The sequence below is a fragment of the Falco peregrinus genome, chromosome 7 (genome assembly GCF_023634155.1).
Source record: "Falco peregrinus isolate bFalPer1 chromosome 7, bFalPer1.pri, whole genome shotgun sequence".
Classification (NCBI taxonomy): domain Eukaryota; kingdom Metazoa; phylum Chordata; class Aves; order Falconiformes; family Falconidae; genus Falco; species Falco peregrinus.
In genome coordinates this window covers 64,158,191-64,446,548 of record NC_073727.1, presented here as the reverse complement: position 1 = coordinate 64,446,548, position 288,358 = coordinate 64,158,191, and the positions used below count along the sequence as shown (strand labels likewise).

Below are 288,358 nucleotides of genomic sequence, written 5' to 3'. Positions count from 1 at the left end.
AGACAGGACATTGAGCCCAATCCAGATGCAGAACTGACCCAATTTAAAGTAGCCAAACTTATGCCATGCTCTTTGGTCTAGATAAGGATATGTTATCATACAGTACTTAATCAACACTTAATTTATTTTAGCCTGAGGGAAAATCTACATGATGGCCATTCATATTTAAATAAAGATAGCACTTTTTCTCCAGCTTTCAATGCAGCAAATGTTAGAATTTTATTAATATGCTGAGAAATGTATTTGCATTATATTCCATAAAGTGATCTCAATCTCTGCTAGTGTGAAAGCAATTTAAAAGCTACTGCTTTATAAAATAGTTTTACAGACTTATTAAAGTAATTAAGTATCTCCATAAGAGAGACAGAATTACTCTTACACTAAACTCTGAAGCACTTTATAGCTGTATTTCTTAACCAGAATAGTGCTTTAAATCAATTATATCCTGTTATAATGATCTTTTTGCTAAAATACACGATTTGTGGCATTTCTGTAAAAGCAATTAATAGTAGCTTTTTAAAACAGACTCCATACATTCTACATACTATATATGTGAATGTGTGAAACATGCCACACCTTTATGAAGCATTTTAAAAGGGTTTAATTGCTGCCATAAATCATTTAAATGAATTTTGCTCTGTGTAATTACTTTTGATTGGTTCAGTGTGCTGTTTTACTTAATACATCGTGTTTTTCTAATTGGGCAAGGTTTTAATAACAAATTACAGGAGGATGGGTAGTGCAACTAGCAGTTTTAATATATGTGGTGTCCTGAACTCAGTTAATTAATCCAAATAGCAGCGTTTGAAATGGCATCTGGTGGATGCAACTGGAAGTGCTTTTATAATCCTAAAATGCTCTTTAACAAATCTGCTAAGCCTTCTTAAATATGTATTTTTAATTACTGTTATTATTTGAAATAAAACATATTTGGTTAAAGAATTCTATGGTGACTGATATCTTCAGGGTATATTCTCCTTACACTTTTTTTTTTTTTTTTTAATTTAATTTGGAATTCCTCCTCCTTAAAGAATTTTGGGAAATACTGTGACTTAACTTTCTGTCTTGAGGAAAAAAGCAAGCTTGTGGCTACAGTGTCCTTAGAGCAGATCAGGGAACTTGCTGTGACACTGACGGCTGGGCTGGTCAGGGATGCTGTTCTACTAGAATTATGCCAGTTCTATTCCTTTTTCATATAGTCTGTTCTCAAATATTTTCTTCCACAATAATTACTCTCTGCTGAAAGTAGAGAATCAACCGGTGTATACAGAAGAGAAACCAACGGGGACTGTGATCCTGGAAATCAGTATATTTTAACCATTCTGGTTTAGCTGTTCCAGGTGGACACTTTTCTATGGAATGTCTTCTACTTTGTGGAAAGTGAATTTATCTCAGCATGAAAGATGGGACTTCCAGAATTGTGAAAGCTGACTATGTTAATACCATTTCCACTCAGGATCCTGAACTAAGACCACTCTGCAAGAAATAGACACCAATCCCATTAATTTTGGCTCCTTGATAAAATGGACCCCTGCACACTGGAGAATTAAGAACAGGTCTTTGACCTCCATAAAAGCACAGCTGATGGATAAAACAAGGGATTTATGTCCCCTGCAAGTTCCATTTGCATCTCTTTTAGATATGGTCAGATCTGCTTACTGTGGCAAGAGGATGACAACAACACCTTTTTGAAGATTACTCCCAGAGATCAAATGTCACTGCCCCATGGAGCAGGCTTTCTTGCTAGTCCTGGAGATTGTATTTTTCTCAGGAATTAGGATGGTGGGAAGACCTTGGCTTTTGTTGCTTCCTGAGTATTGAACAGGATCATCTGAAATAGGTAACATTTGTGGCTCTAAGACCTATATTCTCATTCTATGTTATTTCTGTTAAATACAGGTAAAACATTGCCTGTAGTTGAAACAAACTCAGTAAAGCTCTAAGCTGCATGTCTCGGGTCCTGCTGGCTGTCCAGCTGGAGCAGGACAGAGCTCAGCTCATATTGGCAAAGCTGTCCAAGAAACAGACACCATACTCAGGATGCAAGAATTAGCCCCAGCATAGCTATGCCCTTATGTAGTACAACATGGCTGGCAAAGTTCTTCAAATAATTTGTTTTTTAAATCCTGCTTTTTTTTTTTCAAAAAAGGAAATAAAATTAATAAGAACAGTGTTCAAACTGCAGAAAATTAATTAAAAATAAAATTTAAGAGGTAAAATTGAAATTTGAAGCTCACAGTCCTCTTCCCTGGTCCCAGCTTTAAAATAAGTATGTAGTGCTATTTCAGTTTCAAATGAATTTATTTGAAAACTTGGTAAAACTCCACAGAATATTTCAGACAAAAATCTCTAATTTCAGCAAAAAGATTGCCCCTTTTCAACAGGGAGAAGTGTTGGCCAGAAATCAAGGCAAAAGTCTTTGTCTTATAGCTTTAGCCTTGTTTTCTGATTACTATTTTCTACCCAAGAGTAGACTTTAGATAAATCACTTAGGATTTTAGTAGTATATAAGATGCTGAGTGGAACTTCAAAAAGCATCTGGGGAAGCATGAATAGGTAGGTACTAAAATAGTTTTAAAATTAGTCCCTATTTTCCCATTGTCTTCAATTATACTTCAGCAGAGTGCTCTAAGGGTAGATGAAATCAAGATCATCACATGTTCACTCACTATCCCAGTGGGTATCACCATCACCATACAGGTGACGTGGTAGTAGGTACCATAAGCACCACATGTGGTGAGGGATCTTGTTCTTAGGCAGACCTCTTCACACCTTGTGGGATTACAGGGTGCTCCTTTAATGCAGGAAGACAGACCCAGTTCCTGAAATTCCAGCTGTTTCTTCACATGCAGCAGCTGCTATCCCTACTTCTGCATAGCCTTAGGGCACAGAGTGAGAAGCCCTGGGTGGAGCTATATCCTTCCAGTCCGTGTCATGATGTTTATTTTTAGATACTAACGATTACCAGAGAGTTTCAGAGTAAGGACGTCTCACTCCACCCGCAACTCTCCCAGGGCCTGGCTATTTGTAACGTTCTCAGAAAAGGCTGTGATCTCATATAACAGGGCTATCCAGAACAGGGACTTCAGTCCAAGTGGAAGTCTTGGCTCAGGATTTTCTGTTTTTCTTAGTTTACAATCAGCTGCTTAGTGTTACTCAACAAAGTTTGTGTGTGTGAGTTGTTAAGACACTTGCTCCTATTTTGTTGCTCTGTATTGTACTTTGTTGTAATAATTACAGGCTAATGTTGTAATTATAGACTTCTTAATTTCTATTTTCATTGCAACAGCTCTGGTGAGTTTTTTTATTTAAAAAGTAGATACAAATTATAATGAAAATAATGTGTAATTCAGGGAAATCTGCAAACAGATCAGTAAAACATCAAGTTAATGGCACAGATGAAAAAGCAACTAGATACTCAATAACTTCTCCAGGAAAGCAGGTAAAAAAATTCATCTCTTCCCACCAAAGATTTCAATATTTGGACAGCAGCAGATCTCTGCATGTGTACAAACAGGCAACTCAGCACCCTCAGCTTTCACAAAATCGAAACACTGGGCAGCACCAGGTGGGATCGGGCCCGCAATCCCTTTTTCTCATCCTTCCAGGATCCCCTTCTTTGAGGAAATGCAATTCAGTGATGAACGCAGGAGTAGTGAGAAACAAATGAAAGAGCTTCCCTGAATATAAAAGAGATAACATGGGAAACCCAAAGAAAAGATTAACAGCCCCTGCATGTATGTTGCAACCTCCTTTCAGAAAGTATGTGTGTAAGTACTTGGGTTTCTATACTTTGCCGCAAGTGCTTGCTCAGTCCACAAGACCTGACTTTATATCTGCCGTAGGCTGCCTGCAGCCATCTGTTTCTATTGATTGTATAGGGAGACAAAATGCATCAGTCCTGAATATTGGGCCAAACCACTCACACGCCTGAACACAGATGGACTGTATGGGACAAAGTCACTGTGCCAGCCAACCACAGATACACCACCCCCATGCGCCAACCACCAGCCTTTGAGGAATGTGTCCGCACAAGGTGGATCACTAAGTCAACTTTAACTGTGAGTAACTACCTTCTGTGCAAGGCCATACCAAACAAACTGCTTTTTCAAATCCTATGAGACACGCATTTGAGAATGTATTTGAGAGTATACACTCGATTCAATAGGCTAACTTGAGTGCATTTCTAGTATGTTAAAAGTCTGGAACCTCCAAGCAGGATTTCACCTTCCATATTTGATTAATGTTCATTATTTTATTCTCTGTGCGTTCTTGTCCGATTGTCTTTACCACTACTGAGAATCTTCCATTAAGATTGTAAGTGATGAGACTAACATCTTCTGTATTTGATGGGCTCCTGTTCTATCTGTAGAATGGTTTTCTGTACAGATCACTTAAAGCACGCTATGTCAGTAATCTTCTGCCCTCTCCCATCTTCCATGTTCTGCCTCTTCACGCTCATAAAAAAATGAATACACAAATAGTTTCTCAGCTGAACAGGTCTTCCAATATTCTGTGGGTGTTGACATTCAATACACACTACATCATTTGATTAAAAAAGTATCAACTAAAATAAACAATGTAAATGGTACATTCAAACTATCCATCTGAAAAAGTATTTTCTTAGTAGAAATACTTTGTATGAAACTGATCCTTGCAAGACATGAAAGACTTAAATTACATTCTAAGATGATCTTGCATTAAATCATAAGACTGCAAGTACTTTGCAGACTTAACATATTATTAATGTTATATACAAATATCAGTTCTTCTACCTCAAATATGCAAACAAATCTAGGGTGCCAGAGGCAGCTGTCTCCCAACACGTGATAATACTACATATAGGTTTAGGGAAGAAATTAAAAATAACTGAATTGAAACAGCCCAGGGAATTTAGGTAGGCAGAACGTAATTACCCAAGCTGGAATTTGGCCAAGACGCTGGGGCTAACACTCTTTCTCTTTTGAAAAGTGCCAGGAGATCTTTAATGAGAACAAGTACCCAGGGATCTTTAATGAGAACAAGGTCAGGACCTTCATTTGATATCTCAGCTGAAACACAGCAATCTCAGCAGCATCACGCTCCCTAACACAAGGCTGGGGTGTAAGTTCAGATCTGACTTAGAAAGAAGAGTGACACCAACAGCATCACTACCACCTTCTTCTTTTGTACCTTGCTCTCCATGGCTTTCTACCACTCCACAGTTTAGCAAAGCACTCTTTGTCAGGTAGAGCAAAATGTAGGAAGACTGGTATTTCTTTTAAAATGTATTTGGCTCAGCCATCATTGTTCTCATTTGGTATTTTCTGCTTGGTAAATCTGTCAATGGGTACTGGCTGACTATGAATGGTAAGCTAACCAAGGACAGTAAAGTGGAGTCTACTCTTGACATGAGAGAACATAATTATGACCAGAAACACAACAGCAGAAAGTGTACCATTCCAGTAATTTTAATCACTTGCCTTTATCAGTAAAAAAACTTACAACAGTTTTGCAATGACAGTTTTATATTGTCAGAAGAGTCTTTTCTATTTAGTGAAACATTTAAACATGCATTTTGTCAGTCCAAACACCGTCTTTCTGACCTCTCCAGTTCCTTGGGGAGAATTTGGCTATTACTGTTGCCATTTCCATGGTTCAGGTATGATATATTATAGTCTGTTTGCATATTGTGATGTAATCATTTTTAAAAGAGCCACAAAAAAAAATCAAAGGAAAGGAAAAAAGCAAGCATAATTTTCAAATGCTGCTGAATTTAAACCCCACATGTTAATAAATAGTCCTGTTTTCAGAGGCACTAAGCATACTCAGACTCTGTTTATTTCAATTTATTCCTACTGATGGCACATGATCACATGCAAAAAATGTGTTTGGCAGGATTAGGCCCCAAGCCGAAACAAACTAATTTAAAGACACTTCAATAATATTCGCAAGGGCAGCAGATATAATCACAGGCAGTTGCTCTCTTCTTTTTCTTCCATTTATTCCTACTAGGTCAACAACGAGCACAGCTGGTCCCAGATGGTCCATGGCTTGCATAGCCAGAGAACACTGTCCTGGTTTGATTGATCGAGATACAAAAAATTCTAGTGTTACAGGTGGCAAAGCGTGTCCCTACCCTCCAAACACTACAGGTACCACCATTAAGAAAGGCTTAACAAATCTTATTAAACTATCCTTTTTCCTACTCTTTTCTGCTCACGATCTACAAGCCTGTGAGCTGGTCCTCAAAATAATACCAAAGAAATGTACCCCTAATGCTTCTGCACCAACAGAAAGTCAGTTTTTCCCAGCTGGACAAGCCACAGTGTCCATACATTCTGTGGAGCTCACAACTGCATTATTCTGTTGATGGACTTCATACATTGTAGTATAGTAGCATAACAGGTTGCTTCGGCTTGAACTTCTCTCCGTGCCTAGGTAGATCCTAAAGATCCTATTTCTGCCTTATTTAAATTACATGTCATCTTCCTTCAGACTGCTGTTTGTCTGTAGGATCTTGCCTTGTCAAAAAACTACAAAGAAATGAAGAGTTAGGAAATGCAGGTCAGCCACAGCTTGCTTGGCATAACAGGATGACTCTGAGCAACACGCAGCAGGAACACAATTCATGCAGTGTGTATGGTACTCATGCTATACACTTGGTTTGACAGAGGAATCTGGGAGACAATAATTTGTCTCATAGGTCTCATCTGCTATGATATTTGCAATTATTGCCTTTCATCTAACATCTTGATAACAATGACATACCTTCTCCTACCTGGTAAAGAGGAATTAAAAATTGTTTTGAAAATTCAGCACTTCAAAGGCTTCAGCATGGAGGGACTCAAGTGGGATCCACCAGACACAGAAAGTGCTTAGTATGGCAAGGAACCAGAACCTGACATGGGAACAGTTGGTCATGGGAGACACCACACCACCACATTGCCACCTCCTCTTCACCTGACTACAAAAGATGCCACCATATCATGCAAATAGTTGGAGTGGGAACGAGTTCAGCCTCCCTTACCCATCTTTCGCCTTGTAAATCTGCCCCAGCATGAGCAAGGTCCTTTGTCCAAAGTCCAGGAGGTGGTTCACTGAACTAAGGTACCTGTCTTGAAATCTATGTGGCTTTATTTGTCTTACCTGGATTTTGAGTCATTAAACTGTGTTCTCTTTTCATCCACACTATATATACACGTGCATATTCCACTTTAACAGGGAGGATGTAAATGAACGTCTAAATACCTAGATGTTTCAATGTCTGTATATTCACATTATTCAACCTCTTTTTCATGCTGAGTGTGTACCTGAACAGACACTATGTATATTATATGCAGCTCGTAACAGCATGAAGCTCTTGGCCAGGACAGCACCCAACTTTAACTGAGAACCTGTCAGTGACTGGACAAGTGCTTGCATACCTGAACTATTACAGCTGACTTCATTAATGTGTCAGACATTCTTATTTGCAAGACAACATCTCTCAGACAGGCATTTATATTCTCAGCTTGCCCCTGAGTAGGTTAGATAGGCAGATAACAGATTACATATATATCTGTACTTTACAAACACATGTGAAAGTTAAACCTGAAAATTTATTAAGAGTTCTAGTTTGAATAAGCAATGAAAAGCCCAAGGGAGTCAAGAGTAATAGCCAAAATGCCCACTGGAGTAAGGAGATGAAGAAATCTAAAGAGATTATCCTATACCTGTGCAAAAGAGGAAGAAAAAGCATAGTGTTACCTACATGAATCCATCCCTCTCCCCTGAGCTGAGTTACAGCAATTACAGGTAATTGCCTGACCAAGAATATTCAGAACACAGTAAGGCCCTGGGCTACACCAGACCCATGTCCTGCTCAGCAGGACAACGCCTCATCACTGACCAATCCCCCACCTGCTCTTTCAGCAGGGTGATCAGGACAGATCCTGCCTTTCATCTCACTGAGCTGCAATGGTCAAGTGTTTGCCACGATTCCTTTGCTTGTGCCTAGCATCTGTCTCACCTAGGTTTTGGATAGGATCAAGACAACTTAGTTTCCAAGACTAGAGATGGTAACCCAGCATGGTCAAGATCTCAGAAGGTACCAAAGATGTTTAGCCAAAACTAATAAAACTCTAACTTCAGCCTCACTTGCCTATCTTGGCCACTAACCAGAAAAGCAACAAGAAACTTTCAATCTTCAGCAAACTGGGATGCTGTACAGACAGCAGCACATAGTGCATCCAGCCCTGGCCTTAGTTCAGAGAAGGGATTTACCTGAGTTCACATTCACCTCAATATTGACTTCACCTCATAGGAAGGTCTTATACAACTTTTGTACAAGCTGACTGACCACAGATAAGAATGAAATGTGTATGGTTTTACCTGCCCTTATATACACAAGATTAGTGATCAACAAACCCCAGAAGTGCTGAGTCTGTTTCAGATAACCCCTAACACATTGGCATAAGTATCTGAAGTTTGCTAATACCTTCTTGCTATAATTTATTGTATCTGCAAAATTAGGCTTGAAGTCCTGTAAGAACAAGGTGCAATAGCCTATTGCTGCGAAAAGATGAGGACAAAGCTAACATTTCAGAACCTTCTAAAAGGTTTAGTTGTGGCAATTGACAAAGGGTTAAAGGAAAAGAGAATTTGTATTTTATGAGCATTGCCTCACCCATCCTTTGTTAAAGATACTGACTAAGCCTCAGTATGATAGAAAAGAAACTGAAGAGGTCTTTGCTTGGCAGTGGGTCGAGAACAGCTGTGAAAATAAATGATGACTAGAGAGAGAGAGAAAATATATGAGGTACCAGTATGCCTTACTGTACTTTTAAATTTATGCTGCAGATGGTGGAGTGTTTTTGAATCTCAGCACTCTGAAATAACTAACCTGGCAGGTGCACACCTGGTGGACTTCTAAGGGGAGAGATCCAACCATTATTATCATAGACGATCCAGTTGTTAAAGCTGAAGAACTGCATGGCTATGCAGGTTTTGGGGTTTGTTTTGTTGGGTTTTTTTCAGCTGCATGCCAAATCTACATATCAAACCACAGGCAGAGATTAAGGTCTGTATAAGAATTCATACACACATATAGACATACTTCTGTCCATGTTCACATACACACTTCATGCAAATATATGTTTGTAAGTATCTGGAGTTAATGGGACATTAGAGCATTCCAAGCATTTTTAATTTTTTTTTTTTAATTTTTATTTCAATTTTTTTGGTGTCATTATCAGAAGTACTGATAAGAGGAAGGAGGCTCTACCTCCAGTTACAAAAAAAAAAAAAATAAATAAAAATATCCCTCAACCCATGTGATTCTTTTCAACATCTGCCTCTTCTTTTCTTTCATAGAAAGCATGCATGAATAATCAGACCATAGTGCTGCTGTTAATTGTAAAAATCATTAGTAAACTTCCAGGTGCTGTTTACTATATAACCATTGTAATTTTCTATCCTAAAATCAGCATCTCACCAACATCATTGTCTGCCCTGGGGCATGGGGATTGTGCAGCTTTTACATTGTCAAAGGCAGTTGCAACCCCATTTGCTAGCAATGAAAGAAATGGATCCACACCTGCAGCGTTTGAGGCAATAATTCCTAATATTAGGCAGACCTCATGAGGAGAGGGCTTTTTTGCCAATCCTTTATGATTCAACACTTTACAATCCATTTGAAATCATTTAAATATTCTTTTATTTTGTTACTTCTACCCCATGTTTATTCTTCCCCTCATTTCTCCTTCCTCCTGAAACAGACCTATGAATAAGAGAGAGGCACTATATCATACCATACCTATGCAGCTAAAGAAATCAAAGAATTTAAAACCACTTCGAGTTTCAGAGTGTGAATTATTAGACCTATCCAAGAAAAGAGCAGACAGATATTCTACAATACAGTATGACTAAGTACAGATGAAATCCAAATCCCTCTTGGAAATAACACCTGGTTTCTACCCAAAAAAAAAGTTATTTCAAAATCAGAATTTAATCTCAGGGCCAGAACAAACTGTATCTCATAAGCCAAACTACAGATAGCAAGACCTCAGCTGGTTCAAATCAGAATATTTTCCTGGAGTTCTAGAGGGCTGCACCTGTTTACACCTACTTGGGTTCTGCCCTTCCATAGCATGCCAGCCTTCCACAAGTCTCTGACCCTCTCAGAACTTCAGAATTGATAGATTTATCTGTGTCTCTAAAATGCCTCCTGAATTATCATCTTCAGTTTCCCCAAGAGACCCTGCTCAGAACAATTCATTCAAAGAGAATTCAAACAATCTCAACCATAATGTGGTTTCTGAGAAACAAATGATGCTGGCTGCCAATTCAGAATTTTCTGGAGATTTAAGAGTGAATTTCATCTTCAGCACTATGTACATAGCATTACTAGGCTAAAATTAATACTAAAACAACAATCACGGTTATTTTTGACATAGCATACTCCTAGCAGGATCAGCTTTGAGTAGCTGTTCCTAAATACAAATTTATGACTTGTAGCATAGACAAAAGGAGAAGAGCAACCTGAACACTTTTAATTAGGTGCAGCATAAAAATAATGTGATTTAGAAAAGCCCTACTTGTGTGAACTGGCTTGGAAGCCAATGAAACTGCTGGGAAGGAATCAAGGTCACAGCACTGTAGCCCAAGGAAAACAGTTGCGACCATGACTTTTATAATGCTGAGTTCCCCCAAAACCTTTTGGGGCACCTGGGAACTGGTGAATGCAGCCAATCCGAAAGGAAGAGAGACAGAGAAAAGAAAACCAGAGGAGTTTTTCAGCAACAACAAGAGGGAGGAAGGCCAGTAAGAAAAAGATGTACTGTTGGGGCTTCATTCAGCATATTGTGCTTTAAAAACAGCACTGTTCAGCAAAGGATTTAAGTATTTATTTAACGACTAATGTTTCATTAAGATCAAGTCACTGGCACATAAATCATGGAATCATTGAATCATTTAGGTTGGAAACGACCTTTGAGATCATGAAGTCCAACCATTAACCCAGGACTGGCAAGGCCATCACTAAACCATGTCCCTAAGCACCACATGTACCTGTTTTTAAACACCTCCAGGGATGGTGACTCAACCACCTCCCTGGGCAGCCTGTTCCAATGTCTGACCACCCTTTCAGTGAAGAATTTTTTTCCCAATAGCCAATCTAAACCTCTCCTGGCATAACTTGAGGCTGTTTCCTCTTGTCTTTCCACTTGTTACCTCGGAGAAGAGACGGACACCCACCAGGTAGAAAGCAATAAGGTCCCCCCTGACACACTCTGAAGTTCTTCACTGAACTGGAGCCTAAGCAATACTGACTCAACTAGGAAGTAATTTTAAAAACTCTAAAATATGTAAGTGTCTTTGTAACAGATTGTATTGTCTTCCATAATGAAGAAGGTTCTGCATTTTCATGAAACAAACTATGAATTGTCTGGCAACATTTTCATCACGTGTAGACATTTTCTAAGACATTTGGTCTTGACTTTCAAGATTTCATCTACATAAACTTTCTTCTGATAACAAGAATTGATCATATAAGTATGTTCTTTGAAAGTACCTTTTGATTTCTTAGAAAGATTTTTTTATAATATAATATCTAAAGGATACTACTAAAATGCACAAGAGCTAGTGCTGGGGAACAGTCATCCACATCACTAAGAAAAGTATTTCCACACTTGTCAGTGTTAACCTATTTCTACTTTACAAATTTTACTTGTGACCTGAAACCTTCACAGGACACATCAGAAATTCTAACATAAAGTCAGAGGCAATTCAGTGTTTTTAAACAGATTTACATTCTGAATCATGTTAAGGCAAAGGCCAAGTATTTGTAAGTATTTTTTCCCTACTTTTATCTTTCACTTAATGGTAAAATGCCTTGAAACATAGGCTGAACACATTAGGGAAGCCCTAAGACCCCTGTGCCTCTGTGAAGGCTTTAACCTGACTTCTTAAACTGTTAGGCTGATTACAAGCACTTTGAAGTAAATGTAAAAAACTTTAATAAACATCAGTAGGTTTGATTCGTAAATGTAAAAAACTTTAATAAACATCAGTAGGTTTGATTCAGACCCATTGGGTCTTCAGAGAACTTTTTTTTTTGGAACAGACTGGCTATTGTGCTCTTCACCTTTTAATATTGACTGTCGTTTGCATCACTAGAAATGTATTTAAAATGTGCTTCGTAAATAATCTGTTATTTACAATAAGTAACATACAGTATCATTTCCCTCCTTGGCTTCCACATAGCATTGTTCCAGATACTCAACTGGAAGTTTTTAGCAGGTTTAATTTTCATAACTCTATGAAGTTTGTTCCAAGATTTCCAGGTGTGTCTGATCACTGAGTTATTTGTCTTTAAATCTTTCAGGGTGAATTCTTGGTAGGTGCCAACCTTGCATGTGTCTGTTAATTGATGCTCTGTTTTCACCCATGGCAATTGCACTTCATCAGCTTGCCAGACTCTGAAAGCTTGAGCCAAATTAAAAGCCCACTGCTAGAGCTTTACATTTGGTAATTTTAAACCTCTGAATTTAAGGTTGGCAAAATGTTTTCTACTTACCATCTTCAGCCTATATTTTGGAGCAAGAAAATAGATAGGCCTTAGTCACTTGCATATGAGCCATGCAAAAGCAATCTTGGAAATGTACAACTAATTTGTGGAGCTGAGGTGATCTGAAATGTGAACTTGAACAGATCCTGGTGTCAGACATCTTCTTTTATATTCTGATGTATGTTTACAAGTCTTATGGCTTTAAAAGTTTCTTTCCAAAAGTATGTTCCTATCTTTCATTAAAAGGAGCTGAAGGAGTGATATACTACACTTGAAAGAGTTTTGATTTCAGACTACTTCATGAGGTAGCTTGCTATCTGGGTGAAATCAAATCCCACTTTCAGATAGCCCAAATATAAGCAAGTTTATGGCCACATCTGCACCACCCAGCAAAGCTAGCTGCCTTCCTGAGATCCTCTTTTGCTTTAGACCACTTTTGCATTGCTATATTGTATTCTGTAGATTTCTGTATAATTATGAAGTTGCCGTATCTGAAAGACAGCAATTAGTTTACCTTAATATGCATACGAAACCATCTCGATCCGAGCCAACACTAGTTGATTTTATTCCTGTGTGGATAAAAGCTCAGGGGAAATGCATACATTTGGTTGTGTCTTCTAGGCTTCATCATTCAGATATTACTTCCCCCGCTAATCTTGGGAAAGGTCATTGTCTGATAGTCTGTGAGGGTGGTACAGGGATATAAATATTACTACTAATAATAAGTTTATGACACGTCTTCATCACACATAATTTAAGCAATCATCCAATAAAATCTGTCAGGGCCCTGAGGACACCACCAGCACTGTCCCTGCCCAGCCACTCTGGGACCTTACCCCATCCCGCCCATGGTTCAGGACCCCATTGCAGCCCCCCTTGAGGCCATCAGTCCCTACCTCGGTGATGGCACAGCAGTGCTGGTCTCTAGCCCCATCCCTGTCCCCATCTCCTTTTGCTCCTGGCTGGAGCCCCTGGCTGTGCCCTGGCCCCAGTTCACCACTTGCTATGTTAGGGGTCTCTCACTGGACCCCATTACCAGCCCCATGGGACTGTGCCCTGTGGGTGAGGGCATGGCCAGTGCAGGGTCACCCTCACGTCTGACTCCACAGCCCCAAGGGAGCCTCCAGCCCATGCTGCTCCCTGAAATAGCTGTACAATATACAATGGAGATTTAATTTGTGCATTTCATTAGCTGATCCTACAAATACAAAAACACACCTAACTTGCCAAGCAGCTCCACCAAGGATTACACCATTCTGTGGAGAAGAGTTTCTTTGGAAATTAGGCTCTGGTCTCTACATCATTATTTTTTTTCAAGTTATATTTTCAATTCACTGAGAAACTGGTAATGACACACCCTGCAGGCTGAACATGTTTGAAAATGGTTTTGTATCAGTTCTAAGACTAAACTGTGTAAGGGACAGAAGAATATTCATTTGTGCACCTTAGAAAAACAGCAATGACCTGATTCATCCCACTTAATGAGACCTGAAGAACATCATTAGGTGTGTGGCAGCATTAGACTCCCCCACAGTTGTTTAAGATAGCTCAAAAAAATTTAATCTCTTTTCAAAGGGACTGGCTTTTGCAGGAGGAAGGCTATATCCCTCCATACCATAACCACTACTGTAACTTCAGCTCACTGCAAAAAGTAGGTGGTGACTCCCAAAGGGCTCTGTTTTGTGGTGATTCCTCCACACTCTGATATTTTTCTCTGAGCACTGCTGTTGTGGTTTAACCCCAGCCAGCAACCAAGCACCACGCAGCCGCTTGCTCACTCCCCCCCCACCCAGAAGGATGGGAAGGAGGATCAGAAAGGAATGTAAAACTCAAGGGTTGAGATAAGAACAATTTAATAGGTAAAGCAAGAGCCGAGCATGCAAGCAAAGCAAAACAAGGAATTCATTCACCACTCCCCACGGGCAGGCAGGTGTTCAGTCATCCCCAGGAAAGCCGGGCTCCATCACACGTAACGGTTACTCAGGAAGACAAGTGCCATAATGCCAGATGTCCCCCCCCTTCCTTATTCTTCCCCCAGTTTATATACTCAGCATGACATCATATGGTACGGAACATCCCTTTGGCTAGCTTGGGTCACCTGTCCTGGCTGTGTCCCCTCCCGATTCCCATTGCCCCTCCAGCCCTCTGGCTGGCAGAGACCAAGAAACTGAGAAGTCCTTGATTTAGTATAAACATCACCCAGCAACAACTAAAAAAATCAGTGTGCTATCGACATTGTTCTCACATCAGAGCCAAAGTACAGCACTGTACTAACTACTAAGAAGAAAATTAACTCTATCCCAGCTGAAACCAGGACAACTGCTTAGATGAACTTTCAGCAGAGGCACAGAGAGAGCAGAGAGTTGCCAACTTTCACTCCCTCTTTGGAGATGTGAACCAGAGACTGTCAAATAAGGTAGGAGGAGAGCACTTCAGAAAAAATAGCGGCCAGCAGTATGTGGCTGACCTGTGCAATACCTCTCAGCATGCATGTGTTCTGTTGTAGGCTATAGATTGCAGCTGTAGACTGTCAGGGGTAACCAAATGCAGTGGCTTTGGCACCCATGGGGATCTCTCCTGTCTCGCATAGGTGCGAGGCTGCTGCAGTGCCATGTCCCCAGGTCCAGCCAGTGGCGAGGCAGCTGGGCACGTATTCCCAGCAGACGCACAGTCGTATGGCCAGCCGCATGGATCAGCACAGAGAACAGTGCCTTTAACAACACCCACGCAAGCATACCCTCTACTCAACATGGACAGCACAGAGGCTCAGTCCTATTCCTCCTCTCCAGCTATAAGGATTGAAATCCATTGGTGGAGCATCTACACACACAGTCTGGATCTCCCAGTAGCTGTTCTTAGACACTCACTGGCACTGGGACCTGTAAGCCCTTTAGGTCAACAGACTCTCGCTCCAGTGGCTGGCACTGAGACCTCTCCTACCCACCAACTACTCCAACTCAAAGATTGCTAGCTGTCGCATTCACAACCTCAGAATACAGTGTGCACCCACACAGAGCGTAGATATAAACAGGATTTAGTAAGGTTATAAGATAGATTGTAGAGAGCAGGGAACTCAGACAAGTATATTGACCAGACATCCTTTTACCCTTAACCAGCCTCTTTTATCCCTTTTATCTTCTATTTTCCCATGCTTGTTGGTCTCAAACCAACCTTGATCTTTCTCTTTCCCCGTTTTTGGTTGTTCCTCTAACAATCCATAATAAGCCTTGTATTCCACTTGAAACATCCTGTTATGTTTTGAACATATGTTTTGAACATATCAAATTCTTTTCCCTCTACAACCCATAATAAGTCTGTGCTCCTTTAAGTAATGACCCTCTTTAGTTTGCACTGGCTCAGCTCAGCATTTTCTGGTGGGTTTCACATCAGGGACACTGGTCTCACCATTCTCCTTGAATGGTCTCAGGAACAGCTGTCTACATACAGTCAGAGGAGGAATGGCCAAACTAATGGAGGATAAATGTTGGAGATAAGCAAGCCGCTGAGCTGCAAGTGATCGAAGGCCAGGAGAATATTAAAAGGAAGTATCATATATACTTGTTTTGTTCTTAAACTCTTCCTTCAACAGCTGCTTTTGGTTACTGTCCTAAACAAGGCACTGAGGAGATGAATCTTCAATCTTCTCTAGGATGGCTGTTCTTACAAGGCACTAGTCCAGCCTTAAGAGCAATGCAGATCTGTCCCCTTCCGACACAAAGGAAAGACTTGGCTGCCATTGTAATGAGCATTCATCTCTGTCATGTCTTTCTCTACTTTAGTCCTGTTTCATGAGAAAATATCTCAAACGTCTAGCCCAAATAAAATTACGGAATGGCAGGAAGGAGAAAGGTCTCATTTATCACATGAAGATACTGGCAGAAGCAAGGAGGAACAGTGAGTCAGGGGCCAGGTAAGAGGCATAAACTGATGTGGGGAACACTTCCCACGTTGCAGATTTAAGATCAACCAGTACAAGCTATTCTTTTTTTGTGAGCTAAAATGTAAGATTGGACCTCTAGCACATTATTTGTCATATTTTTTGCAAAGCTTATTTTAGCCTTCTTTTATCTGAGGACAGATCAAGACAATATACAAAACAAGGTAGAGCAGAACAGGGAAGGTGAGTTACTCTGCAGCCCCCAGATCTGTTATCACAAGCTGTTTCTTTATTTAACATCTCCACTGTGCCTTTCTCTGTAAAGCACTATGGTTTTGCTCTGAATTAAAGCTGAACTATTTGCTGTTTAATGTGAGGGGGGTTTTAACAGATTATTTAAGGCACAATTTCTGTTTATGGTCCCAGGGTATATTCTAATCACCTTTGTTTACCTCATATTCCTTTCCTAATTAACTGACAACCTATTAGCATACATTTTTTTTATCCCAGGAGTATTAATTATACATAATTTATATCATAAGCATTTATTCCTTATCAGTCAGCTGAATAAAACATTTACCTGTTTATAGCTACTTGAGGTTAACACTTCTATATGAAAAACTCACCTGAGACTTCCAATCAAATTATCAAATTTTTAATTTTCTGTTACATAATGATACTGTATTAGTCATTGTAGTATTTTATTCCACTCTAGGCTAAACAATCATTTAGTGGAGCACAGTGTTGGCAGCATTAATTAACCAATGATACATGCTCAGTTGAACAATAAGCTGCAAATAATAAAAACACAAGATGAGATAATGTATAGACCTTCTGTGTTAATTGTATGCTGGAAAGCAGCACTAAACCCCGCCCTCAACTGTACACATGCAGCTCAGGGTGAGCTATGCATCTGAGGGCTCTGGCTGACAAGGAAGGACTGAACATTGTCACTCTCAGGCTGCAAAATTCATGGTGCGGATTTTATCTCTGCCCACTATCACTCAGCCATTTCTGAATGCAAACTGTAGAGGAACCAGGTGGAAAAGCGGGCTATTCTATCACCTCAGGAAAATAAGTTGATAAAGACACCATAGTAAGAAGGTTTGCATAAATGCCAAAAAAAAAAAAAAAAAAAAAAAAAAAAAGAAGAGAGAGAGAGAGAGAGAGAGAGAGAAAGACAGAAGAAAAAAGAAAATGCAGACAGTCCACAGGTGAAGTAAGCTCGATAGCCTTAACTTCAAAATTGTGTTCTTACAGGACTGGAGTCAATCAGTTTATCCATGCCTTGGTTGTCCTGTTTGCCTTTTTTTTTTTTTTTTTTTTTTTTCCCTCTCACCCTTCATCCTGTTATTTTCTTTGAACTGTTTGGGTTGAGGTTTTTTTAAACCTTCTGTGGCTTACTGAACTACTTCCATGTTATTCACCTTCCAGTGTTATTTTCATAAAGTATCTTTTTTTCCATTTGATGTTTTTTTCCATTTCCAGTCCCTCTCCTACTACTGTGGTACTGTGACTTTTCACTTTCAGTCTCCAATATCTTTCTCACTGCATCTCCTAATTCTTTCTCCCCTTCTCTTTGTTTCTGGTCTTCTCTCGTATTGCTGTCCATATACTCCCTTTTCCCTCACCGTAGTTCTCTATTTACTTAGCTCTTACTTCATTTACTATTCATTATTCCCCTGTTCTTTGTACAATCGTTGTGATTTAGAGCTCTAGCCATGGAGCAAGCTCTATTGTACCAGGCACTATAGAAACACAAAGCAAATCATGTGTCTCTGACCCAAGCAGCCAGATACAGGAGAAGAAACTAGAGGAGATGATTGCTAGATCAAAAGAAAACCTTCTCCTTTCACCCCTGCATATAGATGGTTTCATTTACTTTAGAAGGGGGAGAGAGAATAAGGACAGTGTTGTTAGACAAAAGTAGTCAGGGTTGGAAGCACATGAGCATTTGGGGTGAAAAAAAGTAAGAGAACAACACAGAAGAAAAGCTAAAAAAGAAAAGCTGAAAACTGTGGGCCAGAAATTTTCATGGTGGGAGATCTCTAAGGACAAGAAACACACAGGAGGACATTGAAAAGACCATACAACATGCGTGACACAGTTAAAATGGCAATTACAGCGACTCATAACAACCAGTTCTGTCTTGGGGTCAGGATTCATCTGACCAACTTCAACATCTAAAATCTGAGTCAACCAACAAAGGGAGTTTCTGGACAGCAAATTCTTCACTAAAGTAAATGTCTGAAATAGCCAAGGTTGACTGCATCTTAAAAATGTGTTCACCTTTCCCTTCTGACTGAAAATGAGCCTGACTACCTAAATATTGACACTGCATAAGCTTAAAGCTAGGCAAAAGGGACTCTGCAGGCATGTCTCCATCCTTGATAATAGACTGGCCTGAGTCCTAATTTTGTCCTTTGTGCTCCTGTGATCCCAGCAGCAGAAAACCTAGGCATTGCTGGGCCACAGTGCTGGAGGCCTGTGGGAGCCCTCTGACCATGTACATAATCAGGTTTCACAGAAACTCAAGTCTCTGTCATGATTTCCTCCCCTTCTGTCAGACAGGATGATGACTTTGGGCATCCAGAAGCCAGGACAGGTCAAGAGGACCATTCATCTTTCTCATCTTGTCTCTAATCTTTTTGTTGTCTTTTGCAACATGCATTTGTTAATTTGGAGTCTTCTATTCTGCTGTGGCTGGCCTCTAGATCAAGAATAGTTATTTCTAATTTGAATGAGAATTCACACAGTGCTCCAAATGTAACCCCTATAAACCCCTTGATTTGCCAGAAGCAGAGCTATCCTGATATTACGAGACATTGTCTGGCTTTTGTTAACAAGATCTCATATCATCAGTGCATGACACTTCTATGTGATGCCCTTAGCTGTTACAAGAAGGTGAAGACCTTGGAATGTCCTTTTCCTTACCACTTCTAATAAACTTATTTTGCTTCTTAACATCCGTTTGTTTCTTCCTCTTTTAGCACCAGTATTCTAAAGATAAAATTAAGCACTTGGGCTATCTCCCGGCCATTAGTGACTGGTAGTGGGAAACTCAAAGTGTTTGAAGCAAGAGAGTTTCTTTACTTCCACAGACTGGTTGAAGACTGATCTCCACAATGCCAAAGGTATCTGAGAGTAACCGAAGTGCTCTTTGTGGAAGGTATTTGGTTTATTGTTACAAGCAGTCTGGACTGAACTATAGGTTTTCCACTCCCACTTCCTTGGAGAAAAGAAAGTAATTACTCTGATTGGAGATGCTGTCCATGCATAGGATTTGTTCAGACAATCTCCATTGTTGCCACCCCTCCCTTCAGGATGGTCTTCCTATTCCCTTTGATCATTTACTTTTTTTTTTTTTTTTTTTTTTTTTTTTTACATTTGAAAAGGAGCCTTAAATTTTGCAGAGGTTAAAAAATTTGTCTGAATCAAATTCTCCTGTCTGTATTCAGTACCAAGACAGCATGTGAATGAGATATGAAAAGGGAGAGGGAAATGTGCCTTAATAAATGGATGCAAACAGCACTGTAATGACCTGCTTTGCTACTTGCTATATGTTACTGTGTGCTGCTGAAACGGACTGCTGAGGCCACCAGAAGATGAGAAGAATGTCTCTTGCCTCTCACAGCCTGTTAGAACAACAGCCTGGACGCAGATGCCTGCTCTACAAATTCCTCTCCCTCTTCCCCCATCAGACAATGGGTTCATTTCTGACCCTGTAGCTTCCAAGCTGCACTCAGTGTACCACCAGCAGGCCATGCAGTTGTGGTAATGATCAGCAGAAGTCTGGTGAAGTGTAACAGCCAGCCATACCACATTGCCTTTGAGTTCAGTAAAACCATAGACCAATAGGATACACGGTGACCCACAGGAATGCCCAATGGTTGGCAAAAATGTATCATGATTCACCAGAAATGTTGAGGGTTGAACGGCAGCTTTGTGGTCCAAAAAGTAAGAAATACTGTTTCAAGCTGTACAACTGTTTTAAATTGCAGCAGATATCACATAAAATCCTAATTTATCACTTAGCAGTTTTGCTGCCTGCATCTTTTTAGAATTTTTCATTTGTTGGTGACAATAAGGCTTCCAGGGCTTTTTCACTCCTCTTAGCTCTTCTGATGATGCAGCTGGGGTTTTATTTCTCCTGCTGTAGCAACGTAGCAACTATGCCTTTGAAGGTGCCACTTGACCTGCCCAGGCAAACCTACTGAAAACACTGAAGCTGTACCATTGCTACTGAGGACACAATGTGGTATTTGAATACCTTTGATCCAGCTGAAGAAGCCACAGGTGTCCTCGATCCCAGAGAGAGTTCACAATACGATAGTTACAAAAGTATGTTCTACTTGTGAATCCAGTACATTTAATGCGTAAAATTATTTCAAGACTACCAATGTGCAATGTTAGCAACTTATGCCCATATGCTTAATATTGCACTGTCACTCTTAAGAAAGCTTTTGAACCATGTTTTTACAAGTCTGATTCAACTGTCTTGCAGTAGTGAATGAAGAGAGTACTTCAACACACAGAGCACAACGTCTTCCTTTCAAAGGGAAGTCACAAGATCAACTTTTCCAATTTCTGCTGATCAAAATTAAGCATCTTGCTCTACAGAGAGGCATTTAGGTGACTTCACTTTTACTGAGGCGTATCACTTAAAGCAGCCAAGATTTTTTAAAAAAAATAAATCTTGGCTCAAGTCCTGAGGAGTGATAAAGCCTTGAGCAGTTTTATGTGGGATATGTAGTTATCAAGGCCATCAGCTACCCGAGTGCCAATCAAAAGATGAAGTTTTGTGCCCTCTGTGAGGACTGAGCCCACTATTTGGGATCCCCTCTGCCCTTTTGCGGGTGCAAAGCCTCCCTCTGAGAAGCGGAGTGATGCTGTCCCGGGTGTCCCCTGAGCACCATCGTTGCCCTGGGGCCAGGCGGGCTGGCAGGTGGCCTGGGGCTGAAAGGAGGGCCCGGGGATGGCAGGCAGGCATTGGACTGTCAGGAGAGCCCAGGGGCTGGCAGGGGGCCCCGGCCTGGCAGGAGGGCCCCCAGGCTATCAGGAGGGCCCCGGGCCCAGGGCTGGCAGGCGGGCCCCGGGATGTCAGGAGGGCCCCGGGGTGTCAGGAGGGCCCCGGGGTGTCAGGTGGGCCCCGGGGTGTCAGGAGGGCCCCGGGGTGTCAGGAGGGCCCCGGGCCCCGGGATGTCAGGAGGACCCCAGGGTGTCAGGCGGGCCCCGGGGTGTCAGGAGGGCCCCGGGATGTCAGGAGGGCCCCGGGGTGTCAGGAGGACCCCAGGGCATCAGGCAGGCCCCGGGGTGTCAGGCGGGCCCCAGGGTGTCAGGAGGGCCCCGGGGTGTCAGGAGGACCCCAGGGCGTCAGGCAGGCCCCGGGGTGTCAGGAGGACCCCAGGGTGTCAGGCGGGCCCCGGGGGTGTCAGGCGGGCCCCAGGGTGTCAGGAGGGCCCCGGGCGCCTGGCCGCTCCCCCGCGCTGCCCGCCGCCTGCCCGGCCCGGCTGGCGAGGGAGGCCGCCCGCTGTGCAGCCGCGCTGGGCCCCGGCTCCGCGCCCCCCCCCGCCCCTCAGCTTCCCGCTCTGCCGCCCCTCGCTGTCGCCCTGAGACCGAGCCTGGGTGTCTCCTTTGGCAGGCTGCCTGTCTCCTTTCCTGCTGCACACCTCCTGCAGGAAAATCCACCCTTCACGTTCATCGCCACGATTATGAGCTCTGTTAGTGTTTTCTCCAGCTCAGTTAATGAATTAGCCAGAGGAAAACTGTCCTTTTGGGAAAATACACTATTTTCAGGACCTTTCGGACACAGAATATCTCAGAAGAAGTAACAGGCCGAGGCTGGGGCACGTACCTCCCTGGTACCCAGCTCTGTTCAAACACTCTTAGTGATTGTACTTCCTAGCAGACACCTCTTAAAAAAAAAAAAAAAGGCAAAATAACATAAACCCTAAACTTTCACCCTTCAGAGCCCAGAAACGGAGGAATGCTAAAAGGTCATTTTTATCATTACCACCAGTTCTGCGGCAGCTTACAGCACTGGTGTCAGTTTGTGCTCAGCTGAGCTTAGACACGTTGCGGTGTCTTTTGCTGGAAGAGCCAGAAGTTCAACTTGTTTCAGGAAAATCTGAGCAAATAAGGATCTCCTGAAGGAAGAAAATTGACACCTTAAATAACAGGGCTTACTCCTTGAGAAGGCAATGCCTCTGGCCCGATTCATAGTCCATCAGAAACCTGCATTGGTGCAAATTAACTTGACCCCATTCAGAGAATACAGACTGAGATATAGGGATGATTTGCTTCCCGTTTTGACTGCTCCCTAATGTTCTGTGTAGTAAAGCAAATATTTATGCTCCAGAATCAAAGCCAAATTTCAAAAAACATCCTGCAAATTAAACAGTCTTTCAGAATTACAGCAAGATATTAATTAACTAAGACTGTATTTAATGCTGGGATATGCCATTATATGGAGTATTGAAATTGTATTATTATATTGGAGTTCTGATTGTATTTTATGACTGAAGTAAGTCTATAATTTTTAATATTAAAATTAGCTTCACTTAAAATGCCTGAAGGAAGCATGTAACTCCTTTTGACTTAAGAAACCAAACTGCCAAATCAGTATTTAGGGAACGAAGTATAGAGGGGAAACCTGTCTTACGTGACCAAGAAATAAAACCAGCAGTTGTCACAGGAAATGATCAGTTAATAAGGGGCTGTCCACAAAAAAGAGGCAGCAATATGAGACGTCTTCAAAAGTCAAGAGAGTTGTGCAATTCATGAATTTACTATGAATACTGAAATATTTGTCATTTCTCTTGAAAACTAATTCCCAAATTAGCACTGCTTAAGTGGAAATCTCAACTTCCAACATAAAACCAACAGATTTCTAGCCCTCAAAGCTGCGGCAAACAGGTTGAATCATACCACACAAACAGAAATCAGAAAATAATTTTTTCAAAAAAAGCATCTCACAGTTTTAAAGTTTCATGATTTATAAGGAGTTAAGGTTGATAATAGTACATAATCTCAGTCTCTCGTAACATTATTTCCCTGGAAAGTACTGTGGATGGTACACAAAAGCATTTTAAAAAATGTATCAGAGAGCCCAGTCTCTTTTTAAATAGCCTGTTGGGCACATTTATGAAAGAAGGATCACAGACGCAATGGACACAACACAGAGGAAGGTGATGCCGATCCATAGCACACTGATTTTTCAGTAGAAAACTTCCACTATGCTATATAGGCTACAGAGAAAATGAAGCCATTTGAGTACTTTGCCTCAGTTTATTCTTCATCTGTTCAATGCACTATGAAATCTGTATACTTCAGTAATACCTGGAGATTTAAGGTACTGCATTCTCAGAACATCCAGTTCTGGCAAACTGTTTTCAACGAAATGTGGTAGCAGGAAATGTGGAGCCTTCCTCTACGTACACCTTAGGACCTAGAGGTCCTGTTCACCCACCTTTTATTATTTATCCTTAAATTTTTTGTCCATTCCTCCTTCCTCCCCCAGATTTTGTCCTCTTCTTCCTCTCTTGGTCTTTGCTTTCCATTCTTATGTTCACATAACTAGCAATTCTCAAGTCATTCGGTGAATTGCTTTAAAATTCCCCACCCCAACAGCAGTTCTCTTTCTGCTAGCTGCCTTTCGGAGCTGGCAAGCAAAGCAACCTACATGAAACAATTGCTTTCAGATAGGCCCTTTTGGATTCTGTTCATGCAGGAAGGGAATCCCAATGGCCACTCTGGAAACTCTGTGGACCTTTTCAATTCCCAGTGAAGAGACTCCAAAGCCTAATCCATTAGAAATTCATGTTAGCAGCTGCTGGACCACAAATGTTTGGCTGATCTACGGACCACATATGGTAGCTGATGCTTCAATAATGAGTGAGAGATCTCTTGTCCACATCAGCTGTACAAAGCTGAATTACATTTCACCTTACCCATTTCCCAGAAATAGGTCAGCTACATGGAAAATAAACTAATATTTCTAGGCAAAGGATGATGAAAGAGCATTTAGTGATTGCATATATTACTAGAAACGAGAAAAAATCAGTTTCTAACCAACAGCTTTTTCTAATATTATCTCCTCTGTTCAGTAATGAGAGACAAAAGTGTATCTTTCCACCACTTTTTTCCCCCCAGCATTCTCTTGGTAATACATATTTTTGTGTTGTTCAAACAGAAAACATATTTTCCTGTTTCTTGAAAAGTCACACAATTTACACAAGGAATTTCTGCCTATCCTGATCTCTGTTCCAGAACCACTCAAATTAAGAGTGCTGAGTACATTCCTTTGTATGAATCTATGTGAAGCTAAACTGGGATATTATGAAAAACAGTTCACAAAGCCAGTGGAAAGCTATATATAAAATGATATTCTCATTTCAGATGAAGCCTGAGACAAAAGGGATATAGGTAAACACAGCTGCAACATTTTTAGGCATATAATCAAAGGCACAAAAAAATATTGGAAAACTATGTTAATTATTGTAATTAAATTGTGAACAGTATTGATAGAAAAATATCTTTAAAGCATATAAAATCAAAACAAATCTTTTAACATATGGGAATTTATTCTAGAGGAAAGGTCTGCCAGAACAAAAGTACCAGTTACCTACTTGCTGCTTACTGCTAGTAGAAGTTGAAACTTAAGAGAGAAGCAAAAAATGGAAGAAGTTCTTCAGTTCTGGTTCACTGAGTCCCCTAGTTTATGAAGAAATAGGAAACTAGCATCAAAGCGATAACGGTGGGGTTTTTAAAATGTTCTGTGTTAAGACACTTCACTCTCCATCTGCAGCTCCATTGGCATTCCCTTCTCATACCGTGTTTCCATACCTTTTTCTTCCTTATCGGTCTTTTGATTCTGATCTTTTCCTTATTCTTTGTAGATATTTTCTCTTTTTCTCACTGTGATTATCACAGAAAGTGAGTGAGAAATGCTCAGCTTTCAGCTGGACTGGCTTCCACTGGGCTTAAGCATGAATGTAAAATTGTACTTGTCAGTGGAAGACCATGAAGCTCCCTATGCAGTCTGTGGAGACAGGCAAGCTTTCCCCAGATGGATTCACATTCAGAATAAAAGCCAAACTAGACAGTTTGGTCTTCCAAAAGATGCCATGACTGTGCAGGCAGCCTGAGGCAACCACGCACCTGAAGGAGGTCTCCATCAGTTCTTGGTCATTCCATGGAAGGCAGCCGACGCCCCACAGCAGAACTTCCCACTGCTTTGTCTTTCTCAGGTTCATGCAAGTTTTTTTTAGTAGGTGTTACCAACAGTTTGCTCTCCAGATGCCTTCTATTCAACATGGTCCTTTAAGTTATAACGAAGGAGGAATAATTTTGAATCCTAGTGTGTTAGGCAGCAAATACCCATCTAAAGACAATAGGGTAGTCTAAGCCTATGTTCTACTCTAATGTCTGCCGCTTGTCATGGCTCCAGCCATCCAGGAATAAAACAGCAACAGGCCTGATAAATCCCCTTTCAAAGTGGGGAGTGGATGCAGTGGCCTTGACTCCACTATTAGTGGCTGGATGCCATGGTGCAGAGCGTGCGCTGCTCTTCAGCACAGCACTGCTCCTGCTCCTCGCTGCTCGGAGGGAGCCGCTGTGCCTCTTACAGAGTGCCTTTCACTCCGTACAGGCTGTGAAGCCTCAGTAGTCCTGAGTGCAGCATGAGGAGTGGAGCAAGGTACGTGCTTTAGAAAGTCAATCAAGCCTTAAACAGGATGTAAGAAGGCACTGACAGCTCCACAGATCTGAACAGCTACCCTGGTACTTGTTTGGAGAGATGGACTTTTTCTGTTTTTCCATTCAGAAACTATTTTTCTCAATTTGTCTTTTGGAGGGAGAGCTGACATCTTCCATCCACAGAGAAACATTTAATTTTAAGATAATTTGCACATAATACTTTGCTTTTGCATTGCTTCAGACAGAACAATTTCCCATTAAGGTAAAGCAAGGATGAGCAGACTGTGACCACTGAACAGAGTCTGCTGTGCGCTGGCAGAGCAGAGCAGCAGTCTAATGACGTTAAGTCTTAGATTTTAAAAACATTCAAAAAATAAATCAAATTACAGAAGAAAAAAACAGTCCAAAATTATTTGAGCAGCACAGAGTCACTTGGAGGTCCTTCACAAATGTGGAACTATTGGCTTCACCTAGAGCCCTTAACTGCTACAGCTGGTCATTACCTGACCACTAAAGCCCTTTGGATGAGTCAGTAATGTTTAAATAATCCACATCCAGACACTGTCTTACACCTTCCTTAGTGGACTGCAGTGCAAATGCATGGTACAATTAATTAACACTGGGACCAAAACCAGAGTCTCCAGCTTCCAAAACAAATGCTCAGCCATGTAGCCAAAAGCACAGCTCCAATGGCATAAGCCAATTTACTGCCTGTTTTATTAAACTTCCACAGTGTTTAGAATTGCTAAATCACAGTGGGTTTGGCACTTCATGTGATGAACCTTGGTGAGCATTTCCTTACCCACCCAAACAAAATTGAAAGCCTGTATTGCTAATTCCTCTATCTGAGATGTTTCTGTTTTACTGCAAATTGTATGTAACGACGTGAAATTTGGCAACATGCATAGCTGCATGAATGCAATTAAGACACATGTCTGCCTCTGTATATGCATGTGTCTGCTTTTCTTCTACAAGTCTGAAATTTTTCTTTTTGGTCTATGTGTTTCTCATGGCACTGCCTGAGAGCACTCTTAATGTACAGGCCTCCAGCTGCAGACAGCTATAGTCAGCTTAGCTTTGCAGCCATGATTCACCCTCATTTACTGGCAGTCATCTGAAAGTTAAGTTTCAAACGTGAGCTGATGGTCTGGTTTTCCTGTATACTGAACAGGCTGATGCAGGCACCTCTAGTCCTGCCCTAAGCTTAACCATCAAAGAGGCTCATTTGGTCTGAGGTGGCCCGTCATCTCTCTCTGCTGGGCATTGCTGTAGTATTGACACCACCTTACAAATAAAAAGTTTTTTCAGATAGCATGAACCACCTGAGAGGCATCCCATTCTATGGGAAGCCATGCTATTTGCCTTCCAAATAATATCTCAGTTTTGTAATTTCATACTATTTCCCTTCTATACTACATTTCCCTTCTATAAATAGGGGGAGATCGAAGAAACTAAGGAAAGTACATTTCAGGGTATAATTTCAATTACGTTCAAACACTGTATACAATTTAAGGAGAACAACCACGGGTAAATTCTAGAGCTAGGCAAAAATTTACTTTTTTTAGTTTTCTGTTGATGTTCTTTACAGAAATAAATGTTATTGAAATACTGCTTGGATTCCATATATTACCAGAGGTAAGACCTGCTTGTTGACTTTTCTTAGCTCTTCTTGTTCTCTCAGGGGGAGGGGAAAATAACCATTCTGTTGAGATTTTTGTTCTGTGTTCTTCTACCTTCTTGTAAGAAACAATAGTAAAGAACATTTTTTTTTTAAGGAACTAAGGGCCATACAGGTATACATTGATAAAGAGAGTGTTTGTAGAAAGGTGAGAACTGAACATTATGACCAGAATTAATGAGATTTCAAGACCAGTATAGTCACCCTGAGCTCCCTTTGTATCCCTTTGAAGAGACAGAAATGGGCACTTTTATAGTGTTGATTGATCTGATGTCCTTTAGACTAGATGAAACCTTGGCCTTTGGAGAGGCCAGTTTCTCTTTCTTGATGACAAAAGAAGCTTATGATGGCTAAATCAGTTATAGAGTAACTTAACCATAAACAATGTTTCATTCAATAAGTCTGGGATTCATGGAGAAGGATCAATGTATTTTATATTTAACCACTTCCTAAATGGATTAAAGAAAATTAAAATAATAGTAGTGACACAAAGGGTTTTCTCAAACAGCACTGTGATTTAAAGTTGCTGCTGTTCCTAAATAGCAATTCAGCTCACCAGACATGACTATCTGCTTCAGGGTGAGCTGAATTTTTTTTGCACTTCATTGACTAAATTGCTATTTAGGCTGCATTGCCCTTATAGTTCAGATCGCACGCACCCCATCCCCCATGGGAGCTCAGACACCTGCCTCACATGTGGCCAGTGCATTGAGGGGAACGGATCTGAAGCCAACCATGTATTATTGTTAAATGTTCAAATTCTGCAGCACGTAATCATGATCTCAACATGCCTAAAAGACCAAATCCTACCTGTTATCTGGGATTACCTAATAGCATTTCATATCAGTTCATCTATATCAAGAACATTGCAAGATGCAGTTTTCCGTTTATAATACACAGCTTAATACGAGAGTAGTTTTTTCACCCAGCACGAGCCGGGTTTCTGATCATTTTAAAATCATCCTACCCTCCTAAAGCACTACCCCTTTAAAGAACCCTTTCTAGAGTTGTAAAGTAAAAATGTGACCCTTAGTTCCCACATATTTAGAATTTTACAGGTTATTGAAATAGCATAAGCTGGAAATAATTGCGGTCAGCTGGCAGAGTGCAATAATTCTGGTTTAGTTCATATCTAGTCTATACTTGTTTTTAAAGCATCTTGTTGTTTTAACATCTGTCACTTTCTAGATATAATTATCTCTTCAGATCCTCTATTTTGTTTCAAAATAATCTTGAGCAAACAGAGGTTATTTGCTTGTCCTCCTTTTCCATTCATAGCTGCAAGCAATTGATAGTAAACCAAATGCTCTCTTATCTGTCCTCACCTAAGCCATATCCTGTGGTTGACCCATTCTGACAGAACAGCAAGGTCTGAGCCTTTGCTTCTGCTGTAAAACTTGCCAGGTGCACTGTCCTGACTTATTTAGAAGACTTGGCTTTCTCTTTTAAGTAGTTCTACCATACCATCATTGACGGTATTTACATGCGGTGTTTAATGTTTCTTCATAATGTTAACAGTCACAAGAAAGGATATTAAAATGTTCCTAGTAGAAGACATCATTGCTAATAGAGGTTGCCTGTTGCTCTACACTGGCAAACTTGTTTTATGGAAATAAAATCACTTTTCGTAGGAAATGTTTCAAAGTTTCACTGGCATCTATAATGCATATTTGATGCAAATGCTCCCTTCATTAAAACTGCTTTGATGGTATTAATGAAAGTTGTGTTAGGGTACCTGCAGAAAGCAAGGGAGAGAGGAGGAGGACAGAGGGAGAGAGCTGTCTGGATTTCTAGCCAGCACCTACCCTAGAGCCCTAAAACCATGTACTAGTGTCCAGATTTCTTGAGAACATGAGACATTCTTGGAGCGAGTAGAGGCCATTTGGCTCATCATGTCTCATTCCCTTTTCCATCTACACCATGATGTCTTCTAATTGTTTCTTTAATGACCTCCGTGTTTTTGCCTTAACTATCTTGCCTAGTAAGCCATTCCACACATTTATGATTCGCTGCTTGAAAAAAACGCTTCCTGACATCTGTTCTGAATTTGTTTTTCTTTAATTTTCATTTATGCCCTCTCGTTCTATCATCTGTGTTGGGCTGAAAATAGGAACCCATGTTGACATTTTCTGAACCGTTTAAATTTTATGTTCTTTAATTAAAAACTCCCTCTCAACTAGACAGAAGTCTAACCTGGTGGTAGGGAATATAGTACTGTATTTTAAACCAAATACTACTTTTTTAAACATAAAAATTCATTGATACGTATATTTAATATTCCATAGTTCAGCTTATTAATGTCTCCTAAAGAAATAATTCCAACATTTCCTAAAGTTCACTCATGAAAAGGGCAGGAAATGCACTAAGAAACACTAAAAAGTGCCAGGACCTAAGGTTTTTTCTGCTTTTGTATATGACATCCTTTTATTTTATGGTTTTATTCTTCTTTCAATGTCTTAATGTTATGAACACCATTGGAACTACATTTTCCCCTTATCAGAATTTCACATTAAAAATCCAGTTTTCAAAAAATACTACATCTTTTACCATTTCAGAATTAGATTTTTAAAAAGGTATCCCAGTTTGGACTCCCAGTCCCTTTTAAAAGAAGGAAATAATTAAATTTTACATATTTTGAGAGCTAACAGTAACTTTAATCACCAGTGCTTTGTTGACTTTAGTGGGCCATTCCAAGCTCAAGACCTTTACACTGTATGCTTCTCTAATTGGTGAATGTTGTGAATTTATTTGGGATATATTGTTCAGTGTGTGTTTACTTCCTTCTGTTAATCTCTCCTCTACTTTTTCACTCATTACTTTTTCTCCTTCTCTTTTGCAAAAAAATGCCCAAAGTGTCAAGATGGCCCTAATGCTCTAAAGTTTCACTCACCACAGCCAAAAAGTGATTTTAGTTTCAACCACTTGATGTAAATAAAACAAATTTCTTGTTAGTTCTTCTACTTGGTATTCTCAGGCAAATGTTTTATGCCAAAGGCCTTGAGGAGCATTGCCTATTCTAGCCTGGTGTGCAAGTAGCCTCCTTGGGAAAGACCAAAACAACAACGCAAGCTATAGTTGCAAAAAAGTGTAGATGATCATGGTGAAAGTCCTCTCCTGGGACTCAGTGACATGCTGATACCTCTGAATGCTATTAAGAGGCAACACACTACTAGATAGATTCTATAGAAAAAAATCTCACCTGTTAAAGGCACAGCTATTCTTATGTGTACATTGAATACAGAAAGAAGAAAAAAAAGTGAAGATTGTAAAGCTTCCAAAAACTTGAATGAGAAATTTGACCATTCTGAGTAATTCTTTCCTGTTGCAGATCACCCAAATGCCAATTTTAGATCCCATGCATGTAAATAATATTTCTAGACATTTCTGAGAAGGTCATTGATTTGTGAGAGAGGAACTAGGTCCTGACATTTCCCTGAGCCTGTATGCAGTGTGGAAAAGGATCCCTTGTTCTTTCTATGCAGATTAGAAGTAGCCCAAAAGGCAAAGGACTAAGCATGTGCCATTTGCTTTGACCTGAGGGCCGTAGGTGAGAAAAAGAGCAAACACTTACCCCTCCCAACCCATTTAAGTAGTAAACCTTTTTCTTATTCACTTTAGCACCTTTCTGCTCAGATCTTAGCATCCTTCTGCCAAATTCTTATTGCCTTCCTTTTTTATCTTCTTACCAATACTCTCTGATCTTTTCTGCCTATGTTCTAAATGTGTGTTCTGATGAGGTCATGTATTATTACCCAAGCAGATAATAGGACTCAGGAGTTTCAGTGTGCCATGTTTAAGTGCCATATATCCTCCGGAATTTTGCAGTTTCTGCTGCTTTTGGGGCCAAGTGCCTCGACTGAGCCTGTATCAGTGGAATTTAGAGCAGTTTCAGAAACTTACACAGAAACAAAGGAATGCAGAATCAGTTTAACAGAATGAGAAGCGATAGCCATCTCAACAATTTTCCAGGGTAATTTGGCTTGGTGCTTATGCCTAAAATTCATTTTGTTAGAGTGACTGATCTTCAGTAGAACTGGGTAATGAATGGACAGCTAGGTTAATGTCAATGTGCTGTTAGAGGCAGAAGCCAAAAATTCTCTTTAATGTCATCTCATTAGGAAGCCCCCGTGTAAGCATCTTTCCCGGAATACTGTGAGAATCTGTGCGCCAGAGCTGGTGGGAGGGATCCTCCACCAGCTGCCAAACATGACATTTCTGGACAGGCTGCTGAACCCTCAGCAGGTGACATCTGTGAAGCAGCCTTTCATCTTCCTGTCTCTCAATGGCTGGATACCTGCATGGGGCAGGGATCCCAGAGAGGCTCTATGAATGCAGCCTGTCTCTTTCTCCCAGCTGGGCTTCCACAGCCACAGGCTGAGGATCCCAGAATTTGAGCTTCCAGTGTCAACATCTGCTCTCAGAGCCTCTTTTGTCCATTTCTGTCTTTATGTGCTGACAGCTAAAGCCCAGTCCAGCCAATATAAACCGTCTGTAATCAACAGAACACAATCTACTGACTGTTTACAGCTTACAAGCAATAGGTATATTTTTTCACTTCTGCGGTGTATTTAACTGAATAGGAAAGTGATGAAGCAGCAGAAAGGATTGAGCAGTTTAGAAATTTTTCAATTGCTGTAAAAGAAGGGAAAGCTTCAAAGCATGACCTGAGTGAAAATTTACTTATATATGATAATAACATCAGAAGCATTTAAAATTTTATAGCATTGACGCACAACTTGTGGTTTTCTTGCATAGACTGGTGTTAAATGAACTATTTTCTGAGATGGGAAGAATAAAACAAAATGGAAAAAAATAGAAAAGTGGTTTATTTTTTTCCTTTTCACAAAGCCACCAAAAAGGCAAACATTCTTTTCAGAAAATTCCAAGTGATGCTAAATGTAATTTATTCATCACAATTAATGTTATCGCAATGAATACCAAATGAATTGCTAATCATTGGCCACCCTGTTTTAAAGTGTTACCTATCCATCTGTCTGTTTTGCTAAAGGTACTTTTCATAACATATGTTTCTTTTGGCTCTTTGAGTGCCACTAGCAAAGGCATAGTCACCCATCAGAAGGACATTCAAATAAATAATAAGCAGAAAATTGCTTAAGAGCTTTTCTATGTCTTTGCTAGATACTTATGGTTTATTTTTCTTTATGAAGGAAGCAAGGTTTTACCTCAGTGCTGGATAGGTGGGAAGATTATTTTTTGTGGCCAAGGGATAAGGATAGGAAACATGAGGTCTGGATACTTCTGCCACAGGCAACCTGGCCCACGTGATCTTGAGCCTTTCAGAACAGAAAGAGAACATAAGTAGAGTATTTAGGAGTTGACATGTTACTCAATTTCAAATTGAATTGGGGTCCTAAATCATCTTTTAATACACCTACTACAGCCTTTGGGCTTTTCTTGTTTGGTATTTGTACAATGAACGTCCTAGCAACCCTTTAACTGTGATAACTAATTTATGGCTATTCATAATATACATTGGGAGCCTCAGCCTAAAGGAGCTCAGTAACGGAGGTATAAGCATCTTCATGAAGTTCATCCTCCTGACACTGGTGAAACAATTCGATGACATTTTCTGCTACCACTTCTTTTCAGCTGATCTGTGCCAGTATTTGCTAAAATACTTATAGTAGTTGATATTGGTTGTTATAGTTGATATAGTAGTTGATATAGTAGGATGTGGCAGTGCTTGATAGGGAGCATTGTCCTATGCACCAAATATCATCTGTGCATAGCTAAACACCTTGCCTGGCCTGACTCTTTAGCAGGGGCAATATACCTACACCTCATCACCTACAGCCTGTCTCAACAGCCGCTGAGAGCAGCAGTAATAGATCTGACGCGTAACATGAAGAAAGGATAGAAGCCTGAAAAGACTGTACTTTAAAAGGCCAGCTGTGAGCAGTCTAGGTACCAAGAGGTATGTTCATTACAGAAAAATAAATATAGAGTTTCTACCTCAATATAGTTGAGAAAACAAGACTAAACAACCGGGTGATGTACATAATATGAATAGAAATGAGGTGCTGTGACCAGACTTGCAATTCTGACAAATAATTTAGTTTTATGTTATAACTGGAAAAATCAGAAAGATATTTACTGTAAAAATATATACAAATATGTGAATACAGGTATTTAGAAATTAATTTAAAATGTTGAAGACCTCTGAGTACCTGCTTGTGTGTTCAGACCATGAGCATTTCAGAGTAAGCACTGAGTCTTTGTGTGTACAATGCATGGGTTAATATTGGGTAGTGTGTTGTGAATACTACAGCATATAAATACAAATAATAAAATAATAGCGATACACTTAGCTGCTTAGTTGTAACTCCAAACCACTACAATTATGAAGTAATCTCCCAGCTAGAATTTAGATGCACTGTTAATGTTACTAGATCCTGAGAACTCTACAGAGCACTAAAAATGAAGAGAAGAACTGAAATAACTCTGATTTTCACCACTCTAAAAGTCTCACTCTGCTTTACTTTTACTTTACTGCTCACAGTAAAGCAAGACCTAATAACTCAGAAGGAAATACAACCACTGTCTGGGTCATCATTCTGCAGTTTCTCAGGTGTGTTTGGAGTCAATTTGTGAAAAAAAAAAAAAAAAAACCCACAAAAAAACCACAGAGAAGAAGAGTAGCAGATGTTCCTAACTCCAATACTAGTGAAGAACACAGGCATTAAAGCATAAATGTATAACGCTTTCTTCTTTAGAAATTACATCATGTAGGTAGCTAACAAAAGTGTCATAAGCTTTGCTATTTGGGAATCAGTGAATACAAATAAATGAATTATCATCCTCTGCAATGTACACACCTCAGTCCTCTCTTGTATCTCTACTTACATTCAACCGCATATAATAAGTCTCACATCTCTGTTAAATTTCCAGTTCACAAAATCCACATCCTGATAAAGCACCTTCCAAATGAACAAATTCTCTGGAGAGCACTGACATTCTCTTGCTCAGTGTTCACCAGCATGAAGGCAGGGGAACCACCTGTTTATGCCTTTTCTCTTATGCCTCTGCTTTTTGAAAACTCTTGTCTTAAAATTACATCATCTCCAATTATTAGAGATTCTTAGAATGAAAATACTCTAATTTCTTGCAGATTTATTTGCCTAATGCCAGGTATGCAATTATTTTGTCACTTTGAAGTGCAGAATATCAGCGCAGTACTTAAAAAAAAAAAAAAAAAAGCAACTAACCTGGAAAGGAGAAAAAAAATTAAGAACAAAATTATCATGTCCAAGATATTAATAAACTCCTTGTTAAAAGTGCTGGTTAGTGAAGAATGTCCTCTGGCCAAAGACAGGAATACAAACTGGGATACATCAGCCTTGAACAAAACTTCTCTATGTCAGAATTTGTTGGCCAAATCAAGACCTTTTTTTTTAAAGATTTTTTTTTAAGTTATTGTAAAGGAATTAATTTGCATTATAATCTTTGTGGAAATAATGATACATTCCATCTGATTCTAATTTACTGTCAGAAAAAAAGCCAAGGAAGGGCAGAATCTTTTAACGTTTATTTCTGCTGTTTGAAAATGCTCTAAAAAAGGCACTGTGACTCTGGTGGGGGCTCTTTGATGGAAGTTTTTATGAAGTTAATGTTGCAGAGAGATGGTCGGAAGCCCCCAACAAGTGGACTGTGGCGTGTCGAATGGTCAAACGATTCCATCTGTAGTTAACTCTGCTACTGGAAGCATTTATCAACCTCCCAGTTGTTTAATTTGGGATCCTGCTGCTCCCACACTCTATCTGGATTTTGTCATTTACTGGAGCAGCACCCTTGCTAAGCTTGGAAAGAAAAGCAAAACGATACAAGTGTTTCATCTGCTTCAGATACTCTGTTCAGAAACCAGAAATACTGAAAGCCCCAGTTTTGTTATAACTTTCCTCACATACCCGTATAATCTATTTATTAGTTAAGTGAGGGGGGTTTGAGTGAGGGATTCTTTGGAAACTTTACTGACAGTGTTAAGTAAACTTCACTAACTTCATTCTAAGCCAATTTTTTTACTAGAGGGACTCAAAGCCGAACTGCAAGTGGGAGCCATCCTCCCTTGAACTCACAAAAATATAAATCTCGATTTTATAGCTTCATCCTTCTTCTCCAAAAAGCTCAATCCAGCAGTCCAAGTCAGCATATTTAACACTTTGTCCTCCTCTCCCTCACCTTCATCTGCACCTTTCTTCCAGTTCCACTGCAGGCCTGTGACAGCTCTCCAAACAAGGGGACCCAAGAGTTTTTTCTCTCAGACCATTTGCTCCCTGTGCCTATCAGCTTACCACAAGACTGCAGCTGAGACACAAAACCTTTAGACCCGAAAAGAGTTAACAAATGTTTCTTGCTCACAAAGGAGTCTGGACCCCCAGAGAGCAGTCGAGGCTCCCCACCCCACCAAAGTAGTCACTGTCCTTTATGATATTGTGAACCTTAAGCACCTTAGCTGGAAGTTGTCTCTTTATCTCAACATCCTACCAGTGCACCCCAGCCATGCTGCATGACCCCTTCCAAGGGGAGAAAGGGTTTCATCACCATTTCTATTTCATTCTTCTTCTAACAGGAAAGGGGGCACCACACAGAGCTTTTAACTGGGAGGACGGTCAACACAAATTAGGGGTATCTAGAGGTGGAAGGATCCAAATCCTGCTAGTAGTCAGGTCAGCTGAGAACTGGAGTTAAACATTATGAAGTTACTGGAATCAGTACTTCCTCTGGCGGTGCTGGATTGGCAATGCTGTAGAAGAGCTGCAGGGACCAGCAACAAAAGAAGGGTGATTCAATGCACATTTAATAAAAATGACCTTGTCACCCCAAAAATGGCAGACAAATATGAAAGAGGGAAACACAGTGAGAGAGGAAGTAAGGTAGCAAAAAACATACAACACAAGCCCGTTTACCTGACTTTTGGGTGGCAACCATACTGAGTATGTAGATCTACCAGCTCTTTGGAACAGAGTTACATTTTTCATGTAGAAAATGGTGGCAGACCGGTTAGAATATCCCATTGCACAGTGTGATCTGGATGACAGTATCTTTCTGTTGGAGGCATCTGTAATAGGACCAATTTCTTTTATTGTGGAATTGATAGAATCAAGCATTAACTTCCAGAACAGTAACTTGCCTTCATGTCAACTGTATTTGTTACACTTCTCCCATTGAAACTATCATAAAGGGACAGAAAACAAGATGAAAGAGGGTGGTGGGGTGGTAGGGAGGTGGGGAGTGAGGGGAAGGAAGGAAGAAGAGGAAACATTGATAATAAAATTCCTTGCTGTGGTGAATTCACCCCAGTTTAGCACCCAAGCACCCACCCAGATGCTCAGTCACTCTCTCCCACACCCCAAACCAGCTGGACAGGGGAGAAAAAAGAAGAATGAAAGTGAGACATTTCATGTGTCAAGGTAAAGGCAGGGAAAATCACTTGCCAAGTACTGTCATGGGCAAAACAAACTTGACCTGAGGTATTTAATTTATTGCCAATACATATAAGCATTTAATTACTGATTAGAGCATTGGCAAATAATAAAAGGCAAGCACTAAAACACTTAGAGAAAACCCATCTTTTTTCCACTTTCCCAGACTTGGTTGCACTTTAGGCTCCTCTCCTCCTCCCTTCCTTGTTTCCACTCTACTTGTTCACTTCAGACTCCTCTCCACCTTCGTTATTGACAGGTTACACTCAGTCCCATTGGTGAGGCAACAAGCAGCACCAGAGGTGGGGGGTCCATGTATAGTGGTCTCTCTCTGTTTATCACTCTTTTCCTGTGCTCTGCTGTGGGCTTTCCTCAGGCCACCATCCCTTCCTACACTTGAGTACCTGTTCTGCCATGGAGCAGTCCCTCCTCTGTCTTTGGTGGTCCCTCTTGTTTCTCATCCTTTTGTTCCCTCCTCCTCTGCCTTTTTCTTCCCTTTTTAACACATATGTTCACAAAGGCACTGCCAGCTTAGCTGGTGGGCTCAGCTGTGTCCTGCAGTAGATCTGTTTTGGAGATACTGGTTGTATCTGACACAAGGCAGCCCCTGGTCTCTTCCCCTGGACACCACCCCTGCAGCCCTCCCCACTGCCAAAACTCTGCCATTTATACCAAATACACTAAGGAAGAAAAAGAACTTTTGTAAGTTGACCATAAGAAAGTTAGACCTGTACTTCCACTGATACATTTGATGGGAGTGTTAATCAGTGCCACAGGTGAGAGAAGACCCAAACCACTCTATATTTTATCTGTGTGTGCAAGAATGCAATGAAGGTGCAGAACCTTCTAGCCCCCAGACATCTCTTGTCAATGGGTAGTTCCTTTCCTTCCAAATCAGTCCCCTTCCCCTAAGGTGCAAGAATTGCTGTAGACTAATACAAGACATGGTGGCACCTTGCCTTATTTGCAGTTATTCAGAGATGCCCATGTGTGGAAAAGAACTGCCTTACAGAGCCTGGTATTTCAGTCTCATAAACCCTGTGAAGTTCCACATGAAATTAAACTGACTCAAGTAATCAGTGCTAGAAGAATACTTCTGCTTACTTCAGTCCCCTGATCCTGTTATTTTCCTAAAACAACTGCCATGAAGCAACCTCTGTATTAGATGTGTTCCCTTAGGTCACATTTTCCTCCATATCTCTACTGCATCCTCTTTCAGCTCCTAGCCCACGTATCTGATGTGCATACTATAGGAACTGATTTGACTCCCTTTAAATCCAGAAGGTCTGCCAGTCTCAATGTACTTCAGACTAGGCTGTGAATTTGCTTGCTTAATTTTCAAACATGAGAGTGATTAGAAAGTCAGTTATCAATGAAAATTGAAGTTATTTGAATTTTCTAACATTTTATTCATAATACCCTTATTTAGCTAATGCAAAGCCTAATACTATGAGCCTGGTTTATGGTGCAATATCATCCTTAGCTCAAATTCTGGTTAAGTAAAGGAGTGGAATTGAAGATCCATTCCCAGCTCCTTTTCAAAATTAAAGCATTAGCACTGTTGCAAATAGAGATTATTGCAGCTTTGTAGCTGTGGGAAGAGCAATATAGTGTAAAAGCTAGATAGCCCATATATTAGGTGCCCCAAGACAGAACCAATAAGTGGTATAAATGCATTCTATATGGCCTTTTGTAATTAGTAATGAAATGCCTGAAATAAATCCAAAGCCTTGCAAGAAGTCAGCTTTCCCTAGAAAACCTGTTTTCAAATGGTATCATACTTCAGCATTCTTCAACTTTGTGAGTTCACAGCATCTGCTGCTTAAATATAACAGCACATATGGCAGCATCATTTTGGAAAGCAATGTAAAAAAAGACTGAAGAAACTATTATGAGGACTGCTGTCATGCTCTTGGGGCACAATTGCAATCTTGTGTTCCCATACGGCACCGCTGGAGAAAGGATGTGAAGTTTTAGTAGGGTAGATATGGTCAAATACTGTATAATAAACTGACTCAAATGTTCCCTTTTTGTACTTACATTTTATTAGTTCCAAATGAAATACACAATGTAATTTAGGTCGTGACTTTTTACTTGGGACTAAAGGAGGTGCTTCAAGATTAGCACGAGCATAAGCACTGTTTTCTAGCCTAAATCAGCATTCATGCAAATCCCAGCAAATGCTGACATTCTATCTCTGGCAATCCAAGTGTATAATTAATTTGCAGATCATCATATACCGCTTTTGTGAACTGGTATCAACATCTAACTATTCTGCCACTGGGTAAACATGTGGCTTTTATCAATGAATCTTTTTTTTTTTTTTTTTTTTTTTTTCCCTGTCTGACTGTATTATAGTAGAGCGGAGTTGTGTCTCTCAAGGGTTAGCACATTCAGCTGCAGTTCTACTGATGTTTCATCACTGAGGGAGTTTTATAACATGAAAACAATGACAGTGCAATTATGCCATTAGGGCACAGCCTCCACCCAAAGGGAGAAGTATGGCCAAGAGGTTTATGAACATACAATTCTTTCATGAATTCCTGGAAATACTATTTCCCTTTAGCAATATTAAAGCATGGTATTATCCCCTCTTCAGGGTATACATATCTTTGGGAGAACGTGGAGGAAGGTTGCCTATATCTCTTCTGCAAATATGAATATCTATGGCCACTACAGAGGGAAAATGCTTCCTTTCTGCCACTAATCCCCCACAGTAATTTTCAGGGGTTTCGGGGTGTAGTTTTGAAGAGGACAGCAAGTAGAGGTTCAGGATCCTAAATGAAGATGAGCACTGTGAACCTTTACTGGGACCAAGCCGCAAGAATTTGTCCCTTCTCTGGGTGCATGGAATACCATTTGATTTGTCCTGTGGTGGCTGATACCCCATGTGTCCTGCCACAGCAAATGAGTGCACAAGGAACATAATTAGTAGCAAGCAAACAGCACAAGGGAAGTTACTAAGAGATGAATGTAGTCATGTCCCTTCTCTGATGCTATTCATCCCTTAGATGCAAATTCAATAGTGGCCAGTTGAGCTCCTTGTCAACAGGCATTAGTGAGCTTAGCAAGCTTTTAAAAAAGAACTGAGAACCAATGAGGTTTAGTGGCAACTGTTTTTCCTGGTTTCTACTTCTTGTCTTGCAAGCAACTTAAAGCCACACTTTCCCACTCATGATTAGGTTAGTTTTAAGTTATTATTAAGTAATCTTATGATAGAAAAAATCCCAGAGCAGCAGAACAGCACCTCATGTAATGACTGGCATGTTCTTCTTCAAACCATGCTGTATTTCCTTGTCTTTCTGCAACAGAATTGCGTTAGAAAAAAATGATCTCCCCACTGCTGCCTAAAAGAGTCCCAATTTTTACCACTACAAATGCCATGCTTGAAGTATGTTTTCTTTAGGAACTAGTTCTCATTTACTGGTCATCCTCAGATCAGTGTGTTTTGTCTCAAACTGGCATTTTCAGCTCCATCTATAACATGTGGGCTCATTTAGAAACCACAGCTTTATCCCATAGTATGAGATCTTGAACTAACCTGGTAGTCATTGTTAGCCTGTAAACTAAGATCATTCAAACAATCCACTCTGAAGATTCAGATTGCACTGTAATTGGTCCAAAATTTGGTCTGCTGTGCAGGAGACATACAAATTACAGTTTTGTTTAAAAGAGGTATGTACCTAATGATTTCTTTCTTTAGGTACTATACTTAGATGAGATGCTCTAGACCTCAAAGGCGTAAGTTATCATGATAACATTATGATACCAAAAAAGATTTGTTTGCATACCATCATCCCTGCAGCTCTTACTAACATATGGGTACAGAAGGATGCATTCAGCGTCCTTGTCCTGCTTTGCTATACAAATTAGTACCCACTTGAGAACTTCATAAGAGCACAGGGCCTAGGACTGTTTTTTTATAGAAAAACATACAGGAAAACTGGAACTTTTTCACTCATTTTTCTTCACAACGTAAGTTTAGAGCAGTTATTAGCACAGAAGTGAACATTTTTGTTTCAATAACAAAATGTTAGAGGAAATCGTATCATGTCTTAAAAGATCTCAGTATGTTTGAGAAATATCAAGAGATGAGAATATTTTAGACTGCTTTTCTCTTTTTCTTCTTTTTTACTACTTCACACCTCCTTCCTTTGATATATGGAGTTTGTTTTTTATGAATACAAAAACAGGAATTTCATGCTGTGACCCAGATTTCTATCCCATCATATACATTCCCCTGTGCATCAAGTTTAAAAGCTAAAAAGACACAGAATTTTGCATGAAATTTGCAACTTAGATATTTTTTTTTCCAACTTTTGGATTTCTTGAAAATGAGTCATTTTGCAGCAAAGGAAAAACTTTCTGGGGGAAAACTAATCTTTTTACAAGTAAGGCCTCTATAAAGAAATGTTAAGAGAAATTCTGTGCTATAGACAAGGAAAACCAGCTATCTACATACTGAAAGCTTTATCTTTTGGTCTAGTGTCAAGCTCCTTTATTTCTCTGGGCTTTATTGTGATTAGGTTAAAAGCCCATTACACTCCATTGCACTGTTCTGGAATAGATAGAGATTTTGAGACTGAGTTCAACAAGGTAAAGAGATTTAAAGCAACTTCAAGCTGCGATAGCAAAGGAGGCAATAATTTAACACAAAAGAACAATATTTATCCAGGAAGTGGTTGTACAGAATGTCTTTTTTGACTGTCCTGCACCTATCATTTTCCCCTAGCAATTTCCTTTCTTCTAAGCTCTTGTTTTTGTTTCTTTCTACTTCATGAATGGCTGTACTTGTCATATATATTCTGAAACATGGGTTTCAGAAGATGCTAACTCATCTTGTTGGTAATCAGTTTTTCATGACATTTTCTGTGAGTTAAACAACTTCCCTTCTAAAGGATGAACTCTGCAAAGACTCTCAACCAATTTTTCAGAAATAGGTACATGAAATAACAGTCTCAACACCATACATGAAGCTCTATGTGGTCTTTTCCTAAAAGGCACCAAATGCCTAAACATTGAATCAAATGAATCAAATTTTATTTGAGGGGTCTCACAGTAACAGTTTTATGTTTATCTCGGTTCAACTTTAGCTCAGAATGTGAATGGTGATAAATGACTGAATTAAAAAAATCTCAGGCATTCCTTCAAGAGCTAGAGTCTGGCCTGTACCTTCAACCATGAAAGACATCAGATTTTGTTTTGATCAAACCATAACAATACATCTTCTCCTTATTTTTAGGAATTGGTATTATTCCATGTATCAAACAAAAATTTCCTTCTTTTTAACACTTCTCTTTGCTTTTCTTTTAGAAAACAAGCATCTTGGCAGCTTTCTTTACAAAGCAATCTTTTAGAGAATAAAAGGTTAGACTCTCATGATATACCAGTTTTCCTAATTTCCCTTGGACTATTTAATACTTTTCAAATTTGCAGAAAAGAAAGATGGTTTGAATCTGTGAGTCAAATGAGAGTCACGTTGCCTCCAAGACAACTGCTAAAGATGCTCTGCAGTTTAGGAAGAACGTTAGAACTGGAATAGAAACTGGTCCCAATCTATACCTTTACTAATTATATGATTTTAGCTCTCCACACAAGTGAGATTCTCCCACACTCACACAGTTCTGGCTTTAAGCTTAATCTTTGTTTACCACAAATGTCCAATGTCAGTAACACTGCTTCTTCTGCTACACCTATATAATAAGCTGATGAACACATTGTAAGAATTTATACAAATAAATTTGCTTCTAAACTAGTTAGATTTTTTTTCCTTAGGCAAAATAATAAGTATAAAATAAATCATTGTTTTTCAGAACTGGAAACCATACATTGCCAGAGTCCTGAATGCTGCAAGGCTATTAGCGTGATAATGCCATAGCAGCATTCTGCTAGGAAAGAAATCTACATCCTGCTTGTTTGGGTAATAGTTCTTCCATTAGAGGCAATATTAGAATTTCAGCTTTTGATCTCTCCTTGTGGACCTCTTAAAATCCAAGCTGTGAAACAGCAGCTGATGCTTTACATACTATCACAACAGCTAGCAATATACGAAACCTGGAAACGGCATGCAAGGGAAATTAATGATGGGCTGTTAAGGGATATACAGTAACTCACGTTTGCATTACACAACATACAGCAAATTAAAGCTGCCTTTCCTTTGTTGTGCTGGTGATAGAGCAAATAAACATCAAGCAGCAATGCAGAATGGCAATACCTGAGATCACTTTTAATTGCTAGACGTCCCAGAAAAAATAGGGATATTTTTCATCAATAGCGCAGAACAAGCTCAGGAAGTTACCCTGATCAGTAGACAGAAAATGAGCTCTGCGTCACCATTGCTAGCCCGAATAATAGCATATGGTACAGCAGATCCATAATAGCAAAAGCCAGAGCTAGATCCTAAAACACTCATTTGTCAAATTAACAATTGCTAAAAGAACAACAGTAACATTAATGCATTTGTTCCTTTTGTGCGTGTGATTTTATTGCATTTTTACATATGATTACAAATAAGAAGGCATCAATGACTTTTTATTTCACAGGGGTTCTCTCGCATGTATTTTGTCTTCATGCAAATGAATCCATGTAGCTAAAGGACCAGGACATCATAAGTACAATGCAGAAAAGTTAAATTTGGGGACTTAGTATTTATTATAGTTAATATACCATGGGTTACGCAAACAATGTTTGTGCTAAGTGTGGTATTTCAGCTTATCTCTGACAGTAAGCATCTAGTGATTTCTGCTTAATATTTTGTTGTTAAGTGCTTTCAGGCTGAATACAAATTAAGGAAATTTTCTGTGGATTGTCTATAAACCATGAGAGCACTTAAATTAGTTTGTCTGAGTGTACTGTCAATTTCTATCACATGATCATATCTTTCATTAAATCAAGTATCAGACACATAAGCTTATTTAACAAGAATATACAAAAAATCAGATGCTTCTTCACCTAAATCACAAAGCAATAGAATCTGTAACCATTCTTTAAAGTAAAATTAGTAAATTAGTGTTTCCTGGGTGAGGTCTTTTGAAGCCTTCCACACTGACTTACCTTAGCTTCCTTTCACCTCAGCAGATGAATAATTAGACACAGGTGAAGGCTCTTTCACAGCAATCCCATCCTCAGTGAGGGAGGCATATGAATCAAGGAGCCTCAGAACGCAAACAGAAGGGTGTTATTGGTATTCTTATTATTACTATTATTGCTACTATTTTTACAACTGCTCTGTAAAAAGTTGTGGGGTTTTGTTGAAGAAAAAAAAAAAAAAAAAAGGAGCAATGATAAGCAGGTAAGAGCTAATACTATTTATAAAGGTCATGCTGCAACAGCCATAAGACAAAATGCTGGTTTTTTCTGAACAATGGCACAGCATGACCATGAATGAAAAGTGGGTTAAGTCTGCCAAATGAGGTTTAGAAAATGTTACCATGCCACACCAGCATTTCTGTAAATCATTTTGAAGTCTAAATCAAGAGGAAGAGGAAGAGGATGGGATGCAGTCTTGTATACATGTGTGTAAGCAAAAATTCTGCCGCTGTCTATCTGAACTCCTGTGTTGCCACTCCATCTTGCCGGACAACAGTGGTAAATGGTAACACTGCACCATACAGCCATGTAAGCCAGGCATGTAGGTTTGTAGCACCAGGTAAAGACCACTACATGGCAGTCAGTGCACAGCTGGCTTTGCATGGTGATACAAACCTACATGGGTGGGCTCTGAGCATTAGGAGAGGAGCCTGGCTCAGCTTGTGCTGTCCCCTAATTCCTCCATTTTGCCTTTCATCAGACACTGGACACTAAGAGCACTCACACTCCTCATCCTGGTGGAGTTCCTGACAGAGCTACCTAAGGCAGCTGTAAACTAACCCAAAATGACACTTCTTTCAGGTCCAAGTAGGCATCTTCTCACTTGCATGTCTATCTCCTGTCCCACTGCTCCACAGACACATGCTCAGGTTAGGGTTATTTAAGGCAGCAGGCACTATCAACATTAGTCTTTCTGCAGCAGAAATTAAAGCACCCAAGAAATTTTACTGGCTGAAGCAGTTTGTCTCAAAAGATGGACAACAGCTGAAACAAAGGGAAGGAAGAAGGCAGGGCTTGACAATAAAAGGTTTTACCTCTGTGCCTGAATTGGCAAATAAATACCTATGTCTTTCTGTGGCTTTATTCCTTCATGTGTGATCTCCCTGGTCCCTGTTCTTAACCTCTGTCATAGTTGTGCTGGAAAAACTGCTGTGAGAGCCTTTGGCTGTCATTTATTTTATGTTGCGTTTATAATCTACCTATCATAGGGCATTTTCATAACTTAGATTTCATAGAAAATTGAATATATATTTAAGCTTTATCTAAAGCTCTATGTTTAATGTACAACCATCAGTTCAATAAACCTGTCAGAGTGAACGCTTGACACTACTGCTGCATCAAAAAAATAAAACTACCCTACTCTAAATGATATTCAAACAGACTAAATGATCCTTTTCCTGTTTCAGAGCAGGAATTCAAACCTTATTTGTTCAGGATGTCAAATTGCTGGCAAAGAGTACTTGGCTTGGCACGCTTTAAATCCTGTACTTAAATTGAATGTGATACTTTTTGAGTGAAAACACTCTGCCAATTTTTAAGGCACACACAACTGGGGTAAGAGACACTAATGGTGCATTACTTAAAGATGTTGCTAGTCACAGAAGAAAAGAAAATCAGTCAAATGATTTTAAAGCACTATAGACAGGTCTGAGACATTAGGACATTAGGACTGGTTTGGACTTGAGGATCCCCGAGTGTGGCCACTGTGCAATATCCAGGCACCTATCATGTAGTATAAATGATGCAGAGCCATACTTTAATCTTCCTCTTCATGCAGTTCAGCCTTGTTCAATGCCAGTCTTCTCCAGGAGCAGCAATAAACTCCCTACTCTTGCTACCTCCCAATGTAGACATTAACATAAGCAAAAATTATCCAAACACCCTGTGCATGTGCACATACACATATTGCTGCATTTACAGTCATATCCTGAATTGCTCAAAAAGATGTCAGCTAAGATTTTTCTTAAGCAAAACATGGAAAAATTACTTAACTTTAAACTTCTGCACTGCCAATAGTCTGCATAAGAACTAGTCCTCTTAAAATCCATCAACTTGAGTTTCCTACATAGCCAATAGAAATAAAAAGACATTTTTATGGTGCAGTTTATCCAGTCTGTTCTAGATGCCTGTTTTAGGATGAGATTAATTGCTTCATATTAATTTGCTTTGGTTACGAAGGAACTAGCGCACATGTAGATGGTGGTTGAGGTGATTCCCACTTAAAATTTCTTGTGTTGTAAATATGTATAACTGACAAAATGAATCCCAGCTTTTATGTCTCAGTCCTACATGCAAAGCTTTATGTCCCACATATGACAGAAGTAAGAACAGAGAACTTGGAGGAATGTTTTTTCCCACCTACATCTTTGCTTGTTTACTCTTCCAGGTGCTGCTCCTACCTCCATCTCCAGCCATGCCTCCTACTCCATGAACATGTACTTGTCCTAAAATTGGATTCCTACCTTTAATTACACCAAATGGCTCATATGTTTCCATCCCCAGCTCTCTCCCCCTTGAAGGGCCTCCTCCATCCTCTTTCACAAGGGCTTTCAGTCCTATACCACTCTTTGTTGGACTTTGCTCCTAAATCCTTGATCGTGGGCAGTTTTATAAAGATTTTTTTCTTTCCTTGTGAACATTAAACTATCTCAGCTACAATAACTTCTGCAGCTTCTCTTAATGTAGCATGAAGTAAATTCATGTAAAGAGAGCCACAGCCAGGTCTATGCATCACTTCAGATGCTGAATAGGCCTTGTGCTGGCTCTGCGAAGTGAAGTTCACCCTTTGGGAGGAATTTCTCTCAAGTCAGAAAAGAACAGAAGGGAACTCTGTTCTCTCTCTCCACCAAACTATATTCCCCTTATAAACAAACTTTGAATGTGAGACGCTCTGTATTGCCAAGGCTTCCAATTTTATCACAAGCCCAAACACAGTGGATTCCCCACCCCTCCACACACCCCCCCACACCCCCCATTAAATCCCAGCTCCTGGAGTCATGTGAATACCCAAGGAATTTCAGTTGTCTTATAAAAAGATTGCATTTCTGGCCCACACAGATGCAGAGGAAACCCTGCAAATGTGACCCCATTGCACCCTAAACACTCAAAACCAGAAGGCAAATAAAAAGAAGCCAAGTACATTCAGTTGCATGATTTTCAGGCCAATCTCATGATTATTTCAAGCCCGATTCAAGATTTTTGGATGGTTTGGGTTGGCAGCGCTGAAGACTTCATTATAGTTTCAAAGACTATAAAAAGAAAAAAAGTTTCCAAGCTGTATAATTATCAAAATGATGGAGAGTCTGAAATACAGCAGAAATGACAGGCACACTTGGGCCAGCATTTTCAAATGGGGCCTGATACAGCATGCTTCAGCTATTTCATTGCCACATCCAGACACAGTGGACCTGATTAGCCTAAATATAGCTCTCACTGGAAATCAATTGGCTTAGGCAGGAGTTCAGTGACACAGGTCTTGTTCTTGACAACTGCCAGGGGTGAATTTCACCCTGAGAAAGTCAAACAAGAGGAGGGAAGGATTGCTGACCTTACTCAAACTGTGTCTTGAGAAAGCAATTTGTAAAATACAGGACACAGATTTATTCAAAAACATGTGGAAGTGATTTATGGATTCTATTGAAGGTTTCTGGTATTAAAGCCTGGAAATATGTGCTACTCCTGTATTTTGGTTGTAAGAAGGGCTACGTTGCTGATGTTTCATCTTTAAACAGGCATACTAGCTTCCTAAATTTCATTTTCCTTTTCCTCTTCTTTTCTGTTTTCCTGCATTTCCTCAATTTTTCTTCCTATTAGTCTAAGCTTTGGTTAATAGGCAAGCTTCAGAGAGTATAGAAGTGCGTGCTCTGTATATTCTTATTTTGTGAGAATTTTCTGTCCTTCCTTATATTCAGCAGTATATTGTTCCCCAAGCAGTCCCACTGATGTTAACAGGTACCTCCTGATGCCAGCATGGGCATAATATGGAAGAATAGGAGGGTAAAACAGGCAAAGACAGCCAGGAAGTAATTTAAAGGATGTAATGAGACAAGCAAAAGCTTGTAATCTTTCCTTAAGTTTTTGCATGGTGACTTACTCCTCCTTTCATTTAAGTCAGTGGGAAAATTCCTATTGATTTCAGTGGCAATAGGCAGTGTTTCTTTCAGCCTATAACCATAATTATGATATTACATTGCTATATTGAAGTTTCCTATCTATAATAACATTATTTTGCCTTTAAATGTAACTCTTACTTCAGTAGGACAAATTCTACGCTAAAGACCAAATTCACCACAGTGTTCATGCACAGCCTAAACTCTGAGCACACAAGCAGGCCCACTGATTTACAGTGAGGAAGCTCACCAACAAATCAGCCTTGGCCATCACCAAATTGGAACCTCTTATTTATTCAAAATAAAGGTACATGCAGAAACTGCTCCCTCAGCCCCATCAGCTCTGTTGCAGTGCGACACCAGAAAGTACAACCCACAGCAAAATCATTCTTGGTGGCAGCACCAAGTGAGTGGTTTGCACATCACCGATGAGGGAAAAAAAAATGGAAAGATGCAGGAGTGCTTGACTTTCCAGGGCCAAAGATTTAACGTCAGTTGCTTAATACCACGTACAGAGGAAAGTCTCTTCACTTATTTATTTTGGGAGAAGGAGGAGGGGGCAAGGGGCTCCTTCAGAAAACCTGCTGGCAAGAGGCCTCACATGGTGTGGGGAGAGTGGGTTATTTCACTTACAGGCGTCCTGGTAGCTGTCCTACCTCCTTGAAACATTTTCCTGACAATCTTCAAAAGCAAAGTCCCAATTTGCATTTTTAATACTGAAATGTAATACGCTGTTACCGGGAGACACCCCTGAGTGTTATTACTTATCACTGGGCCATTATAAACAATCATGAAAGATTACAGTTGATCTGCCTGGCCAGATGCATTCTTGAAAACCCAGAAAGAGGGTTAAATGAGAACCAACATATGTAAAAGATTCACAATGCTATATTTCAAATAAGAAACATGTCAGGAGTGGAAAAAAAAAAAAGCCAAAGAGCATAGTGGTTAAAGAAAAACTGAAAGAAAAACACATAATTGCTTTTAGTCTGTCATTTCCCCCCACAGAGTAGTAAATAAGAGCTTTGATACATAAAAGCCGTTATCAAACAGTAACAAATTAGTTCTTCACCATCTGTGATCCACGCGAGGGGGGTGACAGTTATAGGCAAGATTTTAAAATATGAAATCAACTATTTATGAACTGGTTTCAGAGTCTTGCTGTCTACTTTGCCTCTTAAAATGTGGCCACAAGAAAGAGATGGGGTTTTCAAAGTTAACAGAAAACAGCAGTTGTGGTTCCACTCTTTAAATGACGCTAATTGCTGGCTGACATTTGTAAACAAGATGTTTCCTTTCCTACCACTGCCTACTATAGCTCAGCGTCACTTTCAAGAACAGTATCTCATTTGAAAAAAATACAATAAAATCATGACTCTGACCTTACCAAATCTTATTACTTTGAGCTCCTTTATGTTACACATGATTGGTCCATTATTTCATGCTGGACCCACTGCTTCAGAAATATTGCAACTTAGGTCAAATTTCTTTCCTTTCTTTCTTTCCTCCTTTCTTTCTCTCATGCAGGTACACTTTCTCACTTTCTTGCTTTTTCACTGCCTTCTTTTCTCTCTTTTTGTTTCTCTCCCTTTTTCTTGCCATCTTTCTTTCTCTTTTTTCTCTTTCTTTCATTCTCCTGGGTTTTTTCCCCCCCTCAAAAGCACCTCCTTTTGGAACTCTGTAGGTGAACAGATATTTCAGCTTCTGATTTTCTACTGAGTTCTTCATGATGTGCAAATTACTATATATTAACTGACAACTAACCCCAAGTTAATTTAAGAGAAGGAAAAAACAACTCAAACCCACTCATTCTTTACTGATTCATCTAGCATTTCTTCTTTTGCTTCATCCCTCTGTGCAGAAGGGGTGTTTTTCTGGAGTGAAAGCAATTAAATCTCAGAGAGATGGTGGTAATTTGTTTCTGCTTGGGAAGTGAGCACATTTGAAAAATGAGTTTGAATTGATCTAGGGGTTTTTCCATCTCCTCAGTGGAAGAAACAAAACAGAATTAAAAGCCTGAAATGTTAGGAGACTCTATTACTTAGAAACTGCTGAGAATGATTATTATGATTTTTTGAAAACAATGTTTTTTCTTGCAGTTTAGGTCATTATGAAAAGAAAAAAAAAATTTCGTTAACATGCTGTGGATTGCTGTATTTCATGGGACAATCCAATGCCTTTGCAATGTGTCATTTTTACTTTCAGCGAAATACAATGGACATTTCAGCAGGAATACAAAAGTGCAAAAGGATTGACCATTTATTCCCACAATCCCACATCCATTGACTACAGCGCGAAGAGCTCTTTCATTTAGGTTAAGAGGCTTTGACTGACAACAGTATATTTCTCTGCTGTCATCAATTTCTTCCAAGACAATAAAATACGTTCATGTGGTAAATAAAAAAGACTATACAAAGAGACAAATGTAGATGCATCTGCTTAGGTCCTTGAACAGTGGAAGAAGTACACACAGTCTTGGGTGCCCTAGGATAATCTGATAATTGAATTATGTGAATTATATGAAGTAAGCTGAATTTCTCAGCAAGTTTTCAGCATCTGTAGTGGCATTATTTAGCCAAATGTAAACATCTATAATGCATAATATGCATAAGAACTGATTATCTAAACCCAGTGGAAGCAGGTATATCACATGATGCAACAGTTCAACGCATATGTATCACCGTACCTGTGACTGAGAGAGAGAAGTAAACAAACAGCAAGTCAGTGGAAAGAGAAAGGTGCTTCTGCCATTATTCACCTCAAACAAAAATAGGTATTAAACAGAGTGGGTAAATTGTCATGTGTTCTCCTTTAGTTAGAAGGGGAGTCTGGTGCCAGTCCTCAAATGTAAAATGGGTGTCCAGCTTTCGGTGAAATGAATCCTATCCCTACAGTCTTAAAGCAGAGTTAGGCAGAATCTAACTGACCTCAGTCTATAGCAGTAATGGATAAGAACTTTCACTTCCACCACCATTTTTAAAAGTAAAAATGGAGGAATTCCTTTCATTAACTGCACAATCACTCTACTGGGTCCTGAAAAATGTTCAGCCCACATTGCTATGCTTGAGGTCTTGGTAGCACCAGTAGTATGGCAACATCAGTATTAAAATCTAATCCTTTCATTTCCATTCTGATAAATTATTTTAGATGGCATCATTTTGCTATCATGACATAATTCATCTAAGAGATCAATATATTTCTGAGTTGATAGTATTTTGCCAGCAAGGTGTAATTTAAATTCACTGCATACCTTGTTAGGATACTCATGACTCACAAATGAAAAAGCTGGGTAGGCTGCAATCTCCACTGGAAGCACATTTGTACTGGTCATTTCAGTGCTCCCAATATTTATAATGATGCTTCTGAAAAGGATATATAGTGTTCCTTATTCTTGCCTCATTTCAATAATTCAGGTTTTCAATTTTTCCTCCACTTTCAAGAGCTATCTGAGATTTCTCTAGTAATTCAAGTACATCTCTCATTCTTCCTGTACCATTTGTTCTCCATTTCTACAATACATGACTGTGGCTCTACTGAGGCAGTAACGATTTTTGCTGGCTTCCAGCTGTTCTTGTTTGGTCTCAGGTGGCCTGGCTACCAGCCTGGACAGCAGTCTTCTACGTCTGTCATAACATTTCTGTTTCTTTTGCCTTTCAGCTGGATTTGGAAATTTGGTATTTGCTCGTTTGACTCTTATGAAAAGAACAGCCAATTAACATCTGTTCAGGAGTAGGCAGTCTTAGTTCATTTCTTATATTTAGCAACATAGAGGAGAAATTTTCACCTCTGCTTTCAGTTTCCTTGAATATATAACTGAGTAATAGCGTTCAGCAAGAAAAAGCCAGCAAAAAGCTGAAACTGGTGCCTAACTTCAGCACAAGAACATCTGCAGTAACTTTCATTATTCAAAAATAACACTTTCAGTTATTTTACTGCTTTAAAATCCGTTTGCTTTTAAAAAAAGCTAATACCTGTGGCTTCCCATGCAGAGCAGTTTTCCTTGTTTCATTTTGCTAATAACTAAAGCTTGTTTAGAGAAAGGTATAGCAGTAGTTAGGCACTTTGCTCAATACTACTGGCCCTGGTGTCTCAATAGTTTTGAAAGAATTTGAGCAGTAAAACCAGACCACAGTTAGTCCATTAGGTATTGTGGCCCATTTTCAATACATTGATCTGTATTGTATGTCCTGTATATTGTAATTTCATATAAATGGTTACCATTCTAAATCTTGTACTAGTTTTGAAATTGTACACAGAAATTTTCAGAAGTTTCTGAATGAAAAACCCTTTTCAAAAATATTGATTCTGTCACTACTTTTTTGGAGTGGTTTTTTTTGGGGGGTGGTTTTGGTTTTGATTTTGGTTTGTTTGGTTTTGTTTGTTTGTTTGCTTCAAAAAAAATTTACATCTATATTTGATAACTCAGTTTTCACCGGAACAAAGTCTTCAGAAGTCCTTCGTCCTTAGCAGACTGTAAATTAAGCCGCTTCAGGTATTGAAAGTATTCACCTTTGATTCTCCTTTGTGAGCATGGGATCCTTAGAAGAAAACAGAAATATCGATCATTTTGTTCATAATCATTTCCTTGGAAAGGACTTAGGACAAGCCACAGCCTCTTTCTTTCAACAGATAACGTGTAGCTGAATATCTGGAGGGCTCTGGAAGCCCCTTCACTTACATAGGCTGTTCTATACAGAGGGACAGTACATAAAACCACTTTTCAGGAGCACAAATGGACTTCATTAAGCGCTTTAAGATTTAATCAGAGTGCCAAGCTGAAGCAGGATCATCACTGATGAGAACATATTGAAACTCCTTAATTAATCTGTTATCTGAACCACATGCAGATTGTTATCTGTGAATACGTGATCTGATACAATAACTAAATATATCTTCTAAACAGCAAAGAATGTCCTAAGAAGTTTTGAAGTAAGCAATCGCAGTAAGTAATAAGTAATCCCAATAAGTAATCACAGTATTCATACGTCAGTGCTAGTGATGGTTTACCAGGTTATTGTTGATATAGCCCAGGCTGTATTTTGCTTTCATCACTGCAAGGGCACACAACTGAACTGGTTTAATCTGGTGTCCACAAAGACTCCCAGGTACTTTTTTGTACATCTGCTGAACAGTCAGTCTCCAGTTTGTACTGTTGCACAGGATTAGGTTTTTTCCCAAACGCAGGACTTCATGCTTACTTGTGCTGAACTTCATGAGGTTCCTGTTCTTCGAGCTTGTTCAGGTCCCACTATATGTCAGTCCTGCCCTCCAGTTTACTGGTCTTGCTCCCCTAGCCTGGTGTTTCCCTCAGACATAGTATCTGTATGAAGATGTTGCCAGCCCTGGTATCAAATGCAAAGTAACATTAGCCACCCCCTCAGCACACTTAGATGCATTCTGTGAGGTCCTGTGGACTTGTATATATATGTGCATAATCAGCTCACCCGAGTAGACACTAGGGTGATCCTCTTTGAAGCTTCACTGGGTTCCTCCCCTCCACAAATGTTGTTACTTGGCGTGCAGACCCAAGAGGCCTGATTAAAGACCTTCTCTGTAAAGGCTGTGAGTGCCTTAGCCATTTCCCTGCCCTTTGCATGAGGTTGCCTGCACTTTTCAGCAGCAGCTCTACATTTGCCCTGGTGTTTGCTTCACTGTAGAAGTTATTCGTATTGACTTTTTCCTTCACCGGTTTCCACTGGTTTTCACCAGTTTCCACTTAGCCAAGGTCTGACTTTCCTATCTCTCCCAGAGTGCTTGGGTGATGCTGTATTCCTCCTTGGGTGCCTGTCCCTGCTTGCACTTTTCATCCCTTCATTTCTGCTTTTCAATTCAGTTTAAGTTCCCCATTCAGTCAAGCTGATCTATTCTATGTCAGGGTGGATTATTCTTGTGTTTTAAGGAAGTTATAACCAGCAAGCGAGTTATGGTCAGCAAGCTTGATACCATTCCTTCACCCTTCAAGGCAGCCTCACATAGGATCCCACTGATCTTCAGAGAAGTTGTTTCATTTTATAACTTAATCTCTTCGATATGTGAGGTTTAGCAGTTCAGTAGCCAAAATTTCTTGAGCCAGTTAACTCACAGCCTGTTCTCAGATATCTGGCATGTTTTCAGGGTAAATAAATGAGCTACATAAACATCCCAATAGGGAATCACTTTTTTCCTTAGTCTTCTCCATCATCTAGAGTAAGTTCTCAGTGTCTCATTATTGCTTTAAAATTCTGGCAATATTGAAGCTTTGCTATGTAAATTTCATATTTATAATGCTTACATTAACAAAGTAGAGAACTCTTTTCTATGCTGCCAGCAGAATCTGTATGTGTTTATTAATTCCTTACCATTTAGCATTTCATGTGACAATTGCAGATTTTCTGTTTCGGCATTAGAAGTTGGATTCCATGTGAAGGTAAAAGCAAAATATTTTAAACAAACTTCAGCTGCATTGTGATCTGTTTGGACACATGAGTTTTTCTCCCTCCATACATACAGACAGAAATTAACCATATACGGTCATCAGGGTCCTCTTTCCAGCCTTTAACAGTCTTTCCAGCTAGTTAAATGCCATCTTTCTCTAAATGTCTCTAAAATCCCTTCCAAAGTCCTGACCCACTGAGTTGATGAACTCTGGATTCAGGTCTTATTACACAACCACCAAATACTCCCTTTCTCCTTCAGACACGCTTTTTCTGTTAAGGGAACTATCTTGGTTCAAACAATAATATTTTTGTGTGTGTTTGCCAAAACACCTGTTTAGCCAAGTTATGTCTTATTTCAGCTACTCCCTGAAAGACAAACAATAACCTTTCAAATCAAAACCTAAAACTATAGTAAGAGTTAAAGTGATTTGTTTTGAATGGGATCTGGAGCTGCATAAAAATGCTGAGCCGTGCAGGTCATTTTCAGGTAAATATTTAAAGAAGGTACTGATATTTATTGCACTGTACTTTTTGCAATGCTTACCATTCTTTGCTTAGGAAATGGTGCAAATGCTGCAAGGAAGACAAATACCATAGTGTGACAAACAGCCAATGTTTATGATCAATCACTTTCTTTGAAAAAGTTGTTTGTTTCCTTCTTAGAAAATATATACAGTAATGATCTGAAACCATATAATCATATTATACCACAAATGTTGAATACTGAAGTGTGTTTTAAGGGCACAGTCTGTATATAGATGTTTGTGTATACATAAGACAACTCTTTTTCCAGTATTCGTATAAATATGCTCCTTACAAGGTTTCAGTATGCAGTCTATAGTTTCTGTAAGTCAATACAAGATATGCTTCATACAAGCAATGCTTAGAAATTACGTAATTGAGCTAGTCTAATTCAGCATTTATTATAATGGAGTTTTATTGATTATATGATACCAATACAGCATTGTCCCATAAATAGACCTCTTTATTGTCTGTAGGGGGGTAAATTTGAAAGTCTTCATGTTCAGATTCAGTTCAGAAGAGCACCAGTCAGACTGAATGCTTACCTGAATGCTCTTGTGTTTGAAAATTTAACTGGAAATCTTAAAAGAATCTAAATACTTCCTGCTCTAAATCAAGCCTGAAGTATCTTGAACACTGTCTTTGTTGTGGTATTTTGGTGCTTAGGTTTCTAGTCTCAGACAGAAACCAGAAGCGCAGAAGCTTGTAAAAGCTAGAATGGAAAAAAGGTTAACCAAACATTTCAGAGTACTCAAAAATGTATGACTGTTTGGAGGTCTGAGGTACATGGTTTAGGGTATTAGCCATTTATCTCTAAAAGAAATATTCAAAGCTATTCTATTTCAGTGACTTACCATCCTCTGTGCAGTGTATATTATATTGATATTTTTGTATAGCTAGGTCTGTATATAATTGTAAGTTTTATGTAAGACTGGAGTCCCTTATATATACATCATATTTATTTATACTATGTTTTCAACCAATGTTATATGTCCTACATGAACTCATGTAGGTCACCAAAAGACAGTTCACCGACAACATTCACTGTTACTGTTAGAAAGGAGGAAGACAGAAGAAACATGGTGAGAGAACAACCTACCTCCAGAAAAGTTTCTAGCAGCCCAGATTTGAACTTGTACAATGGCAAATTACTATCGATTTTGAAGTCTCTTCCTTGCCTGTATTTGGTGGACAACTAGTCTGAGTTCCTGGTTCTACCAGACTAGCCAGGCAGCACTTGTCATAGATGTGAAGAAAGTGTTAAGCAAATAGCTGAAGGAAATAGCAAGTGTAAGACTTACTGAAACACTGCTCTCTGTTCATAATGAGTTTAGAATGAGGTTTACCCAGAAGCACATTTGTTATGGAATGTCGTGGCTCTAGACAGAAAAATGTCCCTGGTTTCCCAGTCACATATACCCATACATACATAAACACATGCTTAGACATTAACATTTCTAATATTAGGAAGAAAAGCCCAAGTCAGAAATTTTAAGGTAAAAAAGTATAAGTATTATGGAGAACTTTTATTGCAGAACAAAGGGAGCAACAGATAAACTGTAATTAAAGTGTATGTTAACCAACATGGCAAGCCCAGTTTGTATCCTTTGACATTTCATAAAGATTGACTGCTCTTTCTGCAGTTATGTTGTCATTTATTATACCTTATCATTGTAAAAATAGGACTTTTGACATACTAACAGATTTAAGAGTTTCTTTTAGAACTGGTTTAGTTAAAGGAAATATTCAAAATATCTATATTGAAATTAAATAAATTGTGAGAAATTATAAGTCATTCATGCCTATATTGCCAAATAACCCTGGGTAAAAGTCCAATAGTAAAAGCCCAGCAGTGTCCACTTTTTCAGCTTCCCCAATTCTCATTTTAAAAAAAGATTTGTATATGTCTAATGTTTATCAGCTATTAGTAACTTCAATACTTAGTTCCTTGCAAAGACTTTCTGAGATTTTGTGACATTAAGGTCCCCCTGGACCAAATTCAGTTCTTTGTTTTAATTGCTTATGTCTCTTGCCCCTAACTGGCCTAGGATTATAGAGGCTCAGCAGGAGCTGAAAAGTCCCTGGAGAACATGGCCAAGGGGGGAGACATGAAGAAGAATAACGATTTACTTTAACACTTCAAAACTGAATGATGGAAGCAAAGGAACGAATGATGCCCTATAGATAACATCAGGGAACGAGGAATGGGAAGAGAAAAAAGGAAGTGTTTTTCTTCAAAAATGCTCTTTTTCTGAGAAGTTACTGGCCAGCCAAGGCCACATTGGTGCCTCGCAGCCTATCACTCAGTTGAGGGATGCAGGACCATAGGGAGAGCAGTGCATTAGCAGTGCCATGATGGCACTGCTGTCCCGTGTGCATTCACAGGGGCTCCATCTGTGCACTAACAGAAGTTCAGGCTCCACTGTGATGCATCAGGAAGAGCAAGACTCCCACCACAAATACAGACGTGGCTCCCCAGGCTGTATGGCAATGCTCACCAAGGCTTGCTTTGCAGCCCTACCTGCCTGTTCTGCATGTGGGGGCTTTGGTCAGAGCTCTCTTCCCTGTTTTTCAGGTACACGCTGGACCCAATGATAAGAGGAAACAGGCGCAAACTGAAACACAGGAGGTGCAGTGTGAACACAAGGAAACACTTGTTTTTTATTGTGAGGGTGACTGAGCACTGGAACAGGTTGTCCAGAAAGGTTGTGGAATCTCCATCCCTGGAGATATTCAAAAGCTATACAGCCATGATCCTGGGCAACATGGTGTATGACCAAATGACCTCCAGAAGTCCCTTCCAACCTCAGCCAGTCTGTGATTTTGTGTGTGACGTGATCCTTCCCTGGGGCTCCTTCCAACACAGAGTGAGGGTACGGGCTTGACATACACCAGACCCAAGAGTTAGGAAGTCCTGTGAAGTCATTTCCATCCAGACCATTATCCATCTTTTCCCTGAGACAGCTGAAGCCCGTTTCTGTCACCAAAACCCTACTGATTAGGATTTCAACCTCTACTTTCTTTGAAGCAAGGTCAAGTTTTAGGGCGGTTGGTGTCATGAGACTTAGATAATAATTAAGGTGTTCTTTAGCCTAGCAAGGATAAACTTTGATGTTAATATTGCATTCAACTTAATATCATTGCACTTAAGATTTTACATATCATTCTTACCATAAAAGTTATAAGAACAATTTTGAAAAAACAAATTCATTGTCCTCCAGACAGCTTGCAATCCAAATTCCTGTCATTAAAAGAGTTTTTATATATAAAAGAAAGAATCTACATAATATTGATTCTCACTTGCTGTTGCAAGAATACTTTCTAAACCAGGAAATTGTCCCTGCGTTCAGCATTTCCACCTTTTTCTCTTCTACATTTGTATGACCTTCTGTGATGTATGACATCTCCCTCTTTTAAAAGATAAAACAAAAGATCTCATCTCTTCTCATTTTGAGTTCTTCTCCTTCTTGCACATCTGCCGGTTTTTGAAAGTACCCCAGAAAATATTAAGCATAACTGCCATCTCTTTCTTTAAGAGTCTAAGAGACATTCATAACTAATTCGTTTCTGGACAATGTCTAGAAACCATGAGGAGCTTATTGTGTTCAATCAGTAGAAAATGAATAACTGATAGAATTTCAAATGTAAAATTCTATTAAGAGTTCAAGTGTCAACGTTGCTGTAACATATGTCCCATATTACTGGCTTGTGTTTTACGTCTGTTGCAGGCTTTAGATATTTTTTTAATTGTTGCAATTTTGTACAAACATAGCGAAATCCATGGATTATGTAAATTTGGATGTTTTCTATTTAGTCACTGAGGAAAGTCAAAACTGAACTAGATAATTATGTCCAGACCTTTTTCTTTTCTTTATTTTCATGATCATTCTTCATGCAGCATATATACTACCTTTCTCAACTCAGAACCTTGAGTGAGCATACGTTAGATGGTAATTCATTTCTAAAGTGAATATAACTTTGAAATAATTGACATACTATTTCAACAAAGAATTTCCACCACATGTTTCATTCTCCCATCAGAATATATACAGTTAAAATAGTCAAATATGAGAAAGAAATGCAAAGTAAATGTGGCTCTTCTGGTACTATTATCAGTGAAACTAAAAATGCTGTGGGTTCATTTTAGCCTTCCAGTTACAAAAGTACATTTTCAGTCCCTACAGCAGCATCCACATGCATGTAAAAGTAAATCAAGGCCTACCTCATGATCTGAATTCTCATTGAATTCCAAGACTCTTTTTTTTTTTTTTTTTTTTTTTAATAATGTAGTGGTAGAAACACTTTATCCCTTTTTAGTTCATAATAAACTAATATTTTCCTCATCTGAATTAAATTACAGTAGGTGGATTATTTAGTTATAGAGCAAGGATGCTGGACCAGGACCTTTTACCAGTGTAAATGCTACCATTGCAAAGGGAATCCTAAGGGAAAACTACACAGTAAAGTGTCAGGTTGATTGAAAAGTAATGAAGTTCAAATGTTTTTGATGGAAAGTGGGACTTTTCAGTGGAAATTATGACCCCAAAAAATCCTGTTTTTCAAGAACTATCAGCTGTTCTGCAGGATAGAGCTGATCCAGCAGTATGTGCAGCATACTATGGATACTAAATCTTGGCGGCAGAAATCTTTGTGACAGGATTTATTGTTCTTGAGCAATACATCCCATGATGCTCTTTGACACTGGAGTTTATTTAATAGGATCAGTCCCAGACTCATTCTTTCAGACTCTCCTATTTCATTGCTCACAGTGGGTTCTTAGAAGTTCATTTTCTTACATGTGACTTCTTCATAAATATGAGACAGAAAGGTCTTATTTTATTCACCATCTGTTTATACTCCTTCAGTGTTCCTTTCCTACATTAAGTTCACATCTGGTCCATACTTTCTATAGCGGGCCAAAATTATGGCCACATCCACTATCTTCACAACCTCCTCTCCATTTCATGAATTTATCCACAGTAAAAATTGCCAGAGTAACAAAGTAATCTGAAGTCTTGTGGGAAGCTCATTCCTTTTGGGTGCTTTGACTTCCAAGTTTCTTTCCACTTTTGCCAGACTGAGCAAAAACCCAGAATATATGACTACTTCTAGAAGTCACCATGCTAAGATCGTCCCTGTGTCCCGCTTAGAGCATGGGATGGGTGCCAAGTGCCATGTGCTGTCCTTTGTGGTGGTAGGCTTAAAGACACAGGGATTTACCCACAGAAATCGGACTGAGATCTCTGACTCATGTAATTTCTGAGCATAAGGAATTCGTACACAGCTATGATTCTCTGCCCTTGTTAGCTCAGCCAGATTCGCAGTGGTGGCCTAGAAATAAGCGTGCCTACCATGCCATGACCATCAAGTTAGAAAGTCATGATTTCCCTCTCCAACTATTCATTATAATTGTTTTGCACTCTTTTGCCTTTGATCAAATGAGACCATTAACTGTTATGCAATTTGACTGCTCACGGCTATTCTTTTCAAAGCTTTCCGTTTTCTCAGCTTTTTATTCTAACCCTCTTTTCCTAAAAGCGAAATGGTAGCTCCCTCCCACTAACCTGTGCCCTTGTGTGGCTCACACCGACGTTTCTCATACCACCTGTGAAAAAAATATGTGGGTATGTAGTTGAGGTTAGAACATCTAAAGTCTTTGCTGGAGTAACTTGGCTGAAGGCTGTCAGCTGCATCAGCAGAAGACCTGAAACTCAGAGCATATTCCCTGTCCATTCAATTTGTGTCTCCTGAGTGCTCTCCAAACATTTGAGACCTGCAGACATATCACCTGAGCTCACTCTCTGAAGACAGATCATGGAGGTACCCATCTCATAACTGTGCAGTTCCACCACCAAAGGATTATTCCTGATGAAATGTTACTTACTATTTTCTGGTTTAGGCTTTTGATTTTAGTAATATCAAGCCACCCCTACTTCTATGGGATAATTTTAACTGCATTTTTTTTTTAAAGCCACCCTTTTTCTAGGAAGTTGCAAGGCAAGCAAGGTAACTTTTCATTCCTGCTCAAAATATCCAGTATATACTTTCTAGCAGTTTCTCAGTGTCAGATTTCTAAACTTCTCAGTTTCCTTTTTAATGCCAAAACAATTTGCCAGACTTTTTGGCATTAGTTGCACCCTAAGTGCCAACCTTTTTGAAAAAAACTGTTCACAGATGTTGCAGTGAGTACTGCAACGTTCCATGTGTACTTCAGAAAATGTGGCCCCTTATCAAGCACGGAAAGTTGACCTTGAGACCTGTTGGAAAATTTACCTTCACACATTGCAAAGTATATTTTCCCCTCCCTGAGAAGATGTTGAAAGATGTGGTTCAAAAAGTACAGCAGGTTTCTTACTTGTCTGAGTTTCTCTATCATAGGATAAGGAGGAGGGAAGATTCAAACGTTAGTGTTTTCAAAAGAAAAGCAAATTTAATGTGATTTCTAACATTAGGGAAGCAGGAAGGAAGTATGTTCACCTTCATTCACTCAAAGACAGAAGAGCTGGTTTTGATCCTGAGAGCTTTTTATACTTGCCACTAGCAAAAACAATAGACAGAAGAAGAAGATGAGCATGAGTAGGCTGATATATTTATATCCACAGAGCACTTCTAGTCAAATACCACTGTTATCCCATTTTACCTGTGATGCTATTAACATCATCTGCAGTGCCTGGATAACACAGATGACTGAGTTAAAAGATCAGTTCCAAATACATTCCTCTTTCTTTTCCAGTGGGATCCAATATTTTTCTACCCTCGCCTGGCAGTGTTCTCAGTGATACTAAAATTGTCTTAGGGAATAAGTATTTCTCAGTATTTCACAACAATTTGAGATCTTTATCACAAGTAAGTTTTGTGGACTGAATTATATTCCTTCAGCTAGCTCTACACAATATCATGTCAATTAAATGTATGTATGTATCAATTAAAAAAAAACCAAACCCACAACATTTTTTAGCTATTCTCCTTTTACTTTCTGCAATTTTTTGAGTGCATCCTTCACACACCCAAGTGTCATTTTCATGGAAATATTGTGATGATACGATAAATGAAAAAAACACGCTCAAGTAATTTCTGGGTATTATATTTTTGCAAATTAGTCTCTTGTATCCTAATAGGAGAAATTTTCACCCTTTTTATACAGGAAAATATTACATCCAAGAGCCATAACATATGATCTGATTTAAATTTTCTCCTATATGAGGGATCAAACTAGCTTTGTTTTGTTGGTGTCTACAAACTAATGTGTTCGAAAGGAAAAGGCAAACCTGATACACAGGTCTTTTGTAGATATAATAATTTATGGCCTTCAACTTTGAAAACATCATCATTTTATTGGGGAAAAAATGTTTTGAAAAGTGGTACTTTTAAAGTGATGTTGAGACATTGTCAAAAATATTTAGCATTAGGTATGCTCTGCCCAATTAAAGTAAAAAGATGTATTAACACCATCTCCAGCATACGCTGAACTGAGCTAACAAGCCTCACTTTTCAAAATTTTATTCAGAGTATATGAGAAAAAAAATATCTTTGCAAAAATACAAATATTGCCTGCCCTGCCAACTGTTCTGCAGACTGAGAATCAAGTCAAGGATTATTTCTGATTTTTGCCACATCACCGATACCAAAATACTTTGCAAGCCCTTTTTTAACTCATTAACTCTACACAGCTCCTTTGCACTGAAGAAGATTGCACAAGTCTCAGTGATGACAGAATTTAGCCCAGCAGCTAGAGCTTAGTTTCCCATTATGTTGATGATCTGAAAAACAGTAGACTAGAACACTCCTCCCCTTTAACAAAACTGTGTTTGTTCTCATTCAAGCAGATTATCTCCAAGTATACACAGAAGACATGATGTTTTCTGATAGAATTGTGATGGTATAAATTGGTCTATTATTTTTCTCTGTGAACTGAATTCTTAGCTCGCACACTGTGGAATGAAACAGGGACACTACTGTTTTGTGCTTATAAATATTTGCTCATCGCTTTAAGAGCAACAGTACTATACCATAACTCATCATTAAGCGTGTGTTATAAGTGCCATACTGTGCCGATCCACAGTAGATACAATGTGTTACCTCCCTCTCACCAGCAGTCTGAGTGATTAGCTCAAGTTATATATCACTATATATATATATCACTAATACCTCCCTGTGACAAAGCCCCAGAGGTGAGCTGTGCAACTTCTCCACCGGACTCTATAGAGGTGGGCATCACATTAATATGCAGTTATCTTTGTACTGGGTTTGCATGGCAAGGTTTTGGTAGGCAGGCGGCTACAGGGCCATCTTCTGTAGGAAGCTGCCAGAAGTTTCCCCTGTGTCCAATACAGCCAATACCAGATGGCTTCAAGATGGACTCACCACTGGCCCAGACTGAGCCCACCAGCAACAGAGGTAGCACTTCTGGGATAGCACAGTTAAAAAGGGGGAAAAAAACACTACAGCAGAAGAGACGAGTGAGACTGTGTGAGAGCTGCGACTCTGCAGACACTCAGGTCAGTGCGGAAGGAGGGGCAGGAGATGGTCCAGGCATCAGAGCAGAGATTTGGTTGCAGCCCATGGTGAAGCCCATGGTGAGGCAGGCTGTGCCCTCAGTCCATGGAAGTCCATGCTGGAACAAATATCCACCTGCAACAGTGGAGGATCCCACGCTGGAGCCGGTGGGTGTCTGAAGGAGGCTGTGACCCATGGGAATCCCACCCTGGAGCAGCTCCTGGCAGGACCTGTGGACCCATGAAGAGAGGAGCCCAGGCTGGAGCAGATTTGCTGGCAGGGCTTGTGACCCCATAAGGGACCCACGCTGGAGCAGGCTGTGCCTAAGGGACTGCAGCCAATGGAAAGGACCCACGCTGGGGCAGTTTGTGAAGAACTGCACCCTGTCAGAAGGATTCATGTTGGAGAACTGCATGGAGAACTGCCTCCCATGGGAGAGAACCCACTCTGGCTCAGGAGAAGAGTGTAGGGAGCAATCCCCAATGAGAAGAGAGGAGCAGCAGAGACAGCGTGTGATGAGCTGCCTGCACACCTTGTGCTGTGGGGAGGGGAGGAGGTAGAGAAAATCAGGAGTGCAGTTAAGCCTGGGAAGAAGGGGGGGTGGGGTGGAGGGGGGGGGGGGGGGCGGGTGGTCATTCGTTATTATGACATTTGTCTTCTGGAGCAACCACTACATGTACTGAAGCCCTGCTTCCTGGGAAGTGGCTGGACATCGCCTGCTGATGGGAAGTAGAGAATAAATCTTTTGTTTTCCTTTGCTTCCGTACGTGGCCTTTGCTTTCACTTTGTTAAAAAAGTTTTTTCCATCCTTTTTTCTCCCCCCACCTCCCCGCTGGCGCCATCCTGCTGAGGAGGGGAGCAGCTTGGTGGGCACCTGGCACCTAGCCAGGGTCAACCCACCAAAATGTAATGTTGTTTGGATGAGAGAGTTGCTACTCTTTTGGACTGGTTTATTTTGCAAAGAGAGATTAGAAGAAAATTCCACCATGCAGTTTTAAAGAAGCGGTAATGAAGTATTCTGTATAATTCTTCTTATCCCCAAACATCCTGACTCACATACAAACACACACACAAAAACTGCTGCACACATTACAGAAATTCAAGTACTTCAGAGTTGTTACAAGACAAAATTCTTGTTGTAGCAACCTCTTTTGACTATGTATTGGATCATGATCCAGTTTCTAAGCTTGTTTTAGTCCCTGCCTTGAGGTAAACAGCCGTATTCAGAAAAACATTAGTACACTTTCTAGTTTTGAAGTCCATGGGGTTTAAGCATACAAAATTAGAAGGAAAAAAAATATCAAGAAAAGTTTTTTTAAAGAATTTAGAGCACACTTCCTTGTGTTCAAAGAGATTATTCTGTCCTTGTGATGCAGCCTCCTCCTGTATCAGAGACAGGTACCCCCCTCAACTGAATCCCATGGAGCTGAAGTACAGCTCCAATACACCGATAAGGCCAGGTTGTATAAGTTCCAGGGATTTTCTTCCCCCTCCTCTCCCATTGTGTGTGCCAGAGGTCCCCTGCTTCCTGTCTCCAGCTGATAGTGGTGGGATGGCGGAGGGTCAGGGAGAAGGGGAGGGGGACGGTCCCTTGGCGGCTCGGGGGAGCGGGGGGTGGGGGCCTGGCGGTGTCTGACAGCTGAAACAGATGATGCCGCACACCACCTATGTAAACAGAAATAGGCACTGGGGCTGATGTAGCACAGAGATATGACCCTGCCCATAGAGCCGCTGAGTCTAGACTCCAGATGTGTTCTCACTGTTACCAGGCCAATTCAGATCCAACTGGTAAATATTTCTACCAGATGACAGTGGGCTCGGTTACAGAAATGAGGACAAAGGACAAAAATAGGCAGAAAATGAGTACTGGGCATTATTGCTGCTTAGAAAAATATTCTGCATAGTTTTAGAGATGTTAAGGGGCAATTATTTAAATAGATCATATACATTCTTTTATTTTCTTACCATGTTCAGCTGAAAAAGTTCCAAAGCAAACTGAAGGCTATTTAGGCAAATTAGTCACTTAAAATGAACTGAAACAGAGGTCTGTAAAGGATAAAATAAAATTTATACTAGGACTTTACCATATGGACGTAAAGAAATCAGGAAAAACCATAGTGTTGATAACCTCAGGCTGGTAAATACCAGTTTATTAGGAAGTGAGTGTTACTTGATTTATTTCCAGAAATGAGCGCTTATAGAACAAGGACACTCTACAGAAACAAAATTCAGGACAGAAAGCCCTGTCCACTGGTGTTTCATCTCCCCAGATGTAAGATTGTGACTCCTAGTCCATGTGGCATTCAGAATGTCATAAAGTATGTCAATTAAGCAGCAGCCAAGCACCACTGATGCAATCAAGGCTCTGACAAGTTTTAAGAGGTTACTGGTTTGTATCTGCCTCAGACAACTAGAATGAAGCAACAGAGACCTGCAGTGATCTGGGCTCTTTCCTTATGTCTTTTTCTTCATATATGGTGTCACGCCACATAACCACAGCCAAAAAAATTGTCTTTGCAGAGAGCTGCAATCCTAGACAGTGTATGCTAAGGGACAGTAAGCACAGGAGAATGTTACCTATATCCTTTATGAAGACATTTGTAATTTGCACAAGTATTCTATGATCCTCTGTTTGAGTCCCATGTTTGCAAGATGACTGCCAGTAAGTGATGCCAGCAGCACATACATGAGCCAAAGATACATGGCTTTAAATGGTCATCTTTGATTATTGGGAAATGCAGTTGTCCTGCTTTTCACATTTTGTGTTGAACCTTCCTGAGATTAATTGTCTGGCTGATGAGTAGGACAAAAATCACAGTACATAAACTTAGGTAAGGTATGGAGTGCCAGCTATAAAAGGAAATTAATGAACAAAGGTGATTTTTTTAATTTCCTTTCACATAACCTGAAGTTTGTATGAATGTTGTCACATTGTTTTGAAAACGATTTATTAGAATAAAAATGTTTCCTAGCATGTCTAATACTGAATGCATTGGTGCAAAATGTATAACCTCAGCCTTGCAACAGAGTGTTTTGGGGGTATTTTATCCTCACCCCAGTAACTGGTAGCCAAAAAGTTACTTTTATGACACACAGATACGGGTAAGCAAAAGAGCATCCAGATCAGTGGAAAGTGGAGCCGTACCATCTATAAAAGCAAAGTTAGAAATGGCTTAGCTATTAAAATAATCACATTAAACAAGGAATAGCTTGGTTCCTCACTTTGGCCTCATAAACCAGCAGCAGGAGCTTTGAACTGAAGAAGAAAGGCTACCCTACTCTAAACGTTCCTTGAGGTGACCTTTTAAATAGTTAACCTTCTAGTTACGCTATAACTGCAACTTCTGTGCACACCTGCGAAGCTATTACTTTGTGTTCAAAAGACAGAGTGGATTTACTTACTAATTGGCTCTCGTTGCACTATGTTCCTTTGCTTTTTCTCCTCCCTCTCATCTTCCCTTTGTGTTTGAGAAGCTCTAGCCAAATGTTAAATATTCCTGAGGAGAAGTTTGCAAGCACTGGTACAAAATGGTTTGGCTGACTACTCGAAGAATATCAGTATATACTCTCTGGTGAGCAGTAGTATACTGTGAAATTGCTGCATTTAATTGGGTTACAGCTGCTGATCATTTTGTGCAGCTATACTGGGGGTTTACTAACAGATTCTCTGACAACACAGTTTCTTTTCTCAGACCTTTTCACCCACACACAGAGGAAAAGAAGGTACAAGTCTGAGAATACATGAGCCTAGACAGGTGAGAGAGTGAAGTTCTGTCTTTGTACAAAACCACAGGGCTTCATTCTTCCAGAGGGAGTACACTTTTAGCATTTATTCGTAATGGGTTGACACCAAGCTTCCTGGTACCAAGAGAAACTGTTTTAAAAATGTAAATAATATAGACATGTAAGGCCTGAAGACACTGAAGACACAAAAGAAGTTTTTATTTTGGTGGAGAATAAAGAAGAGCACTGAGCAGACCCTATAAGAAAAAAAAATAGAAAAAAGAAAAAAAAAGATTAAAAAAAAAACCACCAAAAACCAAAACACTTTTGGTTTCCTTCACCAGAGGATCCCTTCTCTTCCATCACTGTCTGTTCACAACAGGATCGGCATCTCAGAACTGACCCCATTCTCTACTTCCTTCTCTCCTGAGAAGAGCTTTTTAAACATCAGATATCTCTTTGATCTGCTGGCTTCCTGTAGTTATTCACACCATGGTTATTCAGCAACTTCACCTCACCTACCAGGTCAGTGAACATACTTGAGGCAGTACCACACTGTGCTTTCTACAGAATATTAAACTATAATAGATTCTCAACTCCAACAGCCCGCATCTCAGAAAATCTGTTGACTTCCCAGCCTTTATCCCCATGAATCATACAAGAATCACCTACTTTCAGCATACTGGGAGTAGGGGAAGGCCTTCATGTCCCAAGAGTATCCAACTTTAAGAATGGAATGCCACATCCCATGTTTTCTGTACTAAGGGAAATTCTAAATGTTTTCAGCCTCAAGCTTAGTTATCCCAAAGGTGTACACAAACCTTTTCTCTAGATAAAAACCCTGGAGATTAAAGGATGGGAGAAGCAGAGATAGAGACCTGTGAGCTAGCTTAAAGCTAAGAGGAACAAATGGGAACCAACTGACATTTTTAGATACCATAAATAACAAGATACCAAGAACACCCAAACTGCCACAAAGACTACAAATATGGTTACATCAAAAAGTGGTTATAACACAAGCAAATACTCACAAACAAAATTTTTTTCAAGAAAATTTTGACCTAGAATCTGGAAGGAGTAGACTTTGTACCAAGCTACTATTGATAACCACGATGAATGAGTTATTTTTAAAAACAGCCTGAAATGCACTCTGAATTTTTCAGTTCTGCATGTAAATATTTGTTTGCCCATACAAATGCAATTTGTGTAGACATGCACACATACTTAGAAAAGATGCCATCTAGACTGTATAGAAGAACTATTGCTTCTTATAATCTCTCCCATCTTTTCATTTTACCTTTCCTTTTCTCTTTTCCTTTCCCTTTCCCTTTCCCTTTGCTTTTCCCTCTTCCTAGTCTCTTTCTTGTTCCCTTTCTCTTTACCTTTACCTTTAATTTTTCCTGGTTTACTTCTTTTTAAACAGTTCTTTATTTTTAAACATGGGTCTTTATTTGGACTTTCAGACTTCAGAACATCTTTAAACATCCAGTTCTGTGCCTGTGTACAACATTTAGTTGAATACTCCAAGCACATGTGTACTTCTTCACTTTTGTTCCAACTATTCTAAAAAAATTTCTTCCAATCTTTGGTAACTGACTGTCCATCAGAAAGGACATCAGAAAGTACTTCACAAAATAATAATGCATTTGAGTTTGAGGAAGGAAAATATATATATATATATGTTTCCATCCAGACAAATAAATTGAAGGGAATAAAAGCAATGAATGTTTGTTTATTTTAGCTTAATGTTTTTATTTGCAAATAAGAGCTGTTATGGTAGTACTGCATAAGGTGAACCATGTATATTTTTGAAAGGGTTAATACATCTTTTGATTCCTTTTAAAACAGTTTTTTATGGATTAAAAAAGGTTGAGAACCACTGCTCCAGAAAATCCGCACCAGGCTGATGGGTACAATAGAAGGTAATTAATGGCTATATTCATTAGATAGTTAGTATGCAAAGGAGAAAGCCTAAATCAGGAAGCCAGTTAATTTGCACGAAAAAAACCCTCTGAGAGTGGAGAATTTTCAGAAGCAAAACAAAGAATCCATGGCACCAACAGGGACATATAAAATGGGCCCACACAGGAAGTTTCTGGGCAGAAGACAGGAAGAGATGGGAATTCAGTCATTCCTGGTGGGAGCCAGGAGGCAGTTTGAGCTCATTGAGGAACAAGCCAAATTCAAGAGAAGCTGTCCTGGTGGAGAGAGAAAAACCTCTGTGATTCTTGAGAAAACTCGTGTAGGGAAAAGATTCTGATCTACAAAAAAGCCTCCAAGAAGACTCCAGCACAAGCCTGAAGAATGATCCAGACCATGAAACTGTTGGTGTACAGCAGGGAAATGAGGATAGGGATTGCATTTTTTGCCTTAATTTTGGGGGATTTTTTACTGAATCAATACAATTTTATCTTCTATTTTTCTATTACATACAACAATGTTTAAAAAAACACAACATAGGCCTGTATGGCTAACTCTACACTTACAAATTATGCAGTGCCAGGAAATGTTCCCAAGGGTTGGCAACTGATCACTTACACTGTTAAATTGTCAAAATGGTCCCAGTACATTTCTAGCCTAGGCCAACAAGCCCCATCCCAGACAATTCCTGGACATGGTGCAGGAGCGAGCATTGGCCAAGGACCACTCCAGTAGGCAGTTGGGATGGAGCCATCCTGTTTGGAAGGTAGAAGAGTTGAACAGTGTGAACACCGATCATTCCATTCCAGTTTGCCTCAGTGCCAAAGAAACACACAATTAATTTGCTAGCATAGATACAGACTCTGTATGTGCATGTGCTGTGTTTATCATGGAGTCCTAAAAAGGCAAATTATGAACTGGCAATATCAGGCTATTCAGCAGCATTATGGAAACTATATATGGAAACTGCAAGAGGCATGGTATTTTGTTTCAAGGCTAAAACATCAATATCACAAGAAGGAAGAGATTCCATCCTTGACTGTTGGGATTCTCAATTAAAACAGACTTACAGAGTCACAGAATAGTTGAGGTTGGAAGACAACTTTGGAGATTGTCTAGTCCAAACCCCATGCTCAAAGTATAATCGAGTAGGCTGCCCAGGACTGTGTCCTGTTCGTTATAAATAACTTCAAGGATGAAGACTCTGGAACTTCTTTGGGTGACCTGTTCCACTGCTCAGCCACATTAACAGTAAAAAAGTTTTTCTTATATTTAAATTTCCTTTATTTCAGTTTGTACCCATTGCTTCTCATCCTTTAACTGGACATCACGGAGAAGTATCTGGCACCAGGCTGATAAGTTGCAGATCTCTCAGCCTCTCTTCATATATCAGATGTTCCAATCCCTTCATCCTGTTCATAGCCCTGCACTGGACTCTAGTATGCCCATGTCTCCCTTGTACTGGGGAGCTCAGCAACAGACCCAGAACTCCAGATGCGTCTCACCAGGGCTGAGCAGATGCAAAGGATCACCTCCCTCTACCTTCCAGCAAAACACCAAAAGAGGAAAAAAAGATTTCAGAAGACTTATGTAGTGATTTCTAGATCCTTCCACAGAACGATATAAAAGTGGAAAAATCATAGAATCATAGAATGGTTTGAGTTGGAAAGGACCTTAAAGATCACCTCCTTCCAACCCCCTGCCATGGGCAAGGACACTTTCCACCAGACCAGGTTGCTCAGAGCCCCATCCAGCCTGGCCTTGGACACTTCCAGGGATGGAGCATCCACAGCTTCTCTGGGCAACCTGTGCCAGCATCTCATCACCCTCACAGTAAAGAATTTCTTCCTAATCGCTGGTGTAAATCTATCCTCTTTCAGCTTAAAGCCATTCCCCCTTGTTTTATCACCACACACTCTTGTAAAAAGCCCCTCTCCAGCTCTCTTGCAGGCCCCTTTAGGCACTGACAGGCTGCTATAAGGTCTCCCCGGAGCCTTCTCTTCTCCAGGCTGAATAACCCCAGCTCTCTCAGCCTGTCCTCACAGGAGAGGTGCCCCTCTGATCATCTTCATGGCCCTCCTCTGAACTCTGCTCTGACAGGCCCATGTCCCCTCCTTGGGGGCCCCAAAGCTGAACACAGTACTCCAGGTGGGGTCTCATGAGAGTGGAGTAGAGGGGGAGAATCATCTCCCTCCATGTGGTGGCCACGCTTCTTTTGATGCAGCCCAGGGTACGGTTGGCTTTCTGGGCTGCAAGTGTACGCTGCAGAGCCATGTTGAGCTTCTCATCCACCAACACGCCCAAGTCTTTCTCCTCAGCACTGCTTATAATCTATTCTATAATCTAAAAATTCTTTCTATTTAATCTATTAAAGAATAGATTAAAGCTTATATTTGTGCTTAGGATTGCCCCAAGGCACATGCAGGACCTTGCACTTGGCCTTGTTGAACTTCCTGAGCTTTGCACAAGCCCACCTCTCAAGCCTGTCAAGGTTATCCCTTCAATCCAGCTTGTTGATCATGCTACCAGCTTGGTGTTGTCAGCAAATTCTCTGAGGGTGCACTCAATCCCAGTGTCCACATTGCTGACAAAGATATTCATGCTGGTTCAAATAGTGACCCCCAAGGAACAGCACTCATCACCGGTCTCTACTTTTACATCAAGCTATTGACTGCAACTCTTTTGAGTGCAACTATCCTGCCAATTCCTTATGCACCAAGTGCTCCATCCATCAAATCCATGTTTCTCCAGTTTAGAGACAAGGGTGTCGTGCAGGACACCATGAAATGCTTTGCACAAGTTCAGGTAGATGACATTCATTGTTTTTCTCTCACCCAGCAAATCTGTAACTCCATTGTAGAAGGCCACCATATTTGTCAGGCACAATTTGCCCTTAGTGAAGCCTTGCTGGCTGTCACCAGCTACCTCCTTATTTTTCATGTATCTTAGCATAGATTCCAGGAGGTTCTGCTTCAAGATCTTAGTTCACAGTGTGCTTCTAAATCAACTTTACGGCCTCTTGTGATTTTTTGCAGTGGGAGTATTTCTGGTTTTGCACCGAAGATGCCTCATTAGATATCCTACCTTCTCACAATAAGAAAAAAAATATATTAAGAGAATTATACATAACAAGGAATACCTTGGCAGTATTGATTAAATTATGTTAGTAAAGTAGGAGGATGGAAAGTGATTAATATTAAGAGCAGTTCCAAGGGAGAATTCAAGTAACTTGAAACCACAGTCCCATTTTTCTGTCATAATAATCTACACAAACCATTGAAATCTAATGCACTACTCGTAACTGTCTGGAGCTATGTTAAGCTTAATTAGCGTTTGCATATTTAAAAATTGGTTAAAATTGAACAGAGTGCACATTTTTGGTTCATCTTTTCAGTTACTGTTGACAAAGGCACTGCAGGATGTTCAGTATTTTAAAAGTATAAATATTTTTAAGCAAGTACATAGATTGCCTCTAGCAATGTTCAGAATCATTTAGAAATAATCTGAAGGCTGAAAATTTGGTTCACTGACAACATCCGCTTCCTCTCAACTTTTAATTTGGCACATTTTATTAATAATGTCAGACTAACACATTACCACTGGCACATGGTAACTGGAGGATAATTATCTCTGGATGCCATGCTTGTAAGGCTCTGTCTTTACTACAGGGATCCCACAGTGTGCCCTGCAGCCCTCATATCATGATAGACCAGATTGTAAAATCTGCTTAGAGATCACCATGACTCCTTTCCATCAGATTTCATCTTTCCTAGAGCCCCAAGTGTGGATAGCAGGGGAATACGGTGTGCACACGGGTCTTGCCTGGTAGGAATTACAATGCAGAAGGAACACTGGGAACTACAAATGTAATTCAACATGTGTGACACAAGCAATACCAGATTGTTAAAACCTTGTGTCCATTTGTCTACAAATTCTTCTTCAGCAGTGCTAAAATACTCAGGGTTTCACTGGCAGAGATATAACTCCTTCCTGAACCTACCATCGGTACTTTTCCATAGTAGACTTCCTGAAGTGAGGACAGGGAAGAAGGTAAGATGTCTAGGACTGAAAACACCACAAGGAGTGTCTCATGCTCCCACCCACATGGCACAGGAGCACACTCAGAGCAGGACAGTGCCTCAGACACTTTTCTACATCTCCAGCAGTAAATGAAATGGAGCCAAAGACATCATGCCTCATTTTAAAGTGCTGGCGCATCCCTGGAAAAGTTTTGATCCACGCCTAGCTGGCATCTCCTATAGACCATCCCCAGCCATGGTTTAGTGCCAGGGACCATTGTCAGGAGTCAGTCCCGCCAAGGCTGCAGCTTTCAGCAACACAAACAACATCCCTGGTCCTGCTTTATGCCCTAGTATAGACACAGAAAGTGTAGCAACATCCAGCCTTGTTCCATAATATTAGGTATTTAGATAAAAGAAAGTTTACATGAAATAGCCCTCCCAAAAGCTACTGTTGGTAAGATAGAAAATGGTGGGGAAGAATTTAATAATTTAATAATTGCTATTAACCTTTTTTTCCTAAGTAAGTGCCCTGCTTTTCTCTGGGTTTGTACAGCATTTAGCACAACTGGGACATGGTCCTAATTTGGGGATATTGTAGGCTACAGTAAAAGTAGTGCACATAGGTCAAGCCAAACTCTTTACTTGGTCCTCTGTTTTAATTGCAATGTATTTCAGATGGTTAAGAGTTTGCAGCTGAAGTTTTTTTCATTGTGACAGCCAAACTGACATACAGGTAACTATAGGCATTGTAGTACCTTACTGTTACTGATTTTTCTGAAGCAACGTTCCCTAATTTCTTGCAAATTAAGACAAGTATGAAGTTTTTTATTTATTTTGTGCTACTTTTTGATTAACTGACATCTCCTAGGGTAAAATAAGAAACCTTTACAGGTTTCACCCCTAAAGTCCTGCAGAATATAACAGCTATACTCTTTAGTAATAAGTCATACTGATAGATTTGTGTCTTTCAACTGAGCATTTGTTCACAGGACAGTTCTACAAAATAGCTGAAATCATTCCAGGTAATACTTTTCTTTCTCTCATTTCCCCATTAACTTTTCTTTTATATTGCTCAAAGTCTTCATGTCATATGCCCTCAGGAACAACCTCATTAAATTGCAACTGCAACTCCATATTAGCAGTAATCTTTGTACAAAGAAAAACAGAGTTCTTTTGCATAAGGAAGAATTCCACAAAAATAGAATTTTGCTTAAAGTTTAACAGAGAACGTGACATGGAAATCGCAAGCCTAGCCATTTGGTAACTGGGCAGCCAGAACAGGCTTGACATCCAATAGTAATCTGACTATAACCTGTGAATATTTTATGTCTCGCAGAATGCTTCTCCTGCCTTTGGTAATTGTTGCCGTATTGTGATCAAGAAACTTTAACGGAAGCTGGACGATGTTGTTCTGGGTCCCCTGCTAAACAGATAAATAGATGCAGAAAGGAGAAGAAAAAAATTAGAGCAGCAGAAGTATCCATTCCAAAGGGATGTATTCCAAAGTGTGGTAGTTTGTCAAGCTGAGCAGAGGTCTCCTGATTGCCTTTTTTTACAACAGTGCTACATCCAGTGTAGAGCCTGCTTTCTGAATGCAATTTGAAAATGGTTTGTACAGATTTCAATGACATGAGGATGGCTCTAGCTCATTGTGTTATCACTTCATTTTATTATTGTATTGCAGTAGTATCTGGAGGATTAAATTGCATACGTAGGCACTGAAAAAAATGCAGATAATTTCGTGCCCCACAAGTTTACTGTTAGCAGTGAATAACTGATATGAATTATTTTACATTCAAAATCATAGTTAAAAGAAGTGGAACTTCCTTTTTTTGAAAAAAAAAAAAAAGAAAAAAGAAATGAACCACATGTTCAGGACTGTTTCAAAAAGAATGGGCTAATTTCCAACCAAACATGATTAAAAGCCCTAAAATGTTATATCTGTTTTATAAAGACAGGTTTGTTCAGTCACATAAAAATTTGGTGATAAAAGTAACTTCTGTTTCAGACTAATAAAAAATTGAATCTGCAAAAGAATTCCTCAGCATAAGAAGGAGAATTGACCTGTCACTCTTTTCCCATTAAACCATCCATAATAGAGGTCAGATAAACAAAGTGTAGTTTAATGGGTAGTGACGCTTTATCCTCTTTTACTGAAAATAACAGATTTTTTCAACAGAAGCACTAAAACATTATCTTCCACATGATGTGCATTCATTGGAATCAGTTTATACAGACTTATCTATTAAAAACACATGTAAACCCAGGTCACACCCAGTATGCTGTTGCATACAACCCACCAACAGACTTAAGATCTGCTTTTGCAACCTGCATTTTGGTCGAGTTGTGTCTGTATGTGTCATTAGCAAATCCACAATATCAGTTTCCTGATCTGTGTACTGTTAAATGCTCCAGAAGATGTTTTGTTTTGAAACTTAGAATTGCAAAAACTATCATTTTCAGAAGCCCATAGGCAAAAACTCTGCTTCTCTATGGCTTTACAGACTGAACATTTCCTGTTACATTCAAGAAACACTGAGTCCAATAGGGTGTGGTACACAATTAGGCACACTGTTTTGTTAAAATAATTGTCTAATGTCCACCAAATAAAGAAGAAAACCTAAATCATTCCCTGAGACATGCTGGAACCAGTGGCTCTTATATTAATAAATATGTTTACCAAAAATACTCAGAAACTGACTTTCTGGGCTTTTTTTTCTTTCTTTCTTTTCTTTTTTTGTTTTTTTTTGTTTGGTTTGGGTCGGGGTTTTTGGCAATCCTTCCTTTTCCATTCTCTTGTAGAGAATGGAAGCATTGATTACTACATAATAGTATCTGTTAACAATCTGAGCTCTCAAAAAGCATAAGCAATCTCTAAATCCTTAAGGACTGTCTCAGGGCTTTCTTCAAGCCTTTCCTCCTTTTATTTCATTTAACTGAGGCTTGGAAAAGAACATCTTTGGAGTGGAGAACAAATTAATTCATGTAGGACTGTGTAGGACCTCCTACATTCCTGTGCTGACTACTAGCAGAGAGCAAAATCCATATGTATTACTTTTTTCTCCTGTAAGAAGAGTTGTCATAGCCTTGCAACCACAGTAAATCAACTCCAATACTTACATTGGCACCATGAGAAAATTCAGTTGCACCACTCAGGGCACCACTACACACACACACACTTTTCCCATAATGCAAAGTTATAACTAATCAAATGATACCATAAATTTTGAAGTCACAGGAATTAAAGAAAGGCCGGGTTAACCCCAGCTGGCAACTAAGCCCCACGCAGCCGCTAGCTCGCTCCCTCCCGGTGGAACAGGGGAGAGAATCGGAAGAGTAAAACTGGGAAAATTCCTGTGTTGAGATAAAGACAATTTAATAGGTAAAGAAAAAGTTGCACATGCAAGCAAAGCAAAACAAGGAATTCATTCACCACTTCCCATCAGCAGGCAGGTGTCCAGGCATCCCCAAGAAAACCGGGCTCCATCATGCTTAATAGTTACTTGAGAAGACACACGTCATCACTTCAAACTTCCCCTGCCACCTTCTTCCCCCAGCTTTACATGCTGACCATGATGCCATATGGTATGGAATATTCCTTTGGTCAGTTGGGATCAGCTGTCCCAGCTGTGTCCTCTTCCAACTCCTTGTGTACCCCCAGCCTGCAAAGGCTTTGGCGCTGTGCAAGTGCTGCTCAGCAGTAACAAAAACATCCCTGTGTTATCAACACTTTTTTCAGCACAAATCTAAAACATAGTCCTGTATTAGCTACAATGAAAAGAATTAACTCTGCCCCAGCCAAAACCAGCACAATATCAAAGGCATCTGAAAGACAAAAAGTCAGCATCATGGTCTTTAGCCTCGTGTCAAAAAAGGGTCAGTAAGAGACATCAGTTGACGCTTTCTCTGAGCTATCAAGTTGTGTCTGGTACATTGCTTTTCATGATGCAGGTAGTTACTACAGTATAAATAGACATTGAAATACTATAAAAAACATGGTATTGCCACTGACATGAGCAGAGCTAGGATTTGACGCTGCCTACAGTAAATAGTCTTCCAGGTTATCTGGTCGGTGAAAGAGCACTGCAAGGCACCCCACTTCTACAGCACCATTTTAGCTGTGTTGGGAAGTGGTTCTCCTACATGAGTGACTGAATTTCTTTTATAGCTCATTAAATGCTATAATTTTCCTTGAAAGCCACTAAATGGTGGGCATGTGGGTGGTTTAGATCTATTACTCCTTTTATTAACTAAGGAGGATACTTGGACACTTACTAAGGAAACTGCCAATGTTTCAGGTACACAGATAGGTGCATTGGTCAAACCTTAAGCTAGTTTCCTCCTTATCGCCATTCCATTCACCATTGCATTTTCAGCATTAACTTTAATGGCATTTCATTAGAGTTCACAGGAGCCTTAATGTATTTTCCCTAAGTTTTCACTGTAATCTTCTGCAATAATAATATTTTTGTAATAAGATTAAAAGAAGGAGAGCCAGGACGCAATGCCAGTGCAAACCAAGAAATTATATTCCACTAGACCTTCAAAGGAACTGATAGGTCCTTGTTTTTCTGAGGCATGCTTTCAGTGCAATGGGAAGATGGACAATGGAAGGTAAATGGATAAAGGTAATTATTGCAGGAAAATAAAATATGAAAAGTAACTAAAAAAAGAAAGACATACGTCACCCTCCTTACAAAGCTGATGGAGAAAAACAGAAGAATAGAGAAAGAATTGTCAAATGGATGAAAATTTTTATAGAAATATTTAATCCTCTATGTACATCTGTGTAAGCTTCTACATGATGTAATGTCAGTCTAAGGTCTAAACATTCTTGTCCCCTTCAGTGAATATACAGTACTCCAAGGAAAGCCATGAAACTTTTAGAACACCTTAAAGCAAAGCTCATCATATCCCTATTACTTTTATTAACCTTTTCTTCCTCATCATCTTCAAGTGGGGAATGCTTTAAAAACTATCCTCTGGATGGATGATGTCCCTGCAAGGCACCTTTGGACCTCTCCATGCAGTGAAGTTGTGATTCTTCAGCACTTTCTCAGCAGTCTACATCTTCCAAATGTGCCTGGAGCAGAGAAGGGAGAAAGAATATTTGATTGAACACTACTTGAAGAGAGAAAGCTAAAGGTCAAAGTAGAAAGATGAAGGTATTTTTCTGGGGAAAATACCCATTTTTTCCTTGAGGAACTAATTCCCAAATTAGTATGATTAGCAATGCCAACCATGTTGCTACAGATCCTACTAAGACAAATCATTACAAAAGGTCTCCAGCCCTAATATTTTTATTTTTTAACATTAGATGTGACAGTCACTGTATGACTAGGTTTTTATCCCAGGTGCACTTCTGTCTATAGCAAGAAAGCTGCAATTCAGCTTGTAATAAATATAACCCACTATAGTCAGTGAATTTTGAAATTTTTACTTCAGATGTGATTTATAAAGATTAGATGCTTTACATCATAGTTCATAGAAACAATATAGAAAGGGCAATTATTAGAGCTAATTAAAAATTCACACATCTGGGAGTATGGAAAAACACTTCAAGATAACTATTTATCTACCCAAATTGATATCAGACACAGTGAGATTACAAGAAAGACAGATGGATGGTATGTTTCTGGGACGTATATGCTGCTAGCTGGTAAAATGGTAGATGTGTTTTGCTCATCTCTCCGTTTCTAGTCGGGAAAAAACAGCCCTCAGGTTCCAATATAGAATGACACAAAATGCAACTTGTGTAAATGTAATATGTTGGTGCAATTGAGAAGACCTCACATATGTTGAATTGACTACAACATGTCATCAGCCACTCGGGGCATTTGGTTAATGCATTTAATTTAGCACAGTAATTGCTGTATCAGACCAAACAAATTGCCATGCTATTTCTTATTCTGTGTGTAAGAGTGGTTATTTTCCTTTCTTTTACCATGCACAATTTACTATTTTTATTTCCTTCTTTGCTCTCTTATCTCTTCTTTATTTTAAGGAAGTTGTCTGTGACTCTAGTAAAAAAGCAGACTCTGACACGTTCAGACATAGGAAAGCACTTATTTCTGAATGTAATGTTTCTTAGGCTGATGAGATTGACTATTGTGGTCTGAGTAATCTGGGGTTTTCCCGCATAATTTGCTTCTTCACTTAACTTGCTTATTTATTAGGATCAAATCAGCAGATACATTTTCCTACCATATTAGTCAAGCCAAAAGAAATGCTCCAAAGTAACAACAATTTGCTTCATTAATATTTTTCCCATGAAAACGTGTCTGACATATTCATGAACAGCTGAAAGTACTGAGCAGTTCTGTAAGTGCTTCATAGGAAGGATGAACATGTCGAGTCACCTATTTGAGCTCCCTGGCTCATTTGTATATTATCCCTGGGAAGAACTATGAAAGTAAGCCATAGTATATTATGGGCTGAGCAAAGATGGAAAACAAGGAAGTTGCTATTCCAGAGCTGACAACTCAAGGGAAAAACAATACAAGTACCTGAATGGAAATAACAGAAAACAGCAGAATAAAATAGCATCGGAAGCTAATCCTAGGTATACTTAATGCGTTTCATATACATATGATATCTGCACAGGAACTATCTGCTTGCTTCTCTTTACCAGCAATGTAGGGAGATGCATGTAAACTTAAGCATGATATAAATCCATGACTCCTGTCTGACTTGACTACTGAGGGAGTCAGGACTAGTTCAGATGTACCTTCTACATAAGAAGCACTAACATTTGAGGAGGTGTATCCCACTCTAGCTGCCAAACTATTCCTATATTTTCCATACATTTTTCAGCAGGGGAAAATTTTACAGAGAAGTTTTGGAGGAGGAGAAGGAAATAGTACTGTCGTTCATTATGGGTTTTTTCCTCCGTGTACCTTAGGAGAAAACACAAAAAAAATTGAACAAGGACATGACAGAAATTTACATCAAGTGTTAACTAATGCCGGAAATCAACATCTCACCAGCAAGTACCAATGGAGTCAGGAGAACTTGTGAAGTGCTTTGAAGATCAAGAGAGTCATTGATTCAAAAGAAAAAGGGAAACCACTGAAATGATACATAGTCTCCTTGACACAGTCAAAGCAAGAATCTGTGGAAACTATCTTTACAGCATGAGAGGATAGATACAGAAGGGCAAATATGTATCTCTGAAGTGATTTATTATTAAGTGACATTAAAGATGCTGGAATTAATTTGGAATGAGGGTGTAATGAAATGTGTCTGGACAAAAGTTTTCACAGTGTGGAAGAATGAGAAAGAACACACCTTACATACCTTAAAGGAGCATCCACAAGCCCTAGCCATACCCCAGATGGCAGAACACAGAGAGAGGCCCAAGTGAAAAACAACACTGAATTATAGACTTTTTAGTAGGGCCTGTAGCAATAGGACAAGGGGGAATGGCTTTAAGCTGAAAGAGAATAGATTTACACCAGTGATTAGGAAGAAATTCTTTACTGTGAGGGGAGCAAGACACTGGCACAGGTTGCCCAGAGAAGCTGTGGGTGCCCCATCCCTGGACGTGTCCAAGGCCAGGCTGGATGGGGCTCTGAGCAACCCGGTCTAGTGGAAGGTCCCTGCCTGTGGCAGGATGGTTGGAAGGAGGTGATCTTTAAGGTCCCTTCCAACTCAAACCGTTCTGTGATTCTATGGTTCTGTGATATCAGTGACAAGCAGGACGATGTCACAGTGATGAAGAAAGAAAAAATGTGAATTGTTAAAGAGTTAGAACTTGGTTTCTACTCAGGCTGACCTTTAAATAGACTTGCTGGCATCCACAAAGATGTAGTGTAATAGTTGAGATTTTTCTGTTGGTAGAAAAGGAGAGAAATCTGAAGGAGGGCTCTGTCTGTGAGTCATCTGCAAAGAAACAGTAGTTGGTTTTGCATGTGTTAGTCAGAGGTGCAATATATAAGGAATGGAGAATGAGAAAAAGATTTAGTTTTCTAGGGATAATCAATGAAAAGAAACTATCAAAGGAAAGACTACAGGAACTATCAGAAATGTCAGAGGAAAATCCAGCAAGTGTTGACACCTTGCAAGCCAGGGGATGATGGGAATTTAAGAAGAGCATAGTTAGTTGATCATGTCGAAGACATCTGACTAGGTTGAGAGAACAGAGTACTGAGTATGAGATTTGGCTAAGAAGGGTGCATTTGAAATTTGACAAGAGTAATTTTGACTGAATGAAATTGGTCCATGCTGGGCTTGGGGAAGAAAAATTGAATGACAGGACACAGCATACATAGGAGTGAAATGCAAAGTGGAGCAGTAACTGGGAAAGGAAATGGGGACAAGGCTGATTTGTTTTGAATAGGAGACATTAACACAAGGTTCACAGGAAGAATAACAGAGAAGCTATCATTACCTTTGTTTCTCAAAGAGAAGACAGAAGGTTCTGTCCCTCTACTCCCATCTGGTCCCTTACTATCAAATTTCTTTAGTAATAAACCTCATTTTTTTAGCCATGCTACTTTATCACACTAACAACATAACAAAGGGACATGCCACTATTCCACTGTCAGCTTTCCAGACCCCTCCTCCCGGAGATCTAGGCAGGGCAGTAGGGTACTGTTGCCCACAGATTGCCAGCTAGCACTCGCTGATAGTTAAATATGTCCCTCTTTTGGTGGTTATATGAATATAACCTGTCTGTCCCTCTCCTCCTCCAAGCCAGCAGTGCCTATCCCGGTCAGCAAGCTTCTGGCTCTCTAGCCACAGATGGTCTCTCTGGTAGCATAGTTACTGAGTCTGATTTTTATTGATCAGCAGCAGTCAAACCTCGCTGTGCACACAAGCTCAACAGCTGCTATTTCTTGAGCAGTTCATAATTCATGCTTTCTAACTTACTTTACCTATAGCACACTAACAGGTCTGCACTTAACTTCTGCTGAAGAGAGGGCAACAATATTGATGGCACTGGAAACCATGAAAGGCAGCCTTACATTGTGTGGGTGGAAAGGTGGAAGAGTCGTGCTGAGGTAAGACCAAGAGATGGTCAAAGCTGATTAATTCTGAAATAGCCTCTTGTATGTGATGAGAGGCCAGAAAGGAAACAACATGTGAAGACTGAGGTGAGAGCAGTGCTGAGGAGAAAGACTTGGGCGTGTTGGTGGATGAGAAGCTCAACATGGCTCTGCAGCGTACACTTGCAGCCCAGAAAGCCAACCGTACCCTGGGCTGCATCAAAAGAAGCGTGGCCACCACATGGAGGGAGATGATTCTCCCCCTCTACTCCACTCTCATGAGACCCCACCTGGAGTACTGTGTTCAGCTTTGGGGCCCCCAAGGAGGGGACATGGGCCTGTCAGAGCAGAGTTCAGAGGAGGGCCATGAAGATGATCAGAGGGCTGGGGCACCTCTCCTGTGAGGACAGGCTGAGAGAGCTGGGGTTATTCAGCCTGGAGAAGAGAAGGCTCCGGGGAGACCTTATAGCAGCCTGTCAGTGCCTAAAGGGGCCTGCAAGAGAGCTGGAGAGGGGCTTTTTACAAGAGTGTGTGGTGATAAAACAAGGGGGAATGGCTTTAAGCTGAAAGAGGATAGATTTACACCAGCGATTAGGAAGAAATTCTTTACTGTGAGGGTGATGAGATGCTGGCACAGGTTGCCCAGAGAAGCTGTGGATGCTCCATCCCTGGAAGTGTCCAAGGCCAGGCTGGATGGGGCTCTGAGCAACCTGGTCTAGTGGAAAGTGTCCTTGCCCATGGCAGGGGGTTGGAAGGAGGTGATCTTTATGGTCCCTTCCAACCCAAACCATTCTGTGATTCTGTGACTGAGTCACGTGAAAGGCCCTTTGGCAAGATGCAGAGTTGTACCAAAGCTGAACGTTGAATGAAGAGCTGAATCAAGCAACACACAGCTAAGGCATAAGATGGGTCATCAGTATGAAAGTTAATGTTAGTGATGGTGCAGAGTAAAAGATTATGAAGGAAGGAAGAACAAGCTGTTCATGAAAATTAAGCAGGGATGTAGATGGGTATAACAAGGTAGAGAGCAAAAGACACCAAGTTACGCAAGTGGAAACTAGGATCAGACATGGAGAAGGGTATAGGGGAGGAAACTTGGTGGCATAGATCTACTAATAATCTACATGCTTCAGCACTGCGTTTGAGATTTGGGGTTTGGATCCTATCAGTGCTAAAAGATCGTACTTTATATGATGACATTTTTTCTATTTATATGATTTCTGTTCTCCCTCCAGGATATCAAGAATTAACATAGTTTATTGTTTTCTGCCCTTCCACCATACACCAGCATGACTGTAAACCCACTCCCTCTTTTTTGTTAGGCTCTTTGTCTAGCTTTTCTTTTTTTTCCCCACCCCCACCCCCACCCCCACCCCCCACCCCTTTTTGCTTAAAGACAATATGTTTATTAAGTTTCTCTGTTGCTGTATTTGTTTCCATTTTATCTCTGAGATCATTCTCTGCCTAGGGTTAACCCTCAGTACCCTTAGTAGTGTCTGTTCTACCAAATTAAGTCTAAGTCTGTCGTAATTCAAGTGTGGCTGAAAATTGTTACCTTTCTGATGGCTGCTCAGACTCATTTTTGAAATGAACTGTAGTCCTGGTCCAACTCCTGGTGGATGGTTCACATCCCCCAAGCATGGTTACAGCTGGCACTAATTGGCACCCTCGTTCTCAATCTTAGTAGGCAGGTTAAGCACCAGATCGTGCAATGAATTATTTTCCCACTCCTGGGTGTGATCTACCTAGGTCAAAGTTGAAGCAGAATACAGAGGCAGGCAAGGAAAGCCCAAGTAATTGCTGCTTTTGCTGAACATTCTCTGTGACTCAGGTCACCAGGGCTTTTCAGATTTCATGATCTCCGAGGTTAATGTAAAACAAAGTCACTTATGAGATGTCCTTGAAAACTGTTTCTAGGCCATTTTTATACCTCTGCAGTGACTGATAGTGATCTGAATGCTAACACAATAACAGTTTGGCAGAAACATTTTATTACCTTAATTGTGGATGAGAAGTAATTCTGCAAAAAGAAAGAGGGAACTTGTCATCCCACGCTTCAGTGGGATTCTCAAACATATTCAGATAGAAGCTGAGTGCTATGAATGTCAGATGGTGGGTCCCCCAGGCTCCCTGGCAACCTGCATGTGACTAAGAAAGAGGCAACAGCTTGCTTCAAGTATCCTTCATAGAGATGACATAGTTAGATAAACCCAACAGGGAGTATAGCACGTGGAGGGAGCAGTCTGGTAAGAGGAAACCATTCCCTGTGGGACTGGCTCCATATTGCCACATGAAATGTTCAAAACACTGCTAGCCAGGAAAGTTGAATTTATTGCTTAATGAGCAGAGGACCCGGAAAAGATCATTGACAACTGCAGTGTAAACACAGCCACTTAATAGGGTGTTACTAAATGCCAAGAGGAAATTAAAAAAATCTGTCCTACAAGCAGCACTTTCTACCATATAGAATATGACTGGAATAAATACAGAACACAGAAAGCAGCTGTAGAGAACAGATGAGATATTAGATATGGTGGAAAGAAGAGAAGAACCTAAATCCAGAGGGCATTTTTTTAAACTGCCCTGAGTATGAGAGTCGTGAAACAGAAGTGATGAAGGAAGGCAAGTTAGCGTAACAGCAGCAGAGTGACAGAGGTAACACAAAATGACACTGTGACATTATTAAGAAGCTTAGCAACACACTCAACCTCCATCACAATGTCATCAGGACAGATGGGAACAATTGGCAAAGACAAGGCACAGCATGTCTGGAAAGCAGTAAGATCTTATAGAAGAAAAAAATAATATGAGCAGCTATGGAAAACACAAGAGAGTACTACAGATTTTTCTAGAGGTAGAAAAATAATTTACCCTCCCACCCTAAGTGTGTTTGTCACAACTGCCTGATGGATATGACATCATTTCCCACTTTGTCAAAGCTCTGCAAAGAATCAGGGCTTTCACAGAACTCGTTGCTAGCATTTATTATTCTTGTTAGTACCTGTGAGACCTATTGTGAAGGACTGCATCATGCTAGGCACTTACCTAAATCAGAATTAAAAAATGGTCCCTGAAAAATGAGCTTACAATGAAAATGTAGCATGAAACAAAACACTTGTTTGCAGATACAAGGCAGCACAATGAAAGAGACTTGTCTTCTAGGAATGTCAGCAAAGGTCATAAAGAAATGACAAAAAGAGGAAGCTAAAGCTATAGAGAGTAAGGAGATATGGCTATTTATTCATAAAGATCTCACTTTTAAAATTAATGGACAAAAAGACAGGACCTGGACAGCCATGGCATGGGTGAAGGACGTGACTATAAGAAATAATAAACCTCAGATAGGAAGTGGACTCTCTAGGAAAAAAATGCAAAATGTACAATTACATCTGTGGTATCTGATAGCACAATAGACAAGAGAAACATCTGAGACAGGGAAAGCACTAAGTAAAATAATTGTTGAGTAACAGAAAAAACACCAGTTCAACCAGAGCTGGTGTAAGCCAAGCAGGACACATGAATGCTGTTCTTCCTACACCAGCAGTGTCTGTCAGGAAATCACCGAGCAATATCAACAAAACCTGAACCCTTGCATGCTGAGCTCCCACTGGAGGAGAAAGTTAATGTCCTCTAACCAACTGAGTTTCTGGAAAAAACTTCATAAAAATCTTCAGTTAGTGGGGCAGTGGGTGCAATAGGGTTGAAGAAGGAAATCTTTCGCTAGCCAATAATTAGAATTACATGGACTTTGGGAAGCCACCTTGTGGTTGGGAAGGGCTATCCACATATTTTTTTTCTTAGAAATTCATATTGTTTATTTCTGCCTCCGTGTTTTCGCACAAAGACACATTTTGAACATGAGTTAAGGGATATTTACAGAAAGGTAGAGAGCGGCAATACATAAAAAAGCAATGTGAGAAGCCGTATGTGGCACCAGGCCCTGCTGTTCAATTCCACGTGTGTTGGGTATTTGCTTGACCCTTCCCAGCTGTTGTGTACTTCCTGATCCCCCAGATGATATGAGCCCCTTGCCTGATCAGCTTCCAGATGCTATACTGTTCCCAATTCCTCCTGATCATGTCTCAACGCCAACTCAGTTCCAGCTGCCATAACTCTCATCCTTCCTCACTGAAGAGCTCCCTACCCAACAGTTCCCCCAAATGTCATAACCTGCCTGACCCTCCCCAGCTGTTGCAATCCTCCTGATCCCATACTGCAAAACCTCTTTGATTTGTCCCCTTCCCAGCTGCTCTGCCCATTACCAGTGAAGGCTGTGGTCCAGATCCTATCTCCTTGAAGTGTCCTACAAGTGCAAAAATTTACAATTGTAGCTCACGGATTCCTTGGTGAAACAGTTTTCTTTACAGGACATAATGTTTCAGCCAGATTTCAGACAAACCTTCCTGCTGTAGTAGGTTTACAGTAGTAAAAATCTGACTTAATGTTGTTTTGTCGGGCGTCTGGGATATTAAATAATTATATGCTGTGATACATGCTATATTGTATAACACAATATCAATATTTTATTGTAACAATTGCATATTATATAACTAATATTGAAAGTTAGTATTAGACAATTATATAGAATAAATACATAAATAAACAAGATATAATAATAAAATGCACAATATAACACAATATCTTTAGGGTTTTCTTTTATATATGGCAAGTGGAAGGATGCTGTACAGGAAACTGAAGCTCCCTTAATTGAGAGCTGACCCCAAAATACTGGCTTAATTTAATTACCCTCAGGCTTCTTTATCCCATTCTAACAGCACATTCCAAATCCTTCTTACCTTGCGTCCACTTCACATTGTAAAACCAATGCAAAGAAGCACTGGCATAAAAAGAATCCAGCAGTCCACAGAATTTAACATTTAGGTTCCGATTATATTCTTTTTTTTTGCATACAAATTATTACAAGTCAAGAGAAAAACATCACTGATTTTTCAAACAAAATTACTAAATACATTAGTATTTAAAATCATTATTTACATGATTTAGGTATCTGCGGAACATACGTAAAAACTTCACAAATCACAGTTTGATACTTTTTCACTTGAATTGTTTTCTCCAGAATTGCTAAAAGGCTCATTGTACATCATTTGTTATAGTCTTCTCTTAAAATGTTCAGTTATCTATTTAGACGGAGATGGGGAAAAGCCAAAACAAGATTAAATGTATGGCTCACCACTCCTCTAACTCTAATAATTCTATACTGAGTATATGGAGAAAGTATCTGCTCTTCAATATTGGTCTGTCAGCCATACCCAAAGTCAAAATGCACAGTCAAGATAATAAGGTCTTCAGGTTTTCAGTACTGGGACTACTCCATCTCCACCCACAATTTCCCTGTTACTGTTATACACTGTTAAATAGACTGTTAAAGGTGCTTCAATAGTTTTATTAGCTGTCCTACCATATATCCTCTCATTCCACACCCATCTTGACCACATGCATTGGCTAAGTAAGCCCCAGCACCACCTATGGCTGATCCCCAGCTGGGTATGTGACAATTCACTGGAATGTATGAGCCACAAGTAGCAGCTATAGGTATCAGGAACACCTGTTTAGACAAAGAAATAGTGAATCAGTCCAGTCTTACAAGACTGCCTATGCCATCATCTAGACTTTATATAGATCAGAGATTTGGCTACATGGAGTCAACTAAGAAACATGTCTGAAATCATCATCACTTTAGGCAGCTCTAGATATGAGGAACTTCTAGATCTGAAAAACTGATTTTCTGTGATACAGGGAAAATACAGCAACATATATTTTAGTGTTTTGAACAGATTTTTGTTTGTTTTATTTTTGAAAGGCACAGATAGCAATCCCTATAAGTGGCAAAGGACCATTATGTCTTCTTTTAAAGAAGACAATGTAATCTGGAAACCATGTAGTTCTTCCTGCCTAAATGCCCCTCTGTGCATCCTGGCAACAAATAATAAACTTACCTTGGAAGGACCCCCTTTTATTTCAAAAATTTCTCCTAATTTCACATATTAGCAAAACTGTGTTGTTAATCTCATAGAGGACATTTCTGAAGTTGTTCCATTTCTGTTCAGTCATCAGAACAATAAAGGTAAGAAAAGAAAACAAGAAACTGGAAAATAAAAAATGACAGCAAAACATTTTAAGTGAGACAGACTTAGGGTTTCTTACAAATTGAAAAATTACGTTGTTGCCCTATACATCTGAATTTGCAGCAAACTACAAAATAACTTGATCAAGCTTTTTGTGTTTGGGGTTTTTTTACTAACATGCTCTAACATTGTTACTAACATATTACTAACATGAAATAAATTACATTCACGATCTAACAGAGTGAGAGAGATAATGAAGGCAGCAATGCCTCAGTGTCAATTCAGAGAGGCAACTGTGGGGAAATGTGGAAAACAGCTAATATTTCCCTTTCGTTCAAAACTACTCAGACACTTGTCATCTATGTCCAAATTCAAATACAATGTTTTCTACCTTGTTCCCCAATAAGAACAAGGGCTAGCCATTAAACTGTTTCATTTAGTCTGTAGGTAGGGTAGCCTTTGAGACCACTGCATAAAGATACAATTTCCAGTAGAAGTTCTTCTCAGAGGAAAAAGGCTGACAAGGACAATGAAGAGCAGGCAAAAAGGTGAGGGTGGAGATGCTATAGGTGCTCCTCACAGCTGGTAGGTTAAATGACTGATACAGACTTGGCAGATTCTATTAGCAGCCGTCCTGTGGATGGCATTTTTATAGATACGGGAATCTGAGAAGTCCAGTTCAAAAATTTAGAGTGTGTGTAGAAAAATTACACAGGAGTCAAAAATTAAGAAACCTCCCATTCTCCTTTAGCATTTCTGTCTGTATCTGTGTGTGTGCAAGAGAGAAAAAGAGAGATCTCAAGTAAATCATATCTCCATGACTCAGTTTCCCATTCATAAAAAAAGAAACAATTGGGTAGTTTGTCTTCCTTTCACAACATGTATGATTCCTGATGTACAAATATTTGTCAATGCCCTCCTTAGTGCATTTGTTCTGCATAAAACTGAAAACAATTTTTCATTTCATTAACAGTGTTTTTTCTGTGGCATTAAGCACTCCATCAATTTTAATCTCAGTTCCTATGTTTGAGTTACTGCTGAATACTTCTTTTCTGGCAAAGCACAAGACCTTTCATTTCTGTCTTTTCCCATTCCCTACGTGTAGACAAGTTACATTAAGTCCCCTGGGATCAGAAGAGACCAGAAAGCCAGGCTGATTTGTCAGGCCCCAAGGCTTGGCCTCAGGCACAAGCATGTACAGTCTGAGAGCTTCATTCTCATCTTCAGCACATGTGTAACCTCTGTTCTCGTTAATGGAAGTGATGCGCATACACCGAAAGACCAGATATTTTGTTGTTCCTTCATTAAAGAATACCATAAATATAGACCAAAATTATCCAACCAGACTAGAAAATCTCTGTCCAGTGCGTGTTTTGCAGAGGAGCAACCTGGGATCTGACTTTTGAAATGAGAACTATGATGTGTCCTTTAACTGAAATATGCTAGATATACACTAGTAATGAAAACTTCTTCCGAATCCCTGAGCAGTGGACTATTCAAAGATAACCACAAGAGACAGGCATGGTAGGTGTAGCTGATGTTGACACAGTGAAGTTGTTCAGTGCAAGAGAGAGAAGGAAGTACAATTGTTTACATCTCAAGAGGAATCACTCTGAACTGGATTCAGCTCCCTTATGCTCGAGGATACATTGTCTGCAAAGGAGATGTGGTCTGCAATTTTGTACACCCAGGAGAGGCTACCTTAAGACAGCTAGTTTGCCATCAAAGGGGAAGAGTAAAACAAATTAATATAAGCTACCCAAAGTCACGTTCAAAACCTGATCCACAATCTTTAAAATCACTGCAATTCCTTTTAAATCAAATCCCTGATGTCTCATTGAACAACTACCTATATGCCATTTCTGTAAACTTTAATGAAAGGCCTAAATTTATGTTCAAAAAATATTCACAACCAGGACATCGGGAGTGTTACAGGCTCCATTCAACTCGTCCTTAACACTTTGTTTTGTTTCACATTCTTCTTTCCCCGTTTTAAAGCAGCCTAGCTCCATACTTCCTCGTTTAGTTGTGCAGACCAAGGTGAGGAAGACGGGCAGGCCAGCAGAAACGACCCCCGTGCCCAGGCTGTCAGTGAAATGAGACTGAGCTGGGCTGGAGAGTGCTATTCCACAGCGTAACTTAGGTTGTAGTAGTTCATCATGAACAAAACTGGCCGTTTCCAATTCACGAGCCTGCCTGATGGCTGTACCTGCCTGGGCTGCCATCCTAAGATGACTGGGACGGTGACTGGCTGTGCTGGTGAGTCATTAAAGATGGGATAAATGGGAGCTGATCAGGAAGGCAGCTCCACTGAAATGAGGACTGTTGGCTTGTATCACGCATTTACTGCTAGTGATGAAAGGGAGGGAGGGGTACAGAAGCCTGTGATTTGACTGAAAGATGAGATGAGATTTTCTAAAGAGTATAATTCCATTTGAAACAGGATTCCGTGGTTTTATAAGTTCTTGGATATCAAAATAAAAAAAAAATAATCGCCTTATTATTTAACTGACACCGTTTAAATAATTTAAATCACATACAGAGACAATGAGGCAGACAGAAGTGCTATATTTATATACAGAAGACCCTAAACTCCATGAGAGTTTCATCAGTATCTAACAAAGTGTTGCAGAAGAAAAATCCAGCATTTTCTGGCAACCAGTCCATAGAGATAAGCTACAAAAGCTATTTCATTGCCCCTTCAAGGTTCAGGAAGAAAGTAGTATGCCAAAGGAAAGGGTAGTTATATATGGGTTTAGAAATATTATTGTTGTTGTTTTTGTTGTTGTCATCATTGTCACTGCTGTTGTTATTATAATTTAGATTTTTCCTGCATAGTGAACCCCCCACCACATTTGGATGATTAGACCACGTTTGGCCTGCACTCCACCGGTTAGAAAAGCCTTCCTCCTTTGTATATTCAGAACAAGTTTCATGAGAAGTATCTCAGAAACATCTGCCTTCATTATAATTATATTTCTATTTCAGCTGCACCAAGCTATTTACAGATGAGCCTGTTCATAAAGAGCTTTATAATTAAGCAAACAGAAATATCTTTTTATAGGATGCAGATCTAGGGGTGATAATCACACACAAAATACACAGACACAGTTGCAAATAGAGTGTTTAATGCTAGTTATATAGTTAGTGATGTGCTCAATAAAGCCTGACATGTCTTTGTTCCTAAATGTAAGAAAATATGGTCTTTCCTACACAATTGTGTAAACTGCCTTTTTCATATACAAAAGGCCATATATTTTGCAGGGGCTATTGCTTGAAAGCCATCATGAAAACAAGCCCTCATGTCTCCAGTGCAACATGATTTCCAAGCTCTTGGGTGAAAAATGGAGCTGACAGCACTATATATGAGTTTCGGAAGTGTAACATCTTCCTTATGTATGAGGTGTGACCTGACACTTCCACTGATGGACACCAAAAGACAGAGAATTGAAATGAGAAAGTATTGGCAGAAGGAAAAACAGACAATCTATTATTTAGTGAAATTACTGTCTAAGGTCTTTTCACAGTGTATGTGCTCCAGAAATCCAACCTTACCCCTTCTGAAGAACATCTTTGTCACTTACTTCTCTCCAGATTGCAAACTTGATCTTTTGCAGCACTTTCTTAGAATTTTTATAACCAATTGTAGCCCAAGTGGGTTTGTAAACTGAACTGCTGTGATACACTATATGAAGCCCAAGTGTGAGCAACATGCCAAAGAAAACCACACAAAGATTAAATTAAACTGTACATGACACCTCATTTTTCAAAAACAAGGTTTTGTTTGTAGGAATGTCTATGGTGGGTTGCTTTTTTTTTTCCTTCATATTTAAAGCAGCCAAAATAGATGTCTGAAAGAAGACAGCAGAGAGCAGGCCCCTACATATAATGTTAAAAAAAAAAAAAAAAACAACCAACAATTATGAACAGAAGTGACGTAGAGTAGTAACATCTTTGCTAAAATGTTTGCTAAAATCATGTGGAAACACTTTCATACATTACTTGTAAACTAAATAGGTCCAATTTGGTTTAGAAGTTTCTATTAATTTATGTTATTTTTATATCCTTGAACAGTTTATAAATATTCTGGTGAGATATTCCTGGAAGGATTTGAAAGGGAACTATGTGGAAGATTTCAGTATTTGTCAAGATCCTTTAATATGAGCTCTTACAAGGTTTATTCATGCTTTCTACTTCAGGTTGGTTTTACACATTCAGCGTGGGTGCTTTGCCTCCCTGCAGGACCTTTCCTTTGTGCATTGACTATACAGAGTGCCTCTGGAGGCAGAGCTACAAGTGGGCAATGTAAACACTCTCATTCAACTGCACCACCTCCAAAGCAGTTTCTTCATTGCTAAACCACTGATTTCAGAAAGTGTTAAGTAGTCCTTATGATCATGTTAGATAAACAGTCCTAAACTCAATTATGGGATTACAAACACGTTCTGATGCCTGATTTGTACTGCTGTTTAACTTGAAAAGGTCTTGCGGTAAACATCCAAAAATGACTTCATTCCATTCCTTGAAACCAAAGATTTGACAGCAGTTAAGCACTGGGTAAGGTGTGATCTTCCCTTCTTTTCCCCATCATGCCAGTCAGTATTTTATTCTCATTTCTCCAGGCTTCTCCATCTGTATCCACCCATTGCCTCTTGCCTTGTATTTCAATTGCAAGCTCTTGGAGACAGATATATCCCTATTCTCTCAGTGCAGTGAAGCATAATGGAGTCAAGAACTGTCAGTGTTAGGTGTCACAACAATACAAATAACAAACAGGGCAATATTTCTTCATCCACAGAACTGCACAGAGCAAGAGACTCAAATAGAGAAAAGTATTATGTAAAACAAGAATATTGTTTCTCTATTATGTTTTCATGCATTAAAAGCAAGCATGTCCTTTCAGTATCAAATCAAATAGTTTCTGGTTTAAATTAGGGGGGTGGGGGTGGGCAGGGGAGGTAAGTATGTCTCAATGAGGATACAAGACGTAGATTGTCTACAATGTGGACAGTAGAATCTCAGAGAAAATAATACTTGAATGGATCGGTGCTATTAAAAATGTGATAGAGACCATATCTCAGATAAGACCCGTCAAGAACCATACAATCTCCTGATGACCAACACGAACAATCCCCACAGCCTGGCTGAGTGTGTGACACTTAGTTAAGATGTGGGAATGCGTGAAATCTGGCAGCCCTGAAATCTCAAGTCTCACACACAGAAAACAAAAAGCATCACTGCTGTCTGTTCCAGGTTCATTCCAGTTGTAGCTTCCTAGCACCATTGTCCCTGCCAGACAGACCCCAAATGAACTGATACTTCTAAAATTAGAGCTGCATTTCATTAACTATTTAGTCTGCAGCTTGTGAGGCTAAGAACATGGTCCTATGTTTTGTGTGAAATTCCCAACTGGATAAAGTGTGAAAAAAGAAATGTTAAAGAAGAAATTAAAATTGAACTTATTGACGGTTTCCATCATCCCTCTCCCTCCCCCAGTATGAAGTTGGAAGCAATGTAAATGCAGAACATCTGATTCTTGAAGTCTTCACTCCCAGAGGTGCTGGTTCTGGGTTAAGCACTCACTTTCTGGCGCACTCCAAGCTTGCTATCAACTGACATTATTGCACTGTTCCAGACCAAAATCCAACTCCACAGAAGAATTTTAAATGCTAGAAATGGGGGAATTGTAACAGAGGAGCCTTCTATCTGTTCTTTTAGATTGTGGCTGACAGCTGAATTTACATAACTGCTGGTGAGCATCACTTAATGCTGACTACTGGATAGCCTTTCCAGCTGAACAAGTAATATACATAGCTGTGTCCACATCAGGTAGGCTAAAGATTTCAACATAACCACAAAGTTGCAAATGAAGACCTGTCGCTATTAACCCTGAAATGCTGGTAGAGTGTGTGGGAGACCCAAGTGTTGATATGCTAAGTCAGTCAGTGCTGTCCCAGGGCCAGCAACAGGGCAGAAGGTTTTACGTGTTGTCATATTCTCACGTGTCAAATCATCCGCTCTATGTTGTCCTTATGATGTGGTCAGAGCCTTATTATAGAACTCTTTGATGCAGTTCAGTGCAGTCTGGATGAAAGAATAACTCGTAGTAGACAAATATAAAGCCTCTTAACTAGGGTTGTGATGTGTTCTGTGTGGGATATGTTTCATCAGCATATTCACAGCATGCGTCTCTAACAGATCCAAGTTTGATTCTCAAGGTGTGAAAGTGTCAAGCTATCATCAAGTCCAATTTTCCCATGCATCAAGTTTCTCATGCTTATCAGCAGAGGAGAACCATAAAGCTCCTCCGAATGGGTATCTCCAACTCTGACCGCAAAAACAAAAAGGATGAGAGTTGTAACTGCCTGTATGAGCCTTCTTCTCAGCCAAACAAAAGGTTTTTACTTCCTTCTTCATGCAAGAAGAACCTGGCAATGCAGCATCGCTCCTGATTTCTTGTCAGTATCAAAAGGAAAGGGATACAGTCTTCTCATCTCTCTTGAAATGAAGGAAATCCTTATGACAGAGAAAAAAGAATGGAAGGAATTAGCTTGGAAATGCACGCTGTTAACAGTCTGTCATCCACATTATTAGTGTGTCGCGTGTGGTCTCCAATATCTGGAGCTGTGGGACTAACAGCAATATTGCAAAAATAATAATGTTTATCATATCTAACCCATGGAATGTTGTGAAGACAGTTTTTAAACTATCCTCACCAGAGAAAAATGAGCTAATTAAGGCTTCAGCAGCAGACTTGGAGAAGGTGAGAAGTAGGGAGAGTCAGAATCTGAGAATGAAAGATAGCCAAGTCAAAATAACTCTTAAAACCAAATTTGGCTTATGAGCTGTCAAAACTGTGTTGCCATTGGCTAAGATAAAATATGAGTTATCAAAATACATTGCTCTCTATCGAAGGAAACTTAATTTAAAAGGCAGGAGAGAGGAAGGAAAAAAAGGGCAGAAAGATTGCCATCTTGAAAGTGAAGGGTGAACTCTGAAGGGAAGCCCGTCAGGATTCTGTACTACTTTTAAATCTAGGCCCTGCAAAGGTCCAGCATTCAGACCATGAGGTAAACAATGGTCTCTTGAGACACAGCTTAAGGTGAGGGAGATTAAACAAATAAGAACAGGTCTTATTATGCACGTATACTACAACTGAACTGACATTTTCTTTACTTTTTGTTAATGTCTTCCTAACTTTTACTGAAGAGCTTAACCCATTGCCTGGCTAGAATAAACTTATACTGCTTTCATTCTTAAGTGTGTTTGATTTAACAGGCCAGCCCACGTAAAACTGAAAAATAGGGTACATAATAATAAATGAATCACTGCAGGCAATATTCAGTTAAGCTGAGATGGCCACAGAATAGGTGAGTACAGCAGGAGGCAAGGGAGTGATGCTTTGTTGGTTAAAATGCCGCTTCCTCTCTGACATTTGGAGCTCCAGGTTTGGGGAGCGACTATGCAGGGATCAGACTGCAGGGAGGCAATACGCCTGCTCCTATACAGCCCAGCTCCCTCGCACCACCGCCCCAGCTCCCTTTCCTGGCAGCACCACAGCATGACCCCAGTCAGTCCCCCACAACATTTGCTCTATACCATGGTCAGAAATCTGGAGAGACAGTTCACTTCCCCCCATGGCCAGACAGACTCAGCCCCTAGTGAACCCCACACGTGCTCATGAGTCAGGGGCAGCCAGAACCCCAGTGACATCAAGACAGAGCAAGCTGTAAGCTTAGAGGACAAGGAAGAAATTGCTGCAAGCTGGACAAAAAAGCTTTCCTGGACTGCATTAGCCAGTATCCTTTGTGAAACAATTGATTAATAACAGCTGCATCTGTACTGTAGAAAATAAAATCCTATTTTATCTATATGTATTTGTTTTAAAAGAGCAGAAGGCTATTCAAAGCCGAGTCAATAGTGGCATTACTGGAACTCATTTGGAATGGACAATGTTTGGCCTATTGTGTTAAATTCCTGAGGGTTTGCCTATTTTTGTATCAGATTACAGCTTTATTAGGTACAACTGTTTTTACATTGCATTTTTGTGATTAATGATGCTAAAAGGATTTTGGCATTTCAAATGTTGTACACAAACCTAATGGGCAAAATCTTCTGTAAACTTCTTCTAAGCTTTTGGCAAACTTTCCTCAGGAGCAAATATTAACTCCAGATAGTGTTTATTAGCTTTTATAAAATAATCACTGTAATAGTGGCATGTAATTGCTGGAGGTAAGAGAACATCCAGGCCAAGAATTAATCAAGTTTGAGCTCCTTAATAGAAACAGGTCAGGAGCAATTTATTTCTTGCCCAGTTTGTGTTTAAAATAATATAATTTTCCTCTGATTTTGTGTCATATTCCAAGAGTGATTTCATATACAACATTCCCTGAATAAACTGTATTCTTAACTAGAGACAGGTCTGAACAGCAAAGTTCAGGACTCACTTTATACTCTGACAAAGTATGGAAGCGTTTGGACTTTAAGCTTTAATTTGCACATTACATGGGATAGAACAAGCAAAACATTCAGATCTTAATGCAGCCCCACAGCCTTTTTAACCCACTGCCCAAAGTCTGAATGTTTCTGTAGATAGGTTTTTATTTGAGGGTGTCCTGTCAGCATCAGACAAATGGGAACCAAATACTGTTCTTCAAAGAGATCAGAGTCAGTAATGCCAGACTCATTAAGCTCTTTTAAATGGTACCTTTCATGTAATAGTCATAACAGCCTCTTGCAATTGCCCTCTAGAAAGTCAGTGGAGCCTTCCTATTGAACCTCTGTGTGCCAGGTAACTCCTTGAGCAGAAACAATGCAGAAACAGTCTTTTGACAAGAGACGTGAGGAATGGCTAAAGCACCAATATAAACTTATCTGTATGTCATGAATACAGGCATATCTAAAAAAACATCAGATTAAAAAAAATCTGGAAGTGACACCAAAAAGAGGACTTAACCCAAGTTAAGTCCAGTCTAAGGACCACTATATAGCCTCACAGCTTGGGATACTAAGTAAGGTAGATTTATCTCTTAGGGTTGATGTTACATCAGGCACCTTTGATTCCCACTCTGTGTACAGTGAAGCTGTTGGTCACACATTTTCTTTGAAGTTAAAGCCATAGTATAGGATGCACATCAGAGGAAGTGATCTTTCAGGCATATCAAGCTGCATCAAGGCATCCAAGTACAGTTTCAACACAGGAGGTGAGTTATACACATTAGCTCACCTGGTATCTCTGCAAAATCAAACATGCCCAGGACCTTTAGCACTGAGGACAGAAAACTTGGAATGGTCTGTGTCCATATTCAGCTCTTACCCTCCAAAGCAAGGTGGTTGCATCTAAAATGCTCTCTGGATAAAGTCAGCTCCCCATTCCTGTCTGGAAATTGTCTGGGAGAGTGCCAGTTAACTCCGGCAAATACCATGACTGTGACCAGCCTAAGAATTTGGCAGCATGGATAACTGAATTTTCTGGTACCTGGTTTTGTATTCTGAAACTGTTTAATTTTGTAGGAAACAGAGACTAAGAGGCTTCATGTACACTAGGTTACAGAAGCTTTCTTTGGTCAGTCTGTTTTGGGGAACAAAGACATCCTTAGTCACAGGCCAGTCCTAGAATCTGACACTTTTTGGTTTGGGAGAGAGACTTGCCATGGGACTTTTAAGGCAAGGGTCTGATCACCAACAGTTTGAAGTGGTCTGACTGGATAAGCAGGAATCAAAAGCACAATATCCACACTGCAGAAATCCATCCACTTTCTAGTGCTAGAATTCATATTTCTATGCAAAAAAGCTCGTCCACTCTCCTTTTATAATCTGTTGAACATCAGCCATCAATCATATTTAATGTATATAAACACCTCTGCACAAAATCTTAGGGGACTCTAATTCAAATAAAACCATTAACTATAAGCTTTGAAACTCCTTTATTTTTAATCATAAAATTTGTCTTTAGATTTGTCCTGATCAAATCAACGTTATTTCAATGTTATTGTTTTCCTAACCCTAACCTTCTAGCGTATACTGTGAAATCATAATACTGTACAGAGGAACACTGTAAATGGATAATGACTCACAGTTGTGATGCATTACATCATGGAAAGCAGCATTTCCCACTTCTCACTACTGGAGCTTCACTTAGAAAACCTGCCATTTCTGCGCCTCACGGGGCTCCCCAGCTCCATGGGTGTCAGAGCCTTCTATTTATCTAAATCACTTCTGCTATCAGCTGTGGAAAAGGTAGTATTAAAACTAAATATGTAAGCCTGTCCATACCTGGACCTCATCCAGCTCCATGCAGACCCATGCAGGTGTCTCTGAATGCTGATCTCCAGGGCTCCAAGGGAACACAGAGCAGAAAATCCCATGTTGACCCTGTCCAAAGCCAGCACAGGCTGCAGATTAGTTGATTTGCATGGGCTGTATATCTAATGATTGCCCTGCAAGATACACCTCACTGGATAAATTATAATGATAATTTTAATAATCTTTTAGATTGGATGGTCACTTTGGAGGACTAAACGTGGACACCTAACTGCTATTCAAAAGCATATTTGAGAACCTACTGCTTACATAGAAAAGGGAAAAGAGTGGAATAAGTCCCAGGAGATATTTTTCAGTCTGATTCATGACAATATACACCTCTGTCTTTTTAACTTGATTCAATATCCTAATATAAAACACAGTACAGTGTCCACAGATTGATTCAGAGTCTGTTGTTTCGTATTTACAGCTCAGTTTCCCCCCAGCCAGAAGAACTGTGGAGTTACCAAACCAAGCTGACTCCTGTGCTGGAAATAAAAAACCAATGGATATGAGATGAACCTAGTTTTGGTTGAGTGTTCTGGTGCAACCAATTTTTTTTACAGAGACCCTAGAACTAGAATGAGGAAAGACAGCAAAACTCCCGAAGCTGTTGAGTGGCATTTACAAAAGTCCACAATAACTCAATTGTTTTCAGCGTTCCACAGAAAAATCTTTAACAGGCCTGTGAAGAAACAAAAGGAGTTTTCTTACTCCTCTTCACAAATTGGCTAACCACAGTTACAGCTTAAGTAAAGAATTTACCTTCAGGTAAGGATCTCTGCAAGAGAAATGAAAAATGCAAGAGAGAAAAGGACCCTTCCCTCTGCAGCTGGCCATGTCGGGTACCAGGACTGCAGCAAATGGCAGAGATCCCGAGTCCTCGCTTTGCCACATATATCATCGTTCAAAGCAAAGAAATCATATTCATACCAAATTATGGTCCTAGCAAGAATGAATGCTGTAGATTTTCATTGCCATGCATTTTTATATTACGTATATAAAAATACAGTGCTCACTAAAGCTAAAATTTGTCTCTAGAAAATCCACGTAATCCTGTGTTTGACAGGATATAACAAATATCATTCACAAATAAAAAAGAGCTGAGACATGCATAGAAAGTGCAAAGGAGACAATGATAAAGTGAGGTATTAACTTGAACAGGCATTCATCGAAAATTACAGGTTTCATCCATTTCTGGTCACTTATTGTAGGCTTGTGAGAAAAAATACCTTTCAGAATGAAAATACATGTCTCAGAAGTAAACATGGCTTTCTGGCTGGGACAGGCTGCACAGAAGGCACAGAGAAGTAACTCAGAAATACACATAGGATAATACAAATTTTGTTTCACATCTACAGGCATGATCCATGGGGAATGAGAAGGCATCCGTTCAACCTGGGACCATCCCTGAGACCATTTTTGGGGGATCCTAGAAAAGAGGATATACCTGCTGGCATATGTACCTCTGCACCTTCACCACTGGCAGTAAATTATGGGAAGAAAAAAAAATAATAATCTAATTTGATTTCCAGGACCTAAGGATTCTGATCTGGACCTGCAGAGGCACAGTAAGAGTCTTGAGTGTGATCTCCGTAGTATCACGCCGAGCAGGCTTGCACACCAAGGTACACGCACATCAAAGCCACACTTCTGGGATTGTGCCAGTTCATTTTTACCAGTCGGGCAGCACTTTCACGTGCTGCCTTTGCAGCGATGGTGTCAGATACATATGTTTCAGATGTACAGTGAAGCACGGGATGAAAGTCTGGCTATAATTTCATACCCACTCATCCAGAAGCATATCGTTATGCCAGTGTGACGCTTACTCCAGCAAACAAATGCTGTTTACAAAATCTTTCTCTAAATGTGTATTATCTACATGGCACTGAAAGTTTTACTGATGTCTAAGAATCAAAGTCCTTGCCACAAAAGGTTCATAATCTGAATGAAAAACATGGGCTCAAGATAGGTTACGTGATGTAAGAAGTAAGACAGTAAGCAAAAAAATTTAGCACACAGCCTTTCAGGCTTGGCACTTTTTAGAGAATGATAAAAATCAAGATTTCCTGAAGAAAAAGAGGCACAAATCCTACCTATTAAAGCCACAATAGGAAAGCAGTTTGAAATCTTCCCTGTTTCTCAGTTATGGTTTTTTGGGTCTATTTTCATCCACTTTTTGCAGAGCTTTCAGCCTGTGACTGAACTGAAACCAGCCAATCTCTCTTTCTGGTTCGTGTATATTAGCTCAGTGCTGTTAGGCTTGTTTCTCCAAAACAGCAGGGTGCTGGGATTTTTTAAAGGTTTCCACAGAAATTAAGAGGAGAGGGATATAATACCTTCAACTCAAATTTATTTCTTTTAATTCATTTTATATGCACTGGGGGCCTAAATAACTCAAGAGTAATTACTGAAAAGTAGCCTATTGTGTGACTTGCACCCCTTTGTGAGCAACTATTGCCTTAACTCCAGATGCAGAGTATTTTGTAACATGACTACGCTCCATATTCCCTTTGTGGGGCATACAGACAAGCAGTGGATCCATTTTTCACTTGCATGCCAGAATAGCTAACCATATGTGTACAGTTACCCATGTATATAAAGGCCAGCAATCAATTACTACTACTAGTAGTTAGTGCAAATCAGAGGACAGACATAACACCTCACAACTGTCTCTCTAAATAGCAGTGCCCCCTAAGCCTGCCTCTATAACAGATTAAAGTTACTGCTGATAAGACAATGTAGTCCTTAATATTTTGACTAGTAAGTGCCAACCTCTGGAAATGTGGTTTCGAGTAACAATAGCAATGACAAACAAGAAATTTTGAGCATTCATTCAAGTTGCTGGTCTCTGTCCAAATTGTTACCACTCATAGTGTGGCTTGAAAACTTTAATACGCACATTCGTTTGAACAGAGTTTGCTTTGTACAGGGCAAACAAGGCATCTCACACAAAAAAATTCTGTCAGCTGCACAATATACAGTCATATTGTTATTACAGGTCTCCAGGGCCTGTGTGAAATACAAATGAATGTGCAAGTGTTATCAGAATGAAAGGGCAGAAATGAGGAAAATCTGGAATAAACTAGCCACATTTCACTGAGCTAGATAACTACATCTTTCCTCTCCTCATTTTTCCTCTCCATTACAAGCATCTGGCAAAAAAATGAATAAGGTGTGTGGGGAGAGGAGTCATGTCTGAAACTTTTTTCTTTGCTTCAATAAGCTGGAAATCTTAGGATCACTAACAGCTGAGGTTTTTTCCTCCTCAGCCCAAAGAAAGGGGGCTGGGCTTTTTCCTCATTAGCATGAAGATTTTTATTTTTTTCATATAGAGACTGGCACTTCTTTCTCCTAGAAATTTCTTTGAACAGAAAACATTTGCAATGAAATTAGATTTTAGACAAAAGCATTAAACTAGTACTATTCCTGGGTTGGTTTATGTTTAGATTTTCCATGCACGCATTAGGAAAATGTAATTCTGAATCTACATTGCATTGTGAAATGTAGATGGACACACAGCTGGCTGAACACACTACACTGTAACATAGTTTTCAAATTATATTTTCTTAATGAATACATTCAACTATACACAAAAGACATCAGTATTACACAACCTATCACTCAAAAAATAGCAAACCACATAAAGTATTGTCCATGAAACCTTATCATCTTCCTTTGGGAATATACATCATGAGGTGGTACAAGACGGTATAACTGCACCACCTCCTATTTTTGCACAGCACCTTGACTCATTCTTCTCATTCTCTTTGACTTCTTCACTCACTATGTGATGGCACGAAGTCACGTGCTAAGTGTAGGATTATTTAATTTCCTTCTGGGCGTTTTGTCCAGCTAGTCACCACAATAACTGAGTTATTCCCAAACATGAGTGACTATATCTAGTCTGACACCTCTAGGGCATTAGATCTTGTTGTTGTTGGGTTTATTTTGTTGTTGTTGTTAATCCACAAGTTAGGAATAAATGAGATATTAAAGATAAAATTTTCTTTTTAGAAGAGTTTGCTAACTGAAGATCCTAGATTGAGACATTTAGAACCAGTTGTCTCAGAATAATTTATGTTTTAGAGATCTTTGTGCATTCAAACACAGCAACAATTAGTATTATTTGTGTCTGTTAGCAGTCGGCATTCTTGTAAACCTGTAACAGCATCATATATTAAGCTCCCTGTAAATTAGGAAGGCACAGTTAGTGGCCAAGAGTAAAACTGTAGCTTTAAATAATGTTTTCTTAGTCACAAAAGAACTCTGTGGGGAACTGTAGTCACAGAGTAAAATTGCATGACACTGCACCTCTTGAGCCAGAAAGGTGTTCGTCTTTCCTGCAGCTCCCATGCTCTTTGTCCATGCACACCTGTAGGACAAGGTTCTTCAGAGAATGTTCTTTAACACCCTTCAAGAAAGTTCATACCCTGTCTGGTGCACTAAATAAAACACTGATTCTGAAGCAAAAATGAAAGAAAAAAATTACATACTTGCTTAAATAAAGAGCAGAGGTGACGGTGTTTTTAAAATAAAAGATACAAATATTCTGTAATTAAACATGGTCTATCATACCTTTTCAGTTTTGGGGAAAAAAATCCACTGGTATGGAGGCATGTTGCATCTGTAAACATTTCTTTTATAATATTCTGAAACTGTAATATTTTTGAAGACTAGAACCAAAATTTCTATTGGAAAATTTTAAGCTTTGTAAGAGACAGACCACTGGTTTCTAGTTAGCTGTGTTACAGGCTGTCATAATTTACAAATAGAAAGAGATTGAATTAAAGTTACGTAGAAAAAAACTTAAAAATGGTATTTTCTTCCTTTTTCAACCTTCTATTCATTATGCTAAAATTCTTCCTCTCTCTCCCATGCTCCACAGATAAAATTACAACCAATACTACTGTCATACAGAACTGAACTGGTTACCAGTGTGGTCTTTGGCGAATCCACAGTACCAACGTCATTCATTTAGGCCAAAGAGGCAACCGAGCATTACAGTTAAAAAAATATTTTCTATTTAAATGTTATACACATTGTACAAGGGCATTGCAGAGCAAAGAAATATGTATTTTCAGCAAAACTGAGCTAGGATCAAACTTTTGGAGGAAAATGTCTCATTTCTCTCATATAATCACAGAATCATTTAGGTCAGAAAAAACCTTAAAGTTCATAGAGTTCAACCATAAACCTAACACTGCCAAGTCCACCACTAAACCATGCTCCTAAGCACCATCACTCTTGTTCTGTCCAGCCACTGAACCCTGGGTCATTCTTGCAGTCTTCTTGTACCTGTGGTTCCTGCAACAGCACTGAGGTTTTTTTCTGGGGAAAAGAAAGGTAGCTGGACATGCCTGACATGTCCTATGTGCTGGATTTTATTTCCTTTTAGAGAAGGGACATATAGGTCTTGCTGATGTGTATAGTCCAGGTTGACTTGGAGCAAGTACGTCTACATTACATCATTCTGTTTAAGAACGGCTATTGGTGTCTCACTGTGATGCTGATGTTTCCCTTTTCTAAGCACTAATGTCTTAGGGCTTTATAGGTCATCTTCCTAGTGAATAAGAATTAAAAAGTCAGGGACAGTCTGGGAATATTCTAGTTTACATATTTACTTCCATACGTGCACAAACACTGAAAAAGTAAAGGCCGAATGGAATATAGGTACTGCATATCTCTTGCTTCAGAATTCTTTGTCCAATACAAAAGCCTGGCTGGCAGCAAGCAACTTTGTCCGAAACCTTTAGGGCATCAGAGCGGCATAAAGCAAATGCCTCTCTCCTGTAAGCCCCTCCAACAGAGTATCATGTGTTACGCATTTCTTCTCGAGACTGAACATTTGCTCGAACACAGAGAAAGACCTTGGCAGACCGTATATAATAGCACCACCTAGTGATTTCCTGCAAGAACCACGTACTATTCCAGCCTCGGCATTTTAAAATTAAAATTATATGAGACAGAAGCATTTTAAAATACTGAGAAAGTGATGCTAATCTACATAATCTATTCTACACCTTAAATTATTTGCAAATTGTTTCAAAGAGAGTTATTCTTAGAATAATGTGTTCTTTCAATGATTCATGAGCAAGCTCACAGGAGATGAAGACTTTTTTGAAACAGGATTGAAAGTACTAGAAAGAAGGTTTTTGCATGACTAAGAAATTCACCAATACTTAACCTTTTAAAGGGAAGATATTTTTTAATTGCTTACTTGAAAACATACCATTATTGTTTAAATTAAAATCCCTTGCAGCAAAAAGACTCTGATTTAATTGAAAAACATACATGTTTTAAGAGTAATTGGGCTTGCTTCTGATCAAAACGGTATTTTTAATGATGTGCATTCTTTGAATGTAAAAAACTGGTAGGATTGCACACAACACAAAGTCCCCACGTTGGCAAATATTGCCAGGAATAAATTCCCCCTCCAAAAAACCCCACACATTTTTTTAATATGTCACAATCCCAAGTACTGAAATATCTTAGCTATTCCTTCAGTATTTTATTGCTGTCTGTACAAGAAGCTTTTGCTCAATACATGACTAAATTTGAATGTGGCGTTATGGACATAAATACTTCAGATGGACCAAAACTTGAGCGTATATAGAACACATAGAATTTAAATTTCAAAAGAAAGGTTAGCATCAATGAACACAAAGATTAGATAGGCTCTAAGTCCTTAACCTTTCCTGCTGAAGCCAATGGAAAACTTTCATTAACCAAACCAAGTTAAAAAAATGCACATATGTATGTGTGTGTGTGTATCCCTACATGTGCATATGTATTTTTATTTCCATGTGTATGTATATGTAAGTGTAGATTGACCTTAGAGTAAAATGGGTGCCCTAAGAATGCTGTGATGATGACTGTACAATGGGGTCCTTTGCTTCTCCAAAGTTATGCAGTTGTCACAATGTGCTAAAAAAGCATAGAAAATAATTACATTATCCTTTTTAAAAAACAGAAATGCCTAAACCCTGCTTCTCCTTACCAGCAGTTCTAACCCTCATCAGAGATAAATCAATCTGCAGCAGTGGCAGGAAGCTATTTAAGGCCAGCGGATGGGGCCAGAGCCATGGCAAGTGCAGGACTGTAGCTGTCACATCCTCAGTACTGCATTCCCATGCTCAGGACTGAGTCGCGCACCCTATTTCTTGTGAGCAAGGCTGTCATCAGTTTGACTTTTTGTCTCTTTATTTCTGTTTGGCATCTTCCTGTACATAGATCTCAATTATTCCCCTGGCATTTGTCCATTTTTTTAAATGCTTGGGGTTTGTTTCTTTCAACTTAAAGTTTTGGATCCGAAGATTCACTGGAAATGTCTTGAGGTCAGTGGTAAGAGCCAGAACCTGAGCTGGATACATGGTGATCTGAAGTGCATATGATGGTGTTTCTTCCCTGGTTGGATAACCTCTCTTTAATAAGACCAAAGACATAGTTACACTATGCATCAAGGCAGGACAAAGTTGCCTGAACTAATACTGCTCTAAGATGAAATGTCCTTCAGTGCAGCACAGCACCATGAAGGGATCCATGCTTCATGTGAAGGAAGCAAAACAGAATCAGTACCACACTGACTGGCATACCTGCTAATCCCAGACCAATTTATCACTGACTTTGCTGTACCACATGCAATCGTGAAGCTACCCCAGACCTTGCCGTTTCATGTGAAATCTTCTCCACTCAGGTATCACCCAGCTGTTTTCTTCGAGAAAATTAAAACTACCATCACTATTGCAATTTCCATCTCTTTCTGTGACAACTACAGGAGCAGATTCAGCCTGGCTGCTGGCCAGTGGTGGCTGTATGATGCCAGTGTTGCTCTTAACTCTACAGCTGAGCACCACAAGGACAGGATGCGGTCCCAGGGCGGCTACTGCTCATGTGGGCAGCAAGAGCAATAAAAGATCTACAGGTAGTTCATTTTCCTCTGCAGCCATGGGACTCAGCACTTGGACACTAAGACAATGTGTGAGCTGTACGGAAAGACATGTGGGCTCCTGCCATGTGTGGAACACAGGCTTTTTGATTGTTTTCCTTCAGGGTAACTCACCTCCCCTTACTTCCTTTGGGAACATTAATATACCTTAATCTATGGTATAGACTGTACCAATTGCATTTTAGTACTCTAGACTATATGGAAATCTTAAATGTGGATCTGCATTTTCCTACTATTTATCTGTGGCATCTCTCTCACTCACATTCTGTTGTCATATACGTTTTCTACGCTCTGTTTTCACAACTCATTTTCACCTTCCCACATGAAGGATATCTCTGGCAGAGGACATTTATATTGTAAGTAACCTAAACATTTTGTTTTGTGCTTACTATACTGAAACTGCAGTAGTCTTGGAGTGATGGGGAAATGCATGCCCCTGTGTGGCCTTGAAAACACAATGTATTGTACACAGGACCTATGGTCCCTTAAACTCCCCACGTACACACTCCTGCCATTCTCTCCATTCCTGTTTGCCCATAAAACCTAAACTTCTATTTTGTTCCTCAGAACAAACTTGAAATGCAAATGAAGGGCCAGAAGAGGGCTGAGGTCTGTCTGCACGTGATTCAATGTTGGCTTCAAGGAAAAGAACTGTCTTATTTTAAGATAGGAGAGAAGCAAAGAAGTATCTGAGTCTTGCCACCTGTTTTGATCAGGGAACCCACTTTAATACCACTGTGGCACCACTTTTCATGTTTCCCTTCAAATTTAAAAAAAAAAAAAAAAAAAAGCAAGTAGGGAAAGACTTAAAAGACTTGGGTTTGGCAGTAAGAAGGGCTGCAACTTACAGTGCATGCTTAATAAAACGTTTTCTTCTTAAGAAAAAGAGAATTAGCTGTACTCTGGTTGGGTACTTCCCCTAAGGACCTTGAAAGAAACCCTGGCAGATGAAGTGTGAACTCACATGGGAGACTCAGTAGATGGCACTCCTGCCCCTGAGTCAACACAGGGGCTCAGCTTTGGTTTGGAAGCTGTTCTAAGGGGGATGGGTTGAAATCTCTTCTATAAGATATAGGATTCAAAATGTATATACATACACACAAACTTATATATTCACGTTGTAAATAAGTATAAATCTTAAACAACCTAGAACCCAACTTGCCTGGAGACTACCTTTCTCCATATACCCCAGTGCAACCCATTTCCTCCTAACTCCAGCCATGGTGTTCGAGTGACATTTGCTGTGGGTCACAGCAACAGGTTGTTGCAATACAAAATTGCCTTGGAGTATGAGAGGAGCCTGTTAAATCTTCTTTCACAGGATGAGACAAACACTGTTCTTTAGTTGCTCTGCTTGCATAACTTTTCTGTTTGAAAATATAAAATCATCCTCTTATTCTATCCAGGAGATGATTGCAATGTTTGGATAAATAATTCCTGTATTTGTACAGAATTTGTAAATTCTTTTATAATCTTTACAACCAAAAAACCACGATAAGTGGTTACTATTAAGGTATGCAGAAAAAAGAACACATTTAAATCTAGCTAAGTCAGTCCTCATGTCAATAATGTTAACTTGCACTCCAGTTCCTTCATCATGGAGTTTCCATATATTTCACTCTGCTGAACAACATTTTCTTAATACTTACTGAAGCACTTTCCGATCCAAAAACATAGTTCACATACCTCTATGCTATCTTCCAAATCAGAGTTTGGAAGAAAATTGTGAAGTGAAATGACAAATAATCTGAACAGGGAAAAATAAGAAGATCTAGAAAATAAAGAATTGTTGGAATAGATATTAGAATTTTCCATTGCAAATTATCACCACTAACCGGCTGTCTGGGAAACACTCCAACCTAATGTTGGGTTCTCTTTGATAACGTGGTGTTTCTAAGCAACATTTCTAGTCAGCCCATGTGTATGAGTGGTCAGCCACCACTCTGCAACTTCAAAACATGAATTTCTTTTGTTAGATGCAGATCCAATTTGCTGTTTGGTTTTCATATGAAAAATACAGCAGGCTTTTTAAGATACAGGTTTTTTTTAAAAAAAAAAGAAAGAAAGCAGTGCTAAATATTGTAACACATAAATTTCAACACATATAGCAGCACGTCTAATTTATTCAATACTACATTAATGAACCCCTTTTTTGTTCTTAAGCTAAGCAGATGGGTATTCAGGTAGCATGTGTTAAAGTTGTCAAGAATTTATGTTCTAATTCCTTTCACATAGGCAGCCAAAGGCACTTCTTACATAAGAATGACAGCGATAACAATTAGCTGGTCTTCTCACTCAATATGTTTACACTATAATCCCAGACAAAATATTTTTCAGGATTTGGACCTGCTGAACTAGAATTTCTGAAGTTCGTTCCTCCCAAACCTTGTATGTAAAAGAGATGTGAATTCCAGTCCCTCTGAGGCCATGGACTACCCATCAAGCTTGCACCTATGCTTTGCACACTTTCAAGTGTGAGGCATATATAACGATTAGGTAATTCATAATTTAATTTGGAAACTGTTCCTATCTCACCCAAAAATAATTTTCGTTTGATATGTATTCATATCACTGATAAATAAAGAACAGGCATGTTCCTGTGAAGCAAGCGATAATCAGTTCTACCACAGACAGGATCCCTCATACTGATGGTAGGAGTGAACTGGACCTGTTCTTGGCTGATGGACGTTGAGCTAAAGAGTCCTGCAGACTGCTGGCAGGGATGGGTATATGGTGGAGCCACAGGAGAGCACTGTGTTCAGTGAAGTTAGGCACCATTTTCTGCGGCTGTGCTTACATCTCAAAGAGACTGACTTCATATCACTGGCAAGGACAGTTGCATTCCACACTCAGGCAGAAAATATTTTAGATTTCTATAAAATCATCCTATCAAAATGAATATATTTTATCAACTCGGATCTTGAATATATGCATCCTACAGGTGCTAATTATAACAAGACATATGGTGAAACAGCACTTCAGATTGAGACAGTTTGGGGAATTTCTCTACCTATGATTTCTTCTTGACACTGGAATCTTTCTTATGGACATCTGTCAAGATGCAAATTCCAGCAGGAATGTGGCACACTCAGCTCCTTCTTCCAATCCTTTGCTTCCATATTGACATAAAACCCACCATAGGTGGTAGAAAAGTTGCTTGCACCTGGCTCATGGCTAAAAACAGTGAGCTATTAAATTTTGATGATCCCCCATTTAAATGGTGCACACTTGGATAAAAGACGGCAACTATTCAGAGAAAACGGTTATTTCAAGTCTGATTCCCAGGAAAGATAGCAATTGAACTACAGATTAGTTACTGAGAAACAGATCATCTGATACACCTTATTTAAAGACCATCTGAGGTATAGGAAAGGGACAAGGAAGTCGTTTCCTCTGAGATCACTTCAGAGGAAAGAAAAATGGAGCAGACAGGACAGAGCGAAACTCAGTGTTCAGACCAGGAACCGGAGAAACGCCACGGACAACCCAGAAAACTGACCCAAGGACAGAAACAATCCAAGGTAAAGAGAACACTGAAGCAGAAGTCTGAATGTGGAAATGTTTTGTCCACAGACGTGTACTTCTAACTCTAGCTGAAGTAGGACATGATGGTTTTTGCTACCTGTCTGTTCACCTCAGCTATCCTATATCTTTGAGAGGAGAAACTGCAAGTTTATGTTGACCATAACGTGGAGTTCTGGGGAAAGATATGTGTGGAGAAGTAGTGGAGGAGGTAATGGGCTGTAGGAGTCTTGCTTTTCTAAAACAATAGTAGATAAAAACCATACCAAAGTCGTCTGCCAGAAAGAGAAGCTAAATCTTACTGAGACATAAGAAAGCTTAAAACATTTAGATTTCTTGTAATATTACCCAAACACAGCAGCTTGGATTGTACAAAGAGAACGAGTTTTATCAAGGCTGTGGCACACACGGTCCTAGAAAAATTAATTCATCTAGCCTGCAGCTATGTGTTCCTTTTCTTAGCACACTGGCTCCTCTTGTTATAGTCACGAGAGTAATTCTGTCACACGCTCTCCCTTTCACAACAGTCAGTCTTCACACAGCCCTGAATTTTGGCTGCTTATGTCGATCATGCCAAGGTACAATATATGGAGGGGCCTTTTTAACCTTCTCTAAGCATCCCTTAGGGACTCACGCAGCCTGTGGACTCCCTGAGTGCAGCGGGAAAACCATCTAGTGCACCTTTTCACATTTCATGACCACATGGAAGCATGACCAGATGGATGAGGGGTGCAGACAATGTCCCTCTCTCAGACTGGCTGCAGGCACTGGGGACTCTTCTCACCATAGCATCAGTGGAACAGCATTTTGTGCCTTTCTTCACCAGTGCTGGCTGAGGTATTTTCCCTCAGTATCCCTGGGGGTTCCCTGTATCTTTGTGGAGAAAGACAGTTCCCTCTGGAGACTTAATGAAATCACTGAAGATCTGCACCACGCAGTCAACATGTCTATCTTTCAGCATTCAGCATGAGCAGAACTTAGGTGACATAGCTTGTAACACAGAAACCTTACTTAAATTCCTGAAATAATAAAAAAGGGATGTCAGTTTAATCATATCCAGTGGGAAAGACTACAAACACAGCCCCTGGAAAGTACAGGAGAGGCTTAAGCAATAAAAGCCATAAGAGAAATTCATTTGTAGAAAATTCATCACAAAGACACAGAATGAGTTTACAGTTAAACACAGAGCTGAAGAAAGTATTCCAAGCACACAATTAATCTACATAAACTAATCTTTAACTTTTTTTTTTTTTTAAGCTAGTGCTGAGTTTCTTGAGTGGTGAGGATCACCTACCAATATGTTGGTCACCAAATGCTGTGAAGAGATCTGTGTGACACTGAGATCCCATAACTGACCTTGAGAACAGCAGCACAAAGGTCAAACCAAAGGTCCGTCTAGCACAGTGAAAAGTAGATGGTTAAAGAAAGTGTAAGTTCTAGGAAAACAATGTGATATTTTGTCTACTGTATCATTCCAGCTTCTAGTGCAATGTAGATAAGTGACTTCATAAGCCAGATGTTGTAACTTTGTGGTTAGTACTGTTTGACTGATTTTCTGCTCATGATTTTCACTGGTCACTACATCTGTGGTTCAGACCATGGGCTCATTTCATTTCCTTCTCTCATGAGCATTTCCATGCTTTCTACCATGCAGGCCACCACACTTGAAGTAACTTTTACTTATTACTTCATTTGATTCTCCCCATCTTAAAACTCAGCATTGCTCCAGAAAACCCCTGGGAAAGTGGTAATGAAAAGATTAATTAATGTATCTTTCAAATTGTGCATGTGCTCTAAAGCTTGATCCAAACCCCCATTGCTGACTAAGCAAAAACCAACTGATACTCACTAGCTCAAATGTGATTTTGTTTTGAGAGATGCCAGAAAGTCTCAGGGCACCTGAAAACTCAAAAGTCATATAAATTGGGATTGAACATTAGATCCTATATTACTGAGGTTTGTTCCCTGATTTAATTAAAATAATTGTATTTTCATTGCAAATCCAAATAGTTGTGAATTTGATGGCATTTGGAATGGTTATTACACAATGTGCATCAAAATACTTTTGCTGTTAACATGCTCGGTGAATATTCACAGAAATCCAGTACGTAGTCAGAACAGTTTTGTATTATCATACTGATAAACATTACAATCCGTTTTGACAACCTACATCATTCTCACCAGTGCATGATTATGCCACTGAATATCGTGCAAAAAGTAGCAGAATCACTGAAGGCCCAAAAAGTCATTCAAACCTCTTTTGATGTTTGATAAACTCATCTCTTGTCATTGAGTCTGCAAATATGAAATCGAGAGATCGGCATTTCATACCATGGGTGACACCCAAACTTGAAATTCACCAGACGGATCAGTCTCTTTCTCTTCTTTGAAGATGGGGTGGAAAGGACAAACAATCCATGTCACAACTGATCAGTCTGGCAGGTCTGCCATTTGTCGTACCCCTTCTTCATTTTCTCCAAAATGTCTTTATCAGATACCATAGGATAAAGCCATCCTTACTGGGAGCCTTTTCATTTTCTCTAACAGATGGCTATTGAAGTCTCAACACAAAGCCATTTTCTATGTCTACAACCTTTGCGCATATATGCTCCAGCATATTCTTCAATACAATATCCCAAGTACCAGCTCTTTCTGTTGGTTCCCATAGTTCTTTTCAAGCTTTCATATTTTAAGATGGACTGCACCCCTTGATTACCTTTGCCTGCTCACCTCAGTCTCCACCATGACATTTTCCCTCCTTTCTCCAGGACCAGTTAAGATGCAAGTTCTTTGGTGGCTCTTCATAGCCTGCTATGGGGAGCTTCTTGGGGAGGCTAATACACCAACTAGTCTATCTTCTGCTTTTCCATTCCTCCAGTGAGAAGCCTGCAGGCAAACCCTCCTCTTACTCTTCTGCCCCAAGCCTTTTCCTGCACTCAGCTGTTCAGTTCTGCTGTTCTCTCTAGTTCAGCGTTAGAAGGTTCATATCTCCTCCCCTCTTTCCCATCCTGCTCTCCCAGAAGATAAAATATCTTCTCTTGTCCCCATAGGGTCCCCTCACCCCTCACCAGTTAACTGACTTCTCCAAAGAACCTCTGCAAGCCTGTGACCCCTCCTGCCCCTCTTTTTCCAGTTATTAGATTCAAACCTTCCTAATCAGTTCCAGTTGAGGTGCAAATGCTCAACCACAGGAAATTACACTTTGGTTTATTTGGCGTCCCTCTGACAAACACTCCTCTACTTCACAGGATTGTACAGGGTGAGTCCTCCCAGGATCAGAACACTTTCCAAAGTCTTGGTTTGATTACCCAAAATATTTCAGGGTACAGAATCAAATTTTATTCCTAAAAGGTTCCTATTCTTTTAGAAGTCAGGACATACTTTATTTGAACCTTCCACCTCAGTGATCAAGAGATGTGTCCTAAACACCTTGTGGGAGATACTTGGAGATCCTTACTTGCATGGAGTCAATTAGAGCATGAGCAAGTAGGGCTCGGCACCTTCAGGCTCTTTTTGCAGTGATGAGATGGTACGTGCCCTGACAGCACCTTTGCAAACTGCATCGGTTCTCCTGCACGGCATTTTTTAAAAAAATCATTCCATTGCAAGCTTGGCCCCTCAATGTGCTTAGCGTTAAGCACATAAATAGTTTAACTGATGTGAAAGAAATCGCCTACATGCCTGCACACGTGATTAAATGCTTTGGTGGATCAGGCCAGAATGCCGAACACATTGTTGAATCAAGCAATGAGTGTGTATATAAACAAGATCTTTACAAACTGACACAAACATAGCACTTGCGTTTCTTTACGCATCTTGTAACTGAATTCAGCCCTGGCCTAAATGCATTGGCTTTAGTAGGAAAAGGCTAGCAATTAATTTAGCCTTACTTCTTTTTTTGATGTAAAGACAAACTGCTTAGGTAAGAGTCCATGGCTCTACTTTTATTAGTTACAGGCGCAATTTCACCAGTTGCTATACAATCTTACGTGATGATTTACAGTATTGACAATACGCACAAACTTTAAAAATATTTGGATTTCTATTTTTACCAAGTCCTGATTGCTTTTATGAAGGATGGTATTTGTGTTATTGGCCACTGGAGCCCAGCTAAGAACATTGGAACATTATCCTGCCCTGCCCCTGCAAGTAATGAACTCTTTTCCAGTCTGTAAAAAGTTGGTGTTTTGTGGTTTCCTGGAAGGGAGATAGCAACTCGCTGTGCCTGCTCCCACCGAAAATGATGTCAGGGTTCTCAGTTTGTATCAGAGATTGCACTGCCAGCCCTGCTGCAGGCATTAGCGCAGAATTAGGGCAGCAACCATTCTTTTACTTCACCATCATGACCGCACCACTGTAAGTAATCTCCAACTGGTATAGCTCCACTAATAGTCAGCCTGTTAGCCACCACTCCATGTACCAGGACAAGTAGCAGTGATGCTTTTACAACGTTGAAAGTAAACATGGATTTACACATACTATTTTGATCTTGATCCTGTTCCATTTTTTTTAGCAGTTTATTTTTAAGCGCTGCCATTAATTTTCTAAAAACTTACTGCACTTCTTTCTTTGCCCCTACTTCTGTATTGAAATGTATCACACACCATCTTAAATGGGGTTAAACTAGTCCTCCCAAAAGTCTCCTGGTAGAACTGACAAAGGTTGAATTTCCTGCTTTAATCAGTCACTTATTCTGCACTTTCAGAAGACAGAGCTTCCACCGACTGCAATAAATTCACATAACTGGGATTATTTGGGTAGGTAGGCTAAGAAAACTGATAAGAAAAGTGACTCTTTCTGTAGATGGCTTCAGAAATATTCAAATTTCTCTAGTGTTCACCTCCTATCAACAAGTGGAGGATCTGTGCACCTCAGACCTGCTAGTGTTAATGAAAATGATCCCTGCAAACGTCCTGCTTGTAGCTGGGAAAGGAAGAGCTTCCGATGCTCTTGCTTGTTAACGTTCTCTTTTGTTTCTGCCCTCTCTGATTCAAACACTTTCTAGCTGTTTTGCTGGCAGCTTTAGCAGCATTAATGCATTCCAAACTAGAAAAGTTTCTACTTTAATATCTTACAACTAGCTCAATATGTACTGACCTCAAACCCAGGATAGTAGTAATTTGATATTGCAGCTCATTATTGTTACTCCCAGCAAGTTTCCCCTTGAAAGTGCCTGATGCTTCCCCCTCCCTCTCACACACACCCTCCCACCCTCCATTCAGAATTTGTTTTTAATTGTTCAGGAGAGAAAATTCAGACTGTGAGCCAACAATATATTTCCAGGGGGTACAAGATATTAATAGAGCTACATCGTGGCCCCATATATTGTAATAAACTGTGCTGTAATTTGTTTACCCACCGTAGACAGTAACTAACATTCAGATAAATGGAGTTGGCGCCTGCGAGATTTATGATATACTTCTGCGCTTAGCAATGTTTAATCAGGGAGTTAAAATATTACAGTGTAAAATCCTTTACAAGCATGCACAAACAGAGAACTACCATTAGAGGCTTGGCAGACATACTCGGTGTCAAATAGTACCTCCAGACACTCTCAAAACACAAAGAGGAATATTCAAAGCAGCTACTAACTGACTAGCATTATTTGAGAACCACGTCAGAGCTCATTTTTTTAGGGGGACTTGCTTTTGAAGTGACAGAATGATAGGCAGGGACAAGTGGGCTTGTCTGCAGAGCCCATCAAGCTGAAAGAAGTTGGGGTGGGTGGAAAGCGTGGAGGTGGGGGGGGAAGGGAGGTGAATTTTGGTCAAAAAGGTGGTAGATGCCTGTCACAGAGCTTAGTGTGTTTGGATAAGACAGGCTAGCATGTGGGGGGATCAGCATGAAGCATCACACCTGGAGGAAAAGACAACTAGCTCCAGCCTCAGTGCCATAAGCCTGGCTCCACAAAGTCTAGCCAACATCTGGAATGGATATCAAGAGACACAGTGCAGCCCTGACTGGCGCACTACTCTACCTTTGTACTTTTCACTGCAAATTGAAAAGCAAAACAGACATCAAGGATATATTTATATAACTGTCTTCAAGCTGCATTTTCTACTCCCATCTGCTGCACATGATAAGTTTCAAGTGTTTTCTAATAAAAAAAGGATTTTTTTTTATTTTATTTTTTTTTTACTCCTTGTTCGGTATACAGACTGACCTTTTTTTTATTCACAGTTTTAAAGGAACAGTAAATATTTTACAGCCAGAGGAAGTGTCAGCGCTGTAAGACTTTCTGCTATTGACATTATTTAACCACACTGGCTATCGAGCCAAATGTGACAGGGCGCGAGCCTGCGCGCGTGCAGGCGCCTGCATTTGCCCCAGTGTGTAAATGAGCTCACTCGTGTGCATTTGTACGTGCACATGTGCTTTGGAGAGGAACATTCCTGGGAGTTTCTCGCTTTATTTTCACATCGTGTTGTTGTTAGTCACTCGGAGGGGGAGGGCAGCCCTGTATGTACAAACAGGGGACCCTGTGGTAAACCTCTCTCCAGGAGATATATGCCAAAGGAATGTAGTCATGGTATCAGAAAGGCTCTGGTGTTTCTCTCTGCTTTCCAGCTATGTAGCTGATGAGACAGGATCAGCCTTCCAGTCAAGTTGATTAATTATAAATTAAATAAGCAAAATGAGAAATGGTTACATTTGACTGTGAAACTTCACCCTTGGACCATGTGGCACCAAAATGGGCCTGGCCATATGTGGGTGTCTGCAGAGATGTGGGGAGCATGGCCTGATGCACTTCTCAGCAAAAGCCAGCTAGACTCAGATGTTCCAAAACACACTCTGGACCCCACAGGAAAAGGCATGTACAAGCAGCCACTAGAAAGTACAGTTATCAGGGAGATGACTTCAACCCATAAGAGACAGTAGGAACCAGAGATACTCATCCAGCTCTAAGAAATCTCTTCAGTATAGAGTAATGAGCCTGTTCCCTACCTACCTCATTTATTGCTATAAATTAGGGATACCTGCATTTGTTAGAGTTCCACACAAAATGTTCAGAAAAATGCCCATTGAGCCCACAAGTGAAAAGTTTCAACAATACTAATAACAGGAATAACAAACCTATAGAAACTGGCTGGAACATCAAAACTGTTATTTGCCATTACCTGTTGCTCTCATAGGGAGAAAGGAGAATCTTACTGGAGAAAGCTCCGGTTTCTCCTCTTCATATCGCAAAGTACTATTTTTGGCTGGTTTAGTACTGTGAACAGGAGATGGGGATGTAAAATGTATGGTTCTGTTGTGACTGCACCAATTCACCTTACAAACCCAAAGAATTAGCAACATCTCTGTCTACTCCTTTGCCAAATATGTGCAATTCTCCCATTACAGGGAGAACATGAGGCTTAAATAGTGGTCCTTATTAAGATAATCCTGAATTTGGTGTTGGAAATTTATTGCTGTGCTATAGGCATTCAGTGAAGCAGAAATGTTTTTCATTTTCTCCATGGGCAATGGTATCTTTTTTTTCCCCATAAGACAGCCTTCAAGGAAAAAGATGTCTTTAAATAAAGTTTTATTCTTGTAATAAAAATATTTTCACCAACATTTCTTATATGAACCCCCCCATTATTCCTAATTCACTCTACTTGTAATATGCTTCAGCTGTTTCAATGAAAAAGCCCAGTATAAGAGCAAATGCTATATTTATACCGTAGGAAGAAGTTGTACACCCTATATAGTGAGACCCCCTGAATTTCAAAAAAGCTAAGAGATGTTCTTAGCTGAACTTTTCTAAAGTAATATTAAAATGAGTGCAATCTGAAAAATGGATCACTTTATAATTTCTGTTGAAAAGCATTGTGTTAGCTAATGAAACATATTTGTCCTCTTCCATAATATGCAAGCAAATTCAAATATCTGTTTTTCATTTGCTGCTGTGTTATCAGCAGCAACTATTTTGTTAGGTAGTTTTGGGTGTTTTGTGGCTTTGTTGTTTGGGGTTTTTTTTCAGTTAAAAGCCTGTAACTTCATTGAACCTCCTAAGTTTTATTTGGAAAAAAAGGGTGACATAGGATCTATGAAGTGAAACTCACAGTGTTGGTAAAGCTAGTGAGAAATCACAAAAAGGAGAAGCTTTTTCTTTGGCTGAAACCAGTCACTCTGCATGAATCAGGCAAATTTCACAGGCAAAAAAAATAAATAAAAAAAATTGCTTGCTCTACTAATTCAGAAAATATGTTTTTCCTTTAAAATCTCACTGGCAAACTTCAGGCATCTTCCCAATGTAATTTTAGAGTTTACTACTTCTGCAGCTATGGTCCCAAGTGAAGTTATCACAGCAGAAGTAGCATATGACAAAAAATTTGCACATGCTTTTAATATGGAAACTCGGTGGAAAGAAACTCTAGGCCAGTGTTTGGACATAAAGAAGGAAGTGCTTTCTCCTTTCCATATCTAGACCGGTTCACAGCAGTTCTTAAGACGTGTTTTGCCATGCATATCCATTCAAAATAAAAGCTCCACGAGTGAGTTTGCTTTCTGGAGAGTAGTCATTTCTGCTTGCCTTTTAGCAGAAGGGATCATAGATCAAAGAAAAAGCAGCCAGGTGGGTCAGAGGGAAACACCAGCATTTCCTGAGCCCCCTTACTTGTTTACAGATAAACACAAGACAGCTGTAAAAGTAACAGTGTAATATGTTTGCACGAGTGAGAAGGAAATAAAATTGAACAAATCTGAAGACATAGCATATTTCTAAAATTACAGTTCTTGAGAATATTTAATAATAAAAGTTTCTACAGTTATTTAGAACATGTTCAATAGTACGTATCCATCATATATGTGTATTTGTATTGCCTCACTTGTTAAATTTGGATGGAAGGAGTTGTTCTCTGCAGAAGGTCTGAAGGAACCAGAAAGTCATCTGTATGTAGTTTGTAGTGAGGAGGGCGGTTTGCAACAGACCATGCTGCTAGGTCACCTCATGCTACATAGAAAGAATGAAATTGGCACTCTGTGAAGTTAGCCATTGCATGCTGAAAGGAACTGTTTGCAAATTCAGTATCAAGATTACATTAAAGCACTAAAATATGCTGAGTGAGGTTCAGTTTCTGAGCTTGTTCCTCCCTCACATTTCATGTGGTATATTTCTCAAACAGGGAACCTGCTCGTTCGCACTGTTTACCAGTATCTGTCTGATAAAGTAGAACTGAAAACACTGCTGTACTGGAACGTGAAGAAGTTCGGAGTTCAAAACAATTGCTTGCTACAAAAATAAAGGAAGGCCTTTCCTATGAAATCTATGAACTCAAAACAGGGATACAGAACTAGTCATTGCCAATAACTTTAACTTCATTTATCTATATTTGGCAAAAATTGTGCTGCAGCTGGAGATGAAATGCTGAGCTAAATAACTGCAGCGACGTGAGCTCCAAAACAGCAATTACTAAGCTGTGCTGCCTTGTGTAAGATTTTACTTTTATTTATTGTATTTAAAGCAACTCTGTAGCTATGTACAGTACAACAAGAACTGCCTGATCAAATAATGCCTGATTGCAAGGCATCTCAGCTCCACTGTCAATATAGTTAAGTGTTTAGCAAGGCAAACATCTCTTTCACAAAGCCATATTAAAGTGGTGTGCGTGGTACTTTTACCGTTCTACATACCTTTTTATTGTCTCTGATTGCAAGGAATACCTCATTTTAAACTTAAACTTGGCTTATCACAAACACTGAATGCATTAAATTTATTTTTTCTTCTTATTAGGAAAGCTATTGATAGTTTTAAAAGGCTGAAGGAAAGGGGCACACAATCCTTATTCACTGCTGTAGTGAAAACCTCCATCTCTAATGACTTGGTTGTTTAACCTTTCTTCATGGTTACAAGGACAAAAACCACTTATTAATAAAGCTGTTGAAGGAACTGCTTGCCAACATGATTTCTATCATCTACCCATTTTTTTTTTTTAGAAAAGAGGACAAGAAAGTTGGAGAGGTTTTTTCTGCAGTGCCATCTCTTCCTTCCTGGTGGATGTCTCTGTTCTTAAGTGTGAAGCCCAGGCAGCTGTAATTGTGGGTGTTTTCCAGTACTATCTAACTCCACACATGTACCTACTATCACAGCAGAGCTTCACAGTGGTTTCTGTCTCAAGCACAAAGAGATAGAAGAATACTGAACAAGTTTCATCATGCATAAACAACTTTATCTAGGGAAATGTTGACATTTCTGAGAAAGAAAAGGAGAAAACGAAGTGACATATTGAGCATTCTGCTAGTTATTCGAGAAAATGGATGCAGACACCATAAATCTAGCTCATTCCCAAAATGTAATGAGACTGAAATAATATCGCAGTGCCAGAAAAGCTGACTAATTGCCTGGATTCCAAAGGTGACATCATTTTTCCAAGATGACACGGTACTATTAGTAGTAGTATTCAGTCCCTCAACCAGTGGATTTCATCCTTGTTTGCCACATTTCTAACTCTCTTTAGCTTTACTTCCACAACCAGAAATTCTGATACAGAGACTTCCCTTCTTCCAATTTCCTCATCATTCATAAGCTTTTTAACCCAAATCAGCACAAACTCTTAACTACCTCAGTCATTTTCTACATGAGGACAGCCTTTCAGCAGCTGCTTCCCAAACATTTAAAGTCAATGGATCATTGTTGTCACTCAAATTAATCAAAATTACTCTGCACTCTTCTAATCTAACTTCTACTTGAAGGTAACACTCAAAATAATTCTTAATATAGTTCCAAATTTCATCTGCAGACCACCACCCATGACTTCATTGATTGACCACTAGTCATTGGCGACTACAAAACTAGTGAATTATTTATTATTATACTGGTGATGTTTGCTCCTCATCATCTACATCCTGGAAACAGCTATGCCAGAGGAAGCAGCCATGTAGCTAATAGCACGTCATATTGCTTTATTTTTCACTAACTTAATCTAAGGAGAAGCAACATTAGATTTTTCTGTGTTTAGGGAGCACCAAGCTGGCTGCTTATATGTCCTGGGATGCTTCTCCATTTATTTCAAGACATTGAAACTTCCTAGGAGAGGTAGAAGTGAGAAGGTGGCTTCTTGTCACCTTCTCTCAACTTCTGAGCCTGCCTCATTTAATGAAATAAATTTTAATCCAGCAGTATGCATACAGGTACATCTTTCACTCATTTTTTTTTTTTTCTGTGATTTGTCTAGATCTTGTGATTCCACCCTCTGCTAAATTACTTGATTTCTTGGTGGGAAGAAAAGCAAATCAAGGTGAATTGTATGAATCTGCAGAATTCTTAATGGAACTTATCCACCTTTCATTACTGGATACAGTTTGTCAAAGCTTGGCTTTTCTCTTTATTTATCCATACCATGTGTCACTTTTGCAGTTTCACAGGCACAATGCAGAAATATTTCAACCTGTTAACCTACAGCTGTATCACCACCAAAATTTACAAGCTATAGCTGTTCTCATAGTACTTGCTACTATAGAAGACCTTTCTGAATGGAAATGATAAATTGCAAATCGTGTGCACCTAGCAGCTATTTACATCCCTAGACCAGCTCTGTTGTACTGACTGAGAAGCTAATGCCAATGTCCCCCTAACCTTCTGATATTCCAGTCTGAGTAGATCAGTGATCAGCTGCTCTTCACAGCAAGATCCTTGCACCCTGAAGGACATGAAAACCATATCATGGTTTACTCTTCCTTTGCAGAGTCACTAAGAGATGGCAGAGCTAAACATTTCAACAGTCATCGCTTTAAACTCAGTAAACCAAATGAGCTGAAGCATTCCAACATCATTGCTAGTGCTTTTAAAGTACAATCCCTGTTTTCACATCAGAAAGGTCATGCTTACATCAACTTCCTGCTAAAAGAGAGAGACTGCACACATACTTCCAGAGTAATCTGGCTTGTACCAGAAGCTCCTAGAGATTAACTGACTAGGTGTTACTGATGTTGACACTGATATATGACTCTCCTACTTCAATATCTTATGGCCATTGCACATGTTGAATGTTGTTTGGGCTGTGGTGCTTCAGCATAACATGAAGCAGGAACTAGACAGCAACATATAATTTACAGTGGAGAGTCTATGTTTTACTTTCACATATAGAACAGATACAGAGTTCTTCCTTTTAAAGCAAAGTTTCCTTTTCCATTCATCACACACCACTAATCAACACTACTTAGGCATCTTAAAAAAATTATGTAGCATGTATCGGAAAAACTGATAGGGCAAACGACTGAAACTGAACACATCTGTACAAATTGTGAAAAAAATGCAGGATTGTTATACAAACAATAATAATGGCAGCCACATTTCTAAAAATAGAATAATTCTCTTGCCATTTACAACAGCTTAGAATTTAGACACCTCCACAAGTCTTCAAACCACTCTTCCTGAGTGATTCTGAGGACTAGATCATGTTTCTGTTGTTTTGGAAAGATCAACAACTATTCAGGCACATAACAAAATAACAGCCTGAACTAACTCCTCATATTCAGCAGGATAATAGCACTGAGGAATCTTCTCATTGCTAACCAGGTTATAGTCTATTTGAGGAAGATCTGTGTGCACACAAATCTCTGCATTTACTCTTTCTATTGGGATCTGCTCTCCACTATCCAATTCATCACCTTCTTTACCATTCCATATTCCAATCTTAGCTATTAAATAGGAAAGACTATGGTGTTGAAATTTGTGTTAATGTACACGATGATTACCATGGTAATGGAAGAATTTGGTATCTTCTTCTTTTTCAAATTCCTGATACGTCTTGGCCGCTCTTTGTCTTCTGTACTGTTTTCCTCCTCTTGGCTACAATGTCACCTCTTCTGTTCCCAGTTCCTCTGCAGTAGACTGGACATAAATCTATGTCACATCCGCAACTGGTCAGATAAAGACATGAGAAAACACTAAGCACGCTAAGGCGAGGGGCAAGGCATTTCAGCTGTGAAAGCCGAGGGATAAGGTAAAGGCAACCTGTAGTTTGCCCCACTCCTGTCTCAAATAGACCCTGCTTTGCCCTCTTAAATTTGTGCAGCTTCCCATGGGGCTCTGCCATCCTATTTTCCTAGGGTACCTACAACACAGGTAAATTACTGTCACAGCAGTAAGGTAATTCCCATTTCCACATTCTTCTAATCTGCCTCAAGTTCATTTCAGCTCTTCATGCTGGTTTCAAGACAATTTCTTTCCTTTTTATGCCAGCTGAGGGCAAGAGTCCACCAGCTTCTGAGCTTATGGTTTATAATCTCTGTGAAGTTCATGTTCTTTTTCGTTTGTACCACAGAATTCACTTTCACCTGTTGAAAGAATGACTTGGCTCCATACCCAGGACCATCTTGCGTATTTCCACCAAGCACAGCACATTGCTGCCATCCTAAGATGACTCTACTGTAAATGACTACTCAGACACAACACAGTGAGAAACCTCGTATCGACATGCAAAAAAAGCTGAAGTGGGTCTGTGCCTATTACAAGGGTGCGCGTTATCGATAGCTCATAATCTGCAATCATTTAAAAGGCCCAGCAAAATCATATTGGACATCGTGAGTTGCGGTTTCAGACAAGGAAATAACTAAGTAGCTCGTATTCTTTGATGGCAAACATTTTTGGAAGGGAAACTATTATCTTAACCTTTCTAAATAAGAAAAAACCCATGCAGAATAATTTATGAGGCTTATACTAGACTCATGGCCCTCAATTTTTATTTGTTTGGTTGGCCTGTTGGGACTTTTTGTTTGTTACGGAGATATTTTCTTTCTTTATAGAGAGTTCAATATTGTTAAAAACAAAGGATATACTGTTATTAGTAGATCTGGCCCAAATATCATTCAACTAACGTTAGTTATTAGGTCAGAAATAAAACTTACCCTGTTATTAAATCCATATTCTACCACAAATACTTTGCAAGTAAAAGAGCACATTTCTTCATATGGCAGACAGGAGCTGAGGCATGGCAATGGTAAGGGATAATAACAGTGGAACCTCATTTATCCTAAAACGTTGCATAAAACTTAGGTTGTAATTTTCCTCTGCCTTATTGAACTGTTTTCCTTTAAATTACCAAGAGCAGCCAGGTGAATCAGGAAAGCATGAGAATGAAGATTAAACAGATTCCCTTTCCTACACTTCCACTCAGGTGAGGGGGAAGGATTCCAAAAAAAGTTATTTTAACTGCATTTCTTGGAGAGAAAGAAGAACAATTTGGAGATGGTGCCTTTTCATTTACAGATTATTAGCCACATTTACTGTAGAGAACAGTGCGATTATAGGCCTGCCAAAATGGCTGATACTATTTGATAAAGATTCATTAGAGAAGGAGAAAAGTAGAAAGTAAAGGAATTAACATCTTGGATAATCCAGCATGTTCCACTGAAGCCAACAGAGCCAAGGATGCAGTTTCAGGTGCATAGTTTCCAATTTTGTTTCCTGTATTTTCACACATTGCCTATGCAATCAGTCATTTATTTCAAGTCAATAGGTGCTGTGGGCTGATTACATGACAAATAAAGATCAGGTGAAATAACATGCAGCATTTGCCAGAATGTATAATTTCAGTAATCCCAGAATTATTTCTGGATTTGCACCAAACAAGCGGACTAAGGGTTTAAGAGCTGGATACTGATAATGCTGTTATCTGTCACAGCACCCTCCAAACTATCAAGCTGTAACAAGGTCTTTTACCATCTCATACCAGCATAATCTTCATACAGTCCCTCTGCTGCCTTCTCCTCATCTCACCTCATCCAGGGCCCACTCTCTCTTCTCTTCCTTTTTCCTCCCTCTCCTTCTTCCTCTGCTGCCTTCTCCTCATCTCACCTCATCCAGGGCCCACTCTCTCTTCTCTTCCTTTTTCCTCCCTCTCCTTCTTCCTCTGCTGCCCTCCCTTCATCGGCTCTCAACCCCTTACCAGAACCAGCCACAGCTGCACCTTACCTACATCAGCCAACCCACCGCCCCTGAAGCCAGCCCACGGTTGTACATTATCAATGCTAATTAACCCAGCTTCATTCCTCTACAGTTATCTATCACTCTGTTTTCATACTCTCTTCCAGGAATTAGAACTCTGCCCAGTTACATGAGCCTGGTTCAGTTTTGCCCTTCACTAAACACAATTCAAACGCAAACCACTTTTCTCTAAAGAGAATGCCCTAGACATTGAACTAGGCATTCAGAGTATTCAGCCACTCTTTACCACTATTTTAACATTCCTTGAGTTGACAAGAAAATAGCCCAGTAGCCTAGTGGCTGCTGAGCCTGTAGGTGACCTTGGCTTCAGGGACCGTTCTGAATCAGTCATAACATGACCTGAATGTGGTTCTTGCATTTTTTAAGCACATGTCTTAACAACAGACTGTCAATCAACCTAAGCACTAGCTTCCTCAACCTGTTTCTGGTGGTCTTTCACAATAATTGGTTATTCGTCAGTCCAGTGAGTAAATTACAGTTTAGCCCACTGGTTAGGGCATCGCTCTAAGAAACATGACACGTGGCTTCTCAACCTCCTCCACTGATTAAGTCACTTATGCAACTGAAACAGAAATGGCTTAAGAGCAGTCTTACCAGGGTATCTTAACCAGATGGCTCACATTTTCTACTATGAGTAAGACATCAGGATTCAGTCTTCATTAGGAGAAAAGGGGGACTGTCTCCCACACTGAATAAATGTTCCAATACTGAAGACAGACAAAGCATAGGAGGAGGAAGAGGGGTAAAAAGGAGGTAATGATGGAAAGTGACCCTGTCTCAGATCAAATAGACCATAGTGTTAAAAGTGCAACTAAAATTCAACCTCCTGGCAGCCAGGACACAGCCTCAGTTACTAGATGGCCTTGCCTGCCCTCACTTCATTTGTGGCTAGTTTTCCTAACTAGTCAGGACGTGTTCAAGTCAGTCCATGTACGCTGGCTTTAGGGTCCAAACATGTGTTGACAAAGTGTACCCAAGCTCCATTTCTGGGCAGTGGAGACCTTTCTTCCTCTCAGTCTGGGACAGGTTTTGAAATGGCTGAGGTGAAACATCCGCCCAGATTGCATGGTGTCTGACTATAAGAGGGCCCTAGGGTGAGAAGACTGGGATGACTACATTTCTGATGCCTGAACTATACAAGAGGAACCTCTATGATTCACCCGCCCTGTCTGAGCGCTACACCTGTTTGCCCTACAGAGACATCATGATAGTTACTGCACATCCCACAGTCCTCAGAAAGAGGTATTACATACAAATTATTTTCATCAGCTCTGCAGACACATTCAAATTAACTTACAGGCTGCTAGTACTCTTCAGTTATTAAGAAACCCATCCTATATTTTCACAGAAGTTTGAGTTAACGACAGAGCTAAGCTCCCACAACATAGTAACCATCCCTAACAGCTGGCTTTTTTAATGGCATCCAAGACAAAGAATAGGAAATATTTCAGTGATGCTGACCAAAAAGATGTGCCATCTCTTCATGAATAAGAGAAAGGGAAAAGCACTCCACAACTGAGCATACTCACCAGCTGGAAGAGGAGGAGAGGCAGCAGGCAGGTGCAAAATAGCCATTTTGGGGCTCTAGCTGGTTTTCTCTGTATTCCAAAGAACCGACATCAGAACAGCTTTCTGTGAAAAGAGACAAATCTAGATTTAGTCCAGAAGTGACTAGTCAATGAAAAGGGACAGTATCCAAACTCCCACATTTTTAAGGATTAGGCCCCTCACACACACACTGTTTTTTCAATATTGTTCTCTGGAATAAAAACTGAGATTGTTTTCTGAACAGGACGCCAGCTGCTTCCTGTTCATGCTGCTAATACATAACACTGCCATTGTATCAAATCAAGGGATCCTCACTCTGATCATCAGCCAGCAGAACAAATGCACTATATTAAGAAAATCCTCATAAAAGGCTACAGCTTCGACTGGTGTAATTCAGCCCACACTGACTTCAGCAACATTTTACTCCTGCTTAGGACCTAACCTGCACTGAAATGTATCTTTCGTGTCATTAACTAATACATTGTGCACTTATATGTAGGAAATACAGCTCCACAGGTTATGCACATAACATGGGCCCCGTAGTTAGTCGTGCTTACTAGTTACAACCTTTCAGGCACACTTGTAATGAAAACATTCACAAACGGTACAAAGTTCCCTGTAGCATGAGCAGAGCATTGCTCTCCTTTGCCACAAAGAAGCAGTCTCCAACCTTCTGCAGCTCTTGCTGTGAGCATCCCCTTCCCTCCCAAGAGGCGATCTTCCCCAAGAAGCCACTGCCTCATTCCACAAAACTCGAATCTGCTGTTACCATGGTTAATATTTCTGACTTGATTGGCACCACTAGTAATTGAACTGCAGTCTCTTGAGTGCAGCAAGCTCTATTCATTAGCCCCTATTGTGTTAGGACACTGCATCAACCCACACCATTTTTCTGTGTTAAGGGGGAAAAAATCAGCCATGAATACAAAGTCATGTTGCCATACAAGATCATGCAGTTTTGCTTTTGGATTAATTTTACAAAATTAAATAAAATATCGCAGATAAATTTTATTTATAACAAGAGACGCGCAATATGGGATGAGGCACCTTCATTTTGACTGCACAATGTTATGTATATCTAAACCCTGAAATAGCTCAGTGTAAGCTTTGCAAGAGGAGTTTCAGTTTCATCATCATATTAGCAAAATATTTGCAGTGTTCTTTCTCCTTTTTTCTACTTTATACAGTTATACTTCTTACAAGGTTGCTCATTTGAGTCTGTATGGGACAGAATGCTATATAGGCAATTAAAAGAATCATGTACCAGAAGGTTTCCTGTATAAGAAACAGGGCAGATAAGCTTCATACTGCAGCTTCCAACTGCCTATTTAGAACAAGATTTTATATATTATATACCTTTTAGTAGATTTTATAGATGACCCTATGGTATATGTAAGTGAATTAGACCAATTAGAAATCACTTCATAAACCCTGGTAAGTTTGAGCTGACAGGCTTAATAGAAGTAGCCAAAATATGAAAAATTTTCTCTATCCCAATTCCATACAATCTTCCACAAATGAATAACCTCTGACATCAAGGAGATGGCCATACTAGCAAGGTATGAACCACAGCGATCCTTTCGTCCATTCTATCACATTTTTACTGTAATAAAGGCCCTCCTGGTTTCATCTTTGCAAAAGTTTTCACGCTTTGTCTGGTTTATTCCTTTTTCCTTTCCCCTTTTGAAAGGCCCATTAGAGAGGCCTGATAAATATTTGCTGCAAAGAGTCCTTCCCATGGGGAAAAGGAAAAAGAAAGAGGAAAAACAAAAAAAGGAAAGAGAAAGAAAAAGAAAGGAAGATATAAGAAAAAAAGGTGCCAAAAGATAAAGTTCTGCTTTACTCCATCAGCCTGCCTTGACATTGTGAGGTGGATCTTGGAAGATGAGGAGTTTGCAGGGCTTCAGGAATGTGAGTTTCGGAAAGGTGAATGGAGGGAGAGCAAGAGACACTTCAAGATACTGACAGCAGACAAACTGCTTTTCATAATAGCTTGCTATTGAGTAAGCTGTTCTTCACGCTCTCAGTGCCAAGACTCTCACCTTTCCACAATTTTCACTCTGTGTTGAAAATGCAATAATATATTCCCTATTTCTTCAGTTTCTAGCCACAGCTGAGGCTGCATTATGTAGAGTCAGGTAGATTTACAAGGAGTGAGGCAAGTCACACCAAAGAGCATGTGGTTCTAGCAGAGATACAACACAGCAGTGCAAAAGCGCAGCACTGCAAGATGTGTATCCCTGAATCCACAGGATGGATGGTCCTGTCAGTGGTTCTGACTTGTCTCAGCTCTGTCTGAGAACAACCCCTGCTTGGCACATCAGAAAAATCTAGCTGTGTCCCATTTTACACAAATGTCCATTGAAGCACCCAAAACTGGTGGCACTGTTTTTTAGATACTCTTTTTTTAGATACTCTTCCATAGCATGCAGATAATAACATTTATCCTCCCCTTTACAGCTGTAAAGCTTACTTTGTATTTGCAAGGTACTCAGCTGATAGAGTAGCAGTTGCCAGAAGAAAGTCCATGGCACTGTGAAAATTCCTTATCTGGGTATGCCTGCTGCTGGGACTGCATATGAGGAGTGCTATGAGTGACAAACCCAAACAGACTGTGAAATGCAGTATTAACTGAACCTGATTCACTCTGAGTGATTCTCTGATGTCTAATATGCTGAGGTTCTGAGGACACGCATTATCCCCCCTTCCCCATGTCAAGTTTAGATTAGGTTGTCCAATAGACTTAAAGTCATTGGAGAAAGGACTGGCCAGCAGAAAACAACAGAAGACTCAGTTCTTAGGAAAACAAGGCTAAAACTAAGTATTTATCACGTCTCATCCAGAAATCTCTGTCTATGCCTTTTGATAAACGAGGTAGGCATCTCATGGAAAACCATTACATGTGATCAAGTAATAGTTCTCACAGTACAGGTACCGGTGGGTATGTATGCCTGTAGGCATCAGATAAGGCATGTGGCTGTTGCAATACCAATGCATTCCCACTTCTGATTACCTCATTTCACAACTGTAATTTGTTTTAAATTTAGTCTTCCCTTAATTTAACTTTGGGTGTGCATATTCCAAACAGCTACATGTCTTTTTATACTTATGCTACACTTTTAGGTTAAACTGACAACTTGATGCACCAAGGTACACTCAGTGTCAACAGCCCTATGTCCCCAGAGCACAGACACACACACACTCCTGTAGCATCCTGAGCTCTTTCTGTCCTTTCACAGCCTCACCACCATGTGGGATTTGTAGCGTTAAGTAGGCCCACAAATGGTCATCTCTGGCATGCGTTAACTATGCATTTGTTTCACAATTTACACAGTCTTCTTCAAGCTCCTGCTGGGACCACTGTAAGCAAGACTCATGTACGAGCAGACTGGTTATTTTCATGCCCGTCAGCTTTCATTCTTTTTGTTGGCCAACATGCCTGCTACATAAATAATCATGGTTTAAGAATAGAGCTAAATTCTATTCCTCTGTTTGACATACTGAACTGACTGCAAATATTCTCAGCTCAGCTTTTTAGAGCAGTTTGTAAACAGCACAAAACCCAGGTGTGACTCAGAAAGCACACTCTCATGTAAATATAAAAAGGCATAATTCAAAGTACAATGTTAAGTCTCAGTAATTCACGCCCATTTGAAATTTATGCTTTGATGGTAACAACCTCAACCTGAAAAATACTTCTTTGGTAAATTTGTATAAATTTGAGTACATTACAACGTCTTAAAATCAGAGTCACATTATAATAATAGCAGTGGACTTTTCCCTTGAGCCCAGTACATACACACAGATTTTCTAAAGCGCCTAAGGAATGTAGGTGCATAAGCACTACTGAAGGTCAGTGGGATTTCCATGGCTAAATCCCTAAGGCATGTTGGAATCAGTCCCTTACAATTACTAATTCAGGTACAAAATACAGTTATTCATTTCTATATTTTAATGTTCACCTTAGATAGAACAACAGGCCACATTTGGACTGATCCTGAGTCACACCTGCCTGCATACTTTTCCAGTGAGGCAATGCATGTTGGTTCAGTCATCTCTAATGGCAGAGAGAGCATCTGAGTCTGGCTGTGGCTTTTTATTTTTATTGTCTTGGGTTCTATTCTCTTGCTTTCCTCTCTTTATGTTCAGCATCTCCTATTCTCAAGCTAATTTTCTTCATGTGTGTTTTGATATACACAATATTTTTCTTCTTGGACACACACTCTCTCCTCTCTGCATCACCAGACTGAATTCAGAACGGATTAGTGACTTAGCTGCCTCACTCTCCAAGCTGTATTTATGATGATGACAGCACTTGGGTTAACTCCTTCTTGTTTTCTGACAGAAGCAAAATGAAAAGCCTTTGTTGGCCAGACAGCTACACTAGGAAATTTTTTAGAGTTAGAGGTATGTCTGTGGTAGCAGAACACTGTCAAGGGTAAAAAAGACACAGCCACACAACCCTACATCTCCTATAACCCTCCCCCACTATCCATCCAGACTTAACTTTCCCTCCTATTCCCAAGCGCAGAAGTGGAATGCTTCCCTGGACCATCTTGGTGAACCTACTGATGAGCAGTGTCTGCTATAATTGAACAACTCTATACATTACAGCGCGATATCCATCAGGGAAGGAGCAAATAGTTCATTTGTCACCCACGGCAATACTGTGCCTGCATTACTACAAAAGAATGCTCCTGGGGCAAACATCAAGTGCTGGGGGAGAAACCCCAGCAGGAAACTGCACATGAGGTTTTTTCCATGTGAGTCCCCTAAGAGACAGCAGACACGGATACAGCACGGTCTGCAGATGGGCTCCACAGAGAGATAGGTGCTGGTCAGCAGCTGCTTGGACACACTGCTCAGTCGTAAGCTTCATATCCCAGAGGAAGAAAATGGTCACTGTTTCACTCCACAAATGTGATGAACAAATGCAGCAGAGTCCAGGTTTATGAGCGTTGTTCACTGCACTGACACTGAACAGGCTTTGATATTATTTTGTTTTAGTATTCAAACAAAAAAAAAATCAAAAGCCATTTTTGTAAAATATTATCCTAATATTTGGACCCAGATCCCCAAAGATATCAGACATGTGAGGATCAAAGCCTCTGTGTGTATTCAAGCTCCTTCACCACTGAAAAGCAGTGAGATTTAATTATTTTATGGCTGGAAGATATATACCAGTCCCTATAGGAAACTGCTAGTATTGCAAAAGATTAGCCTTATTTGGTTTTGTTTTCTTTTACACAGAGTAACATAGCTGCTGAATCATTATTAATAATTGTTTATGTTAGAGTAATGCCTTAAGCAACCCTCCAGGACAAATACTAAAAAGGATAAACCCTGAGCAACAGCTCCAGAAGAGCAAGGGGGATTTTGTTTTCCCTGGACTCTGAGCCCCTTGCACCTGCAGCTGGGCTGCACCCATTTTGCAGGTCCTGAATTGTGTTGCCGCATGGGGTGCTGCTAAGCAAGTGGTGTTACCATCCTCTAGTCTGCTTCTGAAACCCAATCACCCCTCAGCTCTGTAACTCCCCAAGAGATCTGACAAGGAAAATAAAACAAGCCTGGCATGCACTCAGCTATGTTAGTCAATCTGAATAATTCCCTAGCTTTGGTATCAGGCACCATGCGGCTCCCACTCACCTCAGTAGGAGGGAACTGGCCCTATGCATTGCCCAATTTATCAACATGATACATGAAGTCTGTCTGGAAGATAAACAAGGGGACATATTGCGGTGACATACGAACTCTTTTCAAGTTGTGCATCCTAGGAGATAGATTACATGATGAACATGTGCAGTATGCCTTTTCCAGCTCATGCTTCTAGGCTGAACTGTGATGTCCTTCCTAAGGACAAGCTGCATTTTGTCCCAGGTATAAAGCTGGCTTCCCTTTCTAGGGGGGGGGCACTCATAATTCAGTTGCTCAGGGTATGTCTTGGTTAAACAACGGCAAGGTACTTGGCAAGTGCCTAATGAAAAGAAATTTATAACCCTTTGCCTGATGAGATTTTGTGTTGTCTTTCTCTTTGGGGAGAGGTGAAGCACACTTCTATTCAGAGAAATGCAAAGGAAAAGGAGCAAGCCCTAAAACTGTCCCTGTCCCCGCCTACCTCCTACCAGAGCTGATTGCAAAGGTTGTTTGAATCCACCTCCTTCCATGCTTCCCTTCTAATGCACCATCACTTGAGGGATAAGCAAGAGCAGCCAACACACAGGAATTTTTAAAAGGCATTAGGAGTAATATTGTGACAAACAAGTCAGCAGCAATTCAACATCTCCAAACACAGAATGACAGAAGTGTGCCCATCAAAGCACAGCTACAGAACAATTTCTGGACTTGCCATCCCCAGTGTATGAAGGTGGGAAATCCCAGAAGGTGGGAAATCTCCAGGAGCCTAAAAGACACATAAAGACAGCCTCCCCTCTCCCAGCTAAGCTGTGGGGACCTTTGCACTCCTGCCTTAAACTCCCTCTTCTAATGTAGCTGATGTTAGAGTTATTATTAAATCTGCATATACCTGGACTGCAGCATTGCTGGAAACAGTTAATCTGATGATAGTAACCTTTTAATAATATCTTTTCAATTTATCTGTTCTGTTGTCACTGATATGTTGTCAGATGCTCAAAATTCTTTACAAATATTGATGTCCAGCTTGAGTCACCTGGCTGGAGAAAACAGGCTGTTATGGGAGTTTTTTAAGACATACATTCACAAAAAATGGCCCTTTTAATAAATATATTAGTATATATATATCAATATATATAAACCAGATAGCTATACTAATAAAGGGGCTGGCATTCGCTATACACTTAGACTATGTCAAAGTATGAATTAAGTAGAATTAAAATGCTAGGTGCCATAATCCATAATTTCCTTCACATCACTTAATCCAAGGATACACTAAGCTTGTACCTGACCTGGTCAGTCCCAGAAACAGGCAGAAGCCCATGTCCTGAGACCCTAAACTCACACCAGGCTGCCTACAGCTCCCTTGCACCCTGGTGCTCCTAGACATTGGGGCCTCTCTAGGCAGAACATTTGGGCTGGTGGCTCAGCATTGCTCAGGCAATGGGTAGATGGATGCAATCATCAGGCAGAGGATCCAAGCCTGTCCAGGTGGAATACCCTTGTGCCCCAAAAGCATACAGTTGAGCTCCTTGACAGTTTAGCTCCTCAATGGTGGTAGCCACTGAGTTAGCCCAGGGCTACCAAGCTGATACTTGAGTTTGGCCCTACAGGGCTTCAAGGAAAAAATAAGATGGATAGTGGTGACGTATCTCTGCTCCAGCCTCATGGCTGCTGTACCGCTGCATCTGTATCATGCTACAACTATACAAACATGAGCAGACTAGAGATCTTTTTTAGGCTTTGAAGTCAAGTGGCATGGCTTAGCCGGCATTCATACTCACTGAAGACCCCCCAGAACAGGATGGCCATATCCCAACTGCTTTTTGGGGATAGTTCTTGTTATATGTTCTGTTCCCATCCATCCACAGCTGCGATAACGTGCTGGTTAAATCCATTACAGGGACTCCACTAGCAGTTTAAGTGTGGACAACCACATACCACTGCTTCTGCAAAAAATCCCAACCAGGTTAGCTTACCAGCACAGGTGTAGCTCCTGTGTCCACAATGGCCCAGGGAGAGCCAAACTCCAGATATCCGCTGTTGTCCTGGGCTGCCAACACCAGGTCTCACCTGGGCTTGCTGCACCCAGCATCCCAAGAGCAAGAATTTGGGTCCAACTTGTGGCCCTAAACATACCCCGACATGGGCAAGCCTGGTTGGCATATAGCCATGCAGCTGGTGAGACAAGATTTGGAATGCGGTTTTGACTGGGACTGACTGTCGTATTTTAAAGTTTATAACAAAAAGCCCCCAAAGAAGCAAAAATAACGTGCTCTCCGCACAATCGCAATTAACATCAGAGCGGCCTAAAGGATAAATTGAACAGAAGATGCAGTTTTATTACTTTGATTCTCGCTCAGCTTTCCATGCAGTCTTCTAAACCAGCCTCCTCAAAATCCAAACACACTCCCTTTTGCACAGATCCACAACACACACAAAGAGGAACACACCATGAAATTTGGAGAGACAATATTAGGTTGGAGAATTCTGGACTATTTCTCTTACAGGCACAGTCCATGCCAGTTTTGTATATCTTTCTACCTGCATGAACAAAATAATTACCAGACTACAGCATTCTGCAGCAATGATCATTAACTGCAGTAGCAATATTGCAGGCTCTAGGGCCTTATTGTAATCTTCCTCATTTCAGTGTTAAACTACTCTAACTTCATTAGCTTCACTGGAGATACTCCACTTTACACCTACCTAATTGAGAGCAGAATCAAGCCTACACTGCTGTGGAAAATACTGTGTAGTGCAGCACTTTTCAAATAAAATGTAATTAACATGAAATTCTAGATCCATATTGCAATTTGCAGAATGATCACTGTGGGTGCAACATGACTTCCAACTCCCTCTCTCGTCTTAATTTAGTTAGAAATAGGTCTGCCTGTGTAATATTTTCTCCATACAGCAAACAGAGGCATATTTCTTTTGCTTTTCCTATTGTTATTTTTTTCTCTTTATAAATCTTTGTCAACAAAGGATTACTGGCTCACCTGAGAGAGGCAGTTAAAGTTAGATACTCGCCCATAATTAGGGAAACTTGGAATCCTTGACAGTGAACACCTGGCTTCTCATTACTACCTGAATTTTATACTTCCAAGTGTTAATCTCTCCTCAGGGTTTGCCTTGGAGTTTCATTCTGGTATTCAATGAAACCGTCAGGTTTTCCAGGCACTGACACCTTTGAAATGTTTTCCACATGGGAACCAATATGAAACATGTGTGATTATTACCGATTTCTCTGTGTTGATTTCTATTATGGTAGCGCCCTGGAAAAATAGTACAGACAGCAGTAATAAAATCTTTCATTCAATGACTTTATGCAGCAGGAAGAGTTGTGTTTAAAGGGGCTGGTTTGGCGAGGGGCGGGGTGTGTGTGTGTTGTGCTGCTATGATGAATGGTGTTATCATGATTACAGCTTGGTTTAAAAGGATTCGAAGAACTTCTTGTACATTTTTGAGCCTTCAGCCTACCAGCATTTTTTTTTCTTTTTAAAAGCCAGCACTGCTGCCATTCCTCATAGCTCTAGGTGAACTAGCTGGGAGCTGGGAGCTGAGCGTGAACTCCCAACTAACACTACAGGGCTACAGTTCAGGCAGATTATTATCATTTCCTTTACTGAGTGCAGAGTTTTCTTGACTTCCCAACCTTTTCCAGCCTTATGAGCAGGATAATTTTCTTATTCTTACAAGATCAAATGTGCTGAGAACTTTGTACTTTTACTCCAGACACCAGAAACTCGAGCAAAAGGATATCTTTGGGGTTTGTGTTCTGTAAACCAGAAGGACTTACTATCCTGTGCCTGAATAAAGTTTGTTTAAAGCCCTCCAGGCCCAATGCTCTTACTGACTACTGCAAGGCAACGGGGGTAATAAGAAATCAAAATAACTTGAAAGAAGACCAGCAAAGCTAAGATTTCCCACGGAGCTGAAACTCACTCAGAGGCATGAAAGCAAGTGGCTTTTAAACAATAGTTCATTTGGTTTCTGAAAGCACCAGGTGCCATTGAGGAGGAAACCAACCAGGTTAGCTTACCTCTATCAAGTCCAAGACCTGATGCACTTGACAATTTTTAAAAATTTTCAGTGAATTCAGGAAGAGCAGGCTATTACATTTACTTAAGGAGTAGGTAACATACTCAGTGAAAGAAAATATGTAAGTCTTGTTTGGGATCTGAAGGGAAAAGAAAAAGGAAGCAAAACAGAGATCTTGTGACTGATCTAAGCCCAAGTATCCGAATTAGCAGTGTTTTGCTCATAAAAGAGTAATTGTGATTGAATCCCAGAAGAAAAACACAGAAGAAAACTGAGAAACCCCAGATTAACCTATAGTTAGCTTTATATGTGAAACAATTAAATGAACAAAGATGCAAAATTTAATTAAAATCAAAGGTGTTGATCAAAGTGAACTTTGTCTTGCATTTCAGTGATAAATAGTGGAAAACTCAGTTGCCTTCTGCATTTCCCTGACATGGTTCAACTCAGACTCCGATGTCTAATGTGTCATAGATGCTAAAAAACCTGAGCATCACTATGTTCCAGCAGAAGAAGAGTTTATACTTCCTAGATGGATACAGGAAGTTTCATGTCCCCATTTACCAGAACTCAGTTTCATTTAAAACCAACCACAGTCCAGTTCTCACCACTGCCAATTTTTCCCTGGAGAATAAGATTTTCTTTCTTTAGTTGCATGATTATGATTTGAGCTCTGGGCAGAGCTCTGGAAGAGACTGATTGGAGAAGATATACTTTGAAGGAGGCTACATAATCTTGCTATCAGAACTGGAATGCAAGCACGTTTCCCCAGACCCTTAGTGAGGTCCTAGATGCATGACATTTCCCAAATTCCTTGGGGATATCCAGTAATCCTTACCAGTCTCCTGGTCACTTGGGGAGCAGTTGCAGAGCACTGCCTCCTACTCAGCAAAGCACAGGGGGGGAAAACCATATCTTAAAAAATATATGCTTCAGATTATTCATAATATTAAAAAAAAAACAACTCACCCACAAAAAAACCTGTGCCATAGCGACAGTGCACATCATGTACATATATATGTAAGTCGTGCAAGGGAAATTTAACCTAGATGCTTCTCCCCTCAGCAGTTTTTCAGCCTCCATTGACTGTTTCAATTCCTGCATTTAGACCCTTCCACTCGGTTCCCCACAGTCTGTTTTCTCTCCCTGTTTTAACACGCTTCCTGCCTCTGCCTCTGATTTCCTACAAATGTGGGTTATGTAGGGTGATGATTATGGAACTGAGAGTGATACAACAGCCCTGCACTACAGCACTGGACTTAAAGCCCAGTGGATCACTACCTACTCTGCTGGGAGCATTTCTGGGCACTTAGCTGTACCTTCTGCAATTCTTGTGTTCCTTCCTTTAGATCCTACTGTTTCTTTTCCACGTGTGACTGTCCAGAATGAACCGCCTCATAAGGCCATAGGACAGACTCATGCGATGGTCCAGCTCCCTGGGACCAGTGACTCGCATCACAGATCAGTGCCCTGTCTCAGGAACGACGTGATGCCAGCTTCCCAGCATGCAATATTCATATATTTAGTTGTATCTGCATATAGTTCATTGCATCTATCATCTGATACTTCTGCAGGTCCCCATTTCTTCCGACATCAGCTTGTCTCCTGATAGGCACTGTAGTTCTCAGTCTTCCATGAAGAAAAACTTGCACAGAGGAAGTGACCAGCAATGTTGCAGTGGTGCCTCCTGTGATGAGCTGGTGAACCTGCCCCAGTACACCTGACAAATTCTGGTCACTGATGGAGTTACAAGGAAAAGTGTTGGGCTGTGAAATGTTTCTGTGAATTCACCTCAGCTGTTCTTTCAAGATGAGGAACCCTGAGGAACTGCTAATCTTAACTACTATGATTTGACCAACTTTGGCTCAAGCAATTGACTGATGAACCTTGCCTGCCTGCCAAGAGGAATGAGGAATAGAATAATCCCGAGGATTTGAGAGACACACACAAAAGCCATGAGGGAGAAGGGTCACGAGAGACGGGACAACGAACCCTGTACTTTCATGCAGCGGGGAGGATCTGACTTAGCTCATGGATCAGCTCAAGATGTGGAAACACTGCCTTATTCACAAAGCAGCAAGAGAAATATCTTAAAGGATGCCAGAGGACCTGCTTCCAGCCTAAATGATGTACCAGAGGAATAAGGAAAAGGCAAAGAAATGTATATAGGATTTATCATGATTTTCTTGTGCTAGTAAGCAAGGAGCAAAAGAGTTCCAAAAACCTGAACAGAGCTCTCTGAGAAGGTATTAATAAATATATCCATGCCCTCCTGAATACTTACAACATAAAACAGCATGTTCACATACTTGCCAATAGTGATTTCTAGGAAAACATGTTTAAATTTGGGAAGTCTAAAGAGTTGGTGTTTTGTTTAGTGGAGGGAACGAAAACAAATGTTGTTTTGGATGAGTACAAATGTTTCATTTTGTCTTTTTTTTTTTTCAGTTCTGTCAACAGCAAAAAATACTTCATTGCTAGTTTTACTTGTGAGCCAGGCGTATACATAGGAAAACAATAAACATAGATTTATGTTGTCCTGTGTTGCACTGGAGAAACCCAAGGGGAAACTACGTTTGACAGGCAAAAAAAAAAAAAAAGAAAACAGTGAGGAAAGAATTCTTATTTTAAAACCTCTAATAGGATTAAAGTGACAGGGAACAAATGAGCACAAACCTCAGAAGCTGAGGACTTCCATGCTTAGGTGTGCTGGCACTTCTATTATGAGCCCCCACTTCAAATATAGCTACAGAGAAGAAATTGATTTTCTGTTTTTATGACTTCTTAAAGTCACATTAATGTCCTACATAACTGAGTATTCGCACCATTCTTTATTATGTGAAATACCATTAATTTCAATGGGAGTTTGTGTAGTATGGTAACGATGTCATTAAGCAAGGCTGTTAAACTCATTGGGCTATATACCATCCTGAATTCCGCCTGTACACTACACTCCCCCTGATCCGCCTGCCCTCTCCCGCACCCCTGTACCTAAGCCATCCAGCACGCACTGCCTCCCCTGGCTAGCAGGGGCCAAAGGCCAAAGCTCTGCACCTGGTGACCAACAGGTGACTAACAGTTTTGAGGCACAGCCCATGTTATATCCATCTGCACAAGAACAAGATTTGTCTGAAAGACACTCACAGACCTTTACGTTACTTGTGGCTGTGCCATGGGCCGGAATGGATTCATTTATCATTTTATCTTTGTCACAGGTCCATTCTCACACAACACCTTTGTGAAGAAGAAAAAGAGCTATTTAATTCCCTGGAGTGGAACTGATGCGCGCACAGAAGATAAGATCTGAACACAGCAAATTCCTCCAGTGGCCTGAGACCTGAGCAGCATCCCAGATAGAGGTTGCTTTCCCGACCCATTACAGCTGCAACCAATAGAAGCGTTCAGTATATGACATGCTTTATAGGTGATTATTTCCATTTTAGTCCATGGATAATAACTTGCATACTCAAGGTCTTGCAAGACTTTGTCCCTTTAATGTTCAGGGATTCAACTGCATTTTCAGGAAAAGCTTGAGATAATGGGTGGTGAGTAAGCTGCACCATCCCTGAAGTAGCTTCAGGAAGTATTGTGCTCAGCATCGCTCCTCTGAAGTATTGTCAAGCCTCTTTCCTGTGTGTGCCAAACCAAGGGAAGAAGGCACATTTTCCTTCCCTACCCTACCCGTGCTGGTTGCCTTAAAGAGAAGAGAGAAATCGACGTACATATAGATTGGGGAACAGGAGACTGGAGTGCAGCCCTGCAGAGGGGATCGGAGGGTTTTTGTTGATGATAAACTAATTCTGAGTCAACAATGTCAGCCAAAAGGGCCAGCTGTACATTTGGGGTGCATTAAGTGCCGTATAGCTAGCTGGCTGAAAGAAGTGATTGTCCCACTATACTCGGCATTGGTGCAGCCTCACCTCGAGTACTGTGTGCAGTTCTGGCTCCACGATATAAGAAGGATATAAACATTTTAGAATGTGCCCAAAGGAGGGCAACAAAGATGGTGAAAGGACAATAGGGCACGACTTGTAAGAGGTGGCTGAGGATACTCAGCTTAGAGAAGACCAGAGGAGTGACCTCTACGCTGTCTACAACCTCCTCAAGAGTGGGAGCAGAGAGGGAGGTGCTGATCTCTTCTGCCTGATGTCCCGTGCTAGGACACAAGGGAATGGCTTAAAGCAGCCTCAGGGGAAGTTCAGATTGGATTTTAGGAAAAAGTTTTTCCCTGAAAGGGTGATCAAACACTGAAACAAGCTCCCCAGGGAAGTGGTCATGGCTCCAAACCTGTTGGATGTTCAAGCAGCATTTGGACAATAATCTTACAAACCTGATCTAACTTCTAGGTTGCCCTGTGTGGCGTCAAGACTTGGACTCAACAATCCTTCTGGGTCCCTTCCAATTCAGGTTATTTTATAATTCTATGAAAATACAGCCCCATCCTAAGCTTTCCACTTGACCTGGCAGAATGGACCAGGAACCAGCAAGGGCCTAGTATGAAGAAAGCTCTCACTTTTCATCTTCACATCATGGCTTGCAGCCCAAATAACCTCTTTGACTTTAACCTCTGTCCTTTGCTCTCTTTTCCAATAATGGGCTTTTTTCTAGGATGGTTTCTTCCTGTCCCGTTGAGTCAATGGGAGTTTTGTTAATGACTTTAGCAGAAGCAAGATCAAGCTCTTTAGGGTTTTTCCTTTTTTTTTTTTTTTTTTTTTTTTTGTTGGTATCTAATTTGGATTGCAATTGTACTGATTGACAACTCCACTACAACTACATTGAATTGCTGCCCAAATCAGTAATCTACGTTGGTGTCTTAATTAACTATAGTCAAATTTGAATTGAATTGCTTTTCTTGGAGATCTTTTAGGGTAGCTGTCAATCCAAAGGTAAAGACTTTTATAAAATTGCTGCTCCTTTTAATTTTGTACAATTGCTTCAGATAAAGATATTTTTCATCTCTTACCTCTCAGTACTTACATTTTTCTTATTTCATATTCCCTTCTATTTCCTTTTTTTTTATTTTTAATATATTCTTTTCTCCCTCTTATTTTTTAATTAGCCTTCTATTTGAATTTAATTATTTTCTTCTCTTTCAGCTAACTCCTGTCTTACACAGCACACTATCTCACCACCCCTTCAATAAAGCTCTGTCTCTCAGCTTCACCTGCCTCTTTTAAGTCTCAACTCTTTAATTTATTTTTTGCATTTCTAATCCCCCCCCCAACAATAATTCTTTTTTAACTCATGAGTTTCCCTTCCAGCCACAGAGCCTAGGTTTCTCTCCTTTTGCTTCCTTTACGTCAATACAGTGCTGCAGGTCCAAATGAGCAGCACCAGGTCTGTACCCTTCTCATGTAGGGAAGAATTAGACCCAGAAAGAAACCCAGTAAAGAAAACTGGGATGTTTTCCTGGGCAAAACTGGGATGTTTCCTTTTGAACAGACTGGGAAACAACTGTTCAAAGTATGACAAATAATGGAAAAAAATTTCACATTCCTGATCCTAGGAGGGCGGAAGAGCATTGCCATAAGCTGCTAATAAATATTCCTGGTCTTCGTCTATTCCCTACCAATGTTTCTCTTCCCACTCCCCTTCTTCCTACAAAATTCACATATGCTTTCCCTCTTGGGCACAGACTCTGATCTTGTTTTTACTGCTTTTATACTGGCTTCACTGCACTAATTTCTGTTTCATTTCTCTTGAGTTATCCAAGCTTAAGCAAGAGCAGACTCGGGCTCTCTGTTGGGCTAGGATTTTCTAGTGAGGTTTTTTTATTATTTTACTTTTTTAATTTGATGTCCCAGCTGATCTTAAACAGCTGGCTTTTTTCATTTCAGGAGTAGCTTAAGTCTGCACTCTCCAACAGCAAACAGCAGTTATCAGTTAATGAGATGACTTGTACCCTTGTCCACACTTGCATCACTACAGCTGCTTAAATGAGCTGATGTGCTGCAACTGAGGATTAAACAGTCTCTTTCAATCCTGCATGCACTGCAGCACAAGCTACTCACTCCAGCAACCACAGAAGTGATTGCAGTCCTGGGAAAGTCAAGATGAGCAGAAACCCTTGTGCATTAAAGGTAAAGCAACTTCAGCAGTGGAAAAATGGAGAGAGGAACACATCATCTGCCTCCTATTCAGATGCTGCAAAATCCCCTACCTGTTTTTTTTCCAAATATACGGTGTTTTCTGTATTTTCACATCCTTTTTTAATCCACCCACCCAGGCTTCATTTTTGCAATGTGCACTGTGAACACACCAGGGTTAAAAAGGACACTCCAACATTCATGCCTGTAGACCAGCATTCCAAAGCCATGCACATACACTATAAGAAACATGTTCTAGAAAAACAAGAAAACTCCTGGTGTTAGAATGTGATCTTTGGGGCTTCATACTTGCAGGTGAGGTAACAAATTTGGTACCCTGAAGTTTGAAAAAGAGTTATTTTTATTATCATGCTATGTTTGCTCACTCCACAAGGAAATCACAAATGTTGGGATATGGTTCCAGAGGATTTAATCCAAGTGTTGGTCCCATGTTGAAAGATATTCAGCAATAAATGACTACCTGGTCATTTAAACTGGCGAGCTGGAGATAATTACATACATCTTTTGGTTGTTATTGATTACAGAAACACCACAACCTAACTGTTTCAGCCCTAGGGCTAATGGGGTTCAGATGTACCCTCTTCTTTCGACACAGACCTCAAGAACAAAGATGCCTTAAGGAAAGGTTGGAAACTGGGGTCTGTTTATCAGTGTAAAGGTATACTTTGTTCAGAGAACCTATATCAGTTGTTCCATTTCCATGTTACAGAGACAAAATTAGTAACATTTTTTTCATATGTGGAGGCAGTATTTGCACTGAGGTGATTATAGTTGCCAAAACAAACAAAAGCCTCAGTTGCTGAATATTTTTGCTGTCATCCGCTATTACTCCCTTGTCTGAAAAAAATTCTGGTTTAGGCTTCTTTGACGTACTACAGTAGACAGCTAAGACACTACTCTTATAAACAGCTTTATGTAGTACCAAGACTTCGCAAGATCCCAACACAGCTCTAGGCACTGTACAGACACCTATCAATAGACAAATCCACACATCCATTCGACCCTGAAAGATATTTATACCAATGCAAAATGAATGTATTATTCTGCCACTCTGGTTTGATGGCAACTGAGGTCCATCAGTTAATCAATTGTGTGCAGCGCCAAAATAGTACCAAAGGGACACAACAGTCCCTGCCCTGGCAACCTCATGTACTACTTTCCAATCCTTTCCATGTCATACTTGTGTGAACTCTACACACAGGCAGCAAGTCTTCAGGCTTAGAAAGGATTCAGAATAAAACCTACAGCAAAACAAAAACCCCATTGTGTACTTTCTGATTAATTTTTGAGTGCACCTGAAACAATTACAGGAGTAGTAATGATATTCTTCATAGAGCCTATCCCTTAATGTGCACCATAATTAGAGGAAACTTGGATCCCAACAGACATGATCTCTAAAGACTCAAGGGGGGTGGCGGGTGGGGGTATGTGAAAAGGAAGGGGGTGAGGCATAGCCAAGGCACCTCTGCCTGTCCCTCTCAGCACAGACCAATGCAAATATGTGGTCTGAAAATTAACACAGCTAGGAAGAAACATCCCACAGGGAGAATCAATACCCAGCAAAGGATAATGGGAACCCTGTGCAAGCAGCTGTGATCTGCCCTCTGAACATTAGCACCTGTCCATGAGAGCAATCAATGCTGGTCAATGGGCAGCTCTCCTTACAGCTCAATTCACACAATGATCGTTAGCTGGAACCAACACAGTGGCACCCCATGCTGCCAAATGGTGTCCCTTTCTTCCTAAATGCAGAGAAACAATGACTTCCCCAAATAACTGGCACTGCTCTTTTTAATCTTTCCTCCCTCCCTTCTGCTTTGGCCTTTCTGCAGTATACAAGGGGGATCCATAGAATCCACAGCTAGAAATTAAGTTATCCAGCTTAATTTCAGAATGTGTTCTGCCACAGAGTCAGGGCATGACAGGCACTTCAATTCAGCCATAGCAAGGAATTTGGACTTAACTATTTCCATTGATACCATGTTTATCTTGTACTTCACGATTATTATTAAAGAACTTCATTTACTACCCTTTCAAGGACAGCAACAAAGCAAAACTGGGGATCCTCAGAGCAGGTTGGAATTTGAATTATTCTCCACAGGACAGAGAAATTCTGCAAGCAGTGACCTTTATGCCTGTCTATAGCTAAGTTGCATCACCGAAGACCATTCTTGTCACAGCCTTTGTGCATGTCTCCATACAGTTACCCTGTAACACAGTAAAAAGAGAAAAAAAATAGATATAAGCAAAGAGTCATGATGCTATCATGGAGTCCACTGGGCAGAACAAGGATTTAGTCTGATGTAGTCAGTAGAGGGTCCTGGGAATGTTTCAGAAGGACCTTCTTGTTTCTGGTGCAAGTAGTAGCAAACAATATCAAAGTCTGCAGATTTGGTTTTGAAATTTGAAGCATGTCATTTTTGACTGTATGACTCCTCCCAATAGTCTCTAAACTGTTGTGCTTCAGTATCCTGAGATACTGTGAAATACATGCAGGAAGCTGAATTCTAAAGAGTTCAAAGCCTCAGTCCTCTAAATGCCATGTGACTGCTCACATGCTCAAAATTAAAAATGTGCTTCATTAGACTGGGGTCTGTGAAGTTGCTCTAAACGCTAAAAGGAAGAAGAATGGCTCCAGAAGTTTGCAGGAAATCACAGTAGCCACCAAAAAGTGGCACGAGATCTTGCAGTTCCCAGTCCCCTGCTCTCAACGTAACACTACCCACTTTCCCACTAGAGAACCTAGTAGCATTAGCAAACACAGAAATGCAGATTGAGCTTACAGAGATGCCAGCTAGGGCTCTGAAAGGTAGACAGCTGAGCAGCGTACTGGAAAATGACCAGATATATTTAAACTGGCACGATCCAGTTCACTACATTCTGAACCGATGCCAAAAGTTCAGGGGCATTGTGAGCACAACTTATGTAAGGGACACACGTTTCTGCCATCTACCCCTGGTACTGAGCACAGCTGAGCGGAGAGCAGGGAGCAGAGGGCAGAGGATATCCTAGAGCGTTCTTTCAAACTTGACACAGATTTCCATTTTGTCACGTTCTTAGCATGTGTGTTTATTTTCCTTGAATATTCAAGCATTTGGAGCTTTACAGTTGCCAGAGCTTATGAAAAGTGCATATTTAGCTCAAAGAGTTCCCAGATGTGAATTTCAAAATGACACTGTGTTGATTAGCTATAGAAGGCAGCCAGTCAAAGAGCAGAAACAACATGTGACTTGGCATTCCCCAGCCAGCCAGAAAATAGTCACCCATTTAATTTTTCATGAATTTTCCAAAATCTGAGAATACAACAAAAGTTAAAGGCATGAACAAATGTTTCTGTTTCCTAGTCCACACCTAATCATCTGTACCATACCATCACTGCCGTTTCACCTCCTCCTGTTGGGAAAGGTCTTGAGAAGACCTGTGGGGTCATTAGGAAGCAGTGGCCAGGACTTCAGGGTTCCTCCATCACTGAAGTTATCCTGCCATGGAGACACCTGGGGCTCTGCCCCATCTCTTGAGGGGGGGGGGGGGGATGAAATTACAGTGAAATGAGTTTATTTTCTCTTAATGTTATGCATTGTTTGCCGCTGAACATTCATAATCACAGCTCACCCCTATGAATGATTCATGAGGGGACAGCTGTTCCCAGGGCCTAGGCTCCTGAGCTGCACATACCACAGAAGGCATCCCCAGGCTGGTTATGTGAGAAGCTGAGCACCTGAGAAGTGCTGAGGCCTCTTTAGCTTAAAGAACATCACTTTTTTTCAAATGAAGGCAAGGCTACAATACACCCTAACAGTGCAAAGGGGGAAGTAGGTAAGTAGGTTACATGCCAAAATAAAAGGTGCTTCAACGTATACAATAAGCCAGGCTTTAAGGAGGGGTAGTATTAGTCTGATCAGCTGGAAACATTGGGATTCAATATCATATACAGTATTCTTCTAGCTTCCACAAAATGCATGCGTAAAACACAGAAAACTTCATTAAATGTTGACAAGTTTTGCAGATATTATTTGGTTTGTGTCCTATTTTTCAAGAAGAGGTCTATACTGAAGGCACTACAAAGGACACACTAAAGCCAGTTTTCATATCCATTTCTGATTCACTTCAGAGTCCTCTCCTTGCATAAGAAGCTCTATGTCTCATACTTTTGTGCACAGCATGTGTAGCAGTTTCCACTGCAGACAGGACTAAACTTCTTCTAATGAGGCTTCCCAAACTTAAATTAACAGTAATGTAAAATTAATATCCTCCCTCTTTCTTTACTATTACCTCAATTGAAGGAGAAAGACATTAGAAAGAATGTAAAAATCTACTCAAAAACCACAGCTGGTAATATTACAGTAATTACTATTACAAATCAGCTATTTCTTAAAATACAATGACAATTTTGCCTTAAGAAAATAGGAAACTGGCAGTAGAAATGAAGTGGCAAACAATTTCTGCACTGTACATTGAAGCTGCACAAATCAGGAACATATCTTATGCCTTTTTCTTCTCTCTTGTGTGCTTGTCCCTTTAAAAAAAAATAAATTACTTCCAGGGTGATATTCTACTAGCAGTTTTAGGAAATCCCTAGACTCCAGCAATTGTGCTGACGGAAGAGTGGTTCTATTCTTCCAAGCTCCACACATAAAATAAGATTGAATTGCCAAAATCTGATGCCATTCCTAATAAACAGCACAGATGTTTAGAATACAAGAGAAAATGCTCCTTAGAATTTGGGTTTCAAACTCTTTAAAACCATTTGGGTTGAAAAAAAGCATCACAGTCTGACGTTTCAAAAAATAGTTCTTAACTGGAAAGTCTCTAAAGCTACAGCCCAGGTTTGGAATTCACATATTGCTCCCTTCTTTAAGGAAGAGTAGTTTACACCAATGCAGAATGGGATTTATTTTTTTTTTTAACCATACAGCTTTTGTGTTATATGTTCTTTACCCTATTTGGAAAGTGCTTTCTCTCAGCCTCATTCTGACCTTTCACTCATCCCACCACAGACTCAGTCTACAAAGTATTCAAGGTTATTTATACCACAATCATTGTTTATACAGAAGTGGGCAAGGGAAACTCAGTTGTTTGTAAATGCAGGCAATTTAAAATAGAATGAATTTCAGCTGCAGTGCTGGAATTCTTTACCGTGTCTCCATAAGAGATGTACAAACCACTACTCTGCAGAGAACAAGGTTACAAGTCACACATCACACATACACTGGAATTACATGGTTTGTGGTAGACCTCTCTGGTGCCAGAGCCAAACCCTGTTCTCAATCTCCAGAGACAATGGGCTTGTGTTGATATAAGGTTGCAGAATTCAACTTTAAATCAGTAAGCAGGCACACCAAACAAAAAACAACAGGCCTCTGCAGACATATGTCCTTGAACAGATATTACTTGCACATGGAAATCATTTTTAGTTACAGAAGAAAGCCTTTTGTTGTCTCCAGAAAGACCAACATCTAGGCAGCCAAACGTTAAGTAGGTCCCTGGAAGCAGCAGCAGTCACCTTCGCTGTAATGGAAGGGAACTACGGAAGGATCTCCCAGGGAGAGAGGCAATGTGTCTAGCCACCTTTTCTCCCATTAACAGTTAGTGCAGTTCAACCTCCTTATCATATAGACAAGAGGCACCAACACCATCATACCTGCATGCAGCCCAGAGAATTAAATACAGATCCCTGCTTCAGGGAGTTGGAGTTGATGATCCTTATGGGTCCCTTCCAACTCAAAATATTCTCTGAGTCTATACATTTCAGCTTGCTCCAGATAACATTTTCCAATAACAAAAGCCCAAAAGGATGAACAACCAAACCATTATTCATTTGATAAACAAGCTGCTATAGGATTCTTTCCTTTGATATAAAAACGTCTATTAATTCTCAGGCTCATATTTATTTAATGAAGATCACTTTCAATGACATGGTGAAAGAAGACCAAATTTGTACAGAACAGTAGGATCCTTGAAAGTGAAACAAGGGCAATTCCTTCAACTACAGTGTGGCTATAATATAATGCCTCTCCTCAGTACCCTTCAGATTCCAGCTGTGCACAGAACACGATACTATTATCTGTAGGAAGGAAAACAAAGACAGAAAGAGTGGCTGGTTGTCTGGAACAAATTACTACTGTTAAAGGTGAGGCATAACAGAGCTCAGAAACCATTAACAGTAGGTATGTTTTGTACGCCGATGCTGGTCAGTTCTTCTCTAGCAGTTGTTTCAGTCCTATGTCCTGTATCCTTAATACTGACTATCTGATTCAAGTTTGATTGAAATTCAAAATCAAACCAGATTGAAAAATACTAAATTTTAAGTACTTTGACTCATAATTAAAACTTTGCATTACTTATTATTATTTACTGTTGCAAGGCCTCTTAATGATGAAGATAAAATTTTACTCTTGGATAACATTTATCTGCAGATTTGCATGCACTCTATCCAAGAGATAGAACTGAGCATCAAAGAAGCAAAGACCATAGATGAGATCCTCAGCAGAGCTAAGGTTAGATCCCTCAGTTCACTACCTTGTCCCTGGAACACTTTGCCAGTAGAAGTCAAAATTATAGAATTCACAGAATCATGGAATCATTTAGGTTGGAAAAGGTCTTTAAGATCGTTGAGCCCAACCATGAACCTAACACTTCCAAGTCCACCACAAAACTATGTCCCTAAGCACCACATCTACACATCTTTTAAATACCTCCAGGGATGGTGACTCAACTGCTTCCCTGGGCAGCCTCTTCCAATGCTTGACAAGGCTGACAGGCCTGTAGATCCCCGGATCCTCCTTCCAGCTCTTCTTCGTAGACTGGCGTTACATTTGTCTCCTGTCAACATGGACCTCCCTGGTTAGCCAGGATTGACGATAAATGACTAAACATGTCTTGGTGAGCACTTCTTCCAGCTTCCTCAGCAGTGTATGTCTAAGTGGTGTAACAGGTCACTAACCATTTCTCCTTAGATTAAGGGGGATTCATTCCACTACCCATCTCTATCTTCCAGCTCAGAGAGCCAGTTACCCTGAGAACAATTGGTCTTACTATTGAAGACTGAGGCAAAAAAGGCATTAAGTACTTCACCTTTTTCCTCAACCTTTGCCACTATGTTTCCCCCCACATTCTATAAAGAATGGAGATTCCCTTTAACCCTCCTTTATTTCTAATGTATTTACAGGAGCCTTTTTTGTCATCTTTTATGGCAGTAGCCAGATTAATTTGTATTTGGGCTCTGGCCGTTCTAATTTTCTCCCTGTATAACGTCATGACATCCTTGTAGTCCTCCAGAGTTGCCTGCCCCTTCTTCCAGGGGACATAAACTCCCTTTTTTTTTTCCTGACCTCTCTTTTCAGCCAGGCTGGTCTTCTTCCTCACCACTCATCTTTCAGCACATGGGTCGGCTTGTTCCTGCACCTTTAAAATTTCCTTCTTGAAGAATGTCCAGCTTTCCTGAACTCCTTGGCCCTTCAAGACTGCTTCCCAAGGGACTCTGTCAACCAGGATCCTAAACAGGCCAAAGTCTGCACTCTGGATGTCCAAGGTAGCATTTCTGCTAACCCCTCTCCTGATTTCTACAAGAATCAAGAACTTTATCGTTTCATGATTGCTATGCCCAAGACGGCCTCCAACCATCACATCACCCACAAGTCCTTCTCTGTTTGCAAACAGAGCTGGCACACTCACCAGCTGTGTCAGGAAATTTAAGCAACCAGCCTGGTTGCAGACCTCTGTGCCCAGGATTGACTTTTTTCCAGCGTTCTCAGGTGATCTAAGAGAGATCCTACAGCTGGTGCTGAAAACTGAAAACTGATGGAGAAGAAGAAAGAAAAAAAAATGCTGTGCATGTCATGGACACAAATGGAAATTCTATGAACCAATTAGCACAGCAGTGTGTTCATATTGACATATGAAATATCTGTGGACTTACACTATTTTTCTGTGATGCTTAATAAACCTTATATCTATGACAAACTGAAAAACTGAAAGGGCAATTTTTCTTACAGTAACGTTCACTCCCATTTTTTCTTCATAATGCTTAATATTTCTGTTCCCACAGCAAAGGATACTTTCTCACCCTTATTGAACACAGTAAATATTTGAGACAGGACTGAAATAATTCTTTCAGACAGATGTATATCTCAGAAGAAAATCCAGCTGCATGGAAGCAGGTTAGAAAGGGAATTATTTTGTAGTCTCTGTCATTCACTCCCTAAAATACCACTTATCTTTGTGAAGAACTTGTCCTAGAATAATTCCAGAATCTTTTTCCATATTATGGGTAGGCTTCTGTGCATACGTTTATACCAAAACTGTCCTCTGGATGTTCAGTCATCTGCGGAGATGCGTGCATGCTGTGGCTCTTTTAAAGACCACTAATTCCTGCAAGAGCACTAACCCACTGCCCACTAACCTGATGTCAAGCATCACTATGGGAAGCAAAACCTTACCACTGCAAACAATCCACTCTACCATTGTGAACGTGCTTGCTATAAAGTAAGCGGCAAAAAACATTGCAAAGTAGAGTTTGAACTAAATCACTTCCTAAGGTCACATCAAACCTGAATTTTTCTATGAACCTGTGACAGGTGGCAATGGGGTACATGAGAAAAACTGCTTCTACTACATAAACCTGAGGATTTACTATTATTACCAAGCTGTTGTTACAGTTCTTCCATCTGATATGAGGTACTGCATGATCTAACATCCTGATTGTGTGAATTGCCTCCCTCTAATATGCCTTTCCACATAAAATATGAATATATTTTTTATTTATAATTTATATATCTATACATTATTATGAATATAAGTCATTATATAGGCCCGCACCACAAAATCTAGTGAAGACAGTGTAAGCTAAAATAAAACCCAAGAAACTCTGACAATTTAGCAATGTCTGTGCTGTGTGCTACATCCTTTAAGCAGAAGCCCACACATGAAGATAGAGCGTGAAGTGCCTTTCCTGGGGCTTTATGGCATCCAGGGCTGTACTGCCAGGAACAGCACTGCGCTCAGCCATGTTCAACAGTTGTGCAACACTGATTTGGAGTAATATCAGCATGGGACCCCCCTCTATGACAAAAATAGGGCTGACAAAGTTGAGGAAGGAGCCAACACTTTACAACACGTGGTGAAAGAGAATGCTGCTTGGAGTGTAACATAAGATAAGATTACACTTATACAGCATTGCTCTTTGCAGGAAGAAAGATGTTACCCCCCTCCCCCCCCCCCAACACAGGCAACACAGGCACACTCACACACTGTAATGAATCACAGATAAACTATTACATTATAACTGCAAATTCAAAAGGCTGTTGTACAGTAAAGGGCTGTGGGTGTGGTTGCCCTACTGCTAACAGCATCAAAGAGTTGCCTCATTTCACCTGAGAGGAGGAATTCCAACATTAAACTAACAGAAGTGCTTGAAAAGGCCCTTTTCCCACCTATGCTGTGCTTACCATCATGAACACAATCCTCAGATTCTAGCTATTTCAGTTTATTTCAAAAACCAGTCCATTACCTGGTGCCAGTGGCTGGGCACTGAAAATCCAAAAAGTGATTCAAAGCATGCACACTTCAATGGAAAGACATGCTTTGCCTCCCATCCTGACTCACATGGGCTGAGGGTCAGGCTCTTAGAGTCCACACATGGCTGGTAATTTTTAAATGATTACAATGAAAGGAAAGACTGCCTTTTTAATGCCCAAGCACAACAGCTGCAATGTCATTGGGGTTGTGTTCTGAGATGCTCCTAGACTGCAGCCCAAATAAGCGTCTTAATGATACTTTGAAAATATGTAAAGCACTTCTTTTATATGCAATGACAATTCTGTCTGGGCACATCGTCTGTTTGTCCAGCCAGAACAGAATTAGAATTAATGAACCTGATTCTACTCTGATTTGCACAACGTGCAGCTACAGTCAAGGCCATGAGGATACACCATGTGTAAATAAGGGGAGACTTGGACTAAGTTATTTATTTATGACCACGAGCTTACAATTAAATAGCAACTTCCAACTCCAGTGGATCTCCAGGTTGTCTGACAAGTGGCACACTACACAAGGCTCTGCTTTATTATCTACTGTTTAATAATTCTTAACCAACAGCCTCAGAAAGCTATACAACAATAAGAGCTGTTATCAAAGCTACAAGAGTTTGGGGAAGCAGAATACAATTACTTGCACAGCAATTTGGACAGTATGCAGGCACTTCACCTCTACTTCTGTTAAGAAATGCTTTTGAAGGCTTTAATGATCATACTTGATGATGGCCTTGTCTTGTTACCATATAGACAAGACAGCTTCTCTGGCATAGTGTCCCAAGACTCAGCGGTGACACCTAATGATGGTCCAAAGGTGTATTGCTGATTCAAAGAACTATCATATCTTAGCTGCAGTAACTGTTACATATGGTAACTACATTGCTAATTATGTTTATATATAGCAATTGTTATATGTGGTAATTTATAAGGTATAAAATATATAGCTGGTGCTAAACAAGTAAGAAAATGTTCTTGTCCTTAAAAAAGGAGTAAAAAAAATGAGGTCATTGGGGTGCACAGCATGGTCCACAGAAGGAAACGGCTGAGGTCCCACAACTTACTGCTGTTGACATCTCAAAGGAAGCAAGTGATGACCTAAATGCAACATGAATGAAAACAGTGATGGTTATCTGTATCGGTGGGAGGTGAATTAAAAACGGGTGAATGAAGCGTTAATAGTTCCAGCAATTCTTTTGTATTCCTACTGCCCTTATTCTAGACCAGTGTAAGAGCAGCAGCATCCCAGACAACATCTGACGTATCTTGAGTTTATAATTGCTGTCCCTGCCAGACATTTGGCTTTTGTGGGTTCTTGAAGAATAGGCAAGGTGCTATGCAGGAAGATACAAGCCTATCCAGATCTCTTCCAGTCTGAAAGAGAACCCACCACTAATTTATAAATCCATGAGGGGAAAAAAAGAAAATGCTTTATTCTAAAACTCTAAGCTTTTTGTAGGCAATGTCTTGCTATATAAAGCAAGACAACCTAAGGAATGATACCTGCTTGACAGCACTCTGCGCACTGAGAGGTAGGCCTAATAAGCTCATTAAAATCTGGAGGCCAGAGAAGTTTGTAACTCTTCCCCATTCTGGCATTTCACTTGGTTTTACCTAGAAAAGTCAATTGTCCCTTTTCTTCTTTCTTTCAGAGACAGTTCCTGTAGTTAAGGTTTGGGGAACAGGGTGCAGGATAGAGGGGAAGGAGGTTAACATGAAAGTCCTGAGAAACTTTAAGAGGCCTCAGCTGCTCATTAGGCAACATCTACATAGCCACCAGTATGCAGGTGAATAAGGGAGCTACACCTTCTGGACAAGCAACAAATCAAGTATGACACTCGAGCTTATCGGATGGAGAAGAGGCCCCTGGGAACCAGCAGCATAGACCTTGAGAGCAAAGTGACTTCAGTGAAAACGTATGGAAGGTAGCATATGGTTATGCCATCTGACTCATTATTATACTTCAAAGGACACAGGTCTGGTAATAGCATGGGGTTATAATGCTACGACAGCCCGCATGTACTTCTCTCCCAGTAAAAACTTCTGTCTCCTTCACACACCTATCAGGCTGTGTCTGTCTGATTGACTATAGCAAGTGACTTCGGCAGGGCAACATACAGCCCTGAGGAGGAAGGGCTATAACATATTAATATAAGAATGTAGTTGATTACAATATAAGCCGCTGAAAGTGAGCTGACTATAGAACAAGACTGGAAGAATGCAGCTGTCTGCAGGGTCCCGCCAGGAGAATGCATCTATCTATACCTACCAGTGTGCGGCTGACTGCGGGCAGCTGTCAGGCAACCAGAGTGCTCTGCTGGCTTGTCACCTATCAAACAATCGCACCCATAATTACTGTGGGTTTGGACATGCTCCCCGTCTACCTCCCGGCAGCTAACCAGTGTTTGTCCTCAGCAGGCGAGGAGGAGGAAAGGGTCTCACTGGGTTTGTTTAGAAGTTTCTGAATCTCCACTTTGACAAAGTTTTGTCCTTCAACTGGCAAATGCCATTCGGCTCTTGTACTCAAGGGAATGATTCCATTATTAAGAATCTGATTTATTTTTAATAACCCTTCTGCTGTATATATAGGAACACCCTGGATATTATAATCTAAAAAAATCCCTAAGGGTAATTTGTTTTGGAACAAATATACTGTCTGGGATTTTTTGAATAGTGGACAGTGATCAAATGAGGTGCATTTTCTGTATCTGATGGGTTGTAAGAACACACTGAAGCATATGGGGGGTTTTGTTTTCTTCTTCCAATATGCACAAGAAACATTTAAATAATAAAGCATTCACAAAAAAAATAGATCTAAATAAATCCTTAGTAAAGGATAACCAGTCCTGCAATCAGACACGTCAGGCCCATCCCGCCTGAAAGCCAGAGTCCACCTGCTCTCAGCTGACTGCTATATTTATATGTATATCAGACTGGGATTTGCCACTTACTCTCTGCCTTTAGTTACTGGAGCTCAGCCCTGCACGGTCTCAGGGAGGATGCTTAGGATAACTCTGCACGGGCTGCAGCCGTCCTCTCCAGCTGGTGCAGCATGCCTTCCCGTGCCCAGCTCCCCTTCAGAGCGATGCATCCTTCCAGGCACCTGTCTTCTTGCCGGTGGAACAGCCCACTGCCTTTCAGCTCTCAGCTTCCCTTTCCAGATTTCCTGCCCTGAAGGCTTCACATGCAAGCGTTAGCTGGCCTCCCCTCTCTTTCTTCGGTACTGGTACACGGGAGTCCATTTAAACACCCCAGGCTGGGGCTTTCGATATCACTCTCCATTTACATGGATCAAGTAGGCTGAGTTTTTTCCTATTCTGTTGTATGAGCTATTAGTATCTGAATGTTTTGTCCCTTTCTTCCCCTAAAAAAAAAAGCTTAAAATGTTATTTGCTTTGGATTCTGAGAAGTACAAACTCTACCACATGGCGGACACATGTGAATCCATATGCTAGCATGTCTGTAAAGCCGAAAGAGATTAAAGCCTGAAGTTTCTATTAAATGCTCTCCTTTTTTTCTTGCATGCAACATTTTTAGATCGAGCTCTAAATGTTCACCGACTCATGAATATTTTTGAGCCAGCTCTGTTCACTGTGATAAATCATGCTGCTTGTGTGTTGGTTTAGTAGTCGATAGTTACCTGAAAACTTCTAATGTAAAATGGTTTATGGCCATCTGAGGAGGAAAAAATCTGTGATCTTTGCCTGACTGCTGGAACAGTATGACAAGAGGAAACATACTGTATTCAAGCCCCACAGCATGCCAACTTTCTTTCTTTCTTCTAGAAATGGACAGAACTGAAAGGAAAATGACTGCTGGCATATTGTGAAAGGACTTCCAAGTTTGTACAAGCTCCAGTGATAGATGCAAACACAGACAAAACCCTTCATAGGAAACTAAAAGTTTTGCAAAGAAAGCTGAAAAATATACTATGAAGGAAACAGAACTATCGTTAGCCCTTCCAACAAAAAGAAACAGATGCTCTCTAGGCTTATGTTCCAGAGTCAGATTTATTGTAGTTGCTAAACCAAATATAGATATTAAAGAATGTTATTCACACTGTAAAAAGCACATATCATATTTAAAGCAATGCAAAGAAACCTTTTCTTCTTTTAGAGATATCATATACAAAGATTACCTTGTCTCCTTGAAAGTTAGCTACCTTGATTCACTTTACATTACCATGGTGCACGAGCATATAAACAGGGAGTTGGGTGACAAGTTACCCTGCATGAACTGTTCTGTGATAGCAGCTTGAACGTTCACTTAGACACAACTGTAAATGTCTGATTTAGCTGATCTGTAATGGCCATCAAAATCAACCCTTGAATTAGAGATCCCTCTGGGATGGGGGAAAATTGTCTTCCATTCAGTTGAAGAATGAGAAGGAAACTGCCCACAGTGAGCAGAGAGCTGCTATCCCTCCCCATGGTGTTGACTGAGCAGCAGCAACCTTTACCGGAGTCATCATCAGGCATCTTGTATCATGTACCACACCAGCCCCGGGCTAATGAAAAGGAAGAGAGAGGGATTTTAGTTCTTCCCCTGCCGATCCTTTCATCTTACATCAGTCCTAAGAATGGATGAGTTCTTCATAGAATAGGGGTTCTCCCAGTTCTGCAGATATATGAAATTTCATTCCTTTGGAAGGGAAATAGAAGAGGTAATGCAAACAATTTCCTCCCACTGCTGGGTGGAAGTGCGTTAGCATAATACAGGACTCTGTAGTTAGGCTAATAAATTGTGTTTTCATAATTGGAAGTAAATCACATCATAGTTATGCTATCATCATTAGTATGACATCACTGTTCTTTGAATATTTCAGTGCTGGGCTCTGAGTAAGACCTGACAAAATTTCTTGCAGGGTGGAAATAAGTTCCACCATCTATTGTATGATCAAAGTCATCAAATCGAGACTTTTTTTCCCAAAGGGATCCAAGGGAATAAACCACCAATATCCTACTGATTTTCAGTAAGATCTGGACATTAACTCCCTGTAGATGCTTTTGAAAATATTAGCCTGAAGTGCTCAGCCAAGAGTGAAATTTTGCTCAGTAAATCTGGAGAACACCACTAACATCAGTTGCATTGAGTGGGAAGGATGAAGCGTAATTATAGTCCCAGCTGCCAAATTCACCTCGGTTGCAAGTAATTGTGATTTGCACTGGAATTAGGAGGTGGGGGGACACAAACACTCTGAAAATCAAGCCACTTTTATTAAATAGTAAACATGGATATAAGCACTTTATCTGTGTCTGAAAATCTTCACCTCAATGACTAGGGAAGGTCACTGAGTAAATCTGTGCGAGATGCTAATGACATCAAGATCATCTTGTTCCCCGACAAGCACACCATGCCTCCTCTTCGATTAAAAATATCAGAGTCCCTTGTTCTCTACCCAGATTAGTACTTTTGCATCTTTTATAATTAGATAATGCTAACAGTGAACTCTCCACAACTACCATAATTTTACTGATACAGACTGTTTACATAAAGTTACACGTGTTTGTAGGAAAAGTACTGTCGTTTATTCAACTATTGCTATACTATTACACCATTGTTCTTTATTAAACTATCCATTTGCTATTCTTTTATATGTATCTGATAAACTAGTGTATTAAGCCAGCCCCTCCATTAGAAAGTGGTTATTTACAGTGTGAGAGCAGACTAGCACAGTAATGTACCATCATCTGAAGTTCCTTGCAGGGAACCTCTGCAAGGATAAACGAAGGGACAGGTCGCTGCAGCTGCAGCACTTCACTCCTGACTCTCAGCCCTCTGTAATTCCCAGTCCTTTCCATGAAGGCACCCTCTGGAAGCACTGCTGCTCAGCACTCCAAGCAAGTTCTCAAGCCAGCTCTACAGTAGCTGCCGCATACACGTGCTGTTCTAATTTGGAGGAAACTCCATCCTGGAGTGTTCATTATGGGACATAAGGAGACAAGATACTTAAGGCAAAAAATAGAGCTCCATTAAGTCACCTACCATTCTTAGCATCAAAAGCCTGCTGGGGCCATTTTCATATTATGCCACTAAACATGACAATCAAATCAGATATGGCAAGTGGAATCAAAGAGAGTTCATAGGAAGAAAAAAACAACCAAATTTCATGATTTGCAAAGCTTTTGGCTCAGTGGCCCATTGACAATACCCAACATTTCTCTCACACCATTCTACACATTTATCAGAAAATCTTCAAGGGACAACTGTTACTTGCAGGGGCCTGAGGCCAGCCATGAAGCAGGCACATTGGCCTTACAAAGCAACCACTGTCTTATAGACAAATACTGAGAAAACTTCACTCCAGAGCATCTTATTTCTTTTGTTCTCATAACTGTGATATCTGACCACCTTTAAGAGTAGATTATTTGGAAAAAGTAAAGATGAATAAAATAAGGAACTAAGTAAACACAGATGGACTTTCACTGCAGCAGACACTGGTGATCAGTGCTCTGGATCTGATCTCTTGCCTTCAGTGAAGTGTACATTCAGCAGTGACTTGGATCTCAATCCAGATTTGAAAGTTAGATGTTTAATAGGCCAAACTAAGTCCATCACCTGCAGACATTTGGAATTCAAGCAAGAATATGACTCGGAAAGCCAACACTATTTCTTTTTTAAATTTGCCTCCTCTTTCTAATTTTCTCAGCTTGCCAGCTTTAACCTGCCTCAAAACCAATCACTACAGAGAGCAACACACTTACCTGTCACTGACAGTCTTTGCTTTGTATTCTTGCCGCTCCCTCTTGCTAGTCACAACACATCAATGTAAAAAGAAAAAAAGAGAGGAGAGGGAGAGGGAGAGGGAGAGGGAGAGGGAGAGGGAGAGGGAGAGGGAGAGGGAGAGGGAGAGGGAGGAAGGGACAGGTACCAAGCTAAATTGCTTTTCCCTGAATCATCTAATTAAATTACCTCCCTGCAGTAGCTGAGATAATTGCTTTTATCCTGCATTTCTCTATTCCCATTTCACCTTTGCTGGCTATTTTCTAAACACATTTCCTATCAGTTTCCCAGAAGAAACACTCCACCACTTAGACCCATATTCTCTTTCCTTGAAGGAGAGGAAATGTACCTTAAAGCTCCTCCAGGGTGAGTTTTAAGCACCTGAAATGCAAAGTTCAATGGCACTATTCCTTATTCTCATGTTTCCATACAGCCAATGGACCCCAGTGGAAACCATCCTACTCTTGTCCCCCTTCAGTAGCCAGGTGAATAATTCTGAAGAGTAGTTAGAAGACTCTAGTTTTGGACCAGCTGGGAGAGATCTCATTACGGCCACCCCTCAGCCTTCTCTGTCCATAGGAATTTATCTAATATCCCAACTCAGCCACAACTCTTAGATTTGAAGTAGGAACTAGTTAAGGTAAACTCAAGCTCAAGAGTCAGGAAAGGAGGGGAAATATACCAAAGGTCAAATTGGATTATGACAGCCCATTGTGGGTTTAAAATATATAAATACAGATCTGTTCTCCTGCAGTAGTCTTTACACAGTGCTGTCACACATTTCCTAACCACAGAGACTACCAGCATTCCTCAGCTGCCCCACAATTTTTGTTACCACATGGAAAATATCCAAGAAAAAAAAATCTTCTTTGTTAGCCGATCTGGAAAATTTTCCTCAAGTGCAATATTAAGCATGCTATGATAGGAAACATCCTTCAGACAGGTTTCCACAACCCCACACACAGTCACAGTGAAATCAATACATGTGACATAGGGATATGTGCGGACCTTACAGTGTACCAGTCTTACTGCTCCTCTTTCAGAAAATGTTCCCCCCTCACCCGGCCAGGACAAAGCCTTTCATGAAGTACAAAGAACAGGTGTGCGTGTGAGCTACATCATCTCCATTGTTTTATAACAAGCCCTCTCGGTTTTTTGCACTTCAGCCCTGTGTCCATTAAACGCAATTTAGTGGGATCATCAGAGCTTGAAAGGGCAGATCAAACAGTACTGAGAATCCCAGCTGCGCAGACCCCAGTTCAGAGTGAACATTAACCTTGGCATTCAGCAATAATTTATTCTACTTCAGACAGGAAGATGCTTTATTTCTGCCTTGCATTTTGGTCCCATTGGTTTTTTTCCTGAAGCAGTCACACATGTATAGATATGTGATGAACTACAGCAATTTATATATGTGTTTGTGTGTATACACATACATATGTGGCACAGAGAATTTTCTATCTGTCTCACAATTAATTTTAGATGTGCTGAGGGCTGAACTAATATCTCAGAAGTCCTTCCACAGGAGCAGATTATTTCTATAATTATTATTATTTTAGAGCAGATGATTTGAAAGAAGAGAAACCTCAGTAAATAAAATGACTCTACAAGCTCGTATTCACATCTTCGTGGCACTGTGGCTGAAACCTGATGGCTGAGGCCAAGGATTATGCTGAAGGCACTTATTTTAGGCAGAAGATAGTGATCAATGATTGTACATTAAAGGTAAACAGTGAAACAGTGTTGTGTTGGGTTTTTTCTTTTCTTTTCAGTCCACTGTTAGCTAAAAGCTCTCAAGAAGTGCTTTTCCTAGCACCTGAAGATGAGAAATGTGCACAGAATGATCTGCCTTCCAGTCCGATAGGCTGCACCTCAGCTGATATAACTGTATGCATGATATATCTCTCCATTTCACAGTATATTTCTTCCTGACATTTTTTTAACTGTATGAGATGTACAGTGGTACAAACCTCCACAGCTGGTCAAGAACCAAAACCTGCAACTGTCCTTAAGGTAAAAGCAGGCAACTGTAAGGTGTTAGTGTCCACGATGCCCATTATGCAATTTGTTAAATTATGTGCTAGAGACACAATTGCTATTTTGACTACTAGTGACATGGCTAGTATTTAAAAAGTAGCATTACTTTTGCTACACCCAGCAACGGACCCATCCAGGGAAAGGTCAGCTCCAAAAGATGAGTCATAGAAGAATTGCAATTAGTGCCCAAAGTACAGGAATAACCTGTTGAGGTTTCCTCCTTCTCTTTCTCTTTTCCTTTTCTTTGCTTCTGTACCAGATTGTGCTACATAAAACATTTTTCTTGTTTTGATTTTTCCTAAGCACTGAAGTTTATTTTGGATCAGTGAGGTGAGAAACCTTCGAAAGGCTCATGAGACTCCCTAAGCCTGAGAGTCCAGCGTTTGCACCTGTCAGGATCACGGTTTCCTTCAACAGATTGCTACATTGGAAATTTAGCAGACATATTTCTGCATTTATTTCCTTCTCTGCCTTAAGGAGAAAAAAAGCAGTATTGTGTAGGTAACATGTAATCAAAGGTTTCACTTGTCAGATTAAGTGGATTGTGATTTTTTAAAAAGTGAAAAAAAAGCTGCAGCAAATGCAGGCTGCGTTGTGCAATCCCCCAGATACACAGACAGTAGTTAGCTTGTCTTGGAGAATGTTAGAAGGATTAAAAGACTGTCTAAAAAAAGAATAAATAAATGGGGTTACTCTGATTAAGGAAAGCAATGGTTGCCTGTGCGTTTGTTTAAATATTCACAGTCACATTAAGGGCTTAATTACTTTTTAGTTAAGGATTCAGGTTCTACTAAGGAAGAGAACTATAAAGAGGCAAAACTAATTAATGTAAAATATTCAGAGTCAGAGAGCACAAAAAAATTCTTCAATACCCATTTCCCTTAGACACGTTTAAGTTAGTGAAAGGTACATCCAATAATATCAGACAGACTTCTTCTGCTGAAGTATTGCAACATTGCTTCTTTCCTCTATTCTTCCTTCCCTTCAGATCTAGTATTTCAATTCCTTCTATATATAACTATTCATAAAACAGAAAGTGAACAGATCCTGGGATCTGGACAGATCGCAGCTACAGAAAGATACAAACAGACTTCAGTCTGGACATCAACAGTTTCAGAAGCTCCTAAGCTCGTTAGCAGTCTAAATCCCACAGATAAGCCCCACTTTGAAAAGCAAACAAGTAAGAATTCAAGCTTCACCAGAAAGGGAGAATTAAGCTCCTGTGTGTCTTCCAGAAATCAGTCATTCCATCATAGAAGTCTATTAGGTTGGTCAGGCATGATTTCCCCTTGGGGGATCCACATTGACTACTCCTGATAACCTTCTTTTCCTCCACATGCTTGGAGATGATCTCCAGGATGAAATGTTCCATCACCTTTCCAGGGATGGAGGAAAGGCTGACTGGCCTGTTGTCTCCTGCATTGTCCTTCTTGCCCTTTTTGATGACTGGAGTGCCATTGACTTTCCTCCAGTCCTCAGGCACCTCTCCTGTCCTCCGTGACATTTCAGAGATGATGGACGGTGCCTCAGCAATAACATCTGCAGCTCCCTCAGTACTTGGGGGTGCATCCCACTGGGGCCCATGGATTTGTGGGTGTCACGTTTGCATAAATGGTCTCTAACGTGATTCTCCTCAATCAAGAAAAGTCTTCCTTTTACTGGACTTTCTCTCTTGCCTTCAGGGTCTGAGATTCCTGAAGGGTGGCATTAGCAGTAAAGACTGAAGCAAAGAAGGCATTAACTCCACCTCTGAAATTGGTGCTGCTTTGTGAAAGGGCCATTTGCTTTCCATTATGTCAGAAATGCTCAAAAGCTTTTCCAGTTAATGCTTAGCTGTAACACACTATGAGCCAAAATCACGATCAAGAGCCAACATGAATGAGCATGACTGAGACACTATGATCCCTTTCCCATTGCCTTCTCCCTTCAACCATGCACCCTTTTAATGCTATCCTAACACCGCTAACGAAGAGAAATATAGGTGCCCCACAGCAGCTCATCTTCCCAGAATTACATTTTTGCTGAGCCAGACCCTCCAGCTTTCACGTTAGTTTATGCTGACAGCGCAGAGAAAAGCAGCTGCACAGTAATGGACACTCCTGCCCTACATTTCTATTTCTATCTAGCCCAAAGGAATCATAAGAGGATGACCACATCAATCATAAACCATCCAAATGTATTTTGATGCATACTATGAAGTTGGATGAATGTTGCATTAAAGAAGGTTGTGCCTCTTTGTTCAAATAGAAACCATGAATGAATTTATTTTGAGCTTTGTGAATATTCAGTAGTTAGGTTATGCTGTTAAAACATTCAAAGGAAGTACGTGTGCTTTAAAACATTTACACGTGCATTTGTGCTAATGTTGATGGAGGTAACATTCTCACTGCCATCTTGACATCTCTTCGTCAAGATTCCATTTACCCAAATCAGGGGACACAGACAATGGTATGTGCCCTATTTAATCTAATACAATATGTAACACCTGTAGTAAAAAACATTACAAAAGCTAAAGAGATTGCATATATTGTTAAACAAAGGAAATAGTGAGGGGATTACCAATATCCAATACAATACATAGGAAATTCATAGGTGAAAGATTAAATATTCCCTGAAGCTAGTTGATACTTCCCCAACTCATCACAGTATTATAGAGGACACAAGGACCTTGGCAAATTATATTTATGTTTTATATTTACACTGGATACCAAAAGCAGTAACACATAGCAAGGGACAGTCTGAATCTCAAGGAGCCTTTTGTCCAAAATGAGCAAATGAGGTAAATAACAGGATGGTGCCAATGTAGATAAAGCCTGTAGATGCTCACACTAAATTATGTCTCAGAGACATGTCCCCAACACCGTGGAGATGCGCTGTAGAGGATGGCTCTCCCCTGCTCCGCACAGCACAGTAAGTGCTCCAGGGCTGGGATACAAGCCAGGAAGCAGAAAGACTTGTCGCACCCTGCACAGTGTGCTATGGGTAATTGTCAATCAGGGGCAGAGAGGACAGAAAACTCCTCTAACCTCTTTTCCCCTGCTAAATCCACACCTAGGTAAGTCACAGAGAAGTGAAACTATTTGTCCCAGTAGTCCAATGACACAGCTAGGAAACTCCAGTCTTCCCACCTCTCAACACAATGTGCTTTCCATTAAAGCATATTTCTTCAAGTGCTCTTTTAAGTTAATGCCACACTACGACCTGGCTCACAGCTTGTCATCTATTAACAGGTCACCCAGTTCTAGTAAGATCTTCCCAGCCCATACATCTTTCCATCCAGGAAAAAAATACCTTTTTAAAAAAATTTGTATTCCTCTGTACCTGGTGCCTTGAATACATCATCTCTAACAACTGTGATGATAGGAAAGCTCAGTGTGAAGGCTGCAGAACTCAGCAACAGGCTTGCATGTAGTGTGAGCCACGCATTCATCACTGCTGGCCTGTGTTTCATCACTGATGTGATGTACAGAGCTGTATGTAAACTATACTCACTCCTGAGGAACTTGTCCAATTGGAATTGGAATCAGCAAGAAGTTTTGGAGGATTGGGCATGGGCAAGTCTTCCGAGAAGGTGTTTTTGCCTAAGAAAGAAAATTAACATGGCCAGCTGGCATCCAAGTAAAATATGAACCATGTAGGATTTTATTTTCTAAAAGTTGCACATTTCATGCTGCCTACCAGCTTTTAAAGGTCAAACATGTAAACTTAAGAAGTGTGTGTGAGTGTATACTAGTTGCAAAGCTCTTTTTTGTCAGTTCTATGAAGCAATAACCCATGAAATATAGTTGATATCTCATGGGCACAGTTCTCCATGCCTGCAAACATTTAAAATTGCACTTGTGGTACATAAAAGATTTATAATGATCTCACCCACAAATATAAATTTTATCCCACATAGGAGAAAAAGACCTAGAAGCAGAAGCAGTGAACAGCTGAATATGAGCACAGTGTCATAAATTCATAACACTTACAGCTTTTTAACAACCAGTCATAAATGTGACTGATTTCAATTTAATTTATGAGACTTTGTGATAGAACCAGGATTACCTCCTCAAAACTGAGTTTTAAACATAGCGGGTACAATTATGGCCTTACTAGGATGTCAGTTGGGGCAAATGGGATTGAGGTGGCCATCTGGAAGGTCCCTGAGTCATGCTGCATGTGCAGGGGCAGACAACTGGAGCTGAATGAGCTCCACCAAAATGTAGCGGAGATCCTACTATGGCTCCATGCCAAGCAGCACATCCCTTCGCAGCACAACCTGCCACTAAGGGACACGTTAATAGGGGCTGTGCAGCTTGCCATCACCAAACCCTGCATTCTTTGCGCTGATACAGCTGGGCAATAGATGGCCAAGGCATACATCACGGTACTGCTGTGATTGTTTATCATGCAGGTAAGTATCAGATTCACCTCATCTCCATCACTCCATCACCTCCCCCATACATTCACATGACTCGGTTCTTGTAATATTTTACACATATTTTGTCTGGACTGGAATTTTTAGTGGCAGTTATTTGAAAGGAAAGGAGAGCTGGGAAGGGACCGGAAGACCAGAAAAAGCACCAGCCAAGAGAAGCTGCTGAAATAAGAAGTCAGATACGCTTGCTCAAGCATGCTTCCTCGGGCATCGCTGGAACAGCTCATGTCAATCAGCTGCCATAACTTAAAAACCTTTGCTTTCCAAAATGCAAAGTCATGTTTCTCGCACAACTGTATTGTTTAAGTCCAGTATCTATGGTAAAAAAAAATAAATCTGAATTTCAGCTATGTGTATCTCACAAAAACTCCAAGACAAGCCCTGATATCTGGCAGTTCAACAGAACCGTTTATTTTCTTGGACATAGAGACTGAATTTTATTTTGGGTCTGGCAAGAGGAAAAATTTTTAAATACCCTGGGGAGTCAGAGTTTACCTCAGAGCTCTCTCTTTCTGCACCTGTCAGAAGTTTGACTTATTTATTTTTTCTCTACTGTACATATTGGCAGCTTGGAAACCTAACAAACAAACAACTTGTGTATTTTTCCTGTAACCTCATCAGGAAAAACCAGGAGGAATAAAATATGTTTTACTACCTAAGCTTTTTGCTTCCATTTTTATCTTACATTGTACTTGTTCTTACACATGGAAGATAACAAACATTTCCTTGTGTTGCCTACGTGTATGTATTTGAAGGCAAAATATTATGTCACAGTGTGAAGTTGTAATATTGTGCCTATTAAAACATCAAAACTAGCTCAATATAGAGGTGAGGTCAAGCTGCAGATGTATCCTCAAAGGTATTAACTAAGGAGAACATTTTAGTCCCAATTATTTTTAAATGTGTGTTGACAACTAAAATGTAATTCTTCTGGTTTTGAGGAATAATGTGCTTGCTAATAGTTGATGGCTACATCATCTGAAGAGGCAAAAGTTTTTATGGTTTATTCACATTTTTTTTAACTTTAAAGTGTTTACATTTTCTTAACAAGAAGATCACTGACCAATTAAGGAGAGAAAATGTCTAATGACTGACAGTTTCATGATATTCGTTACTGTTTGATACCTTAGTCAAACTAATTGCAAACTATTAGAAAGCAGCATGGTGGTCTACATGAAATGTAACAGTGAAATGAGCTTCTTGCGCAAAATTGTAGATATAGCTGTAGTCAGCCCTGGGTCAAGAAATAATGCTGAATTAACACAGTGCGCATAGTAACTCTCAAAGCATGTTAGAAAACTACATAATTACTACATGTTCTGTAATAAAGAATAAGAAAGTGATTACAGACACCAAAAAAAAGTTAGTGGTGTCAGCACTGGGGTCTCAGAAGGTGGTCTGTGCTTTTCAGAGATGCATAGAGGGGAGGAAAAATGGTAAAGCCAGTTAGCAGGACAGCTTGCAGAGCCCTTGACCTCAGAATAAAGTGGTTTATATCAAGAGCTCTTCAGTGTCTGAGGGGAGACCTCTCCATACCACACTGAAATCACTACAGTACCCAAATAATCTGGATGCATCCTGGACTCTGGGGCAAAGTTGCAGAAGCCAAAAGCTCCAGCCGTGGCCTAAGACACCACTGGTCTGGTTTGTTGCTGAAAGGCCGTGTCTTAGACAAGTCAGTTCTCCTAATAAGAGATACATACCTTTCTTCTAAATACCTATCTCAGTTTATATTCTCCAGACCATCATGGTTACCAGGAGTGTTGTTTCAGGTTCAGAGAACAAGAACATTTCTGTCTCTGAAAGAAGCAGGAGAATCAATATGCATCCAAGAGCTTCACTAGGACGCAAAGCTTTTAAGAGTACAGAATAGGATTTTTTACTTAAAAAAGAAATAACAGCATCACCAAAATGTTCCAGAAAGGTGAAGTGGGCTCAGGTGCTGAAGAAACCCCAATGAAAACCTCACCTGTCACCTTCAGTGGGATCCTGCACACAAACAAAATCTGGGCTAGAATGATACTCTATTTATCTGGCCAAGGTATGCACATGGATTTGGAAGCTCTTCTGATTTTCTGCAAGTATTTTATGACTGCTATTTTGTCTCCAGCTAAGATGAAAAGAAGAGGCTGAAACAAGAAGAAATAGAGTTGTTTGTGTAGTCAGCACATGTCAGTAAGCCATGTCATGCTCTGAGTGAGGCTTCTGTGCCAACAGCAGAGGTGCAATTCTTTCCTTTTCGGTTCCTCATAAAACTCATAGAAAAGTAGCATTTGTTGAAATCATGACTGTAAGATTTTTCTACACCTGCATTTAGTCTTGCAGTCATGACACCTTGGATGTTAAATTTACCATTGCCTCTCCTAAAATAGAATGACCTGCAGGAGGGAGAAAAGGACAGGTATTTATATCCTAATAGATGCAGAAACACAACTTGCATTTGCCCGGATGCTTCAGCTATTAACTAAAAATTAATATGAATTTCTCAGAGGGCAAGGAAAAGGAAGAAAGATAACATTTTCTTCTTAAATCAGTGGTCTGGAGAAATGACTAGAGAAAACAGAATAAGAGGTTACTATGCTTTCAGTTCTTCATGACAAAATATAGTTAGTCATAGTTGTAGGGTCTTTTCCAAAAAGTCTTTCAAGTATGGCAGCCCCAAACACACAGTTCAGATGTAGGCTCATTTCCACTTCTATCAGGAGGCAACATGACCATATTCAGGTAGCTTGTATCATAGTAAATTCAAATGTCACAGCATCTAGAGCATCTAACTTTAAAGGTGTCAGGGAGGCTTCGTTACTTACTGTTGTCATATTCCGAGTCTCAGCTGACTCGAAGGGAAACAGCAGCTACGTGGCCAAACTGGCCAGCAGCTGTAGACACGCTGAGGAGCGTCTCTTATGCCTGCAGTCAAGATTTATTCAAGAAGTTTTGTATGTGCCAGTGTAAAAATAACAGATCCCAGAAAGGCTCTGAAACTGTAAATATTAGGGTTATCAGAGCTAAACAGTTAGCAACTGAGTCACACCAAAAAAGCAGTTACTCATGTGCACAGTACATTTTCAGTGGCAGGTCCTAAATTTGCCCTGCTATAGTGACTAAAACGTTCTCTCTGCTTTTTCAGAATATTATACAGTTGTCATCAACATTTATCAACCCAGATAAAAACAAGTATTCAACTTAGCGCTCTGATTACTGGTAGTAAAACAGCTATGGAGTTGCAGGAAGCAAACAGCCAAACATGCTTTTGCAATGCTGAAGTAGCATTGCAAGTAGCGTGAAGTTACTCTTTGCTCCTTTTTCTTCTCAGATTCAATATTCCTGTTCATGTGATACAAAGTTTAAGCTGAACTAGCCACCACTTTGGCATCAGAAGAACAATGTATGATTTTAAATGATTGCTGCTTGACAGCCTAGGTACAAAACTTGCCAGATAAGGACTGAGGAAATTTTTAAATATCCATTTAACTGTTCCACAGCTCTGCACATTTCAGACAGAAAATCATACAAGCCCCAGGTTCTGTCAGGCATTGTCTATTTACAGGAGAAGTCACAAGAGAAGAGGGAGATTTAAATAAATAAACAAATAAAATCTATTTGGTAATTCATTCTCACTGTTTCCTGTACTATTCCAGCACCTATATGCCTTTTACATGCATATTTATTGTGGGATCTTTGCATTTAGGTGTACCCCAAACACTAAGCACATCTGTTGATGATCAGTAAACCATATTCTGAACTTGCTTGATCTCCCTGAGCTTTCTCCAGCCTTTTTCCATTGTATCTGGAAATAAATTGGGTGTTTACATGATGGCGCACAAAACTATGTTTTTTCCATGAGACATGAGACACCAGATAACTGGAAGCACTAAAGGCTTCAGGGTGGCAGACCCCTGTTGATCTAAAACATGACCTAAAACATATCTAAAAAATAAGTGTGGACCAGCACCACAGCTAACAACTGGGAAGCAATGAGAAACACTGGAGGTGGTAGTGATGAAATTCATGGGATATTGGTTCTGGTCCTGGCCCTGCTACTGGTTTTCCTTGCCTTCAAAAAAACTGAAAAAGGAAGCTAAAAGTACTGCAAAGTACAAGTTGGTCTGTGAGCAAGAAGTAAACAGATACTAGATCATTATTTCAGCACAATAACTGCATAGCCACTAGGGCATGTTGAGTCACACGCTCTTTCACGTATCACTTGAACAGCTATCAAATTCACATAGTAGCTATCCCCCAGAGAAACAGCCTTAGTCATCACATTGCTCCTGGACACCACAGGGGTTTCCACAAGACAATTGGTGCATGGTGGGTCACCAGCCTCCTCACAGCCTGACCAAAGACAAGGGGCACACGTGACTCTGAAGGTGTACATATGTAACACTGCTCTTGACCACACTACCATTTTTTCTACTTCTGATATTTTTCATTCTCCAGAAACTTCAGTCCTTCCTTCCTTCCTTCCTTTTTAACCTGTCACAGTATGAAAAGGTCTCGAACTGCCAGGAGAACACTGTCAGGGTGGGAATAAACCATGGCTGAAAAGGTTTTCCATTTTTCTTGTCTAATCATACAATCACAAATAGGAAAGAAAGGGTGTTAGACATACCTGAGAATTTGCTTTTACACAAATGCTTTTCTTCACCTCCACACACACACAGAAGGCAGACATCCAACTACGCTTTCCTCATCTACCTTTCAGCTCATGAGGAACAGTAAACCAGTCTTTCTGTTCTGCAAATGAATGGGTAGACCCACTAGCATTAGTCAGACCTTAGCTAATGTAGACAAGGAGATGATAAAAGTCCATGCAATTTACTGCTGGTTTAATGAAACATATTCACACTGAAGAAGCGCTACTTCTTTTCTTTTACCAGCTTCACTCACTTTATTATACAATCCTTCGTGCCCGTGCCATTAAATCCACCAACTTTCTGGACCATAGCCTCTACAGACATCTTCCACTCAGCTAATGAATATCGCCCAGACAACATTCGTTTTATCGGCATCCATAAAAGTCCTAGCTTATTTGCCTTGCAAAAGTTAGATCTTTATTGGCTGTGTATGCTTCATTTAGTTAATTAAGAAGTAACCAGCAACAGCCTTGGCTTACCCTGATTTTGAGAACTTAGTCTCATTAGTCCATTTCCAGTGCTTTAACATGTCAGTTTTGCATGATTTTTTTTTCCTGTACATTTTCACGTAGCCTAAAACAATGACTAATAATCATTTACTATAATTTGTTTCTATTCTAGTCATGTCTGAAGATTCATACTTGATTGTGTATCTGGTATGTGTTCCAAAACCACAACAAGAGAAAGTCCATGCTTCCCAGAAGCTCACAATACAAACAAGAAACAAAAACCAAAAATACAAACAAAAAAAAGTGGAAGCAAAAATTATATTATTAATGAAATATTGACTGATAAGATGACCTACCTATGGTAACATTTGAAGCCTGTGAAAAAGCCATGAAAGTCGGTAGTTATTTAATTATTTTTTCCCCTGGCTTCTTTGTAAAAAGATATCAAATGCAGTTAAACTGATTTTAAATTCTGTGAAGAAATTCCATAGTGCTGTATCTGAAAACCAGTGAGCATGTTTTAGGCATTCATTCGCTTGGTGGGCTTTTTTTTCCTTCCATACAGGGTTTATTCATACCTCTGGGCATTCATATATTGGTGGTCAAACAAGCCTAGTAACGAAGTTCAGCCTTACTGAGCCTTCACAGTGTTCATTCAGTCATCAAGAGAAATCAAAGAGCCATTTTGAACCAAAGAGCCATTCCGGCTTGTGATTAGTATGCTATGTCATTGCAGGATCTGACCTGCACGAAATTCACTCCTCTCTTTCAGGTGCAGCATGAGGCGCTTTGGCAGGGCTGTGATTTGTTCAGCACGCCGGGGCTAACGCCAGAGGCTGCAGGCAGAGTACCTGCTTGCAGCAGGGATGCTTGCTAGCAAACCTGTTGTGAGACACAGCCGAGACCCATGCAAGATGAGGGTTGATCTACCTCTTCATCAGGTGTTTCCACAGGGCACTGGTGAACAGGAAAATATTTGAGATTGAAAAATGTTTCCAGAGAGTGTAGGAGAAAATACTTTGTGGACACCTCTGTATATTTTTTAGCGGGTTTTCCTTTTTGTAACTCATTTATGTGCAATGAAGGGCCATTTTCTATATATTATTAGGACATTTGCCTGTTAGGTAGATGACTGTTTTGCAGATACTTCTGAAACAAGGGCAATATATGCTATATAAAGTGCTTTCTACTTTTCACAGGCTGACCATTTCATGGGCACAGATTTTGTGCCAAGGCCCATGTGGTAGAAGCAGAGGACATGGGGCACATTCAAAGCTCTCCCCTAAAACACACAGTCCGCAGCCTGCTGTGCTGTTCCTACAGCACTCCTTGCCAGCTGGTTTTAACCTGATGAGTTTTGTAATGTAAAAAGAATCCAGACTTTCAATACATTGATCTTTTTATTATTACCTCCTTACATGAAAAAACACATACACTGACTACAGTCAAGGATCTCCATTCCTCAATTTTTCCTTGACTTGCTTTTGGAAGGAAGGAACAAAACCCAGCAATAGCTTTTCTTGCCCGCTTTACATTCATTTAGAATATTTTGTTGAAATACTGCACTGAACAGGAAGCCTCTCCCCATCCCCGAGGGTATTTCTAATGCATTGATACACATGCTAAAGAAAGATTTGTGTTCCGCATGGACCATGGCTTCAAAAATAGTAGCAGCTCTGCAGTACAAAAGGTGCATTGCTCTGAGGGAATGTTCCGCAGTCAATCTGATGACTTCTGTGACCTTTTCCAATGAAATGAGGACGATCATAAGACCTACGCATTGCCCCCTCAGTCCCCAGCCTCAGAGCTGTCGATGCCTTGGTGAAAGCTGTAGCTGTACATACTGCCCTTGCAGCAATTGCCATCCAACACAAAAGATGGCTTTGAGGACAGAGCCAGGCTAGCCACACAGTGCCAAACCAGAACAGTGCTGGATACAAGTTTTAGACTGATAGCCACATTCTGATAATTGCACTCTATTATAATATTTCCTGAATTTATCATTAGAAAAAATAAGTCTAAAAATAGGGATTCCTGCATGCAGTGGTCCATAATTTTGAAGGGTAACATAAAAAATCCCAGCAATCAATGATTGTGCATTGGGAGTGAAAGCTGTTTAATGTCTAAGTCTGGGGAAGAACAGCTAAGACATCCGGGTTGTTTTCTAAGCTCTGACACAGATTTCTTTTATCTCCTGGGGCTTAAACAATAGGAAACTGTTCAGTACCTGCAGCCTGCAGCATGCTTTGGAGCCCTGGACCTTCAGTCACACAGAATGGGATCAGGTTGAACACACTAGGGCTCTCTTCTGGCCTTCAGGGGAAGAGGGGGTTTCATCCACCAGTATAGCTTGGAGTGAAAGCAAAGAAATCCTCCAGGACCTGGGAAAAGCATGTCTTCACTTCCCCAGTACTGACCTTCTTTAAGAATAAAAGGATAGAGGGGAGGGAAGTGGGGAAGGCAATATAAGAAAAGATGACAGAAAGCAGGAAAACTGGGAAACCTCCAGCCTTAGTAGGTCCTAAAGTATTGAAAGTCTTCAGGTTAACACTGTAACAGTGAGAAGAGTTATTGTCTCTGTAAACACAACGTGCTGCTGTGCCTTTGTAAGCTGTGCCAAAGGAAGACTGCATTAGCTGAAACAGGTCAGGAACCGACATTGGATAAACAGCAGCTTGCATACTTTGGGGAGCTGAAAAATATAATAAGCAATAAGTGTACTCCCTCAGAAATTCTCCTTCATTCATTTTCTTGCTTGAACTGTGCCCCCAAAATCTGTACAGAGGTCTGGGTAACGTGTCTTACATTCTGACATTTCCAGGCTTTAACTGACAGAGAGCAGAAATGTCATTGAAAAAAGGAGCATCGACAGTAGAGAATATGGGCAATTAGGCCTTTACCCTGACACATTTGCCCAGGCAAGCAGGCTCCATGAAGTCAGAAACGTTGCTTGAGCGTGGTCTAAGACTGCAGTGCGGAAAGCATTTAAACACATGCTTTTGATTTGAACAAGACTTGACCAGCTACTTAAAGTTAAGTGCAGTTTGATGAACTGAGGTTTGATGAATGGTTGCAAGATCAGACCTTTACACCATTCAACTCAAAGCTGCTTTTAAAGTCTCTTCACTTCCATGTTTATAATGCTGCCTTCTAGAAACATCACTATTCAATATAAACCTTGCTTATTTTCCTTCACAGTGGCATTAAATCCTGAAATTAAATTAATGAGTTGCTAATTTTCACTCTGTAAAAATGTGTTGACACGAGGAGTATAATAAACAATGGTTGGGTCAGACACATAGTGAAGCATTTACCTGACCTCAAGCCATTATTATAATTAGCTCTCTCTGACACATTACAGTTTGTTCTTCAATCTACCACTCACTGATCTTCCAAAAGGACATCCACACAACAGCATCAGTGCATGGTCCCAGGCATACTGGGGAGAAGTGCTTTCTGTCCTATAAACAGCATAGCAGAATGCAGTGTTAAGCCTTTCCAAGGCTTTAAGCACTGTGGGAATGGTTGTGATTTCAAGTTTTTTTCCTTTTTGGTCAATGTTTTTAAACCATCATTTTACAGGAGACTTGGACATTTGGTGTTCTGTCACAGCAAACAACAAACTTCAGCATCTCAGGAGCAATAACAGCAAGAAATACCCCAGACCTGTACAGACTCACACCCACAGTGGAATCCTACAAGCCCACTGTGTACTGTTCTTGTTGCCCCTTGTCATGAATTTCCTCTTATTTGAATATCTGGCAGTATTCTGGATGAAAAAAAAAAAAAAAAAAAGATTTAATTTAAAGAAGATTATCAGCCTGAGTTTTTTCGTTAAATGCCAGATCTTTCCAGTTTTCACTATAAAATACAAATAGGTTATTTTTATAATATGAAGAATTCCGCGGGGTTTTTTTTTTCTTCTTTTTTTTTTAAACAAAGGAACATATGATGTCATGGACAAACAAATATTGTGTTAGTTTGTTTCTAATAACGGACACATTTTTTAAAGTTAGGATAACAGGAAAAAAACAAGATAAAAGGAAAAAAAGATGAAGTTAGTGTTGAATGAATTAATAGCAGGCAGGTGGCTGGGTGGGTGTCATGGCAGATAAACACTGAGATGAAGCCAAGGTAATTATAATTATAATCTGGCTAGTAATGCTTTCAGCTGAGGGTGTATAAAAACCTCCGTAAGTTAATACTGAGATGTTCAGATCAAACTCCTTCTTGCCTGCTCCCCCAAAACACAATCTCATATATTCAGACTCATGCTTTATGCATTTTTTATTTTCTGAGCGTTTCAATCAGTATTTTTTAAGAGGGCTATTGTGTTGTAACTAGAGTTCAACCAACTTTCCACTCTCCTCATGCAATACTGGAAAACATGAGTATGCAATCAGCCGAGTCTCTCCTGACCCCCATGTTTTGCTGGACAGAATTCACCTCTTTCTATCATTCTCTTTCGCAGGCTTTTTCTCCCCACTGTGCTATTCATGGGGGTATAAAATGCTCAGGCAAACAGAAGTCAATGGCAGATGTGTCGGCAGCACTTCTTTCTGTAATTTTACTAAATGGATGTAGCTCATAAAAGCAGCCTTAATTAATGGAAACATTTTAAAGGCACTTATAATAAGCGAGGAAAACAACAGTTGCCAAAAGCAAACTTTATTAACGAAGTATGTTTAAAAATTATTTTCCTGAAGGTGACAAAAAGTTTTATGTATGCAGTAATTCAAAGAGGTATTTATTCAAACACCCTAAAAATCTTAAAGGACTCAGATTTGGGACATATTTTCTGGAGGATGAAATGGAGACAGGACAGTTTTCTTATTCCTGTGTGACAGAGGGGAAATGCTTTTGCTGTGCCTCAAGAGTCTTCTATTATTTAGGTGTCTGAACCTGAAAGGTGCTGAGTGCTCTCAGCTCTCATTGACTTCAATGTCACCTAGTCCTTCAGCCAGCTTCAACAGGATCTGAGGTAACATCACATCCCGCAGCAGATGTTTCCCCCATAGAGCATCTTCTGTAGTGCACCCCACATTCAGGAACACCAGGGCATCGATTCAGGTTCAGCAGAGCCCTTCAGTGCATGCTTAAGTCTATCCCTAACAAAAGACCACTTCAGCAGGATTTAGACACATGTCTAAAAAATCAGTGTGTGTTTAAATACTTTACCCTCCTGAAAGGAAACAGCATACTACTTTATTTTCTGGGCTAGATGTGACACTATGTCATTGTGTTTAAATATTAAATCACCATTTTGGAAAAAAAAATTAAATAAATATCATAGGTTAATATATTCGCAGCAAGTGAACAGCCTGGACAAATCCCCTTGCCATTTTCTAAAGCCATCACAATTCATTTTTGCCTGTGTACACTTTGCATTGTCTTCCTATGGCAGAGATGCGCACGGAGAAACTGAATAAACCCCACGTTCTTGTTTCATCAAAGGAAAAGGCCTTCTTTGGGAAAATGCCCCCTCACACACCATCTGACACTGGCTTTCCAATCAAATATAAAAAGTAAAAGCAAACTGTCCCCACCATCTGTGACAAAGTCCCTTTAAATCTTCAAACACTTCTCTGTAAAATGTAGCTATTAGTAACAGCCATACATTTTGCTGCATTTGTACATTAGAGTTATTTCCTTTCATTCCTGATTGAGACAGAATCATTGTATTATTAACCCAGAGAAGTTCTCTGTCCTTTTTAATTCCAGAATAATGAAACTCATTGGAACTTGGCGGCATTCGGTCCTGCTGACTAATCATTGGCATTGGCTAATGGCAATTTTTAATCAAATCTTATTATTAAATCAGAATATAAAAGATTTAGAAAATGCAAGGTTGCAGCTAGAGGTCATTAGTCATGAACACGAGAAGTAATCAATACAATTATGGTTGCTCAAATTGTGTTGGATGGCCCAGGTGGCACAGTGTGATAATGCGTTACCCTTTCACCTCTGGTGTCCTGCCTGCATCGCAGATAACAGCAAGTATGCTGGTTTCCATCTAATCTCTGGTGGATGCTTGAACATGCAGAACCCATTAACAGGAATTCAACCAAATGAGCTAAATGCAATTCTTAGTCACATGGGTGTAAATTTTCAGTGGAGTTATTCCAGATTTACACTTGCCCTGTTGCAAGATTTTTAGCTGTCTATTTTAAAGCTAAGATATTGCATTGGATAATAGGAGATGAGCTGGAAATGCTCACTTTACAAAGCCATCAACAGCCTAACCTACTGTTTTTCACCATAGTGCAAATATGAAGTAATTAGAACAAGGGCATTGTAGATTTATACTGATGCTAATGAGTGCAGAGATCAATTGTTGGGTAATTCCTTTTCAAGATGAGAGCGTTTTACTGAGGTTGCTTCATTTTGTTTGTCTTAGGATCATATTTAAGAAAGGATCATGAGGAAGAAAAAAAGGGAAAGACTAAAAAAAATGAGAGTGTGGGTAGCAGGTGGAGCTACAAACAATCTGTGGAAAAAGCTGTACTTCATCCTAATAAATGAATTTTCCATCTCAAACTGGTGTTAACTCAATGGCACTAGAAAAGTTTACACCAGCTGTGAATCTGGCCCTACTGGCAAGTGTTCAAGCAAAAATATTACCATCCACACGCATTTACTTTCCAAAAGACATGCTTTTATTTATCTCCTTTTAACAAAATTATTGACTCAACTCCAATGTTAGGCAATCTTTTTAAGGATTTCACACTTGCATCTACCTGGACAAGGGGAGCTGGTCTCCCACCCCTTTCAGCAGGAACATTGAAAAATGTCTGGTTACCAGCAGAGGTTGATATCTGGGGCATATACCTATCAGGAGGAGTATTACCTTCACTAAGAATTAAAAAAAAACCCTTAAATACTTATTTTGGACATAGTTTTCTCTTACAAAAATGCATTGGTTTCACTTTGTGTCACTGTATTCCATGCACTGATCTACCCATCCACTCTCTAAAACAAACAATGGAAATTCCAACACCACAAAAATACTGTGTTCACATGAAGGTGAGATCTCCTTATGAAAGCCTGACCAAAAAAAGTGGACCATCCTGAATTATTTTTTTCTTTTTTGCGCACAGTGAAAATACCTCCTTTTTTGTAATGTTTCATCCTGTGTACCTTCATGTATGCATCAGAAAGAAACAAAAATTCACACGGCAAGCTAACCACCAACCATAGAGCCATAATTGCTTTTGGAAATATTGTGCTTTAAGACATTTTCATGTCAGCTGTATGTGTTCGGGTATCATCATAACATGGTGTTTACACCAGATTAATACCATATGCTGTGTGGGAATTATGTCAGGTTATAAATGGAAATACAGTAGAATATCTGAAATTCAGAAGTGCATTAGAGTATGATTTCTTTTAAAGTGCTGCTAATCAAGAAGAACATAAGTTTGAATAACATTACTTTTGATTTCCACCAGTATAGTGCGGATAGAACCGAATTCCAGCTACCATTAAGATGCATTAAACAAGTGTTAATATTATCACCAATTAAAACTGTTTGTACACAGCATTAGTGGACTCGTGACTTCATTAAGGCAGCCAGGAGCGCTGCCACAAAACCATGGTGAGTCCACAGATCTGATGAGAATCATGTTTCCAGCTTTTTTTCTCCCAAAATGATGCCACTTCTCCACGTCTCCTTTAGGTCTCTTGTGAGTTCTGTCAACACATTTCAGTTCAAAGCTGAAAGCATTTCTTTAGTCTGCATTTGACTCACTGCCTAAGTAATTTAAGTTGTTGAGCAGGTCAGGAATAGAAATAAAAGTACACATAAGTGGGGGAAGGTGAGGGATGTGGCCAAAGTGGGTCTAAACAGAAAACAGAGTCAAAACCAGACAAGTCCGAGTACCAAAGCTTGTAAAATCCAAGGGAGCTTTCCACCGATTTTAGTCAGAACCCCTGGGAATGATGGTGGGGAGAATAATGACGGGTGTCGAGAGAGATGGCATCATTACAGCAACGGAGTTCAGCAAAAGGAGAGCGGCCACTGACAGAACATGCAGGTTTACCAAGGGAGTGTCTTCCCACACTGCCCAAGAAGATGCCGTGGGCTCCTTCACGGGCTAAGCCAACTGGCTCCAGGAGCCAGATGGCCACATTAAGTCAGCATTGTGTTCCAGGTCTTGATCCCGCTCTCTGTGGTGGTCATTAGCTGCAGCACCTGGGCAGCACTCAGGCTCCCACGTGGAGCAGCTTCCCACTGAGCCGGGGCAGAGCGGGAGCAGAGCCGAGCCCGCTCTCCCCGACGTCTCCGCAGACCTGACCCACATCTCTTTCATATTCAGGCTGTCAAAAATTAGGCAAACACCTGACCCCTTGTCTAGCTCCTTAAATTCATGCTCAGGTTCTTCTGAACAGACCGCATTACTCAGGTTAGCAGATTGGAAAAAAGAAAAAGCACCAGAAAATGCTCACACACAAAGTTAAAGCTCCAAGTTCAAATAAAAACGTCACATTATTAAATGCACAACACTGTATGGGAAGTGTTCAGAAAATGACAGTATGTGAGGAGATCTCAGAAGTAAAGTAATCCCTCAGAAAATAGTATTCAGGTCTCAAGATGATTTTTGTTTTAGAGTGGATACACATGCTGTAGGATCACAGTTTCTCGTGTAAAGTATCTGCAAGACACTCTGTGGAGTGTTTTCCTGTGCTGCAGTAAGGTCTCCCATTTTCCATTAAAACATGGTATGGATTCATGTTATTCACTGAAACATTACCTAACTCTCTTAGGGATGACAGATTGCCATTTTGATTAAAAATTTAAGGGTATGCTGTTGATTTGACCCTGATTCATATACTGAGTAGGACGTGATATCTTTTGTGCTAATCCAGTTCCAAGCAGATTAATATATATATACACATATATATATACACATACACACATATATAAATATATGTATATATAAAAAGCTCTGTTGGAGGATTGAATGTAGGAGGAGAGCATTAACTCTCTCTTTACACAGTACCTATTAATATGAAAATTACTGTAATATGATTAACTGCTCCTCTTAACACCAAAGAGAGCGAGTCTTGAGAGATTATTTTGCAAGGTGATAACGTTTCCCTATCCAGTTTGTAACCCTAGGGAAAACTGAAAAAATATGGATTTTGATATGAACAATAATGAAATGGTAAGTGATATAGCTTTGCTGTCTTATAATGACTGTATTAATTTGCAAGCTGTAGTGCTAAACCAGAATAGAGGTGCTCAAGGAGATATGCCTGCTATCTAGGCAACAGTTAATATGATGAAAATGCTATTTAGAAGCAGCTCCATGTTTTTATCATAAATATAACTTTAATTCCTTGAGAATCTCCATAAAGTCCTGGTAGAATGTAATAAATGCAACATAATCTAAAAGAGAAGACTGTAATTTATAAGCATTCCCAATATTAGTTATGGATCTTTTAAAGTTTAAAAGCACTTTCTGTAAGAGAATCTATCCTATATCTTCCATCCTATATTACTTCCTCAGTTTAGAAAAATGACTTAACTGTGATAAAGAGATTCAATTTTTACCTTTTGCTTGCTTTTGAGTCAGCATGGCAGACCTTATCTATTAATTTGCCAGGGAGAATTTCTCTTCAACGCTGCTCTTTTCCTCAAAAGTGAAAAAGACTTTTCAATTTTAATTTTAGTGTAGGAAAGAAGTACTCCACAAGCAAATGACAAAATGGAACTATATACAGATTGACGCTTTATCACCAGACTGAAAGTGCAAAGCTTCTGCAAATGCAATGCTCTTACAATTGTCAGAATTTTGTATTACTGACATTTCTACATGACTAGGCTGAAGAAGCCTTTTTATTCACTGGTGGGGCTATACTCTACAGATTTCATGTCACATTCACTGAAGCTAAACTTAATTTGGCAAGACCATAAACCACAGCCAATATTTCTATAATAATTGCCTAACTTCAGCCTTTGGAAAACAGTATTTTTAATATTTCTTGGAGGTGGCCTGAGAAATGTAGGACTGAACCAGGCAACAAACACAGGATTGTACCAAGTTACCCACCACATACAGCACAGACCTCAGTCAGAGTCTCCATGGCGCTCATGTTTTGTCTTGTCTTACCTTGTGTCACAGTGCAAGTATGCTGGCATGCTCTACACACACCTTTCTTCGGACAGAAGATACCACAATAAGGCAGGATGAGGAGGAGTAGTGGCCCCTAAGTGCTGCAATACATCACCAAGCTTGGCAGGGTGCTGCACAGAGTGTTCCTCATTCACAAGCCACTGCTCCCAATGTTTCATTCCTGAGGATCCATTTCACAGGAGCACCTAACATAAGCTAACAGGCTGATGTTCATGAAGGGAGAGTATTTAAGGTTGGTCTTGCCTGGCTGCATGAAATAGATATAAAGTTATTTTTTTTCTCAATTTTCTTACGGAGTGCTGAATGAGCACGGTCCAGGCATTGTGGGCAGAACGGTTCAGCAGCTGGGTGTATCTCACGAGGCAGATGTTGTTTGTGACAGGCTGAAGCATGTGATGTTCACACAAGCTTTGTAGGCAAATTTGATGTTAATGAACACATAGTGGTGCGATAGAGGTGAGGATTTCCTAATGGATGGCGAACGCTTACATCCTTCTGGGTAAGGACAAAGAGAAACCTTGCTTCTCAAGGAGGGTTTGGCTTTTCTAGTCCTGCTTAAAGTACAGAGAGAGAAAGAGAGAAAAGGGGTGTAGTGGTAAGCTTCAGAGCACATCTTCTGATGTTTATATGTGCAGTACATTATCATAATTTTTTCTCCCTGTGACAGTGGCACCAAAATGTGCCGCGACACGTTGAAACAGACTTCCAGCTCCAAAGAAGAAAAACACAAGGGGAAAAAGGTATGGGATATTAAAATGTATGTATTCTGTTTACTTTTTTTTTAAGCAAATATAAAGCACCTCCAACTGTTCATCAGCCAGATCAGCAGCTGGCTTATAATCACTGAGAATGGGAATACGATGAGAGGAGATTCTCTCTGCTGACTGTCCACAGAAGCAGCTACTCTAATAAGAAGCTGTCTCCCTTGCTACATATTCTACATGTTTTGTATTCTTCAAGTCTTTGCCACCTTCTCCTGTGTTAGAACTGACAGAAAATAACTGGGAATCTGAAGGATATTCTCCCCACACTGGTATTTTCCTTTAAACAGTCTCTTGGGTTAGGGGAGCAGGAAGGAAGTTTTTTGTTCAGCTTTGGTGTGCACAAAGTCTTCATTTCTGTGCAGATTGCAGGATGTTATGGAGTTGGCTATGTCAATATTGTCTGAGTGCATTCGTAAACCCTGTAGCTCTGAGCAGGTAGAATTCTGTCTGTAGCTAAATGATAAGGCTCTATCTGCTATAAATATAATAACATCATCCACACACATGTACAGATGGCTACAAAAGAGTGATGAGACATCTTGTTTTGCCAAATATAGAACTTAATGAAAGAAACCACAGACTACATTTTAGCTCTTGAGACTTTTAGTCTTTGAACTTTTGAGTTCATGTTCTTGGTTATGAGAATATTCAGGGGTTTACTACATCATTTAGTTCTTCCTTCCCCCACTAAAATCCTAGGGCATGAATTAATTACAAATAAGAATCTTGGCACAGGTTTCAATTTAAAGAGAAACATTTTTTTTCCTGCTAACTTTATGCCTTTTCTTCAGGAGATCCAGTGAAGGGACGATTTTAGATTACAACGGGGAACACAATCATCCCAGAAAGGTTTGGGAAAAAAACACATTTTCTTCTAAAGGTTAAAACACTTTTCAAAAATTTGTGGTTTTTGAAAAAAAAATTTCGAAAAAAGAAGGATCTTTCAACACTGCTATTAAAATATATGTGACCATTTTCATTTAGGTTTATGCAAAAAGAATCCATTGTCTGACAAGTCTACTGCCAAATTCTCAGCTGGTATAAACCACCATTATTCCAGGTTGGTGGAGTAACAGTGCTGTACATCCAGCTCAGGATTTGGCTCCTGTTTTCTATTAACTCTGATGCAGGTAGCTGGATAAAACTCTGTGGCCTGCGTTTTACAGGTAGTTAGACTAGATGCTCTAATGGTCCCTCTTCTGCCTTTAAAATCTATGAATCTAATGAAAATTATGTGTGTGTGCCAAGGGGAAAATATACCTGTTTACTGCACAAAATTTTTGTGCCTCATTTCACAAAAGACATAGAAACCTGGCTATTTCTTAAGCCAGGATTTCTTTTCACAGTATTGATAATTATATTACAAACAGTATTTAGCACATGAAATTAATAAATCTTTTGCTTCCTCGTTTACACCAGTTTCCCATATTGTATTAGTAACCACACATTAGCTAATCAGCAGGTTGAGGGGAAAGCTGCCAAAAGCCTATCTGATAATTGGCAGCAGTCAAACAATCATAGCAGGAAACTTTACACTTCCTGCAGACAAGGCTACTGATGAAGACAATGCTGAGATAAAACTTTAGGGAAAAAATTTAGGATGTTTAGTTCTTTCATGTTTAATGATGTCTTGGAAAACTGGATTCACATCTCACAGGGAGACAACAGGCGTTTTGCACAGAAACAATATAGATAAGCACCCAACACCACTTAAGGGAAACTCGGTAATCTAGTGATCATCTAGAAACACTTGTGAAAGTTGTTTTCTGCCAAATTTTACAAGCCATTTAAAACACCTTTTCTATCTGTCTAAGTCCATATATGGTACAGTTATTACTGTAATAAGTGAGCACTTGACACATATCTCTGCCCAACATTCCCCTGAGATAAATATCAACACATCCATCCCACAGGAAGGAATTTTAAACACACATCAGCTGAGTTTTAGACTCACCCAACACTTTTGGTCTTCAGATAGGATTTAAACCAAAATTCAATATTCTAAACTTCTGCCCATCTATTGCTTAGCCTTGGCATCATCTGAAGTCCTTCAAGTGTTTATATTTTCCCAGATCCTCTCAGGGATTCTCCTTCTAGGCATACATAGAAACACCAATTTTTACAGTATGAAGAAGCTAGGAATCCAAAGTAGCTTTGACTTCCAGCATTATCCACAGCTTGGCATCCTTCGTTTACCTCGTTCTTGGAGGCATTCTTGCTAATGTTTTACATCAAACATCCCTCAAATTAAATATAGTAACAGTGGCTCAGAAAAGCAGGGCTGAAGTTCTCCCACTTCTGCTCACACTTTGGTGACTCAGTCTCCCTGGGCCATCACAGCTGCAGGCCTCTTTCACAAGGAGGAACCATTTCAGCAAGAAATTATGAGATGTCCTTACCGCAAGATATCCTATATCTGAACAGGCAGGACAATTTTAAAGACGTGGTGGAGAAATAAACATGTCCTAAGAATTGTGCTACAGGGCTTTGAAAGAAAGAACTGCTGCTCTGTTCATTCTATAAAGCAAAGGGGTATGAGAAGGTACGAGATTTTGAATCCTGAGAAGAATTAGTTCCTATATCTTAATATATAGCACCTACATTCCTACAAGGAAGGTATTTTGGAAACACCCTTGGCACAAGCAGTTTTTACCACTTCTCCCTACTACAGATGGCTGATCAGTGCCTTTCCTCAAGCTCCTCTCATGCCTAGTTGTTAAATTAGAGAATAAATCCTAATAAATTTCTAATTATGTAGGAAACAACTCTCTTTAGGCAGCTTTTCTCTTCCCAAAGAAACAAACACCTACTTTCACGAAACAAACAGGGAACAGCCAGGCCACAGATTAGGTACAAGTCCTGAACTTGAAATTGTAGCAAAACACAGAATCAAAGAATTTCAATTGGCAAAGGGAGAAAAGTACTATGTCACCTATCTTGTCTTCCCCAGCCCACCTGGCCTATTCACTGTTTCTACTGTCTTTTATACTGCCTTTGGGCTGTCCTTCCATTCCCTGCATGTTTGCGGCCCCACATACAGGGTCTTTATTCACACCACAGACTTAAGGCAGGGTAAACAAACAAACACAAAACAAATATAAAAGTAACAACAGGAAAACTAACAGCTGAAGAACAATCAGTGCACTGCAGTCATTTCCAAGCGCCTTATGCTGGTAAAGCTTCAAATACAGTATTAGTTCAGTAAAATGTACAAAAAGTGAGGTGGGGAGTAGTAGACAGCGGACTAAAGTCCAGCCTAATCTTTGAAACCAGGCTGCCTTTGCAGCCATTGAAGGCATGTACACTCCTTGGGAACTGTGTGTTTTGGGGAGAGATTTGTCGTGCCTATGCTATCTTAGAATAGGATCACCATCTGCTCGTGTTTATTGAATTTTGCCTCTATGATCTCCTTTATGGATCTGAGATTAAGTTCTTTGGCCAGCATAGGAATCAGATTCTGGGACTGCACATCGTGCCTTTGTCTGGGGTACCTCCAAATATACAGAAAGTGAGGCCACACATTTGCACATTTCCCTTCTACTATGTGCTGAATCCTTTGAACTATCAAGAATAGCAGGACCTCAAAGGATATTCTCATTACCACCAAGTATCAAAAGCAGAAGGAAAATGCAGGGCAAAACGCCATCCTTGAGGTAATCCCTAATCTCACAAAAAATCTCTGGGAGTTTTGTTTTTACTTTCAATGCAAGCAGATCAGGACCTTCTAGTAAGCCATGTGTTTTGTGGATTAAATGTTCATTTTTCCAAGGTCGCACAGCAAAACGGAATGATAGTCTTCCCCTACAAATTTCAGATTTACCATTTAATTAATTGACTTCGGCAGTTGGCACACAACCTTTTAAAAAAAACATTCTGAAATGTCAGCCTTGAAGGGGGGAAAAAAATCATTTGATGAATTTAATCTAAGTGCCAACCAAAGCACAAATGTTCCCTGTGGACCCGTTACAACACTGGAGTTCACAACTGATTGCTTGGGAATGAGCAAACTAATGCAGCAAAATATTTACTAGCTAAGTAGATGTAGTTTAATATACACAACTCTACTCGCCAGATATTTATACCTGTATCCTGGAAAATGCCGAAATCTTCAGAGTTGTTAAATTATTAATTTAATTAAGGTAAATAAATAGAAATACAGGTTGTTGTTTTCCCAAAAAAGAAGTTTCACAGACCAAGCGTGTTCATTTATGATTTCTTTTTTTGTTGTTTTATTTTTTTACAAGTGTGAGAAACCACAAAAAAGTTTTTCTCCTGCTTCCTGTACATACATGTCGTGCAAATTATAAATAGTTTACTGGATAGTCTTCAGCAGTGAACTTCAGGTACCATCTGTACATATTTCTGGCACTATTTATTTGCAATTAACCAGGGCCTTATGTTTTATCCCCTGCAACTTAAAGATTTAAATTCTGGAGGAGGTAAGTTTAGCAGAAGGAAATATTCAGTTCAGCATCAGGCTTTCTAATGAACAAAACCTATACCACTACTCCATTTAAACCTTTGTGACTGAGAAAGATTTCTCTTCCTAGGTAAAAAGAAGCTCTTGGTAAAAAAAAAAAAAAAATAAATGTTTTAATAGCACCTGCAAGTGCAGATTAAATTATTTGTAACGATTCATTAAACTTGATGGCTCAGATACTACACCAGTGAACTCAAGCTCCACTGATTTCACCAGAACACAAGGACTTAACTAATAACTGAGAGACTGTAGTAATTTACCCCAGGTGACTCAAGGTGTCCAGTCGTATAATAACCCTTTCAGCCTGCATAGCTTCTCTTGAGGTCAGTGTTTAAAAAGCAGAACCTGTAAGAGAACAGATAGTGATGTGAGGAGCCAGAAATTTTATTGACACTGGAGACCGTTTCTTCTTCTCTTCTTTCACCACACCACACTCATCCCACCCCACCCACAGAAACTGCACATCTTGAAACTTGCAGATGCACTCGTCTATCTTCAGAGACACCTAGCTTAGGGAGAGCACTTGAGCAAAATGCAGCAGGTTCAGAAAAATCCCTCTATTCATAAAATCACTCGAACCATCTACGTGCAGCTTCCTGTATGAGAAGTAGTAGTCAAAGATACGGCAATGAGGCAGAACTATGAGCCACACTGACATTTTCAAGAAAGACACACACAACTGCATCACCTGTTAGCTAAATCCCTCCTCTGCTTCTGAAAATGGAGCTAAACTGGGAGGGCAGCAATTAGTTTGTGACAACATAGTGCACCCCAGCTCTTCATAGCACTACTTTCACTAACGCTATTTTAGTGTCCTAAGTGCTGAGTGATAGGTGCTTTAGCACCCTTCCCAGAAACACCCACCTGTGATGGTAAGATTGGTGGAAATGACTCGTGATGCTGAAAATATAAACATTTTATCCCAGACATTGGTCACATTCTCCTCAGCTGAGTGAAATTCTCTGAAACCTGCTAGTATACAAGTATATCTGTGTGTGAGCATGTATAGAAGTGAGGGAGGGAGTGGGTGGGGAAAGTATGTATGGTACAGAACAAATAAAACAGAAAACCCCAACCTTATCTCTTTCCATGCACAAGGAAAGTCTATTTGTGCCAGTGCAAGTACTTCTGAAGCAAACAAACAAGACAAGAGGGAGTAAATGACCGTGTTTCCCTCCAATTTTTTTATACCATCCCTGAGCATTGGTATCAACACATTAAGGAGAGGGAACTGGTCAGTGGTACAATCAGGAGAACGTGAATAAACATAAAACAGTGAGTTGAAAAGTGATGGGGATTATTGAAATTTGACTGCCTGGTTAAATTAAATAAGGGCACACACATAAAAAAAGCCAAGCCACAAAACACTAGCATCACCATTTCACAGAAATAAGTTTTGCCATTTCTTAGCATAATTTTACTGGAATTGAGTAAAAGACACAGAAACTCTGAATTCCCCTCCCTCTTCTCAGGTTCATTAGCACCAAAGGACGCAATGAGGAAGTTGTGACTGGGAAGCAAGTGGCCCTGCTCTGAACATCCCACTGTGGTCACAGCAACTGCCACCAGCTACCACACACATTCACACGTACACTTCACATATCATATCAATTACAAAACAGAATATCTGAAAGTACCCTTCAACACGGGAACAGTTTTGCTGCATGAGACCAAAGGTCCTTACAGCCTTTTGTCTCATTTCCAGCAATGGAGCTAAGGAAGAGTAAAAGAACAGGGCAAATACATACTCACAGTTTCTCAGTTCGCTCACTCATCCCTTCACGATCTGTTGCCAGGGACTCTCTGGTAAGAAGATATTTTAATAGCTCTTAATGGATTTTTATTCCATGAAGTTGTTTTAATAACTTTCTGTGCAGGTCTAAGCTTTTTCTTGCGCTCGTGAATTCACAGTCTTAACTACACACTGTGTATTTGTTCCAAACCACCATCCAGTAGCTTACATTTGATGCCTTCTAGTTCCAGTGTTGTGAGAAATGTTAAAGAATCATTCTTTATTCACCTTCCCCTCCCCTATCACGATCTCAGGGATTTCCATCACCTCCTCCTTTCACACCGAAATCCCCTTGCCTGTTTCATCTCTCTGTCTGCAGAAGCTGTTCCACACATTTGACCACCTTTCTTGCCCTCATCTGTGTTGAGTCCTGGGCTGATGTTTTCAGAGAACTCCAAGATTTCTTTTGAGTGCTGAGAGCCACAGCCATTACCATGTATCTAATGCTAGCACCACTTTACACCTATTACCACTGAATTGTATCTGACGTTTTGTCACTGTCAGTCAGTACCATCATATTCCTCTGCAAATTTCTCCTAATAGCTTTGTATAATTTGTAAGCTACTTTACTTCAATATTTCATTTGCCAGGTCTTCTACTAACAGGCATATATCTTTGAGGGACTATATACTAGCATATAATATATACTAACAGCATATATCTTTGAGGGACTTCACTGATGAGTTTCTACTGGAAAAGCTGACCATTTATTCATAGGCTTTTAGTTAGTCCTTACAGAGAAGCAGAGAACCAGGAAAAAGGGATTAAATAAATACTAGAAATCAGTCTGTTATGATGACATACTGGCAGTTCTGCACAGTTTGATTATTGGTACTTCTTGTGGTACCTGTGACATATGGTTCACAAAATAAAGGGTCTTCCTCAAATATCCTGCACCACAAAACTAAGGAACAGCATGTTAGGGTATGAAGTTTAAAAAAAATCTTTTGGCTGAAAACACTTCATTAAACTTTACTTCTCATTAATAGCTCTGGAAAGGTTTTTGTATGGGGCTACTGTCAGCTTTCCACAAAGGCATCTGCTTCTTCTGAAAATACAATATTCTTAACACCTCCAAACCCAAAGTGCTTACACTTGGAAATGATGCCATGGTGGTGACTAATAGCAGTTGTATGTATTTGCCTTATTTCCTTCCCTATGAGCAGCGCTCTCTGGCTAGATACCATTTTTCAGTATGCACCATGGCCCCAGATTTCAATGATGGAGCTTCCAAATTCAGACCCTACCTTCCCCTTCAAAAATAGCTGCAAAACATAGGCAGAAAACCTCAGTTCTCCTGCCACTACTTTCAATTGTTGTGCTCTTTTTTTCTGAGTTGAGTAACTTTGGAGTTCAGAAGAAAGCTAATATCTGGGGTCCAAATGCTACTAAGAGTAGTTTAACAGATAATTTAGATGTACATTTTTAGAAATGTTGAAGTTCTTCCTTCATTTCCTATTCTGCCTCTATAGGAAGTGTTTGTATACCTGTTTGAAGGGAATGGACATTCTCCAGCCCATTTCAACTGCTGACTGCTGGTCACTATTGATTTTTGCAAATGGTCAGATTCCTTTTGGGGCATTGTATGGTCAGTAAGCTGCACTGGCAAGTCATACAGTAATACCATCATATAGATTCACTTTAAATAAGCATTTGAAAAATGCAGAGGATGCACATATCTTACCAGATAATTGCTTTGTGTTTTCCAGTATCATGATTCTGTTTCTCACAAGAATAACTTGCTTCATTTACAACAAAGTTAATGATTGGTTATGCTCTGTAGATCATTGCTTATAAAGGTCCTTGATCCACCCACCTGCCAGGATCATATTCTGCAAAACTGGTGGTGCTTTTTCTCTTCACATCTTAAGTCTTTGAGATGAGCCTAGGTGGTATGGAAGTTGCTGACCAGAAGTTACCTGGAATGAGGTGAGTTGAAAACATGAAAGGAACAGATCTGTAACTGCTGCCTTCTCTGTACCTTACTTTTAATTTTGTAGTGAAACATTGAGTTTGCATTGGTGGGTGGTTTTATTTTTCTTCAAGAAACTTTTTTTTTTTATATATTGCTGACTTCCCAAGACTCTCTTCTTTTGAGTGGGATATTTTCTCCCTCCCACATTTGCATGTCTTGTGCCAGAAACCAAAAAGAGGAAAGGAAACTTTGTCTTTGGGGGAGGGGGAGATTTTTCCTTTCCTAATTCAAAACACATACCAGCAGCCTGGTAGAATTTGTATTTTCTCAGGTTATTGGATTAGATTCCATCAGAAGTGGTCAAAACGCAAACTCAGAAGGCCTGGTATGAGGTTATTCATCCCGGCATCCATTTTTGAAATAAACTGGTAGATATTCGTGATAGTCTGTGAAGTGACAGTATGGCAATCCTCCCATTTCCCCCTTTGTCCATTACCCAGTAGTCTTCTACTGAATCATCAAGGTACAGTGACAACCCCTAGGAGCAAGGAAGTCCAGAAGCCATGCCTGACAGTGCCCAAAACTGAGGGCAAAATAAATCCAGACTGCAAGTCACGTCTAGAACATATGATTTCCTTCCACCGCTTTTCTACCACAACTAGCTCCTTCACATTTGCCCTGCTTTCACAAATTCATGGAAAATATAGTAAGAAAGCACAACATGGCGCTGGAATGTTTCTGGATGACATAGGTGACTATCAGTTCCTCCTTCAAGTCTGGCATGCATGAGATTTATTCATGAATAAGGGTTAATTGGTTGGACTCTGCATTGCCATCACAGCACCTACACGTGACTTCAAGATGCTTCTGCCAGACACGTAGGGTCAAGGGGTAGGAAGAAAGGCTGTGGGTAGGTGTTGGGCCCCATGGCCAAAGCAATCCCTTTCTGAAAGGATATTCTTCTACAGCAGACATGTATACTTTCCTTCTGCACACAAAATGGACAGAACAGACTCTAAATAGTTTAGAGGACCTTTCATACATTTTATTTGTGCTGGCCTGGTATTGGTTACTCAAGTAGTCCCTTTTATAAAGCACTCTTTTAACAGCAAGGGCTGTGCTTGGCATAGCAAGCACTTAGCCCCTGCTGCTCTGTGGACGTTACCACCATATCATAATGCCATTGATCCATAACATAAAGGCAAACTTTGAAAATAAGCAGGACCACATCTTCCTCACAGTTACTTTCAATGAAACATACTTTTCATGCAGTGATTTAATTTCAGTAGGACTAGCCCAATAAGTAGGGTCAAGCCCTTGTAAGAACTACAGAGGATAATCTTGCTGATCTTGACAAATTAAGTAGTGTCACAGCACTACTCTTTGCATTAGTGTAGGAGGCCAACAAAATCATTGCAAGAGATAGAGTATTAGGACATAATACTAAAAACGGCGTTCCTATAGTTACATAGTTAATACAATGTTTTGGATTGGAGACTTGAACCTGCAATTTGGAAATCCGAAGGTACCAAGCTCCGTTGCTTTCTCTCCTAGCAATGTTTTGTGTGGTCTTGAGGACCATCTGACTTTATAATACTATCTTACCTGTTCCACAGAGGTACTGTGAGCATTAGTTAATGACTGCTAAGTGCTTTGAACACATAAAACCCCATGCCTCACAAATCCATGTATTATGAAATATAATTATGTAGTTATTGGAAAAGTCCCTGATTGTCTCTTAGAAACAACTGTCATGCAGCACTTACTATACATAGGGAGTGATACATAATGATGAAGCAGTTAAAACCGAAAATGATACTCTTGCTTCTAGACAGAGCATTTGCATTTTTTGAGAAAATTCTTGTTTCTTTTTAGGGATTGGCATAAAAAGCTTTCAGAAAAGCTAAAAATACTTTTTTATATTAACTAGCTTTCCTTTTCTTTGGGCTAAGCACACAGAGGTACAGAACAGTTTTGATGAACTTCTGAATATTGACATTAAGGCTAGAAAACTTCAAATGATAGTATGTTATATGGGCCCATTTTATGTAGCAGTAAGGAGTATTCATTATGAAAGAATTAATTTATTCTGAAATTATGATTGTATAGGTTGCCCTTGGGGACAAGACATACCATAGCATTTCACCCAGGCACTTCTGCACCAACCCTATAATTTCTGGCCAAGGTAGAAGAGCTTTCAGTAAAGATATGTTTTAAAATCTTAAATATTGAGAGTCCACCAGCACCCTAAAAAAACTGCTGTAGCTGCTACAGTCTCATACTTGCTATATCCTGTGTGAACTTGTCCAGCTTAAGCATTCAATCACTGGATCTTGCTATGGCTTTGTCTGCTAAATTGGAGATTCCCTGTGTATTGGAAAACTGTTTCTCAACTTGGGACTTTAAGACCATGATCAAGTCACCTCTTAACCTTCTCTCAGATAATCTAAGTACACTGAGCTTCTTTAATCTTTCAATGTCAGGCAGGATTTTCAGACTTTCAATTGTTCTTGCTGTTCTTTTCTGCAACCTTTCGAGTACGCCTTAATCCTTCAGAAGTAAGGACATTTAGCAAAAGGATTACAGGATTCTGGGATAGAAATCCATGGGAAACAGCCATAGCTCTGGAGCACTAATCATGGGAATGGTATTAAAAGCAGTGGCCATCAGCTTTTTGCATGGCCCCAACTAAGCCAGGCTGGGAGGTTGCTCTCAGGACAGAAATTGAGGAATTTTCTCTATCCAGTGGCTGGAGGTGAGAACAAGGCAAAGACCTTCAGAGCCAGAGTCTCTAGAACTTAGTCTTTAACAGGTTAATTTAAATTTTACTATGTTAGTATGTTTTGGGTTTTTTCCAAGCTGAATTAGAATCAAACAATTCTGTTAAAAAGCTCAGAATTCTCTAGGAAAAAAATTGAATCAGCTTTCCTCACATGATTTTATTAATGATATTAGAATTTTTTCATTCTTTATTGACTGCATCCCATAACAGCATTTACAAGATCTGTGACTGGGAAAATATCTCTTTAACCATTAAAGACTGTTTTGCTAAATCAAGTAGAAAATAATATTTCTATTACAATCAAATGCTAGCAGACCAGACTACAATGATAGAACAATTAATGGTTGAGAATGCTTATACACATTAAAAATTATACAGCATGGTTGTGAAGCATTCTGAGTATTTGAAATTCACCAATTAACCCAAAACCACCTTGGTGAGCTAGACAATATAGTAGTATTACAGTCTATAGATGTGTGGTCTAGCCAAGACTGTACAGTTGCCTCAAATTAACATCACTACTATGTACATAGAGAAAGAAAACAGGGCCAAGTTTTGTTGGGAGAAGTTTGTGTGCCAGTGCTCAAGGGTCCCCTTCCTGGTAATTCTGACTTCCCAACGGATAAAATAAGCAAATAGTCATTAACAGGTTAAAAAAGGAATTAATAACTGCAATGATTAATAATGTTATTATCCTCATTCTCTCCTGTCGTAATCTGTAAACTGTTGTCTAGGCTAATTCATCATTGCCCTAACGCTTGTTTACTTGTTACTGGAATGTGCATATTAAATGCTCCTAAAGGAGAATTATGCGTTGGTGTAAATCGGGTCACGTGATGCTCAACAACAGCAAACCGGAGCTTGGATTTCTATCCTTTCTCTCTTCTCCTTCTTGCTTCTCTTGGCAGAGCCCACCCGTGTATGTCCAACTGACCCGTAAAGGGATTTGGCAGCAACTGTGCCTGAACCATGCTAATGCTATGCCTTCCACTGTGAGTGAAGTGTCAGGCAAGATACTGAAGGCAGCCATTAGGTACCAGTCTTTCTGCCCACATCCTCCTCTCCTTAACCACTTATCCTGCTCTTGTCCCTGAGAACCAATGCAGAAAACCTGGGCCCTGGCCCAAATCTTATACAGCAGTATGTGGTCTGCCCAGTTTAACCATGTTCTCTGTAAGCACAAACAGTCCAGTAAGCAATAATGCAATTAGTCAGTGTGGGCAGCCATTTCTTTAAGGGAGGAAATGTAAACAATAATAACAATGCAGATGTATAGCTCTCCTGTAGAAAAGTAGGAAGCCTTGCTATGCCCACTGCACTGGTGGGTGCACTGGGCAGTATGGAATGGGCTACGCCTGGGGCAACAAATGCTGGCTTCAAAATACAGCTGTGCACCGTGCATCTGAAATACTCATTATTAAAACTACACATCTAAACATGGCTCTGGGAGAGCATCTTCAAGGTGCCACCTCAGGAAAAGCTGGCGCAGGGTCTCAGCCAAGGTCAGCCTGCACTCAAGAGAGCAAAGCCCGAGAGGCACCTTGGCCTGGGGGAGCAAAACCCAGCTTAAAAAAAGCAACTCTGCTTTCCGACCAAAGCTCTTAACACCCATTCTGCTTCTTGTATGTCAGAGACCAAGATAAAGGACAGGAAGAGAAAACTTCTGTTCCCTTTGTTTTTAATGCATTTCTGGTTATCGCTTCATCGTATCGTTTTGTGAGGCAGCTTCAAAGCTTTGTAGGCAGGCTGAATATTAACCATCCACTGCGATCCACTCAGTCACTCCTGGCACAGGTTAATCCCTGTATCATAGGCTGCCACCAGTTTGCTAAGCAGCTTAAAAGGACATGTTATAACTTTGACAATGACCTGCTAATGGTTTTACATTTCTCAGAAGTATTATGAGCTATCTTTGTCATTTTTATCTTCTAATGAGATCAATAAATTTAGGAAGCAGACATAGATGGTGCAAACTGCAATGCCACAGCCAAGGACATGGCATGTATAACTGCTAAACTATAAATAATAATGCAGGAACTATAATCAAACCTTGACTTTTACAGAGGGAAATCGAGTTGCAGTGCCTCAGCATCAAAAAAATCTTATTTGTTAGGAAAACAGTGCAAACTCTGATTTCTTCTTTCATATCACACCACGCCAATCTCTTAATGAAAAGCTTCACACTGAGAAGTATGTTTCACTCACTGTTGTTTTTTCCTTTTCCAGTGGGAAATAACAGTTTTTGATGTTTTAACCCTCCCTCGCAGTCTTTGGTGCCTCTACATGAAATAAGCATGTCAGGTTAAAATTTTTGCTTACCAGCACACCACATCTTACTGTTTCTTAAACACCTATCATTAGCTCTGCCTTCACCCTTCCACACAACTATAAAAAGTCCTAGACTTTAAAAAGGCAAAGAGATCCCAGGTTGCTTCCAGTGCAGTGGGCCACAGCCTTGGGGTAACATGGTAGGGAACGTGTCAGTTCACGTGTCCCACACATACCTGCTATGCCACACTGTGCCCAGTTTGGGGCTGGGATGCTGGGCCATCATTAAGCGGTGTGAATGCTAGAGAGGCTCCTTTGCCTGCCGATCCCTCTGGGAAGTGCACAGTCCAAATGGTCTCCAGAGATATCAAACCGTTCTTGATGTGTTTGCAAATGGGGTAGATGCACACAACACCTGAATGGTCTGGGAGCAAGGCACATTTATCCTCCTCTGAGTTTTACACCTGCTGTTCTCCTCTCCAGCACATACAATGGCCCCAACAAACCATTCAGTGGGCCTAAGACCCACATTGTATTTTACTGTGCCTGCAATTTCTGTTCTGTATAATGAATCACAAGCTTAAAGTCAAGCAGCTGTACCAATAGTTGTTTCTCCAGCTCAGTAACTGAGTGCAGAGGAAGGTACTAACTGGGTGGTGAAAAAGAAGACATGTCTCTGGACATGTACGCCTTCAGGCAGAGAAACACCAAAAAGTATAAGGTAGCTAAATATTTAAATGGTCCTCATTTCTGTGGTGTGCAAGCATTTGTCATGCAGTGGTTGTATAAAAGATGGGAAAAGGAATGCACCGTTTTAGAATACACTAGCTGGCTACAGCTTCATATATGAGGAGCACAGAGTACTCTTTTCAGAGCGCAGGTTTGCTTAGCCTATTATAGTTGTCAATCTTACCAAATTCAACCTAAAAAATATATTGCGACAAATCATTCCACATCCCGCTGCCTACTGTGTACAGAAGAATCATCCTCTTTAGTAGGGCTTGGATCTGTGTGCCCATTGGATTCAAAACTCTTTGACTATAAAACTTGATGGATTTTTGCCTTGTACAATAAAGGTATCTTTAAAGAGATTATCCTTGACAATATTCAGGAGATATTCTAGTAGAGCACAGGTACTCTTCCCCATTCTTAAACACAAAGCAAACTGTACTGCCAGATTACAGAGCTGTCCTTTGGAATACTATTTAAGCAGCAATAGTGTTAAATGCAGAGAGAGATTCATACCAGCTGTATGTGTGTCTATAAACAAAGAGAGGGCTAGCTACTAATCCAAGTACCCCAGGAACATATGGCTTGACTTGGAAAAGATTTTCCTACTGCAAAATAGAATGGTTTGGACTTATTTCTTCTTTTTTTTTTAAGCAAATGATCACAGACGATGAAAATTAAGGCAATTGAGCACCTTTGAAATGCCAGCAGCTCCCACCTCAGTGCATTGCATTGTTGCGATGTCAGGAATGAGCCCCAGGAAGGCTTTCAGTGGCGCTGCAGCCGTGCTGCTCTAAGTGCTTACTGCTGACATTGGTGCAGATGAGCCCAAGCTACATGTGAGCAGAAAATCAATTACAGAAACTAGAGAATGGGGAAGGGAGAAAAACAAGTCTCCGGTTATCAAATACCTTTCAAACTATTGTACACTCACAAACCAAGAACATATTTTTCTGCCAGCTTTAAAAAATATCGTTTCTGATTTGGAAGACAAAACTGGATGATGTTTTCTCATTAGGTGTGCATGGTATCCAAAGAAGACATGAGAGTCGCATTGCTGGTTTGTGCCCAAGAAAAAACACAGAGTTCAACACACACATTATCCCTGAAGCATATGTGAGCAGGACTAATGCAAAGATACATGTGCACTATTTAATCTAGGCTTTATTTCACCAGCAACATCTGCATTCTGCTCTTCACCTGCTCTGAAATGAGGTTAATAAGGGCTCCAAAATGGAAAAGCTGGGCCCAGCTCTGTCCCCTCCCTCACCAGATGCAGTAGCAAAATCTCTTTGATGTCAATAGAAACAGAATAAACTGCACTGTTTGTTGGGAAATTCATGTTGCTGTGTTCCAGATACCGTGAAAATCCACCTGGCCTTTTGTCGAGGGTTTCTCTCCTTTTTTATCTACCAGCACAAAACAGCTCTTTCAGACCCTCCGATCACAGTGAGATGTTGTGCAATGGATGAAAACCATGCAGTGTGTCTCCAGCATGATCAGGACGCAGATCACCTCACCTATTTCTGACTATGTATAAAGTGCGTGTCTGTGCCTGACTTAGCAGACTAGACTTCCATCTGCTAGTCAACAGAGAGGAAGAGAAGCTTCACTAACATGAACTCAGATGTCAAACTTAGGGTGACACAGATCATGCCCTAGCAGTGCTTATTTCTCTTTGATGTCTGCTAAACGTGTCTAGAAAATGAGCGTAGACTTTGAGCAGTTACAGTGCACTGATTTATGTTCTTCCACATCCTCTACCTACTTGTTTATCTTCCATTTTCATGGCCATGGTTGCAGAGGTCCCTGTTCTTCCTGTATCTTTACTATTTTTAGCCACAGTTATTAAAACTTTTGTCATTATCTATACAGCCAGCTTCCATTTTCCCTGGAACTGCCCACTGTTGTAGACATGTCCCTCTACATGAGATTAGTGATTAATCTCACATGACATCTTGGAATGTAACATAATTTGAGCCATGCACCATGTCTCAAGATCTTGAAATACCAATGCAAATCAGTTACTTTCTACATGCAGATGAGTAGGCCAGTGGAATAAAAGCACTAAAACCTGTTTTGATCTCCTTCTGTCTCCATATTGCATCCAGTTTGGCTCTAACATTTGCTACAGGTTTTTAAATCCTGAGGTAAGAATCACCAAGCTGATACTATAGGACTTCCAAAAGCTGAGCTACTTTTAATATAATAGGCTGGAGGAATAGGAGGAGCTGGGAGAGACAGAGCCTCTGGATATAGCTATACCAAAAGAGATCCAGGAAAATGATAACACAGAGACAGAAAGGATCAAAAGATTTTACAGCTATTGCCGTCAGCTGGATTTCACCTTGTTTCCAGTATTTCATCTCAAAATATTCATCTCATTTCTAAGAAGAATGCTGACCTTGTTAAATATATGCATTTTAATCAATTATTGGCTGATACGGCTATGGTATGATATACACCAGAAAGCATAGCAGGCAAGCAATGAATTTGTACTGTTGGAGCATCCTTGGTATGTGGAGCTTCATGATATCTGAACATTTCATATTTCAACACAAAGATAATGATTTATGTTTTACAATTGCTTAAACCCTTACACATGTGCTTCATGGCTTTACTAACAACAAGCAAAATACAAAGGCCCAATATTATTATTATGGATGAAAACTTTGTATCTATTGAAGCCATTGACCTAAATACATACATAGAGCCACCTAAACGTATTAAGGAAGGTCTACCTTTGAAAATGATACTGCAATGCCAGACCACCTATTTGAGAATATAAAACATACTCCCACACACACAGAGTATCAGTAACACTGATGAATGAGTATTAGCATTTCAATGATGAAATGAGGAGACATGAGTGAACACCACCTGATACTGTAAATAAGCACGCTTCAGAGAGAGGAGGCATAATTTTCTATCTACAATCTAACCATGACCTCAGTCCTGACCTGAAAAGACCACTTTCCCTAGTGATTAGATCAGAGATAATCCCGTTGTGGCATGCACCCAGGTGTGTTGAACTGAGCTGAAGAGGTTTTGTGACAAATACTGAATTTTTAATATTCAAAAGCAGGACCGGGAATATCTTGCAAACTGAACTCAATTTGTGCACAGTGAAAATCCATTATTTTTTACTCTGTTAACCAACCACACCCAAACTTCAGACAGCATATTTTAATACTTTATTGTGCTCCAATTTATTGGCTTTTTTATAAGTATTATTCATTACTAGAACTACTCTGTGATGTTTAAAATTCTGGTCTGTGAAGAAGATTTACATGACGTTTATGCATCCAGAGAATCAGCACACTATTGGGCTGGCTGGTACATGGCATTTTACCAATACAAGTACTCCAATGGTAACTCAAAGTCCCAACTTCAGTACTCAGAAGACCAAATACCATGCTCACAATGGAACTATTGCCTAAACTTGCTGGATATAAAAGTACATTTCATCTCTTGATGCAGATACCCATACCTGCCAACTCATCTACACAAATTTCAACTCCCTGCCTTCAGACGTTTTTTAACTTCACACACATCAATAACCTCTGATCCCCAGCAGTAATACACTTCAGCACCTGAAATGTTTATCCTTAAAGCATTGAATAGAAAAGAATTATGACCCATGTGTTGCAAGTGAGTAGACAGAATGACCTCTTGCACTCACTCAGGAGGACTGTGTTCTCAACCGAGAAGAAAAACGCATCTTTTAAGTCTCAGATCTCAGCCAGATAAGATATGACCATGAATCTGCAGTAATACATACAAGATTCAGCAGTCAGTGTGCCCGTGCTCTAAAATCAAGGGTGAGCACAACTGTAGCAACTTACCACAATACCTCGATCACACAGCTGAGCTCACAGACTAGCAAGCGGATCAGTAGATGCCGCTTCCTTCCCTTCCCTGCACTGATCTGCAGGGCCACAGACCTCCCTTCTGCTACCTGCAGAGCCTGTGAGCCTGGTGCCGGCTGCAGGTCTGAGATTCACATTCCTTGATCTTTGGTGTTTATTAGCATTTATTTGTTGAGCTGTTTCCATGTGTAAATATCTAGTTATTGCAATGGGATTTTGCACACCCCTATTCTACCAAAACATTTTAAAGTAGCAAGTGCTTTTGCAAGAGTTTCACCTGTGCAGCAGCAGGTAGTTTCAGACTGCTGAGCAGTTTCACCTGATGCAGCACCATGAATATGAAGGTCTGACGAGAACAGTTTCCAATAAGAAGTCACCTAAGTGTTTTTATTTTAAATGTCACTGTCTCAGCTGCATGAGACAAATCAATTGTTGTGAAGCATCTCCCATCTATCTGTTCTTAGGGTCGGTTTTCAGAGACACCGCCTCATCTGAGATGAATAAATACATATCTTTTTTAAGTACAGCAATTTCCCCTTACGTTGCACTAACCATCAATTTGGTTTCAGTATTACACTTTGTCACTGGATCCAGTAATGGGTCCACTCTCAGGAAAGAACTGAAGCAAGTGAACTGACTCGCGGTGTACTTCTGCACACCAATGAAATATGAGCAATGACAAGCGTAAATTTTAGGTACCTAAAAGAATATATAAAAGTACCATCACAGTCACGCATTCTTCTCATTGTTGTTCAGGCTTGTCAGACACAGTATTTCTTACCACAAATATCAGCACTCTCACATCAATATGGAAAGAGAGCTAGGTCCAGAAATACATTGACGACGTCTGGGGAGGAAGCACTCCTCATTCTGTACCTCAGTGCTGCTACTGACCTTCCCTCTGGCTCTGCATCCTTTGAACCACTCTGAATTGTTTATCAAAATCAGAAACGAGGCACAAGTCAATTACCCTCTTAGAGCATAGAGCTCGGAGTCTTGATTACATGTGCAAGAGGAATATTTACTTTTTAATCAGGGTTGACTGTGGGGTGTGGAGGTAAGGCTATTTTGAAGATTAATTAGTTAGTATTTGTACATTGCTTTGAAGATGTGGGATACTAAGTATTTTTATGGTACACAGCTAATGGCCTTAACTCTTTCAGCCATACTGATGTTAAGGCCCTGAAAGGTGGTGCTGAGCTATTACAGAAAAACAAACCATTACATAAACCTTTGGTAGGCTGTATTGACAAAATGCAAAGATGGAATTTACTGTTTCACTCTTCCCTCTCTGCCAAACCCTGCAAGAAAATGATACATTTTTAAAACATCAGTAGAAGAGGCAGGTAGCTGCATAGCATACACTCTTACCTCCTTTTGATTCACTGTTTGGCTTGGCAAGGATGAGCAGTTTGTATGTTACAAACGCGGTGCATCTGTTCTCATGATATCCTGCTGAAGAAAACCATGAGCTTCTATGTCCATTTTGCAGATAAGGAGCTTTGAAAGATTTAGGATCTTTTTGAAAATTTGAACCTTTCTCCTATCCAGGTGGCTAAATCCCACAATGGGATTTAGGCACGTAAGTATATTCTGGATCTCAGCCTGTGTGATGCGCCCAAGGTCAAGCACAAAATATATCCATCCTGTAAAGGGAGAAAAAAGTTCCAGGTTACTGCTCTAACCACTGCCTTATCCCTCCTTTCCTAAAACAGACAGCTGAGCTCCCATGTTCTGCATCAGGACAGCCATTTCTAAATAAGAGTTCAGGAGTTTAGCTTTTTTTAGTCTCATGAACAGTCAAATCCATACAGAGGATCTGGGGTCATAAGGAGACATAAACACAACCCCTTTCTTAGGCAAGCACAGACTAGGAAATCACAGAGGACGTTCAAACTTCGGGATGTACCAACTGCATCCCTTCTGTATACCCCACAGCAGCTGGCCAGAGCACAGTATCAAACCCCAGGAGGAAAGTGGCTATTCTGTCAGCCACAGTGCTGGTGTGCATCTGCCACTGTGAGAAGGGGAGATTATGAAAACAGGAAAAACAATAAGGGTGGCACACTGGTGCCCGTCTGATATTCCAAGATCCATCCTCAGGAAAGTTAAGAGGCCTCTTGGCATATGGCTTCAGCTGAGACTGTGGGCAAGATAAAGCCCTAAGGTCTCCAGCTGAAAATACAGATGACAAATAAAGAGAAATTTCTGGAGGAGAGAGAATGGAGTGAGCCACCATGCATGTAACTGGCATTTCAAATCAGATAACAAATGGGAATCTTGTTATCATCAATTACAACAAAGCATAATGTCACATAAAAGCTCTAAAACGTAAAAGAGGCAAGGTCCTTTGACTGAATATGCTCTAGCTCCATCCAGCACAAATTACAAAGGCTGGAAAACTAAGCAGTTTCTTACAGGATCAGGTATTATGCGAAGTGTTCAGGATTTGGGTTAATGAATACAGCGTTCTCCCAGATGTTCCATCATTGTTCCAGAGTGGGAGGAAAGCTGGCTGCAGACCAAATCAATTTTTTATATTCTTCTTAGATAGTGCCAGACACTAAGATTTCATCAGTGTAACATCTGAGGCACAGAGACAACGCATCATGGTTGGATAACCCTATATTCAATCCATTTTGCTGAAGACAGGACAAATAAACTAAGAATCAGAACATTCAATGAGTCATATCAAAGGTATAAATTGAAAGTCAACACTTGTACTGCATATAATCTAGTTGAAAAAGAATTTATAGTCTGGAATTTCCCATTTAAACATTGCTGCTGCTTCTTGCAGATATACTCCAAATGCTAACTTTAAACACTGCCAGTCCTTTCAAGTTGGGTTTTCTGCTTACTTTATAATATCTTCAGGATGCACATCCTTCTCCAGGGTAATGGAGAGTTTGAGAAAATAAATTAATTGCTAAAAATGCTTAGTTTGCTTAGAAAAAGCACACCATTTAGTTTTTACTAAGGAACCAAAAATCAGTTTAATTTTTTTTTTTTTTTAACATATCATCCTTCCTTGTAAGCAGAATTAAACAAGGAAGTTTCTGGGATGTGCAGAAACAGAGATCACTAGAGACAGAAAAAGGCAGTCAGCATAACACTCTAGAAATGCCTAAGAGGTGATGACAGGAATAAAGAGAATCAACATCTATGCTGGCCAACAGAAACCCACCACAAGAAATAAACCAAACTTTTCAAAAAATACACAGAAATTAATAATCATTTGCAAGTTCACATTAAGTGCATGGCTGATCCTCATGCTGAGCAAGAGGCAAGCTGATGTCAGGGAAGAGGGTGTACTTGGGGAATGAGTTTCAAGTCTGAGACTTAAAAGCAGACTGGATGAGGACTGCGATTAAAAAGCTAAGATCCAGTTCAGTTACACTAATCTGATTTGGTCTGCATTTCTGCTTAAACTGGTCACTTAGCCTTAAGGACTGTGCACGTGTGTGTGTGCGCGCGTGCTTGCTGGTGCGCACACATCCATGAGACCTAAACACCTGCACAGATTCTTTTAGACCCTCTAAAAGGAGGTCAGCAGTGAGCACTCACTGGGCATGAAACAACATTAAACTATAAAATGCTCCCTGCCTGGTGTTGGCAAGGATTTCAGTTTGGGGGGACAATCAAATATCTGGGAGTACTGTAGATACATTCCCCACAAGTATTTGACACAGTGCTTCATAAGTACCCTTTCTCAACAGACACATCTGGGGTCACATAAAAGGAGAGAAAACAAGAAGGAGAGGAGATGCCACGAGGCTGCTGCCCACGAGTGTGTCCTGCCTGTGATCCTCTTTAAACCCAAGGATCAAACCAGGAGTGCAGCAAAATGCCTCTGCAGCTTCAGGGACTCAACAGAGCCCAGAATGAGCGAGCTACTGCATCATGGTGAACTCGTGGTACATGGAAGACAGGAGGTGGGGGGCAGCCGACTGAGCACCACGCTTGGAGCACAAGCCCAGCATTTAGCTTGTGCTAAACTTAAGGCTGCACCTTCTCCAGAGTCAGCAATGCCACAAATCAGGACAGTAAAAATTAAAATACACAGCATTGCAAATTCAGGGAAATGTACCTTGTTTGAGTATACCAGATGAAATTCAGCCAGAACACAGAGCTTACAGGATCTTTCTTTTTTTTTTTTTTTTTTTTTGGGGGGGGGGGGGGGAGGGTGCAGGACCACCAAAAAAAAAACCCCAACCCTTTAAACTTTAAGGGGACCAAGAAATACTAACCTTCATCTATGTCCCATACAAAATCTTCCACTCCATCAGTTGCAGAAACATGACATGTAAGTGAAAGAGTATTGACTTGTTCTTAAAGGAACAAATAATTTGCATAATATAAAATATTAGTTTTGTGAAGTCTGTTTCTGTGTGTGTGACAAGGTGACAAGTTGATAAAGAGCGAAATGTATTCTTGGAAATTCAGACTTCAGATCTTGTTGATAATAGGTGAAAAACTTGAACTGAATATATTAACCTGGGGAATATCCTGTCTTTTTAGCCGAAACCATGTTCTTGTCTACCTGCTTTTGCTTAAATAGATCTTGAATTTCCATTCAGCCCTGGCTTGTTTGGTTTTTTTTCTTTTTAAGTAATTATTTACAAATTAGATTTCTTGAGAGTAAATTATCAGAGGAGGCACACTCCCCTCTCTTCAAATGTATGCAATAGATCTAATTATTTTTCTGTAAAACTACAAACAACCTTCTAAATAATGACAATCATTAGAAAACATTAGGGTCTGTCACTTATAATCTCTGCCAACTGCTGATAACATTTTATTACTGCTTAGAAAGGTTGATTAAAGCTTGTAATAGATTTAGTGAGGGTGAAAGATTAACAAAAAGGTATTTATGATAGAGACACTAAAACATAATATGTTCTCAGCAAACACTCAAAAAAACCCAGCCCTGTGACATTTATAGATGTTGCTCAAGACGCAGTTTTTCATCTGAACAATGAAACCGATAAGAAGTTTCTACATGCTGGGGGGGGGGGGGGGCAGGGGAACTAAAAAAAAAAACAACCGAGAGAGAAAGGGAGAAGAGCACATTACCTTTATAAGTCTCATGTCAAGGCAAGCGAGAAAGTGCTTTCCAAAAATAAAACAGTTAAAACCCCTGAGTAAGTTCCTGGGACTGTTCCTGTTTGACCATTTGGACAATCTCCTTTGAAACTAAGGCAATGGAAAATAAAGGAACAGTTTATATCAGAAGGTGGTGACTAATGGGCATCTATTTATGCCTGGCCTTGGAGGAGGCTGTTACTCACATCCCTCAGTCCACCCACCCCATACCGCTACTTGAGGGGACAGAAACCACGTGGGGCTGCGCACTGTAGAGGACAGCAACTGAATGCACCACAGCTGGCACTCTGTGATGGGCTGGCAAGGTGGGCATCAGAGCTTTCCTTCTGCTCACCTTTCACTGGCGGCAGGTGCAGCCAACAACAAGCTAGCAGCTCTGAAAAGCATGATTCAGTATGGAGTTGTTACAAAGGATGAAGAGAACTGCAAGAAAGAGCATGTGGAAGCACCCATATCCCTCCCCAGCAGCAAGGTCCACCAGCCTCTGGAGCTGCCAACCTTGCAAAGCATTGGTGCCTCAGGCAAAAACATGCGTTCCTGTGGCGCAGTACAGTCTCCCTGAAACATTTGATCATCTGTCCACTCATAGGGGCCACTTGCAAGCATTAATTTAATGGACTGCAGGCTCAGCTTGCTTCTCGCTTCAGAGCAGCCTCTGCTGAGGTCAGCCATGAAAGACCCGGTGCAGCTGAGAAGCAGGTGCCCAAACTCAGCCGTTACAAGCTCAAGCCAAGGATGTGAATGCATATGCCATGGAAGGAAGCTTCAGCTGTCCTCACTCAGTTCTGACCTTCAGCTGACTGCTCTGCCTGTCTCCACCCACCTAGTCAAGAAAATAGAGTAGGAGGTTCATCTGGCTTCCACAAGCCTGTGGCTTGCCTTAGTAAAATAAACTCAGGTCTGTTCTCATAAACTGTGGTGAGTCAGAGGATGCTGAGCATCCCCACACAGACAGGGAGCAGGACAAGTCTCCAGGAGTGAGCTGGAGCAGACAGCAGGGGGGCTAACTGGTTTGGACTGCCTACCTTAAGCCAACACAGAAAGACTAGATGACCTCCCAAGGTCTTTTCCGACCTGACTCTGTAACACCCTCCATGAATTATCTTCTCTCTCGTTTTTTCGAAAACTATGGGCCAATATTTAACAGCACTCACCACTGACCAGCCAATACCACAGAAATCATTTACCAGGAATAAGCGATCAGCCAAATCACAGCCAAAACCAAACACATTTGAAAATAAAAACAATTCCTGCACTGTGCAAATCTATAGCCAGATATACATGTAAACACATTAATGTGTGGCTCATCAGAGAGGTCAAACTGTGGTGAAGCAGAATGAGCTTGTGGTTAATTTGAGCAGAGAGCCACCGTCTGCAGCCTGTGAAAATGTTTGTAAGTTAAAGTACTGCAAAGTGGGTGACAGATTACAGAACCTGTGAACGCAAGTCAGCCTGTCCCGAACCGTTCCTCAAATGCACTGCACGGGTGACACTCACTTGGAGGATGACTCACAGCTTTCATGTTGAAAAGTGGAAATTTCTTTTTAATGTCAAATGATGGTCAAAACTAAGGTAGTTAGTTATCTCGGAAGACGTAAACCCAGATCTGTCCCAGGTTTAACCATAGTCCATTGTATCACAGCCAACACATGAACCCAAACACATCTTCCGAGATTAAGTTATACAGTGATTTTTTTCTCACTCATTCTTTCATACCTGGGAGATAAACGTAGCCTTGGAAGAAATATTTCCAGGCTATATAAAGATACACAAAAAGCAATAAATACAAACAAAAAATCTCATATTTATGTGTTGATGTAGTGAGTCAGAATAAATATGACAACTTTACCTGAGAAGTTAGAGTCTTGAAAACAAACCCCGCATGTTTGGCAACAGGCACAGACAATTTTTAAAAGAAATACCAAAAATAAGCTTAGCAACATACTTTGCAACTCCCACAGGTAAGCCTCATTCACCCAGACAGACTCACCAAAGTCAAGAAAAAAGAAGAATCCTGTAACATTGGGTGCTGAGCATCCCTCATGCCCTGTATTCCACATGCTGCCTGTATCCCACTAAGCTGCCCGCTGAAACCTGCTCCTACAAGGCTAACCTGCTCAGGCAGCAATATTTCTCCTGGAAACAATAACAAATTAGAAGTTCAGCAAAGGCTGGCATAGTGAGCTAAAGCCACAGAGCACACAAAGGAAAGACTGGGACAGGCACACTTTACTTCCAGCATTTATACGCTGGCTGCCAGCACAGCCAGGATGTGACCTATTGTACTATGGCAAGAACCTGCACCGCATCAGGGAGTGATGGTGTGAAGCTGACAGGCTCCTCTACCTCCCTAGTGATGCTGTTGCTGAACCCTGTGGCACCTGAATAACTTGAATACAATCCAGAAAGATGATCTTTCTACCAGGGCAACAAGAATGACAAGTGGATTGCAAAAGACACTGCTAACACTTGATTGAAGCTATGGAAAATTAATTCTACATAGTCTGAACCATCTTGTAGCAGACAACGGACAGAGTACTTCCACCTGGCTGAACTTCTGGTTTGACTATGACAAACTTAGTCATAGAAGAAATTGAGTAAAATTCTGAAAGCTGAAGAGTATGTCCAACACACATTTAATTAAAAGATAAAGAGAAGATCAGAAGAACCATGAAAGCCATGAAAATTTCCATACTGTCAGCGGGTGAACAAAGCTAAATATCCTAACTTCTAGTTCATCACATGTGAAAGCAGAAGATTAGCAAAGAAATCAGGATAGGCTGGACTTAGGGGTTTTGACCCCCAACCTCAGATAGAGGCAATATTTCAATTTTTGCCTCCCAGTTAGAAGATACCACAGCACAAATTCACATAAAAACATTGTTATTTTGTCTATATCTCATTGATTCAATGAAAAAATTTTGGTGATAGGTATTCTTGCTTTTTTTGGATTTAAAACCAAATGTTAGCAAGTCAGAGGTTAAACCATGACTTTTTATCAAACCTCTTTGCTCTTTCATGCCAGAGAATTCTTCTTTCTTCTAGCTTGGGAAAGAGCTTCATAGGCAGAGCTATGGCTAGTACTAAACACATTCAGAGAAATGGCATCCTTTCCTTTTTTTTTTTTTTTTATTTGATAGTATAGACATTTTAGGAAAAGATGCTGACTTTCACAAATGAAACAAATATATTCAAGAAGCAACAGAATAATCACACTTATCAGGACTATGACCTCAAATTTTTGCCTCTTCTTCTAGTGTAGCAGCATTTCCCACATCTCAGGTATCACACATTCCCTAATGGCGTGTCTCAAGCTGGGAAGCAGTAGGTAACATGGCTTTCTGTATGTCATACCTGGTGGAGTTTATAAGAAAATAAATGGAACCTTCATTCTCCAGATTCTACTGGTAAATGACCAGGGTTTTATTTTATCTTTCCCTGAGCTCAATTCGGCATCCCTTGAAGTCAGTGAGAATTTTTTCACTGGGTGTTGAAATAAATCATAACGAATCAAAAATTATCCACACTTGCTTGATAGCTGGGAGTTCTGTTATGTTCCACAGGTATCAGGAGATCTTTCTGTTATGTTAATCAGTTTTATTTTTTTCTACTGCTCTGCATCCACTCTGTGCATGCAGCCAAATTTCCAGCATAATTTTTCTGTTACAGGCAAGGGATCATTCTTCTAGAGAGGTTTCCTTTCTCTTGGTGGCATCTTAGCTTTTGACAAAGTCAATGCTCTTTGAGGAGTTAGGACCTAGGACCTGCAGGGCAGGAATAAATTTCCTAGAATAAATCACTGCTAGGGTTGGTGGGACAGGCCCTGGATGGTAAAGCTCCTTCGTTCTCAGCCCAGGGAGCCCCCTGCCTCTCCTGGCCCCCAGACACTACAGTGCCCTGGCAGCATCTTCTCTTGAAATAACTCACATTAATCTTCTGCTTGAAATGGTAAAAAGCTCCAAAAATCTGATGGTCCTATTATCCTTCCTGAGGAAAAATAATTTAATTTGAAATATTTCTTTATGATTACTTTCTTCTCTAAGTTACTCCAATTTCATGAGTTAACAGTATGTAACTTAGCTCCCGACCTTGAAGTAAATCTGATTCATCAGCAGCAATCTTATCTATCTCCCTCCTGCAAACAGAGTCCAGAAGCAAATTGGTCAGAAAAGCATAGAAGAATTCATATGTGCATCAAATATGTTCACTCCTGCAGGAACTACTGAACACCTTTCAATATAAAAGATGCAGAGCTCTCAAAGGAAAGCTAAAGCATGTTACCTGCTTTTTATGTGCTCCCCAAGAGCCTGCACTGTGAACTGGCCTAACTCCTTCAAATGCAAATGTCCCTTAATAGGCCAGGTGCAGACATTCCTTATCCTCTACTGATCTATCAGTAAATCACTAATCCACAGAGGAGCAAAACACTCCTGCTTACCAAGACAAATCTCAGTGTGAAGTTTTTCCAGGCTCCAAATTTCCTATTTCAAATCAATGTATCCGTTGACAACCACAGCTGATGCAAATGTTTACGTGTGATCTGTGCTTTTGGGGTGACTGATGGACCCCAGCTTCTCCCAGAGGGTTACCATGAGCCTGATGTTACATGGCCACCGGGACTGGAGCAAGAGCAGAAAGGGTCCCTGTTGTCAGGTGTTTAGAGGATCAAGCCTTTGATGGCTCTTCATAGTTTTAGACCACTGGAATCTGCATCATCCTCAACAAAGGGTCTGAACAGATGTATGCTTCCACCAGATTCTGCCAGATATTTATTAATACAACATAACAAAAGGGAAAAATCCACAACAGAATCTAAGCCTAAGGATGTCTTAAACTTCAGCATCTCCAGGTCACCTTCTAAAAAACGCCAGGGACAGCCAAATGGGCTGCTGACTTGGACAGCCTGAGAATGCAGCTCCTGCATGAAGCTGAATGAAGGGCAGGTGTGGCGAGTATCAAAAAGAAAACTCGGCTCTGCTGTGTCTGCAACCAGCGCCTCAGCCTGCACACCACCCTGCCCAAGTCCCGCCACCAGTCATCTCTAACCAGATCCTGCACCGAAGTGTGCTGAACGAGGAACTGCTGGCGCTGAGTCACTCTGTTTGGGACTGGCCCCACATATAAAAACATTTTGGTTATTGATCTAAAGATTCATGACTCACAGGCTCAATATAGCACTGGGTTTAAAAGACTGCTTTGTTCTTGGAAGTGACACATAAGGCCTCCTCGGGGCACCAGCCCTCCTCTGTGACACCTGCTCCCTCAGAAGAAACTTCACAAGGAGTTGAAGAGATGCCCAAAAATGAATCAACAAGGGAAGTCCACCCTTTTCCAGCTCACAAGGCTTGGATGAGGCAATGTCATCCACGTTGTGGTGTCACAGAGGATTATCATGATGTCTCTTCTCACTTTATAGCAGACGAATCTGAGGTCCCCAGGGACCGTTCACTACATGAAGCTCTGTCTAATCAAACACTTTAGACCAGAAGATCTCAAGTCAGATTCTTTATACATAAAAATGCGACCTTGACCTGAACAAGTACTTACTTCCTAGAGCCACAGAAATATGTAGGGGGCAAACTTCAAGGATCTCATCAAATTTGTACATGGAAGCGGTAACAGCTGCAAGTGACCTTTCATGGTGTTCAGTCATTTACAGAAAATACAACAGCATACTCTTCCAGTGTACTCTAGCATACTTTCCTTGCCTGGGGAAATTCATTTTGGAAGTGTGATATCTCTTTGAATTAACTGGCACCAGTTTTGTAATCAAGCACTGTTGAGCCAACAGGAAGACAAGGACTTATGGTATTTTAGTGTGGAATGCACACAAAACCCAAAAAATTGGCCCACTGTGCTATAAAAGACCACAATACATGCACTCATTCATACAAAAATTAAGTATATAATCACACGATGAGCAAAGGACTTCATATGATGGTATACAAATTTTAAACACATACAACCCTATTTAAATAAACTGCACACTGTGCTAGATTCCAAAAAAGATGAAGTTACAATAATTGTCACTTTCAGTTTTATATAATTTCCCAAATAAAAATGTGAGAGTTGCCATTAACTAGCACTGACAATGCACATACAGTACACACATTTGTCAATTTCATTAACCTTCCAAATTAGGTATTCACAGGGAGCTAATGGCAGCATAACACATCATTACAATATTCAATGCAATTTCATGGATATTATGTATAGGGAGAAATTTTAGGCTCTCTTGTCCTTACAGCTGTTAGAAAATATTATACTTTGCAAATATCCCATTAGGGATAGGCAAATGCTAAGTAGCAGAATCTGAATAGCATGAATTATGTCCTACTCTCCCGCCTCTCCTCGTCAGGAACAGGGTCCCTCTATTTGTGTCATATTTGGCCATAAGTAAGGCATACAAATCATCTGCCTGGACTTTCCACCCTCCATACCATTGCTATTACAGCTCTCGCAGCTGAATTGGGATCCACAAGGTTTGGGCTTAATTTACCCATTAACTTTCTTTCTGACCTTGGGCAAATCACTTAATTCCTTGCATCTACAACAATTCCTTGCTTCACAGTGCAGATAAAATCTATCATGGATCATGAGGGACTGAAATACCAGCAGAAGGGTTACCATCCTCCTCATAACTCATAAGGGGGGAAAAAAGGTTTTATTAGAATGAGAAGAGGGGGTCTTCCAGCTGGGAATGAGAGTGGGAAGGCACTGGCTATGAGAAGAAAAGTCAAATGTGGGCAGGTGTGGGAAGGAGAAGAAAACAAGTTACTTTGAATTATCTAAAGTAAGAGTATTTTGGTGATGAGATGGGAGAAGACACTCAGAAGAGAAGCAAAATGGAAGGAACTTAAGTGAAAGGAAGATTTTCAGGAAATCAGAACGTGGGCAGAAGTAACTTTGTAACACACAAAACAGATAGATGTCGTAGCACTGTACACCTCAGAAAATAACATGTTCTTACCAACAGCAAAAGGATATGAAAGGAAAAGATAGTCTTGCATGACCAGAAGAGGAAGCGAATGACAGAAATAATTTTTTTCAGCTTTGATGTATTTTGAAGGGGTTTTGTCTCTGAGCTACTTTGAATTCCACAAACCAGTCACCTGTGAGTCAAATGAGCAGGACTGGACCTCAAGGAGATTGCTCTAGCATCAGCAGAGAATCCTTAACTCTGAGGTTACCAAAAATACTTGCCTCTCTTGAATTAGAAGGACTTTACTAAATGTATGCGGTATAATAAATTACCAAACTTTTTCCTTTTGACGAGCAATAAAGTGTTTAAAACATAGCCACACATCCATGTGTAATCGAGAAGGACAACAAATCCCCATGCAAGCCACCCCCTACAGTAATGGTGGAGGTTTCCTGAAGCAATTTTAACTAAGCTTTGCCTTTACACTTGATGCCATTTTCCCTGCAGGTCCTAAGCAGAGCTCAGTACAGGTTCTGTTCACCTTGTCAAACAGGACTAGAGATAAGTGGCCCTGTAGCTCACCAAAGAAAAACTGTGTTTTCTGTAGGTGGTGGCACAGCAAGCAGTGCTAGCAGCAGCCCTTCCTCATTGTTTCTAACCCAGTTGGCTATGTTGCACCCTACAATATCTGAAGTTCTCTATTCATAGGAAATGCTTTGGACTGTCCGGCTTTGCAACAGCCAGCTTGTGTTAATTTGAATCACTTTGGTTTGCTTTTCTCACTATTGCTCTCACTGCCAAGGGCTGTCAAAACACATTGTCCTGCTTTCAGAAAAAAGCCACATACTGTGTCATGGAGAGATACAAAACACAGCTGATAAAACTACACGGAAGAGTTCAGCTGTCTTCCTAATCTATTAGTTTAAATAGCATTCTCCTATAGAAATGAAGCAGTTTTATGTTAAGTTAATTTATCTTTTTTCCCTTCCATACGGAGGCCCTGTTTCACTTTGCCACTTCCTTTTGTGTTTAGTTTTTTGTTTTAGCTCAGTTTCCCATTTTGGAGATTTGACGTCATCCAGAGTACCAGTAAAGCAAGATGTTAGCCATCTTCCTTTCATCAGAGTTGAGTTATCCATCCAACCAGTGCTGGTGGTTTACAAAGTTAGCTATACGGGTAGCCTTCCATTGCTCTTGTCTTGACTTTCTGTTATAACATACAGATAAAATGCAGAACAAACGGGTGACTCTGCATCTCCAACAATATGGAGAAAAAAATATGAAGTAAGGTTCCAGCCTGTTTAAATTCTGGCCAGCACAAAAATGTCTGATAATTAGGGGGGAAAAAACAGTAAAATAAATATATTTTTATTCTTATAGTTGCGGATTTACCACAGACAAAAAAAGAATAAGCTGTGACACAGGAGAGTGGAAATATTTTTAATAAGATGCTGTGCCAATTTGGCTTGTTATTCCTATACATAAAGTATCCTGGTGTCCTTTAAATTAAAAAAAAAAAAGTTCAAGCTGGACAGAAGTGCCAGCAAATGTTATAAACCAGTGGATAGTGGGTGGGTGGTGTGAAAACATTTCATAACTGCTAACAGCAACCCTGTTGTGAACCAAACAGCTGTGCGCAGAACACAGGTGTGCTAGCACAACAAGGGCTATTCATGCCTTCCCACAGGGTGCTGGCCAGGTTTGCAGAGCCACAGCTGACCACATAAAGCATCAGCGATGGAAAAGACTGAGTGAAATGTCCACTAAAAGTGTAAACACCGGATGCCACACAGGCACGCGCACACACGCACACACACACATATGTTTTTAGTCCGTTCCGTTTGGTACTGAAATGAAAAGGGGCAAGGAAAGCCTATTCGGCTGTGGGAAGCAGAGAATATAATGACGTAGGAAGTTAATAGGAATGTTATGTGTATGGAAAGATAGGCAGGTAAGAAAGTACTGGGATATGGCACAAGCCAAAATATTCATAATTTAATTGGCTCTGTCGTGCCAATAAATCTTTCCAACATTGTATTCAAGACATTTGTAATTAAAGAAAATTTAGAAAAGATCCCAAACAATGCTATCAGAAGGGTTACAGATCCTCTTTTCTTGTACAGAACCTCCAAGAGAGAAGATCAATTTCAGGAAAGTAAAATATTATGCTTAAAAATTAAAATCATTTACCTTTCACTCTGCATAAAGTGTTTTTGCAGCTTTTCTTCCACAAATACCAGTGCAGTAAAAGGTTGGGGGGGGAGGGTTGAGTTTTGTTTCCTTTTTTTTTTAAGCAGGATTCTTATAAGATGGTTTAAAAAACAATTGATGTGGAAAGGAATGGTAATTAGGAATCCCTGAGTTCTAATTCTCGATACAGAAATTCTGCTTTGGGCATTTCAATTGAACACACAAGGAAATATTACAATTTAGTTACAAAAGGTAGAAATCCTTTGCAGAAAAGCAAAGGATTACCTGCCTGAGTAGATCTTCTCTATCTATTGCACCTATTAAGAAAATGAAATTATTTGTTAAAAACACCATCTCTAGATACAATATTTGTGTCCAGACAGTACACATCAAGAACGAATGCTTTCCTGTTCTAAGTATATAAAAGCCACCTTTCATTAAAAAAACATGGCAATGAAAGTTCAACATAGTATAACATATGATGCTGACTAATATCTCCACATTTGAAATTCTCACCAGCCAGTCCAAGGTGAAATCCCACATGACGCCAGCTTTGACATGGCAAAGCCCTGCCTGATTCCTACCAGTGCTGGTATTCCTGGATTCATTTCTGCTTTCAAACCAAAGTACAAGCTACCAAGACTGAACAGGGTTGCTGTGCCAGCTAATAAAGCTAATGATGAAGTGATCCTATGAACCTAGAAAATCTTCAGTTCTCCAAGTACCCTTTTGCACGAACAAAGTGAAGAACACTAGTTTCTCTCTCGTATGAAAGACCAGTTTCAAAGGTATTTAAATATCGAACAAAAAATCTTGCTCCTAGCAGATGCAGGGCCTCGGTACAACAGTTAGAAATGCGTAACAGCAGTGACAAAGATACGTTCCCCACGTGGCTGCAGCCGCACACTTTTGGCTCCCGATGACAGTGACCTAGATGTGTATCTGCCCAACGTTCGGAGTGTGGCTGTTCCACTGCTATTAGCAGCAGCTAGTGGTCAGCCTCCCTGAACCACGCTTCAGAAAACAGCATGTACAAGCCGTGCTGTTTACACGTTATGGCTACTATCTGGGGTAAACTGAACATCCTCTCTCACCAACTAAAAAGGTCTAGAGAAATGCTTTTATCGCATTGTTATCGCTGCTTTCTTCTAAGATGGCCCCAGCTGTCACAGGAAAAATAGGTCCCGAGATCGACCAAGATCAGCAGTTTGTATGTGCATTTTCAACATCGCTTGAAAATCTGATAAAAATCCAGTGTTTATCACCATTAAAACACTTGCAACAGAAAAGTGGCCTCCAGGTCTTCACTCATCCAGCAGACACAGGCAGACGTACTCCAGCAGGACATGCATTTCTCATTAGTCACAACTTTGCCCACAACCCTCACGAGAAGGAACTATCTCAAGGAACCAGGGCACAGTTCAACCTCTACCTCCGCTCAGTCCCTGGCCTCTCTGGTGAAAAGTGCCTGGAGTGGCTGATCACCCAGATTTTGGCTGAAGTCCCCAATTTATCACCTCTAATCCAAGAAATAATTATCATATTCAACCAAAGGAGTTAGTTTGGCTTCTTCTCACTGTTATTCCCACATGAGTCTACTGATAGTGCAGGTATTAGTCACACACTTCTTTCATCACGGCTTACTTAAAGTGATTTACACTTACCTCAAAATGTTGAGCAAACCTGAAGCACATGCTCACAAAATTCTCAAGTTCTTTTTTTTCTGTGTAACTGTCAAACCCAGCTTCTTTCCAAAAGCACCAGAATTTGATGTCTTCCAACAGGATGGTATCTATCTGCCTCGCAGCGCTGCTGTTAGCCAGCATTCTGTATCGAAGGAGTCAGCCAGGGAATTACTGGGCCATTGGGTCTGTCATCTTTCAGCAAGTGCATGCTAGCACTACACTGGAACTAAAACTTTTCCTTATATAAGATGTAAATTGTTTCAACTCCAACAACCTTGAGAAAGGTTTAAAAAATTAGAAGCACTGAGGAATCTGGCCAATCATATTTGTAAAAAAAAATGTTTACACCATGGTGCTGATTCTCCATTTATTCAGCTGCTATGGGTTCACACTAGCTACACTCGTACAAAAGCAGGACCGATTTCAGCCTAAGCAAATGTAACACCTTTAAAGGGAAAACTTAACACTGACATTCTCATCTTAAACCCTCCAATCAGTCTTACAGAAACCCTATTTTTGTGCTTTTTCATGTGGAAATGAATGACTTGCTGTTCTTTTGTGTGATAATTTAGCTAAGCAACAATTATTACTTCGTGTCCTCAGCTGTGGAAAGGACAGAGTTGAGTTACTTCAGTTCATTCCCGTTTCTCTCTCTTTGCATTTATAAATTATATATTTTTGTCTTTATAAGCAGCTTGCAACAGGAAATAAATTGAATTCATCTGAGTATTAACGTCACCTAACTACTACTATAGAAATGTAATTTCTAATCTCAAGCACGGATAAAACTTTGCACTCATATTGTTTCCTCAATAATTTTATTTGTTTTTCAAATCCAGACCAAATTCTGCCCTTCAGCTTCTTAGAGGGATCTATATACAAGGATCAAGAGCAAAAAATGGACAGAACTACTGCTGTGGAAAGGAGAAATACAATGTGTGAAAAAGAAAATCTTCAGTCCTTGCTCATAAGATCCTTTTATTCCAGACCTGTGATTTTATAAAGTTTTTAGAGAAAGCCTCTAGACAAATTAAGTCATGGATTAATATAAATGACACAAAGTTATCTTTATAACAATAGATTAGTATACTAGTAAGTCACATATATTATTTTCTCACTATTTATGGTAGTGGTGATCCCAGTAGCACTAGCATAGCTAATGCCACTGCAAAAAACCAAAGCCAGTGAAGCCTTCCATGTACAAATTGCACTAATCACTTCTTAGAACCAGATTACCTTCAAATGAGAAAATGTGAAGAAATAACACCAACTGCAGCAAACAAAAAACCCACTAGTTATTTAAAGAAAATTGCACACAGCAATGCTGCCAAGATGCCACAGTGTCTCCATCACAGCCGGAGGTGGATGGCTTCTGCAGGCTTGGGCAATTCACATTTCAGATTCTTTTCCCACTGCCCACATGTTCAATTTTACTCAACAGCAAGCCCTATTTCTCCCTTATTTACCTTCTAAAGCAAAGCCCACATTGGTGGGAATGAACACCAAAGTGACACTTAGAAAAAGCAACATCATTTGAACAGCTGTAGACAGTCTGTTATTTATCAGAAATTTTAACAAAGGCCAAAGGAAAAAAGCAGCAGTTCAGCAGAGAGCGAGTCCTGCCCTAGCACAGCTGTTACACAAGATGCGAAAATTTCAAAATGAGAAAGTAAACACCACTCTATATTCTAGCAAAGAGGGAAGAGATTTTTCTTCCCAATCCTTGGAAATGGCAAACTTAACAGTAATGAAATGCAAACATCCCCCCCATTCCCCAAATATAAAACCTGGGATCCAGTTGTGATTCTTGCCTTGTGGTATTACTTTGCCCACGCTACCTACAGGGCAAAAAGCTATAGATGCTGGACGGGGCCCTCAGCAGCAGTAAACCAGCACTGTGTTGTTGATGTTCATGATCACTGCTCTGACAGTTTTGCTGGACAAGCTCAGAGTTCACAGCCAGCCCCTGCCAGCAGCTCACAGTTTGGGGAAACACCCACAGGGGTAAAATCTTTCCCCAATAAACAGATTTGTTAAAGGCAGTGCAGACAGATCTTTTCCAGGGTCCTTTCAACAGGTTTCTTGCTGAAGGCAGGAACTGGTGCTCCTGTGGTAGCAGCATTAGGAATGCAAAACTCCCCATTCCGCATCTGGAGACAAACAGATGGATGGAAGCTCTAGCATGAACCAGTTTGATTTGGCTGTTCTGTCATTTAGAGGCTCACATTCCTCAGTGCTGTTATTTACGACTCAGATGACAAATACACAGAAGAAAAAAACCCCAGGACCTCCAATTGAATCAAGGAGGTACTTAAAAAACTCCCTGCCAACAACACAAGGCAAGTCAAGTGCAGCACAGCCATGCACCAATAGTGCAGGTAATACATGGACCTGCACTATTGGAGCCAGACACATTAAAAAAGCCTTACATGGAGCAGTGTCATCACCCACTCAGACACAGAGCTGTAACTGATGTGTGCAGACTTTCCTGGGGGTGAGCAATGCACGGATGAAGGCAGAAGCAGAAGGTCTCTGTCACTATCTTTCCCTGGTAGCTGGTTCCTAAAAATTAGAATAGACTAGTTTTCCCAAGGCAAAAGCACCCAGGAAGCTGTTCAGAATTATGTACCCTGATTTACTGAAAGCAACACCTCACCATATCTCCATTCAAGAGGATGATGTGTAGGTCCAAATTTGCCTTATTGCAGATCTCAGACAAGCAACAGCCTCAAGGCACAAAGATGGCCAAGCTCTATGTCAGGCACACTCACAACTAAGTGACCTTCCAGCAAGAGCTGTGCTGGCCACCCACACATGCCCAGGGTCCACAGGCCTCCAAAGGTATCACAAAGGCAAACTGTCCCGTAACATCAGAGATAATGGGAGAGACATTACAAGGGTGGGGTGTGTGTGTGTCTTTGTTTAACAGGACTGTTGGCAGTTCTCTTCCTATTGTTATGTCTGGGACAATATGGCAAACAAGATATGGATATCTGGTTATCTGCAGAAGCAGCTGTGTTGTGCAGAGGCTTGTGCCCCACAGGGCTGTGACGGCAGAAACCAGGCACTAAGCAATACCAGCTCTGGATGATGTCTGAGCACCACTGATATCCTTTGAGTATTTTTCTTACAAAAGAAAAGAAAAAGGCAGCACACCACAGGAACAACTGTAACCCAGCAGTTTGAGGACATCCAGGAGACATTAGATGCAGGCTTGGATATTAAACCTTAATCTCTGTCATTCTTTGAATGTCTGAGTCACTGGTTCAGGGGTATTCTGGACTAAGCTCTATCCATCTCCTTTGTTGGAATAACTTAATTTCATGTAAACAATCATATATTAACAGCAAAGGGAATCTCAGTGATCATCTTCCACCTACCATGGAGTTATTCACTGCACAAAGTCCATCTTTTTCTCCTTAATTCAAGGGATGTGCAAACAAGAACAACCTTTATTTGGGAAATTGAGAGGCCTACAACAAAAAGGCTCAGGCATACCTTTGGAAAACTACACTTCTTGCCCACCTTTAAGCACTGGGTTGTTGGTTAGTCTAGGGTACAGGCTGGGGTAGGTGACCAGAAACTCTTTATGAGTGTTATCACAGCTAATGCATCCCAGGGTTACAGCAATCTGACACTAGCCAAAGAAAACCCGTTTAGTCAGAATTTTTTCTGACCATTGTTCCCCTTGACTCCATTCTACAGCTATTTCCCCTGGTTATTCAGTAAGCAGCAATCTGCTGCAGTGCACTGAATGCTCTGTGCTTTATACCATACCCCAAGGGTCCAAAGCAATACGCCAAAGAAATAACACTCTAGCTGTGTTTCTGAATTTTAGCTTAGTTATAACACCGTGGGCAATAAAAAACTGAAGGTTCCAGTTACTAATAGAAATTTTAATAACTTCTGAAAGCAGAATTTTTAATCATTCGCTTGCAATATTTTCCTTTTTAAAACAAATATTCACGTTTCTAGGAATTGCTGACTACTGTGCTTATAAAATGGAGCCTATTTTTGCTGTGTCTAGGGAAGGATAAGGAAAACATGATGCACAAACCAGGAAAATTGTAGAAAAAATATTGGCTAGAAAGTCTGTGCTCCTGAAGACAACCAAGGATAACATTTAGCCAGAAACTGGTTTTGACATTCAGCTGTCAGTAGTTCCCTTAAGCACTGGAGCCTCTCAGTCTGCAAATAAAATCCTGATTCATACAAATGCATATACTAAACAGGTGTATGAATCCACCCAGTTTTTTCAGAAAATTTAAAAAGAAATAACCTTTGAAAAACTGATTTCCAAAGCTCTGAAGTCGGTTTTTATATGCAGGCAAATTGATGTATATGTTTATTATATATGAAACGCACAACTTTATATATTTTGCTTCACTTTCAGTGTAAAATCTATTTCTTATTAGTAGAGAAGGTTTAGCATATAGACGTTAGCCAGGTGGTTAGAGAACTTGCCTGTATGAAACACGATAGGTTAAATCCCATTAACACTAATTACATCCACAGCAGCGTTTCCACATACAACCTCACATGTGTTTCAGCTTTGACACTTAAAGCACATTCACTCAAAGTTATCTTAGGACATCAATGTCTTTATCTGGAATAAGCTAAAGCATTTTTGGTTTATTTTTCCTTACACATCAGCTGCTCACTAAGGATTCAATATGTATTTTCATGTTCACAAATTATGCCAGTTGAAATATACAAGCTGCAAAATAGAAGAGAAGAAAACAAAGACAGCAAAACTCCCACCACTGGTCAATTTGCATATAAAATCACATATCAATATAATTTATAAGAAATTACCTAACAACCCCCATAAAATTTAACAATCTTCAGTAACACTTCTTATATTCTTGACTTCTGAACAAATTTTGGTTAACAGAAAATGTTGCCTATTTCTCTGCTAAAATAACTTCTAGGTTTTCTTTTCAAAGGATTCTCCTATCACTAGTAGGTAATTCTGCCATATATATAGTAGTTCATATATATAGTACTTTCTATAGCAGAAAAGCTATGTATATTTTCGCCATCATACAAAATACTGACAAAGTTCTAGGATCTGTTACTACTATTATTTTATAGGTTTCAGAACAGAAGACAAAAAAAGACGTCTCCTTTCTGAAACCTAAAAGCTAAATTTTAGCTAAGGTATAACTAGAGACAATCAACAAAAGAAATGAGGCAAAAAAAAAAAAAAAGTGAGGTTAATAGCAACAACTTTGCAACTCAGCCAGTTTAGGAAAAGGAAAAAGAAAAAAAAAAAAAGAAAAAAAAAAAAACATTGTCATACTTACTTTAAAATGGTAAATAATAGAGGGCATAGAGGTTCTGAGCCAAATCCTGCCTAAGGCAGTGGAAAGATACGCAATGGCTACCGTGGCATTTTGGATCAGAACTAATATTTTAATCTAATTTAAGCTAAGGTCATAAAGCATTTTAGCTCACACTTCTAAACCCAGTGAACCTTACATTTTGCAAATGCCTGCTGAACATCTTTGAATAAGCTACGGTATGCATAAGGTGAGTTTCAGGAAGACATTTAAATGGAGAGCAATACCTCTTGCTTGAAGAGCACTTTATTGATGTGAAATCCTTGAGCTGTACATTGCTGGGGGCTGGGATTGTACACTGCGTGAGCACCCTGCTCCTGTACCACCCACCAGCATCTCCTGTTGGCCTCCATCACAAACAGGACACCAGGCTGGGGGGCCTTTGGCTAAAATGGCCTTTTAATGTTCTTATGTACTATACAGAAAATCAGACAGGCATCTTTGTGAAACTTCTTCCCTCTCCCCTCCTCCTCCCCACTCCCTCACAGCTACAGCATTCACAGACATATTCCACAGATTTTATTTTCAATTTTTTTTTCATTTTAAATCACTGTCAAATTAAAATCAGACTCACAGGACTGGCTGTATCTGAGTGCAACAAGCAAGTGGCTTAAGCTTATTTCTTCTGTTAACAGGGTACTGTACTGCTCTTCCTGCCTAGCATTTTACCAGAGCATCTTTCAGAAGCATTAGAAGAAGATTACACAGTCCTCCTTGATTATCTCAGACCTTAAATTTATTATACCCCTATCACACACAGCTATTATAGTCAACTGCAGGTTTGTAATTGCTCTCAGTGGGAGAAAGTTCAAGCCCTTTATTTCTTCCTCAGAAGGATATTGGGCCTGATCCAATTCAGGCCAGGCTCATACTGTTTTCTTCTCTAAAAATCTATTTCCTTATTTCTAGATTAATACAAGCTACATGATACCATCTTTCTCTCTGGCCCTTGACCTTCCAGATAACCCTTCTTTATGCAAGAAAATAAATGTGTAGGAGAACATAATATTAATTAAAAGGCAACATAACTTTGATTTAAGCATCAAATAAAATTATATCACTGAAGCAAAGAATCTTGAATACAGTTCATCATACAGACATTGAGCAAAATCAAAGTGTAGCTGTGAGCCAGTACTAACAACATAAGCATACTCCCCTCTGATGCAGACGCAGTCACTCAGCTCCATTATCACTCCAACTTAGGGGTAGGATCCTTGACCACAGGCAGCTCTCATTTACTCACCCCACTGCCCCCCTTCGGTGCTGCCAACCAAAGAGCCACTCATTCATGGGGACCTCTCGGGGGGGGCCCTTGACTTGCAAGTTATACGAATAACACGAGACACTCACCCCTACACACACACATACATCACCTGTAATTGTACTCTGGTGAGTTTGCATCTGAGTATTTTCTTAAAGACAGACCCATTTGTCTTTCCAGTTAGTTGTCCTCTGTGAAAACACAAACTTTGATGCTTATTTTTTCAAGGCACATAAGAAATATAATTCATTATGAATTAATCTGCATAAGAAAAAAATGCAGCTCAAAAATTTTGTAGGAGGACACCAACATAAAGAATAGTGTTTGCAGGGAGAGGTGGAAATCATGTGTTTGCTGGTACTTTTATTCCGGCTTGATGGGCTTTCCAGGAATTCAGGGTTTAATGGTAGCTCAACAAGGTAAATGGTCAACATCTAAGATTGGCTTTAACATATTACAAGTCTACAAAAGCTACCTCTCCCAAAAGATGCGCTCGCTACTCAAACTCCTCCCATTGAGAATCCCCCAATACTTGCTTCCGAACAGGAAAATTGATAGAATCCTTCACTGGACAGAGATGCTATAATCAGGTTCAGGAGGTGATTAACATGGAAAAGCTGGCTGATGTAGGTATCGACGTTAAGTGACAAGTCCCCTAGCATTTCATTTTGTTCACAATCTCCACTGCAAAGGCTACTGCTCTTCCCGCTTCCTCACTATTGAGTTAAAACAAGCAAAGGACTAAAACCAGTTTACAATATTTGCCAACTCCAGCTGCTGGTCTTGTCTTCCGTTTAAATGCTATTCATTTCTGCTTTACTACAGTCTCAGTAGAAAACAATGAACTCTATAAAACTTAGATTGGAGACTAATTCTAAATTTAGAAATCTTTCAAAGCTGAGGGCTTTTGGATAAGGCATTCTCATTTAATGCTATCAGAAGGATTAGAAAGTAACAAAATGTTCATGTCTTTATTTTTTATAAAGCAACTAACCAAGCTAAACTGGAAGATGAATATTAAAATGACTAATTTTAATTGATGAACTAAAATGATTAAGTCAAAAGCCCATTGCATGATATATAGCACTACTGAGCAAAGTTAATATTCTTTGGATGGTTGTCATAATTGTGTATTTTCATAACCTAAAATGTTTTTATTTCATAGATGTGCCATTTTAGCAGTACATTTCTTGTCTTACATACTTGTTGTAGGGTTAATTTCAATACATGTATAATGTATGCTATGCTTACATTACTAGAACATACTGTCATTTTTAGCTAAAATTTAACACTCTTTTCTACTTCAGAGTACAAATCAATTGTTGCTTTCTCTCAGTCTCTCCAGTCAGCTGCATCATAAAATACCCTTTAGACCCCAAATATTCATGTTTTATAAATCCTCATAATGTAAGTGCTGTAATGTTTTGGTTTATATCTATTGAGACACACTTGAGTTTTGATATTTAAGGACTTGTGCATTAGTGATGCACTGAAATTTGGACAATTTATGTGCTGAACTGCCAGAGAGGCTCTGGGAAGACAAAAGCTCAGCAACGATGCTGTGGCATGACACAAAGATCCAAACTGAGGATGTTTGTGAAAGGGCTTTCATTGAGCCAAGGAGGTTTTATGAGACTTCAGCACAGTATAGCATTATAATGTCAGAACTATTAGGGCAGCTCACTGTTTACTCAGCACAGATATAGCTCTGGGGTATGCAAAAGTGTGGAAATAAAAACTATTTAGGTTACAAATACAAAATCTATAATCCCCGGCAATTTAGGAAATTTTCACTGTTTCCTATAACAACCTTATCACACTTTTTAAGAACTGTCATAATAACGAAACAGTTACAGCACTGATTTACTTAAAACTTTGCTACTGAGAACAGTCCATTTTACAAATTGCCAATTAGTCATGTTCAAGTGGTTACTACTACAAATTTGCTGGAATAAATAAATAAAAAACCAACTGCTTTGATTTTTTTCATTTTTAATCTTCTGGAACTTGATCTTTGGGAAATTGAGATTTTAAAAGTGCTCTACATGCTGATTTAGAATATGGAACCTGGAATTTGCCCAAAAAGATGATATCCTCATAAAAAGGCAGGCTGGTCAAATTTGTTAGTATGAAGCATAGACATCCAGGCTTTAAAGACCCATGTGCTGAGAGAGTCTCACATTGACATGGCTTTAAAGGTCACATGCATGCTCTGCCTCAATTGAACCCCAAGGGATGCTGTGGCTAAGCACACAAGATGTTCAGATACTACAATTAGGTTTAAATGGGCATATGGCAGAAGAAATCTGTTCCCATAGGAGGAGGAAAAGGAGAAGTAATATCACAAGCGAAATTAAGAAAAATCAGGATGACAGCATATTACTAAACTAATAGAAGGGGTGATACAAAAGGGAGGAGGCTGAGTTGCAGGGAGACACTTGAAATTAAGAAGCCAATTCTGGGAGCATGGCAATGCGTTCAGTATTCATGCTGACCTTCAGCTGGAGAAAAATGTCATTCCTTTTGATTCATTTGGATTTTGGTATATTTCAAATTTATCTAATGTTTTCAGTACAAGGCAACTAATCTCAAAAAAAGCTTGGTTTGAAAGCTTTACAAATGTGGTAGTTCACACAGGACAAAGTAAATGAGTGAGCAAAGAACGAGAATTTTCCCTCCTGTTCAAAGACAAGCTGTATTCATACACCAGTCTCTAGACCTCATAATCTCTCAGACGCTGCTGCCTCTATCCGCCAGGCCTAGCTTACAGAGCAGAGGTGAAGTTTGCTAATTAGTTTGGACCCAAATCTGTCTAAGATACTTTCTTCTTGGGTTGTTCTTTCCTTGGGCTAGTAAGACAGAAATCAACCTCAGAAAGAATGAACGTTTTTTGCAACATTTTCCTTCTGCCATGTCTAAGCTCAGCTCTAAAAGCGAAGCTGCAAATGCAGAAAGATTCATTTGCCTTCCCAAATACATTTTGGGATAGCTCTTAGCTCTGCAGTATCAACAAAAGTGCAAGCAGCATGTCTGTGACCTCCTCTTTGCTATCTGCACAGGAGTGTGACACATCTTACTCATTTTTCCCTTAAGAAATAATTTAGAGGAACACAGGTATTTTTAAGAAATTTTTTTCATATCTTTATCATCACATATATTTTTTAAAATCCAAAAAGCATGAAAAATTTACAAGAACTCCCATTTAAAAACTCCTCAGGTCTATAGAGTGTTTTCTCCACCTGCCTGGAATAACATCATTTTGGGGAGGATTTTTCCACACGGATATATGACAAATGATGCAAAAATCCTCTTCTGACACTCCTCTATTGTATCCAAACAAGGCAGGGAGTATTTGGTAGCCCCCACCAGGCTGGGAGCTGGCTGCTGCTGAAGCTGAATACAGCATGGGAGGAAAAGAGTCCAAAAGAGGCTCCAACAGGAGGCTGAAGGAGAGGAGCAAAACCCCCCCAGACCTGCCCCCCACCTCGAGCTCTTACTCGGATGTAGCCTTGCTCCAATGCACAGTGCAGATTGCAAGCGCCTTTGCAGTGACTGGGAAGGATTGGATCGTGTCCTTCTCTCCAAGTGTCAAATTTTTGTGGTTCATTTGTTTGCTTTGTTTTCCTTTAACAGTACATTCTAACAATATTATTTTAATTAAAGTCATATCTATATACAACTTTGACTGCATCTTAATGAAGGCTTTTTTGTTGTTGGTTTGGGGTTGGTTTGTCTTGGGGTTTTTTTTGGTCTGGTGTTTTTAATTTATAGTTAAAATATCTAATTACCAAAGAAAATATAATGAAATCCACTAAATGTGAAACAACAAACAGCAATTCCAATTAGCAGGGGGGACTGATAAAAGAATTTACATTTCCAAAGCTGCAGACAGATACTTTTTCTTATTATGTTACCTACTATTCATTTCATGCTATCAAAGTTCTTTTGCACAACAGAGAAGCATTTATAAATTCCAGCCATGATTCTTCTCCCAGATAAGCAGCACTGAGAGGGAAGGAAGAAGTGGGCAGCAACGAAAAAAGAAACCTAGGAAGTTTCAATGAGAGCTCATGGGCAGAATACTAGGAGATTTTTGCCCCTTTCCGTTTTTCCTACCTATCTAAATCCCATATACAGGCTTAGTCCACAGGAGTGCACTCAAATCCATTGGACACTGTTGTAAATGTTGACTGTAGAGCTCCTATGACTCCTGTAAAACACTTCACCTGCACATAGGAAAAATTATGCCAGAAGACATCTGACTACTGCTGCTTTCATTGATTTTACCCCCAAGAAGACTAATCATCTACCACAATGTCACTCTGCATCACTCTGGCGAGAAGCTGCACTCAGCTTTTGTTTACAGACTTTTTTTAATTATCTAACGTGTCTCCTGCAAGTGAAGGAACTATTACGCACAAAGTAGCAGCACTGTCACCATTGCAGCATTCAGGCAGACTCTGGAAATGATTAGCCCAACACGATTTCTTACAAGAGTGAATTGCAAGCTATCCATTGAAAAAAGAACAAACCTCTTTTCAACATGAAATGGCAATTTAACAGAATTTAGGTGAGAAACAACAGTTGTAATGAAGATACTTTAGTGCTTATTACATAAAACCCGTCTCAAAATTCAGTTCTGTGGCAAGTTTTAGCTTTGTCAGACAAAATTTTCAGCTGACATAAAATCAGACAAATCAGATAGAGCAAAGGATTTTTTCATGTTTCAATTTTCAATCCTAAGAGCCTGAGGGGGGAAAATAAAAGGTATTAATTTCTAAACTTCTACAGGAAATCCAAAACACTTTGTTTAAAGAAATAAAAAATAGGATTGTGGAGGACTGTTGATTTTTGTTGAACTGCTTTTGTGAGAAACTCTCTTCTTTTTCTCCCGCCATCCTTTTTTTGGTCCCCTCTCCTCTGCCTGCTCCGGGGGGGCTCTGGCCAGAGCAGTGGCAGCCAGGAGAGCACTCCCACTAAGGGCAGCAGTGAGGTTTAACTCTGGCTCCAGTTCCACAAGTCAACCCTGTTGCTTGAGGCTGGGGGTGGTTGGGAGCAGGGTAGGTGGCACAGGAGCCAAACTCACCCGATTCAGGCAAACCCAAGCATTTCCTGAAATAATCGTATCTGGCTGGGGTATGGGTACCCCAGCACCTTTCTAGTGGGGTCCTCTCTGTGGAAACTTGGGCACACAGGAGGAAAGGCTGTAGCAAGAAATGGCCTGTAAGCCAGAAACACAGAGCAGTACTGTTTGCTGCCCGGATACCCTTGCCCAAGTCCTGGGAACCCTCCTGACAAATATTGCGAAGGTCAGCTATAGCTATCAATAACAATATGCACCACCAGCTCTGATGACACCATCAAAGAAAAACACAGAGCTGATTTTATCCTTTTCCTGAGTCCTCTAAATCTTAATTTTGATCTGCTTCATCTTTTCTTATTTTGTTATTTCACCTCCTTTGTATTTTCTGCTTGCCATCCCAAAATGCTGGGTACTGCTGCTGTGCACTGGTAGAAAGACGTTCTGCTCCCCAGAGCTCCCTGTAATTCAGTGGTGTGGGAACAGATTCATGTAGCCACATGTAATTTGTATAGCACTTTGGGACCCTTCTGGAAGAAAGACACTATAGAACAGTCAGATCATTTGCATTATAAAGGTTATGGTGGCTGTTTCTTGGATTAGACACTTTAGGTTTGTATTATGTTTCTATGTCAGAAGAAATAGGAGCCAAAATGGAGAAAAAAGTCTTCCCCGCAGTCAGATATGCATTCCATATATTAAGTACTGTATATTCATTAGGATTCTGATTTTCCTTTCCACTTCCAACACACACTTATTTTCCAGATTCTGTTTCATTGTTTAAAATCAAACCTTTTGAACATTCAAATTAAGGTGTTGCTTTTTTAGCTTTACATAAACATTGCTCTTTCACAGCAGTAAAGCCAACCTCAGAGGCAATCACAAGCATCCAGCTTCCCAGATCATTAGATGAAATAACACAGTCGCTCTCTCGATGGGAGAGTCCTCCTGTCACAGGGGGAAGCATTCATCAGTGCCTTCTACAAACCAGTATCCTGGAAGGGTCAGTGAGGTTGTTCTGAGGCAAGATGTCAGATCACTTCTTCCTGGGGAAAAAGCACTTGTGGAAAAAGGAGACTGAGGTAAACATGGAGAATCTTAAGTTTTGAATGAAGGAAACATCATAAGCAAAGAAGGGGTTAATATGAAGAGAAGTATAAGGAAGATGATTTCTGAATCCTCTAGCCCAGATGTACAACTGATAAAAATAAGATTAGCTTCATTGACTTCAAGCCCCAGTTTATGCCAGATAAGGATCTGGCTGACTTAATTTTAGCCCTTACCTTTTAAAATGATGAAATGACACTATCTGTGGCCCTGTCTTCAGCAACAGGTGAGCAGAAAATATTCTGTACCAATAATAAGAATCCATCCTTTTTAAAATAGCTTTTAGCTTCTCTCAATAGTTCAAAAATGCCCCACAGCGTTTTCTTACCCATATTGCAGTACCAGCTTCTTCCACGTACAATAGGCTTATTCCAGAGTTTGTTGGAATTACTCCAGATACTTTCAACAGCAAATGACAGTATCCCTCTGACCAAACTTATATATACATACCATACGCTCCTCTGCCAGCACAACAGTAAACTGTCACATTTTCATGCCATTTCATATAAACAGACCCTTTTCCTTCTTTTAACTATTTCTTTATAATGTAGAAGCTGTTCAAAGTGATAGTTGGGGGGGGGGGGGCGGCCAGGGATGGGACAGTCAGAGATTATATGTACAAAAAGAACATCCTCTTTTAAGATATTCTGAATAAGTCCTTAAGTTTATATACTTGCAGTGTTAGAACTGACTTGATCTGCTTCCTTATTGCCTGATGGCCTAATTATACTGCACTTTCTCCCACTTGGAGACAGACCAAAAGTCCACCGCAGCTACTGCAAATCTAGCGTTGGGTCAGGACCCGATTTCATAAGAAAAGGAGTCTGTCTGCAGCAGGGCTTACTGCTGGTGCAAGCAGCTATTCAGTGTGGGTATGGATGTCACAATCTGGTCCTGAGTATTTTTAAATGCATTCTTCCATAACTAATCATGCATGTTCTAAAAAGTTTGAGCAAAGTCTTTAAAAAAGATGACACTACAGCAAGCTACCCTAAAGCATACCACAGTAGAGAGTGTGACTGTTATCAAATAAAACAAAATAGACATCTGTTATTTAAGTTATTACAAAGCATTTGGTGTCATACTCAATAAATAATACTCCAGGAAGTTTAAATGTAATCCTGATGGACACTTAGCAAAAAATAATTTTAAAATTAATAGCATATGTGAAGAGTATCTAATGGTTTTTCACTCTGAAAAATGAAAGAGAGCTATTTGTGGCAGAAATTGACATTCTTCCAGTTATTGCCATGCTAGGGTAGCTGTGCTCCAATACAGTATACCATGTGCATAAAATATTCTCACAGTTTAATGTGGGCCAGAAATGTAGGAGAGGGGGAAAGGGAAAGGAAAAAAAAAAAAAAAAAAAAAAGGGGAAGAAAAAAACCCACCACTGATGTAGTTAGGAATTCCAGGCTGCTGGTTATTAAAGTGCCCTTCGTTCACCTGCTACATCCAAATCACAGTGCAGTGATTGGCGTTTGCTCTCGTAAGCGGGTATTGTGTGAGCAGTGGGCAGCTGGAACCCTCCGAGAATCTTCACTTGTCAGAGATGAATCAATCACCTCAAAAGATGTCAGCATCTGCCCAAACCATTTTATATTAGAATAAATGGCAGATGGTGGTGTTTTTATATTTAATCAGTTCCACCAAATGCAGTTTCATCTCTTATAAAACTAAACCATCTGCAGTGTGTAGGTGTACAAATCTAGCTAAATGCCCACTGCAGAGCCTTTCCTCTTAAAGGTAAACTGTACACATTTAACATTTGTGGATGCTAAGTTCAATACATTTCAAAAGCTCTAACAAAACTGCTCTGTTTTTATAAAACCTCTTATTTTTCTAATTTAAAATATTTGGTATCACTGGTCCATGCCTAACTGTCAGATTTGAATCTTATTATGTAAGCTGCTCATACTTGAAAGTATTAAAATACTTTCTATGAAAGATTGTTTCTCCCTTCTTTCTATATAACTGTAAACCTCAGGTCCAGCCTCATAAAACATGGCACAGAAAGAGACTTTGCAACTTGTCCTGGACAAAAGACCTCAACAGCAGTATGACACAGAAAAGGTCCAACCTGGCAGGATTAGACCTGAAGATCTTGACTTTGATAAGGATTTATCTTTATTTTAGCATGGCTTTCAATACTGTCTCATAGAACAGCCTCATAGACAAACCGATGAAGTACAGACTAGATAAATGGACAGTGAGGTGGACTGAAAACTGGCTGAACTGTTGGGCTCAAAGGGTTGTGATCAGCAGCATGAAGGCCAGATGGAGCTCAGTCATTAGTGGAGTACTATGGGAGCTGATACTGGGGCCAGTACTGTTTAACCTCTTCATTAAGGGCCCAGATGATGGGGACAGAGTGCACCCTCAGCAAGCTTGCAGATAATACAAAGCTGGGAGGAGTGGTTGATGTACCAGATGACTGAGCCGCCATCCAGAAGGACCTCAACAGGCTGGAGAACTGGCCCAACAGGAAACTCATGAAGTTCAACAAAGGGCAATGCTGAGTCCTGCAGCTGGGGAGGAACAACCCCATGCACCAGTATATGCTGGGGGCTGACCAAATGGAAAGCAGGTTTGCAGAAAGACATCTTAGAGGTCCCTGGAGGACAGTAAGTTGAAGACACACCAGCAATCTGCCCTTGCAGCAAAGAAGGTGAGCAGCCTCTTGGGTTGTGTTAGGAAGAGCTTTGCCAGCAGGTCAAGGCAGATGATCCTTCCTCTGGTCAGCACTGATGAGAAACATCTGGTGTGCTGGGTCTAGTCATGGGCTCCCCAGTTCAAGAGACATGGACATACTGATGCATGTCCAACAAAAAGCCACAAAGATGGCGAAGGAACTGGAGTCCAGTTCTGCAGAAATTAGTGTTAAGTTTTCTTTGATTTTGTCCCAGTTTCTCTCTTTGTGGCAGGTCGGTGCTTTCAGTTGCATGGAGACACCCAGAATTTTAAAATAATTTCTCCAATGGCACCTGGGTGAAGTTTGGCCAACAGCAGCCTGGACAGCTGATTTCCAATACAGACAGATGGGATTTGACTGGGACAAGAGGGGCAGCAATAAAGCAGCCAGACAGCTTAGCACTGACTTCAGTCTTTGCACTTTTTCTATTTTATTCAGTCAGCACTGATGCCAGTGTGCAACAACCAGCACAAATCAGAACTACTGACATATATTGGACTCTGCTCAGACTAAAATTAATCATTAAATCACTTGGAAGGTCTAAAAGTTCCACAAGTTTCATGAAGAAATATAGCACATTCTCTATCAGAAAGAATTAGAATCCAACAATGGAAAATATTAAATATAGACCTAGCTATCTAATATTTCTACAGCTTTGGAAAGTCATCTAAAAATAAAAAATCACCTTAAGTTTAGAAAAAAGATCCTTTGCTGTGTCATAAACTTGCAGTGCTAAATATAACATTTTCCTTAGCACAGTGGCAATAAACGTGGTGTGAGGCTTTTGTGTATTGTTAAGCAACCATCACTTTTCAACCCAACAGTGGCTATACTTTGAGGAGTAACTATAGACTACAAGAAACCGGGGGGGGGCGGCGAGGGGGGGGGCAATGCACTTTGCACCTTTTCTATTTTTCTATAAAAAATGAAGATTTTAAAAAATAAATGAGACAGAAATGCCCTTGAAAAGGTACTACCCAGGCAGCCCCTGGAAATATAGGCACAGAAGATATAATTGAGGGCTGCAAGCATGGAAACATGCTGCCTGAAGAGGCTGGACACCCCAATAGCATCAGCAGGACAGAGACAAAACTGTGCCAAGAGCAGGTGGCAGCGGGAAGAGAAGACACTGCTCAGAAGGGTTTATACCTCCACCGTCTTCCACACTGCAGGGGAGAAGAGTGAAGAGTGGTTTGCGCTTGAAGAATCGCTCCTTCCTGGCACTGTATCTGGGGTAGAGCCCTTTGCTCCAGGTCATCTCTTATGGCTTCATGCCAGTCCCTAGGGAGCAAGCAGGAGGAGGGACCTCAGCTGGGAAGTAGGGCACCCATCTAGGTTAGCACAGTGGTTTCCGTTTATAGCGATTCATAGAAAGCTTTTCTTCAGTTTCAGCCCAAGTGCATTCACAAACACTCCGCTCAGGTTTCAGTCTGAGTTTGCCTGTCAAATACGGCTCATTTGAAATGGAGTTACTCCTGAAACTCCTGTTTACTGCCTGAAAGTGAAAACTGTCCCTATGCTGCATTGTTTAAGAGGGGGGTTTTTGGTAACCTGAGAGTTCAACACCTTTTTCTGAGTTACTGATTTAGTCTGGGGCCTTGAATTCCCCTGAGGTCAGTCTTTTTTCCAAAACATTTTAGGACTCATCCAGGACATGTCTACGCACCTTACAAAATCCTCATTTCAGTGTAGGAATCACTTGTGGGTTTATGTCCGGCTGTCTTCACCATACCCTGGTTCAATAGATTTTGTATTAATAAGCAGGGAAGCAGGGCCAAAACAATCTACCTTTGAAAAAGTCTCTTGTAAGGGCTGTTGTCTGGGTACCAGAGCAGGGCAATGAGAAGGCTAACATCTAGGAAAAGGCAGATTGTATGTACTGGCTGCTGGAGCTAGAGCCTGGGAATTTTCCTAAAGGCAGAAGAATGAAATGAAGCATTGATACAATGCTACAGAAGTGCATACTTTTCCTCGATAAAATCTCACAGATTAAGAAGCTGGAGAGGGCAAGCTGAGCAAGAAAGAAATCGAGACAAAGAGATGGAGAAGGCAGCGGGCCAAGTAAGGAAGTAGGAACCAAATGACACTGAGCCCGTGATTCAGAGGCAGAGCTGTGCACCAGATGAGGACCAGGGACTGCCTGGAAGGCTCTGACATAGACAATGCCTGGGAGCGGTAGGGAAACAGAAGAAAAACAAGGCAATGAGTGTATGTATTCTTTCTTCTTTTTAGAAAGATACACATACACATTTTTGCACATAAATACACATTTTGAGTTCATAAATATGTACGCATACATATCTGTGCACGCACGCATATGTGTGTGTATGTGTTATTCCTTGTGCTCTTTCAGTAGAAAAGTGACTGGTGCGCAAAAAGTGTCTGTCCGCTTGCTATCAGCTGTCACACTCACAAAGAATAAATTGTAAACTCACTTTTCCAGTAGGACTGACAGTCTCGGCAAAGATGAACTGACGTTAGTCAGGCGCTTGGTGGGGAGGCCAAAAGGGCTAATACAGCTGTGAAAGCATAACAGGCTGACACACTGTTTATTGGAAAACTGCCAGAGAAGGCAAAAGAAGAGACCATGTTCCAAACCACCCAGTCAAAGTGGAGCTTGGGAGTTCACCACAAACTTGAAAGCTGAGTTTAGCACAAGCTCAGAGTTCCCTACCAGTGCTGTGACGTATTTTAAATAACAGTTTGGTATTTGTATAAAATTCTTACTTGATTTGTTCTAAGCTGCTGACGAATCATCATTCCAAAGGGACAGTCTCTGCAGTATTAATTTCATCAAAACCATTATTCAGAATTTCCAAAAGAATATTTTTTCTCCCAGAATCACACAAGTGCGTGAAAACTTCATCTACATGTTTAGCTGCAAGGGTTTGCTGTAATTACTTTAGCCACAGATCGTGCCATGAAGTGCTGGTCTTAGCCACTGTCCTCAAACCATTGAAATTAAGATATATACAGAGGTTTTTATTATGGTCTATAGGGATCCTGTACACGCAGCTTTCAGAAATGCAACACCACAAGAATAGTACTGATCTTAGCCCACCCAACTTGTATAAGTATACAGCATCCATGACAAACCAAAACAAGCTGTTTCATTACTTGAAAGTTTAATGATGCTAGATGGAGAAGGCAAGAAATGGATGGTATGTGGGCAAAGGGTTACTGACATACAGAAGCAGGTCAGTTTTCTGGGGAAGAATAGTGCCAGGGATAGAAAATATTTGTCAGAAGGCACAAAGTTGTAGGCAGGGCACAGATATGAAGCTGGTAAACTAGCACAGGAAGGTGACATGGCAGTGAAGGCAACATCTGTAAGGCCCTGAAGATGAGGTTGGGAGATTCCATGTGATGCAGCTAAACGGGAAGCCAATGAGTGGCATCGAGGGAAAGCAAAACTACTACTGGATCACTTCATCTACTGTCACGTCAAGTCTCTGTGCAATTCACAGCTTACAGATCTACCAGCTAACACATTCCTCACTGCAAATTTCCAACTGAGCCAACTGTGCAGAAAGTTTTCAATTTGGCTCCACCGAGAATGCCTTTTTGTTCACAGCACGGAGAAATGCAGGAGGAGAGGGCTCCCATTTTCTGTCATTGCCATTGACGACATTCGGCACACTGATGGTGGCATCCTTACTGGAATGCACCGTGCTTTGCGCAACCCTGTGAGGGACCCAGACGTAGAAACAACCCCAAAGTAATGCTCTCTGGATAACAGAGACCAGGTGCGCTGTGGTCATGAACAACTTTGCCACTGGGGAGAGGAAAGAGGACTGTACCAACTGCTTTGCTCTAAAGATATTGCTTCCCAGTCTATTTATAGTGTGGTTTTAACAGCCATGGAGGACACATTACTTGGCTGCCCAACCTGGGGAACACAACTAGCAACAAAGGAGGGGGAGGAACAGCAGAGGTAATGGAAATCGTAACACATAGACTACAAGATCATGAGAAGTCTCCTTTGTAACTCAGTGCAGCAAACAGGGGTAGAGGTGGTGAAGTTTGGGGTTCAGAGTATAATCTGGAGTTAGTCTCACCCAACTAAATGCAAATAAACTCTTCCAGGAGAAGTGAAGCTGTTCTGCATTTATACCAAAAATAAATAGGAGCAGAGTCTCATCCAACATGATAACTACTTCTGCTGATTTCTTTTGGCTTGTTTCTTTCTCACTCCACAAAATGCTGCGTAACGGGCAAATGAACATGGAGTTCTCTTGCAATAAATTGGATGAGTGAACAGAGGGAAATCAATTTCTTTATGATGGCTCCTACTATGAACAAAACCAGAATGCCTAACGAGTGCTGGAATGATAGATGGAGTTCGAGGACAAAGTCTATTATTACATTATGTTAAACTAAAACAGCTTTGTTGACTTCAATACATTTATTCCAAATTTTGCACAGATAGAGACTGTGACTGGAATATACACAGTCTACAAAGTTGTAGAGCAGGTTCTGGAAATTAGAGGGGTTTCTGCTTCTTCTGACACTTAGAACTAAATTGGATCAATCACCAATTACACAACACATAAAAGGGGGGAAAAATATAACATTTCTAACAATGGCTATACCAGATGAATTAATAGGAAATTTCTCTAATTTATGAAGTTTAAAAAAGAATTTCTTACCTGGGTTGGAACTACAGAGAGAGAAATGAAACTTTTCAAGTACATTAAATATATCATTGAAAAATAGCAAAACATGCTCTTTCACATAATATGCAGATGACCAGAAACAGTCATGTGTGTAAGATATCCTCTACTTAGAGTTTAATTGGAAATTAAAATTAATGTCATATACAATAATTAGGACTGATGTTCTCAAACTTTTTTAAACATTTCCCTTTGAAGCTATAGTTTGCTTACCCTGTTTTATACTCTTCATACCTATTAAACTAAAAATGTGTTTACATAATTATGAACAAATCCAGAATCTGCTCCAAAACCCTACTTCCAGTGATTTATAAGGTTTGAGTTGGGCTGTCCAGCAGGATCCTCCATCCCTTTCATATCCCCCACCAGTCTGCCTGCCTTAAACCTCTTCACTGGAGTATGATAATAATTTGTCAGAGGTACATTAAAGGCAGAAATTAGCACCTGTATTAATACCTAATTAGGGCTTTTAAAGAATCTTCCCATTGCCATACGGTGTCATCCCCTGGCAAATCTGAAGATAGGCACCAGACCAGAAAGTGCTCTTACCTGGAGCAGTAACTCCTACCATGCTGTGAAAGAGCACTGTTCAACTAATGAACTTATTTTGCAAGATAACATGTCAATACTAAAAAAAATACAAATGCTTAAAAATTCAGAAGACATCCACAGACATTAGGATGGAGAATCTGACTCACATCAGGAAGTTACCATTTCTGGGACACTCCTCACAGTGCACATTTTTCAGAACAGATAGGGATGATTAGGTTCTTCAGTTTGCCGTGGCTGGAGATAGTGATGTTTCTGGCCTACAGACAGCAGGGGAGGAAACGAGATACTGCTGCTGCCAATGGCATGCTGAAGCCAAAAAGGTTCCATGTTCAGTCTGCAAACATCTTTGTGGAGCAGACTTTGCAGAGCTCCACTAGCAGCGCAGCTGAAGATGGCATTTCTGACACACATTAGGATCTAGTAACAGGGCATCCTCCAAAGCACTGATTCTTACGTCTGTATTCCTGACAAGGAATAAAGAGAAAGCCTTTCCTGATCCCTTTACTCTGATTCCTCATGTCTTTATTGTATCCTACAGGGCAGTATCAGAGGAATGGTGGAACATATTAAAACACATATGTGTATTTATTTATTCATTTAATTTACATTTGTACAAACCCAGGATCCGGGAAAAATGACTTATAAAGGGAATGTCTGTCTGCAGGCATATGGACCCCAAGCGTTACAGATGACTGCAAACTTTCTCTGAATTACAAATTTGTTGCTTAATTTTGAAACTGAAACGTCAATCTTTGAAAAAAAAATATTTTCTTAATATCCAAATGTTAAAAAAACTACTTCTGCTTATTTTCTACCTACTCACATGTTTAGCTGTTATTTTAAAAGGGGTTCTAACATCTCCTGATAACTGTTTACCAGTAGTCGTGGTTTCCAGTGACGACACCTGTGCCAGTCCTCTCCTGATTAAAAAGGGAGAAATCTCACACTATGAAGCAAACGTTCATGACTAATTTTCCCATCCAGAGGCTCAAAGTCAAAACCCAGTTTTGCAAAGTATATAACCCCACATTCATTTTAAGCTCTGTTCCCAGAGCATGTTTTTAAAGTAAAAATTTTGCTGAATGGAGATTGCCATACGCACATCTTCAGTGCTCTGATGAATCAAGTCTCAGATGCTGATGAAGTTGGAAAGCTAATTCTTATCTTGAATACAATCTTAGAAGACATCTACTTTTTAAGATTGGATTCTGAGCTCTTGATATACACTGTATATCTGTAACATCTAGGAAAATGTGTAAACACGTCTGACAAATGGGGATGAACATCTGTTGGCCACTCCTGGTTACTAAACAGGCTATCAGATTTGCATCACACACATACGTGCGTTTCCTAGCTCCCCTCAGTACATGACCTACTTGAGCTTCCTATGTGGAAGGTTATGGTTTAATCAGCAAAGTTCATGAATCGTCCTCTTTATATACTCTGCATGCTCATGTATGTAAGCTCCTACGGAACGTTTCATGCTTGCAGCCATTGCAGTAAATATTTTGAAATGGTCTGCGCATGCCAACTCCTACCTGAAAGTAAAACCACGCCATTAGAATAAATTCAGGACATTCCCTTTGTCAGCTACAGAATATAAAAAATTCTCCTGTGATTTTTACACAGGTGCGATACCCATTGGCTTAATGAGATTATACAGCAAGCAAATCACAGCAAGGTTGGATTCAAGATTTGCAGGGAGGCATTCAGTGTATCAGGCCTGCAATAGGAAAAAATATTCATCAGCTTTGCAGGAGACCTTTGTACATAGCACAATGCCTCCCAGATCACTGAACAAGTCTGTCTTATCACCTACTGCATATATGTAAAATACACACCGCCTCCTGTCCTCTGAGCACAATCTGAGGAGCAAAATCACCTCTCCTTCTGTCGACCCTGACTGGGCAATGAAACCCATTATTACCTCACTCCTCGCTCGGCCTCCTCGGAGAGCAGTGTTCAGGTTTCTTTTCTCTGTGGTACTACATCAGTCACTATTACCAGACTTCAGCCTTTGCTAGATCTATTACACGTCATTCTGTAAATACGTTCACAAAAATCACTTTCCATCCCAGGTCAGGATTCAATGTGTATCAAGAAGACCTATAAAAGGAATAGAGCCATCAGACGTCACGTCATTCTGAAACAACCCCAAAAAAACAACTCGGCTTTTTGGAGGAGACAATAGGCTTTGAACTTGGTAATCACCAGTTATTCCTGATGGCTGTACGTAGGAAAAGCCACAGCCTCTACTGTTCATGGAGGCTGCAGATGTAAACCCTTCATTATTGTTTCTGCTATATAAACATTCTTTTGCTTTTCCGTGTATTTAACCTTTATGATGGCAAAGAAATTCAATGTTTAAATCAGCTTTAACTATGTTGCAACAAGGTCCCTCGAGTGACATCTTTATTTGTGTAAAAGGCAGAAGAGTTTGCAAAAATGGGGTTTAAAACACTGCTTCTAGTCCACAAAAGTATTTCTCTCACAGGGCACAACAGACAAGGAAAGAAGACAGCGTGTTCACCTAGGAAAAATACCTAAGATGGAAAGAGTTTTCAGGAATCCAGTTAAAACACAAAGTGTTATAGAGATTACAGATGTCACTGCAACCTGAGAGGACTACACAACTTGGGCAGACCCCTTTCAAGGCTATCTATCTAAATTGACTCTAGCGTCCAAGACAACATCAGAGTTGTATGGCACAAAGCCATCTCTACTTCTCTCCCACATAATGCATTTTTTGTGATGCATTGGATTTCTACATGTAAAATGACTGCATTTTTAAAGACACTTAAGCACCCTAATCTTTGAAAAACAGAAGCCCAAATAGTTTTACAAGTCTGGCCCATTATCAGCTGGAAACCTGGTCAGATTCAAGAAATCGGTAAAAGTACTTTCAGACACTTCTTTCTTTTCTCTGTTCATCATCAATATATCTTTTTCATATATTGGTCTAATCTAGACTGCAAGCTCTACTGAGGAGGGAATATGTTTTAACATTTATAGACTGCCCATATATTTATGCACTGGATGTGTTTTTATAACAATAAGTAAGAAAAAAAATCAATTATTTCAGTGAAGTGATACTTTCCTCAAACTAGCAACTGATATTAATGCCTCCAGCAATAGCTGATGCTGGCTATATCAATATCAGAGCCTTGGAAAGATCCTGGAAATTGTGCTTATGTGTTTCTCTAGTGTTTGCATTTTGGACTCTTGGAAAGTAATAAAGCATTGCAATACAAGATGTCTCTTGGCTCCTTGCTGACATAAAGGCACTCTGCTTATCAGTGAATTAAAGGCAACTTCTTACATTCACATGGCTAAACTATTACTGACATAAGACCACTACATCAAATGCCCAGAATACGTGCAAATGCACCGTACTCAAGCTTTTGTTTCATTATAAATTTCTTTGAACACTGATATAACGGCTGTATCTCCCTTTATGTAGGCTTTTTGTCCTTTCAGCTTTTTAAAGTGCTTCTCTGGCCCACGTTGCAGGACACAGTTTCAGGCATATAGTTTGCTCTAGTGGTATGCATGCAAAATGAATGCAAAATATGCAGCCAAGATAAGCCCTGGCAGGTCTGGAAAGCAGAGCAGAAGACATAATTTTGCTCGTTACTTTTAGAATCTCTTCTATTTGATAATTATACAACCAATAGAGGGAGAAAAGCACTTTTCTTTGCCAGATATACGTATTTTCTTGTAATCAGGCAGAACTTTCCAGGATGCCCACTCTGTATTTGAATACATAGGAATTCATTGTTTTATCCACCCATTTCCACAGGACAAGGCCACTAAATAATGAGACCCATAAACCTTTATCATCAAGGAAAAATACAGATAACATAGAAACAGGCAGAGCCTTTGGTGGCATAAAAGGACACCTCTAGCTAGTTAACAGGAATAACCAATGCATTCCTGATCCTAAGTGCAATGATTTTAACAGCTAGTCTTACAAAATAGATCCCATAATTAATACATTTGAAACAAACTTGAGTTGCTAGATTAGGGCACTCTGTAGAAGCAGTGGGAGCATTCATTAAATTGCGCATCAGATATCCATTGTCTGAACATGGCACTGATAGTCTTATTGTAAAGCTGATTCTCTAATATTCTTGGGATGCAATGTACTGCATTTTTTTCATCATTTCCTCTACATGTAAACTGATCTCCTGCGTTGAAGCAGTACTATTTAAAACAAAAGGGTTTGATTTATAGCCAGTCCCCAGCCTCATAAATCACACCTGCAGTGTGGTGCTCTGAGCTCCCTGTGTTCTGCCAGCATTTACGTTTTATAAATGATTTGGGTTTACCTCCCATTGTGATGGAGCCTAATACAATTGCATTCTTCTCTCCCAGCATTCACTCTTGCTGTTGCTCATTATTCCCACTGGGAATTCAGACCTAGTTTTTGCAAGCTTGTAAGGGGGAGGGGATTGGTGTTGGTGTGTTTTTTTTTTAAACTAAGGAATGTTGAATTAAAAATTTATGTTCGCATTCTGTAGCTTTTTCTATCACTAGGCATACTATGCAGCAGATTTTTTTCCTCCCCATTGACTATGCTTATATTTAAGCTCCCATTTGCTAAGCTAATGATTTGGAACTTAAGCAGGACAGCAGCTTGAAATGTCCAATATACACAGTATTTGACCTTCAGAGTAACCCAGGTATGCACATCAGCCATCCTGTGAACTGCATAAGGAGCTTAAATTCTCATTTAAAAAAAAAAAAAAAAAAAAAAATCACTTGAGCCCCCCAAAAGACTAAGTGTAAGGATTTTATTCTCAGAATCCACTGAAGTGTCCAGAAGATTCTTATATAATATTTTGCAATTGTGTCTCAAGTTCTCAACCATATAACAGTGTTCTAGTTGGTTAAGCACAGTTCAGACACTTGAAGATAACAAGACCTGCTCCTTTAGAGCTGACAGCCTTAAGTCCTGATTCAGAGAATTATTCCTAAAGTCATGGCACCATTTAACTGAGATTGATGGGATTTGTGTACATGACTTGATTTCCCCTGTTCCAAAACAATCAGTGATTTAGTTTGTTCAGTTAATGACTATCATCACTGTCATTTTTAATGTTAAATAATACTGCTACTAGCATACCTACAGCCAACAAAGAATTAATTGTAGTTTGAGACTGGTAAAAGCAAAAAATCTAAGTCACATTTCTGTCACAAATACTCAGTACAGTTTAAATTCAGTTTTGGAGTCTAGTCTTCCAAGCATTTAAAACTGAGTCTACTATTTGATGAGATAGTTGCAAAATTTAGACTTGAGATTTGGAAGGCTGCAATGCATGTCAATGGAGATCAGGCTCAGACCTAAGCAGTTGGAAAAATATTTCTGAAATCAATAGTAGTCATTCAGAAAAGCTACTCCCTTTCCAACATAACTCACAGGTGGACTGGAATAAGTGGACCTGTTCCAGTTCAATGAAGGATTAAGCTAAACACTTCTATTTTCAAAGTAGATTAACTGAAACAAGAAGACATTTTGATTCCCATATTAGAGCTGTCCACACATGCATTTATACAGGAAGAGCTTTTGCACTTTAAATGCAAACCTTATTTTAATCCAAATTAACTTTCAAATGAAGGCAGCAAGCCTTGAATTATTGTGTCCATTCTCTGAAAATCCATATAAAAGTATTTGTATGAAGAGCAGGCTTCTGAAGTTCATAGTGTGGGCATAATCAGTTGTAACATTTTTTGTTAGGTAACGTCTAGCCTAATTTTTAGAACCTATTTTGGAATTATAATGACTGTGTAAAAACTAGTTATTCCAATAAGTGCTTCCAAAAAAGAATTCAGTGAATTCAAATGTTCTGAACAACGGTTTCAATTCTTCAGTAGTTCAAAACTAGAATTTATTCTGAGAAAATAAATTTTAAAAATTACTGATAATTACTGAGAAGCAAACACCAAAATTTTTATGCCAACATTTGTTAGCTCAAGTTTAAATTTCTTGGATTTGTAACCCAAATGTGATAGAGCCATGAGGAGAAATGGTAACTCTGCAAATATTGTCCATCTGATATTTTATCTTGCTGCAGGACAAGGTAGCAAAATCACTGCATGAACATCCTCCTTCATTGCAGTTATTGGTTGATCCAAAGGTCAGTTTTACCATTGGATTTAACTGCGTAGAGTGCAATTATGCAAATCCTGGTACACATACAAAAGGTTAAATTACATCTTGCTGTGTAGCCTTGCGCTCCCCCAAAAGCAACCATGTAAGGCAGGGGTCCTCAAAGTTTTTAACCAGGGGGCCGGTGTGCGGATGAAGTGGCAGGCAGTCATCTGCGGCTGCTTGGTTTCCCCCCCAGCCCCCGGCGGGGGGGCCTGTAAATACCGGGGGCCAGATTGAGGACCCTGGGGGGCTGTACCCAGCCCACAGGCCATAGTTTGAGGACCCCTGATGTAAAGCATGTAACTCCAAGCAGTTACAAGTCCTCTATTACAATTTGGTTTATAAAGTATCTTCATAAATGCAGCCTCTCATGAAGAGAAGTCCAGGATCATGAGCTTCATTCTGAAATAGCTTCACATGCACCCACGACCATGAAATAGAGAGTTTTATTGTGGGCTTGGTCCAGCAGTATTTCAAATCCTTTTAATCCAGCTGCATGGGAGGCAGCATAGTCATGGTATATAACTTATCCTTATACATTCATTTGAAACAACCCTAAAATTCCAATGTTTTTTCCTAAAGGCAATGTCTTTACACAAGATCTTATAAAAAATAAACCTGTAACAGAAAATGTTTATGTAAAAAAAGAGATTTTTAGTTGAATGCATAAAGTCTGCTCCTCTCTCGAAGTAGTCATTTGGGTTAACTTTGAAGCTTGATTTAAATATTTGCAAATGCGCAAGATTTACTGTTGTCATTACACAAAGCAAAAAGGTATTAAATGTGCCCCAATGTCTTCAATGAATGAAACTCATTTCACTAAATGTAGACATGCTTCAGTTAATGGCTTTGTTTATAATGTGAAGCAGCAATTACAAGCTGTATCTGGAACACTGATAAACTCATCCAATCACCTCTCAGATACTGGCACGACCAGTTTAAAGGGGACTACTAAACTTCTGCCTGCTGACTTTCCGTTTGCACACACAACTGTGGTAGCTGGAAATGTGCAGTTTGATTTGCATACACAGCTTTGACTTCTTCAGACAGGGCTGAAGACAGGTATCTAGAGTTCTAGTGGAAATTTGCCCCCCTGTGATTCCTTAACACGCTAGTATTCTTGACATGATCCATCCAGCTGTTTTCCTGAGTTCACATTCATATAATAAAAAGTCTTGCAATCTGTCGTTATTGGAATCCAAATGGCTGCCCCAAATGCTCCTGTAATAGATCTGATACTTTGAAAATACATTTAAATATCTAGACCTAGCAGAAGAGGACTGCCTATGTCCACTTCTGCCGTTCATTTACCCCTGGGAGAAATCAATACAGAAAATCAAGAAACTTGCCAAATAAATACCTGATAGATCCATTAATATGAAATAATAATCAATAAGAAGGCTTTCTTGGCAGTAAATGACTAGCTGGAGGACCTATTAACTGTGAGAAATTTCCGATGCAGCGTGGAATCTGATCCTGAAAACACTTATACACATTATCAGTTCTTACTCTTGCAAAATAATCCTGATTTGTGAGCCAGATTTGCTCATTAAAGTAAATCCTACATAGGTACCATAACATACCTATTGTTTCTTAGCTACATTAATAAAGTACCATTTTTAGACCATTTGTTAAAAAGTTCTGCAAATGTCACTTATAAAATTACTTTAAAAGAAAAAAAAAAGCAGGAAAAAAATGGCAAGCGGCTGCTTTCTTAAGAGCTTTACTTTTTAAAGTTGATTTCTATGGATACACTGCTTTGGTCCTATAATGGTCTTGCTTCAGTACAGTAAGCAGGAGGGAAACGGAACTTACCTTCAACGTTTCAGCAGGCTTAGCACCTTCATTAGCTAAGCGTTCCTCCAGTGGTGCCCAATGGGATACATTATTATTTTTTTTCCTTCTGAGAAAAAAATAATTCTTGTTCTTGTCCCAGCAGCTGATCTCAGCACAATAATAAGCAACTGTGTCATTTCTCCCCAATATACCCCAGGCAGCTTTCTCTGGCTGAGTCACACAATGTCAGCTGGTTACAAACTACTTAGCATCCCAGATCATTCATACAGAAGTATCATCACTGACTTCTCCCCTCCCCCAGAATTGAAGTTTTTAGTTTATACACAGAACCCTGTTTTCTAGAAGAATACTTAGAATGACCGAATGATTATCAATGCAAATAACGAATGCCTCTGCTCCAAAATAAATGAGTTATTAAATGTTGCATCAATCCCACCTTATCCAATTGTACATGAGGAATAATTCTCTGATGCTACAGGTTGTTCTGCCTTCTTGTTCTTTGATGAAGATGATCATTATGATCCCCAGGATAGGTCTCAAAGACATTTTTAAGGAAAGCGTTTGACAAAGACAGAGCAATCTTGGAAGAAAAAGAGCCTATACAGAAAAATCATTTTCTTTAGATGCAAAGGAGGCAGAGAAGGGTAACATATTTCTTAAAGGGTCAGTAATGGTAGACACAGCTTTTCACCTCTATATCACTAGTTCAGATGTAGCTGAGGTTGTCAGTGATAAAAAGTTGGGTGTCTACAAATGCTGATAGGATGTTTTGCAGCCAAGAGGCCGAGGGATTATTTACAGCAGCATCGAAGACAGAAAGGAGGCAAAATAGGGTTAAATGAATGTTAGCTTTCAAAATAACATGAAGACATATTTCTAGACAGAATACAGTTAAAAGAAATCCTATCTCCAGGGTGAAGTGGACTAGTGACCCAACAGCTGTTTTCTACAAGATGTTTTCAGATATAATAGGATCACTGCTACACTTAGGTCAAATGAAAATTTTCCCTAGACTAACTTCTAAGATTGCTACTGGTCTTTCAAACATTCATCAAAATTCCTCTGTCATCCAGTCCATAAAAAAAAAATAATCATCTCTGTTTACTAGGTTCAGAATGGCCAGAAAAGTTCATTAGAAAGTTCTTTTTAATTAAAATATTGTCAAGTTTGGTATTTTAAAAAATCATCACTGCATTCACTATTTTCAAGGTGTTTCAAGTGATGACAAATCTCAATGACTGTAAAGCTAGCCTGTGCATTCTGTATCACGATCAACACCACTGTTTTTTCTTTTTACTGTTGTCTTTCAAGTTTCATGTAGCCTTTTCAGCCTTGGGGCTATGTCACCCTATCTACTAACTAGTACATTGGATTCTGATACTGCCTGGGTTTTCAGGACACTGCTGCAGAACAAATCACCATCATGATCAATATCTGGGGAGCTGTGACATTGCTAGATGTGAGCTTGGCTCAATGACTCCATTAGCACCATCAATACACATCCAATGGCCATGTGAACAGCTATGTGATGTAGTAGCAGTCTCTTCAGAAGAATCATTGACTGACTTAGTGCACAGACACAGAACTGACAATTAAATGAACTAACAGCTTCAATTTACTTGCCACGATCAATTCAAGCTACAGTGCAGTCATGCGGGGAAAAGTTAGGAGCAGCGTGACCAAGCCTGAACCACAGCTCCCATTTTGTGACACATTGTCTCCCAATAAAGAGTTTTTCTGTCAAGGGCAAATAAAGACATCTTAAAAATCATTCTTCATGGTAAATCTTAAAGGTGCTCTTTCAGACACAAGGAAAAGATTTTGGCCAAGAAAACTAGGGAACAATTAAGTGGAGCAGCTGCTGAGTGGGCAGCAGGTCTTGTTTGCAGTGAGCAGGGAAACCTCCTGCATCTAGAATGGAGTCTACTGAGTATTTGCATATAACCCATACCTGGGTCTGATTCTTTGCTGTCTTGCATAATAGGTATTTATATCTGTGCAAAGACTGTGAAACATGGTCACTCTGAGCACTTTCACAGTCACTTTGCAGCTCACAGAACAGGACAGTGGAGGGATGGTCCCCAAAGCCAGTACTGCCATTACATGCAGTAAAACCTCCGTTTACATATTTCTCCATGCACCTCCTCATCCACTTATTTCCTTCATCCTGGATACAGGAATAGTTTATTTACTTTTCATATCCCTATTCTGTCTGAAAAAGGTAAAGCACTCTTTAAAACTGATAAAACACTAAGTCACACTGAAGTGGTTTTGTGAAATTCATCCAAGTTCTTCAGTACGATTGACACTGTTTCCTTTTAACGTATGTGGCAGAGTTGAATAGACTCCCTGGAGACTCCACAGTTACTGTCAGTAGAGACAAGAGCCCATCCCAAACATAACTTTCAATCTGTTCATCCCTCCTTGAATACTAAGTAGAGCCTTTTCCTCTTGCAATGTACTGAAACCACCTCTGGATAACAAGAACACCTCCAGCAGTCCAATACCACCTGACTTACTTTCTAAGGTATGTGTCCTAATGCCACAATTGCTCCCATTGTTAGATGTAACTCAGGCCAAAAGGATTGTGCACTGCCTTTTATCCAACCCTACCAGCATGGAAAGTTCCACTGGGAGATACCCATTTGTGTCAGGGGCAGCATAAAGCATCTTGAAATATAAAAGAACCACTAATGAAGAGAGGATGCACCCAGAGGACAACAGAGATTTAAAGCAAGCTACAAAGTGTTCAGAGTCCTAAACCCACCCACCCCACCCCCCAAAAAAAAAAAAAAACAACCCAAACAATTAACTTTTTAAATGAAGTACCAATATAGTAGTAGTTCCATGTAACAGCATCAGTCAAAAGTAACAATTTACTTTTTTTTTTTTTTTTTTTTTTTGGCCTATGGGCAAGTAAATAAGAGAACTCCCCACCACTGGTTCTTTAACCCATATGTATAGATACAGGATCTCTGAAAATGCAATGTAAATTCAATTTTGGCAAAGCTTTGGTTATTACAGAAGCAGTAACTTTAATTTCCCCAGTCTGCACGTACCATCACTGAAGTCTTACACTACAATACAAAGTTTGGAGACTGTTTTCACCATGTTCCTATTATTTTTTCCTGGACTGCAAGATTACTTTAAAGAAAAGAAAACAATTGCGATACATTGTTTGATTGTGATCACTCATTCAACAAATGTATCATTTACGGAACACATTCGCATTTCACATGCTCCAAGTTTACACAACAGTGTGCCCCTCTTTCCAACAATTTGCATGTAAAATCTGGGGGAAAAAATCTCCTATTAGGTAAAAAATCCTACCCACATACATGCTAGACGCCTTTAAATGTCTTTTCAAAAGGAGATGGGTCTCGGGATAAAATGCAAGACATGAAAGGCCTGCAGACTGCATACAATTGTCTTGTGAAACAAGAGACATGATGCTCCGACAGCGCAGCCAGTCTTTAAGCATTACTATACGTCTGCAATCCAGCCTGCCTTCAGTCCTGCAGCACAGCTGCAGTCCCAGGGGGTGGTTTCCCCGAAGCCCATAACACCAGGCTGGTTACTGGCTCTGACACCCCTGGCAGCAGCCCTTTCACGATTCCACATGTCTCAGCCCCTCTTCCAGGTGCACGCACCCGAGTGCCGGTGCTGGGGGCTCTGGGGGCTCATCAGCCGCGGTACCCTGCACAGAGACACCGCAAAAACAGTGCATACCTAGAGTGTAAAAGGGGATCTGAAGAATAACTTAGCCTGACAGATAAAAGAGCCAATTAAAAACAGTGACATGATTCAGATACACAGAAATCTATGATGAAGAAAGAAGTACAGTGCTATCCTGCTACCCCTGCTCAGAAGAGAAATGCTACTGGCTTTGCTGGATATTGTACCAGTCAAAAAGTAGCAAAGACATAGTATTTTGTTAAGAGATTTTTTACTTGCATGACACATGCATTCAAAAGATAACTTCAGTCTCCTATTACTATGAATGCATTAAACTATGTTTAATGACATAGCACAGCATCATAAACATTTCTGAAACCACTCTGTTTATCTTCTGGTAGTGAATTTGATATGCCTAGAAACACTTCAAAATTTGTTAAAATAATTTGTAAGCCAAATATTGTCATCATGGAAGCTCATGCCCAGGTACTGGAAAAATATGAGTATCACATTATATTTGGCATGATTATTGGCTTGTAGTAAAACACTGTAGAACAGGTTATAAGAAAAATTTAGAGTGGTATGAATAGCTGTATTATTGAATTCTATCATATTGCTTAAGACAGCAAGTACATGATCTCTTTCGACTTTTTAAATTGTTATTTGTATGGACTTAGCTGTCCTCTGTTGAATAATGTCATACAACCACTGACCCAAAAAGCCAATTGATCAGCTGAACAACATAGAAAGATTTAGTATCTGTACACAACACAGCAGTCTTTTTGCACTTTGTGTACCTGAGATGAAGTACTATGTAACACCACAATGTGCCATTCAGAAAAATGTTGTCTCCAAAGCAAATTAATTAGAATGTCTTTAGCTGCCCAGTTCTAGGATTGCAGACTAATGCCAGATTTTGCCAGGAAACCAGTCCTGATCTCTTCCTACTCCTATTGTTCACTGGAGGCAGACAGGAGGTGCAGGAGGTGGACCACTGTATTTTGCATACGTTACTGACTTCTCAGTTCACAGTTTACTATCAGTTTGACTTCAATGGGAGTAGTGACCAAAAAGAAGACAACACTTTGTGTATGACTGGCTCAAAAGACTGTTCATTCTCTCACTACTAAACATTTGGTAGGATATTAACAACAAATTTTTGCAAAACCCAACTGGTTATAGGCTTTGTTGCAAACTGCTGAAAGTTTCACATTACCAGCATTTACACTATCAGCCATTTACTCGTGTTCACCCTCCCTCCTATAGCCTTCACACGTCCCCCTTGGAGAGGCGGTCTCAATGCAGCAGTCCCTCCCGCACACTCAAAACCTACATTACCAACAATCAAAACAGTCCTCCCTCCTATTCTGTACTGAAGGAACTATGCTTTATTTTTAATGTGCCACACAACCCACTGCTGACACCAAAAGCAACATTCCCAAGAACAAGACTACGTAACAGATTTTGTTCAACGCCTTTAAGCCTTTAAATGACAGGATGTCTCAGCAGCCCTAATCAACCAGTCATAGAATCGCAGAGCCATGGAATGGTTGAGGCTGGAAGGGACCTCTGGAGGTCATCTGATCCAACCACCCTGCTCAAGCATGGCTACCTGAAACAGGTGGCCCAGGACCATGTCCAGACGGCTTTTTAACATCTCCAAGGATAGAGACTTCACAGCCTCTCTGGGCAACCTGTGCCAGTGTTTAACCACTCTCATCATGAGAAAGTGCTTCCCGATGGCACCTCCTGTGTTCCAGTTTGTGCCTATTTGGGTGCACAGCCTGACAGAAAGATGACAAGGAACAACCAGCTAGGGTACCAGGCAGAGTGGTAAGACAAGCAGGCATTGGTATATGAGAAGACAGAACCTACTCTAAATCTTTCTATGCACAATAGAGTAGGCTCCATACACAGAGGGACCAGTTTTTCACTCCGTTAGAGGTCCTGCCATGAGGTTTGTGATACAGCTTCTGTGACAAGCTCAGCTTGCACCCTCCATGCTCTCCTATCCCTATCAGAAGATCAGCCTCAACCTCTGTAGTGACGGGGACACTTAAATAAATTACAGTGAGATTTCTGCAAACTGTCATCTGGAAAGGGCCAAAAAGCTTAATTTTCTTCATTACAGAAGCTTCAGGGCAGGAGTTTGAATCTTTGTTCTGCTTTATTTTCTCTGGTAAAATATCAATTTAATGTTTTTGGAAAGATTTTGCCTTTTTTTTTTTGTGGGCATATCATCAAAGCCTATTAGTGCAATACTCGCTATCGTTCATTTACTGGAGAAAACTCGTTAAACACATGTCACTTCAAAACTGTGTGACATAACATGAAATTGAAATGACCTTTATTTTGGCACACTACTGCACTGCGCTAGAGTATTGCTAAATCCCAAGCGTTGTCTGTTTACAAATGCCAGTCAGGCTACTACTATGGCTCTAATGTGCTCAGAGATTGTGCAGCCTATGAGCAACTGTAACTAACTGCAAATAGTAAAGGAGCTTTTGGGGAAGATCCACAGCTTAACAGAGAGCAAAGCCACTACTTTGAGACAATAGATTAATTTATGCTGGAAATTTGACCGAATAGAAGTGGGAACTTTGACTGATTACTCACTTTTGTCAGATGCTGTTTCAGTGTTTGGCCTCCTGTCTTGCAATTCGTGAACTTGCATCTTGGGTCTAAGTTACTTCTTCCCATCCATATGGTTCTCACACCAAGTCTGTTAAGAGTGACAGCTGAATGAGTCACAGTCATGCTTAACTTCAAGCACAAAGGTGTCTAATTCTTAGTCTTAAAAATGCACATGACTGCATCATAAAAAGCCACAGGCTACACCACAGATCTTCAAAGCACTGCCACAGAGTGCACAGATGCAAACGTCAACCCTCCAGCGCCCACCTTCCCGCTTTCAGGACTCAGGACAGTCAAACAAGAGTCAGATTTCCACTCATTTCCTGAGGTTGCTCAACAGCTTTGGACAGCATCAAATGGATGCTGTGGATCACTAAGTTTCTGTCCCCTAGACCTTTTAACACACATTCGGTCGTCCCCCGCTCTCATCAGGGGACTCCTCCTGAAGAGGTGCCGAGCTCTAAGACAAAGACGTGACTGATTCTTATATCTGTTCCAACAAGGGCCTTCATGGCTATAGCAAATGCAGCATTTCACTGTGTCCAGCTGAGGTCCTTCTCCCGAGGCCTAACAACACAAAAGACATTTTGTAATAGCTCCCTTTGAAATCAAATTAGTAATGTTTCAAGGCGTGACCCGTAAAGGGCTGCCGTCCAGAATCTACATGTGTTTGACAGACACATCTTCCACCTAACAGGCCACTTCAAGAGTACAGATGGAATCAAGATGTGTGAACAGAGCTCCAAAAAGAGAGCCATGGGATATCAGGATACACAGCAAAGCACTATATCTCAACAGATAAAAAGGAAAGAATATCAGATACACTGTGAAATAGCTCACTTCAGCTGGTAGGACAGATTCTGACACCATTATATAGGTGAGATTATTGCAGAGGAAGATGCTATTCCATATGTGCAAAAGCCAGCAAAATACAGCCCAAAGTAAACCATATAATCTTGTGCCAACTCCTTATAAAGGTCATACAAAGTCACAATCTCCTTTTCACATGTGACCCTACACTGCAAAATACTCAAAGTTACTGTGGGCTGTAGCTCTGTATACCCAGGTATCCTGGAGGGCTGGAGACTAGTCTTTAGAATGCAGCTTATTTTACCTAGCTAGCTAGCCATTTGTTAGCTGAAGGACTATGCTTGGTAACTTACACACAATGTGTATTTCGTTTCAAAGAGCTAATAAGTATCAGGGGAGAACAGTTCAGAGATAAACTTTAGTGTACCTTATGCAACAGGAACTGTGGGTCTTCAGAGTAAACCAAAATGAACGGAAAAGTTAGAAAAAAATATAAGTTTTCAGGTTTTCCATGATGTATTTGCTTACCTGTCAGAAAACTAACAACCCCAGTGTCCTGCAGGGTGAATCTCTCTGGAGCAGGAGTACGAAGATGGGAACCTCTTCCCATGGTGTATGAAAGTGGGAAAGCATTTGGTGGCTGGCCTTTCCAAATATCCAAAGGTCCCATTTGACTGTAGAGAGAATCAAAGAAAGTCAATGCCCTAATGCAGGCCAGACCTCAGCTCCATAATTCATTTTCATATGAATTCACAGACAAGGGGTGGGGGGTGGGGAATCACACTAGTATATCAAAAGCCCCTATAGCAGCCAAATAAAATGAAACACCTGCTGGCAGGAACTCCACCAGCTACTTAGTGTTGCCAGTGTCTCCCATCTGAAAAGGGGACATACGCAGAGATGAACGTGTATTTTACATGATGAAACGGAGTCCAAGGCAAGACTATAAAAAAGGTAGGCTGTGCAATGTACACTGTGTGTCAGGACCAGCCACTTCTGAAAAGAAACCAGGTACTGTAGGCTGGGACTAGGAGCTGAGGCTAAGCCACCAGGCTAAGACACAGGCTCACCTGTGACAGCAAACGGCAGAGTTCACCGATGGTATAACTGAACCTGTATCAGACTCCCAGTGGCTCATTTTTTCAGCAGCCTTCAAGTTCTGCCTCTGCTAACAACAGGAACAGCAACCACGGAACAAATTTCTGCCTTCTCACAAAAAGGACAAAGGAGCATGCAGTACTCTTAAACAAATTTGAGATAAAGTTATAGCCAAGATTTGGCCAGAGTTTTCACATATCAGTATTTTCAGCCATAAATCACTAACACTCATGATTTTCACACTATTTTTCCAGAAAGCTACTTTAGTGACCAGGGAACTGTCACAGTTATTACAAAACTACATACAAGTGCCATCCTGATGAACCTACGATCCCCGTGAGACATGCACAATACGAGATTCAAATCCTGATGTGAAGGACCAACCCAAACAAGGTGGGAATTCAGCTCACTCTCCATGTTCAAGCAGATCTCCCTGCTTGAACTGTGAAGGTCATCAGTTGTCACATTGACTTTCACCTTTAACAGCTGTCCCTCAGGACACGAGCAAGAAAACCAAAACACTACCACCAGAATTTGATAATGAATGGCTTTGCGCATGAATTGTAGTGTGGCTGCAGCACTCTCTCTTGGATTATAAACCTAGTTAAACTTTTGATTACGCAGTAAGTAAATGAACGGTTTCTCATCAGGTATTTGTGTCAGCAGAGTGAGACCATCCCATTGTATCTGAAGCGGTAACTGGTGTTCTCCACGTGACATGTAAATAAGCTTGGCCCTGGAAACTGTGCTGTTGGAGTACTGGGTAAGAGGAAGCTTTAAAACAAACAAACAGACAAAAGAAAAAAGCAAACATTAAAACTAGGACTAAAGACCAAAGGCAATGATCAGTCTGTCTCACAGACTGTCACTCAAGTTTGGGAATGTGAGTCGACGCTTATGCACTGAGATCCCCCATAGAGTGGTACCTCTTTCTTTTCAGCCTATCATGACATATTTACAGCTTTGTCTCTCAGCAGTCCCTACTGAGACTCCAGGGATCCACACTGGCCTGTCATGAATGTTATTTTTCTTGTGCTACTACTATTTAGAGCCAACAGAAGATATGCAGCAAGGAATTAAGAGTCTGTGTTAATGTGATTTCCCCGTATATCCTGGATTAGGTTAAACACATTCTTTCTCTCTTTCCCTTTTTCAGCACTGCTTCCAAATGTATATGGTATACAAGTAAGCTTACATTAACTACATCTGTACTAGAAAACTGAACACGTTCTTCAGGATTACAGCTACTGGTTGCAGATAGTTCCTATTCATAGTATTTAACCCTCTTGGGCTCCAAAACAAGATGGTCAGTTACCTGTTCAGAATGGGTCCCTGGTTGGAGTTAATCCCTGAACAGTGCCTGTAAATTATTTGGGAGAATCCTAGTTGGTCCAGGTCTAAAGCCGGCCAGGGACTCTTCTAATACTTTCGGTGCAGACAATGCAGTGCTTGGGAACGTTTCCTCAAAGTATTTTTTATAGACATTGCTGTACAGAACAGAAGAAGAAACTCGAAGTCATACAGAATCCAATATCTAGTGCTTTGGGTTTACAGTGGCCTTCTTTTGTTTGCATTTAAAATCCTCGTCAAAACCATCTTAAAACCCACCAATATCATATCTTACCGGTTTACAAAACTATTCAATGGCTCCTATGAGCACCTTGATTAGCTGTAAGTGTATTATCAAACCTAACTCATCATATTTGGCACAGGAAACACTATGGGTATGTAAATCATACAATCACACCCGTAAATGATACAACCCCTTCTGGTCTGAAGGGGTCTAACTGTTTTTCAGACCTCCACGAAGAAAGAGAAGAGACCTGAGTCTTTCCTAAAGGGGTACCCAAACGGTATCGTTCAGATCTGAAAATGAACCCCGAGTCACATTACAGAGCAAGCCAGTGTTTACAGGTCTTTACTCTAGGGTGGAGTTGCCCATCTCTTGTTCGAGTTTGACAGATGCCACGCTAAGGCCACTGGTTATTGGGTTATTCCAGCATTCACTGCCGATGTAGAGTCGACCTGTTTCTGCTCAGTTATGCAGCCAGGCCACATCACCCCTCAGTTTCACTGTTCTTTCTCAAAACGATACACAGACACAAGGACAGTAGTTTCAAACCTTACAGAGTGGAAAAATGTTCTCTGCTCAGAGGCAAAAAACCCCTATCTCCCTGGTATCATTACTTAGTAGCAATAACTCCAAGGTGTTGAGACCACATTTAGCTTTACGGAATAAAACATAACAAGCTGTCAAAATGTGCATAAATAAATTAGAGTCATTATTCCAGCTTAAGGTTCTGGGGACATAAAAAATCCTCTTGAAGTTCGTTGTGACATATTTTGCAGCGGGAGCCAAGCATTAAAATTACGTCCTGTATACAGAGAGCTGTAAATGCATTCTGTCTTAGGGCCTGGCACTGCGGTGCAGAAATCAACAGGCCTGCCTTGGAATAGAAAATAAAGCAGTCGAGGGCCAATTCCCTGCTCCTGAGCACAAGTTTCATGGCACAGCCCATGTCCATATGGCTAAATTCTGTCCTTCTGCTCACTCCCCAAAGAGGAGTCTTCATCCATATCTGCCTGCTCGGAACAGTGCCTGGCTCACGCTCCTGCCCTAACCCCTATTCAGACACGGTTGCAGAGTGCTGGCTGGCACAGGCAAAGCCACGCAATGGAGTGTGCTAACAGCTAAACACCACAGGTCACCACATGCCACTGCCCCTGGCCCTGCCCAGGTTACTAACACAGACACAGGCTGGGACTTCTGCTAGGATATTACCCTAAGTCATGCTTACCTTTCCATAAGCGACTTCCAGTTGCATAGTAAGAAAGGCAGCAAGTGAGACCCAAAAAAGGCATGAGGAATGAAGACACACATATGTTTCATGTGCACATAAAGGGACATAAAGGAGCTGTACCAGGTGAGACCACAGACCGGTCACACCTCCAATGGCACAGACTCAAGAAAAAGTATGAGACCAGAGTAAGTGTGCAGCGGTGCCTCCCCAGTACAGTCTCCTGCAGCACTTTGTGACGCAGGGAATTCCTGAGCTGAAAGTGGTATCTTGGTATTGAATAGCCCTCTGAGGATTCTTCTTGAAAGAAAACGAACGTCTATTTAAATGCTACATAATTAAAAAGTCAGTGAAAATAGGCTTTAGCAATTTGAATTATAAACAAGGAGCAAACCTATTCACTCAGAAAATGCATTTTACATCAAAAGAACATCAAAAAAGGATGAAGAAGAGTAGTGTCATTAGAAGACAGCATCAAGCTGAAAGCTACAGTCTAAGAGCAAAATGGCGATGACATTGTCACAGAAGGCTTTTGCTTGGGCTCAGTGCACACAAAACAAAACAAAAACAAATTTCATAGCATATTCAAGGCAGAACCTGCTGTGACAGAAATCAAAGCAAATGGCTAATAACTCAGCAGCAAAACGTAGGATCCTTCCTAGTTTGCAAACAACAGTTTTTATAGCAAAGGTTTTTCCTGATTTTTTTGGTATGTCCCTTTAAGGTTTTGAAAAACCCATAGCAGCTGCATCTTTTGGTCCTGATGGGTATTTTTGAGCTACTTGCTAAATCCATATTAGGAGCGGAGGCAGCCGTGGCAGTATGAAGAACTGTTCCATTCCTGAGTGGGAAATTCCATGAGATAAAGCATTCTTGCATTTTGTCCAGCAGAAATACCGTATTTCCACTGAAAATGCCATACTAATAAGCTCACGAGTGATTTTTCTTTTAACATAAATAAGACAGAAAAAATTCTGAGGCTCTCTTTCTCCCCTTTTTTCTTCCCCTCTTTCTTTCTCTTTCTCTTCAAAGTGGGAGCAAGCTGGTCAAAACAAAAATCTAAATATATTCCCCCCACCCCCTAATAATAAAGAAATGGATATTCGCTTACTTTTGCCTTGTTGTATCAAAAGCACACCAAGGGAAAACCATCCTGTTTTCCAAAACCTGTTGGCCACAGACATGAAAGACTCCCTAGAAACACACCTAGCACAGAAAGGTTTGTGCTTGCTCTATGCTAACTCACAGCTCAGGCATAGCCACGCAGGTGTAAGTTTTAACATCCATGATTTGAAACCTCCGAGACTTCTCCTCATCTCCATGCACTTTGTAAACATGACACAAAAGCATTCCAATATTTTTATTTGGTAAATTAGGGAAAGCCTACAGAAATTCATTTGGAGCAGGTGACAGAGCAATTCTGACTAGGACAGAAATCAAGAAGAATGCAAAATCTTCAGCCAAACTTGCGAAGGCAGTATAAGGTGCTGCAATGCAGAATTCCCGCATTCTATATATCATCATCTGATATATATTAGAGGAATGCAGGTTACATCATTTGATTCTGTTCTGCCAAAAATTTCCTCATCTGCAAAACGGTGACAGCAGTACTGCCAACCTCACAGGGATCCTGTGAGGACAATGAACTGCTTTGCAGTGTTCCTACACTGGGCAAATATTAGACGAAGGACAGAGTAGCCCATCACCACCCTATGGCCTCCTCGTATGTCAGAGAGGCATACAGAGCTCTCAGCATGCAAAGCAGCTCTATTCATTCTCACTTGTAAATACTGTTGTGATGGATTATCAGCTACTCAAAAGAGCAAAACACAAGCCCAAGGTTTTGCCAGCAAAAGCTGTGAGCAAAAGCAGTTGGGATCTAGCTGCGATCACTAGATACCAGCCAGGGCAACACAAGAAACACAATATCCAAAGACACACAGGAGTAGGACGGGATCAATTTATCAGCCAACAAACTCGACATAATTACCACTAGCTATAAACATGCTGATTGCAGTACTATTTAAACATAATAAATTAGATTTCCTTTCACCAGGAGGAACAATCTTTGCCCTGGTGCTCTACTGTAGATTGACAGGAAGGTAGGGAACCATGCACGCCACTGGGGAAAGATCTGTGATCATTTTACCTAAACCAGCACTGATCTGGCTTCCTCAGGTCACTAACCACCTTCAGATCAGAACACAACCACTATACTTATGCAAGACATAAAAATACACTGTTTACAGTTATATGTGTAAGATCAAATTAAATAGGGAAAGGGGAGAAGGGTAACGTAGGACAAATGAATCTAATAAAATCATATCAGAATACATTTGGGTTGCAAAGCGTTTAAGAAAAAAATCGGGGGGGGGGGGGGGGGGGGGGGGGGAAGTGTAAAATGACCCTTCAAATTAACCAGTAACTCTATCAAGTCACCCATACAGCAAGGGCTCAATGTTCAATACTAGCTTTATAGGGAAGGGAAGTATTTTCGTGATATGGAAACTATCATGAGGGTAGCGGGTGGCACAAGCCCCTCAAAAACACTGCATTTTCAAAGCAGTTTCAAACATGCTCTCAGAAGGAACAGTTTTATATGACATTGTCCCCAAGCCTCTCACACCCTGTTAGCAATCTCCATGTCTTGGAACATATATGGAAAAAAACAGAGGCATCTCTACAAGGTAACCCTGGAAACAGGCTAATATACAGCAGGGGCAGATTTACAGGAAGACACCATGAGGTTCCCCATTTCTTTTCCCCTCAGCCTATGTTGTGGCAGGAGGAAAGGCAGACATCATAAATACGGGAATCCCCCAAAAAACTAAGAAAGGTTTTTCTGAAAATACTGTGTGTACAAGATTATATCCTACTCCTTTCCCCTCTGGTGGTTACAGTCCAGATTACATAGGCATGCCTTATCACTGAAGACAGACAATTAAATATGGGAACGGCTGTCAAGCAAATGGTCTGCGTTCTTGTGAAACCATTTCACCATTCTTCCACAAACAGGAAAATATTTAGCAAGAGGTGTGCAAACTGGGCACAGATGTAACAGTGCGATTGAAAGGTGGGTGTCATCTGCTGAAAGCAGATCTAGACAGAAAGATTCAGCATGAAAAACGTTTCCTTTGTCCTCCAAACTGAGAATTTTCTTCCTCTGGTCTGAAAATGTTTGTTACATTTATTCTGAAATTTTGAGTGTTTTCTGTTCACACTTCCAACAACGAACTGTCAGCTGCAGTCCCATATTTACAGTAGTTCTCAGAAAAACCTACTGACCACAGCAAAATATTCCTCTGCTTGCTCACAGAGACCAAAGCATTTGAGCCATTGGAAAATACAGCAGAGAATAAAACATTCAGACATTAAAACCCACTTACCCATTTAGTTTCTCTCTAACAGCCCTTCAGAGCTTCAGTTCAGTGACATGAGAAACTCCCAAATCTGGTCAGTCTGAACAGAAAGTACTTTCCAGTAGCTTTGATGTGTTCTGGTGAGATTCTGCATTACTCCAGAAGCTCCAGGGATATATGCTGTAGTAATATATGGGCTGAAATTTGTCTTTACATTTTTGTACCGCTAAAATCCTGCATAATCCTCATTTTGAAGACTTAAGTGAGACTTAAGCAGCGCATAGCCTCATACCAGGTCTTCTTTGTGTTGGCACAAATTTCACCCAGGCAAGACAATATTTGCTCAGGTGCAGTACCTTGGGTGAGAGTTAATCCCTTTCATTTCTGACACAATAGTTATTATGTACAATAACTAATAAAAGCCACTCTTGAGATCGACAACCTACACATTTTCAATTTCCTCTCATGTACTCTAGCCTTTCATAAGCTCCTTTGATCCTGTATAGGTGTCAATCTTTGCGTGCATATAGGTCACAAGAAAGTTCATCTCATGTTAATAGCCTGGTCACCTTCAGATGCATTGATTTGAAGCTATTTCCATTTCCAAATTTATCATCTTTTTTTCAGTCACTGCATTATTCTTAAAGACACCAGGCTACAGGGACTGTGATTTTGCTTGGTCTCTGTATTAAAGAGGAAAAAGTCAAGTCAAATATGAAAGCTTCCTTCTTGCCTGGCCAGTTGGAGACACGTGTACACCATACCCTTCCCTGTCAAGGGAAAGGTGGGCCACCTGAAGCAGGGTTTACTGGGGCTCCTAACCCAGGAGCAATACTCCTAAGAGTGACTGGACAGAAATCACACAAAACGCAGAATCGAATCACGCAGGCTCGGGATGCCTTGTGAAATCTGCACTGAGGACTCTGAATTTAGGGAAAGGCAGGGGGCTGCCTGACACAGGCACCCCTAGAAGAGCTCTGATGAAGGTCCTCCTGCCTTGGGTTTCTGCACGGAGCATGACTGTCTCGTCTTCTCCCTCCAGCCCCCAGAGGCTCAGCACAGCCCTTCGCAAGCACACAAGCTGGACCCTGCCACAGCCTGGACTCCCCCTCCCGAAGTAAGATGTCCTGCACAGTTTTTCCCCTTTTTCCACAAACCACCAGATCAACACACTGAAAGTCCTGTCGTCTTTCCTGTTTCAAACAGGACCAGATGCTGCCAGCGACAGAGTGCAAGGCAAGATGGACTGGACTTAATCTTTTCTGGGAAGGCAAGCCTTATAGAAATGTTTGTTTTCACTCTGCTGTTCAACATTCCAGCTAGTGGGAAGCTTCAGGAACTTGTTCCAATGGCTTGTTTCTCCTGCTCCCCTCCCATGGCAAATTGAAATCAATATTTTTAGATTCTTGTCATTCCCTTAAAGACTCTCTCTCTCCGCCCCCCCCCCGCCCCCCCCCACCTTTCTGAGGTCACACAAACTTTGCTTTGGACTCCAAACTATTAATTTTTCACATTACTCATTTTAGGTGTCTGAAAAGCTTCTTACTCATCAGCCTGTGGAAGGAAGTGTTCCTTTTTGATATTTTTTTTCTTTTTTAAGACAAATAGGAGATACATGTCTCAGCAACAGAAACGGAGTCTCCTCCATGCCATCGCAACAAGGTGGCTCCCAGCCTGATTTGCAGTGTGTGTGTGTGTGTGTGTGTCCCACTTGGTACACACTTGCTGGCTTTGCTTCACACTCACTCAGAACCGTTTATTTCTGTAGACACAGCAAAAAAACTGTGCCAATTAAGGAAATCCAAGATGCCTTTTCATCCAGGTAAAGTAACTGCAAGGAATCACAGTGAAGTTGAACTCATTTCTCAGAGGCCACCAAAGCACCATGCTGCACGTTAACGACTTTTGGTAGCCACAAGCTTAAGCTACACTCTTAGCTAGACCTTAAAAGCTGCAGGGCCCAGCGTCAGCCTCCAGAGCTCAGCAAGGACTCCTGTCAGCAATGCCTGGAAAAGAGATGAGCGTGTAACACAGGAAGTGGCTTGTGAAGCAAGAAGCAGCCTTCCTCATTTACCAAAAGTTCCCTTTTCTGTTCAGCTCCTCTCCCAGACACATTTGGACCAGCAGAGGAATATATACCAGTGCAGCCCTACCTGTCAGCGGGGAAGAATGTTTGTACATCTGATCCCTCTGCCTCTCTACCAGAGCTTTGCTCTTGGATCTCCTCAGGCTCCTGATAACCTCCTGATGTTACCGCAGCTGTTTGTTTAACATAAACCCATAAAATTCTTGAGGTTGCCACATCGCCCTTTTCTCCTGTCCACACCCAGGACCTCCTCATCTTCTGACACACAGTAAACAATTCCCTGCAGGGTCCACATGTATTGTGATAACTAATAAGCCCATTAAAACTTCAGCTCTGACGCACACTATACAGCAAGCTTCAGTGCACTGCTGTCAGGTAAGACTTTGCTGATACATTCAGACTTTACCAATAAAATAATATTTGTGTTCTCACAACCATCTAGTTTCCCAAAATTCCATAGCAAGAGCTACAAAGTCTTTTTAAGAAGGGGGGGGGGGGGGGGGGGAGAATGAAAAAAAGAAAAAAAAAGATAAAATACTTTTCCCCATACAGAATTCAGCAAGTCTAAGCTTATGTAGACAGCGTGGAAAGCATTTTGCAAAGGCAAAAAGCAGATGTTGTCACAAAGCCAGTTTTGTCCTCACCTATATAATTCCTCTGGTTCAGAACAAATCAGATGCAAGTAGCACCATAATCAAGTATTTCTGGTTTGGCCCCTGGGTAGACAGAATACAGCTGAAATCCAGATGATCCACATTTTTTTACATCAGGTAAGCCAGGATCACATACAGGGCAAAACAAAGCAATTTGCAAATGCCCCTATCTAGAATTCAGGTTTGAAAGATATGCTGAGCCGCTTGTGCTTGTTTGGAGACACTCTTAAGTGTCAGTCAGCAAGAAGATCTTTACTTGCTGCATTGCTTCATGCCTACCTGGAACATCCTGTGCAATTGTTTCTACAGCTGGATAGAGCATTCAGGATGTCTGTTTGAGGTACAAGCCCTAGTTCTCCTCCCCTGCGGACACTCAAGAATACATTCTGTGACAGACTGTATTATGCGCAGTTTCTTCATTCTGTTTTCTCTCAAGCTGAGACTACCTTTTTGATAAATACATACGTCTACATTTACACAAATGCATAGACACACAGCCAAAAGAGAGAGAACTGAGCCAATCTGTATTAACAACCTTTGTGTTAATAAATCAAATATCTGAAAGCATTTCTTTGTACATACCTTTCTGTAAGTCCACAGCCTATTTCCCAATCAAAGACAACATGTTGCCCATGCAACAGCAATAAAGCTGTCATACCGCCTTCGGCTGTAACTTGCAATCTGTCTGTATCCAATACTTCACTGAAAAAGAAAAGGTGCAGGCCCTAAATCTGGATGAATTGACTGGCAAAGGGCTGCGCTACCTAAAGTTCAGCTCACTTTTTTCTTGGCAAAAGCATTTAAATCCTCTAATGTAGATTTATGTCATTTTGTCTGGGTGTCTTCCCCACAGAGGCTTCAGAAATTAATCATGCTTCCTCCACAATATCATGGAAAAATCCCTGAGTTACCATGAAATTACTTGCAAATTTTTTTTGCCTCATTTTTTCCACCTCTTCCCTCTCCCCCGAATACCTGTCCCAGCTGAAAGTATCACATATTATGTTTTATTCTTATGGAGAATTTTATCTGTGATAGTTAGCAAGGTTCTGCAAATGATTGTGACTGTAACATCTTCAACATTTCTTAAATTGTTTTACAGACTTTGTTGCTGTTTGGTCAGATTCACAGACACCTGTAAATTCAATATCTTTAGAGATATTTTCCTATTTCACAATTTCAAAAAGTTCCAGACTTGTGATTCATTTTTTGCTATGTTTCATGTTTCATTAGAAGATGCAAAACACCCTGACAAACAGGAACTGAAAAAGAAAATATTGGAACAGGGAGCTGTGTTTGTAAAGATGTCAGTTTAATATGTGCAAAATGAAAGATATTTTATAAAACCTATTAATAAAAAATATTCCCAAGCTAAACCAAAGTCAACTGCAGTATTTCTGCTCTACTTTAAACAATATTGGTTTCATAACTAATTATCTCACAATTACTAATATTTTTCCTTGATGAACTCTGTGCTGCATCATCCTAATGAAAGTGCTGCAAGGTAATACAGCAGTTACATGACAATGCAAATAGGACCCATTCAATTTGCACAAAAAAAGGTTGCAAGGAGCAATTAGCACTTCATTAATATGATATAAAATGCTAATTTGCCATATATCCCAAGTGACTCAAAACTCTTTTCCATCCATATGCACAAATAATAGTTAATATGATGCAGTGTATGTGAACCAGGTTCATGGTGCATTAGCTGGAATCCCTGTGTCAGTTTTTAGTATAATAGCTATTAGTTAATATGAACAGTAGCTCATATTTAACCTATGACAGCGGTGTTAAATGATAAAAGGATCTGTTGGCAGCAATATCTCATAATTCCACCCCTGTAAAGTTCTCCCTTCCTTGCTATCCAGGATGAAGTATTGGAAACTGACTTCTAATCTAATTTATAAAGCAGATTGAAATGAAGTGCTGGTAGCACTCAGCTCGGCTGCTCAGCATTTTGAGAGACAAGATCATTCCTGGTGAATTGCACAGCTCAGGCATTCAAGCACTCACTGGCAGCTTCTAATGATCAAAGTATTTGACTTAAATAATTGATTTATTTATACCAGTAAAGAAGCTCCAGGGGGTTGTGAATATTATGAGATATAATCACACCACTAGGGAATTAGAGACACTCAGATGTGCCTTGTGCCTGCTAATGCCCTGCGGGTGTGATTAGGATATCACACATCAAAGGAATTTGCTCTAAAATTGTTCATATAATAAATTAATAAAAATAATGTATTTAAATAATTCCACTGATTTAACAGGACAGATCTGATGCACGATGCAGTATGCGGAGAACTACAATGAAGTGTGTTGATCTAGGACAGTACAGAAGCCTTGACCAGCTTCAGTTAATGCCCAAGTATTATGCCCAGATCCCTTATGAGGTATTAGCATTGTCTCAAAGCTTACTGTCTGTGATGAGCATTCCCAGAGATTTTAGCCAACCTGCATTGTCTGAGATGGAGTAAAATGGTGCTCTCCTTCAACAAATCCTTTCAGGAAGAGAAATGTTGATTAGCAGTGACATACAAGGCGGTACAGCATGCTCCACGGGCAGGCAAAGCAATGGCTGCAATACCTCATGGAGAACCCAGACTCTTCTGGCCAGACTGCTTAATCAGTTATTTTAACAGCTACCTTAATGGTTTATATGGCTTGACCATCGCAGACTACAAGTATTTTAGTCTTTAACGCACTCCTCACTCCAACATACAAAGACAATAGGGAAGTGTTCTTATTTCAACGGTACTCATAAGAAATTGAGTTACACGGAGACCAACTAACTTGCTCAGGGGAACTCCTGACAGTCTGCAGACCAGGGGATTAAACCTGAACTGACTTTTTGCAGTATTCTTCTATTCCAGAAATACACCAGCTTTTCCACAAGTATATTATATCAACAGGCAATTAACATCATGTTATCTTTAACCTAGCATGGTGCAAAGGAAGTATATAGATATTCCACTTCCAGAAGTACAATCCTTTCCTATATCCCAGGACCCACAGGGAACCATTTATCACAGTAACAGGAAATAAAAGGCATCCTTTTAGAGAGGAGATGTGCATAACCTTTGTAGATCCTTTCAGAGCCATAGAAAGGCATGAAGATGGAAAGCAATATTTGGAGGCAACTTGTGCCTTGGAGAAACTAGTACTCCAGGTGCAAACTGTGATTGCTGTCCTTGGGTTGCAGAAAGAATGAGTGAGTAAGACTCTTTGAACCCATGTCCCAACTCCCCCAGGGTCAGGCCTTGTCTTTCTTATATTGATTTAGTGCCCTCCTAAGACGCTGCAAAAGAACTCCAGAACTGCAATGCTGAAACAAGTCACACAAGTTCTAAGTAAAGAAATCAACAGCAATTACAAATTCCTGCAAAAGTACCATCTCTATCACTGAAATTAGAAAGAGGGAGGCTTAGAGGGATTTGTTCAGGCCTATGGGAAAAGCCTGAGACTGTGTTCAACTTGTCCACATTTAAGCTTCATTCCCGTCCTTGCATACCTGTTCTGGTTTTGGAGCATGCACTGTGCATGCTGGCTGGGCCCATTATCGACTTAAGCCACAGAATGAGGTACCTGGGGACATACCACAAGTCAGATGTCCACCATATCAGACATGTTTATATTACAAGGGTCAGATCTGAAATCAGCTTCAAATGCACACAAAACTCAGTCTCTCTTACTTAACGAGTTCAAAAGAAACTTTCCTGTCTTGGAATTTCAGGATTTAAACTGAGCCTGGCGTCAGCAGTCCACTACCAATTAGCCTGACAGTGCTACATGTAGCATGCTGTGTTGAAAACAAATGTGTGCTTCTTTTTAGTTTTATAAGCTCTTTACCTTTCTTTACCTCATTTTTCCAACATGCACATAATAAATACAGTCTGTCCTACAGCTGCAGTTTCACTGGAGTACACAGAGGACTTTTTTCTCCCCAGCACTAGAGGATACAGCACTGTCCACTCGATGGAATGTGGCGGAGGCTCTATGAGGGTGCAGCCCCCACATTTAGGCAGGGCTGAATCTGCCCATATGCTTTTATAACATGATGTGTATTTGCTTTGTACTACTTATGTCTCTCTTCTGCCTCAGTTCTCACTTTCCAATTTACCCCTGTAGAATCGAATTAAATACAATTACCATAAGGAAACATAAAAACTCAGAAATAATCTTCATATCTAGGCCCACCTCTAAAAAAGAAGTACAAAAAGAAGATCCCTGACATATCTGTCATCATTAGACACAGAGTCATGTCACCAACTCTGACCCCAATTTCAAATTTTTCCTGTTTTCCGTGACTGCCAACTTGAGCTTCAACAGCTACCTGATCTGAGGGAGTCCTGGGCTGACTAGGATATTTCAGATGTGATCCCGGGTTAGATTATGACACGGTTCAATATTTCTGATCCTAAAGATATCCCAATATGCATCCTACAGCACAGCTGCCTGTCAGTAAAAACTGCAAATACCAGCAGTCTACCCTTGAAGCACACTGTCAAGTCTGCAAGCAGCCAGTGAAGATCAAAGATTATTAACATCAGCTCTCAGAACTGAGAGTTTGGGGTTTTTTAAACAGTGTCTGTTTTATTACCTGTATCAGCCATGACCTGTGTGTTGCTCTCAAGGATAACACCACCTTGAGCAAACCAACTACTTAGGACCCCAGTGAAGTGATTCACCAAGAGAGAGCTCGCACCAGAAAGCAGCCCCTGAACATCACAGCAGTGAAAATACCTATTCTTGATTGGAGACAAAAACTGAATGTCAAGGAATATAACACTATTAAAAGCTGAAGCTTTTCAATATGCTAGAATTTTCCGCATTTATTTATAACTGCAAATATTATTTATATCTATACATGAAGGTCTATGAGGGAATATAAAAATCTCTCTGCATACAACAATGCCCTTTGTTTGAGCTGAAGTGGGAGGTGGATAGTATTTCTCAAAACCAAACCTCAGCAATATGGAGGGGCCTGGCATCTACCATTAACGTAACAGCAGCACGCTGACTGGCAAGCCGTGGCTGAGCTCAGAGGCAGCAACATAACTGCATGCCAATACAGGCGTATGAATCACAGGACAAAGGTGATTAAACAGGAGCTTTCATGAGCAGGACCTGGCCTTGAAGGCTCGGTTGTAGTGAATCAAGGATGGTACTAGCTAACACATGGCTCTGATGAGCCAGACCACAGCCAATAGCCTGGGAGCCTGGAGGAATATCAAGACGGGGTGGTAGTGGCTCACCTTCCCAGGGATACAAAGGTGTCATATTTGCACAAGCTGAGTCTCTGACTTGCCTCCATCCTCATCCTCCATTGCAGGAATTCAGTCTGAAGGTAACAGAGACATGAATCATCATGCCAAATAACACCCAAGTGGAAAATGCAAAGTTAAAAAATATCTAGAGTTGTGAAAGAAATATTTCAGGGCATAAGGAACCAACAATAGACTGAGCAAGGGCATGGGCTTTGTAGATGAAAAGCAGGGGGCAGCTGTCCTCCGATGAGTGGCTTTCCCTTCTGCAGAAAGCCACCTTTCCTTACAGCCTCTCTCACTGCCTGAATTCAGTTAGAAGCTGCTCTCCTTCATCCCTGTGGTTCTGTCCCAGGCATTGTGAAATCTTAGTGCTGGCAGTGTTTGCAGCCGTAGGAAGTCAGATATAAGCCCTAGCGCCACCAGTACGCTCCTGGCGATGAAGCCTGGCAGCCCTATCACCAGCTAGGGCCTTCAGCACACAAAAAAAACCAGTTAAATAAACCACAGACTTGGTGATCAGTGACAGACCTGCCTGCTCATTCTGTCAGGAAATTAAATTCCCTCCTTTTGAGCCAGCTGTTAAAGTGCCGCTCTTCTCCGAAAAATACCTGATGTAACATGGCATCCTCTGCCTGAACCAGCCAAGCTCCTCAGCAAAAGTTTCAAATCTGGTACTTAAGTTAGATAACTGAACACACACTTACTCCCCTGCAAAAGAGAAAAGGCTTTTTAGGGGCATTGGCCACTCAGCGGCTCTGAAAGACGAGCAGTATGGGAGATGCAAGTGCCAATGCAAGGCACTGCAGCTCAAAAGTGTCACTCTGGGTACCGATCTCCTGCTCTGGCCACTTCCTAGTCATGGAGGGAGACACCCTACCTCGTGTCGCTGCCTGTTCTATATTCCTCCTCTCCACTTTGTGGGCTGGTTAGGCCTTCATTCTGAGTAGAGGTTCTGCAAACTGAATGAATAAAATGTCAACTACGGAGCCAAATCCAGTCCTTGATGTATGCTTGTAAAGATATAGACAAAACCATCCAGGGAGAAACCAAATGACACATTTCCAGATGAGGTATAAAGAACATTACTTATCTTTTCAGGGCTTTATACTGCTTCTGATAAAATCAGTAGGAAATTTGTCTTTGGTTCCAAAGGGAGTAGAAAGCTGCACTATGTATTTTAAACAGAGTTTGTAAGGTGTTGTGGTTTGGATTTTTGTTTTTTTTTTTTTAAGTCTTGCCATTTTCAATAAACTTACAAAATGAGAAAATCTTCTTTGCAACCAATGAAAAGACAACAAATGCAGAACTCATTACTCCTTAGCAGCCTTTGTACGTCACAGCAGCACTGTTTTGATGAGGGACTGCAATGATTTCTAGTAAAATGTTTAAATCTAACTCCTCATTACTCGAAGTTCCCCACCCCCCTGCCAGCCTGACAGCCTTGGAGCCTGTGAAAGGAGGAATGTAATGAGTATACATTAATGTTATATACTTTCCACAGTTCTTGTTCTGGTGTGACCACATTTATGTATGGAGTAGCTTGAATGTAATCCATCACGATTATACACAGCATTGGCTTCAACATTTCTGCAGGTAGCACCGTCTCCAGACTCTCTTAGCTGTGGCTGTATGAAAGGAACTGAGATGTGGTGACACAATGTTCATTTGTTTTGGTGGCAAGACTCAATTAAAACAACATAACGGGGTTTAAAAAAAAATACTAATCTGTGAAAAAATGTGAAAGTGAGTTAAGTAAAACCTTCAAATATTCCCTTGTTCAGGACAAGCTGTGTGGGCTGACAGCTTCTCCCAGCGGAGTGAGAGGTCTTAGAAAAAGCCCTGCTACGAAAGGACTGGCTGTTAAGGCAAATCCCCACCAGTCAGAGCCCCGAGGAGGGTGAAGCCCAGCTATTGATGCCCAAACACAGAGAAGACATTGTAAAGGAAATATGGGGGATGAGAGTGGAAGCAGAGGAAACAAAATAGGACTGGCTCCCACACAGGGGGACAACAAACCTGTGAAAATAAGAAACTGTGTTTTCACTTGACAGATTTTTAAGGAAGAAAGACAAGTCCCATGGCTTTCAAAATGCCACCTGGGCTGTTAGGGAACTCCATGCTACCATGGCTTGAGGTATGGTGGGAGTTAAGAAGGCAGATTATTAAAAGTAAAAGAAAAATACAAGGAGGCTTCTTTGCAACTAAAAATCATTTCAGTTGCTGCTTTCTTCAGTGGGGACAAAAAAAAAAAAAAAAAAAAAAAAAAAAAAGGTGTTGTCAAGTATTGCCGAATCCCCACTTTCACCCCAAGTCCTGCAATAGCCAGTGTTGTTCCCAGAACACCGGGATCCTTGAGCCTTGTCACCAGAGAGCTCTCATTTTTCAAAAAGGATTGCAGTCCAACCAGGTCATGTTTTAAAGCCTTTTCTTTTTACTCACAAGCTATAATCATGAATGTAATGCAAACTATTAGAAATAAAGTAATTTCAGACAGTCTCAATTGGGAGCGGATGAGAAAAAGGAAGAAGAGCCATGTAAGGAACTTTGAGTCTCTGGAGCTGAGAGTAACTTCACAGAGCTGGGACTGCTGAAGGGAAGAAAAGCTTTCTTGTTGCTGTTATACACTGTCCAGAGCCATAAATGGATCGTAACTGAAGGCAATAATAATTTACATTCAGAGAGTGCTTTTCATGGAAGAACTTACAGGTAATTTTACGTATCTGCAGTTCCCACATGTCACTACACCTCTCCATATAGCTGTTTCATGGCATACCATACAGAAGCCCTGAAAGCCAAAATGTCATGCCCCAGGACACAGTCCAGGCAGCCTACAGGACCATAAAAGCCCTCCTCCCAGACCCCACGTCTCACCAAAAGTCCCTAACATATCTGTGCAGGCAATGCTGGTAAATGGTATGACCACAATGACTGAAGAGAAAAGAAAACATTGAAGAAGGATTCAACCTAAAGACAAGGAGTTTTCTTATTTAATACTGCGGTGTTGTACCTCCAAGTCTCTCGTTCTGCTCCTAAGTTCTTCTAATACATGAGCTGTTAGAGAACAAATTGCTGGAGGCCTGCACATGAAATATGTCCCACGTGTTAGGTTGGATTTACTTCCCCAAAACTTTACTCCCTCAGAACCTTTTTCCATAAAATAAATCCACTAAGGGAGAGGAATCTATTTACAACCTCTATTCTTCACAGTGAATTACCCAAGATGAAGGTTGTTCCCACAAAGTAAGCAGGGTATTCAGCTGTGGAAGTTTAATTATAAGACAACTGTACAGTTCCTGGAGTCCTCGAAGAGAAGATGTGCCCAGCAAGACCCAGGACAGCCCATTAGCAACCTGGTTTTCTCATGACATGAACTTTCTTGCATACCCCAGAGCAGTTTCCATTAAAAGCAGTGTTGCATTTGTTTAAATTTGCATTAAGAACAGTAATGCTTTGTTTCTTAGAAAGCAACATCATCCCAGCAATTACTTTACTATACTAGCATCTCTGCTTTCATGTTTTTTTTTAAAAAAGGAGCTGCCTCTGGTGTGTGTGGAGAGCTGCAGAAACTACATGTAGCTTGCAACAATCTACCAAAGAGGCTGAAGGCAGCTCACAGCCCTAAGACAATGCCAGCAGGGCACTCATGGGGAGGTGAAAACAGGACAGCCCCATGGTCTTACAGTATCCCAGACAGCCCTGCCCTGACCCTCTGGTGTCCTCTAGAGGGTCTGAAAGAGGTATGGGTGCCCAATGAGCATTGCTCCTTACCATTCCCATTTTCTAGAGCTCTTGTCTGGGCCCAGTAACAATGATGTTCAGCTCTCTGTGCACTGTTAAGCAGAGTAGAATGTTAAGTTTTGCATCTATAATGCCTAATACAGCTCACCTCCAAAAGCTCCCACCCCTTCCACTAAGCTGCACGGCACTAAGTGCCCCAAACACGACATCCCTCTCACACGTACAACAGCCTCTATCTTAAGACACCAAGACAAAGCTGATAAAGGGATGTAGCATGTGTTACTTTAACATATTCAAAGCTTCTTCTGGATCGCCATCTCCTGTGTTAGCACTTTGCACTCAGGAACTGACAACAACAAACAGTGTACAATGCAGTTGAGGTGAGGCTAGGCAGGCCATTGCATTATGAAAATTATTCATTTGCAATCTGGGGTTGCTTATGAACTCCAGCCACAGGCCCCACAGCACCGTAGGCACTCTGTGAACTCTAATAAGTGGGGCAGAACAGATCATTAGCTACTGGACTTACGACAGATTATTTCTTGTAGAGGCAGCATATATTTGTGCCAAAAATGGGTGTGCTGCTTTTGAACAAATCAGACAGAGAGAGCCAGCAGTGTTTCTGTTTGCAAAGGCTTCACACAACAAATTAACACTATTTCCAAATAACTACCCTAGCTGACTACACAGCAGCAAGTACCTCTGTTGATGCTGATGCAAAGAAAAGTGTGTTAACATAGGAAGAGTTTGGGTATCTCAGGCTCTCTTTTCCCAGGTCCTAGTTGTTACTTTATTACTATTACCATCTCAAAATCCCAGAGAAAGAGCTAGGGTTTTAAAACAGATAATCAACATTACAGCAACATTTGTGGAACCTGGATGTAAGGAGAAAAGTTTTAAGAGGGAAGATTTTGGAAGAGTGACTTGAAAGTTGGTCTGTATGCATTGCTAGAATGCTGAATGCTTCTCCAAGAAAGTTTCAGTTTTTACAAGCGTGGCATCCTTTTCACATTAGCACATGTTATGTGAAACATCACCCTGCTCTCCCAAAAAAGCAGCTCTAATGAGTTTCATGGTAGATGTCCTGCTGATCAAACATGGGTTTATGAGCAATACAAAGAATCAATAGGATGCTTGCACTGCACGCATCAGCCCAAGTACAAGCACACTGCAGAATGCCTGCCTTCTGCCCACACAAGCTCTATTTGCTGGCTAATGAAGAAGGAGACACAAATGCAATCATACCACAGCACATGAATAAGTTCAGCTGAAGTAGTAACATACAGCTGAAACTGTCCAACAAAATATTTCAAAATGCAATAGTCTGGATATGACTTTCTGTTGGAAAAAAGGAAGCTAAACCAGTGGTACATGGAACACAAAGGTTTAGCCTCTTTCCTTCAGTGGACATATGAGAGGGGGAAGGAAAGAAACAAAAAGCTAACATGCTTTCCACCCTCTCCCTTCTGCCACTAAACATGCATAAGCCATCAGTAAGCTTGAGCTACACCCGAGTGCATCATCTTGACACAGGGACACACATCAGTTTTATATGCAACATTGAATCCCTACACGGGAATATTAATACTTATCCTCCATACTTTAAGGCTCCTGTAACAGGGCACAGGAGTCAGGCAAAACAACACAGCTCATGAGGAGATACCAACCGCTCCTGTAACTGGAACTCCAAAAGCAGGGAAGACAAATTTCTCTGGCAAGGTGGACCACATTGCTTCTTATAGAAGTATGAAAAGGCAGTCAGCATACTGTGATCCTCATTCCTAACATATGATCAGACACATTTTAGTCTTCTTTTCAAAACATCACTATTTTGCCACATGACAAGAAACATACTCACACAATCAAAGAGAGAACCAGAATGGCAAAAAAATTGCCTTGGTGCATGACCAGAGCCCATCATGCAGCTGAGATCCTGATAACGTGACTACAGCAGAAGCACCCCGAGCACATGGCTATAAGTGCACGAGTCCTTATACCAGAGTCCCACATGCTGCCATCATACAAGGAAAGAGTTTTTCACATATGACAATTACACAAGAGGGAGTGCCCCATCAAAAAAACCCAGGCAGTCTGCAAATCACTTCCTGCCTACAGCTGCAGGGACTTTAGGGCAGCAAGGGGGTGGCCTCAAGCTGGATGAATTATGCAGCCCAGGTTGGATATGACTTGCAAGACCTTAAATTGGGCAAACCTACTGCAGAGGGACAACAGAGAAGTACTGCATATATTGCATCATTTCTGAGCTTTCCCTACCCAAAGAAGCTCAGCAGGGTGAACCGCTGTGTTCCCAACAATCCTTCCCTACGATATCTATTTCCCAGGTGGGTAGGGACCAGACCTAGTTAAAATAATCAGGTCCCAGCTCATAACATCTTGCCCTCCTTTCTCCACTGGGTGCACCATTACACTGGTATGCATTGCTCAGCCTCTATCACACGTACAATTAAGTTCAGCTTCTAAAAGCTCTACCTGTAATTGGAGCCAGCTGCAACCTTCCTGACACATACTAATTGCCAGTAATGATTTAAGTGCAGTAAATTCACATGCTGCAATTGTTTTAAATAAAGGAATCTCTCGTAGCTTTTCCCTGAGAAAAATCTGTTAATCTTTGCTGCTGACTTATCAAATCCTCCAGTCACCTGTTTGCCATCATTTTCATGAGCTGATAACCTGTTTATTAGAGCCATAATATGCAGGTGGAAGAGTAAAGATCTCATTTGGTGGAGTATGAATTCTGTCTCATGTATCTGTATGGAAAAGCTTGGTTTCACCATTCAGCTGTGCCTCAGAAAAGAATAAGTTCCAAAATAGTATCTTATTCTTTTCAAATGGAATATTAGTTCTTTTAAACTCAGTACATACCTTAAAATACCATTTGGATGAGCATGACAGGTTGTTTTTTGTTAAGCCCCAGATATTATCACTTCCTATGGTGAATCTATCCAGCCTTAGTTAATTTCAGCTTAATTGTATTCTCCTTTTAATTGTTTTTCATATATAAAAGCAAGTTCTACAAAATAATAAAATGTCATGCTGATTCTGTAAGGCTGGTTTAAGAGTTCTTCCCACAAACTATTTTAGTTTCCTGCAGAAGACCTGACCTGAGATACTGCAGACAACACGTTTCTGGCAGAATGAACCCACTCTCTCTCTAGAAGTTTTGCTCTCCTTTCTGCTGAGTTTGGGGTTTATGGTTGGGGTTTTTTGGGTTTGAATTTTTTTTGGGGGGTGAGGTTTTACTTGTTTGTTTTTTACAGCATGCTAGTGAAATTACTACAGCTTTGAAATCAGTGCACAGTGTTTATCAGTCTATTTCTTCCACCAGTGAGTTACTCCGAGCGGACAATCACATGGCAAATGGATGTTCTGCTACAGCTGAGTTCACTGGCCCTTTGGCTGGTTTACATGTGTGATGTACTGAATGCCCTTAGCTCCTGACCCAGTGTGTAATGAAACCCAGCCTTAAATGGTGTCTACCCCAGATATCTGCCATTTCCAGAAAGATATTCATAACCCTTGCCTCCCCTGTGAGATTTCAGGAGAAAAAGAAAAAAAAAATATGTATGGTGGACCAGAATGTGAAGTGAGGATGCTCAACCAAATATCTTTAACTATATGAAAGAAAAGAGAAATAAGCACCAAAAGTACTGACAAGCCACTCAAGGAATCAAGGCAGATCTTTCATGAAAGAGAAGAGAAATAAGCACCAAAAGTACTGACAAGCCACTCAAGGAATCAAGGCAGATCTTTCATGTGAAAACGCAAGCCTGAATAAAAAAAAAATAAAAAAAAAATCTATGAGAAAGAAAAACTTTAAACAAGAAGGCAAGTGAAAACCTAAATTATGTTTGGGACAGCCAAAATTTCCAAATGCAAGTGGAATTTCATATGAGTTAGGACTCCTTGACTTGGCTTCTGAGAATGTAAAGTAGGGGCCTAATTCTAGGACAGTATGTGGTTTACTATAAAACAAATCTAGCATATAATAATTTCCTTCCACAATTCCCATGACTTGTGGCACAGACCCAAAACCTCTTCCATGATTCACATCCAAACCTCCCAGGAGAGATGTGATGGCCAAATTGTTAGTTTTAGTGCATGAGTAGTTTGGGTGAAATGACAAATGCTAACACTCAGTCATACTGTGGAGAAGAAATGACCACAGTTATGAGCGGACGGCAGAGCTGCACTGACAGTTTATTATTAGCATCTTGAATATGTGTAAAAAACGTTATGTTTTTTTAAGGTAAATAACATTTTCCTACCTAACTGGCCAGTCCTCAGGGACAATTTGTTAGTCATTCCACAGCACAGGCCAATTCCTCTTTTCCAGAGAGGAGAACAGAACGTCTCAGTAGATCCAATAGTCCAACAGGCTGATGTTCTGAGGTGCCTTACAACTCCTAAATTCTGCTTCTATGCCCAGTAATCTCCTGAATCTGCATTTTATACAAACTCTGAGCCAGTGCTGACCATGCCCAGACTAACACCTCCTGGAATAGCTTTCCCTACTGCTGAAAACCTTGCCAGAGTAAATAATGTACCAGTTTGCTGATGCAGCCTATTCCAGAACTCCTCCTAGCTTTAACCTTTCCAAATAGTCTCTGAATCTGAAAATACAGCTGATCTGCAGCTTCAACTAGTCAAATTATGCATTCCAAATTTCATGTTTGTTGTTAATTATCCCCTTTTTCTTCTTGTTTGCAGATTAATCATGGATCGATCCATCAAATCACACAGAGAAACAAGTCTCAGCCACATGGTCTCTGCTCACTACTCATTGCTCCTGATGCAAGAATGATCACTTACGCCACATGTTATTTTCTTCTTCTCCCTGACTATATGGCTGAAACTCTCGAACTGAGAATACTGACACCTTTAGCACGGCTTTGCGGGGGCGGGAAGGCATTTCTACTAAAATTTGTGAGCATTCTGGATTCAACAGTCTTTCTAAAAGTACATCCTAGATATCCCAGTATTAGCAAACACACAAAAAATATTAGAGAATACAAAGAGGAAAAAGATGAAGAAAGAAATGGAAAAACCTTGCAACGTTTGACTGTAAAAGCTATCACTGGAGAGATCACTTTATGCAGTTAGCTCTATCTAACCACCTCACCTAAAACTTGTGGCAGTTAGAGATAATTCAACAGTGGAAAGTAGAAAGGCAGAGGTATGCCTCGGAGGACCAGCAACATCCTTTTTTTTTTCTCTCAGAGCAGTTCCTACTTCACGTGTGGTGTCCCACACACCCAGTGGACCACGAGCTCTAAGCAGGAGCAGCAAGCCAGTTATTCCTGTTTTTGAAGGGGAACTGAGGGCAGAGACAAGAGGAGGCGAGAATGGTGGTGACCACTAGAGAAGTAGAATTTGAAGAGCAAGATTTACTGATTGAGGTTAGAAGAAAAGATGACTAAAGAAAGAACTATATCTCCTTGGATATTTTCCAACATATATCTGAACGGTACCAGTCTTATCAGATAGAGGCACTAAGAAATGGAGGTGAGCCAGTGGACAGCCACATGAGCAAAGGAGGGCAGGGGACAGGCAACACAGAAAGCTCACACTACCGTAGAGTGGGGGAAAGCACATGGTGCTTACTTCCCAGGCAGCCCCTTTAAGCATGGAGAAAGGAGAGGAATGCCACAAAGCGGGCCACACCTGAAACCCTGGCTACTAAACATCCAAGGACAGAGTGGGAAGGGGTTACTTAGAGCCGTTACAAACCCAGCAGTGCTGACAGGACTGAGTTCAGTCTGGGCCAAGGCAAATTTGGAAGTGGCTCCATATGAACCTAGGCAGCCTCCTGCCTTCCTATCTGATGGGCTCTTAATGCAGTTCCCCCATCTCCCACATGTGAACAGAGAGTTGTAATGTTATGTTCTTACTTGATATAGAATACCAGAGGTGTAATAGTAGTGGAAAGGCTGGAGAGAATTCAGGACAAGAACCAAGGATTTCAGAAAAATGCCTGGTTAATTGTCATTAATAACAAACATTTCGCAGAGTGGCAAGTTTCTGTATGCTATTTATCACATAAACTTCCCTTGAAAACAAACCGCTAGCCCCCTGAGGACTTTTCCAACAGTCACAGAAGATATCTAATGAGGCAATGTTTGAGAGACCTAATTATAAGAAAAAACAAACCTTGATAACCATCTTATCCCACATACAGCTCAAATATGACTCAGAGTTTATTTTAATAATCCTCACAGGTTAACACAGCACAGTTCAAGCTGCACTGCAGCAATGCAGCTACTGAGAGATCATGAAGAGGAGCTGGGAAGTCACCCACAACAGGATGCCTGACCAAATGGAGGTGAAAGAACAGAGATGTGCTATGGAGGGCTGAAAATAGCAGCCTTGAGAAAGCAGAGCTTTGCATTGCAAACTAATATCATTATATCAATTTTGGCCACTTTGCTCTGATCACCTGTGTCAACAAGGCATTTCCTCTGTTCTGTACCTTGAGCCACATTGCTGCACCTGCCCTTGCAGGAGGAGTTATTGGATTAACCCAGCTTCCTCTTATCTGTGTTTACTCACCAAAAGTACTCTGAAGACAAAACTCCCTGAATCAGTCCCGGAGTCGCAGTTTCACTTATATGCAAAAAATCAGATGTAGCATTAAATATGCAGAGCTAAAAAGAAAAAAATAGAAAAAAAAATTACCTCATTGTGAGTAACCACCACAAGCCAAGCTGGGTGAAGTCACTGGGGATTTTTCTTTCCAGCACGCCCACACCACTGGGACTCTTTCAGAGGGACAGACACCTGCAGTGCTGCTGGGCACAGGCAAACCTTTCTTCCCCACTTTCCCTGAACTGGGGGAAAAGAAAGTGGGTAACCAACTGAATAGACAAGGAAACAGGTTCAGACATGTTACTTTTGCTGCCTGTGCAGGGCCAACAGCAGGGAAAAAAAAAAAAAAAAAGAAAGAAACAGAGGGAAAAAAAAAAGAAAAGTAAAAAATGGTGGAGTCATAAAGAATTCTGCTCAATAACACTACTGCTGGCTCTGCTCCAAACCCATGACCCTTACAACATGTCACTGTAGGACTGCTGGGCAAGCTGTTAGAGTCACTGAAGCAAGAGAGAGAAGTCCCCAGATTTCCTACTGTGTATAATTCTGTGTACCATGAGCTAACCATAAACCCCCTGAGATACTTCTTGGTTTTCATCTTAAAATGGCCCCCCCAAAAAAAACAGAGGAAAAGAAGAAATAAAATTAAAAAAAAAAAACCCAAAACTCACTCAACCTTTAGCTTTAAAGCAATTAAATTCTTATGGCCAAAGATATCAGGCTTCAGCAAAGTTTTGTTACATAAAGCAGCTATTCAATAAAGAACTAGGAATAAAACCTCAGGGCTGACTGCCCAATTGCTGTGATGAAGCGAGAGTAGTTCCTAATGAGTCTTCCCACCAAACAATCAGCTTCTTCAAGGTGAGCAGAGATTTCAACTGAAGGATAAACAGGAAACTGTTAATGACAATCTTAAAAGGTTAGATAAGAAAACAGGTGCCAAAGTACCTTATATTTATCTACTTGGCTTTCACCTGCAGATACTTGTCACCACTTACTGCCTCCTCTGTGGACCTTTAATGACCCACCATATTGCTTACAGAAGCCTTCATGTAAGTAGTTTGTGTTCAAGAACTATAAACTTGTATCTACTTGTGAAAAAAACCTGAAAATGTTCTTAAAGGCAAAGGAAGCTGGCCATTTCTCTCACCTGTAAACATGATTTTGCCTCTGCTGAGGCCATTCTCTAATAATATAAGCCTGTAACATGTCAGAAAAAGTGATTTTTAATCTTAAACCCAGGAATCCAAAAGTTATTCACTCAATACCTCTGCTGAACCTTTAACATACTGATTTCTAAGGGGCAGAACTCCCTTCACAGCATCCTGAAGCTCAGGTGGCTCTGGTCATGGCATAAGGGCCAATTCAAAATTCATCGGAGATAAAGCATACGGATGTAGGTTTAAAGTTGCATCTTGCAGCTTTCCATGCCCTTGTGCCATTTCTGCTGACAGACAGTAAACCCCAGTCAAAACCTACAAGTATGTCATACTGCACTTCCAAAAAGATATGCCACCATTTTCCAAAAGTGGCCAGGACAGTAGGGTATCAGCACACCAAAACATTTTCTCAGCCTGTATTCCTAAATACTTACAGCAGTGTTTCTGAAGTCCCCTTCTTCTATCAAGTGGAAAATTTCTGAGATTCCAGAGGCCCACACGTGACTTGGCTAGAAAAATGCAAGGCCCAACCTTTTAGCACGCAGGCCACCCACATGAAGAGATCACTCACAGGACCTGGGATAAGAAGCCTGAACTCACAAACAAATCAAGAGTTTGATCTTGGGCAGGTTTATCAAAGCTTAGAGTCACAGCTAGGGAGTCAAACAGAGGTGATCAGAACACTCCAGCCCTTTGCCACTAAAGCTTTGTGACAGGAGAAGACAATGATCAGTACTGAAGAATAACTCAGTAACAGGAATGTAGAGTGGTGGCAGAGGTACATACACTGGAATACTAGACATTTTGAGTTGCAGAAGAAGAGGAGATGGGAAAACACAATTTCTCACCAGGGGAAGGGAAATCAGGACAGAAGTGAAAAAGAGGAGCTGGCAAGCAGCACTGCCAAATAAAACTTGCTGAACTGAGAGGCTTTCCATACCTAGAAGACAGAACGTATCTAAGGTGTTGTGATGCTGGGTACCACATCATTTTCTGGTTGTCTGTAAGTTTACATAGATGTAAGGCAACAATTTTCCCCAATAAAATTATTCAGCAAACAGGTTTCTAGCGATTCACTTAACTTCTAAAATAAACACTATCACAGCTGATTATAAGCACTTACCCATGATGTAACTGCTGTCATGTTCAGGTATAAATTACCTTCAGTAACAACACCAGGAAAGTGACATTAGTTTTCTGAGGCAAGCAAGGTCTTACTTTCAGCTCAAGGGCATTCATCTGTCTACCTGTGATATGGGAACTTTTGAAGGTCATCTCCAGGCAAGCCCAATGTTCAGAAGGTCTACAAATCAAAGCACAGACCATACAATTTTGATGACAACCCGATCACCTGAAAAGTTCAGGATGCATGCAGTCCCTTGCCTCCCCCCAGCCAAACCAGTACCTTTATCTCCCCCTGCAATGGCTTCTATACTGAAAAGGAAAGTAACTTGCTATTAAACACCTGCTTCTCACCCCATTACAGCTACAATGTGCGTAACTGAATAATTTACTTCCCAGCTCCTAGCACAGCAAATGAGAGGGACATGAGCAAGAGAGACCCCTGTTTCCTGGTAGAGATGGAAATGGGGGTACTCCAAGCATAAAAGGGCAAAACTGTGGTCAGCAGGGATGCTTGAAGAAGCAATAGATGGGAGAGGAGCCTGGAGAGAGTCCACAGGGGGGAAAAGTATGATGCAAGGAGCCCTCAGTGCCACATTCAGGGCTGCAGAATACTCACTACTCTGTGTTTTCCAACAATATTACATTTCTCCAAAACTAGTTATTATGGCCCCTCTGACAGCCTGATACATTTTATGAGCCAGATTTGGTGCAAGAAGTGCGTTGAAATGAATTCACAAGGGATGCTGGACTTACTTTGTGTGGTGAAGAACACTGGAGAGGTAGAAAGAGATGGGGTAGGCAAAGCTACAGGCTGACTGTCACACCTGGGGACGGCCAAGAAGCACAGTGTTGGCCTGCACGTAGGCATCTAAGGGCTGGTGCTTGCTGATAAAGAGGCAGCATTTTTACCTCAGGGTAGCTAACATGCACGTCAGCTACCTTGAGGTAAAGAAACAGTGACAGTGAGGCAGTACAAGTTTTACCATAAGGTGACTTGCCATGATGAGTGTTGTGTCCCTGCCTGGCGTTGACCTGAGGGAGTTTACCTCATGGTAAAACTAATGTGTGTTGCCTTCACTGAGCTTTTGTATTCACAGTTGACGTGTACCTTTGTTACCCTGAGGAAAAACCACTTAGGTTTTTCTGACAGCAAAAATGTGATGATTCACACCTAGGTGCCCTGTTCAAGAAACTGAAACCATTTTGCACTAGCTCTGGATGTCATTAGTATTTTTTCTTCACTTACTTTCACTTAAAAGCAAATAAATTGACTAATAAACAGTTGCATATGCTCACCAGGCAAGCTTCTGCAAATTCTGCAAAGAATTTTTTCATACACTGCAAATTTACTTTACAAAGATCTGCAGACACCAAGCGAGTAGTGCAGTTTTGATTTCTGTACACAACCTATACATTTCATTGTGTCATCAGCGTCTTGCGAACAGTTAAGAGGAAATTAATATAGCTCAAATTAATTTTTCTACCACCATCATTCTAGAGGAATAACCCATCTTACTTTAATTTAGAATAAACCATATTATTCAGCATTTTAAGAAAATAACTAAAAGTCAACATGCAGGTGAAAACCCTTCATACAAACATTCATGCATACACAACTCTGTATGAGTCTGCTTATGTGCCAGTATCGCAACATACTCAATAAATACATATTAAACATCTCACAAGCATTAATTATTGATAAGAAAGCTAAATTTTTGCATAAAGTCCATATTATTAATACATTATCAGAATCTTCCACACTAAACTAATTGGGGATCATTTTCATATTCCCTGTATCACCCAGTACATATGCTGGGCAATAACTGTAGGCGCTTCAGGGTAGGGACTGGCCCTTCCTTATTTAAGAAATGGCCAGCACCATATGTATTTTTGCTCCTAGTTCACTATGAACAATGATCAGTGACAATTAGTAGCAATCTTAAAGATTTTTAAATCCTTTATAAAGGATTTGAGACAGAGGTGTCTTAACAAAAGTTTTTTAAATTAAAGCAATCTTGGCCTTTTGTCAAAATACAACACAGGAATTGCATTGCTTTTAATGTGCCTTGTTCAACCAGGCAAGATTTGACAGGCTAGTCAAGTTTTCCCTGACCTTCTTCCACACTCTTGTGCCCCAGTAAAATGACCTTTCCCATTCCACGGTACCACAAGCAGCTGGCTGATGGATGTAACTGGTGGCTGCCCCCAGTACAAAACTCTAAACGGTTGTGTATCTGTATGCAGCAGTCAGAAACATGTGGTGTGCCTGCTACAAGCATTTTATACTCAGTGGTAGATAAGCTCCCAGCTGATGCTCCCACCATCTCCCACCAGGATAACAGAATACGCTTGCAGGTACACCCTGGCCAAGACGCAACATGTCACATCTGCCCCGTATCAAGTGACCCATCATTTCAGATGCCTGTACCCTTGGCATGACCATGTTAGAACTTCAAGAATGCGGGAGATCTATGCAGCAACATAAGTATCCAGAGAGCTGGGTCATATACCAGGTAGGAGTTAAGCAGGAATACTAGCTTTGGGCCTAGGTTCTCCCAACCATCTAAAAAGACTAAAGCTTTCCAGCTTTTTTCATGTAGCTAGAAGCTACATGAACACTGAATGTCTGGGTAGAAATAGTCTTGTAGTCACAAGCAGTGCAGCCATAAATAACATGCAGGCATAAAACCCATTTTCTTATCCATCTCTCAGAGCACTTCAAAGGTCAGGAGCAGTATCTCATTTTCACTACAGGAGGAGGTTATGGATTACATAGTTGCTCTGAGTTGGGACATGCAAAGACAGTATTAGCAACCAATGCAATATGCAATGCTGTAGAATGTGGCCTAGGTTTTCTCCTATTTCAGAGGTTTTGGTCATGTTTCCAAACCATACTGACAGAAGGGCTAAAAAATTACTATCCTGGTGACAGACGAGGTTCTCAATGTCATTACCTTCAACCAAGAGCTAGAAAACCACCAAATATTGCAAGAATCAAAATAAAAATTACAAAGGAAAGTAACCGACAATCTGAAGGAAGACCAAACCTGCCACGCCACATCAGGCCAACCACTCATGTCCAGCATCCCACTCCTAGCAGAGGTATTTAATAACTGCCTCTGATTTAGAGAAAAACAATAACCCCAAAACACACCTGGCCAATTACGAAATACTCTATATGGATAAAGGAAAATCCCTACAGAAACTAGCCAATGTCCTGAAATACGAGATTTAATTAAGCCTGTCTTATTACTTCAAAAGTTACAACTGTTCATAACATTTTCTAGGTGCTTTTCAATCCAGCACGGCACTCACATTTACAGCCTCCCGTGGCATGGAAGTCCAGCAGCTCAGCCTCACACTGTGAGGCACCTTCTGCGGATGGACGAAATTTACTGGTCCTTTTGCCTCGTTTTGTTTTTCTTTTTTTTTTTTTTTTATACAAAGCCATACCAGGCAGAAATCTATGGCTTTTCCAATAATGTCACCCACCTCAGACAGTCACCCCCAAGCACACATGGCTGTTGGCTTGGTGATAGAGTAGGGGGGTGAGAGAAGGAAAGGAAGCTAGTTTAGATGGTACACCAGGACTAGCAACACAGCCCCTTCTCCAGCTTGCCTAGAACACTCCGCATTTGCCCTGTGTGAAAAATTACAATTATATCTGTAACAGAAAGATTATTATTAAAAAACTATAATTAACTACATTACTGTTACTTCAACATCCCCTCTGGAACATCCTCTGCTTTCTGCCTCTGCAATCCCACAGAAATTCACCATTAGTATGTTGAAAGCAGAAGATAAGACAGAAATGCAAAAACTTAGGTCCAACTGTAGAAAGAAAAGGAAGGAAGGAACAGGGAAGGCTACACGTTAATAATTGTTCAGAAATTGAAGTCTACAGTAAAGAGGGAAATAGTTCTGTTCTGTTGAACAAACACCTTACTAATGACAGGGTCTCCTGCCCATTTCCCACATTACTTGAGGTAAATTAAAACAAAAGGATTTGTAAGTTCAGCCTGTGCCTTACACAAAGTCAGTTCTGAAGTAAATTACTTTGGGAGGTGAGGGGAATGGGAACCAAAGGAGAAGTCAATTCAGAGAAGAACGTGTTGCATTTTTGGAAATTCTCCTCCCTGAAATTACACAGTACCTCATTTTGGAAACTCCAGAGTAATGTTTCAGCAGTCCTGGAACTCAGTGAGACCCTTGGCAACACCAGCTGACAATCTGCCCCAACCACAGCTGCAACGTTGCAGAGCCAGTCAGGCCAGAAGCCCTGCAACCCGCTGGCTGACTGTAGGGACCACATTTGAACTGGAAACAGTTTTTCTACAGGAAAAACTGAAATTTCCCATGGAAATTTTTAATTTTGAAGGAACTAGATTTCTTCTTGTAAATCTGCCACCAGAGAAGCAAGCATATCAACAAACCAGAGTGAGCTGGGCAGAAGGCCACTGGGGCTGGAGCACTTGCCCGATGAGCAGAAGCTGAGGTGGACTTGTTCAGCCTGGAGAAGAGATGGCTTTTGGGGGGGACTAACAGTAGCCCCCCAGTGCTTCTGAGGAGGATATCAAAGAGATGGAGACAGGTTCTTTACAGTGGTACATAGTGGGAGCACAACAAGCATAAGTTGCAAGAAGTGTTCAGACTGGATCTGAGGAAAAATACTTTTTTGCAGTAAAAGCAGCAGAAATTAAGCAGGGGAACAGGTTGCTCGAAGAGGTTGTAAAATCTCCATTCTTGGGGGTTTTCGACACCTGACTGGACAAAGCCCTAAGCAACCTGGTCTGGTCTTTTAGCTGACCCCACTTTGAGTAGAAGGTTTGACAAGAGACCTTCTAACCTGAATGATCCTACTACCTTAAAACTCCCAACCTGCTCCACCAAACACAGATTTAAGAACTGAACCATTTGGACCAGATGAATTCATTCAGGAGAAAACCACATCATGCCCTTCAATCTCCTCTAAACTGTGTTAGAAACCATTCAGCTTATCATCATCATCATCATCATCATCCCTGCCTCTTGATCTGCAGTTTGTGTGACTAGAGAGATTATCAAGTACTTCTGTTATCTGACACTTATAAACATTTCTATGGCATTCACAAATGCTGTGCAAACAGTGCACTAACGATAATGAATCACGGTTCTTGGAACACCCAGAGCACAGCCTGCAGCCACTGCAAGGCTTGGAGAGGCTCTAGCCCCTCCTTTTAATTGTCTTGCCCTATGAATGATATCTCCTGTGATACTGAGAGGTCTGCTTGCCCTCCTGTAACACAGCATGGTATCAGTAGGCTTTACCTTACTGTCCTTAGCTATCTAAAAATTTTGAGAGGCAAGTAGAGCTAAAGGAGCAACCCTTTTGAGGTACTAAACACTTTTCTTCCTGTGAGTGTCATGCTTGTGAACTTTGTGCATATCAAACAAGTGTATAGTATCTAATGAACATAGACGCAGCTCTCAGCCATCTTGAGATCAGCCTCTGAAATGTGAGGATATTCAGCACACAACAATAAATATGTTGGTCCACGTGGGTCCTGAGGTTGTTGAAGTCCAGCACAAAGTATATGAAGTCACTCCAAAGGTTCTAATAAAACTTTACAGGCCTTGGAGCATGCAAACAGAGCAGGAACAGTAGATTGCTATGATTTTGGAGAACTTTGATTTTTCCATTTGGCAAAGCAAAATATCAAGAATAGGAATCCAGGGAACAACAAATGTACAGCCTTCAGACTTTTCACTGTCCTATACAACCACGGAAATTGAGCACATCACACTCTTCAATATACTGATCTCTGCAACACCTCTGCAAGGTAAACACAACACCCCTGTTTTACAGATGCTGAAATGAGGCATCAGAAAACTAAGTGATATGTTGAAAACTATGCAAAGAACAAAGAATAGAATCCAAGTCTACCAAATCCCAGGCCACTGTCTAGACCTGGTAGATACTGTTAACATATATTTTCTTCAGAAAAGGTCTGCAAAGGTTTTCATAACTGAATTTTCTTCCAGTTTACCAAGAGTTCAATTTGTCAAAATTTAGGCAAACATTTTGCTGAAATGTAACCCAATAAATGTTCAAACTAGATCACTTTTGATCACTGTGAAATAGAATTACCATGTAAAATTTTAATTGCATGTGCTTTTTCTACCTTTTTATTTCCATTTTTGTAGAGCAAGAATAAACTTTGGCTGTTTGAATAAATGCAGAGACTGGGGTGGTGGTGTCAAGAAACTACAAGATTAGACAAGTAAAATCTACCATACCTGCTGCTCTTCTGGATGCCCCACACACAGGATTTTTAGCAAGAATTACTGAGTCAAGAGATATCTAATTAACGCTTAGACCTTGTGCTTTCCAAGTCTGACCCACGTGCAGCAGTGAATATGCTAGCTGAAGTTTCAGTTTTCGAGCTTTCCGTTTTTAATGAAAAAAACTATTTTTCTGTCAAACAACACTTTTAATTGAAGCTTTTTTGAGCAGTCCCATTGCCAAGTGCTCTCAAGCCCCATTAATTCACCGAGTGTGGGCATTTAGTATCTCTAAGTGCTCAATACTTTTGTACTTGACCCTCTGGGATCAACATAACATGATACTTGGAGCCAGAAAAGTAGTTCCAAGTAGCACAAAACCTAAAAGTGTCAATTCACATTCTCTGGCAGATTTAACCGGGATGGATGAAGCATTTACCGTTGCCAGCTGTCACCTCTGTCCCTCTGTTGGAAGCTACTATCCCAGGGACAGTTTAGCAGAACAAGTATCCCCTCTTGAGTCAGCAGGGCTTACAGCCTGAAATCAGCAGGAGCTCACATGAGTACAGTGGGCTGTAAGCTCCCCTGGCTGGGGTGCAGGCACACATCACACTCAGCCAGCCCTGTGGCAAAGCAGCATCCCCAGCAGAGGGTGGGGAAAATAGCTGGAAGCCGTTTCTACTTCAGCTATCTCTGACTGAACTCTGTCACCGTGCGCGAGTCAACACCCAGAGCTGGTTAGCTGGCTGCTAGCATATAGTGCTGCTGGTTTATAAAAAGGAATGACCCTATAAAAACAGTTAGGGCTCAAACTTTCAGCATGCACATCTGTTCTTTGAGACGGACTCTGAGGTCACTTTGAATCACGGAACGAAATATATGACTAGTGAAATCCAAGAAAAATGACTGCCTTTCCCCTCGTGTCTGAACTTTTATCTGCTCATCTGAACATTTTGCAAAAACCAACAGAAAACCTATTACAAAGACTGCTGGTGCATGAAATGATTGAGAAATATTTGCAGTTTAAAAGCAGTTTCACTTCCTGCCTGATACCACAAAGAAGCTTTTTAATAAAGTTAACATCACTGTTATTTGTTTTACATCTATGTCCTTATTTTGTCTATTTTAGATTTCTTGACTCGTTACGTTATAACATAAAAAAAAAGACTCCTAAAGCCAGAAGTTCATGGCTTTTTATTGTAAGGCACACTGCTGATAATGTAATCATGTTTCTAATAATAATACTTTGTGCTTACACTGTAAAGCAGCTTTCACCCAAATATTTCAAGGCATGCTACCAATTTTAGTTAAGTTACCCAAATATATGTATACCATTTTACAGCTGGGCAGACTGAAAGATTTTGTGACCCTCTTTCCATAAGCACAGGGGCTAAAAAACTAGGTTGTGGAGTCCTGAGTTAAAACACCCCAGGAACCATTAAACTATACTGCCTGTGCAACACCTATTCACAGTAGTTAAGCTCCAGAGCTGGTAGAATACTAATTAAATTAATTTTGCAAATGCTTCTGTGCTGCTATTTGTGAGGTTGTGTTCCAATATGCAGACAAGCTGTTAGATAGACATAAAATACATTTGTGAGTCCTGAAAGTAATGAATTTCGGCATGAATAACTAGCTGAAGACTGTCCTATGAAATAGGAATCATAACAAAAAGCTATCGCATGTTTCCTACTATTATTTTTGGTTACTTAAAACGTTTCAGCTACCCACTCAAAAAGCCACGTGACCAGTATCATAATCTTGCAGGCTGTATCTCTTTCTAGAAACTACTTGCACGGTGACCAGAATAAAAAGGCTAAATTTGCTCATTACAGTTTGGACCAATACAGTTAAATACAAAACCAAAAACCGTTCTGACATGCAAGGGAATTGCCATAGGGATGGCTCACCAGTAGTTCTTGGGTTTAGTTCAAAAAGACGGTCACTGGTTTCTATGACAGCCTCTTCCAAGGCTGTGTCATTGGCAGTGGTGGTGTGGCAGTCACCCGATTAGAATCACTTGGCCAGTCTTTGCTAACATGGTAATACTTCAGCCCATGTTCTGCGCTGCATTGATGGTCATGTTTCTTGCTGCTTCTTCTGAAGCCATCTGGGGGCACCTGCTGGCTGTTGGACTTGCTGGACCCTGTGCCAGTTCTTGTGGACACTGAACGTTGCCACATAATTAAGAAATGTGACGCATATGTGTTAAAAGTTGGGGTTTTTCACTATTTTTTCCCAAAAGGGAAATTTAGACATGCATATTTAAACTCAGGGCTTTCATTCCTATAGGGCTAAATGAGTTGCGAGCTCCACACCAAAACACGATTCTGGTTAGTGACAAATGGGGGGGGAAAGCAGTAAGATGGGGCAGGAAGCAGAGATTGTATCTGGGCGACTCACGTGTGCCTCTTTCTTTCATAGAAAAATTCCATTGCCCAGGGATAACCCCAGAGTGAGCTGAAGGGTGTGAAGCCATCACAAATGACTAAATTCCTGCTGCATAGGTACACCCATGTAATTTAGATCCTTCCAGTGTGCCTCCTGGGTCATGCACCAGGATCCGAAACAACTGGAAATAGCAGAAATTCTAGAGAAAAGCTTTTTCTGATGTGCACAGCCTTCCTTCCCCCTCAGGGAGTCCTCACAGCAGGCTGAGGCTTGCACTGCTCTCTGTCTGAGCTCTCACATCACCTACTGCCCACTGCCCACCCTGCAGCAGGGAAGAGCTGTACTGCCATTGGGCACGCAGGACTTGAAATGCGCGTTTCCAGGTGGGAAGTGTCACTATGGGACCTGCAGAATCTCTAATGCTTTGAAATTGTGCTTTTATCCTTCTCTTTAAGCATACCATTCCTCTTTTGTTCCCTGATCTTGACCATGCACTCCAACACACAAAGATCATCAGGTCACCGGCAGCAGGGCTGGCAGTAACCCTCTGTGCATGCAGATGTGCGTCTGCACACACCTGGCAGGATGGCCATGTTTCAAACTGGAAAGCAAGACACCAACAGTGGATGATCATTGAAGTGGAATATGTGAAAGGAAACTTGGAAATCAGAGGACAACCCCTCCCTGTTTCAGCAGGAAAAGCAGGGTCAATTTATAACAAGGGACAAGGCTTTATAATGATGGAATTATCCCTGTAGGATATTTTTTCTTCTGCCAATTCCCAGAGTTTCCAGTGTCTGTGCCAGGACATCTTCTGTACTCCTACCCCTCACCCTTGCACTGCAACTCACTAACCTTACTCTTTCCCCAGTACCTTCATATCCACCGCTCCAGCTTCTTACAGCTCTAAAAACTACATACAGACCTATATATATGGAACATACTGAACATACGTACCTATGTTCCTCTTCACACATATGAAGAATCTTTAGG

At 40.4% G+C, this 288,358-nt stretch overlaps 3 long non-coding RNA genes across 5 annotated transcripts; all 3 read right to left on the bottom strand.

Moving 5' to 3' along the window:
* Nucleotides 1-78,248: 78,248 nt before the first annotated feature.
* Nucleotides 78,249-125,064, bottom strand: LOC114012382 (uncharacterized). Of its 2 annotated transcripts, XR_003554783.2 has the most exons (4): nt 125,017-125,064; nt 123,041-123,166; nt 98,863-98,961; nt 78,249-78,597 (listed from the first exon to the last, which is right to left on the bottom strand). It is a non-coding gene; the product is annotated as an uncharacterized LOC114012382 (long non-coding RNA). The 2 variants fall into 2 exon arrangements; XR_008748258.1 differs by lacking the exon at nt 98,863-98,961.
* Nucleotides 125,065-126,840: 1,776 nt separating this feature from the next.
* Nucleotides 126,841-200,789, bottom strand: LOC114012352 (uncharacterized). Of its 2 annotated transcripts, XR_008748228.1 has the most exons (6): nt 200,521-200,789; nt 189,403-189,505; nt 187,543-187,597; nt 186,055-186,139; nt 180,527-181,101; nt 126,841-126,923 (listed from the first exon to the last, which is right to left on the bottom strand). It is a non-coding gene; the product is annotated as an uncharacterized LOC114012352 (long non-coding RNA). The 2 variants fall into 2 exon arrangements; XR_003554741.2 differs by lacking the exon at nt 126,841-126,923 and having other exon boundaries at nt 175,087-181,101.
* Nucleotides 200,790-234,714: 33,925 nt separating this feature from the next.
* On the bottom strand, nt 234,715-243,881 carry LOC129784908 (uncharacterized). The gene is made up of 3 exons (XR_008748149.1): nt 243,723-243,881; nt 237,684-237,862; nt 234,715-236,220 (listed from the first exon to the last, which is right to left on the bottom strand). It is a non-coding gene; the product is annotated as an uncharacterized LOC129784908 (long non-coding RNA).
* Between the last annotated feature and the right edge of the window lie 44,477 nt (nt 243,882-288,358).